The following is a 229,721-nucleotide window of genomic DNA, read 5'->3' on the forward strand; positions in this document are numbered from 1 at the left end:
CCAAGGAATAACACTTAGACTTATATACCGCTTCACAGCGTTTTTTACAATCCTCTCGAAGCAGTTTACAGAGCCTCGTTTGACCCACCTCGGAAGGACGGAAGGCTGAGTCAACCTTGAGCCTGGTGAGGATCGAACTGCCGGCAGTGGGCAGAGTCAGCCCGCAGTACTGCTTTCCGAGCACTGCGCCGCCACGGCTCTTAAAAGTGGTGGCACAGTGGTTAGATGCCAGAGCTTCCGGGGTGAGCCATAGCCTGTCCGTTTTAAGCGTTTGCAGACATTTTGATGGATGTCGGGCGAGTTTTGATATGCTTGTGCAGCTCTTATTTTTAAGATACGGCAAATCAAGAAGGACTGAGGTTTACTTTATGGTTCTGGGTCAGAATGACACGAAAGCATCTCCTTCCCTCCCATCTTACGCCAAGGATACACCGGCTAATACAATCTTGAGTTTCTTTCTCACCCTTTCCTGTTTTTCCCCAGCTTAAGCTGATGCTTTTGTTAACAACTTCTGTGCTGTCCCCTAAGCCCACCTTCCCCCTCCTCTACACCGCAGCTGTTAAAAGTCGTCAACGCAATTTCCCATAGTTGGAGGCGGCAAACAAGACAAAAAAAGCTAAGCCTTAAAATAGTTTAAAAATAAAAATAAACACCCCCCACCCACTAAACTCAGGAAACGGTGAAACATCCTGTCTAAATCCAGGGGCAAGAGACGGCCCTTTGTGTGAGAACTTCAGTCCTCTAAAGCCACCAAGTTGCTCATCCCTGCACTAAGCCAGTTTGTTCTGATCGCGGTTTATGAAAACAGCCACATTGGTTGGGTTGTACTATTATTACATGCTCTAGTAAAAGTGAAAGTTCCCCTCGCACATATGTGCTAATCGTTCCTGACTCCAAGGGGCGGTGCTCATCTCCGTTTCAAAGCCGAAGAGCCAGCGCTGTCCGAAGATGTCTCCGTGGTCATGTGGCCGGCATGACTCAACGCCAAAGGCTCATGGAACGCTGTTCCCTTCCCACCAAAGGTGGTCCCTATTTTTCTACTTGCATTTTTCTACGTGCTTTCGAACTGCTAGGTTGGCAGAAGCTGGGACAAGTCACGGGAGCTCACTCCGTTATGCGGCACTGGGGATTCGAACCGCTGAACTGCTGGCCTTTCCGATCGGCAAGCTCAGCATCTTAGTCATTGAGCCCATTATATGCTCTAGAGGTGTTAAAAGGGCCCTGTGCCATCCTCTCTTTCAGTGGTGAAATTCAATTTTTTTTTTACTACTGGTTCCGTGGGTGTGGCTTGGTGGGCATGGCTTGGTGGGCGTGGCAGGGGAAGGATACTGCAAGATCTCCATTCCCTCCCCACTCTGGGGCCAGCCAGAGGTGGCATTTGCCGGTTCTCCGAACTACTCAAAATTTCTGCTACCGGTTCTTCGAACTACTCAAAATTTCCGCTATTGGTTCTCCAGAACCTGTGAGAACTTGCTGGATTTCACCCCTGCTCTCTTTGCAAAAGAATGGTTAGCAATCCTGGCTTGCAGAGCAAAATGGGGAAAAAGAGATCAAGGCTAGCCCTTCCTCTCCCCCCTGCCCACACACACACTTAGGAAACCTACAAACAGGGGCATTGTATCTCAATGATCAGGAAATATCACCAGGAAATGATTTCTTAACAAGGTAACATGCAAATTTCTCGCCTCCGATGCAAACTCTTGTTTCCGTTGGTTAATCAACGCAGATGCGTCCCTAACCTTGCAGAGTGCCCAGAAAGAAGGAAAAAATAGAGTCATTATATTTCGCGGTGTGGAAAAACAAATGAAAAGGTTTGCATATGGACCTAAGGAGAAAAGCAGGGTTCTCTGTAAAAGAGAGAAGAAAATGGAATTTACCCACAAGGCGCTCAAGAACCACAAATCCTAGAGTAATTTTGAGGTCCCTTAGTTCAACTCTACCAAAACTCCCAATTCTTCTCGGCAGTAGCCCAACTGCCCTTCACCAGATCCAAGGGGTGGGCTGGTTGGAGGTGGCAGGGTTTCGGGAGAACCTCTAGCTAAGATTCTGCGCAGTTTGGAGAACTCCCAAGCCACACTCCTGGCTGGCCACGCCCACCTCACCCCTCCCAGGAGTCCCCACGCAACTCGTGCAGGTAAGGGCAAGGCACGCATTGAGGCTCATGGATGGCAAAAAACAGCCATACCGGAAGTTTGGGAAGTCCAGAGGGCCTCTGGAGTGTGGAGAAGGCCATTTCCCCCCGCCCGGAGGCTCGAGGAAAGCCTCCGGAGCCCAGGGAGGGCAGAAAGCCCCCTCATGGAGCAGAAGACCTAGGTCACACCCACTATGGCCACACCCACCCAGCAACCGTACAGAGAACCCCTTGTTAAAATTTTTGAAGCCCACCCGTGACCAGATTCCATTTAGAATAGAATGTAATTCTTTATTGGCCAAGCGTGATTGGAGACACAAAGAATTTGTCTCCGGGTGCAAAAGCTCTCGTTGCGCAGGCAAACAGCAAAGCGATTAAGTCATAGATCACAACTCATAAGATACAAACAGCAAGCGATAAATCGTAAGATACCAATAGGAGAGGATAGTAGGAAAGATGAGAAGATGAAAATATGACGATAACAACAGTACAGCATATTACGTGGCTGTATTTATATGTAGACGTTATGTATTATGTACTATTTGCCTGGTAGTAGGTAGTATGGCTGTGTTTATATAGCAATAGCAATAGCAGTTAGACTTATATACCGCTTCATAGGGCTTTCAGCCCTCTCTAAGCGGTTTACAGAGTCAGCATATCGCCCCCAACAGTCTGGGTCCTCATTTCACCCACCCCGGAAGGATGGAAGGCTGAGTCAACCTTGAGCCGGTGAGATTTGAACAGCCGAACTGCAGTCAGCTGAAGTAGCCTGCAGTGCTGCACTCTAACCACTGCGCCGCCTCGGCTCCCCAGTAGTAGAATATACCATGCATGTAGTACATTTGACTATTCATATGTAGTACATGCTACGTATAAATACAGCCATATAGTAGGCTGCATTGCAATTATCCTTCTCTTCTTTTTCATGTACATAGTAACATCTACTTCAGCTGTATTTATATATAGCAGTATGTACTATGCAAATGTAGTCCTACGTACATAGTATATACTACTACATTTATTTTAGACTTCACCAACTTCGGTGAATTCTATATTCACTATTTTATATAAAATTATTATATAATTATATAATTCCCAGTTGCAATGGATGGCTGTGAAGGTTGGACCATAAGGAAGGCTGAGCACCAAAGAATGGAGGCCTTTGAACTCTGGTGCTGGAGAAGAAGACTCCTGCATTGAGTCCCTTGGACTGCAAGGCCATCCAACCGGTCAGTCCTAGAGGAGATCCACCCTGGCTGCTCTTTAGAAGGCCAGATCCTGAAGAGGAAACTCAAAGACTTTGGCCACCTGATGAGAAGGAAGGACTCCCTGCAGAAGAGTCTCATGCTGGGAACGATGGAGGGCAAAAGAAGGACTGCAAGGCCATCCAACCGGTCACTCCTAGAAGAGATCAACCCTGACTGCTCTTTAGAAGGCCAGATCCTGAAGAGGAAACTCAAAGGCTTTGGCCACCTAATGAGAAGGAAGAAGGACTCCCTGGAGAAGAGCTTCATGCTGGGAAGGATGGAGGGCAAAAGAAGAAGGATTACAAGGCCATCCAACCGGTCAGTCCTAGAGGAGATCAACCCTGGCTGCTCTTTAGAAGGCCAGATCCTGAAGAGGAAACTCAAAGACTTTGGCCACCTGATGAGAAGGAAGAAGGACTCCCTGGAGAAGAGCCTCATGATGGGAAGGATGGAGGGCAAAAGAAGAAGGATTACAAGGCCATCCAACTGGTCAGTCCTAGAGGAGATCAACCCTGGCTGCTCTTTAGAAGGCCAGATCCTGAAGAGGAAACTCAAAGACTTTGGCCACCTGATGAGAAGGAAGAAGGACTCCCTGGAGAAGAGCCTCATGCTGGGAACGATGGAGGGCAGAAGAAGAAGGATTACAAGGCCATCCAACCGGTCAGTCCTAGAGGAGATCAACCCTGGCTGCTCTTTAGAAGACCAGATCCTGAAGAGGAAACTCAAAGGCTTTGGCCACCTGATGAGAAGGAAGAAGGACTCCCTGGAGAAGAGCCTCATGATGGGAAGGATGGAGGGCAAAAGAAGAAGGATTACAAGGCCATCCAACTGGTCAGTCCTAGAGGAGATCAACCCTGGCTGCTCTTGAGAAGACCAGATCCTGAAGAGGAAACTCAAAGGCTTTGGCCACCTGGTGAGAAGGAAGAAGGACTCCCTGGAGAAGAGCCTCATGCTGGGAAAGATGGAGGGCAAAAGAAGAAGAAGGGGACGGCAGAGAAGGAGGTGGCTGGATGGAGTCACCGAAGCAGTCGGCGTGAGCTTCAATGAACTCCAGAGGATGGTAGAGGACAGAAAGGCCTGGAGAAACGTTGTCCATGGGGTCGCGATGGGTCGGACACAACTTCGCAACTAACAACAACAACAAACTATAGATACCTGGTTTGAAACACAGATAACTCCTAGATCTTGAGACCTCTATTATTTTACTATTACGTCATGGCACAGGACTAATGTATCTTGTTAGCATCCTGCAATGAAGAGGTCCGCGTAATTCAAAACGCTTAGATTTTGCTGAGTCTCTCGGGAATAGGGCGGCATACAAATTGAATAAACTACAACTACTGCTCTACGGACTAAAATAGCGATGTTGTACAGTTATGTCCCAGCTTTGAACTGGAAGATTGTCCTACACAGTTTTTAGGGATCGAGGAATTGGGAATTTGCGAACTAAGCGATAGGCTGGTCCTCGGTGCTACAGCCTTCCTTTTTTGGTAACTTGTCTTTTGCGATTCGGGCTTAGAGGGGAAGCCCGTCGTTCCCTTCTGCGCTATTCTCATTTCGTCTTCTCCCCCAGCAGGAAACCCTTAGCCGAGCAGGAAGGTGGCTCTGAAAAATCCCGCTGTGCTTCCTCTTCCTTTCGCCCAAACAGGAAGTCTCATTGTCCGAGTTTCAGCTGGGCCCAGTGGGTTGGCCAAAAAGACCTCACCTTGGTGGAAAGGATACCCAGCGGAGTTCTTCCTTCCTTCCCCTCTTCTTCTTCTAGACGAATGAAGCTTAAAAACCTGGCGTATTATTAGATCTCTCCCCCTTCCTCTCTCGATAAATATATCCTGCGGAAGAATGGCAGCACGACGGAAGCTTTTTTTTAAAAAAAAGTATCTTTGTAAAAATCTAGAGTTGTTTGGGACAGAAAAAGGCTCCCCTTGCACATATGTGCTAGTCGTTCCCGACTCTAGGGGGCGGTGCTCATCTCCGTTTCAAAGCCGAAGAGCCAGCGCTGTCCAAAGACGTCTCCGTGGTCATGTGGCCGGCATGACTCAACGCTGAAGGCCCACGGAACGCTGTTCCCTTCCCACCAAAGGTGGTTCCTATTTTTCTACTTGCATTTTTTACTTGCTTTCAAACTGCTAGGTTGGCAGAAGCTGGGACAAGTCACGGGAGCTCACTCTGTTAGGCAGCGCTAGGGATTCGATCTGTCAACCTTTCTGATCGACAAGCTCAGTGTCTTAACCACTCAGCCACTGCGTCCCTTGTCTAAATTTGGGAGGGGCATAAAAACAATGGGGATCTCATGAACGCCACCTTCCCTCCCCTTTTCTAGGATCCTTTCTGATCAGTTATCAGCTGCCTTCGGAGTCAGACATCAGTGGGGCAGGCGAACAGCTGGAGCCCGTTCCCAGTGAGCGCATGCGCAGAGCTGCCAGACGAAGGGAACAGCTAAAGAACAGGGGTCGACTTGGGAATAAGGCCAGAGGTGGACGGTGAATGGCCCCTCCCAGAGGAAATAAAAGAGGAGCGGAAGGGGGGTGGAGTTTGTAGGAGACAATTAGTTCGCTTCATTGGTTCGTTACTCTCCGAGGCTCCTTGCCAAGTTCTGCAGGCATCGGCCTGGCAGCCCTCCAAGCCAGAGAAGGTCTGTGACTGTAAATCCTCCCTTGAAACACTTTGCTGGATGTGAATGAGCAAAATTCACAGTCAATTAATAAAAGGAGTTTGCTTCAGGCTCTCGGGAAGCCTTGGTCAGAACAGGTACTTACATGGATGTTCTGTATTTAATTTCGTCCTTTTCTGCCAGCTCTTCACACGTCAGGTTCATGTGTTCCTTCCAGAGACCTTGGCATTTTCTGCAGGTTTCCTGAAAAAAGAAGGCAGAGACATTAAGCAAAGCTTAAGGGGGAGCCCACCCAATCCAGGTTACCAGCCAGGGAAGCTGCAATGAATCCCGCACCGAGCAAAAGGTTCTGGACAACAGGCAGTCCTCGACATACGACTCATTCATTTAGTGACGGTTCAAAGCTCTTCTCCATGCACCCCTCTCTCTGAAATCTCAAGCGTGTCTTTCATCAAAAACCCGAAGAGCTCATCTCAGGTATTGTGGTTTTTAAATAAAATATGGCCTTTCCCCCACCTTCTCTCTCCAATTTTGCTTTTGGCCACACCGAACCTGTGCAATTTTTTTTGAAAATGTTTTGTTATTTTATTTTAATTTCATCCATGTAACCTCAAGGATACCATTATATCCGAACGCAATTTTTTTTTGTATTGCCCATTATTATATCATTCCCTCAACACGGAAAATCTGTCATTTACACTTCTGCTTTCAATTATACCCTATTTCACCGCCGTTCAGCAGCTCCGCTTAATAGCAAAAGCAGTTAGACTTATCTACCGCTTCCTAGGCCTTTCAGCCCTCTCTAAGCGGTTTAGAGAGTCAGCACATTGCCCCCACAGTCTGGGTCCTCATTTCACCCACCTCGGAAGGATGGAAGGCTGAGTCAACCTTGAGCCGGTGAGATTTGAACCGCTGAACTGCAGATAACAGTCAGCTGAAGTGGCCTACAGTACTGCACTCTAACCACTGCGCCACCTCGGCCCTTAAGAGGGGGGAAGGGAGAGAAACTACCTGTTCAGTTAACCACACTTATTTCCTGTAAATAAACCTGTGCAATTTATGGCTTTGCTCACCAGAGACCCCAAGCGATCTATGCATTTCAATTTTATGGATTCTGGAAGAGAGATCGCTTGGCGCTGCTCTCTGAAGATAACCATCTCCAGAACTTCAGGAGAAGCCGCCCTTCCTTGCTCCCACGAAAAGGGCCCTCCAAAGGATGGGTATCATTCAGCAGCTAAGATTGCCACCTCGTGGCTCAAAGGAAGCCCCAGGCAGGACGCTGGACTCCATCCCACCCAAGACCAGGCTGGGTTTGCATACAGGGTGATAAAAGGATGAACCAGGCTGTCAACAGCTGCCGAGTGGGAGGGTGGGGGGGGGGGGGGAAGAGAGAAGATTTGCCAAGCCGACTTTAACTGCTCTGTGAAAGTATAAATGTTGACATAAGTCACGGAGCTGTTGGAGGCTGGATGGTTTCCATCAGCAAACGATCCAGAAGGATGAGCTGCACCGCTCCTTGCAAAGCATCCAAGATATGGGAGTCAAGCATGAAGCTGTGTGCAGCGGAAGGAGCTGACGGTGGGCATTGAGCCCAAAGCCTCTATGGCTGTCTGTCTGTCTATCATTTTTCTCTCTATATTAATCATATCGATCTATCGATCTATCCTCCACCTACCTACTATCCATCGATCCATCCACCCCTCTATGTATGTATCCATCCATCATGTATCTATCCCTCCCTCCCTCCACATAACTACCTACTATCTATCTGTCTGTCTGTCTATCCATCCATCTATCCACCCATCCACCTATCCATCTGTCTGTCTATGTATTCACATCCATCTATGTATTCTCCAAGGCACCTGAGGGCAGGACAAGAAGCAATAGGTGGAAACTAATCAAGGAGAGAAGCAACTTAGAACTAAGGAGAAATTTCCTGACAGTGAGAACAATTAATCAGTGGAACAGAAGTTGCCTCCAGAAGCTGTGAATGCCCCAACACTGGAAGTCTTTAAGAAGATGTTGGATAGCCATTTATCTGAAATGGTATAGGGTTTCCTGCCTAGGCAGGGGGTTGGACTAGAAGACCTCCAAGGTCCCTTTCAACTCTGTTATTCTGTATTCTATACTATCCATTTCTCCTCTCTCAAAAAAAACCCCAACAAATTTGCCCGTGCTGGGCATTTCCCATCAAGAAAATCGCTGGATGGATTAAAAATGTTCTGAAGGAAAAACTAAATGTCCAGGAATTGGTGCAGAACCTTTAAACTATTATTTGTTTTATTTTTTTGGATGGGAATGGAAAGATTCCGCAAAACAAACACACAGGAAGGTTTCAACACCCAGGTTAAATTTTCATGTTTATTTGCAACGAGTATCTTGTTATGACTCTGCTGTGTGGTTGTGCAATGAAGATATTTATGTCCTCGCAGAGAGGTGTTGTGCAAGGGAAGGAGAAAAAGCTGTGTTTTGAAGCGGGGCAAAACAATTCCCGAGCATCGGAGAAGGTCCGTTCTCTGATGCAGTGGCCTTCAGATGTGTTGGCACCGTCCGTTGGGAGGCACGCACTCTCCACACCATCACAATGGGGTTTTCTCGGGTTGGAGAAAAGATTCATAAGACACCAGGGACCCAGATGAAGACAGACAGAAAAACAAAGAGGAATATGGAACAAAAAAAAAGGAGAAAAAATAAAATAAAAGAGGAAGTGGCAAAGGATATGCCAAGCCTTGCATCACAATTGGCAAATGATGAGAATTTAAGAAGCATTGCTTGGGGGCAAGGAGGAGGCAGAAATAGATTTAAGGTTAATTTCAAAAGCGCAGTTCTCCGCAGAGCTGGCTTGGTCATCTTTTCCCGAAGAACGAAAAGATACCCGCCAGGGTTCCGAGGGATGCCCTAATTAACTCATGAGGCTCAAGCCAAGTTTCAAAGAGAGCGAGAGCAATCAACCGATGGAGCAGAAGTCGCCTTCGGAAGTTGTGGGAGCTTCATCCCTGGAGGTTTTCAAGAAGAGACTGGACTGCCATCGGTCACAAATGGTGTAGGGGGGGGTCTCCTGCTTGGGCAGGGGGCGATTTGGACTAGATGACCTCCAAGGTCCCTTCCAACTCTGTTAATCTGTAAGGCAAGGTTTATGGATTCCAGTCACTCTTGTTCAACCTTGGCCACCTTTCCAATGACTGGGAAATTCTGGGAACTGAAGCATTAAAGTGACCAAGGAGTAGACTTGTGGGAGCCCAGGACAGGAAGGGACCTTGGGATTTCTTCGAGTCCAAGCAAGGAGTTAAACCCTCCTCCAGTCCATGCAATTTACTATGAATCAGCCTGAACTAATGAAGGTCACCGCAGCAACAGGAGGAGGAGAAGGATAAATGCCCCCCAAGATAATGGCTATCTTGAAACCTTGAAGGCCACTAGAAGCAGGAAACAGATATTTTGAAGGCAATCCACGGTGCTCTTTTAATGGGGTCAAATCGGCCGCCGTCTCCCCTTCTTCCACTAACCACGTGAGCGAAGTGGTTCGGTGGTGTACCCCACAAGTAGATGAGGCGGTAAGAGGGAATCGGATCACACCTGCCCCGACGGAGAGAGACCGCCGTTTCAATAAAATTGTGCAAAACACCACATGCAAATATAAACACGGAGGTTTCACTCTGAAGAGTGGAAACAAATCGTGGCTTTCTTTAGCAATTTCCGTTGTGTGTGTGTGTGTGTGTGGTTTTTTTTTTTAATTTCAGGGGATTGCAATCCCCAGGGTCGTGTGACGGGCGGCTGGCCGTACAAATTAGAATAATGAATGCAGGTGGTCGTCGACTTACGACCACAGATTCAACCCAAAATCTATGCTGCCAAGTGAGACATAGGAACACGGTGGCTCAGGGGCTAAGACACTGAGCTGGTCGATCAGAAAGGTCGGCAGTTCGGCGGTTTGAATCCCTAGCGCCGCGTAACGGAGTGAGCTCCCGTGACTTGTCCCAGCTTCTGCCCACCTAGCAGTTTGAAAGCAGGTTAAAAAATGCAAGTAGAAAAATAGGGACCACCTTTGGTGGGAAGGGAACAGCGTTCTGTGCGCCTTCGGCATTGAGTCATGCTGGCCACATGACCACAGAGACATCTTCGGACAGCGCTGGCTCTTCGGCTTTGAAACGGAGATGAGCACCGCCCCCTAGAGTCGGGAACGACTAGCACAGATGTGCAAGGGGCAAACCTTTACTTTTACCTAAGCATGTCCCCGAGTGAGGTCAGTTCAATTTACGGCCCAACTATGACCCTGTTTCCCCCGCTCTCCTCCCAGAGTGGGTCATAAATCACATTCTCCACTGGAGCACTTTCGGGGTGGTAGAAAACACGCCTCTCTGTCTGGCTCAGATAACCTTTGAGCCAGATGAATCAGGCACAAGATTCAGAAGAGAAAGGAACGTTGCGCAGGGCATGTTTTCCATAAAAAGGAAAGGCAGAATTAGAAAACATCTGGCAGCAGAGTTCCAAACTTTTTTGGACGTCCGGCTTCTCAGCCCTGAAATCTCAACCATTGTGACAACAACACCTGCCAGAGGAAGGTCAATGTGTGTGTGTGTGTGTGTGTGTGTGTGTGTGTGTGTGCGCGCGCGCGCATGTGCTGATAAATAAATAAAGGGAAACTTGTATAGATCTATTTCAAGCTATTTAGCTCTCATCAGCTAGCTATATATATATATATATATATATATATATATATATATATATATATATATATATATATGTATATGTATATATATATATATATATATATACACACACACACACACACACACACACATATATATATACACACACATACATACACACATACATACATGCATACATACATATATAATTAGATTTTTTACAACCCCTGTTAAGCCCCAATTATGGGAGGAAGCTAACTGCTTCCATCATCTGTCCTTCGGCTCGTCACAAGAGTCCATCACGACAGAAACCCAATATATTTACTGTTGCCGTTGTTATATTTGTGTTTTTTATTTTATTTTATTTTATTTAATTTGTGCTGATAAATAAATAAAGGGAGACTAGTATAGATCTATTTCAAGCTTCGGATAAGAGCCTGTGGCCTAATGGCTAAGATCTCTGCCTAGTATGTAATATAGCCCAGGTTCGAATCCCAGTAAGGGTATGGCTAGCTGATGAGAGCTAAATAGCTTGAAACAGATCTATACTAGTCTCCCTTTATTTATTTATCAGCACAAATTAAATAAAATAAAAAATATTGGGTTTCTGCCTGGATGGTCTCTTGTGACGAGCCGAAGGACAGAGAGTGGAAGTGTGACCTTCCTCCCATATTTGGGCATACCAGGGGTTGTAAAAGAAATCTAATATATATATATATATATAAATAATCAGAGAATAATTGTCCATTGTGGACCCACTTATTTGAAAAGCGACCTTGGGAGATCTGGCTGAGTCTATTCTGCCCCTTCGGACCAGCTGGGCCTTCCGAAAACATCGCCAGATGTTGAAAGGGAGTTACCAAGCGTTTGTTCCCGAAGGACAGAAAAACAGGCAAGCTACATCTCTTTTCTTTAAAGCAACAGGACACGCATTTCTCTGCAGAAGCCACAGTTACTCCAACTATTGGGGGGCAAAAGGCATTTTTGGGGGTAAAGGTTTCTTCCGTCTCAAGATTTGGGAGGGAAATAGCGTGAGCTTGCTAGACAAAGTAAGAATAATGGGACAGAATAACAGAGTTGGAGGGAACTTGGGAGGTCCTCTAGTTCAACCCTCTCATGCAGGATAACCTTTACAAATTGGGAGCCTTTGCAACTTCTGGAGGCAAGCAGTTCCTCTGCTTAATTGTTCCCACCGCCAGGAAATTCATCCTTAAGTTTCTAAGTTGCTTCTCTCCTTGATTAGTTTCCACCCGTTGCTTCTTGCCCTGCCTTCAGGTGTTTTGCAATACCTGTTTAATTTATGTGTTTATTTATGATTCTAGGCAACCACTACTAAAGCATGGCTCACTGAATCAAACCCAACTGGATGAGTTCATACCTTTTTCAAAGCCAAACACAATGGTCCATCAATCATTACCGCTGAATTCGTATGAGACACACAATAATAATTTTTTCCTGAAATTAAGTGTTTTTTCTTCTGTCAAAGCACCTGGCCTGCCCAAATACAGGAGGAAGCATACTGCTTCCCTTTTCCTGAAATCTATCTATCTATCTATCTATCTATCTATCTATCTATCTATCTATCTATCTATCTATCTATCTATCTATCTATCATCTATCTATCTATCTATCTACAGTATCTATCTATCTATCTATCTATCTATCTATCTATCTATCTATCTATCTATCTATCTATCATCTATCTATCTATCTATCTATCTATCTATCTATCTATCTATCTATCTATCTACAGTATCTATCTATCTATCTATCTATCTATCTATCTATCTATCTATCTATCTATCTATCTATCTATCTATCTATCTATCTATCTATCTATCTACAGTATCTATCTATCTATCTATCTATCTATCTATCTATCTATCTATCTATCTATCTATCTATCTATCTATCTATCTATCTATCATCTATCTATCTATATCTATATCTATCTATCTATCTATCTATCTATCTATCTATCTATCTATCTATCTATCTATCTATCTATCTATCTATCTATCCATCCATCCATCCATCCATCCATCCATCCATCCATCCATCCATCCATCTATCCTTCTATCTTCCTACCTACCTACCTACCTACCTACCTACCTACCTACCTACCTACCTACCTACACAAATATATATTAAAAGAAAAGGTTGCCCTCGCACATATGTGCTAGTCGTTCCCATCTCTAGGGGGCGATGCTCATCTCCGTTTCAAAGCTGAAGAGCCAGCGCTATCCAAAGACGTCTCTGTGGTCATGTGGCCAGCATGACTAAATGCTGAAGGAACATGGAACGCTGTTCCCTTCCCACCCAAGGTGGTTCCTATTTTTCCACTTGCATTTTTACCTGCTTTCGAACTGCTAGGTTGGCAGAAGCTGGGACAAGTCACGGGAGCTCACCCCGTTACGCGGCGCGAGGGATTCGAACCGCCACGATATTAACTATTGAGACCTCGATAGGGATTTGAAATCCTTTTCCTGATCATCTTTCCTTAAATGGCCGATGGTTAACCCTGAAAGGACACTAAACCATCCGTTCAAATGTAACTTGTATGTAACTTTTGAGCGGCCCGTTGTAACTTTGGACGGTTGCTAAGCGACCGGTCGTCAGTGGAGAACTACCTGTGTACTGCTTTTAAAGAAAGATGAAAAGATTCTTTCATTGAATTGATTGAATTAAGTCAGTTAAAGCGCCCGGTTGGTTTGGCCAGAATTGGTAACAGGGCGATTTCAAAATCTGGGGTTTTGGAGCCCCCTGCTGGCCATCCCTGGTCTTTACAAACCGCAGTTTCTCCTCCAGGGGGCAGTATACCTCTTGAAACTCAAAAAGAAACTAGATTAGGAAGGGAAGCAGTTGTCATTCCCCCCCCCTCCCCTCCCACCTTCATCCCTGCAGGGGAAACGGTTGGGATTACCTAGAACTGCGTGCAGCTGCTTGATCCTCTTCAAAAATTACCCCGCTTTCATTTCTGCAGGCGCCGAAGGGGGATTTACGGAATGCGTAAAGCAGAACGAGGCGGCGGAAGTTTGAACCCAGTCTCGGTTTTGCCCACTTCCCCCCTGCCCTCCATCTGCTTTTGGTGCCTGGGCTTCACAAAGCCTGACCGGTCCTCATACTTATGACCATCGCAGCATCTCCACAGCCACGTTTACCAGGAGCCCTGCAAACATTTGCTTCTGGTCCTTGACGTACGGCCATAACCGAGTCCAAAATTTCTGTGCGCACTACGCATAGATTAGCCCCGTGATGCCGAGCCTAGTGGAGCACGGAGCCATGTCCCCCCCGGCATGTGCAGCCTTGCCTGTTTGTCATCTGGGTTCCTGGCGCACATGTGCGCACCACAATCAGCTGTCCTTCGCATGCGCAGCAGTGCCAAAAAACTGGTGCGTGCTTGCGTGCCGGAACCCGGAAGTTCGGCTTTTCCGGAGCACGGCCCCCGAGGGGTGTGCCCACGCACATTCCCGCCCTTCGCCATCGCTGAATTTGCCCGAAGCGCACATTCTGGCGAGAGAGAAATTCCCTGTGGATGGACTACAGCACGGGCCTGAAATCTCGGGAAACGAAACCTTCGTTCCCAGATTGGATGCTATATCTTTTTAAGACAGAGTTTTGTAAAAATGTCCTTCTCTAAAAGTCTGGTCACCATCAGAAAATCCTGTTCCTGGCGCAATACTGGAAGAAGGAAGACTTGCCTACAATCCAAGAATGGACATTGAAAGTCACAAACTTAGCCGAGATGGCTAAAATATCGGCATATCTTAAAGATCACTCAAATGAGAGATATAAACGAGACTGGAAAAAATGGATTGACTATATACAAAATAAATACGGGACCAAGAAATTCCAGTTAGCCTATGCTTAAGATCAGAAATGATTTAAACGGTTAAAAGTTAGTTCAGTAAGAAGAAGCTAAGGTCAATGTAGAATGTCATTAATTTCTTTATTTCTTTTTTCTCAATAGATTTTAGACTGTGTTAGTTAAAAATCCATACCGTGTACGGGTTCTGGGAAGTCGGGGGGGTGGAGGGAGGGAGGGGCATACAAAAAAAATTGTACTTCAGTGTTTTAATGATTGACGAATGATGAAACATTTGTGTTTTTTAAAAGAAATAAAACCTTATCTAAAATAAAATCCTGCTCCTTTCGGCTTGCGTCGGTTCTGTTTTCGTGGCTAAAATCTACGACGGCATTTATTTTATTTAAAATGTTTATCATCTGTCTGGCACCCAGAGCAAGATTTTTTTTCCCCAACCAGCATTCCCCATAAATTGGATAAAGGAAAGAAAAGTTTGCTTGAATTCAGCCCAACAGGAGAGCTTAGCTCTCCATCAGTAGTCTTTCAATATTTTTTTTTAAATTAAACTTAACAGTTCCGCTGCCTGGGGGGAAAATATAATAATTGGAAAACTCATGATCTAGGTAATCCTCAATTTGATTACAACATATTAAATAAGCAAGGCGGAGAGAAAAGTAAACCAATTAAGCTCTTAAAGACGTGCTTGTAGTAATGGAGACGGAGAGACACTCGAGGGAAGGAAGGTTTGACGAGGTTGGGGATGGTTACGTCCTAACATGAGGACTAGAAACCAACTTGCGGGGAAGATCGCAAATCGGGTCGCCTGTCTCACTTAACGACCAGTGTCTAGCACTGATAATGTTACCTAGGCCATGCAACATCTGCAAGAAAACAGGGAAGCTCATAGAGCAACTATAACCCTATTATTTCTCCTCCTCTTCCTCCTCCTCCTCCTCCTCCTCTTAAACCCCACTCCCTTCCAGTACTGATGATGTTCCCTAGTTGGGTAATGAAACGTCTGCAGGAAAACAAGGAAGCTCAGAGAGCACCAAGGACCTCACAGTTCCTCCTCCTCCTCCACCACCACCACCACCACCTCCTCCTCCTCCAATCTCACTCCCTTCCAGTACTGATGATGTTCCCTAGTTGGGTAATGAAACGTCTGCAGGAAAACAAGCCAGTTCAGAGGGCACCAAGCACCCCTCATTTCAACCCCGAGCTTCAAAGATCGTCCTTTGAGGGTTTTCAATTCAGAGTTTTGCAAAAGAAGCATGCACTAAAAGAATGGAGTGGAGATGAAAACGCCATTACTAGTCAAGAGAAAAACCCCTGGTTCTTTTGAAGTTATTTTATTCCAGAGAGGCAGAGACCTGGAGCTGGCCTTGGGCCCCTCTTGTTAGAAGAAAAAAAAGAACCAGAGCCAGCTCCCAAGTTGGCATCTCCTGCCAGCCACACATGCCGGCCGTTTCACCATGGAAGCCTCCACTTCGTTAACCGTTCCGCGTAAAACGCCTCCTGCATTATTGACGGCTGAGCACCAACTCCCTCCATCATGCCAGGCATTTTAAAATTACTCTTGGTAGGAGATGAGCAAGGGAGCCAGCATTCTGGCTCTAAAACAGCGGTCACCAACTGGTGGTCCGTGGACCACTGGCGATCCGTGAGAAAATTTGGGTGGTCCGCAGAATTTTTTTTTTTTTTTGCATTTTTTATATTGCACTAAATCCGGGGTCCTCAAACTACGGCCCCTGGGATGGATACGTGCAATGAACATTTTGTGTTGCTGCAGAGAGTCTCCCCCTTCGGGGTCTTTTTGTGCGGGTCGGAAGGGGGCAGAAATTCCAACTTGGGGGGGTCTGCTTCAGCCTCCTGGTGGGGGGCTTTGGGCGAAGGCTGGAGGGAAGCACCGCTGGTGGCGAAGAGCCGGAGGGCCTCGTTCCAGTGGGACTGCATCAGGGCCTGGAACTGGCAGATTATCTCAGCCCGCTGAGCCTCCAGGCGCCGGCACCTGGCCTTGAACTCCCACAGGTCTTTCCTCTGCTTGGAAAGCCCATGCTCGTAGTCCTCAGTGAGGTGCTTCCGCTGAGCCTCCTTCTCGGTCCAACTTGAACTGTTTTGCCAACTCTTTCTCCTGGTGGCTGCTTAGCTCCAGCAACTGCTTCCCGTTGGGGGCTCTAAGGAGCCCGGACGGGCAGGCGAGGAGTGGCTGGGAAGGGAGGGGCGAGTAGAAGCAGACGAGACACCCCTTGATGTGAGTGGCATGAAGCTGGCCACCCCCATTCCAATCACATGACCACCTAGCCACGCCCACGCAGCTGATCATTAGGCAAATCATATTAGTGGTCCGCGGGATTTAAAATTATGAATGGAGAGGTCCGAAAGATTGGGGACCCCTGCCCTAAAAGATAACCCAGCCCAAGATAATAACGGAAGACCCGTGTCAGAAACGGTGAATTCGCAGCCACTCGGTCCATCAAGCAACACCAGCATTGAAGAAGACCTTCTAAAGGTGGCCGACAGCTGGAGGAACAATGGCTTCCTGGGGAAAAAAACCACCGCTTCCATAAGGAGGATATTATTCGTAGACACATCTGCTGCAGATGTGGGCTCAAAAGCTGGGTGGGACATACGTTCTTCAACCTTGGCTTCCATGAACGGGGGAAGGATACGCCGAAACACCAACGAACAACAAAGGGGACCTCCATCTCGCACCGCAAGAGGGTCCTTTTTTTAAGATCAAAGGTCAAGGATTTTTAATTGGCGAGGGGGCCGCCACGCAGGAAATAATATCCAGAGGACTTGGTTGATGTATTGCTTGGGTCCACGACATCCAAGGCCCCCCCCGCCCCTAACTTGGCTTTGGCTTAAAGAGTCCTGCAATTTTAACTCCCGTGGTTTGTATTTATTTATGATTTACGATTCCGCGGGGCACGAAGCCGCTATGGACCTATTAATCGAAACTTTAGCTAGGACCACAAGCAGTTGCTGAATGCCTCGAGGGCCACTTTGAGGCTGTAAATCAGGGCCACCTCACCTGCTTCCGGAAGCTCCCCCCCCCCCCCGAATTGTGTTGCAACTGGTGCAGAAGCGACAAATCGACTGGCGTTTTCAACTTGAGCTCAAACCGAAGTCCTTGATAGCACCCTCAACCCCCCCCCCCCCCCAAACCAACCAACCAGCTCGACTGCACTTCAAAGGAAAATACTTGTAGCTGGGGGTTGAAATGAGGGGGGTCCTTGGTGGTCTCTGAGCTTGGTGGTTTTCTTGCAGGCGCTTCATGACGCAAACTAGGTAAAATCAGCCGAGCCGAGGTGGCGCAGTGGTTAAATGCAGCACTGCAGGCTACTTCAGCTGACTGCAGTTCTGCAGTTCAGCTGTTCAAATCTCACCGGCTCAGGGTTGACTCAGCCTTCCATCCTTCCGAGGTGGGTAAAATGAAGACCCGGATTGTTGTTGGGGGCAATATGCTGACTCTGTAAACCGCTTAGAGAGGGCTGAAAGCCCTATGAAGCGGTATATAAGTCTAACTGCTATTGCTATTGCTAAATCAGCCGCAGCGCTGATGACGTTACCTAGTTGGGTCGTGAAACGCCTGCAAGGAAAGAAACAAACTCAGAGAGCACCAAGGACCCCACAGTTATTCCTCCTCCTCCTCTTCCTCCTCCCCCCACAAACCCCACTCCCTTCTAGCACTGATGATGTTACCTAGGTGGGTCGTGAAATGCCTGCAAGGAAACAAGCAGGCTCAGAGAGCACCAAGGACCCCACAATTGTTCCTCCTCCTCCTCCTCTCCCTACAAACCCCACTCCTTTCTAGCACTGATGATGTTACCTAGTTGGGTCGCGAAACGTTTGCAAGAAAACAACCAGGCGCAGAGATTGCCAAGGGCCCCATGGTACTTCTCCTTCTCCTCCTCCCGCTTTTTCCTTCTTCTTTTTTGCCCCCCTCTCAAATCCCCCTCCCTTCTAGCACTGATGATGTTACCTAGCTGGGCCACGAAAACGTCAGCAAGAAACAAACTCAGGGAGCACCCCCAAATCTTTCCCCTCTTTCCTTTCATCCTTGTAGCCTAAACAAGAGGGATAGAATCAAGATCACGGGAAGTGTAACGCAATATGACGTTGGTTAATGTAATAGTGTACATGTGATTTATATGTTATGAAAACGGGGGGGGGGGAACTTTAATAAATAAATAAATAAAGGCTAAGCTTGCAGAGCGAAGGAAGCAGCCCCAGATTTCAGGTCCTGCCAGAGTTTTCACTTCCTCCTTCTGCGCCACGATGGGGAGGGAAAGTCTCTTTCTTCCACACACACATACACACCCCTCTGAAGAAAGAGGTTGAGCAAGACAGCTGGGGCTTCTTCTGTGACCAAATTAGGAAAGAAAGACCAACGGGTTCTCCAAGATCATCATCGCAAGGCGCCGTGGCCCACAGAACCGGCTGGGCCTGTCTGGACCTCGCTGTGGAGGCCGCCCCGTAGCGGAAGTGGTGGCTGAAGTCCCATCTTGAATCTCCATGGAGGACACCTCCGTCTAGAACAGGGAGGGCTAATCTTTGTCGTTGCGGCCTGAAATTCCCCCCCCCCCCCGCGCCCATAATGCAACGGGCGCGCAAATCCCGCCCCGTGCATGATCCCACCTCCCCCTGCATTCCTTCACGCACACCCCAGCGCATGCGCCTTGCCCCCCCCCGCCCATTTTCACCCTCATGGGTCTAGGACCTCCATATCCAAGAGCAGGATACCTGGAAAGTACACAGGCAGAGACCACCGAAGGGAGCCCGACACCGAGGTTGCTAAGTGAGACGTTTGTTGAGCGGGTTTTGCCCCATTTTACGACTTTGGTTGCCGCGTTCGTTAAGCGAATCACCCGCCTGTTGATAAAAGTTAGTATAACCGTCGTTAAATACGAGACGGTTGCCAAGCTGGCCACTGGGTTTTGATCACATGGACACGGGGAGGCTGCAACGGTCATTAAGTGTGAACAACGGTCGTAAGTGTGAACAACGATCGTAAGTCAGTGTTTTCATTGCCCTTGCAACTTCAAACGGTCACTAAATGGACTGTTGTAAGTCGAGGACTTCCTGTGTATGAGCAGCCTGGGCAACGAAAGAGCGGGGACTGGTTTGATCCAACTTGTCATTGACTCAAAAAAAAAACCCCACCCACAACCGCTTACAACGATTCATTTAGTGACCAAAGTTGGAACAGAACTGAAAAAAGGGTCTTATGACCACTGCAGCATATCCACGGTCACATGATCAAATTCCAGGCGCCTGGCTCACATTTATGACGGTTGCAGTGTCCCGGGGTCCTAGGATCCCGTTTTGCGACCTCCTGAAGAGCACCTGAGGGCAGGACAAGAAGCAACGGATGGAAACTAATCAAGGAGAGAAGCCACCGGAGAGCTAAGGAGAAATTGTTCCGTCGATGAGAACAATTAACGAGTGGAACAGAAGTTGCCACCAGGAGTCGCGAATGCTCCAACACTGGGGGTTTTTTAAGAAGAGATTGGACCACCGTTTATCTGAAATGGTTATATGGCTTCCCGCCTAAGAATGGGGTTGGACTAGAAGACCTCCAAGGCTCCCTTCCAACTCTGTTAGTCTGTGAAACTCAATGAGGAAGCCAGAGTCACTTAACCATCACGTTGCTGGCTTCACCCAGGCAGAAGCTCCCTTAACAACAGTGGCAAAGAAAGGTCTTTGACTTTGTCTCGCTCAGTGGCGTACATTTCCGGCCTCAATTAGGGCCGTTAAGTCGGGGACTTAAAAAATCCTACCCATACGGGCTGTTCAAACTCTACAAAATCTCGCCTTCTCCTCCAAAAATGACCTCACTCCACTCCAGTAAAAAAAGTAGCTGAAACCGTTTCTCCTCTTCCCAGCATAAACATTTTCCGCCTTCCAGAGAAACAGGACGGCCGCTCGGGGAAACTGGAGAGGGAGCTCTCGCCCCCCCCCCCCCCGTACTGGGATGGCGCGTTGGCAGGACGCAAAGCAAAACCGCATATCGGGCACCCTGGCTCACGTTAAGCCTGGAACCCGTTAAGCCCCGGGGGGACGGATGCTGGAGGATAACCGGATAGTCTCACCTCTCCTTGGAAGAGGGGGGGGGAAAAAAAGCCGATTTATCGTGATTAAAAAAAGGCATTCCTGCAGTTTACGGTTTATGATTTCTCCGGGGTGCAGAGATGCGGCGACGAATTTCCGGGAGCAACGGAGGAGAATGAGGTGTGTGAAGATTAGGCAATCCAAATGTTGGAGATGTGACTGTGTTGATGCTACGTATTATCATGTATGGTGGGACTTGTAAAAAAAAAGTTAAAGCGTTTTGGATAAAAATATGGTGGATTATTCAAAATATCCTTAAAAAGAGGATAAAGTTTACTCCTCAGTTGTTCTTGCTAGGTATAATTACAGACTGTACGGTTATAGAGATAAATGTAAAATGTATTAAAACTTTTCAATAAAATAAAAGATTAGGCGAGAGAGAAGGTAGTTATGTTTGCATATATTTTTTTTGCAAACCGTACAATTCTTGCCACAGTTGTTGCAGGGAGGGGCTGCGGTATCTGTTATTCTAGCAACTAAGGGAAAGGAGGCCTTGCAGGCTGGGAGGGGAAGAGGTGAGCTTAAGAGGTGAGTGATTCAGGTGAGTCACTCCCCGATACACTCCCCGATTTGCTGGCCTTATTTGTTAAGATTTTTGCCCTGCCTTTATTTCTATTTCTTTATAAATACCAAAACCGAGGAGGAATTTCCTGACGGTTAGAACAATTAATCAGTGGAACAGAAGTTGCCTCCAGAAGTTGTGAATGCCCCAACACTGGAAGTCTTTAAGAAGATGTTGGATAACCCTCCAAAAACCCTTCTTGCTAGGTTTAATTACAGACTGTACAGTTATAGAGACTAACTTGATTCTGAACTTCTGAACAGCAAGATGGTTGGTGGCGCAGTACTGGAAGAAGGCAGAATTGCCTACTATTCAAGAATGGACGTTAAAAAGTAGTAAACTTAGCAGAGATGGCCAAAATTTCAGCATATTTGAAGGACCATTCAGATGAGAAATACAAGCTGGAATGGAGAAGATAGATTGACTATATTCAAAATAAATATCGGAGAGGAGGGAGGAAGAGAGAAAAAGAGAAGGAGAGAGGGTAGGAAGGAGAAGAAAGAGGGTAGAAGTAGGGGAGAAGTAAGGGAAGGAAGAAGGGGAAGGAGAGGAGGAAGGAAGGAAGTGGAGAAGGAAGGGAGGGAGAAAAGAAAGAGAAAATAAGGTGAGATGTGGAGGAGAGGTAGGGGAAGAAGAAAGAGATAAGGAGAGGTGGGTGGGAGGGAGAGAAAGAGAAGGAGAGGAGGGAGGAAGAGAAAAAAGAGAAGGAGAGAGGGTAGGAAGGAGAAGAAAGAGGGTAGAAGTAGGGGAGAAGTAAGGGAAGGAAGAAGGGGAAGGAGAGGAGGAAGGAAGGAAGTGGAGAAGGAAGGGAGGGAGAAAAGAAAGAGAAAATAAGGTGAGATGTGGAGGAGAGGTAGGGGAAGAAGAAAGAGATAAGGAGAGGTGGGTGGGAGGGAGAGAAAGAGAAGGAGAGGAGGGAGGAAGAGAGAAAAAGAGAAGGAGAGAGGGTAGGAAGGAGAAGAAAGGGTAGAAGTAGGGGAGAAGTAAGGGAAGGAAGAAGGGGAAGGAGAGGAGGAAGGAAGGAAGTGGAGAAGGAAGGGAGGGAGAAAAGAAAGAGAAAATAAGGTGAGATGTGGAGGAGAGGTAGGGGAAGAAGAAAGAGATAAGGAGAGGTGGGTGGGAGGGAGAGAAAGAGAAGGAGAGGAGGGAGGAAGAGAGAAAAAGAGAAGGAGAGAGGGTAGGAAGGAGAAGAAAGAGGGTAGAAGTAGGGGAGAAGTAAGGGAAGGAAGAAGGGGAAGGAGAGGAGGAAGGAAGGAAGTGGAGAAGGAAGGGAGGGAGAAAAGAAAGAGAAAATAAGGTGAGATGTGGAGGAGAGGTAGGGGAAGAAGAAAGAGATAAGGAGAGGTGGGTGGGAGGGAGAGAAAGAGAAGGAGAGGAGGGAGGAAGAGAAAAAAGAGAAGGAGAGAGGGTAGGAAGGAGAAGACAAAGGGTAGGAGTAGGGGAGAAGTAAGGGAGGGAAGAAGGGGAAGGAGAGGAAGAGGAAGGAAGGAAGTAGAGAAGGAAGGGAGGGAGAAAAGAAAAGAAAGAGAAAATAAGGCGGTGTCATAGCAGGTGTGAAGGATGGTAAACAATACATTCCAAATTATACCTTATATCCTTTAAAATGGAATAATAATAGTATAAGAATGGCAAAGAAAAAGAATAACTATGTGAATGTATACCTAGAACTGTATGTAAGAGAATAAATGACAGTAAAAATATAAAGCACAATATAGGTAAATAATACTTGATCATAAGTAGCTAAGTATAAATAAATAAAGAAATGTATATAAAAATGGATAACGAATAACGAGATTATGAACGCAAGATAGAAATGTATAGAAGGGAAAACACTAACTGCAAAGAAACCGATTCGGAACTGCGGTATGATATACGATGGAACTTATTGTTCCTATGTTGTTTTTAAGTTATGTGGTTATTTTTGTTAATGTGTTTATGTGTTCTGTTGATGTGCTTATGTGTATAAAATAAAAATTCAAAAAATAAAAAATAAAAATAAATATCGGACTAAGAAATTTCAATTAGCTTATGAATGAATGAACAAGAAATGTAACAATTTATCTAAAGTTAGCTTAATAAAAGGGGAGTTAAAGCACAAGAGGGAGGTAGGATGCTAAAGTTAGTTAGCTTATGTTAGTGTGTGATTGTTAAATGTTTATACCCTGTATTTTGCTCTGGGAGGTTGGGGGGGAGGGAAGGTTGGAGGGGGGATAGGGTTGGGGTGGAGGGAGGGAGGGGGAAGGGGAAACATTTGTAAAATCTATTAAAACTCTTTAATAAAAAAAATTAAAAAAAGATGCTGGACACCATTTGTCTGAAGTGGGGTAGGGTTTCCTGCCTAGGTAGGAGGTTGGACTAGAAGATCTCCATGGTCCCTTCCAACTCTGCTATTGTATTGTATTGTATAATAGCTCAGGGTGGGGAATATAGATCATAATAATACTCCTTTCTCCACCTGTTTTCCCCCCATAGCAACAACCCTGTGAGGTAAGTTGCGTTGAATGAGAGGGACACTGGCCCAATGATACCCAGCTGGCTTTCATGGCTAAGGCGGGACTAGAACTCCCAAGTCTCCTGGTGACTGGCACAAAGCCCCCCTCTGACCCGTACAAAAAGCCCCCGAAAGGGGGAGACTTTGTGCAGCAACACAAGCTTTCATTGCAAGTATCCATCCCAGGGGCCGTAGCTCAAAGATCCCCGATTTAATGCAATATCTAAAATGCAAATAATTTTTCTGAGGACCACCAGTTTGCCTGGAAATGAACAGGCCATTAAGCCAGGGGTCTCACCCCCTGTCTGGACATCAGCCCTTCCCCACCTGGGACCCTGATTTTAAGGAGGATGAAGCATTTCAGCCGTGACTTCCTGCTGGCAAACTCAACTCTTTTCTGCCTTAAGAAGTCACAGAAGGTCAACTACAGCTTCCTGCTTCAACAAATTGGAAAAAAAAATCGGGGCTGGAAATACAGACTTGCCTCTTATGGAGATTTTTTTTCCCCCAACTCGATCGGCACCGAAAAGCCGAATCATCTTCTCGCTGGATGGCTATATATGGAAGGAAGAAGAAGGCAGAACCTATACACACACACACACACACACACACACACACACACACACACCCTTGCAAAGTTTCACTTCCCAAATCTATTTTTAATTCTGGGTTTTAAAAAAAAATCCCAAATTTTTGGAAGGTATGGGATAGTGCAAACCAACACTAATAATGAGAGAGAAAAAGAACACACACACACACACACACACACACATATATACATACATACGCATACCGTATTTTTCGGAGTATAAGAGGCACTTTTCCCGCCCCCCTAAAAGAGCGTGGAAATGTTGGTGCATCTTATACAGCCATTTTTGGCCTCCCGAAGCCCTGCCTTCGCATCCAATTTTTGCAAAAAACGGAGGGGTTTTTTTTGCCTTCCCCCAGCCCTTCTGAAGCTTGCAAAGTGCTGCTGGGGGCCGAGGGAAAGCAAAAACTTTTTTTGTTCTTACTTACGTCTTTGAAATGTTGGTGCGTCTTATAGTCCGAAATATATGGGGGGGGGGTGTATGTGTGCGTGAGAGTGTGTGTGTGTGTATGAATGAAACGGACATTGTTAGCTCCGAAACTTAAAATATATTGCTCACTTGGCTTTCCTTAGCCACAGCTAATATTGTCAGAGTGTAAAAACCATTAAAGAGATAACTGCCTTTATACACTATTTATAGGATAATTCACAATATAGATAGATAGAGATAGAGAGATTAGATAGATAGATAGATAGATATAGAGATTAGATAGATAGAGATATTAGACAGAGATTAGATAGATGGATACATAGAGAGATTAGATAGAGATAGAGAGATAGAGACAAATAGAGAGATAGAGACAGATAGAGATAGAGAAATTAGATAGATAGATAGATAGATAGATAGATTAGATAGATAGATAGATAGATAGATAGAGATAGATAGATAGATAGATAGATAAGATTAGATAGAGCCTCTCTGTGGACACATGAGTCGTTGCCACAGCTCAGTTCCACCGCGCATGCGTGCTCACTTCCCACCAGCCAGCTAGTTTTTGGGTCTTTGTTGTGCATATGGGGGGGCATGCGGGAGAGGCGCACTCAATCTGTGGGCACGCATGGGGTCACATTCATGGGGTTGTGCGCGCATGCGTGGAAGCCGCACACGGGTGTGTGTCACTTGCACATTTGCATTGTGGGTGTCTGCCACGGATGCCACCATGAGTATCGATTCAGCGCCCGAAAAAATTTGCACGCACGCTTAAAACAGTCTGCGCTTGCAAACAAGGTTAAAAAAAGGAATAAAAATTACGTTTTATTTTCCCAATGAAGATTTTTCTGCGCCTGTGCAGAACAGAAAACCAAGATGGCGCTGCCGAGGAGAGACCCGGTACAGTGACGTGTCTGCTGGAGTTACTACCGCTTCGGCCGAACCACACCGAATAGGTAGGAACCCACCTCTGGCTCTCGGCGACTAAAAGATTAGCCATCCCTGCCCTGCAGGTTTTTACAAAGGCGCCTTTGGAAAGGTGAAGCATCTCCATGCCAATTTTATGCCAAACGACAGCAACCTCACTCTCCGGAACGGCAGCCTTAGGCCTGGCCAGGAAACACAAACACACACACAAACGCAGAATACAATTTCTGCCTCCTCGTCAAGTCTTTTCTCTCTCTCTCTCTCTCTCTCTCTCTCTGTTTCCTCCCTGGTTAGGCTTCAGCGGCACCACGAAAAATCTGCTTGTCCTTTTAAGGTAGAAAAATGCCTGCCCCGAATGAACGGGGGGGGGTGGGGGAGAGAGCGAGAGAAGAGCCAACGCAGGCAGAAAACTTCCTTTTTCCTGCGGCTTTGGCAGGGGCTCAATGGAGCGTGTTCTCGGCCGGGGCTGTTCGGAAGTGGAGCTCCACATCAGCAAGTGGGAGAGAAAAGGGGGGAAGGGGAGGGGAGGGAGAAGGGAAGGGAAGCAGCGCTTTGCAAAATCAAGACAAGGGGGTTTCTCGGAAGGGGAAAAAAAATGTGCTCTTTGTGGGGAGGTTTTTAAGGGCACACACCCCGCGGGTCGTATCTGGCCTTTTGGCTGTCCCTAATCCAGCCCAGGTGAGGTCAATTGGAAATTCAAAATCAAATGTCAATTTAAAAAAAGGTAAAAGGTAAACGTTCCCCTTGCTCATGTGTGCTAGTTCAGAGGTCTTCAAACTTGCCAACTTTAAGATAAGACTTGTGGACTTCAACTCCCAGAATTCTCCAGCCAGCATGTGGATGGCATGACTAAATGCCGAAGGCGCACGGAACACTGTTCCCTTCCCACCAAAGGTGGCTCCTGTTTTTCTACTTGCGTTTTTTTAACATGCTTTCGAACTGCTAGGTTGGTGGAAGCTGGGACAAGTCATGGGAGCTCACTCCGTTACGCGGCGCTAGGGATTCGAACGGCCGGCTTTTCTGATCGACAAGCTCAATGTCTTAGCCACTGATCTTCCCTTATCTTCCTTCCTCCCCCATTCTTTCCCCCTCCTCCTCCTCCTCCCACCTCCCCTTACTTCCCTCTATCACTGGTGTTGCTGTACTGATGATGTTGCCTAGCTGGGCCATGAAACGTCTGCAAGAAAACCACCAAGCTCAGAGAGCACCAAGGACCCCCCAGTCCCCCTCCTCCTCCTCCACATTGCAAACCCAACTCCTATCACTGATGAAGTTACCTAGCTGGGCCATGAAACGTCTGCAAGAAAACCACCAAGCTCAGAGAGCACCAAGGACCCTATAACCCCCCTCCTCCTCCTGCCCTGCTCCTTTTTCCTGTCCACAACCCCACTTCCTTCTAGCACTGATAATGTTAGTTCATGCTGGTTGCTAGTTGCATCATTAAACTATCATTCATGATGCTACTTGCATCCTTAAAGTAAACTCGGGGAGCACCAAAGCTTTCACTGTTCAACCCTGAGCTACCGATATCCTCTTTCATTTCCGTTTATAAGAAGAAGTGAAAGTCTTAAAGCATTTTGGATAAAAATATGGTGGGATTATGCAAAATGTTCTTAAAAAGAGGATAAAGTTTACCCCTCAGTTATTCCTGTTAGGTATAACTACTGACTGCACTGTTATAGAGATTAACTTGATTTTGCATTTAATAACCGCAGCAAGACTGTTGGTGGCGCAATACTGGAAGAAGGAAGACTTGCCTACTATTCAAGAATGGACGTTAAAAGTAACAAACTTAGCAGAGATGGCTAAAATATCAGCATATCTCAAGGACCACTCAGATGAGAGATATAAACTGGAGTGGAGAAGATGGATTGATTATATTCAAAATAAACACGGGACTAAGAAATTCCAGATAGTTTATGAACTGAAAAAGCGAGGAACGAAATAATCTGTTTAGAGTTAGCCTAACAAAAGAGGAGTTAAAGCTCAAATGAAAGATGATACTAACTTTCTTTAAGTTTATTTTAGAACATCTTTGTTAAAGATTTATACCCTGTATTTGTTCTGGGAAGTCAGGGGTGGGGGGAAGGTTGTGGGGGAGGTTGGGTTCGGGTAGGGGAGGTAAATATTTGTAAAAGCTTTTTTTTAAAAAAAATTCAATTAAAAAAAAAAAGAAGAAGTGAAAGTCCAGAGCTGCCGGACACTGAGGTGAACCAATCACCTTTGCATACAGAAGGTCTCGCTTTTAAATCCCGATGCCTTCAACTGAACGTAAGATAGCAATAGCAATAGAAGTTAGACTTATATACCGCTTCATAGGGCTTTCAGCCCTCTCTAAGCGGTTTACAGAGTCAGCATATCGCCCCCAACAACAATCCGGGTCCTCATTTTACCCACCTCGGAAGGATGGAAGGCTGAGTCAACCCTGAGTCGGTGAGATTTGAACCGCCGAACTGCAGAACTAGCAGTCAGCTGAAGTGGCCTGCAGTGCTGCATTTAACCACTGCGCCACCTCGGCTACCCAAGGCCACAGGGACGAACATTGCAGCACTGAATTGGCAGGACGCATCCTTAAATCCCAACTGTTTTTGAGCTCAAAATGCTCCACCGAGCAACGTTGAGTCATTCCAAGCGAGGCTTCTGGCCACGGGAGTTTTGCTGCATCCGACTTCATTTGGTATGTTAGCCGCGTCTCCTTTCCAGTAACAAGATAATTGAGGTTTAATTAGAAGGATGACGGCAATTAGTCTCTCTTATTGTGGAGGGCTCACTGGAGCCTTGGTGAGAGCAGGGAGAGGGGAAAAAAAAACAGCGAAAGAAGCTGCTTTTGGGATACAGGGAAGCGGGTACGGCCGTTTGTAATCCAGCTTGTTTTTTGGAGTGTGTGTTTGTGTGTGTGTGTGTGTGTGCAATAGGGAGCAAATGTTAGAGTTTTGACCCTTATGGGTGCCTTCTCCCCAATGCACTGCCCTAAAGAGATGGCCAACTCTATACATATCTAATGAGGATAGGAATAGGAATAGGAATGGAATAGAATAAAGAGTTCAGAATAGAATAGAGTTTAGAATATAATAGAATATAGAGAATAGGAATAGGAATGGAATTAGGAAATAGAATAGAATAAAAAGTTTAGAATAAAATAGAATAGAAAATAGAGAATAGAATAGGAAAGGGATGGGATGGAAGAGAATAGGAATTAGGGAATAAGATAGGAATAGGAATGGAGTAGAATAGAATAAAGAGTTCAGAATAGAATAGAGTTTAGAATAGAATAGAATATAGAGAATAGGAATAGGAATGGAATTAGGAAATAGAATAGAATAAAAAGTTTAGAATAAAACAGAATAGAAAATAGAGAATAGAATAGGAATGGGATGGAATAGAATAGAATAGGAATTAGGAAATAAGATAGGAATAGGATAGGATAGGAATAGGAATGGAATAGAATAAAATATAGAGTTCAGAATAGAATAGAGTTTAGAATAGAAAATAGAGAATAGGAATGGAATTAGGAAATAGAATAGAATAGAGTAGAATAGAATAGAAAGAGAATAGAATAGGAATAGGAATGGGATGGAATAGAATAGAATACAATAGGAATTAGGGAATAGAAAAGGAATAGGAAAGGATAGGAATAGGAATGGAAAGGAATAGGAATGGAATTGAATAGAAAATAGAGAATAGAATAGGAATGGGATGGAATAGAATAGAATACAATAGGAATTAGGGAATAGGATAGGAATAGGAAAGGATAGGAATAGGAATGGAATTAGGGAATGGAATAGAATAGAATACAATAGCAGAGTTGGAAGGAACCTTGGAGGTCTTCTAGTCCAACCCCCTGCCTAGGCAGGAGACTCTACACCACTTCAAACAAATGGTTATCCAACATCTTCTTAAAGACTTGCAGTGTTGGGGCATTCACAACTTCTGGAGGCAACTTCTGTTCCATTGATTAATTGTTCTAACTGTTAGCAAATTTCTCCTCAGTTCTAGGTTGAGAGTAAAATGTAGCTCTTGGCTTACGACGATTCCTTTAGTGACGGTTCGAAGTTCCAACAGCAATTGGTGGGGGGAAGCGACCTATGACCATTTTTTCACCCCCTCATGGCTGCTGCAGCATCCCCATTGGTCATATGGTCAAAATTCAGAAGGCCTGGCAACTGACTCGTACTTAGTGACAGTTCCAGCCTCAAAAGGGTCTTTGTGATCCCCCCTTTTGCGACTTCCTGACCAGCAAAGTCAACGGGATTCACTTAACAACTGTGTCACTTGGGCTTTAACAACTGCAGTGGGCTCCCTTAACAGGCTGCGGCAGGAAAGGTCGTGAAACGGGACACAACTCGCTTAACGGATGCCCCACTTCGCAGCCGAAGCGTCGGGCGTCCTTGGAGTCGTTAAGTCGAAACCTACATTGTTGTGATCGCCAGGAGAGGCGGAAGGGGGTTGGAACAAATAAACAAGGAGTTAAACGTCCTGTATTCTTAGCTTCCACCCAGCCTCGCCAAAGGAAGATGGGCTAACTACTCTCTTTCATGGATGGATCATCACCATGGCAACCGCATCCTTCACCTTCTGGTCCTTCTCAGCTCAGTGGGGAAAAGCTGCAGTGACTTGTGCTGAGACTGCAAAACAGAAAGGACTTTTTGGGCCATATGGGAAAACGCACCGAAACGGCCGTTGTCAGCAGGTTTACAGCTGCTGTTGAGAGAGACAACAACACACATCCGTGGCCGTCACAATGGATGGAGCCAAGGGCCCAAAGCAGAGACTTACGATGGTTGCCATGTCTTGGGGGGGTGGGGGTCACGTGTCTTGTGGCCCACCAGTGGCCAGGAGAGCTGGCAGCAGACTCGGATAGTGAGGAGGTTGGGGAGGAACCTGTTCCAGTCCTGGAGTCTGGGGAAGGCTCTGATGAGGGCTCTGTGTCGGAGGCAGAGAGGGGGCCAGGGCCGTATGCCAGTTATCAGCTGCCTTCGGAGTCAGACATCAGGGAGGCAGAAGAACAGCTGGAGCCTGTTGCCAGTGTGCGCATGCGCAGAGTTGCCAGATGAAAGGAATAGCTAAAGAACAGGGGTCAACTTGGGAGTAAGGCCACTGGTGGACGATGAATGGCCCCTCCCAGAGGAGATAAAAGAGGAGAGAAAGGGGAGTGGAGTTTGCAGGAGACAATCAGTTCACTTCATTGGTTCCTGACTCTCCAAAACTCCTTGCCAAGTTCTGCAGACATCAGCCTGGCAGCTCTCCAAGCCAGATAAGCTCTGTGACTGTAAATCCTCCCTTGAAAGACTTTGCTGGATGCGAATGAGCAGAATTCACAGTCCATTAATAAAAGGGTTTTTTTTTGTAGGGACCAGGAGTTTGCTTCCTGCTCTTGGGAAGCCTCGGTCAGAACAAAGGGATCCCCTTTTGTGACCTCCTGCCAAGCCAAATCAATGGGGAAGCCAGATTCACTTAACAACCATGAGACTCATTTAACAACGGCAGGGACTCGCTTAACCACTGCGGCGAGAAAAGTCAAAAACGGGGCAAAACTCACTTAACCGATTTCTCGCTTAGCAACGTACATTCTGGGCTCCGTGGCGGTCGTACATTGAGATGAACCCGAACGTCAGAAAACAAGCTTGATTTAACAAATAATAGAGGAGGCTCGTTATGTGCTTGCTCAGAAGGAAATCATTCTTATTGGACTTCTATTTCATTTCATAAGCCAAAATTGGAAAGAGAGAGAGAGAGAGAGGGAGGGAGGGTGGGTGGGTGGGTGGGAGGGAGAGAGGGAGGGAGAGAGGGAGGGTGGGAGAGAGAGAGAGAGAGAGAGAGAATCGGAGATTCAGTGAACAAAGTTTCCTCCCTTCCTTTCTTGTCTTAGATGTGGCTTTCTGGCCGAGAACATCTGGTTTCTTGGTGTAACTACTAGGAACTTTAATTACATCCAAACTGGGAACACTGATTGGAATAAAATACAGCCGGAGGCCATTCAGAGTCGTAAACTAAGACCTGATTTTGTTTCGGAAATCCTTGTTGAAGCTAGCCGCAGTTTGTTAGACGCCAAAACAAGCCACGGGTCACTTACAATGGGGAATGGGTGCTAAACTGTGATTTATGTTGTATCCGAAGCAGATTTATTTCGGCTGGAGATGCTTGGATCTAGTGGTGAAATTCAAAGATTTCCCCTACCGGTTCTGTGGGCGGGGCTTGGTGGTCATGTGACTGTGTGGGTGTGGTTGCACAACTGACTCACAAACAATGCAAAAGCAGCTGGCTTTTGTTCACACAAAATGCCCCCTGCAACAAGCAAGGAATCTCACAGAGTCACAGAGAGCTCAAAAGCCAACTATCGCACTTTACGCAAAAATAACACAAAAGCTGCACAACTGACTCTACAATGTCAAAGTTGCTGGACTTCACACAAAATGTCCCCTGCAAAATGTCGCCTGTTCCTGTCCCCTGCACAGGCACAGCTGATTGTCACACAGCTGATCGTCGGAACCTTTTTAAAAAACTTTTTAAAACATTTTTTTACAACTTGTTCAGGTGAATGGTGGCTTTTTTCACTACTGGTTCGAGTGAACTGTGGCGTTTTTCACTACTGGCTGGGCGAACGGTAGCATTTTCACTACTAGCTTGGGAAAATGGTGGCATTTTTCACTACTGGTTTGAGTGAACTGTGGTGTTTTTCACTACTGGTTCGAGTGAATGGTGATGTTTTTCACTACTGGCTGGGCGAACAGTAGCATTTTCACTACTAGCTTGGGAAAATGGTGCCTTTTTTCACTACATTCGAGTGAACGGTGGCGTTTTCCACTACTGGTTCAAGTGAACGGTGGCATTTCCACTACTGGTTCAAGTGAACAGTGGCATTTTTCACTACTGCATCGAGTGAACTGTGATGGTTTTCACTACTGGTTCAAGTGAACAGTGGCATTTTCACTACTGGTTCAAGTGAACGGTGGCTTTTTCACTACTGGTTCAAGTGAACGGTGGCTTTTTCATTACTGGTTCAAGTGAACGGTGGCTTTTTCACTACTGGTTCAAGTGAACGGTGGCTTTTTTCACTACTGGTTCAAGTGAACAGTGGCATTTTTCAATACTGATTGGGCGAATGGTACCATTTTTCACTACTAGATCGAGTGAACGGTGGCATTTTTCACTATTGGTTGGGTGAACCAGCCTGAACCGGTAGCATTTCACCCATGTTTGGATCCCAACTTTCAAAGCACTCAACACGAGATTAAAATTAGAATCCCTTTTAAGGCCTTGGAGTATATTTCAAAAGCAAACATTTATCGGTTCAACACAATCCTTTTTTCCTGCACCACAAAGTCCTTCAGTGGTTTTCTGCTGCCATCAAAATCCGTAATAAAACAGCCTTTAGGCTCAAATCGAGAGAGAAATGGGTTCAAATCCTGAAGCTGGCTCAATACACCGTAGTTGTTTTGTTTTTGGATAAACCGTTTCTTCGCATTTAGACAGAAGAACTGGGCTGCATAGAATTCATCCCCACTGTGGATTTAACCAACGGTGCCACCTAGCGGCGTTCAGCCCTAAGTGGACTTTGCACAATGACACACTTTTTCATCAATGAGACAATCCCATTGAATAAATAAAGAAGCTTTCATTGAGCAGATCCTTTTCCAGAGCTAAAAATAACCCCCATTCCTCGGCCGCCCAGCCATCCAGGCTGGCTCAGGAATTCTGGGAGTTGAAGTCCACAGGTTACTGTAGTTCTCTACGCCTGCTTTAAGTCATGGGGAAATGGATGCACACACACACACACACACACACACACACAATAGCAAGGGGCGAGTCTCAAAACCTGGCCACTTTTAAGACTGGTGGACTTCCAACTCCCAGAGTAGCTGGCTGGGGAATTCTGGGAGTTGAAGTCCATGGAAATCTTAAAAGCTGCCAAGTTTGGAGATTGACAGCTGAACTGGAATATAATCTTAGAAGTCTTTGTGCAAAGCAATTTAATGACCATCAAAGGTATGATCTTGTTATGAAGGTATAAATAATTTGGATCAGAAGAGAGGAGATGTGATATAAATAGCAAACAATTGGTTTTTTTTCTCTTAAACTATAATAACGAGAAGGAAATGTTAATGTATACTGTTGGTGATTATTAACTAGAAATGTCAGTATCTTTCAGATTGTCTTAGATTTTAAAGGGTTATTTTGTTAATAAATTTCTGTTTAGAGACGGTTATAAAGTTAAATCTCTCTTGGGCCTGTGGTGAGGAGAGGTGAGAGAAATAGTAAATGATTTTTAGCTAACTATAATAACAATAAAGAAATGTTAATGGACAATATTTAATGATATATACAGGTGTGTTGCACTGGTAAAAGTAAAACGGACATAAGTGTTAATCCGTGAGTCTTGTGGGGGGGGGGAGGAGAGGGAATGTTAGATATCCTTTTAATCGACTTTCTTTTAGAATATGGTATGTAAAGATGTAAAGTTATGGCAGATTCATTGAGACTGGGGGGAAAAAAATGCCAGTGGGTGGTTGTGTCCTTAAAACCCTAATTAAATGAAAATTGTGGTATGGTGATAGTAAAATATATAAATTCTATAATGTACAACCCAAACTGAATGAAATATATGTAATGATTGTGGAAGAAACGCACGAAATGTACCTGTAACCTATGGATACGCTTTCTACAAGATGTAATAAAATATGATTTTTTCTTTTGTGTTTCTCTTTAATAAAAACAATTAAAAAAAAATTTTTTTAAAAAAGGTGAAACCACCATACTTGGTTTAAATGAGAGTCACGTAAGGAGATGCAAGAATCCCAAGGGAGGAGTATGCAGAATTGAAATACTAAAAAGGACAAGAGATTATGGGTAGATATAGAATACTTCTTAATATACGATTTGTTTGATTAAGAGTTAGAAAATGGAAGTAGAAGTTAGAAATGGGAAAAATATTACATGTATACAATATATTATAATTACCAAGTAGACACAAATGATAGAAGCGGAAAGATTATTATTAGATCTACTTGAATAGTATTATTATTAGTATTGTCTATAGAGTAAGTTGATCATTATTACTATTATTATTTTAACTACTATTATTAATCTTGGAATTATTATTAATATTTCAAAAATCTAAAACGACTCAGACAATGCATGGTTCACCAAGCACCTATGTGTACTTAAAGAAAAAAAATGTATAAATAAAAATTATTTTTTTAAAAAAGGTGAAACCACCACTTGGCTGGCGTTCATTTGCCATCGGCTTGCGATCTCAAAAGATGCAAACCCATCTTGCAGTTGCTGGTGTCAAAAGACACAAACCCCAGCATTGCACAATATTGGAAAAAGTATTTGCACAATATTGGAAAAAGTATTTGCACAATATTGGAAAAAGTATTTGCACAGTATTGGAAAAAGTATTTGCACAGTATTGGAAAAATGAGAACACTCCATCAGATGAGAATGCAATTCGAAAAATATTAAGACTGTGCAGAAATGGACAGATTGACATTAAAAATAAAGGACAACGATGACGGAGAATATTACTTAACATGGAATAGACTTTACCAGTGGTTAGGGATGATAAGAGCTAGAAATTAGATGAAGAAAGATTATTGCTATGTATGAATTAAATATACAGGTGGTTTGTAATTATAAACATGCTGATATAATTAACAGAATTACAAATAAGCTAATATAAAGAGAAATTTAGTGAAAATTATTATGTTACACTGTTGTTATTGTTAGTATGTGTTAATATTTCTTTTTGTTCTTTCTTTAGCTTTTTTTATAAGTGATGTGCCCTGACAATATACTGTATTCAAAATGTTTTTTTTTCATTTAAATTTTTTATTTCTCATATATACATTCACAATTATATGATCTCATAACTGTTATTAATAATATGTATTTGTAACAATTTTTCTCCCCTACAGTTGACAATATACTTGAAATTGCTTTCTTACTTTCCCATAAACCCATCTTATCTTACAACAATCCTACTTCTTCTTCCTTCCTTCCTTTCCTCCTTTCTTCTCTCCTTCTCTCCTTCCTTCCCTCCCTCCTTCCCCCTTCCCTCCCTGAATAATTCATGGCTGGAAAGTATGATAAGGCAATGAATAGATCTGAAACCTGAGACATTTTCGTTGGGCATGCTTCCAGGGAATTATAATAAGGGTAACACATATTTGGTTCTGGACATCCTAACAGCAGCTAGGATCACATACGGACATTGTTGGAAAAACACAGAAACCCCTGCGTATTATAACCCCCAAAAAAATCCTGGAATGTGCAAAGATGGATAGGTTAACCCTAAAAATTAAAGGAAAAGAAGATTCGGACTATTTCATAACATGGGGACTATTCTACAAATGGTGAAATGACAGCTATTGAGGTTAGAGGAGTGGAATTAGGTGAAATGTGGCCTACAGGAGAAAGAAAAACAGAGGAGTGAATGTTTGTTGAGGGTTATATGATCGGTACTATAATGGAAGATAATATATGTTATAATATGATGGAGGTTATCGCATATTTGTCTATATATTACTGCATATTTGTTTATATGTATGCAATCATAATGACAATGTTGTGGCCCAGCAGGAGCCGTTGGAGCTGCCGGCAGACTCCGATAGCTGTAACGTTACAACAGATAGCGAGGGTCCCTATGAGTCGGCTCTGGAAGATGTGGAGGACCCTGGGCAGGGTTCAGACTCCGAGCAGGACCAGAGAGGCTGGTTGGCCTCCAAGAGGCGCCTGAGGCATGGAGAAATAGTGAAAGTCAAAGGGAGGTTGTCCCTGACGTCAGGCACTGGAGCAGTGGTGAAGACGTCAAGCACAGGAGCAGTGGGGAAGAGCAAAGGGAGTTGGTCCCGGACGCCAGGCAGAGAAGGGCGGAGAAGCGAAGACAGCAATTACGGAGACAGACTCATAGGAGATAATCAGGCCCAGGTGGTTGTGATTTGGCTCCTCCCAAGAGAGTATATAAGAAGAGACTTTGGGAGGAGACCTTTTGCAGGACACAACCGTTATGCTAAGATGGAGAAGCTCTTGTGTGTATCTCTTATCTGTCGTGGCACGACATAACCGCGAAAGTCAAAAGCTAAAACCGTGATGTCAAAAGCGCGCCGACAGAAGCGCGATTTAACTTAAGGTAAGGTTTAGGGTTAGGTTTAGGTTTAGGGTAGGTTTAGGGTAGGTTTAGCATTAGGTTTAGGGTTAGGTTTAGGGTTATTTTTAGGGTTATGTTACAGCGCGCTTCTATCGGCGCGCTGTTGTCGGCGTGCTGTTGTCGCGCAGTTTTGACGGTGCGGTTTTGTCACCGCACTTTAGTCACACGCGCTTTAGTCTACCGCGGTTTTGTGGTGGAACCCTTATCTGTGGGAGTCTGGGTTGCTGCAAAATGTCTTGTCTGTGAGTAATTACTGTGAATAAAGTGTGGCTAACAGTAAGCTTGTGTTGGCGTGACTCACCGGATGGAGGGGGGGGGGTCAGAACAGACAATGATGATGTTTGCATGCTTGTATGTATGTTAATATCTTGGACCCCTGGAGAGCACACTGCTCAACATGGAAATGGAATGTGTGATATAAAACAATAAAAATATTGTTTATGAATAAAAAGCAAAAAAAAAAAGAAGACACAAACCTGTTTCTGCATCTTCCTTTCATTCTTTTCATCAAAGTTGTGAGTCACACCTCATCGCCTGCCAACTGCAAAGCTAGCCTAAGAAGGTTTTAAGTTTCCTTCTGGAACCTCTAGCTGGGTCTTAAGTTAAGGGTGAGATAAAACAGCCAGAATCTTCCTCTGGTTGTGTTTTTGCTAGGCGAACAATCAATTGTTTTCATAAACAGGCACAACCTACCTTCCTGCAGCACGGATTGGGACAGCTGAACCGCTTCACCTCCTTGTCCAGGAGAGCCGGGAAGTTGCAAAAGGGACATCTAGAAACCAGAAGAAGAGCGAGTGAGGGCTTTGAAGGGGAAACTGTTGTGGCCCACCAGTGGCCAGCAAAGCTGGAAGCAGATTCGAGCAGGGAGGAGGCTGGGGAGGAACCTGGGCCAGTCCTGGGGTCTGGGGAAGGCTCTGATGAGGGCTCTGTGTCAGAGGCAGAGAGGGGGCCAGGGCCATCTGACAGTTATCAGCTGCCTTCAGAGTCAGACATCAGTGAGGCAGAAGAACAGCTGGAGCCTGTTCCCAGTGTGCACATGCGCAGAGCTGCCAGATGAAGGGAACAGCTAAAGAACGGGGGCTGACTTGGGAGTAAGGCCACAGGTGGACGATGAATGGCCCCTCCCAGAGGGAATAAAAGAGGAGCGAAAGGGGAGTGGAGTTTGCAGGAGACCATTAGTTCGCTTCATTGGTTCATGACTCTCCGAGACTCCTTGCCAAATTCTGCAGAGATCGGCCTGGCAGCTCTCCAAGCCAGATAAGGTCTGTGACCGTAAATCCTCCCTTGAAAGACTTTGCTGGAGGTGAATGAGCAGAATTCACAGTCCATTAATAAAAGGGGGTTTTGTTGGGACAAGGTCAGAACAGTGGATTGGGGAGGTTCTGCCAGAAGCCGTTGCCACGTCAAGAGCCTTGAAAGGGTGGGAGCCCCTCCCCTGTCTCCCAAATTCGGCCTGGGCAGCGAGCTTTACCTGACGAGTTCATCCGCGCAAGCAGCCGACACTTCCTCCTCGGCTTTCCTCTCGTAGTATTTGCAAAGGATGTTTTCAGGAAGCACTTTCTCCAGTTCGGTGGTGGGGAAGGAACAAGTGCAGCTCCCTTCCATGCAGCTGAGCTCCGACTGTGTTGAGGGAAGAAGGAGGAGGAAGGGAGGACATGAAAGGTTGTGCATGTCAGGAGTTGCAGTGCCGCGGTGGTCAGAATGGGGTACTGCAGGCAGACCCTGCCCACTGCCAAGAGTTCGACCCTGACCGGCTCAAGGTGGACTCAGCCTTCCAGCCTTCTGAGGTGGGTCAAATGAGGACCCAGACTTTGGGGGGGGCAAGAGGATGACTCTGTAAATCACTTAGAGCGGGCTGTAAAACACTGTAAATCGGTATATAAGTCTAAGTGCTAAGTGGGAAGGAAGGAAGGAAGTCCTAGTGGCACAGTTGTTACAATGTAGTGTTGCAGGCTAACTCTGCCCATTGCCAGAAGTTCGACCCTGACCGGCTCAAGGTGGACTCAGCCTCCCATCCTTCCAAGGTGGGTCAAATGAGGACCCAGACTTTGGGGGGGCAAGAGGCTGACTCTGTAAATCACTTAGAGAGGGCTGTAAAAGCACTGCGAAATGGTATATAAGTCTTTAATTGCTTGGGAAGGAAGGATAGGACAAGGAAAGAGGAGAGGGAAGGGAGGAAGGGAGGGAAGAAGGAAGGAAGGAAAGAGAGGGTGGAAGAACAAGGGAAGGGGAGGAAAGGAAGAACAAGGGAAGAGGAGAGGGAAGGAGCAAGGGAAGAAAAAGGGAAGGAGAGGGAGGGAGAACAAGGGAAGAGGAGAGAGAGGAAGGACAAGGGAAGGAAGGAGGGAAGGAAAAGAGTAGGAAGGAAGTCATGGAAAGAGGAGAGGGAGGAAGGGAGGGAGGAAAGAAGGAAGGAAAAGAGTAGGAAGGAAGGACAAGGAAAGAGGGAGGAAGGGAGGGAGGAAAGAAGGGAGGAAGGAAAGAGGAGAGAGAGAAAGAACAAGGGAAGGGGAGGAAGGGAAGAACAAGGGAAGGAGAGGGAGGGAGGAAGAACAAGGGAAGAGGAGAGGGAGGGAGGGAGGAAGAACAAGGGAAGGAGTGGGAGAGAGGAAGGGAAGGAAGGAGGGAGGGGGAAGAACAAGGGAAGGAGTGGGAGGGAGGAAGGGAAGGAAGGAGGGAAAAGAGTAGGAAGGAAGGACAAGGGAAGAGGAGGAGGGAGGGAGGAAGGAAATGAGAGGCAGGCAGGGAGGCCTGTATCATAACCCAAACTAGGTTAACATCATCAGGGCTAGTGAGCATCAGACTAGCATTGATGAGGTTCCCTAATGTGGGTCATTAACACCTGCAAGAAAGCCACCAAGCCCAGAGACCCCCCCCAAGGACCTAGAGTCCTTCTCCTTCTCTCCCCTTCCTCCTCCTCCTCCTCTTCCTCCACTCCACAAATCCCTCCCCCTTCTAGCACTGACCCTGTTCCCTACGTGGGTCCCGAAACGCCTGCAAGAAAACCACCAGGCCCAGAGACACCCCCCCCCCCAAGGAAGCCACAGTCCTCCTCTTGACCTCCTTCCTCCCACCCTCCACGAATCCCAACTGATTGGGGAGCACCCGAAAGAGAGCGTTCCTCACCTTCCCGGAGCCAAAGACGGCCTCCTGCGCGTATTTTATTAAGCACTCCTTGCAGAACAGGTGTCCGTCGGCGCACTGCGTCAGCTCTTCGAAGGCAAATTCCCCGTAGCAGCAGCGGCATTCGATCATCTGGCCGTCCTGAAAAGTATTTGAGTATTTGAAAATTTATTTATAGGCCGCCCTATAGCCCTAAAATTTATTTATAGACCCCCACAAGGTTGAGCTCTTTTATCAACTGGTCTAATTAGAAGAGGCTCCCTCCTCTTGGCACGGAGCTCACCTGGGCCGTTATCGAGCCTGACCTGCTTCAAATGCTCCTTTTCTTTTTCTTTTCATTTTTTCATTTTCATACACTCACATGTATACTGTGCATAGCCAACGCCATACAACATTAAACAATAATCGCAGCAATTCCTCTTGTCAACAATACCCCCCAAAATAGTAACCCAATGTACCTCTTCTACTCTCCATACACCTCTTTCTTCCACCCCCTCCAACTTTCTATCCTCCCTCCATCATCCCCCTCTAGCCTACTTCCCCTCCCTCTCTACCACTCCTCTCTCCTGATCCACTCCCTCCCTTCCTTCTCACCTTTCCCTCCCACCCTCTCTCCCGTCCCTCTCTACCCATCTTTCTTCTATCCCACTCCTCCTCCCCTTGGTGTATTTCCACTATATGTCAATATACTTAACTTATCCTATTTTTACAGAGAAATTAGAGAAAAACAGTATACATGTGAAGTCACATTGCATTGAGAACTAACACATCGTGTCTAGCCTAATGTATACCCCTCCCTCCCTCCCCCCCAACCCCCATCCTCCTCCCCCCCCCCTGACTTCCCAGAACCCATACATGGTATAGATTTTTAACAAACACAGTCTAAAATGTTCAAGTGCTCCTTTGACAACATGAAACAAACGCTTCATGGGCCCAATTTTGAAGAACAGGAGGGGATCAGTGGTGGGATTCAGCCGGTTCGCACCTATTCGGGAGTCTCCTCCATAGAGTCTCCAGAGCCGGCAGCAGAGTCGGACAGTGAGGAGGTTGGGGAGGAACCTGGGCCAGTCCTGGAATCTGGGGAAGGCTCTGATGAGGGCTCTGTGTCGGAGGCAGAGAGGGGGCCAGGGCCCTATGCCAGTTGTCAGCTGCCTTCGGAGTCAGACATCAGTGAGGCAGAAGAACAGCTGGAGCCTGTTCCCAGTGTGCGCATGCCCAGAATTGCCAGACGAAGGGAACAGCTAAAGAACAGGGGTCGACTTGGGTGTAAGACCACAGGTGGAGGGTGAATGGCCTCTCCCAGAGGAAATAAAAGAGGAGCGACAGGGGAGTGGAGTTTGCAGGAGACCATTAGTTCGCTTCATTGGTTTGTGACTCTCTGAGATTCCTTGCCAGGTTCTGCAGAGATCGTCCTGGCAGCTCTCCAAGCCAGATAAGCTGGTGGGTTTTTTTTTTGATAAAGCAACTGATACGATTGGTCAGAGATGCCTTTTGGCTGCTTACTTTTTGATACTGCTCCTCATTCATCTGCAGGGCGAGAAGGAAGTCTGCATGCTGACAAAGGGAAGAAAGACACATTTAGCACCGGTAATAGTTTGTTGTGTTATAAACTAATAAAAATTGTATATATAAGAAAAGAAATTGAACCAATGAATTGAAAACAAATTTCAAGTGTATCCCACGGAAAATACAGGGAGTATTTTAAGGAGTTTTGCACCGTGTTTACTGGAGGTTCAACCTACAGTGGTCCGGTTTTTTGAGTTTACGGAGCTACGTATGCGCAAGGGGAGGGGACACCCACCCACCCCAATTCCTCTCCCACCCGGGGCTTGTAACTACCTCTGCCATCTCCTTGATCTTCTGTTCGTAAAACTCCCTCTCCAGCTGCACGGGGGGCAGCAGGGAGAGGTGGTCGTAACTCCTCCAGTGACGCCTCTTGTTTTCCAAGAAAAACATGCGCTTCTCAATCTTCGTGTCACCTGGAGCATAGTTGGAAAGCGGGAAGAAAAAAGAAACCACGAATGCTTCTCTTAATGAAGAAGACCTGGAACTTTGCAAAGGAATGTGAATTGCTGAGAGTTAGTTTCTTTTCTTAAAAAGGGAATTATTTTTATCCAGTAGGGCAAATTTTGATTTCCGGCTCTCCGGAATCGCTGCTTGTACAGCTTTACTTTGGAGTAGAAAGCTGTAGAAAAATCCGAACTTTTCTTGTCTTTCGTTCGAAGACGTTTCACTTCTCATCCAAGGAGCTTCTTCAGCTCTGACTGGATAGTGGGGAATGGAAGGATTTATATTCCCTGCAGACAGCTGGTCATTTGCCTGCTTTTTATTACAGGGTCGTTGAGTCCACTTGGGAGGTTTAAGGGCAGCACTTCCAAGAAGATTCCACTCCCATTTCCACCACTCAGATAAGCCTCCAAGTGGCCTCAATGACTCTATAAGGTAAAGGTTCCCCTCGAACATGTGTGCCAGTCGTTCCCGACTCTAGGGGGCAGTGCTCAACTCCGTTTCAAAGCCGAAGAGCCAGCGCTGTCCTAAGATGTCTCCGTGGTCATGTGGCCGGCATGACTCAATGCCAAAGGCGCACGGAACGCTGTTCCCTTCCCACCAAAGGTGGTTCCTATTTTTCTACTTGCATTTTTTACGTGCTTTCGAACTGCTAGGTTGGCAGAAGCTGGGACAAGTCACGGGGGCTCACGGGGGTGCTAGGGATTCGAACCGCCGAACTGCCGACCTTCCTGACCGACCAGCTCAGCGTCTCGACCACCGAGCCACCGCGTTCCTATCAACGGCTCTCTAAAAAGAACGCAAACGACCAGCTCTGCATGCAAAGCCTATAAATCCTTCCGTTCCTCACTATCCTGCCAGAGCTGAAGAAGCAGTGGTTAAATGCAGCACTGCAGGCTACTTCAGCTGACTGCAGTTCAGCAGTTCGGCTGTTCAAATCCCACCAGGCTCAAGGTTGACTCAGCCTTCCATCCTTCCGAGGTGGGTGAAATGAGGACCCAGACTGTGGGGGTGATATGCTGACTCTGTAAACAGCTTAGAGAGGGCTGAAAGCCCTAGGAAGCGGTATATAAGTCTAACTATTGCTATTGCTTTCTCAAATATTCATGCTGAAACAACGAAATGGAGACTCATCTCTCTGGATAAAATCGCCACTTATTTTATATTTTTACATTCCGCCACCAACAGTTAGACCCACCTCCCCCCCCAAAAAAAGCCCCCTCCCTCAGAAGCCAAACCTACCCTGCTCAAATTTGAAGTCGATGTAAGAATACTGATTCATCTCTTTCCTCCTTTTTCGCTTCCCGCTGGTTTCTTGAGATAATTCCTGCCATTTTTTGATGGCATCGGAAAAGGCCTAAATGGGGGGGGGAGGGGAAAAAAAGGTGTGAACCCAAATGTGAAGACGGAACCACAGATGTAAATTAAAGTGTCTGCAGGGAGGCCTCAGGCAGCCCCACCCACCCACCCCCCAAAAATCCCAGTTGCAGCTGTGTCTTTGAAAAGTTGTAAACCAAGTGTCACTTTTTACAGGGGCAGAAGAAAATTATTATCCCCGTAACTGGAGAATGGAGCTTCTAGGGATGGCTAAATCAACGTCTTTGATCAGAGGGGAAAAACAGGATCTACATTTATATTTTGCATTTATCTGCATTTGTTTATTTACAGGAAGGAAGGAAGGAAGGAAGGAAGGAAGGAAGGAAGGAAGGAAGGAAGGAAGGAAGGAAGGCAGGCAGGCAGGCAGGCAGGCAGGCAGGCAGGCAGGCAGGCAGGCAGGCAGGCAGGCAGGCAGGCAGGCAGGCAGGCAGGCATAATGGTACAGTTGTTAAAATGCAGTGTTGCAGGCTAATTCTGCCCTGCCAGGAGTTTGGTCTTGACTGCCTCAAAGTTGACTCAGCCTTCCGTCCTTCTGAGGTTGGTAAAATGAGGACCCGGATGGTTGGGAGCAAGAGGCTGAATCTGTAAACGGCTTAGAGAGGGCAGTGAAGGATTGTGAGGCGGTATATGACTCTAGGTGCTATTTTGTTTGTGAAGGAAGGGACGGGGGGAGGGAGGGACCCATAGAGGTGCACTTTTTACAGGGCAATGTTTCAGGCTAATTCTGCCGGCTGCCAAGAGTTCGATCCTGCCCGGCTCAAGGCTGACTCTTCCACCCTTCTGAGGTTGTATTGTATTGTATTGTATTGTATTATTTGTATGCCGCCCTTTTCCGGGAGGACTCAGGGCGGCGAACAATTCAAGGAGGAAAAAGGGGAACATAAAAAGACAAAATACAAATAATAAAAGTAGACAACAGTCGCACAGCCATACATGTCGAGAGGGGAGGGAACTCATCACCCCCAGGCCTGCCGGCAAAGCCAGGTTTTGACGGCTTTTCGGAAGGCCTGGAGAGAGGTGAAACGTGGACCGATTGTCGGAGTTAATCGGCTGACTCTGTAAACCGCTTATATACGTGAAGCAGTATACATGTCCCGACGGCTAGTTGCGTTACCAGCTTCGGGATCTTACCCCGAAGCCACTTTTAGGCCCTGAGATTTGGGAAGGACTGACTGAAGTCATAGACCGAATAAAGTAAAGAAAAACTCGAGATAAATGAAGGTGGGCATTTTTCTTTTTAGAACGGCATTTGGTCAGCCGGGAATTGGGTGTTTAGTACCCCCCCCATCCCCCCCGAGCCAAGACTCTCAAGACACAGAGCGGTAAGCAATGCAGAAATAGACGAATATTAATAGATTCTGTTAATGTTATGGGCTCTTTACGCTTTTAATCATTAAGCTGCTGTCTGGATTTTGCTGACTGCCCTACTCCTGGGAATTTTTCTGCACCATTTCCTTCAGCTATGGCTATTTGTCTGGGAAACGTTAAAAGTGAGATGCTTTTGATAAACAGGAGGGAAGATGGCCAGGATTATTCAAAGCAGTTGGGGTTACACCACCACCACCATCCCAGTTTCACAGGCTGGTACTGCTGGTAGTCCTTGATTTAAGGTAAAGGTTCCTCTCACACACATGTGCTGGTCGTTCCTGACTCTAGGGGGCGGTGCTCATCTCCGTTTCAAAGCCGAAGAGCCAGCGCTGTCCGAAGACGTCTCCGTGGTCATGTGGCCGGCATGACTCAACGCCGAAGGCACACGGAACGCTGTTCCCTTCCCACCAAAGGTGGTTCCTATTTTTCTACTTGCATTATAGAGCCGAGGTGGCGCAGTGGTTAGAGTGCACCACTGCAGGCCACTTCAGCTGACTGCTATCTGCAGTTCAGCGGTTCAAATCTCACCGGCTCAAGGTTGACTCAGCCTTCCATCCTTCCGAGGTGGGTAAAATGAGGACCAGGATTGTTGTTGGGGGCGATATATGCTGACTCTGTAAACCGCTTAGAGAGGGCTGGAAGCCCCATGAAGCGGTATATAAGTCTAACTGCTACTGCTATTGCTATTTTTTACCTGCTTTCGAACTGCTAGGTTGGCAGAAGCTGGGACAAGTCACTCACTCTGCGAGACCGTCTTCTGCCGCATACCTCCCTAAGACCAATAAGATCGCACAGGATGGGCCTTCTCTGGGTGCCTTCAGCAGGACAATGCCGGCTGGCGGCGCCTCGGAGTAGGGCCTTCTCTGTTGCCGCTCCAGCCCTATGGAACGAGCTACCCCAGAGATCCGGGCCCTACCCACCCTCATAGCTTTCCGTAAAGCTATTAAAACCTGGCTTTTCCGGCAGGCCTGGGGCTGTTGACCTCTTGATTGAGGTCCAGCCCCCCTTTGATTGGGTGCATGTTGTGCTTCTTCTTAATTTTGTTGTGTCTTATTGTTTTAATTCTTTTTGAATATTTTTCATTTCTGTAAGCCGCCCGGAGTCCTTCGGGATTGGGCGGCCTAGAAATTCAATAAATGAAATGAAATGAACTCTCGTTACGCAGCGCTAGGGATTCGAACCGCCCAACTGCTGACCTTTCTGATCGACAAGCTCAGCGTCTTAGCCCCCTGAGCCACCACATCCCTAGCCGTCCCTGACTTACAACCATTCATTCAGTGACCAAAGTTGCAACAGCATTGGGGGAAAAAAAAGAGACGTACAATTGTTCTCACACTTAACGACAGACAGCTGCACCACCCCCCTGGTCACGTGATCCAAATTCGGACCTGCAATTGGCCGACTCATATTTATGACGCTTGCATAACGACCTGATCCTCCTTTTCGTGACGGGGAAGCCAGATTTGCTTAACAGCCAGGTCACTTCCTTAACAGCCGCAGCGATTCACTTAACAACTGTGGCGAGGAAGGTTGCAAAAGGAGGCAAAGCTCACTTAACAACTGTCCCACTCAGCAATGGGTCATAAGTCGAGGACTACCCATATCAGAGGCCTTTGAATTCCGGACACCTAAGGGGTTATTTTTTGAGCCTGGCCTGCGCGTCTCCATTTCGGACGTTAAAAGAGGGGAGGTTCCTAGCAAGGAAGGAAGGAAGGAGAAGCAAGAGGCGAGGACCTTTCGTGTGATTGCATAGTGTCCCTTGAGTTCGTGGAGGGCCCACTTGATGTCTTGGCTGCTCAGCATTTTGAAGTCGGCCATGAGGAGGTCGGCGGCTTGAATGAAGCAACGTTGGTCGAGCGGATCCAGTTTGGAGAAGTCAAAATAATCCACTTTAGGCACCTAAAGGGTGAAGAGGAGGGAAGAGAAGGAGGAAGAGGAGGAGGGAAGAGAAGGAAGAGGAGGAGGGAAGAGAAGGAGGAGGAGGAGGAAGAGGAGGGGGAGGAAAAAGAGGAGGAGGCAGGGAGGAAAAGGAGGAGAAGAAGGAGGAGGAAGAGGAGAAGGAGGGAAGAAAAGGAAAAGGAGGAGGAGGAAGAGGGAGGAGGAAGAAGAGGAAGGAGGAAGGAAAAAGAGGAGGAAGAGGAAGGAGAAGGAAGGAAAAAGAGGAGGAAGAGGGAGGAGAAGGAGAAGGAGGGAAGAAGAGGAAGGAAGAGGAGGAGGAAAAGGAGGAGGAAGAAGAGGAGGAGGAAGAATAGGAAGAAAAGGAGGAAGAGGGAGGAAAAAGAGGAGGAAGAGGGAGGAGAGGAAGAGGAAGGAAGAGGAGGAGGAAAAGGAGGAGGAAGAAGAGGGAGGAAGAGGAGGAAGAGGGAGGAGGAAGAAGAGGGAGGAAGAAGAATAGGTTGAAAAGGAGGAGGAAGAGGGAGGAAAAAAGGAGGAAGAGGGAGGAGAAGGAAAGAAAAATAGGAGGAAGAGGGAAGAATAGGAAGGAAAAGGAGGGGGAAGAGGAGGAAAATGAGAAGAGGGAGGAAGAGGAGGAGGAAGAGGGAGGAGGAGGAAGGAGGAGGAGGAAAAATAGGAGGAAAAATAGGAAGAAGAGGGAGGAGAGGAAGAGGAGGAGGAGGGAAGAAGAGGAAGGAAGAGGAGGAGGAAGAGGGAGGAAGAGAAGGAGCAAGAGGGAGGAGAAAGAGGAGGAGGAGGAAAAGGATGAAAACACAAAAGAAGTTAGGTATTTTCGAGGTAAATTTTCTTAGGTACACTTTAGAATTTTTAAGGCAGTACTGAAGATGCATAACCCCCCCCCCCCTTCCACCTCTTATGGCTTACATTTGGGACCAGGATTTCCCTTGCTAAGCAAGGCAGGTTGTTAAATGAGCCACGCCCGATTTCACAGCCTTTCCCGCCACGGTTCTTAAGCAAACCACGCAGGCATTAAGCGAATCCCGCTTGCCCCATTGACTTTGCGTGCCCAAAGCCAGCTTGGCAGAGTTAACCCGTGGCCATCAAAGGCCCCCCGGGACGCTGCCAACCATTGTGAATACAGGCTAGTTGCCCAGCGCCTGGATTCTGATCTCGTGACCTTGGGGGGGGGGGGGGCACTGTGACAGTCATAAGCGCGAGGAGCGGTCCCAAGTTAACCTGTTTTCAGGGCGACTGTAACTTCGAACTGTCGATAGACAAAGGATCGTAAAAACAACAAGAACAACAACAAAGGATTGTAAACAGAGAGGAAAAATATCCTCAAACTTGCCTTTGTCTCGTCTTGGCTGGAAAGCAGGCTGCTATTTGGATTTAAAACCATATTGAGTTCCTTCTTTGGATAGTCTGGATTTTCCAGAAGAAAATTACAGAGTCTGAAAAAAGCAAAAAGAGATGAGAAGCAGCTGCTTTCTGGAGAACCTGCTCATCAAACATTTAAAACGTCCAGGCACTTGGGGGGTAGTTGTGGGGCTAAGAGATTTGGGGTACTCGATTGGTTAGTCTAGACCAGGGGCTGCGGGGTGCTTAGATCTGGCCCGAGGGGTTGCGCTGGAAACAGCAAAAGACCGGCCCGTGGTGGGTCTTGTCAGTGAAAACGGAGCTCCCTTTGGCTAGTTGGAAGAGGGCTAGCAAAACAAACTTAAAGCAAAGCAAAAGAAAAAGCCTTTGAGCATGTAAGAAGGGACAGGAAAGGAGAAAGGGAAAGAGGAAGAAAAAGAAGGGAAGACGGGAAGAGAGCAGGGAAGGAAAAAGAAGAACAGAGGGGAAGGAAGGAGAATGAAAAGGAGAGGAAAAGGAAGAGAAGGAAAGAAGGAAGGAGAGAGGAAAGAAGGAAAGAGGGGAAGGAGAAAAGAGAGAAAGAAAAAAGAAGAGAAGGAAAGAAGGAAGGAGGGAGGGAGGAACGAAGGGAAGAAAAGAGAAAGGAGAATGAAGAGGGGAGGAAAAAGAAGAGAAGGAAGGAAGGTAGGAAGATGAAGGAAGGAGGGAGGGAGATGAAAGAAGAAGGAAGGAAAGAGGGAGGGGAAGGAGAAAGGAGAATGAAGAGGGAAGGAAAAAGAAGAGGAGGGAGATGAAAGAGGAAGGAAGGAAAGGGGAAGAAAGGAGAATGAAGAGGGAAGGAAAAGGAAGGGGAGGGAGGGAGGAAGAAAGGAAGGAAAGAGGGGAAGAAAGCAGAATGAAGAGGGAAGGAAAAAGAAAAGAAGGAAGGGGTAGGAAGATGAAGGAAGGAGGGAGGGAGATGAAAGAAGAAGGAAGGAAGGAAAGAGGGGAAGGAGAAAGGAGAATGAAGAGGGAAGGAAAAAGAAGAGAAGGAAGGAGGGAGAAAGGGAGGAAGGAAAGATGGGAAGGAATGAGAAAGGAGAAGGAAGAGGGAAGGAAAAGGAAGGGGAGGGAGGGAGGAGGAAGGAAGGGAGATGGAGGTAGGTAGGTAGGTAGGAAGGAAGGGAGGGAGATGAAGGAAGGATGGAGGGAAGGAGGAAGGAAGGAAAGATGGGAAGGAATGAGAAAGGAGAATGAAGAGGGAAGGAAAAAGAAGAGAAGGGAGGAAGGAAGGAAAGAAGGGAGATTATAATGAGAGGGAGGGAGGGTTTGAGGGAAGTCCTGCCTTAGCACTTGGCAATACAAGTGATGTTAAGCTGGCCACGCCCTCCCCTGCCCCCCCTACCCCACCCGGAGATCAAACACAACCCTGATGCGGCCCTCAATGAAATCGAGTGTGACACCCCCTGGTCTAGACCAAACGAAAAGGGCTCAGGCGAGAGATCCGGGACACGAGATCAGAATCATCTTTTGTTGGGTCGCAAGGAAGGGGGAATCTCGCCACACGTTTTGCGAGTTCTGGGCCAGGTTGGCTGGCCGAAGGACGATCCACCCAACCTTTGACACTTACATGTTTAAGTCATTGCAGTTTTTGCTCTGTATCAGCTCTTCGATGTACTCTCTCGTTGCATCGGGAAACCTGGCTTCCTGAAAAAGGAGGAAGTGGGGGGGGGGGTTTGAATCCTTCAGGGACCCCAGCAGCAGTGGGATCCTCCCTGCTTAACAACCAGTTCGGTGGTCGCGCCTGCGCAGTTTTAACAAAACCTACCTCCCACATTACTTCTGGGGAGCAACAGTGGAGGCGCCACCATCTGCTCGCCCGCACAAATCAGCTGAGAGGATATAGGTAAGTGAAGCGCAGGGGCGGGCGGGCGGGCCCACCTAATCACCGGAGCTACCGGTTCTCCCGAACCGAACTGGCTGAATCTCACTCCTGCACCCCAACCATTCAAGGAATTACTAGCTTCTTGCCGGTCGACGGTTACCGTGTTTCCCCAAAAAATAACCGTCGAGCCATTCAAGGTCAAAAATGATGTAGGGGGTCTCCTGCTTGACCTAGAAGACTCCCAAGCTCCCTTTTAGATCTATTCTGATGAATCGAGTCTACCATCAGCCAGTCAGGATCGAACTCCTGGCAGTGGGCAGAGAGTCAGCCTGCAATACTGCCTCCTAACCACCGGGGCTCAAGTGAACCGTCAGACTTACCGTTTCTCGGGTGAGTAAAACAAGGAGGTCTTTGTCCAGCAGAGTAGCCGTCTGCTTGGGAAGCTCGCCGGAGCTGGTATTCAGCGACCCTTGGACTGGAAACGCCGGCCCGGCCTGCTCGTTTATTACCGCCTCCTGGCCTCCGTTTTCCTCCGGGGGGTGAGCTAGTTGAGGGGAAGCGGGGCCTGGGATCCCGTCCTGCTGAGGCTCGGGCCTGGGGAAAGCTGGCCCGGGAATCTCTCCCTGGTACACCCTCGGCAAAGGCCCAAGTTCTCTTTCTAACGCTCCAGGCTGAGAAGGGAGAGGATTGACCCCAGTCCGTGCCTCCTCCTTCGCCGGCTGGAAGTACGGATGATCCAGCCGCATGTTCTCCTTCGCGCAATGGAAAGGTTTGGGGTCCTGCTGTGGTGGAAGCGTCCGATCTCCCTCTTCTTCTTCTTCTTCTTCTTGGCTCTCCCGATCAGGCCCCACTTCCTCCAAATTAATAACCTCCGGAGCCGCCTCTCTCTTCGGAACCACGCTGGGCCCAGCCTCTGCTCCGCTGACCTCCCCGGGGTCGGCGGGATCTGGAGAATCGGGTAACTCCAAGACTTCAGCCTGGCTCGGCCTGCCCCGCCCCGCGGCGCTTCCCGCCTTCAGGCAGTTCCGGCGGGTAGTTCCGGGCAGCCTCGGGGAAGCCGGGGCTTTGGCCTTGTGGTCTTGGTGAGGAAGCGCCACCACGTCGCCATCCGATCCTCCTTCCCCCGTCTTCTCAACGACTTGCCAGGGGGCGGCGGGCTTGATGACGTTGGGCCGCAGGAATGATTTGGTGGCCGTCTTTATAAGGAGGCAGAGAGAGGGGTTAGACGCGTCACTCCTTTGGAAAGAGGGGCTAGGTTTAAAACCCCTCTGCCTAGATCAGGGGTGTCAAACTCAATGTTCAGGCCTTTCCGCTTTCTCTGGGGTCTTCGTCCTGCCACACTTTCTATTATTCTACTATGCCTTTTTCTATGGTGGGGAAATGGGAGGGAGGGATTGTACGGTTTAAAGAGCCACTACCTACTCCTCTTTGTCTCTCTGCTTCCCCGCTTCCAGCCAGCAGCTCCAATCACCGGCCACGGGAAAGTTTAAAACCTTCTTTGTGGCAGGCCTTTCAAATGATAACTTATCTATCTATCTATCTATCTATCTATCTATCTATCTATCTATCTATCTATCTATCTACCTACCTACCTACCTACCTACCTACCTACCTACCTACCTACCTACCTATTATCTATCTATCTATCTATCTATCTATCTATCTATCTATCTATATCTATCTATCTATCTATCTACCTACCTACCTACCTACCTACCTACCTACCTACCTACCTATCATCTATCTATCTATCTATCTATCTATCTATCTATCTATCTATCTATCTATCTATCTACCTACCTACCTACCTACCTACCTACCTACCTACCTACCTATCTATCTATCTATCTATCTATCTATCTATCTATCTATCATCTATCTATCTATCTATCTATCTATCTATCTATCTTGTATGCCGCCCACTCCCGGAGGACTCCGGGCGGCTCACAAAAGACAAGGGAAAGGGGGGAACAAGACAAAGACAACATATTAAAAACAAAACCAACATTCACAATTTCTATGGAGGTAGATGCTTCTCAGCTCCCCCCAGCCTGCTGGAACAGCCAGGACTTGGTGGCTTTGCGGAAGGCCGGGAGGGTAGTAAGGATCCAGATCTCAACAGGGAGCTCGTTCCAGAGGGCCGGAGCTGCAACAGAGAAGGCTCTCCCCCGGGGAGTCGCCAGCTGACATTGGAGTCGCCAGCCGACAAAATATAACTTTGTGCTTCTCATCCAGCCAGTTCCCATTTATCAAAACATCTCAGAGGAAAGAATCAAAAGCGGCTGGGATGCATGTAATGAATTTTTTTTGCAAGATTAGCAAAAATGCTCCCAAAGAGATCACCAAGAGTGTTGGAAATGCAAGCAGGCACAAGGAGCATATTAACACATGTGGTGGACCTCTCCATCAGCAAAAAAAAAGTATTGGAGAAGGATAAAAAAAGTGGCCAGAGGAACTGGTGAAACAACAAACAGAATTAAAGCTAGAGCTATTTCTATTAGGCATATTAAGAGGGAAATATAACAAATAAAACCCCAATACTTAACACTACACGTAATAACAGCGGCTAGAATAGGGTATGCTCAAAATTGGAAAAATGGAAATATACCCACCGAGGAGATGGTCATAAAAAAAAAAATTAGATTGCGCTGAGATGGACAGGTTGACAATGGAAATTAAAGGAAAGGAGCAACAGGATATTATTTAATTTGGGATGTATGGTTTAATTGTCTAGAAAGTAGATGCAAAGATTAGAAAAATTAACAATGAAAGATGATTAACAAATTGGGAATCGGAAAAAAGTATAAGTATAATGGTAGATGGAAGAATAGATATTGTAAATAATATTATGGTCAGATGTTATAAAAAGGTAAAATGTAAAACAAGATATTTAGAATGATAATTAGAGAGAGATGTATGTTAGAAATAGGGAGACAAGAATTATGAATATGATAATGTATACTAGGTGCTATAACAGTATGTATAATGTAAAAAAACTGTGGATATAACCAGTATATCGCTGTTGCAAAGATGGAACTGTGATGTATAACGAAGAAAACTGTATAATAAAAATACTTCGAAATATAACTTTGACCTTCTGGGCTAACAGCTCCCACTTGTCAAAAATATCCCAGAGGAGAGAATCAAAAGCGGCTGGGGGATGCATGTAATGAATTTGGGATAATAAACCTCTCATCGGCTTGAAGAACATTTAAAGCAGCTGGAAAACAGAAACCTGGCGTTTTAAGAATGCGGGGGGGGGGGGGGGGGGCCTGTGGTTTGGTTTAAGCCTTGGGACATTCCTCAAACCTTGCACCTGGTTTACACGCCAGGCAATTTTTGCCTGAGGTTTTCATGCAAAACTGTGACCTCGGCCAATTGTAGCCGATGCACCACACTGTTTAATAATGAAGGCTTAGCCACAATTATTAAAGGTAAAGGTTCCCCTTGCACATGTGTGCTAGTCGTTCCCGACTCTAGGGGGGGTGCTCATCTCCGTTTCAAAGCCGAAGAGCCAGCGCTGTCCGAAGACGTCTCCGTGGTCATGTGGCCGGCATGACTCAACGCCGAAGGCGCACGGAACGCTGTTCCCTTCCCACCAAAGGTGGATCCTATTTTTCTACTTGCATTTTTTAATGTGCTTTCGAACTGCTAGGTTGGCAGAAGCTGGGACAAGTCACGGGAGCTCACTCCGTTACGCGGCGCTAGGGATTCGAACCGCCGAACTGCCAAACTTTCTGATCGACAAGCTCAGCGTCTTAGCCCCCAGAGCCACCGCGTCCCCTAGCCACAATTATTAGTATAAGATAAAACCCAATTTTAGCTGCAGCCCATTTGGATAAACGTACAAAAACCAGTTTGGGAAGGCCCTGAGCTCAGAGGATTCAGGAGTTATGAAACTCATCGCTGGAAAACAGGCCCAGCTCCTTTACCAAATTGCCAGAGAAAGAACAAGAGTATTTCTTCTTCTTTGTTTTGTTTTCTGCATTGCTGAAAAGATTTTTTTTTAAAGAAAACACCATGGAGAAACCCCAAACGGTCCAAAGGTCCAAACGGTTGGTGACCTCTGACACAGAATAGGGAGGACTTACCTCCGTCAAGATGACCACGTCTTCATCATCCTCGTCTTCCCACTGCTGGCGGACGGGTGTGTCCAACATCACGGGCAGGTCTTCGTCCGAGGAGTCCGATATAGTGATGAGCCCCTCGTCTCCCCTATCTGAAGGGAGGACAAGCCCATCAGCCAGCTGAAGGTCAGCGACAGCTCGTAAATATGCATTCTCTCCGTCCGTCCGACTCCAGGCGGAAATAAGTGGCCTGAGCTTGCATGGAAATAAGGCAGGAGGGGAACTCCCAGGACAGAGGTGGGCGGCCGGTCGTGCACATGGACTTCAACTCCCAGAATTCCTTGCACAAGGCACACCTCCCACCTTGCTTAATAACAGAAATAACAACCAATTGTTACCAACCTGCCTTCCATTGAGGTACATTGCACGAGTCAAAAAAAGGGCTGAGAAAATATCTACAGACCCCTGGCATCCTGGGCATCAATTGTTTCAACCCTGTTCTGACCCCCATCGTTCCACACCAAAGCACACGCCGAGCCAGAGATAAATTACGGCATTTAATGAACAGACAGACAGGTCCTTGGCAGCAACCCAACACAGACAAGCTTGGGCAGCAATAAACACAGATAAGGCTTGGCAGCAATCCATCCTGCCAAGCTCACACAAAGTTCTCCGACATTCGATTCTGTGTTGACTTCTGCAAAGAGGGGCGTGTGCACAAGTAGCCTTTTTATAGTCTGGAGAGGAGCCTAATGACCACCAGCTGAGCGCAATTACCTCCTGTAATTGCGTAATTGTTCCTGACGCCTATTAGCTCTTCGATGGCGTGCATCCAGGAACAACTCACTACTGGCTTCCTGCTCACTCTCCCTTGTCTCCTCCCCACTGGTCCAAGGCTCAGGTGCCTCCGGGTGGCCAACCAGCCTCTCTGCACCCTGCTCCGAGTTGGAACCCTGTCCAGGGTCCTCCACATCCTCCAGAGCCGACTCATAGGGCCCCTCGCTGTCGGAGTCTGGTGGCAGCTCCAACAGCTCCTGCTGGGCCACAACAAACCTACCCTACCCTCAAAACGACACTATAGAGCACCGCACACCAAAACAATTAGACACAAGGACAGTTTTTTTCCTGAGCACCATCACTCCGCTAAACAAATAATTCCCCCAACACTGTCAAACTATTCACTAACTCTGCATTACTATTACTATTAATCTTCTCATTGTTCCTATCACCCGTCACCTCCCACTTATGACTGTATGAGTGTAACTTTGTCGCTTGTGTCCTTATATTGATTTATATTGATAGTTTTTCCTGATTGCTTCTTTGTACGCTATGACCAATCATATCTGCAAGACCGTCTTCTGCCGCATACCTCCCAAGGGCCGATAAGATCGCACAGGGTGGGCCTTCTCCAGGTGCCGTCAGCCAGACAATGTCGGCTGGCGGCTCCCCAGGGGAGGGCCTTCTCTGTAGCCCCTCCGGCCCTATGGAATGAACTACCCCCAGAGATCCGGACCCTACCCACTCTCATGGCCTTCCGAAAGGCTATCAAAACCTGGCTATTCCGGCAGGCCTGGGGCTGTTGACCTCATGACCGAGGTCCAGCCCCGATTAGACTGGGTGCATGATGTGGTTTTTCTTTTAATCTGTTTCTTCCGTTTTTTTTAACTTCTCACTTTTTTACAATTTATTTTCTGTAAGCCGCCCGGAGTCCTTCGGGATTGGGCGGCCTATAAATTTATTAAGATTAAGATTAAGATTTAATTTATTTGTATGCCGCCCTTCTCCGGGAGGGACTCAGGGCGGCGAACAACTCAAAAGGGGAAAGGGGATACAAACACAATACACGTAATTAAAATACACAAGAGTCATACAGCCATACCAGTCGAGAGGGGAGGGGAACTCATCAACCCCAGGCCTGCCGGCACAGCCAGGTTTTGACGGCTTTCCGGAAGGCCTGGAGAGAGGTGAGGGTCCGAATCTCCGCGGGAGTTCATTCCAAAGGGCCGGAGCTGCAAAAGAGAAGTCCCTCCCCTGGGTGGTAGCCAGATGGCATTGGCTGGTAGACAGAACCCGGAGGAGGCCGACCCTGTGCAATCTAACGGGTCTGTGGGAGGTAATTGGCAGCAGGCGGTCTCTCAAGTACCCAGGTCCAATACCATGAAGGGCTTTATAAGTTACGACTAGCACTTTGAAGCGTATCCGGAGACCGATCGGTAACCAGCTCGCGGAGGATAGGTGTAACGTGGGTGTACCGAGGTGCACCCACAATCACTCGCGCGGCTGCATTCTGGACGAGTTGTAGTCTCCGAATACTCTTCAAAGGCTGCCCCATGTAGAGCGCATTGCAGTAGTCCTCTGATTTGATTAAATCAAATCAATCATCAAGTGTACCTTATGATTCATGATGAATGTATCTTATCTTTTTATGGACACGGAGAGCATCTGCACCAAAGACAAATTCCCTGTGTGTGCAATCACACTTGGCCAGAAAAGAATTCAATTCCTTATTCTACTTCTATTCCAATTCTATTCTATTCCGGTTCTCATTTCAGTGATGTGCTGTGCTAAATTCTAGTGGCCAGAAGGTGAGAACTTACCTTTTCCTCGATGGCTCCGGAAACTATTCAAGTCGATTACTTCTTTCTGACCTCCGTCTGCCATGTTAGAAGGTTACACACTTGAGCATGACATTCCCTTGGTCAGGAGCCCCTGGAAAAGGTAGAAGGACCGTTTGAGCACATCGCTTTGCGTGAGCTTGTTACTGCAGTCTCAGGAGCAAGAGCCCTTAGACTTATACACCGCTTCACAGCCCTCTCTAAGCGGTTTACAGAGTCAGCCTCTTGCCCCCAACAATCTGGCTCCCTATTCTATTCTATTCTCTATTCTATTTTCCATTCTATTCTATTCTATATTCTATTCTATATTCTGTTCTATTTTCCATTCTATTCTATATTCTATTCAATTTTCCATTCTATTCTATTCTCGATTCTATTTTCCATTTTATTCTATATTCTATTCTCTATTTTCCATTCTATTCTTCTATTCTATTTTCCATTCTATTTTCCATTCTATTCTTCTATTCTATTTTCCATTCTATTCTTCTATTCTATTTTCCATTCTATTCTATTCTATATTCTATTCTCTATTCTGTTCTATTTTCCATTATATTCTCTATTCTATTCTATTTTCCATTATATTCTTCTATTCTATTTTATTCTATATTCTATTCTCTATTCTATTGTATTCTCTATTCTATTCTATTTTCCATTCTATTCTTCTATTCTATTCTCTATTCCATTCCATTCTCTATTCTATTCTATTCCATTTTATTCTATTCAGATACTGCCTTAGCTCCCTCTTCCTAGCCACAGCTGCTAAAAGGCTCCACACCATGACTTTTTCGGGGGTCCCCCCCGCTCCAGGGACCTATTTGGTGTCCGTCAGTGTGTGGGCGTATATCAGCAGGAGAAGACTCAATGCGAAAAGAGAGAGGCTATAATTGAAATATGACACGTGGATCTGAACAGAGGCGGCAGAACTGCACGATAAACGGCTCGCTGGGAAAGACACTGCTGGGCGTTTCAACTCTGATCCCGTTGCCAAAAGCCTGCAGCAAACTTCTATTCAGAACTGTTCCATGACACCAGCCCCATCGTCAGATTCCAGGCACGACAATGCCGGCCTTCGTTTCAAGAGACCAGCATCTGTTTGGGTGTAAATAAAACCCTTCCAAGAGGCAGAGGACAGAGAGTCAGGCACCCGGGGGGGTGGGGGGGGGGAAGGGATAAAATACAAGAGACCCGTCCACTGACCTTAGAATAGAATAGAACAGAATAGAATTTAGAATAGAATATAGGAGAGTGAAATATAGAATAGAATATAGAATATAGGAATAGAATATAGAATATAGAATAGAATATAGGAGAGTGAAATATAGAATAGAATATAGAATAGAATAGAATATAGGAATAGAATATAGAATAGAATAGAATTAGAATAGAATATAGGAGAGTGAAATATAGAATAGAATATAGGATAGAATATAGAATAGAATATAGGAGAGTGAAATATAGAATAGAATAGAATATAGGAATAGAATATAGAATAGAATATAGGAGAGTGAAATATAGAATAGAATATAGAATAGAATATAGGAATAGAATATAGAATAGAATATAGGAGAGTGAAATATAGAATAGAATACAGAATAGAATATAGGAATAGAATACAGAATATAGAATAGGAGAGTGAAATATAGAATAGAATACAGAATAGGAGAGTGAAATATAGAATAGAATATAGAATAGAATAGAATATAGGAATAGAATATAGAATAGAATAGAATATAGGAATAGAATATAGAATAGAATAGAATATAGGAGAGTGAAATATAGAATAGAATATAAAATAGGAGAGTGAAATATAGAATAGAATATAGAATATAGAATAGAATATAGGAATAGAATATAGAATAGAATGAGAGTGAAATATAGAATAGAATATAGAATGGAATATAGAATAGAATATAGAATAGGAGAGTGAAATATAGAATAGAATATAGAATAGAATAGAATAGAATATAGGAGAGTGAAATATAGAATAGAATACAGAATAGAATATAGGAATAGAATACAGAATATAGAATAGGAGAGTGAAATATAGAATAGAATACAGAATAGGAGAGTGAAATATAGAATAGAATATAGAATAGAATAGAATATAGGAATAGAACATAGAATAGAATAGAATATAGGAGAGTGAAATATAGAATAGAATATAAAATAGGAGAGTGAAATATAGAATAGAATATAGAATATAGAATAGAATAGAAGGAGAGTGAAATATAGAATAGAATATAGAATGGAATATAGAATAGAATATAGAATAGGAGAGTGAAATATAGAATAGAATACAGAATAAACAGAGTTGGAAGGGACCCTAGAGGTCTACTAGTCCAACCCCCTGCTTAGGCAGGAAACCCTACGGCACTTCAGACAAATGGATATCCAATCTCTTTTTAAAAACCTCCAGTGCTGGAGCATTCACAACTTTTGCAGGCAAGTTGTTCCATTGATCAATTGTTCTCACTGCTCGTAAATTTCTCCTTATTTCTAAATTGCTTCTCTCCTTGATTAGTTTCCACCCATTGCTTCTTGTCCTGCCCTCAGGTGCCTTGGAGAATAGCTTGACTCCCTCTTCTTTGGGGCAACCCCTGAGATATTGGAAGACTGCTATCATGTCTCCCCTGGTCCTTCTTTCAATTAAACTAGACATACCCAGTTCCTGCAACTGTTCTTCATATGTTTTAGCCTCCAGTCCCCTAATCATCTTTGTTGCCCTTCTCTGCACTCTTTCTAGAGTCTCCACATCTTTTTTTACATCGTGGCGACCAAAACATCTATTTATCTATTTCTTTTTTCCCCTGGAACACACGCAGAAAGAACTTTTTAAGGGAAAATCTCTTGATTCGTTGGGCCGCGATAAAAAAAAAACGTTTCACCACCGACCGGTCGAAAGAAGTTGCCAGGACTGGATTCCCCCTGGGATCGATTATCCTGAATGCAAAAGAATTCCCCCCCCCCCAGCTCTAACTAGAAACCAAAAAAATGTTTCCAAGAGGCCCGTGCAAATGATTCCTTCCAAAAGGAACATAAAGTTCAAGAGGACACAGTTCAAGAATCTTCCTTGTGACAGCAGCTCACGACTTCCTCCAGAATCTAAACTACGGCCAAACTCATCTTTCAGAAGGGTGGATCGGGAATTTGGTTTTTTTATCGGCGCAGAGAGGAGGGAAAAAAAACCAAACGAATCTTAGCCGACCACCCTCGCAATAGGGATATTTAAACTGACTTATTGATGGCCGCGCGTGCCGAAATATATTTAAAAATCTCCCAACGCATTCCCACGAAGTTGAACATCAACCAAAGTTACCAAAGATAATTTGCGGGAATGATATGAAGCTCATTCAAAGGATAATGGTTTTTATACGGCAGGAGGTTCTCGACTTACGACCCCAATGGAGCCCCAAATCTCTTGTCGTTGAGCGAGACATTTGTTAAGTGGTTCACCGACAAACGGGCGAACGACAAAACCGCGCCCGACTAAACCGCGGTGACAAAACCGCGTGTTCTAAAGTGCTCTGACGAATGAGCGCTGAATCGCGGTGACAACAGCGCGGCGACAGAAGCGCACTGTAAAACTAAACCTAATCCTAAACCTAACCCTAAACGTAACCCTAACCCTAAACGTAACGCTAAACCTAACCCTAACCCTAAACGTAACCCTAGACCTAACCCTAATTCTAACCCTAAACCTAACCCTAAACGTAACCCTAACCCTAAATGTAACGCTAAACCTAACCCTAACCCTAACCCTAAACCTAACCCTAAACTTAACCCTAACCCTAAACCTAACCCTTACCTTAACTTAAATCGCCCCTCTGTCGACTGAAATCGGCCTTCTGTCTCCGCGCTGTTGTTGCCGCGTTGATGACGCCGCGGTTTTAGCGACGCGGTTTAGTCAGCGCGGTTTTGTCGTTCGCCCTTTTGTCGGGTCACGTGTTAAGTGAGTTTTGCTCTGTTTTGCCATCTTTCTTGCCACGGTTGTTAAGTGAATCGCTGCTCTGGTTTAGTTAGGAACCTGGTTGTTAAGCGAATCTGGCTTCCCCATTGACTTTGCTTGACAAGCGTGTTGCAAAAAGGAAATCACGTGACACTGCAACCGTCATAAATACGAGGCAGTTGCCCAAGCGTATGAATTTTGATCCCATGACCAGGGGGACGGTACAACTGTGTGAAAAACAGCCATCAGCCACTTTTTTCTGGGGCACTGTAACTTTGAACAAACTGCTGAGAACCGCTTGTGGTATATTTACTAACACAATTAATAGCAAACGACTTACAAATGTCAAATTCAAAGCTGCATCCGAAGTCTGCAGAGCTCAATCACACTTACACACACACACTACACACACAAACATACACCCCCCCCTCCCCATATTATGGTGCTCACTGCTGATCCCCAAGGATAAGGAAGAAAACCACTCACATCCCAAATCTACAAGGCTGGGACCAGAAAATTCCTACAAACCATCTTAGTTTAAAGTCCATTTCGTCCATGTTATTCTCACAACAGGTAGCAGACAATTTCAGGATCTGCCTGCCTCTTCTGTCCTTCCCCCCCACCCCACAAAAAAAGTTCCTGGCACTTACCTTCTTCCACCCCCCACCCCGCCAATAAACGTTCAGATGGGCAGGCTGCAGGTTGTGTTTTCACTGCACACAAAGCTAGATTTGCAGGTAAGGGAACTTTGTCCCTGCCAGCAATTACGAACCAGGAAATTTATTCTCTTAATCCCCATGAATGACTTTCCAAGGAGAAGCAAAGACCGTCTTAGGGAAGGAAGGAAGGAAAGGGTGGGAGGTGGGGGGAGAGAAAAAGGAGCTTGTGCGATGGGGAAGGGGAGAAAACAGGAAAGGGAGAGAACAGGTGGGAGAGAGACGTTAAAGGGACAGTTCGAAGGGCTATTCCATAAATGGGAAAAAGAGCAATATGGTTCGGAGGACAAGCAGACATGTGGCCCAATCAAAAAAGTGAAAAGGAACACACTTGAGCGTCTGATTTGTTCAACTGATAAGCCACGTTTACATTCAAGTGGGCAAACCCCAATTAAAACCCTGAAAGGTAAGTAAAGGTTTCCCCCTTGCACATATGTGCTAGTTGTTCCAGACTCCAGGGGGCGGTGCTCATCTCCGTCACAAAGCCGAAGAGCCAGCGCTGTCCGAAGACGTCTCCGTGGTCATGTGGCCGGCATGACTCAACGTCGAAGGCGCACGGAACGCTGTTCCCTTCCCACCAAAGGTGGTCCCTATTTTTCTACTTGCATTTTTAACGCGGTTTCTAACTGCTAGGTTGGCAGAAGCTGGGACAAGTCATGGGAGCTCACTCTGTTACGCGGCGCTCGGGATTCGAACCGCCGAACTGCCAGCCTTTCTGATCTTAGCCACTGAGCATCTTACCCACTGAGCCATGAGTCCCAAAGGATAAATGAAGGCATATAAATCCCATTAATAAATAAACAAACAAACAAACAAACAAATAAATGTTAATGGAAGAATTAAAACCTGATTTTTTAAAAACAAAATAAAAATAGTTCTCGGGAGTTTTCCTACGTTGTTTCAAAGAGATCGGAAGGATTTGGAAAGTCCATGAAATATTTTGGCCTGTAGACCCCCGGGAAGGGATGGGAGGCAGTCCTTCAGTCTACTAAGCCCTGGGGCTATGTGTAGATTTTTCAAAATTAGCAACTTACGATTCGCAACCGAGCCCAAAACTGATGTTGTTAAGTGAAGTTTTGTCCCACGTTACGACGTGGTTTGTTTTTGCAACTTCGTTGGAAAAACTCCGATGGAACCATTTCAGTTGGTAAATGAGTCACACGCTGGTGTCCTCGCCGACTTTTGTCGGAGGGTCGCAAAAAAAAAGGGGGGGGGAATTGCGTGACTCCGGGACAACTGCCACCGTCATCGAGGTGAGTCAGCTATCAAGCATTCAAAAGTAAATCCAGTGTGAAAAAATGGCCCAGAGTCCCTTTTTCCAGTGCCGTCATAACTTCGAACGGCCGCTAAACTAACTCCCGCAAGTCGAGGGCTACCTGCGCTGTCTTCAATTGAGGAGGGGGAAGCCATACATTTCAGGTCTCCGGGGTCATTTCGGTTAGTGTCAAATCCCTCGGGAATTGGACAGACATTAAAACAGCTGTAAAGCCAGGAGCCAGGGAACGAGGTGGCTCAGAGGCTAAGATGCTAAGCTTGTCGATCAGAAAGCTTGGCAGTTCAGCAGTTCGAATCCCTAGTGCTGGGTAATAGAGGGAGCTCCCGTGACTTGTCCCAGCTTCTGCCAACCTAGCAGTTCGAAAGCAGGTAAAAAATGCAAGTAGAAAAATAGGAACCACCTTTGGTGGGAAGGGAACAGCATTCCGTGCGGCTTCGAGAGTTGAGTCATGCCGGCCACATGACCCCGGAGACGTCTTCGGACAGCGCTGGCTCTTCGGCTTTGAAACGGAGATGAGCACCGCCCCCTAGAGTCGGGAACGATTAGCACTGTGTGCGAAGGGAAACTTTACCTTAAACTAGGAGCAAATTCCAATATAAACTATAAAGGTTTCTTTCCAAATCAAGTCAGTCAACACCGATTTGGCCAGCAAAGAAAGTTAAACAAGGATAAAAGATCTGGCGGAGAACCAGCCAGGATGCCAAAAACATAGAAAGTCAGTTTACAGCAGGCCACACCCACATCTAGCTGGCTCTAAACCCCAGAAAGAGGTTCTTGGTCTTGCTTTTAGCCCCAGGGTGAAAAGCATCAGGATTTGAACCAGAGACTCAGCTGTTGATAGAGAAACAGCTGCTGGGCCCCCACTCTTGAAAGCATTGCCGGGGGGGGGGGTGTGGGGACAGTGGAGACCCCTGAAGCCACATGCCAGGAAGGGGCAGAGAAAGGCCTAAAGGGGAGGGGGCGGAGAGCGGGCAATGCTGTTGAAAATTGGGCCTCGAGAATCAGGGAAGAGCAAAGAAATCAAACCAGCGAAACTTGCAAAGCGGAAGAGAAAGTGTTATGAAAAGGAGACAGGATTAGCTTTTTGGGGGGGGTATTGTTTTTCCTATAAGGAAGAGAGAAAGCAAGCCAAAGGGGGGGGGGCAGGGATTGGGGTGGTGGTGGAGAGAGAGGAGGGAAGGGGTGAAATTCAGGGGGCTGGGGGGGGGGAGAGCCCACCTGTCTATCAAAGAGGGGGGAGAATAAACCAGTGGGGGGGAAAACAATATTTGGGGTGGGGGTGTGATTAAACATTGGGGAGGGGAGAGGGAAGGAGAAGCCAACCTCTGAGAAAAAGAGGAGGGGAAGGGAAAGAGCCCCCCCTCCCCGGGGCTGCCGAGTCTGGAAAGTAGGGCAGAGGGAGGCCAGGAGCAGAAAAACCCCTCCCCAGAAATGGAATGGGGAAGAGAGGGAAGAGAAGACACCCCCCCAGGAAAGAAGGGGGGGAGAAAAGACCCTCCCTCAATAAAAGGAGGGCAGGGAAGGGAGAGAAGCCCCCCCACACACACACACAGGAAAAGAAGCAGGGGGGGAGAGGAGGGGAGGGGAAGACCCCTAAGGAAGGGCAAGCAAGGGGGGGGAGAGAAGACCTCCCCCCACACACCAGAATTGGAGGGGGAGGGGAACTGAAGACCCCCCACCCACCCAAGGAGAGGAAAGGGAGAGACCCCTCCCGGGGGAAGGAGAAGGGGGGGAGACCGCCCCTACCCCATCCCCCAAGGAAAGGGAGGGGAGGACGGGAGACCCCTTAGGAAGGGAATAAGACCCCCTCCCCACAAAAGGAAGGAGAGCGGACGGGGAAGGAAGAGGAGGAGAAGACCCCTCCCCAGGAGGGAAGGAGACGCGGAAAGGGAGGGCGAGGACCCCCAAGAAAGGAGGAGGGGAAAGGGGGGGTGGCGGGGAAGACCCCCCCCCCAGGAAAGGTGAGGAAAGCAAGACCCCTCCCCCCCGGGAAAGCAAGGGACTCCCCCTCCCCTCCTCCCCTCACTCACCGCCCGCTGCCCCGCTCGCTCCCTGGCCGGTTGCCCCGTGCGGCCCCTTCGCAGGCCGGCCTGCCCCTCGCGCTCCGGCCCGGGCCCCCCCCCCACCCCCACGCGCGGCTCCGGCGCTTCCGGCTTCCTCCCTCCTCCCCCCCCCGGACGCGTCACGCAGCGCCGCCCCGCCCTCCCCTTCCCACGTGACCGGCCGCCGGAGGGGGGCGGGGCGGGGGGGGGAGGGAGCGCGCGCGGGGGGAGGGAGGGAGGGGTGGGCTGGCCGGGCCATAGAGCCGCGCGGAGGGAGAGGCGCTCCTTTCCTCCGCCTCCTCCCCGCCGCACCATAGAGGGAGAGAGAAGCGGCCACACGTGGAGCACGTGGTGAGCCTGGAGCCCCCCCCCCCCCCCCCGGCCTACCTGCTTGAAGTTGGGGTGAAGGCCAGGGAGGCTCCAGCAGGCCAGCAGCCCTCAGGAAGGCTGAAGGGAGAAGGGCCAGGAGTAGCAGCCTCTTGCAAGGCTCCATGCCTCTCTGTCTTGTCTGCCTGTCGTCTGTCTATCATCTCATGTATCTACCTGTGACTTCTATCTAATTATCTGTCTACAATACCTTATCTACATCTATCTATCCATCCATCTTTTCTCTCTCTATCTCTTATATCTAATTCTTCTATCTCTATCTCTTCTATCTATCTTATCTCTCTTCTATCTTATCAATCTCTTCTATTTTATCTATCTATCTCTTCTATCTCTCTTCTATCTAGCTTATCCATCTCCTGTCTATCTCTCTTCTATTTTCCCTATCTCTCTCCTATCTATCTATCTATCTATCTATCTATCTATCTATCTATCTATCTCTCCTATCTCTCTCTCTCTTCTATCTCTCTTCTATCCCTATCTCTTCTATCTATTTATCTCTTCTATTTTATCTATCTATATCTCTATCTCTTCTACCTATCTCTCTTCTATCTCTTCTATCTTATCGATCTCTTCTATCTATATTTCTTCTATCCATCTTATCTCTATCTCTTCTATCTTATCTATCTATCTATATCTATCTATATCTCTTCTATCTATATTTTATCTCTCTCTTCTACATATCTATCTCTCTTCTTTCTATATCTCGTCTCTCTTCTATCCCGATCTCTTTTATCTTATCTATCTCTTCTATCTATCTCTTCTATCTATCTTATCGATCTCTTCTTTCTCTTCTACCTCTATCTCTTCTATCTATTTTATCTATCTATATCTCCCTTCTATCTCTCTCCTATCTATATATCTCTATCTCTTCTATATCTATCTGTCTGTCTGTCTGTCTATCATCTTTGTGTCTTCTATCTAATCTATCTCTACCTATCTCTATCTTTATCTTATCTATTTTATTTATTTATGTTTTTGTCATGTTTATATAGTGTAGCTTGGAGGTGGCTTGAAGTCAATGGGTGGACCTCAAGTATTGGTATTTGGTATTTATTCGATTTGTAAGCCGCCCTATTCCCCGAAGGGATTCCCCAGAATTCCCCAGCCAGCAACCTTTAAGACTTTAAAACGCACAGAATCCCTGATGGAGTAGATAGTTTAGCCATGCTTCTTTAAAATTGCCAGGACATTCAGCATTTAAGCTGCTGCTGCTGCCTATCCCACCCCCCACCCCCCTCTCAAAGTATTTATCTCCTCCCAGGGATCAGCCTGGTCAGTTATGGGAACTATTTATCATTAACATCTGATAAGAAAAAAGAGAGAAAAGATGCTCCTGTTTTATTCCATTAGAAAATGGAATATATTAGGATATATATTGGCTTCCTTCTGCTTCTTTGGTATAATAGATATTGCAATCCATTCCATATGCAAAGGCCTGCCCCTTGGAAAGAAAATTACAAAAAAAAAAAAAAAAACACACCATGTTTCCCTTTAGATGATACTGTGCTGTAAACACCAGTAAAAGTGGGAACCGCAAAGGTAAATATTGTGATTTTAAGGGTATTCCTGTGTCCATCTGTTAGTTACATTTGGTTAGCATGAATGTTTCAGTGTATGATAGCGTATATTTTTCCCCAACATGTTATCCACCAGGTGGAGCTCAACGATCAAAAACTAATATTGACTGGAGCAATTCTGGAAGGGAAGCGATTTAAAATTAAACTCACTGCTTCTGGGAAAATGAGAAAGTTCACAGACAGGAGCCTCTCTTGATGCGATTCAACAATGCTGGCTGGGGAATTGTGGGAGTTGAAGTCCATGCATCTTTAAAAAAAAAAAAAAGAGGGAGTCAAGCTATTCTCCAAAGAATCTGAGGGTAGAACAAGAAGCAACGGGTGGAAACTAATCAAGGAGAGAAGCAACTTAGAACTAAGGAGAAATTTCCTGATAATGAGAACAATCAATCAGTGGAACAACTTGTCTCCAGAAGTTGTGAATGCTCCAACACTGGACGTTTTTAAGATGATGTTGGATATCCATTTGTCTGAAGTGGTGTAGGGATCTCCTGCCTGAGCAGGGGGTTGGACTAGAAGATCTCCAAGGTCCCTTCTAACTATTCTATTCTAGTTGCCAAGATTGGAAGGATTTTGGACCGTGTATTGGGTCACTCCAATAGACCGATTAGATCCCACAGATTAGGCCTCCTCCGAATTCCATCCACCGGCCAATGCCAACTGGCGACTACCCGGAGGAGAGCCTTCTCTGTGGCTGCTCCGACCCTCTGGAACGAGCTCCCCGTGGAGATTCGTACCCTCACCACCCTCCAGGCCTTCCGCAAAGCCCTTAAAACCTGGCTGTTCCGACAGGCCTGGGGCTAAAGAGCTGTTGCCCCCGCTGCCTCGAATGGTATGAGTGTTGTGTGTTTTTAAATTATGTATTGTTATGTTTCGTCTTTTTATTTCCTGTCTGTACCCCCCCTTCCCTGATTTGAATTGTGAGCCGCCCTGAGTCCCCTTTGGGGAAAAGGGCAACATATAAATGTAATAAAATCAAATCAATCAGTCAAATCACTCCAGAAAATGGATCGTGTAGCTAGGTGAAAAGCACGGGAATTTTTTTTTTTTGCCTTTTTGCTGGCAGTGAACGTTTTACTTCAAAGGACGCTCTGGACCCGAGCCATCCATTGTGCAGCCTGGAAGGTTTGCAACCCCTCGGCCACAGGGGAAGCAAAAATAACCACAGCTGACGTATTCAAATGGATCACTTATTACCTTCTACCCCATGTATGCAGGTGAGAGCCGGAGGCAACAAAACATCTCCAGGCCCAGTGGCTTGAAAGGAGTGCAACATGACTCCGGCCAATTGAGCCACTTGCCAGGGTATTGTTTTGCCATAGGCTAAGGTTTAAAGTTGGTCACAAGGACATGTTTGTTCAGCCAGAGGAAGGAGGAAGTAGCAGCTGGCCTAGGCGTTTTGCTTCTAGAGGGAGAGATCGAAAAGCATAGCCAATTTCGGCAACAAACGAAGGAATTCTTCCTCTTTTTTTTTTTTTAGAATTCTTTGTTGGCCAAGCGTTGATTGGACAGACAAGGAATTGGTCTCCGATGCGTGTAAGTTCTCAAGTGTACATACAAACAAGTGACAAATCGTGATTATAATCTTAAGATACATTCATCATAAGAGACAACACTACAATAGTCACAGGATGCTAAATAAGCAATCCACATAAATCATACTAGTGTTTTTTTGCGGGAGGGCAGGTTTTCAGGAGGTGGTTGAGCAATGTTGACAAATCTTGGTTTCTCCGTTCCTGGACCAGGAGGGCTCTTCTTGAAATCCTTGCTTTCCTCACTCTTCTTTGGGGCCCGCCAGTGGAGCTGGCAGCAGATTCGGGCAGTGAGGAGGTTGGGGAGGAACCTGGGCCAGTCCTGGAATCTGATGAAAACTCCAATGAGGGCTCTGTGTCGGAGGCAGAGAGGGGGCGAGGGCCATCTGACAGTTATCAGCTGCCTTCAGAATCAGACATTCAGTGAGGCAGAGGAACAGCTGGAGCCTGTTCCCAGTGTGCACATGCACAGAGTTGCCAGACAAAGGGAGCAGCTAAAGAACAGGGGTCGACTTGGGAGTAAGGCTACAGGTGGACGATGAATGGCCCCTCCCAGAGGAAATAAAAGAGAAGCGAAAGGGGAATGGAGTTTGCAGGAGATCATTAGTTCGCCTCATTGGTTTGTGCGAGACTCCTTGCCAGGTTTTGCAGATATCGCCCTGGCAGCTCTCCAAGCCGGATAAGTTCTGTGACTGTAAATCCTCCCTTGAAAGACTTTGCTGGATGCGAAGGAGCAGAAGTCAGAGTCAGTGAATAAAAGGGGTTTTTGTCGGGACAAGGAGTTTGCTTCATGCTCTTGGGAAGCCTCGGTCAGAACAATAAGTCAAGAGGGCTAGTTATGAACTGCAAAGCCCTCCATGGCTCCCTGTGGTCTCCAATTGCTTGCATCCAACCAGGAAGATAGGATGGGGAGGGGGGTGTCATGATCCAGGGCTCATCACTTAAGAGTATCCTCTGACAGGACCCAGGAGATGGGTCTCTCGTGTGCGAGGATGCCCTATGGACCCCCGATCTTCTCTAGATTTGGATGTCCCCTGATTTTAGATGCCCTTCAGAAAGCTCTTTAAAAACCTGGGTTTGGCCCAAGTACGTCATCAAGAGATTTTGTGCCCATCTTGACTCATTTTTGAAAGATTGTTTTATGAGGTTTTTAAGTTTGGAAGGAGGGGTTATTGGCTAGTTTTTAGTTATGTCTTCCCACATTGCACGTCAAGTATAACAAACTTGTCCTTAAAAACACCTTCCTTAGCATGCCTAAAGCAGGAGTACCCCAGGATGGCTGCTCGATGTATTAGAACTACAATACCCAAAAGGTTGGTCGTGAAAGCCACTTTTTCATCACCATCACGATGGATGCTAAGGGAGACAGTTGCCAAACAAGGATGGCCTCTAGGGCTCTTATTCTGCATTGGAAGACGACTCTGGATAGGAGGGCCCAACCAAAGGATCACACAGAAGGCGATAGGGAAACACTCTTCACAAACCGTTGGGCCCTCCCTAGAACAGGAAATCAATTTACTGACCCTTCAAAGGCAATGAAGAATGGGACTTAGGGCTGTTTACATCGCTACGACGTTCGCAGCAGTTACGTGATCCGAATTCGGACGCTTATAGCAATAGCAATTAGACTTATATACCACTTCATAGGGCTTTGAGCCCTCTCTAAGCGGTTTACAGAGTCAGCATATTGCCCCCAACAACAATCCGGGTCCTCATTTTACCCACCTCGGAAGGATGAAGGCTGAGTCAACCTTGAGCCGGTGAGATTTGAACCGCCGAACTGCAACTAGCAGTCAGCTGAAGTAGGCTGCAGTACTGCACTCTAACCACTGCGCTACCTCGGCTCTTGCCAGTGGATTCATCCTTGAGGCCGTTGCTGTGTCCCAAGGGGACGCGATCCCGTTTTGCAATTTTCTGGCAAGCTAAGTCAATGGGAAAACCAGATTCACTTAATGACCATTGTTACTAATTTAACAACGCCGTTGTTCACTTAACAACTCTCATATAACGGCAGAAACGTTGGGGCTTAGTAGTAATAAGTTGAAGACTGATTGAAAACTCAGCTGAAGCTCAGTGGGAAACGGCTTTTCCCCACTGTATATTTTAATACTGTCTTTCAAATCATATAGTAAAATAAAAATAAAAAAGAGATCAAGACACAAAATTAAAGTTGTGAGAGTTTATTGCATATGTAACAAAAATGGACATGACCTTCGGGCCCACCCCTACTACACAATCACTGTTATTTCAGCCGGCTCCATAACACATTAAATAGAACTAGCATTTTCTTTTAAATACTTTGATTTAGACATAAAATGAAAAAAAAAAAACACATTAGTGTACAACTTTTTTTTTTACAAAATAAATCTGCAATATAAACGGTGAGAAGAGTAACAAGGGTAGCAGCAATATTTAAAAACCCAAGACATTACAAAAGAATAAGTTAAAAAAACACATTATAAAGTGGTTAAAGAATGGATAACAAAAAAACGGGGGGGGGGGGAATTACCGAGGGGGGGGGGGGAAACCTGAAACAAACAAGAGAGACTTAAAACTGCATTTCTGGAAAACTTCCTGTGCCCTACAGTGCAGAAATACTGGGTTGTGGTCGAGAGGATTTTAAAACAAATTGCTGAGGCCTGAGAACTAATGTTAAAGCGAACGATCCCTTTAAAGCAGCGGCATCCAAACTCGGCAACTTCGAAGAGCTTGTGGCCTTCCAACTTCCAGAATTCCAGCCCCACGCAGGGCTGGCTGGGGAATTCTGGGAGTTGGGAATCCGCGGGGGTCTTCCAAGTTGCCGGGGGGTCTTCCAAGTTGCCCTTGCTTTAAGCGAACAGAAAGTTGGTCCGATTTTGACTTCCCAATTCCTAAGACTGAGCAAGTGCTGATTTCCTGCATCCCTGGGAGAGCATCAAGGCAGACGAGGCATTTCGGGGCAAGTAAACAAACCAACCAAAAATGCAGAGAGAGGGAGGGAGATCTGTCTCGCTGGACCAGGCGCGGCTTCTCTCTGCCTACGGGGATGCTGAAGGTCACTTCAAGAAGCTCCAGAAGATAATCGGAGGAAAAATTGGCCCTTCTCCTTTCCCGCTGAAGTGGCATCACAGCTAAACGCCTTGGTTCCTATCTCCTCGTGGGAAAGCTGCAAATGCTTATCAGTGGGGAAGACTGCAGGCAGGCAGGCGTTTCGTGCTCCGCCCTCACGTAAACTTTACTCGCGGTTTTCAAGGACTTCTGCTGACCTGCGCGATACTCCCGATGGGAGGAGGGCATCCTTCATGCTGGTGGGCTTTGTCCTAATTGTTGAGCTGTCCCAAAAACTTTCAGCAGAAGTGACCCTTAAGCCTAGCTGAGGTTAAAAAATGCTCACCTGTCCAGAACAAGTCATACCTAGCTTGCTTTCTGATCCTGCCTGAAAACCCTTCAGGGTCTTAGTTGATGAACGGCGACAACTTTAGAAGGCCACTGGAGGAGGATGAGCAAAATTAAGAGATCTTTCTTCCCATCCTCCAAGTTACCACCAGAGAGAACCTCTTTTGCAGCCTGCCATCTGATCCTCCTTCTAGGGCAGGGGGGGTCTCCAACCTTGGCCGCTTTCAAGACGCATGGATTTTGACTCCCAGAATTCCTCAGCCAATTCTGGGGGTTCGAAGGCCACGCGTCTTAAAAGTGGCCAGGTTTGCCAGCCACTGTCCGAAAGCTACCTTTTATGCTATATGCAGGCTGCCTTTTGCATTTCAAGTTGCCTGACCCGTTCGCGAGTCCTCGATTTTGGACGTGGCCGAAGCACGACGATATGAGACAAGAACAATGCAAGAATTCAGCCTATAAATGCCACGGATGTTATCTCTGCTGGTCTGATGTGCCCAGCCCTATTTTAATGCGTGGCTCGAGGAGGAATCGTTTACCAACCCTTAACGCCGTTTAATAACTGGGAAACAAACTGTGCAAATCACTTTAGTGGGAGCAGAATTCACACCTTTTATGATTCTTTAGAGGCTTAAATTCCAGTGGTAGGGTCAATCAGGATCCCCACGAAATATACAATGTAATTCAAGAGCCCTTGAAAAGCAGCGATGGTGGTAGATTTCTACTGTCCAGAAGTTGGTTAAGGTCCTTCCAAGTTCTGAAAAGGCCTCCTTGATCTAATCCCCTCCCCAGGTGATCTACAATGCATTTCAGTGGCCTAAGTGCAAATGAAGCCCGGAAGGGCACTACGAGTCAGTGTTAAGTCAACCACAAAACCCAATCGTTTCGCCACACGGTGCAAATATCACAAAAGGTAGATTTGCCTTCTCACGTGGAATCCTCTCAAGTTTTCTGTCGCCGAGGGTTACAGTCAACTGAATAAACAGGAAGAAAACAATTCCGGGGATCTGGACAAGTTCTCTAATTTTGGTTTGTCCTATCACAGTTTAAAGCTATTCTCAATCGGTTGTATTAAGTGACGATAGAAATATCCTCGTTGGACAGACAAGAAACAAATTAAAAAAAACAAGCCCACACCATACATGACCCACGTATGAAGTTCGACACCTTGTTATATGCTTCTTTGCAAAGGAAGAGGAAGGAAAAACTCTCACAGGAGTGTCAAGGTTACACTTGATGATTAGTGGAATTTCTGACCCCCAGAGAAATGTTACCTTGTTAACAATTACCGGCCTTCTTCATTTGTGCAAATTAAAACTAAGCATTTTGGAGAGAGGAGGGGGGGAATCTTACCATTCGGATTCTTCTTGTGTGGAAGTAAGCCGGAAGGCAAACAAATTGGTATCGACTGTCAAAATTGCCTAATTGTGTTGGGGGGGGGAGTGGGGGAAGAAAAAAAAGGGGGGCAGAAGCTGGAAACAGTGTTTGAGTTACTCAATCTCATAGGCTGAGTCCTTTTTCACGAGAGCCGTTCTGTATACCAGACAGTTTCAGAAATGGAACTGGATCCCGTTTATCTTTGCTGTGAGCTATTTCCTGTGGAAAGAATTTCGGCCGTTTCACATCACAATGAAAGCATTTCAGAAAAACAGAGCGAGAAACAGAGAGAGAGAGAGAGAAAAGGGGGGATGTGTGGTTTCTCTTGAGAATCTGAGCCGTGCCCTGCTTTCTCTTCCACAGATGCCAAGGATGACGAAAAGAAAAACAGTTTATCCAAAGAATGGATCTACCTCCTATGCCAAGCGTCCCCCCGCAAAAGGAGAAAAGAAACTTGCATCGTCCCAAGATGGCTGGATTCTCCTGAATTGTTCCTCTAAGAGCCAAGTCATCTCATTCACAGAAGAAGAAGAAGAGGGGGGGGAAAAGCTTCCTGACAAGGAATAATAATCCTCAGTTTTCCTATGCTACGGAGCGGCACGCTCTGCTGGGCGGCGTTCCTTTTAAACGGGGATTTCCTTGAAATGCGCTAGTGGGAATTTCAGTGCCAATCTTTTTCCTTTTCCCTTTATTCATTCCTCTCCAGAGCTTCTGGATTCTACAAGGGTTCGGGGTTGCGTCGAAGACAAACATCCACAGACACCTACGATGACCAAACTCCTCGGGCAAACCAATGGCAAAAAGATACTCAACTACAGTTTTGAATCTCCTATAAAAAAAGACCACAGGTCGTAGACCCTTATCACAATATGTGTTACAAATCTAGCAGGAATTATCGCGGGTAACCGAAACCAGAACGCTGAACCTGGCTGCCTGTATTTGAGTGTGTGTGTGTGTGTGTGGTTGGTTTGGTTTTCTGGTGTTGTTGTTGTGGTGTTCCTGGGAAATGAAGAAAGGAAAGGGAGGGTTATATTGTCACAAGAGGGAGAAGGTATGTTTGGGAAACCTCCAAAAAATAAAAAGCTCCCTCTTCGCCGACGGCCGTCGAAGGGAGGGGGGAAAACAGCCTTTGCACCCTTAGTTGTCAAGCAAATCCCAACACTTTGGACAAAAAAAAAAAAGAAGTTCACAGCAAGCTTCTCCTTACAGGTTTTTTTTTTCCTTTGATTTGGTGGTCTGTGAGCTTTAGCAATATCGGTTCCTTTGGTTGCCTGGTCACTCCACCGCAAAGCCACAGGTCTCTTCCACGGCGGTCACGAGCTTCTCATAAAGCTTCTCGTAGGACTCGTAAGGCGGAATGTCAATACGGTTAAAGCTGCGGGAGGTCAGGAAACACAATAGAAATGCTTTGAATACTTAAGATATTTTAACTTAACTGAATTGGTTTCAGAACATGTCATAAAGGGGTAATGTTATTGGAGGTTTATTGAAACTGCAAATGACTGCCAGTAGGTGGTTGTGTCTTTAAATACAATATGATCTTAAGATAAAAACATGTTTAAATAATTGTAACTAAATGAGAATTGGGGTACAGTGACAGTAAAATACATAAATTTTCTTTTTTGATCTAAAATGTACAATTCAATCTGAATGAAGTATATGGAAGGATTGTGGAAGATACGCACGGAATGTATTTGTAACCAATCGACACGCTTTCTACAAGATGTAACGAAAGAGGATTCTTGTTTTGTGTTTTTGTTTGAATTAAAACAATAAAAATTTCAAAAAAAAGAAAAGGAAAATGCTTTGACTACTACTACAGCAAGTTCATTTAGAGGACCGTTCAAGTATGACGTCAAGAAGAAGGGGACTTAGGGTCATTTTCCACCGTTACAACCTTTACAGCCTCCCCCGTGGCCATGTGATTTGGGTTAAGTATTTGGGTGATATAGCAAATACGGGACTAAGAAATTCCAGATAGCCTATGCTTAGGCCAGTGGCTCCCAACCTTAGCAATTTTAAGACCTGTGGACTTCAACTCCCAGAGTTCCTCAGCCAGCTTTGCCAGGAACTCTGGGAGTTGAAGTCCACAGGTCTTAAAATTGCCAAGGTTGGAGACCACTGGCTTAGGCTATCAGGAATGATTTAAACTGTTCAAAGTTTAGTGTAACAAGAAGAAGCTGAGTTCAACGTAGAGATGTTATTAACTTCTTTTTTTTATTTCTTTTGTCTCAATATATTTTAGACTGTGTTGTTAAAAATCTATACCGTGTACGGGCTCTGGGAAGTCGGGGGGGGGAGGAGGTGGGGTGTTAGGGGGGAGGGGGGGGAGGGGGGATATATACTATGTGTTAGATTTCAATGTAATGCGATTTCACATGTATACTGTTTCTCTTTAATTTCTCTGTTAAAAATAGGACAAGCTGAATACATTGACATATAGTAGAATACACCAGGGGGAGGAGGAGTGGGATAGAAGAAAGAGGGGTAGAGAGGGCGGGAGAGAGGATGGGAGGAGGGTGAGAAGGAAGGGAGGGAGTGGATCGGGAGAGAGGAGTGGTAGAGGGGGAGGGGAAGTAGGTTAGAGGGAATGATGGAGGGAAGATAGAAAGTTGGAGGGGGGCGGAAGAAAGAGGTGTATGGAGAGTGGAAGAGGTATATTGGGTTTCTATTTGGGGGGTATTGTGACAAGAGGAATTGCTGTGATTATTGTTTACTGTTGTATGGCCCCGGCTATGCACAGTATATATTGTGACTGTATGAAAATGGAAATGGAAAATAAAACATTTTAATACAGAAAAAAAAGAGTATTTGGGTGACATAGGCAGAGAATAAATGGGTTGAAGCGTCAGGCGGAAGAAGGTTAATCTGGATACCCTCCACGCCTCGTTCACAGCAGAGTTTTAACAACTTCATCTGGCAGAAAGAAACACGTTTTTCACAGCCGAGGGACTTACCAAGTATGAGCTTTCGGGAGGTTGTCTGTGTTTGCATCGATCAAGTGGATAGTGAACAGCCTGGGCCCTGCCGCGCCTGTAGAACCTTGCAAACAGACATTATAGTTAAGGCCCTTCAAAAGCCTGGCTATGAAGTAATCGTAGAAACTCTGGCAGAATTTCTGATAACTAAAGGGAAGATGATGGAAGGGACGGATGAGGGGGTTTCGAGCCTTCACAAGATACACAGTGAAATATAAGTTGCCAAGAGGTGCCCATGCAAGATTTACTAAAAAAGCAATTAGAATACAAATGGCACAAATGGCAAGAAATAAAAGATTGCACTACTATTGGATGGAGACAGGATGATGTAGTGAACTGTTATAATAAAAATTAATTTGAATTTATCTAAAGTTAGAAAATGTTGTATAAAATGAAGTAATAATAGTTATAGTCAAATAAAGGATTAATAATGATAATACTGTATACATATATATTGTTTATGTGAGATTTTATATAATTTGTAAGTGAGGACTATTTGGTAACCAAAGATGAACAATTTTATAAAACATGGGACTTATCAATGGTTAGACAAAGAATTTTATAAAGATGTATTATTCCTGGATGGATTTAGGATGATAAGCCGCTGGCTGGCAAAGAAGCCTCCCGGCCACCCCCTTTTTGCAAAGCGGCTCTCACAGAGGCGCGGCTGGCCACAGGCCGCTGAAAAGTCCTCTGGGTGGCGAAAAAGCAGCTGCCATTGCCACCATGTTCTTTGTGCATATGCATCCCATTGCCTTGCAAGTCCAAATTTGGAACCAGTTCGGGGCGTGGCCAGCCAACCATCCAGGGGTGGATTCCTGCCAGTTCTAACCTCTTCTATAGAAAAAAAACTACAGTGCTGTTTAGAACCGGTTCCAGCTTCCTCCCCCGCCTGTCCACACATCATCAAGATGAAGAGCGAGAGGAGGAATTCTGGGAGTTGAAGTCCACAAGTCTTAAAGCTGTCAAGTTTGAACACCCTGTTGTTTTTTTTCTAAAGGTTAGGGGTGCAAGGTCTTATAACTTGACAGCTTTAAGACTTGTGTGCTTCAATGCCAGAGTTCCTGAGCCAACATTTTAGTTGCTAAGCAAGAGTGTTGTTAAGTGAGTTTCACCACATTTTACAAGTTGGCCATGCCCACCCAGTCACATGACTGCCAAGCCACTCCCACCCGGTCACATGGCTGGCAAGCCACACCCACAAAGTAGGCCATACCTACAGAAGAGGTTCTAAAAAATTTTGAAACCCACCATTGCAGCCATCACTACCGGTTCGCCAAACTGGGCAAAATTTCCGCCACCAGTCGAACCGGTGCGAACGGGGTGAATACCACCTCTGGTTGGGTGGGACAGTTAGGAGAGGGAGGGAGGGCCAATTGACTGGCATGGAAAAGCAGGTTCCCCCCCCCACCTCCCCAGCTTCCTGTGGCCCAAGTCTGCTAACTCAGCCCCCCCGATCAGTCACCTTGCAAAGCCTTGAAACCCTGAAGGGGAACCCGCGTGGAGCCTGTCACAAACTGGAGCAGCCGCGCTCGCCTTTCCTCGTCAAAGGCCTCCACCGCTTGCCAGAACCACTTGACGATATTGCTGTCGGCCATGCAGTGCTTCAGGCGCGTGTTGGATTTCCAGTCATTCAGATCAATCTTGTCTAGGCCACCGATGATGAGCTGGGAATCAAAAAAAAAAAAAAAGTTCTTTTTCAAGTATCAGGACAACATGGGATGGTATATTTATACTTATTTCCCCTTGACTGCTAGGCTGCAGAAAGCTTTTGAGCAGATTTTGTCATATTTCCATCATGGTTTTAAAACAATAATAATGTCAAATAGATTTAAGTTGCAATCTATCATTATTCAATTATTCCATGTTTTCTCTTGTTATTACTTTTATGTTATATATATATTTTTTTCACTATGTGTTTTAGTATAGAAATTTCCCCAAATTTAAGTTTGCCAAGTGAAGGGCTCCCCCAATTTAAGAAATGCCCTTCCAAATTAAGCTTTCTTGGGCACTGCTCCCCATCCTTGGACAGAACTCTATCTAACATGTCAATTCAGAACAAGGAAAATATATGTAGAGCTATTTCCGCCTCTGAGGCTACGTGAACAGCAGCAGCAACAGTTAGTGGAAATATACCATAATCAATACCTCAAGTTCCTTATGGTCGAAAGGCTTCAGGAGGTGTTGAGGAATAAGCTCATTAAAACCTTTTTGAAGGGCCAGGAATTGGGCTTCAATTCCTCTCATGAACCGCCAGTTTACATACAGCCTGGGAAAAACAGGAAGATAAATCTCAGAGTTATTGCAGAATTGCTACTGGAAAGGTAAGAATTTTACACATAGGTATAAAACCTGTCCTCCAATTGAAGTTACAGGCTGTCTAAAGAATTACTGTATTTTTTTGGAGTATAAGATGCACCTTAGTTTTTTGGGGAGGAAAAAGGGGGGGAGGGATTTCTGCCTACCACATATTCATCTGGCTCAGTGGTGGGATTCAAATTTTTTACTAACAGTTCTGTGGGCATGGCTTGATGGGCGTGGCTTGGTGGGCGTGACAGGGAAAGAATACTGTAAAATCTTCATTCCCTCCCCACTCCAGGGAAAGAATACTGTAAAATCTCCATTCCCTCCCCACTCCAGGGAAAGAATACTGTAAAATCTCCATTCCCTCCCCACTCCAGGGAAGAATACTGTAAATCTCCATTCCTTCCCCACTCCAGGGAAAGAATACTGTAAAGTTTCCATTCCCTCCCCACTCCAGGGAAAGAATACTGTAAAATCTTCATTCCCTCCCCACTCCAGGGAAGAATACTGTAAAATCTTCATTCCCTCCCCACTCAGGGAAAGAATACTGTAAAATTTCCATTCCTTCCCCACTCCAGGGAAAGAATACTGTAAAATCTTCATTCCCTCCCCACTCCAGGGAAAGAATACTGTAAAATCTCCATTTCCCTCCCCACACTCCAGGGAAAGAATACTGTAAATCTTTATTCCCTCCCCACTTCAGGGAAAGAATACTGTTAAAATCTTTATTCCCTCCCCACTCCAGGGAAAGGATACTGTAAAATCTCCATTCCTTCCCCACTCCAGGGAAAGAATACTGTAAAATCTCCATCCCTCCCCACTCCAGGGAAAGAATACTGTAAAATCTTCATTCCCTCCCCACTCCAGGGAAAGGATACTGCAAAATCCCCATTCCTTCCCCACTCCAGGGAAAGAATACTGTAAAATCTTCATTCCCTCCCCACTCCAGGAAAGAATACTGTAAAATCTTATTTCCCTCCCCACTCCAGGGAAAGGATACTGTAAAATCTCCATTCCTTCCCCACTCCAGGGAAAGAATACTGTAAAATCTCCATTCCCTCCCCACTCCAGGGAAAGAATACTGTAAAATCTTTATTCCCTCCCCACTCCAGGGAAAGGATACTGTAAAATCTCCATTCCTTCCCCACTCCAGGGAAAGAATACTGTAAAATCTTCATTCCCTCCCCACTCCAGGGAAAGGATACTGTAAAATCTCCATTCCCACCCCACTCCAGGGAAAGAATACTGTAAAATCTCCATTCCCTCCTGATTAGCTGGAACAGAATAGAATAGAATGGAGAATGGGAATAGAAATAGAATAGAAATAGAAGTTGGAAGGAACCTTGGAGGTCTTCTAGTCCAACCCCCTGCTTACACTAATTTAACCACTGCAGTGATTCACTTAACAACTGCAGCAAGAAAGCTTGTAAAATAGGGCAGACCTCACTTAACAAAATGTCTGACTTAGCAACAGAGATCTTAGGCTCAATTGTAGTCTTAAGTTGAGAACTACCTGCACTTAGCAGTAGTATCTTTGTGTGATCTACCTTGTTGGACTGTCAGCCTCTCATTGAGAGGGGCAAAATTAAGCCTTCCCTGAATACGTACCTGACATATTCTTTCTTATTCTCTTCCGTAACGGAAACATTTCTCCCATTGGGTTTGAGTTCATGTTGCAGAATTCTACCAAATGCATTGTGTTCCACGCAGAAGGTATGGTCCAGAACTGGAGTGATGTCATTCTCTCTGTCAACAAGAATTGCAATGCCTACAAGTCATTTCTGCAAGTGAAGGTGACTTTTTTTATTTAGCCAGACCTAAGAGCAGAGCTCTCTATGGCTGATCCACACTTTAGTAAGCAGTTGTGTACCGTGAAGTTTTTAATATTCCTCCTTGTAGAGGAAAAAACCTCTGGTGCTATTTTTGATTATGACACTTTATTGACGTAAAGAAAATTAGTTTTATAACCGCACGCAGGAATATCCCTATGCAACTGAAGCATAGGGAGTGCAAAATTTAAAAAAGCTATTTTCTGATCAAATTCTGTTCCCAAAGATATTCCTTTGATGCACTGTTGGTTGACTTCCAGAAATGTAAAATACTTTCTCATGCCTCTGTTACGAGCGAAGGCTGAAGATTAATTTAGTAATTACAAGCAAGCCAAATCTATTCAGAATCAGAATTCAGATGAACAGGTTTCTAATGAAGTACAAGGATGACTTTCTCCTACGGAGCAGTTATCCAGAAATGTCACCGCTGATGGTTTATAAAAATCATCCCAGGTTTTTTTTTTTTCCCTGGGTACTTTTTGGAAGTTCTTCAGTATCTGCCTTGCCAAAAACAGCTTTAAAAATCTATGTAGGCACCAGTGATTTGAGGTCAGGAAGTCTATTTCGTTGGAGCTGGTCCTCCTCCTGCCCCAAGCAAAACACGATAGATTATTGGACGGAATACTTACAAAATCCAGACTAAGCTCTTATGCAGTTCTGGATCCACCGATTCCAAGTCAGATAACTGGATGGGTTTGCCCAGCAGCTGTTTGTAGAAAGGGACGGTGAAACCCCCGTTGATGTAATGCCCGTGGAACACCGCCAGCCCCATGATCCGACCGACAAAGTGGAAATAAGAGAGATGATCCTGAAAGAGATGCCAACCGCCAAGAAGGTCATTCGCCGTGAGAGATGACAACGATCCCAGCTGCCTTTTTTTTCGCCTGACTTCAGTTGGTGCGATGGGAGGTGTTGTTTCATTATTTCAAGCCCTCTGGCTGAGAAGCATCAGCAGGTCCCATGAATGTGGTATTTATGTTTTTTCCAATCAGTACAATTTTGTGGTGGTTTTTTTTTTAAAAGACTGTAGGTAGATTTGAGTTTCTCAACCTCAGCCACCTTTAAGGTGGACTTCGACTCCCAGAATTCCCCAGCCAGCTTATGCTGAGAGTTGAAAGTCCACACATCTTTAAGCGGCTGAGGTTAAGAGACGCCGAAACAGATTTTCAGTAATCAGACGCTTATAAGAAGCTGCAACAATCCCTTTTGTCTCGCTGAAGATTCCCCCGGCGTATTTTTAGCCTCCTGCTGCCCCTGGGGCTTCTCAGCTGCAGGTGTTTTGCCAGGAGCAGCGGGATTTCTCTTAAATGCCAAGTTCAAAGGGATTGTAGTTACTGCCGGAGGGCAATCGCAAGCAAAGCAAACTGAACGGCGAAAGAGAGGCGCTTCTTGGGAAGATAAAGGTGCCAGGAATTCTCTTCACCCAGCGCTTCTCAACCATGGCGACTTTTAAGAGCGGTGGACTTCAATTCCCAAAGCCCTGCTGGCTGGGGAATTCTGGAGTGGAAGCCCAGAAAGTCATCGAGGTTGGGGAACACCGTAGGAGCCCATTTCTATTCAGAATGTTCCCTCTTTCGAACCCTTCACACACGAGTCCAAGCCCTGACTATACCCAGTCCCTATTTGGGGTGATTTCATTCCCCCCACTGCCCCCTGCCCTTCTTGAACGCACGTGGTTTCTTGAAGATGTCAAATGGGCAACCTTCTTGCACAGAGTTTTTACCCTTTTGGAGAAATCGTAACCGGCAAATAAGGGAATGCATTTGTGATTAAAATACAGAATGGCACCTTTTACCACGTGGGTTAATGCATTTGCTCTCGCACATATGTGCTAGTCATTCCCGACTCTAGGGGGCGGTGCTCATCTCTGTTTCAAAGCCGAAGAGCCAGCACTGTCCGAAGACGTCTCCAAGGTCATGTGGTCGGCATGACTCAACACCTTCCCACCAAAGGTGGTTCCTATTTTTCTACTTGCACTTTTACATGCTTTTGAACTGCTAGGTTGGCAGAAGCTGGGACAAGTCATGGGAGCTCACTCCATTACGCAGCGCTAGGGATTCAAACTGCCCAACTGCCGGCTTTTCTGATCGACAACCTCGGCGTCTTAGCCACTGAGCCACCGTATCCCTTGAGTTAATACTTACTCCTCTCAAAAGCCTGAAGTCTTACCTTTTCAAGGAGGGTGGTATGAGCTGTTTACCTGGATCTTGCTCTAACTCCAAGAGCTCCACATAGCATATTTAGCAGGCCCTCTTTTTAATTTTAACGCAACCACAGCCCTGCAAGGTAGGATAATCTAGGAGAGCTTGGATCTCTCCCATTCATGGGACCTAAACCGTTGTGTTTTACCAGTACCGCCGCTATCTTGAACGGTTATGGTGGTTTTTTTTTAAATGATTTACATTTAGGATTGGATTCCATCCAATCCTAACCCACTGTTAGATAGTAGCCTAATCTATAGACACAGTGAACTGTTAGTATGTGCCTATGTATGTTTGAAGAGATGGATTTCAAGGCAATTAATATTTAGTGGGACAATTTTTTCAAACAGGGGTGGGCAACCTATAGCAATCACCAGGTTCTCCCCTCCAACCATTTCATGCACCTTCTCTATGGTGGCTGTTCATTGTGAAAACTTGGGGGGGGGAGAGGATTTGGGGCGGGGGGGAGGAGGAGGAGAGGAATTACTTTCCCATTAAAACTGATAGCCTGGAGCAGCCGAGACAATAATTATAACAAATTCTTTTGGGTTGCTGCAACATCCTCAGACCCTTCTGGGTGCTTCCTGTGATGCTTTTAACCACAAGCTGTAAGTCAGGGCTGAGTCACAGTTTCAGGTTGAACTATTGTGGCAGCAAAGGAAGGTCCCTCCCCTCCCATGAAGAAAATGTCTCGTTTTCCTCCTTTAAGGCAAGTTTCTGTCTGTCTCTCTCTTCCTCTACTTCTCTCTCTCTCCCCTTCTCCTTTATTTCTCTCTCTCTTTCTTTCTCCCTCTCTCTTCCTCTACTTCTCTCTCTCTCCCTCTCCTTTCTTTCTCTCTTTCTCCCTCTCTCTTCCTCTACTTCTCTCTCTCTCCCTCTCCTTTCTCTCTCTCTCTCCTCCTTTCTCTCTCTTTCTCTCTCTCTCCTCTACTTCTCTCCCTCTCCCTCTCCTTTCTTTCTCTCTTTCTCCCTCTCTCTTCCTCTACTTCTCTCTCTCTCCCTCTCCTTTCTCTCTCTCTCTCCTTTCTCTCTCTTTCTCTCTCTCTCCTCTACTTCTCTCCCTCTCCTTTCTCTCTCTCTCTTCCTCTACTTCTATCTATCTCCGTCTCTTTTTTTTCTCTCTCTCTCCCTTTCCCTCCTTTCTCTCTCTGTCTGTCTCTCTTCCTCTACTTCTCTCTCTCCCTCTCCTTTCTTTCTCTCTCTCTTTCTTACTCCCTCTACTTCTCTCTCTCTCCCTCTCCTTTGTCTCTCTCCCTTCTCTCTCTCTCTTCCTCTCCTCTACTTCTCTCTCCCTCTCCTTTCTTTCTCTCGCTCTTCCTCTACTTCTCTCTCTCTCTATCTCCCTCTCCTTTCTCTCTATCTCTCCCTCTCCTTTCTCTCTCTCTCTTCCTCTACTTCTCTCTCTCTCCCTCTCCTTTCTCTCTTTCTCTCTCCCTCTCTCACACACACCCCTTTCCCTCAACATAAACGGAGCTTGAGTGATTTGATTCAAATTCGGGATTTCTCCCCCATCCCTTTCCTCCTCCTCTTCTTCTTGCCAGGTTGCCCTTCTCAGACCTTCCACTTCTTCACCACTGGCAGAGAAAAACTCGTTTTCTAATTCTACTCCCCATCCTTTCCAACATGCACAGAGGTTGGCAGAGACGTCCCTCTGCGTGGCTCCCTGACCTGGCTCAGCTCTGCAGCGGAGGCCACCCGACGGCCCAAAGATGGAAAGGAGTTTGGGAAGGGCAAACGGCTGCCCAGACAATCCTTTCCAATCTCAAAGGAAACCAATCCGTTAGCTGGCAATGCCATTCACGTCTGACAGCTCTGGAGCTAGCACAGAGGGTAATAGCAACAGCCCTTAGACTTATATACCACTGCACAGTGCTTTTACAGCCCTCTCTAAGTGGTTGACAGAGTCAGCCTCTTGCCCCCAACAATGTGGGTCCTCATTTTACCCACCTCGGAAGGACTGAAGGCTGAGTCAACCTTGAACCGGTCAGGATCGAACTGCTGGCAGTGGGCAGAGTCAGCCTGCAATACTACATTCTAACCACTGCACCACTATGGCCTGCCTGCCTTCCCTCCCTTCCTTCCTCCTTAGCAATAGCAATAGCAGTTAAACTTATATACCGCTTCACAGTGCTTTCCAGCTCTCTCTAAGCAGTTTACAGTGGCAGCCTCTTTCCCCCAACAATCTGGGTCCTCATTTTACTGTCCTTGGAAGGATGGAAGGCTGAGTCAACCTTGAGCCGGTGAGAATCGAACTCCTGCACTGCGTAGTGAGTTAGCCTGCAATACTGCATTCTAACCACTTTGCCTCCATGGCTCTTTAGTAAGGATGATACTGGCAAATGTCAGAGGAAGGCGGCAAAAAGGAAAAAGAAACAGATTTGTGGAGGGAGCAGCAATAACAGCCACAAGACCAAATCTTACCTAGGGAAGGAGGGAGGACCGGGTGGGAATAGCCAGACTACATTAAACTCTGGGCCACAACCCCATTTTTTTGTCCCAGCTGATTGCAAAGGGCGGGGGTCATCACGACCCTCCCCAACGTTGCCCACTCCTGCCTTCGTGGAAACAAATGTGGGCTACACCAATTAGTCCATTAGAAGCAAGTTAGTTCAGCTTTGAGCCCTATTTCGTGTAGGCTTACCTTCCATGGTCTATGAGGACTCGACTGAAAAATAGACATTAATCGGTTCGCAGAGTGTACAGAAAATAAAAACAAGGGAGGAAAAAGATTTCACTTTGGCCTTCCAGTACTGGATTGTGTATTCTAAAGGCTACTTCGATGAACTCAAGTGGCCGCTGCCCGGGGGGGGAAAACAAGGGATTGCTAGACTGGCTGGGAAACTGTTACGGAATGTGGAAAATGAAGATCATGTGACCGCAGCAGCCGCCCAGCAGAAACTAGTAGCACTGAAGCAACCACAATTTCCACAATTTTTTATTCCCTCAGGAGTCATGGGTCCTGGATTTTGAGCTCATTCTGTAAATTAGCCCACTTGAGGCACCTGGGTTCAAAAATTGTTTTCCTGTGATGCACCAACTTGCCCAAGTAAAGGTCGTGACCACCATGAAAGTTTTAGTTTTAATTAAGTGTCGTAACGCCACCCAGAATCATTTTTCGTGAGATGGGCAGCCACGCAAATTTGACAAAATATATAAAATGAAAGAATATCCTGCGGAAATTCTAAAGCCAAAATGAGCTGGCAACTGAACTTTATCTTATATATTTCAGAGATGCTTGCTCCTTTTTAACAGTCATCTTCCAAAACCAAAAATAGATCCTTGGGTTTAAAGAGTACTTACGGGGTTGATGGAGGAATCGGGATTTATTTGCAGCGTGTAAATGTTATCAGTTGAATATTGGAAAAGCCCGTAGTACGGATTCAGCATTTCGTGGCATAGAAGGTACAGCCATTCCCTGCCGGATGTAATTTTCAACAAGATTAGAAATTGGGGGGGGGGGGGGGGGGGGGGAGAGAGAGAGGATGAGAAATGAAAGTAAAAGTTTATTCCACTTCAGAAATTGGATTAGTTCCCAAGATGGTTCTATGAGAGTCTTAAGCTCAGCATCTTTAAGATGGGTGGACCGGGGAGAAATTTTTAGGAGTTGAGGTCCACGGATCTTAAAAATTTGCTGAGGTTGAGAAATGCTGGTTTATGAGACACTTTGGGAAAAGGCTGACTCCAGCGAGCAAGATTTGCCAACATTTCAGAAAAAAACACATTGTGGAGCAGAGTCCAATCACGATGGCTTTTCTGGATCCTCCTCGCTCTGTTACAGAAAGGCATTCAACAGGAAACAGAATAAGAACAGGGAATAGGAAGTTTGGGGGATTTTTTTTTGTTTTAAAAGAACTGCCAAGGTTTCTTTTTTTTGTGGTAAGACAGTGCCCGATGAGCCGAATACCTGAGATAACAGGTATTTAATTGCATAATGGGGAAATCTTCTGCCTATCCCGCCCACCAAACCAAACAGACATCTGGTTATGGCATGTTAAGAGGATTCAGCATTCAGTCTAGACAGCGTTAAAATGCAGACGAGATAAAGAGATGCTGAAACTCTCCCTAAGAGGGAGGTGATGACAAGGGAGAGGTCAAAGGCAGAGAACTCCCAGACTCCCGTATCAATAGACAAAACAATCAAAAAGGATTTTTTTAAAAAGCAGCCATTTAAATGCTGATGGATTCAACTGCCCCGAGAGAAACGAATGCTCCAAATACAAGGGGAGGGATCAGCATTACAAGAGGAGGCCAGGATGAAATACGTCTTGGGTGAGAACTACCCAGGTTGGGGGGGGATCAGGAGAACCTTCCCCAAAACAAGTTAGAAAGTTTGGCTTGCCTAAATAGATTAGAGGCAAAGTGGTCTTAGGGCAGCACATTTCATAAGTTAGAATTTGCAGGATAGAAAGCAGGGCTAAAAAGGTGTTTTTCTTTATGTCTACCCCACTGAACAGATTCAAACCCAGAGTCACCGTCGGTTTCTTTAAGGATGGTTCTTATTGTGGGGTCCTCGGTGCTCTCTGAGCTTGGCTGTTTTCCTGTAGGCGTTTCACTGCCCAACCAGGCTACATTATCAGTGCTAGATGGGAATGAGGTTTGCTTCGGTTTATATAAAAAGGTAAAGATTCCCCTTGCGCATATGCGCTAGTCGTTCCCGACTCTAGGGGGCGGTGCTCATCTCCGTTTCAAAGCCGAAGAGCCAGTGCTGTCTGAAGACGTCTCCGTGGTCATGTGGCCGGCATGACTCAACGGCAAAGGCGCACGGAACGCTGTTCCCTTCCCACCAAAGGTGGCTCCTATTTTTCTACTTGCATTTTTTACCTGCTTTCAAACTGCTAGGTTGGCAGAAGCTGGGACAAGTCACGGGAGCTCACTCTGTTACACGGCGCTAGGGATTCGAACCGCCGAACTGCCAACCTTTCTGACCGACAAGCTCAGCGCCTTAGCCCCTGAGCCATCGTGTCCCACCAATATAAAGCATTTCTATAAGGGTCCACCAAGAACTACCACAAGGAATAAGCAGGACCACTTCCATCAACACTGATAGGACAAGCCAATAGCATAGAAAGAGAGCGCGACATCCCCTGCTCGCCCTCCTCCCCAAAAAAATCTTAAAAGCTCTTTTAGGATTCTGGCCCTTACCTTGCCACTCCACCATAATCTAAGCCTTCCTCTCCCCGAAATTTCACCATCAGCCTCTTCTTCAGATCTTTCGGCCTCATCTTCATTATCTGACGGTAAGATTCCTATGCACAGAAAGAGAAGCACTTAAGTGCAGTTTTATGAGCCGAATGGATGTTCTCAGCTCTTCAAGGTGCACTGCAGTTACTGCCCTGATCTACTGGAAAGGCAGATCATAAATAAAAGAAAACATCAAGTAACGGGTAAGCTTTGACTTATGATCACAGGTAAAGATAAAAGTTTCCCCACGCACATATGTGCTAGTCGTTCCCGACTCTAGGGGGCGGTGCTCATCTCCGTTTCGAAGCTGAAGAGCCAGCGCTGTCCGAAGACATCTCCGTGGTCATGTGGCCGACATGACTCAATGCCGAAGGCGCACGGAACGCTGTTCCCTTCCCACCAAAGGTGGTTCCTATTTTTCTACTTGCGTTTTTTACGTGATTTCGAACTGCTAGGTTTGCAGAATGCATGACCACAACTGGAATCCAAATTTCTGTTGCTAAGCAAGAGCAGGTGTTAAGTTTGTGGCAAGCCAATTTTATCACCTTATTTTGACACGGCTGTTGAGCGAATCATTGCGGTTGTTAAGTGAACCACACGGTCGTCAAGCTAACCCCCTCCCTCCCCCGCTGGTTTTGCTTATCGAACATCAGTTGGGAAAACCGGTACCCAAATGGCATCTGGGCCTGGCAGGACCAATCTGCGTTTTACGCAGGCAGGCAGGCAGGTAGGCAGGCAGAATCCAGATCCCCTTCTCCCAGGTTCCTGTTTACATACCTCGAATATTTCTTCCCTCGATACTTCGATGCGGCAGTGGCCCGCTTGAGGCTGCTGGAGGGAGAGTTCGTGCCGGAGGAACTTGAGCTTCTGCACCAAATCCCGCTCGTATCTCTGAGCGGGCAGCTCTTCGCTGTCTTCCAACGATCCCTCATTTGGGGCTTGCAAAGGCTGGTTGGATTCTTTTAGTTGGCATTGGTGACTTCGGTGGGGAAGGAAAGGGAGAGAAGGCGTGACTTCCAAAAGCAGCAGCGGCGGCAGAAAAAGGAAGAGCGAGGAAACGCGAGCGGGCCTGTTTATTTACTTAAAGGCTGCGTTTGGCCGTCCCTCTAAAAAACACAAGGGAGTAGCTCACAACAATGAAAAGCTTGGCCTTGGGAAAACCGTGAAACGCAAGCCAAACCCAGGGCCTCAATCATCCTTCTGGGATACACACCAGACATTCACACTGTACTGAGTAGTAAAAAGGATGGTTTTGACGGTCTTCTGGAAAGTTAAAATGAGGGGTGGGAGGGGGCTGCCTGATCGCTGGGGGCAAGAGTGTTTTCTGTGGTGGTGGCAGCCACATAAAACACATGTTTTTGAGGTCACCTAGTGGGCAACATTTCGGGGAAGGGACCCAGAACAGGCCTACCCCAGGGATCAGCGAACTGCAGCTCTGGAGCCGCATGTGGCTCTTTCCTCCCTCTGCTGCGGCTCCGTCACCGGTTGGTGCCACAATTTTGAGAGGAGCTTCCGGTTGGGGGGGTGGGGAGAAGCACAGTGCGCCAGGAGAAGACCCTATGGCAATTGTCTCCACAATTGATAGGGCTTTATGACAGGTAGAGGAAAAAGTACGGCGCGCTAGGAGGAGATTCTATGGTAGGGGAACTGAACTTCCGGTCAGCTCCAGAATTGAACGGGGAGCTTCCGGTTAGGACCTTTGTGGCTCCCGGGGCTTTCTTTGCTATGGGAAACTGGTCCAAATGGCTCTTTGAGTGTTTAAGTTTGCCGACCCCTGGCCTACTCTATCTGATCTGGAACAACAGGGAGATACTCTGGAGGGGATTTGTCCTGGCTCCCTCCCACCCTACCCCAAAATAACTTGATCTCGTGCCACATTTAGAGGTGAAAAGCACTGTTCACATGGTGGTATTTGTGGGGGGTAGGGGAGAGAGATTACTTTCTTGGCAGCGCCAGTCCACAAAGGACAACACAACCAATTTTTCATTTCTTTGAAGCAACATGGTGCCTTCTCGTCGGGTTGTTCCTGCAATTCCCCACCAAGTTAACCTGCCTTAAAGAATTACACAACCACAGCCTCTAATAAGGCTGGGATAACAATGGCATATTTCATAGGGGAAAGCTGTATCACCTGTTAGAGCAGGCCTCGTATCCCCCCCTCCCCCGCTCGTACCTTTTAAAAGGTAATTAATTTCTTCTGGAATAAGACTGACTTAAGACAGCAGCGTTCAACATGGGAACAACTTGTCGTGAAAAAGCTTTCGACGTATTTTAACCTTCCAGGTGACTCCTGGTTCAACGTTTGCTCAATGGCCTCTGTTTTTAAGGGCCCCCAAAAAGATATTAAAATATCCTGTTTCCCTGAAAATAAGATCTCACAAAGTTTTTGTGCTCTGCAAACCTCCCAAAAACGGCCCGTTTTTCTTTCAAAAAAAGGGCATGAATAGCCCATAGGAGGCTTGTAGAGTGCTCGGGGGGGGGGGGGGAGAGGGAGCCCAAAACAAGCAAAAACGGGACCGTTTTTTGTCAAAAAAAGAGGGCATGGATAGCCTTTAGGAAGCCTACAGAGTGCTCCTGGGGGCCGGGGGCAAAATTAAGCAAAAAACAGTCCATTTTTTCTCATTTCTGTCCTCCCCAGCCCCCAAGAGCTCTCTGAAAGCCTCCTACAAGCTATGCATGGCCATTTTGTTGAAGGGGGCGGGGTTTCGGGAGGCAAAAAATGCTGTATTCAGTGTATAAGACACACCCAGATTTTCAGCCTCTTTTTTGAGGGAAAAAGCTGCGTCTTATACTCCAAAAAATACGGTAACTTTGCCCTGACCCTCAGCCTCAAAAACCAAAGCGGCAACTGGAAGGCCACCTACTTCATTATGTGATGCAGTCTTGGGTCTGTGAACTGGGTGGTTCTGTTGTTATGGTCTACAAAATATATTCTTCCCGATACCGTACTTCTAACCTCCCAGCCTGGAGGCAGAGGTCCAAGTTCATCACAATTCACACTGTTAAGGTCTCTGCAAAAAGAAAAAAAAATGGAAGAGGGACTAGATTTAACTCAATGCCAGCATTATTTTAAATTATTTGAACATGTCTACAGAAAAGAGAGGACATGTCAATCTCCAAATCTAAGGATCCTGTGGTTTCACTTCCCGCAAACATCTAAACCAGGGGTGTCAAGCTCAAGGCCCGGGGGCTGGATCCGGCTCGCGGGGGTGCTTAGATCTGGCCCATGGGACCTCCCTGGAAATGTTTAGCTAGAATAGGACATAAGGATTCAGTGTTATTGGAGGATTTTAGAAATATTAAATGAAATGCCAGTATGTGTTTATGTATTAAATTTTGGTATAGTTTATGATAAAGGACGTTTAAATAATTATAGTCAAACATAAATGGAGGTGTAAGAGTAACATGTATAAATATTTGAGTTAAAATACTTGACTTAATATGAATTATGCTTGATGACTGTGGAAGAGATGCACGAAAGTCTTTTGTAACCAACTGATACACTTTCTACAGTATGTATGGATGAGAATATTTTTTATGTTGTTTCTTATGTTTAAAATTTTTTTTAAAATGTATAATAATAATTAAAAAAAGAAACAACCGAGGACCAGCCCGAGGTGCCTCTGCCAGCCAAAAGGTGTGGAAATCACCCACCCACCTACCCCCCGAGCTCCGTTTTCGGCTGGGATGGCCTCCTGCAACCCTCTGCCAGTGAAAACAGAGCTCAAGTGCTGTGCATGAGTGACGTCGAGCCAGCCATGCCCACCTCCACCTCCCCCCCCCTTCCAGATCAAACACAACCCTGATACAGCCCTCCATGAAATTGAGTTTGACACCTGTGATCGAAATGAACTCCAAAGCAGCGACTGCACCTACCTTGGTATCCTGGGATCGTGCCAGGTGCTGACCCCAGTTTGTGTATGCAAAAGTAAACCTGTCCCTGTACTGTTGTCCTTTGCTCTAAAAGAGACGGAAAAGAGAAGAGGCTAAGAAGAGAAAACGCACAAATCCCTCACAAACCTTTGTGGCTAAAGCCGGACCTGGTAAAACTGAGCTAAAGCTGAAAACGTCAGTTAATTTGCTTCCCTTACCTCTGTCCTTGTTACGACAGGAGAAAAGGAATGTCAATGAGTTTATTACAATTTCCTCGCTTTTTGAAAAAAAATTTTTTTACCGCTCATTCAGAAACCCACTGCTCTATGGCAGCAATGTACATCTCATTTGTTTGTCATTCGCATTTTATTGGGCAGCTGTTTTAGGAGTTGCAAAAGATTTGCATGGTTTCCTCCCAAATACCTCAAGAATCTAGTTTTAATATTGCCTTGCCAACAGGCCATGTGAGCAGCAGTCCAGCTGCAACTATCTATCTATCTATCTATCTGTCTGTCTATCATCTATCTAATCTCTCTATATCTATCTGTCTGTCTGTCTACCTATCTATCATCTATCTCTCTATCATCTATCTATCTATCTATCTATCTATCTATCTATCTAATCTCTCTATATCTATCTCTCTATGTCTATCTCTCTATCAATCAATCAATCATCTATCTATCATCTATCTGTCTATCATCCATCCATCTATCTATCTATCTATCTATATATCAATCATCTAATCTCTCTATATCTATCTGTCTATCTAATCTATATCTGTCTGTCTATCATCTATCTATCTATCTATCTATCTATCTATCTATCTATCTATCTATCTATCTATCTATCATCTATCTATCTATCCATATCTATCTATCTAATATTTCTATATCTATCTATCTATCTATCTATCTATCTATCTATCTATCTATCTATCTATCTATCGTCTGTCTGCCTGTCTATCTTTCCTTCCTTCCTTCCTTCCCTCCCTCCCTTTCCTTTCTTTTCCTTCCCTTCCTTTATATGCCACCTGACAGTCTATGCAAAATGACTCTGGGCGGCCCTAAAAAATAAAGGAACAATTGCAAATCCAAAAGACAATTGAACCATTTGGTCTTGCCTTGGGATTGCCAGGATAGGAATGGGCATTGACCCCCTACCCAAACTCACCGTAGCCTTCAGGCAGATCCGGCGATGGCGACTGATGACCGTGGGGCCTATTTTGGGGTGTCTGGACATGGCTTCTTACGTCAGGACCCCGCAATCGCTGGACCTGCAGGGTCTGATCCTGGCCAGGGGTATCCGTAAACCTGCAGTTCCCTCCGCCGGCAGCTCCTGTGCTGTCCGTGTACGGGGCTGGCTCTTCCATGTAGCAGCTCAGGGGCCTCCCAGGTCCCGAGTCTTCATAAACCGTTCTGAGAGGAGGGGAAGCTGGTTCAGTGGACAGATTGCCCCACATTCCCCGAGGAAGCTTTGGAATGACCGGCTTTAGGGGGAAGGGGCCCAGCCTTTCCAAGCAGACCTTCCCTCCCAGGAAGCCAAGAACCAAGGAAATTAGCTCGAAACACAAAACTCTGCTGATTCACAACCAGGGTGGATAAAAATTGATGATTTTTAAAAAAAATTAAAAAGATTTTTTTCAAAATTTAAATCGGATTTTTTTTTTAAAAAAAATCACATTTATTTTAATAAAATGCTTCTGGAGTAAAAAAAATCTATCTAAAGATAGTTTTCTATTTAAGATACATGGATAATTTAGTTTATTCAGCATGAAGTGGAACTTAGTTATGTAGCGTGAGGCTGTATATCTGCAAAACTGGGAATGAGTCAACAGTGGGTCAGAGGAGGAGCCGCTGTGGGACAGAGATGACAGTGGCTCTTTAAAAATTACGATTTAAATTGAGTTGATTTAAATCAAGCCTTTTTACTAGGGATTTAAATCCTGATTTAAATCAATCTAAATTAAATCCGCCCTGTTCACAACTGCAAAATTTGGGGGGCGAGGACATGGGTGCCAGAGGCTAAATTTGCATTTATCTCTTAAATGACCACGCTTCCTTCAGTGACTCACTTAATGATGATAAAATGCCTAGGGAAAGCGATCTGACTTTTCAACCCTTGTTCTTTGCTGCAATTGTGTTTTTGGGGTTTTTTTTTTTTTGACCCAATAGCTAAATTTAGCTTTTATTCTTAAACTGAGAGAAGGGAACTTTTGTAGCTCAGGGTGGAACTAGTGCTGTCTGAGACTGGTGGTTTTCTTTCAGATGTTTCATGACCCGACTCGGGAATATCATCAGTGCACGAGGATGGATGATGTTACCTAATTTGGAACTTTTATTTAGCAATAGCAATAGCAATAGCAGTAGACTTATATACCGCTTCATAGGCCTTTCAGGCCTCTCTAAGCGGTTTACAGAGAGTCAGCATATTGCCCCCAACAATCTGGGTCCTCATTTTACCCACCTCGGAAGGATGGAAGGCTGAGTCAACCCTGAGCCGGTGAGATTTGAACCGCTGACCTGCTGATCTAGCAGTAGCCTGCAGTGCTGCATTTAACCACTGCGCCACCTTGGCCCTAATATCGTAATATTACGATATTAGCGCCTGATGAGAACATGACAGGAACGAAGTAGCCATAGACACATGGCCTACAAAATTATGAATAAAATGGGGGTACAGCAGTAGCCTCATAGCTATCCAGGCCATCACAGCATGGCTTCATGCAGATCTTCTAGGGCAGTGTTCCCCAACTTTGGCAACCTGAAGATGTCTGGATTTCAACTCCCAGAATTCCCCAGCCAGCGAATGCTGGCTGGGAAATTCTGGGAGTTGAAGTCCGGACATCTTCAAGTTGCCAAGGTTGGGAAACACTGTTCTAGGGGACCAGAGTGGGACAATCTCGCACAATATGTTTAATAGTTTGCATATCTGCGCCACAATCATCACAAGGGGAATAATTTTGCACCCCTAGCGATGCAGGGCAGAACACTGAATTCTATTCCATTTCGACCAGATAAAGCAAGGCAGTTTGGAAATGAAAGGACTGCAAGAAGACACGGAAGTCTCACAGAGCACCGAGGACCCCACAAACCTGATCGGAAGGCAGGATACCTACCCTTCATTCTCCAAGAGCCCCCTGCAGTCTACCACAGACCCTCCTGTGCCTATCCTATCTCGTGTCTGCAAGCTGACTGGAATGAGAAAAAGAGAAACAAAATGGAAAAAGTTTTCAGTACGCAAATAGAAGACAGCAACGAAAACACAAAAACATTTCTGGGAAAGCGGTTTAATTTGACATGGCAAGCATTTGTAGATGCTTTTTTTTTTTATAGACTCTCAAGTATTTGGCCATGAGCCACATGTAGAGTTCCTTCCTACGAAGGCAGATCTGAGTACTTTGCTGGGATAACTTAAGAGGCAGTACATTTTCGTATTCTAATAATTCATTCAATCTTTAATGACAAAAAGGGGGAAAAGAAGAATATAGTAAGGCTTCTTTTCCTAGGCCCTCCTTAAAATTTCAGGAATCAAGGTCACTAGCAATTAAAAACAATTAACAAAGCAGCCACTGCCCAATAATGTAGATTGCAGTCTGAAAAATACTTTGGCTAAAACACAAAGCCTTCCATATTAACATGCAATTGAAAATTCTTTTCCCTCCATAAGTGCAAAAGGAGAGCAAATTTGTCACACTAGGGGGCAGTCTAAAAAGGAAGACCTTTTTTCTTACCACCTCAGTCACACTAAAAGGTATAATTCAATAAAGGCATTCTGCTTGTTAATCCGGAGTTGAACACCCCAGCTATATTTTAATTTATCACGTTCAAGATATTCCTTCTTACCAACTATCTGGCCTCGGACTGCATCAGTGTCTGTGGGATTTAGTTTGCATAGATCCAAACGCTGATCTGAAACGAACAAGGGGGAGGCAAAACATTCAGCCGAGAATCTATACAATTGGGAATCAGGGTTTAGAACAGGGACCCCCAAATATTGCCCAAGACAACCCAGAAAACATTTGGCAGTAAAGACATGCTTACATCCCGTATCTTTTAGCCTGCTGATGGCATTAGAAAGAAGTCGGACGCATCCCAGGAAGCCAGCTCCCTGTTTTTTGTGAATTTTCTTATGGTTCCAGACACTGATGGTGATAGAATCTGATTTCCCAACGTATCTAGAATAATCAGTCGGAGGAGGAGGAGGAGATTTAACTGAGGTTCATTGTCTGCTATGGTACAACTTCCCCATTTGTGAACCCATTTGAATCATGCTTTGGTTACGACTACGCCTTCATCAAAAGGAGAGAAACATGCAGCTAATCACTAGATTACTGTAATTTGCACAGCATGTTAAATAGATAACACACAAACATTGGTTAATTGCAGACAACCTTATTACAAACTACAAAAGTGCAGAGCTCAAGTGGAAAGGCTGCTTTTTCTTAAAACTGGAGAGTCGTTTTTGCACAAGAGACACCTTCGGTTCCTAACAGCGGAGGAATTAGGCAAGGGTTTCTAGGAAAAATGATACAGGCTTCCATTTCTGGGATCCAGAAGTCAGATAAGACACGATGTTTTTCAACCGAGGGGCTTTGCAAAAGTAACATGAAGACATAGTCACTTGGGCACACCTAAAATAAGTGCCTGAGAGTCTAGCTGATACCTCAATTCCCAAGCCCCAAAATTAAGTCTTGCAAATTACGACACAACAACATTCTCTAACAAAACATACTAATAATGATCCTCAGGGGAGTGGGCCCTGCCTCAAAATTACTTCGGATCAGCACTGCTGGTGTGAAGCATTTTTAGATGACCAGTTGTGTAAGAGCGGAGATGGAGAAGGAATTGTTATCTTATGGATTATTTGGGCTTTCTTAAGTCTATTCGGTAACCGACTTGTATTCCCTGAGTTATTTCTCTCTCGTTGTCAAGTTACCTGAGGCCCTGGCTCCTAGGTACAGAACAAGGTTGTGAACACTTCGTGTAAATAAAGATAAACGATCGTGTCTTGATTGTGGCATAGAAATGTAATCAGTAGATCAGATTAAAAAAAAAACCTTATGTAAGAAAAATAAATAAAACCGCTTGCGGAACAGTTCGACTTACAAATCATAATGCTGGTTCCACTTGGGATCTAAGGTGTTCTTCACGGTGTCGGTGGAATGACACTGACCAGACCCGTCCACTACAATCTTTGCAAAGGGGTCAGGGAGCCCTGCAAAGGATGAAAGCAACCCCGTCACCACAAAGACCAAAGAAGCTAGCAGAGAACTACCAAACCACAATGGTTAACAACTGCTCTCTTCGTAGTTGTGAGAAGAAATGTTATAAACAGTTGCTGGGAGCACAGAGCATTTTTAGAGTTTCTTTTATTATGGAAAGGGTAGAGCATGGAGTGGACCTCTTTTAGGGGCGTCCTGGCTTAAGGTCTCTATTTTCATTTTTAACCTCAGAGGTGGGTTCCTACCAGTTCGCACCTATTCGGTAGAACCGGTTCGTCAAATCTACCGAACCGGTTAGAAGAGGTTCCACCGGTTGACCTGGAAAGCAGGCCACACCTACAGAAGAGGTTCCAAAAATTTTTGAAACCCACCACTGGCAAGGATCTTGTAACTTGACAGCTTTAAGACTTGCATGCTTCAATGCCAGAGTTTCTGAATAGCTACTTGGACCAACCTAAGTACTAATTCATAATTTCATATCTGGTCACATGGGCGGCAAGCCACTCCCATCTGGTCACATGGGCGGCAAGCCATTCCCATCTGGTCACATGGGTGGCAAGCCACTCCCACAAAAGAGACCACACCCAGAGAGTAGGTTCCAACAATTTTTGAAACCTACTACTGTTTAATCCCCACCTCCCCAAAGACTTCAAACCTAGAGCAAGGTTGGGTCCAGTCAACTTTTGCTACACTGTGCATGCCTTGGATGGCCCTTGATTGAAAAGCTGCATGCCCCTGGAAGAGAACATGGATTTCCCGTAAAGCTCCATCACTAACTAATTCCACGGTGTGCTATTTTTAAAGTTCCCCGAAGTTCCCAAAAATGCAACTAAGCCTTTTTTTCCCCCGGGTTTCTAAAGTACGATCTCCGGCGTGTGTCACACCAGGCCTATCCGGGAAAAGAACCTGCACTTCTCTCAATGTAACGGTGATTCCCCGGTTAATTCACTGTGACTTGATCCTGCCACCTCTCCCGAGAGGAGATATTTACCGCAGCTTACAGCGGCTCACCCAATTTAGAAAGAAGAGAGTGAGCATGAGCAGAAATGCATTTGCTGGCAGCCGCCGCCAGAGTTGAGACCTGCCTTTAAAGCAGCTCGCAGCAAAAAAAAAGATCACGCTCACTGCTTCATGGTCTGGTGAGTAGAAGTTTCAGGCAGTTATGCTTCCGACTCTCGAAAAACTTTCCTTGAATACCCACAGCAGAAACACAGAAGATCAGTAGACCTACTAACATCAATAGATGGGGAGGTATGAAAAAGTATATTTTCAGTTACTTACTGAAGAAATCTTTCTTTGCAAGATTCTTGGCGCAAAGCACTGTGAGAAAAAAAAGAAAAAGGTTAGCAGATTCCACTCATATTTCAGCATAAACAGCTCAAGCTGGGAAAAGATTTCTCTTACACACCCCAGGGCACAATGTATAAAAAGCTCAGAGACGCATACAACTGGATTAATAAATAGCAGCGTTACGTTTTGATTATTTTCCTGAATTGCACAGCACACATTTCCCCAAACCTGGGCCTTTTTTTTTTTTTTTTTGCCTTCGAATTCATTTATATGGAGAAACCATGGAAAGTTTGTTTAACGTTGTGCTAGAAACTCTTTTCTAAAATTGGTCGTTTCTAGGATTTTGAGAATTCAGACAAGGTTTGGCTTGTGTGATCAAACTGAAACCTTGTTGAGGTTCAAGCATTTCCCAGCTAGCTTTGTGGTTTCTTACTAGAGTTTTAAAAAAGTTGTTCTTCCGGCAGAAGGACTGAACACTTAGTATTATCACAGAGGTACTATTCTTTAAAAAAAAAAGGTTTTGGTCTCTAAAAGAAACCAACGATAACATTACAGACGGAAGCAGAAGAAGCAGCCTGAAAAATTCAACCAGTTGCCTTTAAACAAAAACATTGTGAAATGCTGAAATTATGAGATCGATTGAAAAGCATTCACGTGGAACAATTCTCAGGGCACAATTTCTTTTATTCACAATTCTACTGCGAGTAATGTTTCAGAAGTTAACCATGTCGCACACCTCTAACTTCAACTTCGGAACGGCCTCTCTATAAAAGTACTTTTCCTTATGGGCAATGAGCATATCGACGGCCTTAAAACGCACACACCGTTTGCTCCTGCAGGTGCTCAATATAAAGGTAGTCCTCAACTTACAACAGTTCATTTAGTGACCATTCAAAGTTACAACAGCACTGAAAAAAAGTGACATGTCCGTTTTTTTTACCCTTACGACCGCTGCAGCATCCCCGGGGTCACGTGATCAAAATCCAGATGCTTGGCAACTGGTTCGTATTTATGACGGCTGCGCTGGCCTAGGGCCATGCGCGACTTTCTGACGAGCAAAATCAACGGGAAATCCAGATTCACTTAACCACCATGTTACTCACTTAAGAAAAAAATATGATTTGCTTAACAAATGTGGCAAGAGACATCTGTGACAACTGTGGCAAACTCAATGAATGTTTCACTTAGCAACGTACGTTTTTGGGCACAACTGTGGCCCTACAGGTCAGTTACCTGGACTACAATACCCTTATTTTTGCAATGTACTTTTTAAATACTTTCTGGCTAGAATTTAATGACAAATATCTTTGACTTCCAGCATCCACTCATGATAGGGGAGTTCAGAGGGCTGTTGCTTGTGCATGCATGAGCAAGCACATCAATCGAAACATAAAGAAGACTTTGAAAGCGAAGACCAAAGATTTGTTTAATCAGAAAATCCATTCCCGTCCTGCTCTGTCAAATACACCCACTGGCTGCCAACATCTGGCCTTTAAACGTGAACCCTGAACACGAAGGTTCATTTATATAGCAAAGTCAATAAGAAGGGCCAAAACAAGCCACCTTCTCCCCATTACAGGAGTGTGACAATAGGGTTTTAAGCTTCATCTGAATCATCCAAAGTGCTTCCTCCATTTTTAATTTAAGGAAAGCATTCATTCCTTGACATCTGCAGTTACACGGAGAAAGAAAAACGCAGGTTGAACAATGAAAACTATGTCATGTGTTTGAAGGAGACTTTTAGACAAATGAATGTATAGCTGAAAGGAATGGTGTCTCCTTCCTGCTGCACATTTGGTTTCCTTTAATTCCACCATATATATATATATATATATATATATATATATATATATATATATATATATATATATATATATATTTATTTATCGCTTCTTTACTTTTGCTATCAGGGTTCAGTTGGGAGTACAAAGTGAAATCTGACAGGCTTAAGACTGTGGGCCGCATCCAACCCACTGAAATATAACAGAAAGTAAAAGTTCTGCATTTGGATAGCAAAAAAAGCCCCAAGAGATGGTGCTTGGCTTTGCGGGGGTGCATGAGAGAGAATATTAGCATATAATATAATATTATAATATAATATGAGAGAATATTAGCATATAATATAATATAAGCATATTAGGGACGCAGTAGCTCAGTGGCCAAGATGCTGAGCTTGTCGATCAAAATGGTCAGTAGTTCGGCGGTTCGAGTCCCTAGCATCATGTAATGGAGTGAGCTCCCGTTACTTGTCCCAGCTTCTGCCAACCTAGCAGTTCGAAAGCATGTAAAAAAGGCAAGTAGGAAAATAGGAACCACCTTTGGTGGGAAGGGAACAGCGTTCCGTGGACCTTCGGCATTGAGTCATGCCGGCCACATGACCACGGAGATGTCTTCGGACAGTGCTGGCTCTTTGGCTTTGAAATGAAGATGAACACCGCCCCCTAGAGTCGGGAACGACTAGCACATATATGTGAGGGGAACCTTTACCTTTTATATGAGAGAAGGATAGAGGTGTCTAAGCTAGTCGCAAACTGAACAACGTTGCCAGCAGTGGGATGGGATCCCAAAATAAGTGAAAGCCATCTAAAGCTGCTTTAACCAAGTAGCTCCGTTCTGTACTATTAGGTCATACGACTGGAGAACGGTGTCCCGGGTCTGGATGAAACGTTTTAAGAAAAAGACAGAATAAGTAAGGCCACTCGCAGATGAATGGGTTGGATAGCAAAAGAGGTAGAATTGAAACGTTAGGAAAAACAGTTGGAAGAGCTGGCTATATTTAGCCTGGAGAAGAGAAGATTAAGGGCTGACAGAATAGCAGTGAGGAGATGATCCATTCACCTTCGCTGGAGGCATTTAGTAGAGGATCATTAGCTACTCCTTAGTGGTGCTGCTGTCACCAATATTCCTTTCCCGGGGAGGGGAGGGGGGGCTCGATGAAATCCAAGGCCATTTTCAATTCTATGATTCTCCGGTAGCTGATCAGACTATAGAAAGCTAAATCGTGAATTGGGAATTGATTATCCCAATATTCTCAATTACACACAATCAGGCCAGAACTTTAAATTGAAGGATCTACTGCCACCATAAAGCCAGCCTTCGGTTTGCAACCACAAGTGAGCCCGGAATTTTTGTTGCTAAGTGAGAAATCTTGTTATGTGAGTTCTGCCCCATTTTCTAAGTGCATCACTGCAGTGTTCAAATTAGCGACCCAGTTGTTAAGTGAATCTGGCTTCCCCATTGACTTTGCTTGTCGGAAGGCCGCAAAAAAGGGATTGCATGACCGCCGGACACTGTCATCATCATAAATATGAGTCAGTTGCCAAGCCTCTGAATTTTCAATCACATGACAACAGGGATGCTGTACTGGTCGTAAGGGTGAAAAATGGTTGTAAGTCTTTTTTTAAGTGCCCTTGTAATTTTGAATGGTCACTAAACAAAACTGTTGTAAGTCAAGGACTACCTATATCTAGTTTAGCCTCTCAAGTGACCATAAAGAAGAAGAAAAAAACAGTACTGTATCCTAGTTACCAGATCACATTAAAATAGTCCAGAGCTGGATTTTTTCATCGCTAAAGAATCTGCAATCTCGCTTTTTCTCCCCGCTCTCTTCATTTGGTTTTACAGAAATAACACATCTTTGGCAGAAACACCTAAACATAGGAACATTAATTTGACTACTTCATGAGATCTGATTGTGGTTCAGTCAAAACAGAACTGTTATTTCTTTTATTCATGTCTTATCGACTGCAAGCCAAGAATGGACCAACAGATACTTCATTTCCTCAAGTTAGAATTTGATTCCTTACAAAAGCAGCTGCCAACTGAATGCCCTCGGCATAACCCATACTTCAATTCCCAGAATTCCCAATCAATGTGGATTTTACCAATACACTTTGCAAATTGTGAGAACTCCTGGGGAAGGCCTCCTTGACAATAATTGGGTGTGCAGTGGGGACAGGTTATAAAGCCACAGGCTCATTTTATGAAGCACAATCTGTTTGATTAATGGTTCCCGTGTAATACTTGCTACTTACTGAACTCCTAAATTCCCACGGCAAAATCAGAATTTGCTCTACGCTCAGAGCAGCCCAAACCACTATGGGTTTTCACTACTGGGTGCATACACACTGTTCACAAGGTCTGCTTTTATCATAGTATAAACTGAATGAGAACCATTGCAGGTTAGAGAGCTAGAGATGAAAAGAAAAAGGGAAAAAAACCCAGTCAAGTAACACTTAACTCAGGTTGCAAAAATTCAATCTCATTCTTCCAGGGAAAGATTTTTTTTTTTTATCTCTGCAGTAATGGAAGAAAAGCAAAAAGAGAGCCTGCCATAAGCCAAGATCAACAGCTGAGTAGAAAGATGCAAAGTTAGGATGCAGACAAAACCCTGGAGTTGGCTCTGATTTGGTGGAAAGTTTGGAAATTCCAAACTTCCATTACCTCTAGTGTTGGTCAGCTCCCTGGCAGCCTGCCTGTGTAAGGAACAGGGATTGGACAAGAAGACCTCCAAAATCCCTTCCGACCCTATTATTTCATCTTTTTATGAACTCTGAAGTGCCACAAGGAATTAGAAAAAAAAGAATTTTGGAAAGGCAACCAACATCAGCAAGTGGTGTGAACGATTTGTCAGCCACAACTAATCAAGATGGTCTTTGCTTCTAAGCAATTCACAAGTTTCATTCCATGCTTTAAACGTTGAAATAAACCATCCTCACAATTGAATTCTAAGGCTCAACGAGACCTACAGGAACATCAGAAAGAAATAGCTCAACAGAAAATGCAGATATTTTCTTCTTGCAACAAAAGTAAACATGGATATCATTAGCAGAGCCAGAATGATCAAACCACGTTATCACCCCAAAAGCAGGACTAACTAAACAATCTCTTATGTATGCCCAAAAAATATCTTGTTATCAAAGACGTCCGGTCGGTGATAGAGGGATGGAAGCAGGAAAGAAGACTGAATAAAACAACGCATTCAAGATATTATTCCTCCCCTTCATTAATGCAGCCCATTAGACTCACAGATGACAATTTCGATTACAATTGATCAACACCCATCTTGGGGAGGGAAGTAGTTTTTTCAGGAGACTAAAAGGACCTATCTTTTTTCCCTCATTGCCAATGGTGGTTGATGTACATTGGATTGACATCAGGATTTATTACCAATTTCTGTCCAGCTCTGGCCTGAAACTTAAATGTTTTGTACCTCTGTAGCTATCTGAAATGCTAACATTTTCTGTAATAAACTTAAAAGGCAGTATTAATCCTCCTGAATAGTACCAAGGACTTTATCCTGTCGTACATGCTACAGACACCACTGTAATTCCTGAGTAGGATACGTGGGCTTGTAGGAACCTGTCTTAAGGCCACCTGAGAATTTGCTTCTATTTCCACAAAATACCAAGCTAAATCGTTCAAAAAAAACAAACTACAGTAACATATAATCTGATAATTCAACAGCAGCATGCTACAATGTTCTAATGTCCACTGGAGAGATGACAATATATAACTTTTGTGCATTAAAATAGTATCAACTGTGTAGTACTGTCTAAGATCTATTTATACGAAGTTTAAAGCAATTCAGCTAGCTGTTAAAGAATAGCAGATCCTCACTACTCATCCATTAAGCTAGAATTCCTCAGGATTTATTCACACCTTCGTAGCCACTTAAATTCAGGTCTGATAGTCTAACAGCACTCACATCCAAAAATTTTAAAATAACTCATCACGCTTAGCATTATCCACACTAGACACAATTTCCATTTCAACAGAGTTGGGACCTAATTATATTTCAAGTGCTTTATTAAAGTAACAGATTAAAGACTCAATGGAAAGATAGTCAAAAGAGGAAAAAAGGAAGCCTCACTAGCAGACATTTCAGGGTTGACTTTGATCATCTGTACATTCTATCGTCTGAAGACTTTACCACCTACCCAGCCCCCCCGACCCAACAAAAATCCTTGCAGCATTTCTGCACTGCATTTCAGGAAATACTTATTTTTAGTTTTACCTATGACATTACCAGCTTAATTACACTTAAAGCTATCTCAGTGAACCAAAGTTCCCGTAATGGCTTTCAGATCTGCATAATATGCAATTCCCCAAACTCAAAATCATCAGTGACCTATTTAGGAGGGAAACTCTTTTCTAGTAATTCTATACCCAATGGAAGGCTGTGTTCTTACAATTATTTATTTCCTGATTTCCAAACTGGCGACGTAATTTGAACAACTGTACAATATTAATGAAAAGTGTGATATAATATACCACCAATAAATACAATTAAAAATCTATAGATGACCACTGACCTTCCCTGCTTCAAAAAACAACACCTAAGTGCATTTAATTGGAAGAAATTATGACAAACAGAAACAGCTTCACCCTACTTTAAATCCCCCAGAATGTTAAATCAGATTTAAGTTTTAGCTGAAATTTGATAAAAGGTTCTCTTGACTCTCTTCCATATGAAGTTATTAAGTATTTAGAATACAGAATAACAGAGTTGGAAGGGACCTTGGAGGTCTTCAATCCAATCCCTTGCTTAGGCAAGAAACTCTACACCACTTCAGACAAATAGTTATCCAACATCTTCTTAAAAACTTCTAATTGGAGCATTTACAACTTCTGGAGACAAGTTGCTCCACTGATTTAATTGTTCTAACTGTCAGGAGATTTCTCCTCAGTTCTAAGTTGCTTCTTTCCTAGATTAATTTCCACACATTGCTTCTTGTCCTGCCTTCTGGTGCTTTGGAGAACAGCTTGACTCCCTCTTCTTTGGGGCAACCCCTGAGATATTGGAAGATTGCTCTCATGTTTCCCCTAGTTCTTCTTTTCATTAAACTAGACTTAACCAGTTCCTGCAACCATTTTTCATATGTTTTAGCCTCCAGTCCCTAATTTATTTTGCCATAATACCCTCATTGTAGTATTCTTCTCTTGAAGCAGATACAGCCATTTCTGACATGGGAGGCACTTGAAAATGAGGAAAATTAATTACCTGTAGTCCTCAACTTGAAGCCATTCGTTTAATGGCCATCCACAGTTATGACAACACTGGAAAAAAGTTATTTATGACCGGTCCTTGCACTTAAAACCACTGTAGTATCCACACTTGTGTGATTTGGGGCTTGGCAACTGGCATGTATTTACCAAGTTTTCAGCCTCCTGGGATCACATGATTGTCATTTGTGACATTACAGGCAGTCCTTGACTTATAACAATTCATTTGGGGACCGTTCAAAGTTACAACGGCACTTTAAAAAGTGACTTGCGACTGTCTTTCACAGTTTCAACCTTTGCAGCCTCCCCGTGATCATGTGAGCACAATTCATTTGCCCGGCCACTGACTTATATTTATGACGGTGGCCGTGTCCTGGGGCCATGTGATCCCCATTTGCGACCTTCTGACAAGCAAAGCACATGGGGAAAGCCAGATTCACTTAGCAACCGAGTTACTAAATAATCAATGGCACTGCTTCACTTAACAACTGCGGCAAGAAAGATCGTCATATGGGGCAAAACTCACTTAACAAATGTGTCACTTAACAACTGAAATTGTGGTTGTAAGTCGAGGACTATCTGTATGTTGGTTCCTTTCTCTCTTTTTTCCCCTACCTAAATCATTAACCAATCAACAAAAGCAGCAAGGGAATGCGGGTGCTGAATCCAAAAGTGAATTCAGGCTCCTAATATTTCTTTCAGATTTCCACAGAGAAGGGAAGACAAGTTGAAGCTGAACCTCTAGGGCTCTAAGTCAGGGGCCTCCAACCTTGGCAACTTTAAGCCTGGAGGACTTCAACTCCCAGCAAAGCTGGCTCGGGAATTCTGGGAGTTGAAGTCCGCCAGGCTTCAAGTTGCCAAGGTTGGAGGCCCCTGGTCTAAGTCACCTTTGTTGGTTATTCATTTTCTTCCATCGCCTGAGAGCAAGCCTCTCTGTTATTCAATAAGCCATGTCACCTGAAGGAAGTGCTGTAGAATTTTTTTTAAAGCAGATTTAAAATGCTTGCTGCTTGCATAATTCAAACGTTGTCCACGTATGAGATGTATGTTCTTCCTCCCACTTGCAAGCATAACTCAGATTCCAAGTTTCATTTCAGTTGCCAAAAATGTTTTGCATACTTAATAGTTCATTGAAAGTTCTGGTTCAGGGCAGCGCTGTACAATCACCCATAAGGGACAGACAAAATGAAGAATCGGGATGTATCGGCCGAGGTCAAAGATACAAACATTTGGGTCACGTTTGAAACCCAAGCACTTCCCCAAGCTTTAGTTTCATCAAGACATCTCCAATGTTGGTTAACATTTGAGAATGGAAACTCGCCACTTAACAACCTGCTCTTGAACAAAACCTGAGTGGAAAGAATGTGTAAATCCAGACTGATCCTGCAGTCGGCCAAAACCAAATGATTTTTTTTTAAACTAAGTACTGTAAGCCTAGGATCAGATCTTGAATAGAAGACAACCACAAAATGTCAGGACTTCAAGTCAGCCTGCAAAGATACACACACGCATATCCATCCAAAGGAACACAACAACAAACTACTTTCATACTGTTGCCAAGAAAAGCTCTTGCAATTTTGCTTTCTTTTTGAGGCAGGAGAGTGTGATTATATTGTGGCCCTCAGAAAGCATCCAAATCTCTGCAAATTATCTAGTCAAATGGATAACTGACATTGGACAGTCTCCCCTCCTTTCAAAAGAAAACCATTCCACAGTTAAAAATGATGAAATGTTTCTTATTTTTATACTACTGTTCAATTTATTCATATAAAATCAATCCACTTATTCATATAAACATTTATACCTTCCCATTCTACATGCGCCTTTACAGGAGTACTGAAGAGAGGACATCAACCCTCTCCATACATATGAATCCCAATCATGGGGCTTTTTTTTCCTGTTTTCAATCAGCAAAAACTCATTTCCAGATAAATCAGTTGATAAGAAAACTAATTTCCACATGTACCGAAACATCTACTCTAGGCAAAATACTGATTGTTGGTTCCACATTTTGGCAGATCACTTTCTATTCACCCAATTCTTTTGGTAAGTAAAGATATTTGCACCTTCGTCTGTTCATGCTGACAAAGCAGTGGAGTCAGAAGGCTGGAATACAGGAAATCTGTTTGTAGGGCACATTCAGAAGAGAGAGTGGAGGATATTGCTACATTTGAATGAACCTGTTCTAGCATAATTTATGCCCACTTGTGATACAAACATTCGGGAAATGTGGCCTTTAGCATCTTCTATTGTGACTGAACAGCCTTGCGAATCATTATGTTAAACTGTCTTTAAAATAATAATAAAAGCAAATCATTATGTTAAACTGTCTTTAAAACAAAAAAAAAAAGGAATTTCTGGCAGTTGATTTATGTGGATTCAAACATAATAGGTACAGTTCCTTTAAACCCTTGGAAATCAATGGGTGAAACAAGACCCTCAGGCGTATCAAAATAATGTGTGGCCCGTGACTGTCCTGGTGTTTCCATACCTATTGTCATAACTTGGAAAATGGAATTATTCTGAGAGTTTATAAGTAACTCTCATGTTTGTGTGTGTGTGTGAGAGAGAAAGAGACAGAGAGACAAAAACAGAGACAGAGAAAGACAGAGACACAGTTCTTAACCAATTCTGTGTTTTAACTTAATTTGGTACTTTTTATCTATGCCTCTAAACATTTGCATCCTTAACAAAACTGCACAGAATGTAAGGTAGCCATAACAATGCATGCCATTATGAAGGAGGGTCTTTTTCTAACTAAAGCTGTATCAGCCTATGTAATGCACTTTTGTTCCTCAAATATGACAGCATTACTCTAAATCTGAATCTATACTCTGTTTGTATGGAGTAGATCTGCACTAACAAAGACGGAGCTAACAAAAGAAATTGCAATGTAAACTTACTGCCTAACCACTGATGAAGAAAGCAGATTGTATTCAGAACATCTAAAATGACAAAATAGCCAAGACCTAGTGTGATAAATTTACTTGTTGTGAATTATCCCAGTAATATTTATCCTTTTTTCTTTCCTTTTTCTTTTTGCTTACAACCAAATTGCATGTTCAGGGCAATTAATATTTTAATAGTGATATAACTCTACAGTACTGTGGAAACCAGCTTTGTCACTATACGCAAACAATGTGATGGTCCTAGTTGCAACTGATATATTTCTATTCCATGGGTCAAGATGAACTATAGAACTTAAGTTTATATTGCACAGCTAAAGATGGTATAAAGATGGTGTGGCATTCTAACACAACATCATGTAATAAAGCAGCCTTGTCTGGTTTTAATTGTGTGGATTATGGAGTGTTTGTGAAAAGTCCATGCAGACTCATAAACAAACACCTAGACAGACATCCTGGAACAGCAGGGAAATTGTAGACAGTGGCATCCTAGAGGAATGAAAAGCAAAATGTACATGTCATCCAACCGTTTTTCAAAGTTCACCGTTAATAAGATAATTAGCAATAATGCCCATCTACAAATCAGTTGGGCATAGAAATCCTTGCACCGACGGGCTAATTAAGACACAAAGAGATGGGGGGGGGGGATTCCTGAAATACAACATAGCCCATTATTCTAAACCACCTTTCGCCAACCTGGTGCCTTCCAGACGAGTCAGACCTCAAGCTTTCCTAATCGCCATGGAAGAGCCAGGTGACTGGAGACAAGTGAAATACACCAGAGCAGTGTTTCTCAACCTTGGCGACTTTAAGTCCTGTGGACTTCAACTCCCAGAATCCCACAGCCAGCTGGGGAATTCTGGGAGTTGAGGTCCACAGGACTTAAAGTCGCCAAGGTTGAGAAACACTGCACTAGAGGGTAATCTAGAAAACTGCCTGAATTAAAACGTCCGGAAGAAACTGATTAATGTCTGAAGTTAAGTCCATCGCTCATTTGAATACTGCACTTTAGGAAGGAGCAACCTGTCCTTCTGACAGCTGTCATGATTCCGTTGCCCCAATTTTGCAAAGTACAGGCAAGTCTTCAACTTATGACCACAATTCAGCCCAAAATATAGGTTGCCAAGTGAGAAATTAGTTAAGTGGGTTTTGCCTCATTTATGACTTTTCTTGCCACATTTGTTAAGCGAATTGCTGCAGTTGCTGAATTAGTAAACACTGCTGTTAAAGTGAATCTGGTTTTCTCACGGACTTCGCTTGTCAGAAGGTCACAAAAGGGGGATCGCATGACCCTGGGAAATGGCAATTGTTAAGAAATATGAACCAGTTGCCAACCTCCAAATGTCAATCACATGACCATGGGATGCTGCAATGGTCCTAAGCATGAAAAAAACGCACTTTTTTCCAGTACCACTGTAGTTTTAAATGGTCACTAAGCAAAGTGTTGTAAGTTGAGGACTACCTACAGTCAAAAGTGGTCCGGATCATTCTTCCATCCTTCAATATGAGTTCATCTAAGAATCATCTGAGAATTTATTTTAGTATGAAATGCCCCAATAGAGAGACTAGCTATCTTTTCCACCTCTCACTTCAGTGCATCTTCTTTGCTGGGAATAGTTTACAAATATGTGTCGATTCAGTTAAAAACAAACCGTCCTGACATTTTAATTAGAATTCTCCCTAAGAAATATTTTCGACCACAGGTTAGCACATTTCAGTCTCCCTCTTCGGGTTTTTGAAATTTTCTGAGGGACAGGGGTGTAACGTTCTTTTTTTCATTTTTCACCGAGGAATTCAACAGATCACGGACAGATTTGGTTTCCTTCCTAGCATTTGGGTATTAGAAAAGAAGAATACTGTTGGCTGCAATTCTGGGAGACTGAAGGCAGGGTAAAAGATTTAGCAACACCAAACAAACATCTCGAGCTAAGCAACCAAGTGGCCTTCCAGATGTGCTGGATTTGCACCTCTCAATATTCCTGGCCAACATGATCCAAGGCCAAATGTCAGGAAATACGAGAACTGAAATTCAATTCATTTGGACAGCACCCATTTGTGGAAGGTTACACAGAGAAAAGAACTTGCAGTAAGGGTTTTTTCCTTCCCTTCCTTGTAATGTTTGAAGCTTCTTTTCAAGATGCTCCAATTTATAAAGAACATTCTGAGTTATCCATTAAAACTGTCTTGACATATTGCAGACATTTTTACTGTATATCTGGGAATTTCTTTCCTATCTCCCAAATGATGATGGCTATGTGTGTGTGTTTTTTTTTAAATGAAATGAATTAGTTGGAATAATGAGTGGTTTTAATAAAGCTACTGTACTGTTTGTGGCTGTGCCTTTTGGAGGTGATGAATATATTAAATAAAGAGAAAGCATAATACAAACAATATTTTGTATCGTATCGTTTCCCTATTTATTTGTTTTCACCTTCTATAACAGGCGCTCAAAGTGGCACACGTCACATTCACTTCTCCAATTTTCCCTGAAAACAAAAATCTTGTTGGTTCAGCCTTAATCTGGCCCTAAGAGCTTTTATGGCTGATGATGGAGTAGAATTAGAAGCGAGGAGCCCCCGATTCAACACCTTAATTTCTACACTGACTCTCGCTCCTAGGCATGTAAGCTTTGAGAAAAGCTCTTCCAAAGGATGTAAGCAGCACTCCAGCAGTTTAGAAGAGTGTTATAAATTTACTTTTCCCTGAACGAGGAGGGAGCAAAATTTAACCTACATTCTATAATTGTTCTTAGCATATTCGACAGCAAATCATTAAGGGGTGATGTGTCGCTTTACACATCCCTTTATATTTTTAGTGACAGGAGATCTTCAAATTAATCTTTGGTTGTTAGGTAGCTAATAGTTAATCGTTATGGTAGTTATTTGTAGAAGTTATTTCTAGAGCTTGACATAAGTAAGGAGAGAGGCACGCCTGATCCAGAGAGAATTTTGTGCAGCTGCAACGGAGGTGAATCTACTTGGAGCCATGCACCACCACACCCTTTTTCTCTGTGAGTTCAATTTCTTGAAGAATGGATCGTTTTACTCGCAAAGAGAGGCAGAAAGATGACTAAGAGATGCTTCAATGGCATTTATCTTCATTTAGTAACTCAGCAGATAGGCTTCCAAAAGACACATTAAATATGTACGATAGGATTTGGGCTCTTTCCATGAACCTTTTGGAAATGGGAAACCTCACTTTTAAAAGCAGAGTGCTTCATGGCCAGAAAAGAGGGCTGTAATTTGAGGAACAAGGCCCAAGAAATAGGTATCCATGTGAAATTAGTTCCATAGTTCCTTGGAATTCAAGCAGTGTCTTCCAGAAACAAGAGATTTCTTTGAGCTATAAATTGGATGGCCCAAAGGGATTTTATCTCTGCTGTACGCAAGCTTGCCTTGACACAAGCCGGTGCAAGTTGTGGCCTCTCACATGATTAAATGTTGCTGAATGAAAACTAACCCCAAACTATGTACTGCATTAGAATTCAGCAGGCTCTCGCCCAGAAAAAATCTCATTTAGCCATCAACCTAGGGGCTATTATCTCTCTCTTTTATCACTCTTCCATGTGTCAACTTTCATTCTCTTGCCAGACTTGGAATTCAAAAGCCAAAGTAGGTATTTAGAACGTTGGGTTATTATTTTCATGTGTCCCCCGCTTTTTTTTTTGGCATACCTTTGGAAGTTACTCTCTCGCTGTGAAATGTTTTTTATTATTCGAGAAATTAAACAGAAACTTCGTATCGGATCAATAGGGCAATGTACAATCTAAATAACTGAGAGATATTTATTTTGAAGTGTTCCATGCTCTGACGTAGCCTGTTCCCACAGTTCTCTAAATTAAAGAAAATTTAAAAGAAAAACATTCCCCCCCTCCCAAAAGGGCAACTATTTAATCATTGCCATATTAGTCTATCAGTTGAAAGGGTACTGAAAAGAGTGAAGAAGTACAATCTATGTCAGTGTTTCTCAACCTTGGCGACTTTAAGTCCTATGGACTTAAACTCCCAGAATCCCCCAGCCAGCAGAGCTGGGAGAATTCTGGGAGTTGAAGTTCTGGGAGTTGAAGTCCATAGGACTTAAAGTCGCTAAGGTCGAGAAACCACTGATCTATGTAGAGCAGTCAGTTAGCCACCTACATTTCAACTGGAAGTTATCTTCTGGAGACAGATCACCCTGGAGAAAGTCTATCCATGGGGTCACTTAAAACCCAACACGGACTTGATGACACGTAATCGCGTGTTAAATGATTACTGGAGCAAAGAAGCCAGAGTAAAGCTCATCTATTCCGCAGAACTGGTTTCCAGCTGTAACAAAATAAAATGATAGCAGAAGCAAATGGATATTATGCAGGCCACGTTTTTATAAAGAGAGACCTTGTCGTCACGATTTCTGAAAATGACCAGGGGGGAAAAAAAACCAACTGGGCCACTTATAATTTCAGTGTCAAAGATCACTATCACTAACTATGCTGCATCAGTCAACACTGATATTCGTGTCCGACTTGAGGGCACCGTGCTCATCTGTTTCTTGGCCAAGGGACTCAAGAGTTGTCCGAAGACAATTTCCACGGTCATGCGTGTAAACATGACTATTCGCCAAAGGCGCACGGAAAAGTTACCTTTGCACCAAAGTGCTATTATAAATCTACTTGCGTTTGCACTTTTTTCCAAGGTGGGAAGGAGCTGGGGCAAGGAACGGGAGCTCACCCTGTGTCACGAAGCTCGGGTCTCAAACCAGTTCTCTGACTACCACAGTTTCTTTAGCCACTGAGCCATCGTGCTCCCCCCTCAGATGTCAGCATGCTGGGTGTAATCTCTTCAATCTTCTTTTTAACATACAGCTCCAATGAGTTTAATTTCAAAATCTGACCTATTATAGTTTGAAGCTTCCATTATAATCAAATTTATGGGAGGCTGGAGAAGAACTGTCTTTGCGTTAATAAACAGGGTGATTTCTTATACTTCACATTTTCAAACCATGTTTCTCTTGCTATTACAGGACAGTGCATCACCATACTTCTGCAGCTAATTAAACTCACCATCCAAGAGGAGCTTTTAAAAATAATTTCACCCGTTCAACCATCTCAGATCAATGGTTTGTTTTGTTCACCAAACTGTATTTAGCTGTGCTCTTCTGCTAATGCAATAAATATTACTGCTGTATTGAATTTCCTTTTCCTTGTTATATTCTCAAATCTACATCAAGGGCATGAAAGTTTTTTTTTTTTAAAGAGAGAACAAAACAGGGAATTAAATCCACAGAAATACTTGGGGAAAAGGAGGAATCAACTTAAATTTGTCCAGTGCTAGGTAACTGAAATATAAAATGGCATTTGGACACGTTATACCCACACAACAAATTTCCACATTAGTCACCTGACCAATACAATACTCAATGGATGCAGTCTTTCAAATCACTTCAACCACATCTGGAGACTTGCAAATGAAATTACAAGTAACATTCAAACCATTCAAAAACAAACCAGTTTGGCTTCGAACAATCAAATAATCTGACTGTTAACATAAAAGGTGGCATTTGCTATTGAAGGGCAAACTGTTTTGTACTTTATGGTAGCAAATTATTACAGTTATACCTACGATATTACACAGTAGCATCCAAAATGTCATGTAATAGTGCATATAATGATATGAAAATCTGAAGGTGCTTGCAAAAAAATATGGAGCAGAGAGCTTTAACCGAAGCCAGGTGTTAGAAAGTTGATATGTTCAAATTAAACGAGTATCGTTGCAAGCTAGCAACCTAATGCTAAATAAGCTTGTCAAGGATATTTCAAAAGGATTACACACCAAGTCCCAGCTTACCTCTATAGCCATACTTATATAATAAAAATTAATTTTCATGGAGTGCTAGCAAGTTAAAAATGCCACTAACTTAATATTACCCAAGATTTATAATTTTCAACTCAAGCTTTAGACATAAAAGTACATTTTAGGATGGCCAGCTTTTGCTAATTGGTCTGAGACAGTATGGCAGCTTTCTACAAACAAGCTTAGATAATCTGTAAAATCCTTAACTCCCTTGTTATTCTCAACTCTTAGGTATCACTTGTTATAATGTGAATTGTCAAGCCCCCCATTTTTTGACACTACATCTTAATTATATGTACAATGTCTGGTGCATGATTTCTCTCTCTCTCCCTCTCTCTCACACAACATGAATACTGACAAGTTTAGATTTTATTTGGTTTGTATGCCGCCTATTCCGAGAGACTCAGGGCGGCTTATTATAAGTATGTTAGTCAGTAATGAAAATTGTTTTCTGACAAATATTACCAAAAAAAAAGAAATCTAGCTTTATATTTTACTTTATAAGCTGTTTCTATCATGACCAAGTTCCAATCAGCCCAAGACTACTTAACTTAGGCCAAGCTGACAGGGCTAATGCACATTGAGATGCAAAACTATCAAAGATACTAGACCCATTATGAATTGGATTGGATAGTTAACATTAGTTTTCTATCATCAGAACAATTCTGTATCTAAAATATTTGCAGGTAAAATCACTTAATATGAGCATTAATAATTTATTTAAATGTATCTTCTTGAATCAGTTTTTTTAATGAATTCCTTGCTTTGGTGATTGACTCCCAATCATTGGGAGTCAGGCAGCATGCAAATTTGATTAAAAAAATAGAGCCAGTTTAGTGTAATAATTAAGCCATCGGGCTAGAAACCAGGACCTCTTGAGTTTTAGTTCCACCTAAGGCATGGAAGCCAGTCACATGAGTGGGTGTCTTGGGCCAGTCATTCTCTCTCAACCCTAAGAAGCAGACAATGGCAACCACCTTCCAAAAAACCTTGCCTGGAAAACTGTCAGGACTCTTCCAGGCAGCCTCCATGACTAGAAGACGGTCAACCATGACTAGAATTCACCACTCACACAGAGAGACTAACAATATCATGGTTAGGTTGAGAAAATCTCCAGTTTAGAAGCTTCAGTCATGAATTTGCTGTTTAGCATTAGAGAAATTGCTACTTTAATAGTATCTTCTTCATTTACAAGAAAGCAACAGTTAGCAACAGAATTGCTATTAAGTAGGGATGTTGAAAATAATTACAGGAAATGCATAAAAGTACTATTATGATGCTAAGTAGGGACAGACCTAAATTAAAGAAATATTTATGGCATATATTTACAGCAATTATATAAGTTATAAGAAAAGTAGAAAGCATCAACCTGCCATGACAATATAATCACTGCTGTATAGTTTTAAATGTTTCATTCCTTTTGCATCTGAAATGCCTTTAACTTCTGAAAAAAGTCGTTGAATTAATTAAATTAATGAAGATCAGGAAGACAGAATATCAACGGTAGTTCAATAATCAAGACTTCCATTTAAAAAATGCAAGTTAATTTGTAGTTCAATGAAAGCAATGCAGAAAAATGCAATTAATCATTGCCAGGTGCTGAAAATCTGGCCCATCATTTACCCTGGTTAAATGGAAGTATTAATTTTTGAGAGAAGTGAAACACTCTCAAGCAGAATCCACACAAAACATAAAAAGAAAGTTGATTCTGCAATTCATGTGGCTTCCCGAAAGAATTGTGCCGAGCTTTGTTAGTAATTCTCAATGGAATTAGCAAATATTCCTAGTAGTATCTGAATTTCATTCAAAAAAAAGGGAGGGAACTAGACAGGAAGTTAAATATTGTTTAGATTCCAGTTCACATACTTTTATCTCCATAGAAAAGTGTGGGCATTCTACAAAGTATAGGCCAGGAAACACCTGTCCTATGTGTATTTCACTTACATTTGTAATGCACCAGTTCTATAACGTAATCAATATAATTAACCTCCTATTACAAGAGAGGGGGAGAGAGAGAGAGGCCACTGAAGGACAAAAGCTATCCAGCAAAATCATGGCTAACATGGAGACTGAAAGTTTCCACATTCCGTTTTTTGAACAGTATATTGACAGGTTTCTTAGTAAAAATGTTTGTTACATTTATTACAATACATATTCCACATTTTAAAAAACCAACAAGGGCACAGTTTTTAGAAACCATGATCACTGAAGCTCCCTACTATCTCTTTTCGAAAGCACCTAATTTCCTTCTGACATTTGAAGGAATCTTCAATGGAAAAAACCCTTAGATGCAATCTAAGTGCGCCTTAATACAGACCCATAGGGCACCTCTCCAAAAAGTCCTGAACAAAAATCTATCCTTCCCGTCAAGCCTCATAAAGTCTGGTTGGCCGGTCAGTTTTTACAAACGTAGACTATCTGTGTTCCCATGAGAAATTAATTTGTCAAATATTAACAACCAGCACTGCTTTAACACAGAAATCCAGTTGTATTTAACACAACCCTCTGAAATAGTTTTAAAACAAGGTGCATCCAGAAAATTCCAGTTATTCACAACCCAAAGGGGAAAACAAATAATCAATCCTTCAGGAGGTTTATAGATTTGAAAGCCCCCAACCCGAGGAGCTGCAGGGAGGGAAGGATTCAGCCTCTTTTAGAAGATCTCCTAAATTCCAACCAGCAAGGGGAGAAAAAAAAACCACGACCAACCAGCTTTCCCCAATTCCACTGCAATGCCGAAACAGTCAGAACTCAAATGTCTGCGGGGCATTTTTGCCAAGAGAGCAGAGCAAGAAATGAAAAGAGGGGACAGGATTTCTCCAACCCACCAAATTGGGGAGATGTGAGGAAGGATTCCACACACACCCCAATTTTCCTAGGAAAGGGAAAAAGAAGAGAGAGACAGTCAATCCACGACAGCAGGAACTGTCTCAGTACTGTTAGCCATGGTGTGTTGCTCACCGTGTTTGAATGTCAAGGCCCAAATAAGGCCTTCCTTTAACCTGGTCAGAGCAGCCCTTTGAAAGGTGAGGCTTACCTGTCCTCCTAGCCCTTCAGCCCACCTGGGGAGGGAAAGGAGCACCAGCAGTAGGACAATTGTAACCTTCTCCTCTTCCTCCACAGCCCAGAAGACTTACCTCTCCATCCAAACAAGGCTGGAGAGGATGATAGGGAAAAGGGGGAGGAAAGGGAGGAAAGAAGAGAAAGAGGAGGAGAGGAAGAGGTCAAAGAGAAAGAGAAGTAGAAGGAAAGGAGAAGAGAAAAAAATAGGGGAAGGAAAAGGAGGAGGAAAGAAGGGAGGAAGAAAAAAGGAAAGAAGAGAGGAAAAAGGAGGAAAGTAGAGAAGAGGGCAAAGAAAAGAGAAGAGGGAGAATCCGGGAAAGAGAGAAAGAAATAGGGGAAGGAGAAAGAAGAAAAAGAAAGAAGAATGGAACAGGAAAGGAGAGGAGGAATAGGGGAAGGAAAGGAGGAGGAACGAAGGAAGAAAAGAGGAAAGAAGAGAGGAAAAAGGAGGAAACAGGAAAAAATAGGGGAAGGCGAAAAGGAAAGAATAGGAAGCAAGAGAAGAGGGGAAGGGGACAGGAAGGAGAGAAAAATAGGGAAGGGATGGGGAAGAAGAAAGGAAGAAAAAAGAGGGAAGAAGAAGGATCAAAAAAGGGGGAGAAAGAAGGAGAAGAGGGGAGGAGAAAGAAGGAAAGAAGAGAGGAAGAAAAAGAAGAGGGGAAGTGGAAAAAAGAAAGGAGGAAAAGAGAACCAGGAAAGAGGAGAAGACTCCCTGTTGCAGAATCCGGCGCGGGACTACAACTCCCATCACCCCAGCCTGTCCTCCTCCACACAGAGGCGAGGCCAAGCTGGGGGGGGGAGGCCCTCAGCGGATGATGGGCTCTGGGGCCCTCAGGAAGGCGATCCCAGCAGAGCAACCCCTCCCCTCCTTCCCACCCTTCCCCTCCGCATCCAGGCCGGCTCCTCCAGCGGGCGGCGCCGGCCGTTGTCGCCCGGGGCGGTGGGAGGGGGGGCGGTTGGAGGCGGCGGCGGCGCCCCGGCGTCTGTACCTGTGAGGCGGACTTTGATGCTGGAGCCGGCCCTCCGGGTGCCCGCGTTCGACATCGCTCCCCTCAGGCCGACCCCACACGCAGGGCGAGAGGCGGGATCAGCCGCCGGCCACCGACCCCCATCCGCGCTTCCTCAGCCGCCCGCCTGCCGCCAGGCCCGGCCTGCTCGATCCCGGCTCGCAGGCTCTCCCTTCCCTTCCTTCCTTCTTCTCTCTCTCTCTCTTTTTAAATAATAATTAGGATTCGCCTTCTCGCCCCTTTCAAAAACCATGAACGGTCATCTCGGGACGGAACTCAACCGCTCCGGTTCTCCTCACGAAGCGGCGGCGGCGGCGGCGGCGGAGGCGGCGCCGCCTCACGGAGCTCGACGCCCGCCCCGCCGGACGCGAACGGCGACTGCGCGGCCTCGCGCCGCCCTCCCAGCCAACCGCCCGCCTTCGCGGCAGGGACGGCGCCGCCCACTTTTTTTTTTTTGGTGGCGTCCCGGTCGCCATCTTGGGGAGGTCCCGCCTATCATAAACCTTAGAGAAAGAGAGAGGGAGCAAGGAAGGGAGGCGGTGTCGCCGGCCGCCATCTTGGGGAGGTCCCGCCTATCATAAACCTTAGATAGGAGGCAAGGAAGGAGGCAGTGTCGACGGCCGCCATCTTGGCGAGGTCCCGCCTATCATAAACCTTAGATAGGGAGGCAAGGAAGGAGGCGGAGTCGCGCGTCCCCCTCGGGGGTGACGGAGTGTCCCGGCTTTAGAGGGCTGGGCCGTTGAACTACCAATCCCGTCAGCCGTCGGGGGGGGGAGGGAAGAAAAAGGAACCAATCATGGGCGGATTCTCTCTGGAAGGTCACAGGTGGCCCACACCTGAGGGGGAGATGCCTGGGATCCTGGCCCAGGATGATGGGGTGTGGTCCGTGGCATCTGGAAAGCGGGATTGGATGGAAGGAATTACATTATAGTTCCATCAGGAGAAGCCAGGGCAGGGAAACAGGAGTCCTTGGTGCTTTCTGAGCTTGGTTGTTTTCTTGCCCATGTTTCATGACCCAACTAAATAGCATCAGTGCTTGGCAAGTACTAACACTGATGATGTAATCTAGTTGGATCACAAAACGTCTGGAAGAAACCACTAAGCTCAGAGAGCACCAAGGACCCCACAGCCCTCCTCCTCCTTCTGACCTGCTTCCTGCTTTTCTCCACAAAACCCACTTCCTTCCAGCACTGATGATGTTCCCTAGTTGGTCATGAAAGGCCTGCAAGAAAACCACCAAGCTGAGAGAGCACCAAAGACACCTCATTTGCAACCCTGAGCTGCAAATATTCTCCTTTAAAGTTAATTCAGAAAGCAGGTTCAGCATCAAAGTCATCTTGAAAAGCATGTCTATTGTGAAGAATAACGGACCAAAGCTTACGAGTAGACCCCATTGAACGTAAGTCTGGCATCTGCACCTCCATCACTGTCTGGTTTGGCTCTGCAACCCAACAAGACAGACACGGACTTCAGAGGAGAATCAGAACTGCAGGAAAAACAATTACTACCAACCTGCCTTCTATTGAGGACCTGCATACCGTACAAGTAAAAAAAGAGGGCTGTGAAAATATCTACAGACCCCTGGCATCCTGGACATAAATAGTTTCAACCTGCCTTCCGTTGAGGACCACTATATTGCACTAGTCCAAAAGGCAGAAAAACAAGATTTATGCAGGATTTGCATGTTCTGTGCCTTAATTGCACTGAAGAATAGTGGAGATTGTTCTACCTCTTTCTTTTTCTGCAGTTTCTCAACTCAAGGGGAGGGACCGGGTTTTTAGCACCACAGTGTGGGCTTTAACCCCATTGCAAAAAAACCCACTGCCTTTCTGGTTGTCACCTGAACGCAATCCATGTTCAGGTGCTTTGCAATACCTTAAACACAAAACTCCTTTATTATATACCTCATGCCTCAAGCTACAGGATGGAACAGATTGGCGCATAGGAGAGACGGTTTGGTGCATGCCTGAATTGTGGAAGAAATCCACGCAGTGGCCTGAAGGATATGTTTTTTTTTTTAAAAAAATATCTCTTCCCATCTCTGTTTCAACCTGTCTTTAAGGTCAAAAAGAGGCCATGATGGCAAAGGCAGTTTTAAATACTTTTTTCGCGGAAGGTGATTTACAAAGAGACTTTTCCCACGTCATAGAAAATCCTGCTAGAGTTCATTATGCTGCTTGTGTTAGTTTCTTCTCATGCATAAAAGGGCAGAACCTGAAAATGGCCTTTGAAGATGGTTAGACTTCAACCCCCAGAATTCCTCAACTAGCTGGGGAATTCTGGGAGTTGAAGTCCACACATCTTAAAGTTGCCAAGGTTTGAGAAACTCTGGTGCTGTTGTGGCCCGCCAGCAGAGCTGGCAGAAGATTCGGACACAGTGAGGAGGTTGGGGAGGAAGATGGGCCAGTCCTGGAGTCTGGGGAAGGCTCTGATGAGGGCTCTGGGTCGGAGGCAGAGAGGGGGCCAGAGCCATCTGACACTTATCAGCTGCCTTCGGAGTCAGACAGCAGTGAAGCAGACGAACAGCTGGTGCCTGTTCCCAGTGTGTGTATGCACAGAGTTGCCGGGCGAAGGGAACAGCTAAAGAACAGGGGTCGACTTGGAGAGTAAGGCCACAAGTGGACGGTGAATGGCCCCTCCCAAAAGAAATAAAAGAGGAGCGAAAGGGGAGTGGAGTTTGCAGGAGACAATTAGTTCGCTTCATTGGTTCGTGACTCTCCGAGACTCCTTGCCAAGTTTTGCAGATATCAGCCTAGCAGCTCTCCAAGCCAGAGAAGGTCTGTGACTGTAAATCCTCCCTTGAAAGACTTTGTGAATGAGCAGAAGGGTTTTTTGTCGGGACCAGGAGTTTGCTTCATGCTCTCGGGAAGCCTCGGTCAGAACAGGTACAACGTATAGATGCTTCTACAAGGCCATCTGAAGGAGCCTGCTCTAGATCGAACTGTTTTCACAGCAAGAAGGAAGGAAGGAAGGAGGAAGGAAGGAAGGAAGGAAGGAAGGAAGGAGGAAGGGACATCCTCCAGACACAATTTTTGCAAATCAGGAGAGTGATTTATTAACAAACCCTTTTTTTCATCCCTCCCCTCTAGTGCTCACCCCAAAAGAGCATCCACCACCATGTTTGAAAGCGTGCAACAATTAAGCTCTTTCAGAAATCGAAAAAATCCTGCTGTTCGCCCTTAAAGGCAGAGTTTTCATCTCTTCGTTTCCAGGTTTAGCTCTTCACTTCCTAACATCGATGGGAGAAAGAGAAGGGGGAAAATAATTCCGCATTTTCCTTGCAGACTTTCAAATCTGTTACTTTAACTCACATGCCTCCTTCCACAAAGTTCCAAGTATTATAATTTCACGAACGTTTATGGGGAACTCTTCAATCCTTAGCACCTTCTTCCAAAATATGAGTTATGATTATTGAATTTTATATTATAACCAGGATTTCTCACTTATGGTTTATGTATGCAGAAGCTTATGTACCAGAGACAAATTCCTTTTGTGCCAATCACACTTGACCTATAAGAAAGAATACAGAGTTGGAGGGGACCCTTGGAGGTCTTCTAGTCCCAACTCCCGCTTAGCAGGAAATCCTACACCACTTCAGACAAATGGACATCTTCTTAAAACATTCAGGGTTGGAGCATTCACAACTTCTGGAAGCAAGTCGTTCCACTGATTGATTGTTCTAACTGTCAGAAATTTCTCCTTAGTTCTAAGTTGCTTCTCTCCTTGATTAGTTTCCATTGCTTCTTGTCCTGCCCTCAGGTCTTTGGAGAATAGCTTGACTCCCGCTTCTTTGTGGCAGCCCCCGAGAGCGCCGAGGTGGCGCAGTGGTTAGGTGCAGCACTGGCAGGCCACTTCAGCTGACTGCAGTTCTGCAGTTCGGCTGTTCAAATCTCACCAGCTCAGGGTTTGACTCAGCCTTCCATCCTTCCAAGGTGGGTGAAATGAGGACCCAGACTGTGGGGGCGATATGCTGACTCTGTAAACCGCTAAGAGAGGGCTGAAAGCCCTATGAAGTGGTATATAAGTCTAATTGCTATGCTATTGCTGCTAGATATTGGAAGAATTCTATTCTAACACCGGAAGCAACTTTTCCCAAGTCAAATCTGCAGATTGTGCCAAGTTTCTGCTTTACTTTTCCTTGTGGAGCAAACCACAACCACCGTAGTTACATTTGTCCAACATATAGAATTTAAACGGAACAAAACCATAACTTATAGTGTAAATAGCAATAGCAACAGCAGTTAGACTTATATACCGCTTCATAGGGCTTTCAGCCCTCTCTAAGCGGTTTACAGAGTCAGCAATCGCCCCCACAGTCTGGGTCCTCATTTCACCCACCTCGGAAGGATGAAAGGCTGAGTCAACCTTGAGCCGGTGAGATTTGAAACCGCTGAACTGCAGATAACAGTCAGCTGAAGTGGCCTGCAGTACTGCACTCTACCCACTGCGCCACCTCGGCTCCTCTAAAGTGGGAATCGGGCCTCTGTCTATTTAGGATAAAGTCCCTTCCATTATGCAAATAACACTTTGCTTAACAGGGGACAAGTTCGTACCCCAGGCTAAATCTAAGTCAACAATGTCAGTTATTTTGCAAAATCCTTTTACAAACAGTTCGCAAACTAACCAATCAACTCTCAGGACAGTTTTGAAATCTCAGCAATAGTGTTAACCAATGACTGCTCCCAAGAGGTTTAAAAATGCTCAGGAGCTCGCAGTTTCCCAGATGTTCTTTGATGGAGAAGGGATTTCCAAGCTGATAGGATACTGCTAGGTAATGGTGCGGTCTCCTCGCACATAGTGTTAGTCGCTCCCGACTCTAGGGGGCGGTGCTCCTCTCTGTTTCAAAGCCAAAGAACCAGCGCTGTCCGAAGACGTCTCCGGGTCATGTGGCCGCATGACTCAACGCCCGAAGCCGCACAGAACGCTGTTCCCTTCCCCCAAAGGTGGTCCCTATTTTTCTTGCATTTTTACCTGCTTTCAACTGCTAGGTTGGCAAAAGCTGGGACAATAACGAGCTCACTCCGTTATGCGGCGCTAGGGATTCGAACCGCTGAACTGTCATCCTTTTCTGATCGACAAGCTCAGTGTCTTAGCCACTGAGCCACCACGTCCCAGGGTTAGCTGCTGTTAGTTCTCCTTTGAAGCTTGGGAATTTGATGGCAGCGTCCACTCACCTCTCCAGAAGTATTTCTCAATGAGAGCTAGGGCAGCCGATAGACCAAGTTATTCTCATGAGTCTGGAGAGCTTCAATCTTCTCTACACCTTCCAGCTCCTCGACCAGGAGGCCCAATCTTTCTGCCTGACCCAACTTCTCAGCTGCCTGATATGGAAAAAGAAGACAAGTATAGTAGGTCACACACTGCTTTCCTCTGTTGCACAAGGCCATGGCTTAATCACAGTGAATGAAACAAGACGAGGTTGGATCTACCTATTGCTCCAAGAAGGGTTTTGCTTTGAAAGCAAAGCTAGAGAAGAATAGAATAGATATTGGGATATAGAACGAACAGAACAGAACAGAAGAATAGAATAGATTAGATATTGGAATATAGAATAGAATAGATAAATATTGAAATATAGAATGTGAATAGAATATATAGAGAAGATAGGGAATAGAATATATAGAATAGAAAGGATATTGAATATAGAAGAATAGAAAAGTATAGATATTGAAATATGGAATGGATAGAATAGAATAGATATTGGAATATAGAATGGAATGGAATAGAATATAGAAGAGAAGAATAGGGAATAGAATAGAATAGAATGGATATTGGAATATAGAATAGAATAGAAAGTATAGATATTGAAATGGAATGGAATAGAATAGAATAGATATTGGAATATAGAATGGAATGGAATAGAATATAGAAGAGAGAGAATAGGGAATAGATAGAATAGAATAGAATGGATATTGGAATATAGAATAGAATAGAAAAGTATAGATATTGAAATATGGAATGGAATAGAATAGAATAGATATTGGAATATAGAATGGAATGGAAAGAATATAGAAGAGAAAGATAGGGAATAGATGAATAGAATAGAATGGATATTGGAATATAGAATAGAATAGAAAGTATAGATATTGAAATATGGAAGGAATAGAATAGATAGAATGGAATATAGAATGGAATGGAATAGATATAGAAGAAAGAGAATAGGGAATAGAATAGGGAATAGAATAGTACAGACATTGAAATATGGAATGAATAGAATAGAAAGAATGGATATTGGAATATAGAATAGAATAGATATTGAAATGAAATGGAATAGAATAGAATAGTATTGGAATATAGATAGAACAAACAGAATATAGAAGAATAGAATAGGGAATAGAATAGAATAGATATTGGAATATAATAGAATAGATATATATTGAAATGTAGAATAGAATAGATATTGGAATATAGAAGAACAGAACAAATAAATGGAATAGAATAGAATGAAATTGGAATATAGAATAAACAGAACAGAATATAGAAGAGAATAGGGAATAGAATAGAATAGATAGAATAGAAAAGAGAAAGAAAAGAATTCTTTATTAGCCTAGTGTGGTTGGACACACAAGGAATTTGTCTTTGGTGTAAAAGCTCTCAGTGTACATAAAGAAAAATAAAATGTAATACATTCTTCAAGAATCATATACAACACTTCGTGATAGTCATAGGTTACTAATAAAAATAAAAAAAATTTACTAGGAAAGAAATAAAACAATATAAATTTAAAGATACAAGTAACATGGTTATAGTCATAAGTGGAAAGAGATATGGTAAGTACTAGGAAGGTACTTAAGACAGTCATGGTTTTATACAGGGAGATCCAGGTCACCTAAGGGGTACATGATGACCAGGTTGAACCTGAGGGAGGGGTCAAGAACGTCATCATCTTGAGCCTCTTTGCAACCAAGAGAGATCTAAGTCCAGATAATGGGACACATCCCAGGCCAGTTTCTAGCAGGAATCAGAAGAGCTGGAAGGGACCTTGAGATCTACGTCGCCCCCTGATCAAGCAGGAACCCTATACCATTTCAGACAAGTGGCTGTCCAGTCTTTCCTTAAAAACCTCCAGTGATGGAGCAACCACAACTTCTGAACTGGTTCCACTGGTTAATTGTTCTCACTGTCAGGAAGTTTCTCTTCCAGGTTGCCTCCCCACCCTTGATTCGCTTCCATCCATGGTTTCTTGAGAGACCCCTGCTGCCAATTACCTCCACTAGACCAATTAGATCCCACAGATTAGGCCTCCTCCGATTCCATCCGCCGGCCAATGCCGACTGGCGACTACCCGAGGAGAGCCTTCTCTGTGCTGCTCCGACCCTCTGGAACGAACTCCCCATGGAGATTCGAACCCTCACCACCCGGCCTTCCGCAAAGCCCTTAAAACCTGGCTGTTCCGACAGGCCTGGGCTAAAGAGCTTTTGTCCCCCCCCCCTCGAATGGTATGGTTGTTGTGTGCTTTTAAATTGTGTATTGTTCTGTTTGTCTTTTTTATCCCTTATCTGTACCCCCTTCCCTGACTTGGATTGTGAGCCGCCCTGAGTCCCCTTCGGGAAAAGGGCGGCATATAAATGAAATAAAATCAATCAAATCAATTCAATTCTTCACTTGCCTTCGGGTGCTTTGGAAGATAAGTTGACCCCCTCTTCTTTGTGGCAGCCCCCTCAAATACTGGAATACTTCTACCCTGTCCTGTCCCCCCCAATCCTTCTTTTTCTCTAGACTAGCCATACCCAATTCCTGCAGGTAGGAACCTAAGTGGATCAACAGAACGGCTGACAATACCGTGACCCGTCAAAACCGCGTCCACTAAAGCGCGCCCGATTAAAGCGCGTACCTGACGTCATCAGCAGTGCGACAAATACGACTGCGGGAAAAAAGGGCGCTTTAAAAGCGCTTTTACAGCAAGCCGATTCACATAAAGGTAAGGGTTAGGGTTAGGTTAGGGTAAGGGTTAGGTTAAGGGTTAGGGTTAGGTTAAGGGTTAGGGTTAGGTTTAGGGTTACGTTAAGCGTTAGGGTTAGGGTTAGGTTAAGGGTTAGCGTTAGGTTTAGCGTTAGGTTAAGGGTTAGTATAGGTTAGGTTTAGGTTAGGTTAAGGGTTAGGCTTAGGTTAGGTTTAGGGTTAGTTTAGCGTTAGGTTAAGGGTTAGGTATAGGGTTAGGTTTAGGGTTAGGTTAAGGGTTAGCTTAGGGTTAGGTTAGGGTTAGGTTTGGGGGGGTAGGGTAAGGTTTTCGCGTTATTTTAAGTTTCCTGCTCACAGCGTGCTGTTTTCGTCGCGCTGTGATGACGTCACGTACGCGCTTTCGTCGAGCGCGCTTTAGTCTACCACGGTTTTGTGGAACCGACAAGACATCCAAATTCTCCATCATTTCCTTCCTTAGCCTTACCCGGAAGAAGTTGGCGACACTGTCCAAGATCACAAGGATGGTGTTACTATCCTTGATGGACAACAGGTTTGAGAGAGGCTTCAGGACTCCGCCCGGATCATCGACACCACTTGCTGCACTGTGCCTCCCGTGGTGAAATTGGCCACAGCCCAAACACCTTCCTGGGCTTTGTAGTCTCCCTACAGGTGGCAAAGAAGTAGAGAACCTTAAGAAACTCATAAACATGGCTCCTGCAGCTAGCTCTCAACTCACAATCGGTTGTTCTGACCCGGGCTTCCTTAAAAGCAGAAGGGTGAAAGAGACACCTATAACAACAGAAAAAAAAGGGAGAGAGGAAGAGAGGAAGAGAGGAGAGAAGGAAGAAGAAGGGAAGGAGAGAGGGGGAGAGGAAGAGGTAGGAAGGGAAGAGGAAGTGTAGGGAAGAGGAAAGGGAAGAAGGAAGGAGAAGGAGAGGAGGAAGGAAGTAGAGAAGGGAGGGAAGAAGGAAAGAAAAAAGGAGGGTGAAGGGAGAGAAGAGAGGGATAAGGAAGGAAAGAAAGTGGAGGAGAGGAAGGGAAAGAAGAGGCAAGGAGAGGTGGGTGGAAGGAGAGAAAGAGAAGGAAGAGGGTAGGAAGGAAAGAGAGAGAGTAGGGAAGAGGTAAGGAAGAAGGAAGAAGAGAGGAGGAGGAAGTAGAGAAGGGGAAGAAGGAAGGAAAAGAAGAGGAGGGTGGAAGGAGGAGAAAGAGAAGGAGAATAGTAGGAAGGGAAGAGGAAGAGGGAGGAAGGAAGGGAAGAAAAGATAGGAGAGGGGGAAGGGAGAGAAAGAGGGAGAGAGGGGGAGAAGGGAAGAGGAGAGCAGAGTAGGGAAGAGGTAAGGGAAGAAGGAAGGAGAAAGAGGAGGAAGAATAGAAAGGGAGAAAGAAGGAAGGAAAGAGAAGAGGGGGGAAGGGAGAGAAAGAGAAGGGATAGTAGGAAGGGAGAAGGGGGGAGAGGAAGAAAGAAAAGAGGCAAGGAGGTGGGTGGAAGGGAAGAAAGAGAAGGAGAGAGGTAGAAGGGGAAGAGAGAGAAGTAGGGGAGAGAGGTAGAAGAAGGAAGGGAAGGAGAAGAAGAGGAAGTAGGAGGGAGAGGGAGAAAAGAAAGGGAAAATAAGGTGGTGTTACAACAGGCGGACGGGATGGTAAACAAAGCAACCCAAACTGTATATTATAACCTTTTAAATGGGATGTATAAGAATGGCAAGGAAGAATAACTATGTGAATGTATACCTATAATTGTATGTAAGAGAATAAAAAATAAAAATAAAAATTTTCAGAAAAAAAGCAAGAACGAGTCTCGTTCCCGGCAAAACCCCTTTTATTTACACAACTGTGAATTCCTTTCATTCGCAGTCAGCAAGGCTTGGCGATTCCATCTTTCAAAGGAATGTTTACCAACACGAACCTTATCTCGTTTGGAGAGCTGCCAGATAACTAGTTTCCCATGCAGGGCAAAGCAAAACTTGGCAAAGAGTCTCTTATAGTCACAAAACAGACTTTCCACTCTGGAAACGACCGAAGGAACGAATCGTTTCCTGCAAAAGCCCCTCCCCATTCGCTCCTCTTTTGCTTCCTATAGGAGGGGCCAATCACCTCCAAGGTGGGGCTTTACTCCCAAGTCGACCTGCTTTCTTAGTTGTTCTTGTCTTCTGGCAGCTCTGCGCATGAGCACCTGGGAACAGGCTCCATGCTGTTCTTCTGCCTCACTGCTGGCTAGCTCCCCTCTCTGCCTCCGACGCAGAGCCTCCTCGAGCTTCCCTCAGTCCCCAGGACTGGCCCATGTTCCTCCCCAACCTCCTCACTGGCCGCCACTAGCCCACAACACGGTGGCTTAGCAAACGTTCAGAGTTATGACGGACCTGAAAAGGGGACTTATGACCTGGATTTGAAGTTCAGAGGGCTCTCCTATTACCACCACCCTCACTGGTCACATGACCGCAATTTGGGTGTTCTACAAAGCTGCATACAGCTGTTAGAGAGCCGAGGTGGCGCAGTGGTTAGGGTGCAGCACTGCAGGCCACTTCAGCTGACTGCAGTTCTGCAGTTCGGCTGTTCAAATCTCACCAGCTCAAGGTTGACTCAGCCTTCCATCCTTCCGAGGTGGGTAAAATGAGGACCCGGATTGTTATTGGGGGCAATATGCTGACTCTGTAAACCGCTTAGAGAGGCTGAAAGCCCTATGAAGCGGTATATAAGTCTAACGAGCTCCCCGTGGAACGAGCTCCCCTGGAGATTCGAACCCTCAACCACCCTCCAGGCCTTCCGCAAAGCCCTTAAAACCTGGCTGTTCCGACAGGCCTGGGCTAAAGAGCTTTTGCCCACCCCCCCCTCGAATGGTATGGTTGTTGTGTGCTTTTAAATTGTGTATTGTTCTGTTCGTCTTTTGTATCCCTTATCTGTATCCCCTTCCCTGACTTGGATTGTGAGCCGCCCTGAGTCCCCTTTGGGGAAAAGGGTGGCATATAAATGCAATAAATTCAACTCATTCAATTCAATTCAATAACTGCTATTGCTATTGTTTGCTGCATCCTCTATCGCAGGATGTTTTACAATGGTTTTTGCCCCCCCCCCCCCAAAATTGGTACTTGCTTCCAGGTTTCGGCCAACCATGCCGTAGCAAATGATGGGTTTTGCTTAACGGCTACCACCAAAAGGTTATAAAATGGCTCAGCCACGTGATCAGCCTATTTGACAACTGTTACAACATGACCCTATCAGGCAGGTGCCAATTACAGTTGTTGACTTGAGGGCTACCGGTATCACAATTTATCTAACACAGTGTTTCTCAACCTTGGCCACTTGAAGATGTCCGGTCTTCAACTTCCAGATTCCCCAGCCAGCTATGCTGGCTGGGGAATTCTAGGAGTTGAAGTCCGGACATCTTCAAGTGGCCAAGGTTGAGAAACACTGATCTAACACCTTCGCAAAGCACCCTTCTCTGCAGCTGGCTGTTATGGGCAAAGCTCCTTTTGCTGGTGTTAAAAATTCATTATCAAAAACAAAACAAAACCCAGAGACACCACTTTTTAAAAAAAAAATCCTGCAACTTTTAAATACTTTGGTGAATGCCTGAGTGACTTAAATCTAGATTCAGTTCTCATTTATGTGCAGCTGCCCTAAGCTAGGAGGAGCTGTAAGCATCGTGTACCCTGCTCTGACACCTGCAAAATAGGCATGTCCCCCAAATTAGTACTATAAATTTAGAAACTTAGATTTTGTCTCTAAAAAGAATGCAGAATCCCAGGAAGTGCACTATATGCGCCCATATTGATATTTAGAATGGAATGGAATGGAATGGAATGGAGGAATAGCGATAGCGATAGCAATAGCAATAGCAATAGCAGTTAGACTTATATACCACTTCATAGGGCTTTCAGCCCCTCTAAGCGGTTTACAGAGTCAGCATATCGCCCCCACAGTCTGGGTCCTCATCTCACCCCCTCCGAAGGATGGAAGGCTGAGTCAACCTTGAGCCGGTGAGATTAGAACCGCTGAACTGCAGCTAACAGTCAGCTGAAGTGGTCTGCAGTACTGCACCCTAACCACTGCGCCACCTCGGCTCTTAGAAGAGAAGAGAAAGAAGAGAAGAAGAGAAGAAATTATTTATTGGAGACACAAGGAAATTTCCTTTGGGATTTTATAGCCAAACAATACAATCTTTCCTGTGGGAACCAAGGACATTCTCACAGGGGGCTGGCCAGAGGAGGAGCTGGTAACCTAGCAACCAGACAGTACCTGCATTGGACAGCGTGACCATGACTTGAGCGGGGGGGGGGGGGAACCTTTAACTTTTAATTAAGTGAAAGCTGGCATCGTACCTTGGCCAGCAAATTCCCACCAGGAGGAAGTAGCCCGCAGGTGATCAGCTGCTGAATTTGGTTGCAGGTCCAGCAGCAATGTTGCTCAAAGCCCACGCGGCCTCCTTCTGGACCAATGGCTTGGGATGACACAGGAGCTTCGGCAGGACGGACAGAAGCCCGCATCGATGGCCATCTGGTCTGTTCGTTTGTCCCGTGACCACGTTGCCCATAGCACGCAGAGCTGGGGTCTACAAAGATGCCCACAAAGAGAAAGACAAGATGACCAGGGAGGTCCATCACTAATGGACCAGGACGACCAGAGAGGTCCATCACTAATGTTCCCACAAAAGGAATGTCTACAGATTTACAGAGTTGGAAGGGACCTGGCAGATCATCTAGTCCAACCCCCGCCCAAGCAGGAGACCCTACACCATTGACCTATGGAGACCCTACACCGACCGACCAATGGCAGTCTAGTCTCTTCTTGAAGCTTCCAGCGGTGGAGCTCCCACAACTTCTGAAGGCACTTCTGTTCCACTGGTGGATTGTTCTCACTGTCAGAAATTCCTCCTTATTTCCAGGGTTGAATCTCTCCTTGTTTAGTTTCATTATTCCATGTCTGGCCTTTAGAAAATAGCTTGACCCCCTCCTCTCTGTGGCAGCCCCTCAAATATTGGAAGGCTGCTATCCTGTCTCCCTGGTCCTTCTCTTCACTAGACTAGCCAGGCCCAGTTCCTGTAACCATCATCATCGTGGCACGACAAAACCACGCTCGACTAAAGCGCGCCCGATTCAACCGCGTCGCTGATGTCATCAACAGGGCGACAACAGCGAGCGTGGAGAAAGAAGGGCGCTTTAAACAGCGCTTTGAAAGCAAGCCGATTCAAGTTAAGGTAAGGGTTAGGTTTAGGGTTAGGTTTAGGATTAGGTTAAGGGTTAGGGTTAGGTTTAGGTTTAGGGTAGGTTTAGGGTTAGGTTAAGGGTTAGGGTTAGGGTTAGGGTTAGGGTTAGGTTTAGGGTTAGGTTTAGGGTTAGGTTAAGGATTAGGGTTAGGTTTAGGGTTAGGTTTAGGGTTAGGTTAAGGGTTAGGATTAGGGTTAGGTTTAGGGTTAGGTTAAGGTTTAGGGTAGGTTTAGGTTTAGGTTAAGGGTTAGGATTAGGGTTAGGTTTAGGTTTAGGGTTAGTTTAGGATTAGGTTAGGGGGGTTAGGTTTAGGTTTAGGGGTTAATTTTAGGTTTAGCGTTTACAGCGTGCTTTTTTCTCCACGCTGTTGTCGCGCTGTGATGACGTCAGCTACGCGGTTTCGTCGAGCGCCCTTTAGTCGAACGCGGTTTTGTGGTGGAACCCATTCATCGTATGTTTGAATAGATCTTCACCAGGGGCTGATCCCTCACTAGCCTAGCATTGTCCTTCAAGAAATCACTCTTGCTTACCAGAATGCCGTTGCGTATAGTACGTAGAACTGGGGTCTACAAAGAAACCCACCACAGAGAAGACAAGAAGATCATGGAGATCCATCACTAATCTTCCCACAAATGAAATGTTTAGATAGATGTTCTTAACAAGGACTAATCCTCACCTAGCATGGTATTACTTCACACACACAAATCACTCTTGCTTACCAGAATGATGGTGCCTATAGTACGGAAGGTCTACAAAGAAATCCACCAAGAGAATGAGAAGACAACCATGGAGGTCCATCACTAATCTTCCCACAAATGTACACCAAGGTACACCCACACTACACCTATCCTCCGTGAGCTGCACTGGCTTCCCATTGGTCTCGAGCACGATTCAAGGTGCTGGTTATCACCTTTTAAAGCCCTACATGGCCTAGGACTCGGATACCTACGAGACAGTCTCCTGCCGCACACCTCCCTAAGACCGATAAGATCGCACAGGATGGGCCGTCTCCAGGTGCCTTCAGCTGGACAATGCCGGCTGGTGACGCCTCGGCGTAGGGCCTTCTCTGTTGCTGCTCCAGCCCTATGGAATGAGCTACCCCCAGAGATCCGGGCCCTACCCACTCTCATGGCCTTCCGTAAAGCTATTAAACCTGGCTTTTCCGGCAGGCCTGGGACTGTTGACCTCTTGATTGAGGTTCCAGCTCCCCTTTGATTGGGTACATGTTGTGTTTCTTCTTAATCTTGTTGTATCTTATTGTTTTAATCCTTTTTAATATTTTTCATTTCTGTAAGCCGCCCGGAGTCCTTCGGGATTGGGCGGCCTAGAAATTCAATAAATGAAATGAAATGGAATGGAATGGAATAGATTATCTTCACAGGGGCTGATCCCCCACTAGTCTAGCATTGTCCTTCAAGAAATCACTCTTGCTTACCAGAATGACCTGCCTATAGTACATAGAACTGGGGTCTACAAAGAAACCCACCACAGAGAAAGACAAGATATCACGGAGCTCCATCACTAATCTCCCACAAATGGAATGTTTGGATAGATGATCTTGACGATTACTTCACACAGACAAAAACACTCTTGGCTTACCAGAATGATGGTGCCTATAGTACGGAAGGTCTACCAAGAAACCCACCAAGAGAAAGCGAAGACAACTATGGAGGTCCATCACTAATGTTCCCACAAATTGAATAGATGATCTTCACGGGGGCTGATCCCCCACTAGTCTAGCATTGTCCTTCAAGAAATCACTCTTGCTTACCAGAATGATGGTGCCTATAGTACGGAAGGTCTACAAAGAAACCCACCAAGAGAAAGAGAAGACAACCATGGAAGTCCATCACTAATGCTCCCACAAATGGAATAGATGATCTTCACGGGGGCTGATCCCCCACTAGTCTAGCATTGTCCTTCAAGAATCACTCTTGCTTACCAGAATGGGCAGCTCGTTGGTGAAGAGGAGCTCCACCAGCCGAGAGAGGACTCCGGCCTCCAACACCACCTGGATGCGATGGTTGGAGCCTTCGGTCAAGTAGGACATCGCCCAACAGGTGTCCGAGATAATGTCCTTGTCTTGGTGTTGCAGGAGGCAAGTGAGGGTGGGAAGCACCTGCCTCACAGCGTCCAGGGGAGGGTGGGGGTTCTTGTTTCTGCAAAGGTTGGAGAGGGTCCAGGTGATGTTCCTCAGGAAGCCCACCTGAGAAATTAAGAGGTGTTTGTTATCAGATCAGATCAAATCAAGAGAACTTAAGGAACCCCAGGGGGCAGACTTTCTACATACCGGAGTAGAAGGCGTCACCAGCGAAAGAATTGGTGGAATTACACCGTAGCTGATCAAAGTATCTCGGTAGACAGGTCCGTCCCCTACACGAAATAGTGATGGGAAGGAGAATTGTACTTTCGACAAAAAAAAAAATAGCAATAGCAATAGCAATAGCAGTTAGACTTATATACCGCTTCATAGGGCTTTCAGCCCTCTTTAAGCAGTTTACAGAGTCAGCTTCTTGCCCCCACAATCCGGGTCCTCATTTTACCCACCTCAGAAGGATGGAAGGCTGAGTCAACCTTGAGCCGGTGAGATTTGAACAGCCGAACTGCAGAACTGCAGTCAGCTGAAGTAGCCTGCAGTGCTGCATTTAACCACTGCGCCACCTCGGCTCTCAACAACTCCAGGTAGTCAATTTACAAACAGTTCATTTAGCAACCGTTCCAAGTTACGACAGCACTGGAAAAAGTGACTTAGGACAGTTGCAGCGTCCCCAAGGCCACATGATCAAAATTCAGATCCTTGGGCCACTGGCTCGCATTTACGGCAGTCCCGGGGGTCACGCGTTCCCCCTTTTGCGACCGTCTGACAAGCAAAATCGATGAAGATTCAGATTCATTTCACCACCACGTTATTAACTTCACAAATGCGAACGATTCATTTAACAGCGGTGGCAAGAAAAGTAAAGGGAAGCCAAGTCACTTAACAAATGTTCACTTAGCAACCTAAAACTTGGGCGCGACTATGTTTGTAACTCGAGAACTACCCGTATCTTGGAACTATATACCAGCTCAGATTAGTTAGTCACACCCAAGCCTCCCAGCCGCCACCCTCTTTGCATACCGGCTCTCAAAGAGGCCAGAAACTGGCTGCGGGCCGTTAAAAAGTCCTCCAGTCGGCAAAAATGCGGTTGCCTTCGCTTGCAAGGCGATGGATGCGCATGTGTGAAGAAGATGGTGGCGAAGGCAGACGCTTTTTCGCTGTCGGGGGGGGGGGATTTTCAGCGGCCTGCAGCCAGCCGCCGGCCTCTTTGAGAGCCGGTATTCAAAGAGGCAACCCAAGCAAGTAGCAGTAGCAATAGCAGTTAGACTTATATACCGCTTCATAGGGCTTTCAGCCCTCTCTAAGCGGTTACAGAGTCGGCATATCGCCCCCACAGTCTGGGTCCTCATTTCACCCACCTCGGAAGGATGGAAGGCTGAGTCAACCTTGAGCCGGTGAGATTAGAACCGTTGAACTGCAGATAACAGTCAGCTGAAGTGGCCTGCAGTACTGCACCCTAACCACTGCGCCACCTCGGCTCTTGGTGACCAGATGGGCAGGGTGAGCAACCGGCGACAGGAGGACCGGTTCAGGGCGTGGCCAGCCAGCCATTGCTACCGGTTCTCCGAACTGGGCAAAATTTCTACCACTGGTTCGGGGCGAAACCGGTGCGAAACAGCTGAATACCCCTTTGGTTGGGTTCCTACAGATGGACATTGTTGTGGTATCAAAGAAGCCATTGGTCTCTTCTACAGTAAGATAAAAGTCCATTGGGCAGAAGATAAAATCGAGCCCCAAGGCTCGATTATTGCAATGCGCTCTACATGGGAGTTCCCTTGAAAAGCGTTCGAGACTACAGTTAGTCCAGAATGCAGCCGCAGCGGAGCGATATTGGGTGTACCGAGATACACCCATATTACACCTGTCCTCCGCGAGCTGCACTGGCTGCCAATTGGTCTCCGGACGCAATTCAAGGTGTCGGTTATTACCTTTAAACCTCTACATGGTTTAGGACCAGCCTATCTGCGATACCGCTACTGCCATACACCTCCCAACGGCCGATAAGATCCCAAAGGGTGGGCCTCCTTCGGATACCGTCAGCCGGACAGTGTCGGCTGGCGGGCCCCCGGAGGAGAGCCTTCTCTGTGGCTGCTCCGACCCTGTGAATCAGCTACCCCTAGAGGTCCGGACCTTACCCACTCTCATGCCTTCAGGAAAGCCGTTAAAACCTGGCTGTTCCGGCAGGCCTGGGGCTGTTGACCTAGTGTTTAAGGTCCAGCCCCGATTAGAACGTATGTGTGTTGTGAATTTTAAACTATTTTTTACTTATTTTGCTTTTCTTTTTTCTTCATTCGTTGTAAGCCGCCCGGAGTCCTCCGGGATTGGGCGGCCTATAAATTTGGTTCCACCACAAAACCGCGGATGACAAAATCGCGGTCGACGAAAGCTCGTATATGACGTCATCACAGCGCGACGGAAAAGATAGAAAAATGTAAAAATAAAGCGAAAACCTTACCCTAACCCCCCAACCTAACCCTTAACCTAACCCTAAACCTAACCCTAAACGTAACCCTTAACCTAACGAAAAACCTAACGCTAACCCTTAACCTAACACTAAACGCAATGCTAACGCTCTAAACCTAACCCTAACCCTCAACCTAACCCTAACCCTAACCCTTAACCTAACGCTTACCTTTATGTGAATCGGCTTGCTGTAATTTAATTTTTATTTCAATTTTTCGATCTTTTTCGTCGCGTTGTGATGACGTCACATACGCGATTTCGTCGACAGCGCTTTTGTGGAACGCGGTTTTGACGGGTCACGATAAATTTAATAAATGAAAATGAAATGAAATAGGGGAAGCCATTCCTTTACCCTAATCCACTCATAAATAAGAGCCAAGATACACCTGTTCCGTTTCCATGAATCTGGAACCGACATGCCTCAGAATGTAAAGCCGGCCCCCACCACTTACCGGCGATGTTGCCGAGTGCCCACACTGACTGCTCACAGATGTGCATGTGTGGAGAAGACAGAAGGACAACCAAGCCCTGAATGCCATTGGCATCTACCACAGCTTTGGTATGCGCAGAGCTTCCCGAGGCACGTTGGTGAGCGCCCAGGCGGACTCGAACTGCAGGTTGGGCGTATCGTGATAATATAGGAACTCCACCAGTTTAGGAATGATTCCAGATTCAATGACTTGGTTGGTGGGTGGGTTCTTCTGCCTGGATAGCATCTTCCTGTTTGGGGGAGAAACAAGGGTGACCCTTAAGGTGGCCTCGCCCTTCTGGAAGGGCCACAACAACAAGTGGCATATCTCAAGTGGCCTCTAAAATAACTGAGGCCCCTTCAACATTTGAAGGTCGGTTCAGAAGCAAGTTGACTATGCGTTGCCCATATCTGTGGTGGGATTACCAATAGGCAGTAGGGTTCTTAGAGGCAAGAGAACTGGGATTGACAGCTTAGGCCATCTTTCATGTTGGCTCACTCTATCATGACCGTACCAATCATCTTTAGATGGGATTGATGGTCCTGCAGCCATATGCTATCTGTTGAGCTTCTCTAGAAACCTAGTGCTATGGTTTTCCCAGTTGCAATGGATGGCTGTGGAAGTTGGACCACAAGGAAGGCTGAGCGCCAAAGAATGGAGACCTCTGAACTCTGGTGCTGGAGAAGACTCCTGCATTGAGTCCCTTGGACTGCAGGGCCATCCAACTGGTCAGTCCTAGAGGAGATCCACCCTGACTGCTCTTTAGAAGGCCAGATCTTGAAGAGGAAACTCAAAGACTTTGGCCACCTAAGGAGAAGGAAGGACTCCCTGGAGAAGAGCCTCTTGCTGGGAACGATGCAGGGCAAAGAAGAAGGAATGCAAGGCCATCCAAACCGGTCAGTCCTAGAGGAGATCCACCCTGACTGCTCTTAGAAGGCCAGATCTTGAAGAGGAAACTCAAAAGCACTTTGGCCACCTGATGAGAAGGAAGGACTCCCTGGAGAAGAGCCTCATGCTGAGAACGATGGAGGGCAAAAGAAGAAAGGGACGGCAGAGAATGAGGTGGCTGGACAGAGTCACCAAAGCAGTCGGCATGAGCTTCAATGGACTCCAGAGGTTGGTAGAGGAAAAGGAAGGCTGGAGGAACGTTGTCCATGGGGTCGCGATGGGTGTGACACGGCTTCGCAACTAACAACAAAGAAACCTAGTGGCCATTGACTGGAGCTGGTTTGGTCTCCTGTTCTTCTCCTCTGCCAGAGAACCAACCGAGGTTGGTTAACTAACCAATGGCAACTGAGATTGATTGATGGGGGACACAACTTATGGCTTCAACATACCTGACTGCTTGGGCCGCCTTCAGCTGAAGAAATACATCATCCGACTGGATCAGCTCAACTATATCTATCAAAGAAATCTGAGTACCTGCAGCAGGAAGCAAAAAGATTGTCAGACCACCACCAAAAAGAGGTCATCAGGATGCAGATGCTTCTGGCCATGCCAGGTATTGAACTACAAACAGCCAAGAACTTCATCTTCCGGTCAATACATGGTTACACTTATTCACACTAAGCCTCAAATAACCCATATCATAGTTTAGCATGCCACATGAACCAAGCATGACAAAGTCCTCAGATCTTTTCTGATCTGTTTCTGCTTTCTTTACACGCCTGTTGTGGGCCACCAGCGGCCAGCAGAGCTGGCAGCAGATTCGGACAGTGAGGAGGTTGGGGAGGAAGATGGGCCAGTCCTGGAGTCTGGGGAAGCTCTGAGGAGGACTCTGCGTCGGAGGCAGAGAGGGGGCCAGGGCCGTCTGACAGTTATCAGCTGCCTTCAGAGTCGGAGATCAGTGAGGCAGAAGAACAGCTGGAGCCTGTACCCAGTGTGCGCATGCGCAGAGTTGCCAGACAAAGGGAGCAGCTAAAGAACAGGGTTGACTTGGGAGTAAGGCCACAGGTGGACGGTGAATGGCCCCTCCCAGAGGAAATAAAAGAGGAGTGAAAGGGGAGTGGAGTTTGCAGGGGACAATTAGTTTGCTTCATTGGTTCGTGACTCTCCCAGACTCCTTGCCAAGTTTTGCAGATATCAACCTGGCAGCTCTCCAAGCCAGAGAAGGTCTGTGACTGTGAATCCTCCCTCGAAAGACTTTGCTGGATGTGAAGGAGCAGAAGTCACAGTCAATTAATAAAAGGGTTTTTTGTTGGGACCAGGAGTTTGCTTCATGCTCTTGGGAAGCCTCGGTCAGAACAACACTTCTCCAAAACTCTCATGCTCACAGTCAACAGCTGTGAACAGTCCTACACATATACAGAGATATGGAAAAGGGCCTTATAAAACCAGGCTCCATCCAGATGCGTGAGAATTAGAGATGCAGGATTCACAAGCAATACGAGTGAAATTTGGATTTCTGAACCTTGCAATCCTGAGAAATTTAGACAGCATGGGTTGGAAAAGCTGCTACAGAAAATGAAATTGGCAACTAGATGCAATATATTCTCCAACTAAGATCTACAGGAGGAGGTTAAAAATGAGCTTTACAAGGGAGCACTTCTCCTCATCACACTACTACCACCACCCACCCACGCATACCACGTTCTTCTTGTCTTTCTCGGGAGACGGGCTGGCTTCAGCCTCAAAGCAGATGTTCCTTCGCTTCAAAATCTGTTCATCTTTCCGTGCTTTGCGAAGTTCAACTCTCACTTCAATTTTTCGTCTACGGATTTCCTACCAAGGAAGAGCGTGGAGCGTTACCGGTTTTAGCACAGCCAATTATGAGCCGTACGATTGGAAGTGCAGGGAACAAGAGGATTTGGGGATTATCAGGGTTCAAGATCAAATGTCCCTGGGCAAAAACCAATTCTTACCTGCCACTATCAAACTTCAGAGAAGGACGGACAAAAGTGGCTAGAGGCTTCACCCATTTCGTGTTATTGTCTGGGTGGCTGATGGCTTGAGGACTCTCCTGCTGCCTTGTTGCCCTCCTAATCTTTTGAATGTTGGGCCTTGATTTTCATCTGGATGTTTTAAATTCTCTTTTTAATCCCAAATGTGCTTTTCCAAAAAGCCACTGGACTTTCTTGGGTTTTTTTCCTCAAAAACATTTAGCTTCTCATCCAGGAAGAAGAACTTGTTCTGACCGAGGCTTCCCAAGAGCCTGAAGCCAACTCCTGGTCCCAACAAAAACCCCTTTTATTAATTGACTGTGAATTCCTCTCATTCACATCCAGCAAAGTCTTTCGAGGGAGGATTTACAGTCACAGACCTTATCTGGCTTGGAGAGCGGCCAGGTTGATATCTGCAAAACTTGGCAAGGAGCCTTGGAGAGTCACGAACCAATTAACCGAACTAATGGTCTCCTGCAAACTCCACTCCCCTTTCGCTCCTCTTTTATTTCCTCTGGGAGGAGCCATTCATTGTCCACCTGTGGCCTTACTCCCAAGTTCTTTAGCTGTTCCCTTTGTCTAGCAACTCTGTGCATGCGCACACTGGGAACAGGCTCCAGCTGTTCCTCTGCCTCACTGATGTCTGACTCTGAAGGCAGCTGATAACTGGCATACGGCCCTGGCCCCCTCTCTGCCTCTGACACAGAGCCCTCCTCAGAGCCTTCCCCAGACTCCAGGACTGGCCCATCTTCCTCCCCAACCCTCCTCACTGACCGAATCTGCTGCCAGCTCCGTTGGCCGCTGGTGGGGCCACAACAGAACTGAAGAAGCTTCTTGGATGAGAAACGAAATGTTTTCAGGAAAAAAAAAAACCCAAAAGTCCAATTGCCTTTTGGGAAAGCAACTTTGGGACAACCATGATTAGACGATGAAGATTCTCCACAGACATTTGGTTTTTAACATCTCTCTTACATTCCTGTATCTCGATTTGCTTATTAGGCAGTTATTTAGCCGAGATAGGCAGGGTAGAAATTTACTAAATAAATATCCCTTCACTTTCTGCCGTTTTATTTTACAAAATTGTGCATTTTTGAAAAAACCGTCAAGGAAAGCTACAGAATGAACACGATCTCTGAACAGAAGTGTCCTTTACACCAGGGTGGATGAGAGCCTCTCTGAAATTACAGCTCCAGGTTGTAAGTGCCACCTCTGGAGACCATCACCTTTGTCCCCCTTGGTTCCTGAGTAACCACTCAGGGTTTCCTAAGTACTTACTGCAACATTTTTGCCTTTGTTTTTGAACTTCTTCATGCGGCCATCTTGCTCGTTTGTGGGAGGCATGGTGTGCGTTCTGCAAAGCCGAGACAGGTGTTGGCCAGGTACGTCTCCTTACACCTAGGTGGACAGAAAAAATATTTGACTCTGGAGATCGCCTGCCTGGAATCCACACCGCATATCGGACATTAATACGATCGAGCGAGTCTAGAGGTATTTCACGAGAAGAGTCCTCCACTCCTCTGTTCACAATAGAATCCCTTACGCCACCAGGCTCGAAATTGTGGGATTGGACAATTTGGAACAGAGGTGGGTTCCTACCAGTTCGCATCTAGAATTGGTTCGTCAAATCTACCGAACCGGTTAGAAGAGGTTCCACCAGTGGACCCGGAAAGCCGGCCACACCTACAGAAGAGGTTCCAAACATTTTTTGAAACCCACCACTGGTCCTTGGATACGATTATTCTACACTATCATGCTCCTATTTATAAAACTCAGTGCCTCTGTGGAAGGTAAGGATGACTACTTGCGTTTGTGGTGCAATCAGAACATTGCGTGTGTTGAAGTTGTTTTAACGCAAACCAAAGATGCCTTTTAAAAAACAAGTTTACATCCTATTCTTATGCATGCCAGTGCTGTGTGTGAGGTCATTTAAGGTGGTTCTGACAAGTGTCGTCGGCATCTTCATATCCGGTCACATGGGCGGCAAGCCACTCCCATCCGGTCACATGGGCGGCAAGCCGCTCCCACAAAGGAGGCCACACCCACAGAGTAGGTTCGAACAATTTTTGAAACCCACCACTGATTTGGAATTATGCTCCTTATGGTCTGACCTAATCATAGTACACAAAGTTGTCTGCTACAACGTCCTACCTGTCAACGTCCTACCTGTCTGCTACAACGTCCTACCTCCAGCTTCAACCGCAATAATACGCGGGCAAACAATCGATGCAAACTCAAGGTAAACCGCTCCAAACTCGATTGCAGAAAATGCGACTTCAGCCACAGAGTGGTCAATGCCTGGAATGCTCTACCTGACTCCGTTGTTACATCCTCAAACTCCCCACAGCTTCAACCTCAAAGTGTCTACCATGGAGCTCACCCCATTCCTAAGAGGTCCGTAAAGGGGGCCTGCATAAGTGCACCAGCATACCTTCCATCCAGAGGTGGGTTCCTACCAGTTCGCACCAGTTCGGTAGAACCGGTTCATCAAATCTACCGAACCGGTTAGAAGAGGTTCCACCAGTGGACCCAGAAAGCAGGCCACACCTACAGAAGAGGTTCCAAAATTTTTTGAAACCCACCACTGACAAACACAGACAGACAGACAGACAGACAGACAGACAGACAGACTCACAAAGAGAGAGAAAGAAAAAGAAAGGAAGAAAGAAAGAAATAAAAAAGAAAAAAAGAAAGAAAAAGAGAGAGAGATGAAAGGAAAAAAGGGAAAAGGGACAGAGAGATAAAAGGAAGGAAAGAGAGAGAGAGAGAAAACACATGGCTGGCAAGCCACTCCCACCAGGTCACATGGCCGGCAAGCCACTCCCACAAAGGAGGCCACACCCACAGAGTAGGTTCGAAAAATTTTTGAAACCCACCACTGCTTCCATCCCTGTCCTACTCTCCCCATTAATTTGTACTCATTTTTTTCATTCATATCCATGTTCATACTTATACCTCCTATCTTGTACACGTTTGACGCACTAATAAATAAAAAAAAGAAAATAAACTTCACCGGCCAGTGCAATTTGTTCCTTTGCGCCGATAGGATTCTCCTAATGGATTTGATAGCATTTATAATTCACCCCAAATTCATTTTTTAATGGAAGAGGGAAAAGGGTGTGGTTTTTTTTTTTTGCTTTGCAAGATGCCGCAAATTAGTTTTGGGTTGAGACCAAGGTTGCATTGGTCAAGGCAGAGAAAGGAGGTTTTAAAAGGCAGAACAGTTTGGTTTCAAACTCATTAGTTTAGTTTTAGGCTGAACTGGTAGCATCTTGGGGAAAAATAATTTCTAGCTGTAGAAATTACTTTAAAACCTACTCGGGTGTTGTACTAGCATTTAACAAGTCAGTTTCAAGCCCACCAGGTCTATTAGCGAGAGACTAAGTTTTCTTAATTTTTCACCTTTTAAAAATATTTCATTTTAAATGCAAATACAAACATAGTTAATATAAAAAAAGAAAGAAAAAGGAAGCTGGAATATTTGTTTATTACAGTGCAGCCCCAGAGGCCTTTTTTCCTCCCTTATACTTCTCCATCTATAACAACTTAAAAATAACAATATATTCCAGTTGTGCCCTTATCCCCTCCAAAACAACGTATAGTCTTGAGTAGGTTTATTCCATTTGCCTTCCACCAACTTAAAAATATACAATATATCCAGTTGTGCCCTTATCCCCTCCAAAACAACGTATATTCTTGAGTAGGTTTTTTTCCATTTGCCTTCCATCAACACTGATTTTATAAAACCCTCCATATTTCATTATAATTGTTGGCCTCGATCATAGCTTTTTTGAATTTATTTTGGCTGTTAATTATCATTTGTTGCCATACTCCAAATTTCATTATACCGCTCATTTCTTTGAACTTCCCAATTTCGCCCTCAACATTTAACCATCACTAATCTAGCTGCCATTATCAAATTTAAAATCAATTCCATTTTTGTTTCATTTATATATCCCACTTTTCACCAGCAACTGTATGCAATTCTTGGTGACGTGTCTACATTTACATCCAAAGGGCTCTAATTTCTCTAAACACCATGTCCCACAATCGTTGTGCACTATCACAATCCCACCACACACGTTTTTATGTTCCAACCTCTTTCTTGCATCTCCAAATTTGTTTGTATATTACCATCTATTTGATTTAATTTACGTGGCGTTAGGTACCACTTCCATATCACTTTAATTTTTCACCTTGAGCAGGTGAGTTTTCCTTTCACGTGTTTGGTAAAGCCAGGCTTCCTAATTATTGCATACTCTACTCCAAAGCTTCATGCATGGGTTAATTATGGGTTAATTATTAATTATGGGTTAACTTAACATTCAAGAGCCAGTTTCATTTAGTAGTTTAAAGCAGGGGTCTCCTACCTTAGCAACTTTAAGACTTGTGGACTTCAACTCCCAAAGTTCCTCAGTCAGCTTTGCTTTGCTGGCTGAGGAACTCTGGGAGTTGAAGTCCACAAGTCTTAAAGTTGCCAAGGTTGGAGACCCCTGGACTTTAAAATACCAGGCTCCAAAATGGGAGACCGTGAGTTCTAATCCTACTTGGCAAGAAAACCGGCTGTGGGACTTTGGGCTAGTCTCTCTCTCTCTCTTTCACAGCCCAACCTACCTCACAGGGCTGTTGTGGGGGGAAAGAGGAGGAGGCAGGTGTATTAAGTACATTTGCACCTTAAGCTCTTTAGAAAAATACAGGTGGGATAGAAATAAAAACCGTAATAACTCAGGTTAAGCATGCAGCTTTAACACAGCCATTGAGAGCCACTGGGTTTTTTAAAAAAAACCCTCAGAATTTATACAAACCAAACAAACCTTCATTTAATTGTTATTTTTACTGTGTAACCTTTGCAGAAGAAGAAAAAAAATCCAGAATGAATAACATGTCTCGGACATAAATTGAATATATTTATAAGCTTAAGGTGCCCTCTATTCCTTGTGCACAATAAATTAAAAGGCATGCAAAGAAAAACCAAATTACGCCCCAGCTACTCACTGTTTCCGTGTACAAAATGCTTTTACCAGCTGCAGCCGCCCTGAAAGACACTTAAATTTCCCGGGAAATGGGGGCAATCACCCATCCTCGTCTTTTGATTGGTTCACACTTCCAAGCAGCCACGCCCCTTTTCAGGATTCTGTGCTTAACGAGCCTCAAGGCACCGAACTGCGGGGAGTGGCTTCCCACTGCGCCTGCGCAGGACTGATATCTTCTTATTATTTCTTTTTTTTGCACGTGTGAATGGTTGCTTTTCAAGCCCGTGATGACGGGCGGTGGTTAAAAAGTTGCGGAGCAGCGTTGATTGGCGTGGTCACCTGGAAGAAATCCCGTTTAAGTGCATTAGGGCTTACTTCAGAGTAGGAAACCCCCCCCCCCTTAAAGGTTTGAATCCCCTTATAGAGTTCTTCATTGGCCAAGTGGGATTGGACACACAAGGAATTTGTCTTTGGTGCATCTGCTCTCGGTGTACATAGCAATAGCAATAGCAGTTAGACTTATATACCGCTTCATAGGGCTTTCAGCCCTCTCTAAGCGGTTTACAGAGTCAGCCTATTGTCCCCAACAACAATCCGGGTCCTCATTTTACCCACCTCCGAAGGATGGAAGGCTGAGTCAACCCTGAGCCGGTGAGATTTGAACAGCCGAACTGCAGAACTGCAGTCAGCTGAAGTAGCCTGCAGTGCTGCATTTAACCACTGCGCCACCTCGGCTCTTTTGCAGCTCAGGGTTGCAAATGAGGTGTCTTCGTGGTTTTCTTGCAGGCCTTTCATGACCCAACTAGGGAACATCATCAGTGCTAGAAGGAAGTGGGGTTTGTGAAGAGGAGCAGGAAGCAGGTCAGGAGGAGGAGGAGGGCTGTGGGGTCCTTGGTGCTCTCTGAGCTTGGTGGTTTTCTTCCAGACGTTTTTGTGATCCAACTGGATTACATCATCAGTGCTAGTACTTGCCAAGCACTGATGATGTTACTTAGTTGGGTCATGAAACATCGGCAAGAAAACAACCGAGCTCAGAAAGCACCAAGGACTCCTGTATTAACTTTTATCTCCCAGCAAAATTATTTTAAAATGTTTTATTCATAAGCATTTTTAATACAGTATATTTTCGGGGTCTACCGTTTACAAAAAAGGAAGACCAGTAAAATAATAATAGATATTAACACATAAACTAATAATAGTAATAATAATAATATAACTCATGTATTAATGGCAATAATACTATAACCAAGTAGTTTTAACTAAGTTTCTTTTTACATTGACTCACTTACATTTATGTTACTTGTAATGATTGCAGTCATAAACTACTTTTAATACAAACATTCATAGTCTTTCTTTCTCTAATTTCCGCTTCTTGTCTCTAACCACTCATAAAACCTATCCCAAACCAAATAATATTCTGTGTCTTCCTTATCTTTTATTTTTAAGGTTACCCTGGCTTTGAATGACTTGTACCCGAGTCGCAGCTGATTTGGGGAATCCCTGTTTCCATGCAAGCCTCGATAACTGGCTGAATTGGTGAAACCAGGATCTGGTTCATGGTGAGTCAGCAAGGGGTGTGAACAGGTGTTTCAAACAAGCCTCCAGCCTGGTACGTGTCAAGGAGGGCACTGTGGTTCTTCGAGATGCCAAGTGGCCTTCTCTGGAAATAGGTTCAGAAGAGCGATTTTTAAAAAGGAAAAAAATAAGGTAGCCCTCCATCAACTCGGATTCATTTCTTTTCCAGACCATCATCTGTTTTTTTCTGCAAATTATAACCATACACTGTTGTCGGGGCAGTTCCAGATTTTCTTAGCATGGATCAGCCATCTCTCAAAATAGATATTTAGATAAGTGTTGTGTCCTTCTTTGGACCAAACCGCAACTCAGTCTGGGAATCCGGCGGGAATACTACGAATGGGTAGCAACAGCTGGGAATGATCTTGCCCCATCAAAATAGAAGCCTCTGCCTTCCTTGGTATTTGTTTAGGGGCTAAGAAAGCACCTGCCAAGGACACAAGCCCAGCCAGCTCCCCCCCCCCAACTTTCGCTCAGCCTGGACCTTAAGGAGGAAGGAGGGAAAATTGTGGCGGGGGGGGGGAAGACTTTGGGGAGAAGGGAAGGAGAGGATGGAAAGGGAAGGAAAAGAGGAAGGATAGAAGACGATGGAAAAGGAAGGAAAGAAAAGAAAAGGAAGAAGGAGGGAAAAGAGGATGGAAAAGCAGGAAGGGGAAAAGCAAAGCAAAGGAGGAAGAAAATGGAAAAGGAAGAAAAGAAGAAGGAAGAAGGAGGGAAAAGAGGAAAGGAAAGGGAGAAGGAAGGACAATGAAAAAAAGGAAAAGGAAGAAAAAAGGAGGAAGGTGATGAAAAAGAAAAAGGAAAGAAGGGAAAAGAAGGACGGAAAAGCAGAAAGAGGAAAAGCAAAGCAAAGGAGGAAGAAGATGGAAAAGGAAGGAAAGAAGGAAGAAGGAGGGAAAAGAGGAAAAGAAAGGGAGAAGGAAGGACAATGCAAAAAAGGAAAAGGAAGAAAAAAGGGGGAAGGTGATGGAAAAGATTTAGGAAAAAAGGGAAAAGAAGGAAGGAAAAGCAGGAAGGAGCAAAGCAAAGGAGGAAGGAAGGAAGATGGAAAAGGAAGGAAAGGAAGGGAAAAAAGAAGGAAGAAAGATGATGGAAGAGAGAGAGAGAGAGGAGTGGGGGAGAGAGAAATTTAGGATTTTGCTCTCCTGCTACCCAGTCCTCTTTCACCTTGCCTGCCACGTGCCTTCCAACCACTCCAGAATAGTTCACAGTAACAGCATCATACCACAAAGTAAATATTAACTGTTCTCCCATGCTAGATAAATATTAATTCTCTGCGCCTTGGAGAATAGTTTAGGTGGGGTCTGGCTGATTTCCTGGCCTTTTAAGAATGACCCAGAGCAGGTCTCTGTTTTCATCCTTTCTCTCTTTCCCACAAATTGTCCTCTCCGGTTGCACCTATTCATCTGAGGTCAGCCCCATGGAGTTCAAGGAGACCTTTGAGTAGAACCGCATAGTCAGCCAGTGTTTCTGTCTTCACCTTGGTAACTCTACGGGGTGTGGACTTCCAAATCCCAGAATTCCCCAACCAGAATTACAGAACACAAAAATACACTAGGTCTCACAATCCCACACTTGGGGCTGGAAAGTTATGTTTTATGGGGTTTTTTTTAAACTACTAAAACCACCTGCTTATTAGTGATTAAAAGAAAAAAAATCTGACAGGCCCAAAACTGGGGGGAGGGGTATAGCAATAGCAATAGCAGTTAGACTTATATACCGCTTCATAGGGCTTTCAGCCCTCTCTAAGCGGTTTACAGAGTCAGCATATCGCCCCCAACAACAATCCGGGTCCTCATTTTACCCACCTCGGAAGGATGGAAGGCTGAGTCAATAGCAATAGCAATAGCAGTTAGACTTATATACCGCTTCATAGGGCTTTCAGCCCTCTCTAAGCGGTTTACAGAGTCAGCATATTGCCCCCAACAACAATCCGGGTCCTCATTTTACCCACCTCGGAAGGATGGAAGGCTGAGTCAACCCTGAGCCGTTGAGATTTGAACAGCCGAACTGCAGAACTGCAGTCAGCTGAAGTAGCCTGCAGTGCTGCATTTAACCACTGCGCCACCTCGGCTCTGTATATACAGTAGAATAGAATAGAATAGAATAGAATAGAATAGAATAGAATAGAATAGAATAGAATAGAATAGAATAGAATAGAATAACAGAGTTGGAAGGGACCTTGGAGGTCTTCTAGTCCAACCCCCTGCTTAGGCAGGAAACCCTACACCATTTCAGACAAAGGGTTATCCAACCTCTTCTTAAAAACTTCCAGTGTTGGAGCATTTGCAACTTCTGGAGGCAAATTGTTTCACTGATTCATTGTTCTCATTGTCAGGAAATTCCTCCTTAATTCTAGGTTGCATCTCTCCTTGATTAATTTCCACCCATTGCTTCTTGTCTTGCCTTTAGATGCTTTGGAGAATAGCTTGACTCCCTCTTCTTTGGGGCAGCCCCTATCGCGTCTCCCCTGGTCCTTGTTTTCATTAAACTAGACACACCCAGTTCCTGCAACCGTTCTTCATATGTTTCAGCCTCCAGTCTCCTAATCATCATTGTTGCTCTTCTCTGCACTCTTTCTAGAGGCTCTGCATCTTTTTTACATTCAACCTACAGTGGTCCAGCCTTTGATTTTACGGAGATATTTCAGAGTAGATCTGCCTAAGGCTTTAGCCATGATCAAGATACCAACAAATGATGTTGAATCATTGATTTCTTTTTTCTTTTCTTGTTGCCTTATAAGAAAGTCAGAGGATCCCAGCTGAGTTTGACCAAAATAAAACAAAAAGCACAGCTCATACATTTGACATGAAAGCTATTCCTGGATTCCACCACGTAAGGCCGAATTGGAGAATTGGGTGGCCTGCTTGAATGGGAAGTGTGCAGAGGTCGTATTCAGCCAGGGGCTGCCCACCCCGCCTGGCTCTATGCCGTCCCATTGAGCCACATTGGAGAGCCGAGGTGGCGCAGTGGTTAGGATCCAGTACTGCAGGCCACTTCAGCTGACTGTTATCTGCAGTTCAGCGGTTCTAATCTCACCGGCTCAAGGTTGACTCAGCCTTCCATCCTTCCGAGGTGGGTGAAATGAGGACCCAGACTGTGGGGGCGATATATGCTGACTCTGTAAACCGCTTAGAGAGGGCTGAAAGCCCTATGAAGCGGTATATAAGTCTAACTGCTATTGCTATTGCTATTTTCGAAGCCGTACGTGTGCGTACAAGCCGCACGCACAAGCAAAGGGCATGCACAGGCGGCCACACCTCTGCGTAGAAGGTGCGCACACACTCGCGAAGAGAGCGTGTGGGGGAAGAGGGGAGAACCGGTAGTAAACGTCCACCTCTGGAAGCACGCTTCACGTTGAAGTAACAACCGAAGGGCTGTGCCTTGAGTAGAAATATCTGCAAGGCACGAAAGTCTATTTCAGACTTCTTCAGTCCCTTGAGTGGCAAAGAGAACTTTGCAAGATGCCCTAGAAGGAGGTGGAGAGGAAGGAGAGGCTCCCGAGAAGTTGTTGCATTATTCGATCTCTCCAGGGGGAAAAAAAACCCCTGATCCAATGAGCTTTTGGTTGATAAAGTCCTTGGCACTTACTAGGAGAAAGGGATCGCTCAAGACACAGTGGATGGTATAAAAGAAACCAGCCAGTCATCAACGAAACGCATCTCTCCGTCTCAGTTCTTCAGGAGGTACTCCTGGTTGGAACTTTGGCATGGGGACAGGGCAGGAAGGCTAAGCGGCGGAGCAGGCGATGGGTGGATGGATGGATAGATTTTTATTTCATTTTTATTCATTTAGTTTGCCACTCAGGTGCAAGATGGCAGGAATAAGGACAACATGAATAAGAACACAGGAAATGGGTAGAAATAAATGGGGAGAGTAGGAGAGGGACGGAAGGCACGCTGGTGCACTTATGCACGACCCCTTTACAGACCTCTTAGGAATGGGGTGAGGTCCACGCTAGACAGTTTGAGGTTGAAGCTGTGGGGGGTTTGAGGATGTAACAACGGAGTCAGGTAGAGCATTCCAGGCGTTGACCCCTCTGTGGCTGAAGTCGTATTTCCTGCAATCGAGTTTGGAGCGGTTTACCTTGAGTTTGTATCTATTGTTTGCCCGAGTATTATTGAGGTGGAAGCTGAAGAAGTCATTGATAGATAAGATGTTGTAGCACACAATTTTGTGCACTATGCTCAGGTCAGACCGTAGGTGGCTTAGTTCTAGGTTCTCCAAGCCCAAAATTTCGAGCCTGATGGCATAAGGGATTCTGTTGCGAGTAGAGATAGATGATGATGATGATGATGATGATGATGATGATGATGATGATGATAGATGAGAGAGAGAGAGAGAGAGAGAGAGAGAGAGAGAGAGAGATGGATAATTGATAGCTAGATGATAGATAGATAGATAGATAGATAGATAGATAGATAGATAGATAGATAGATAGACAGACAGACAGACAGATAGATAATTGATAGCTATATGATAGATAGATAGATAGATGATAGCTATATGATAGATAGATAGATAGATAGACAGACAGACAGACAGACAGACAGACAAAAGATAGCTAGATGATTGGCTGCTGGATACATGGATAGATGGATATCTTAAGACAGTTTCCCATTCTCTTCCAGGAACTTTGTGGATTGCGCTCTTCCCTCAATCTTCTCTTTCTTTCTGGATCCATCCTGCGCCTGAATCCAAGCCGACATGCCTGGTGGATACAAAGGAGAATGTGGGGATGATGTTGACCCCTTGCCCTTCTTGGCTCCCACCGAGAAGGAGAAGATTGAAGCCATCAGCAAACCGTACGACATCAAGAAGTCCTGTTGGGTGAAGGACGAGAAGGAAGGCTTCATAGCTGGGGAGATCCAGTCGGAAACTGATACTCAAATCACGGTGAAGACTGTGACCAATCAGGTGAGTTGATAGAAAGGGGAAAGTCCACTTGGGCGTCTCTTAAGTTAGGACCTGGCAGTGTTGCTCAAATCAAGGGGGCAGGGAAGATGAGATGGAACCTATTTTGAATGTTGCATGGAATGACTGGCTGAGGTTTCCATCACAGTAGAATACAGATAAATAGTTAGAAGGATCTTGGAGATATCTAATCTAACCTCTCACCCAGTGCATGAATCCACGATTACAGCATCCTTGACAGATGGACTTCCAGGATCTGTTGAGGGTGAAGGTCACCATCTTTCAAGGTAGATGAAAGGTGGCACAGTGGTTAGAGTGCAGCACTGCAGGCTACTTCAGCTGACTGCTAGCTGTGGTTCAGCAGTTCAAATCTCACCGGCTCAAGGTTGACTCAGCCTTCCATCCTTCCGAGGTGGGTGAAATGAGGACCCGGATTGTTGTTGGGGGCAATGTGCTGACTCTGTAAACCGCTTAGAGAGGGCTGAAAGCCCTATGAAGCGGTATATAAGTCTAACTGCTATTGCTATTGCTATTGCTATAGATTGTTCCACTCTTGAACAATCTTTGGTATTTGGGTGTCGCACCAGAATCAACTCCCTTGTAATTGAAACCCACCGTTTCTTATCTTCAAGGGACATGGTGGCTCAGTGGCTATAACACTAAGCTTGTTGATCAGAAAGGTCGGCAGTTTGGTGGTTCGAATCCCTAGCGCCGCGTAACGAAGTGAGCTCCCGTTGCTTGTCCCCGCTTCTGCCAAGCTAGCGGTTCGAAAGCACGTTAAAAAAAAATGCAGGTAGAAAAATAGAGACCACATTTGGTGGGAAGGTCACAGCATTCCGTGAGCTTTTGGCGTTGAGTCATGCCGGCCACATGACCACGGAGACGTCTTCGGACAGCGCTGGCTCTTCGACTTTGAAACAGAGATGAGCACCACCCCCTAGTGTCTGGAACGACTAGCGCATATGTGCGAGGGGAAGCTTTACCTTTATTTATTAGATTAGATTAGATTGCTTTTATTTATAGGCCGCCCTTTTCCCTGAGGGGACTCAGGGCAGCTTACAACCTATAGGGAGGGGATACGTAAGAGCCGAGGTGGCGCAGTGGTTAAATGCAGCACTGCAGGCTACTGCTAGATCAGCAGTTCAGCGGTTCAAATCTCACCGGCTCAGGGTTGACTCAGCCTTCCATCCTTCCGAGGTGGGTAAAATGAGGACCCAGATTGTTGGGGGCAATATGCTGACTCTCTGTAAACCGCTTAGAGAGGGCTGAAAGCCCTATGAAGCGGTATATAAGTCTACTGCTATTGCTATTGCTATACACGTAATGACATATACAGACAGTACATAATTAAAAAATAGGAGCAACATTCATTCATCATTCGGGTGGGGACGGATCCTAATCTTTAACCCCAGGCCTGGCGGGATAGCCAGATCTTAAGGGCTGTGCGGAAGGTCTGGAGGGTGGTGAGGGTACGAATCTCCACGGGGAGGTCGTTCCAAAGGGTCGGAGCTACTACTGAAAAGGCTCTCCTCCGCGTAGTTGCCAGTCAGCACTGGCTGGCAGATGGAACTCGGAGGAGGCCTAATCTGTGTGATCTAATCGGTCGTGAGGAGGTAATTGGCAGCAGGCGGTCTCTCAAGTACCCAGATCCACTACCATTAAGGGCTTTATGGGTGGTAAGTAGCACCTTGAAGCGCACCCGGAGATCAACAGGTAGCCAGCGCAGCTCGCGGAGGATAGGTGTTATGTGGGCGAACCGAGGAGCACCCACAATCGCTCGCGTGGCCGCATTCTGGACTAGCTGAAGTCGCCGGATGCTCTTCAAGGGCAGCCCCATGTAGAGCACGTTGCAGTATTCCAGCCTAGGGGTCACAAGGGCACGAGTGACTGTTGTGAGAGCCTCCCGGTTCAGGTAGGGTCGCAACTGGTGCACCATTTCTTATCCTCAGGAGAGAGAAAGGAACTTGTGCTCTACATGAGTTTCCACCTTGGTGAATCTATTTCATTTAAGGGCTATCTGACCCCCAGAAATTACCCTGGGAGGCTCACCGCTGTCTTTTACCCTCCCCTCCCATAGACAGTCACCATGAAGAAGGACGATGTCCAGCAGATGAACCCACCAAAGTTCTACCAGATCAGCGATATGGCCAACATGACCTTCTTGAATGAAGCCAGCGTCCTGGATAACCTCCGGCAGCGTTACATTATGATGAGGATCTATGTAAGTGGGTAGATACGTAGAAGCATTTGAATGGATTGGAGAACACTCCACCCCACCCCGGAGATGGTTAGAACCATCTTTCATCCCTGCGGGAGGCAGATATTTGGGAGACATCCTTGTTCATTTTTCCCCCCGAGTGGTGCGTTGGCCTAGAGGCAGAACCCTTGCCTCACAATCAAGAGGCTGTCAGTTCGATCCTGGGTAGAGGCTGTTATTTCTCTCTCTGGGCACAATGAGAATATATCCAGAGCCGCGGTGGCACAGTGGACAGAGGGCAGTACTGCAGGCTGCTTCTGCTGCCTGCTGGCTGCTTGTAGTTTGGTAGTTCAAATCTCACCAGGCTCAAGGTTGACTCAGCCTTCTGTCCCTCTGAGATGAGTAAAAGGAGGACCCGGATTGTTGAGGGCAAGAGGCTGACTCTGTAAACCGCTTAGAGAGGGCTGTAAAAGCACTACGAAGCGGTATATAAGTCAAAGAGCTATTGCTATTGCTAATACTAGAGTTACGGATGACACTCAGAGCTGTTTAAACCGGACCATGTTAAAATGTGATTGGAAGCCATGAAAGGAAGATTAGAAACCCTTTTGGATTATATATAAAGGTTAATAACAACAACAACAACAACAACAACAATAATATAAAGGTTAATAATAATAACAACAACAACAACAATAACATCCTAGGCCCCTGGGTGGGGCCCGACTAGTAACCAATGCCAAATCCGGCGAAACAACTGGCCGCTGTGATACAATTGTACAATAATAATAATAATAATTACAACTGCTGTAAAAAAATCACGCAGACTGATTATAAATTGCGGCGCAATTCAGTAGCACAAATGATCCATTGGAATTTGTGCAAAAATTATAATATTAAAACAGCAACAAACTGGTGGGAACATCAGCCTGAAAAAGTCACCGAAAATCAGATGGTCAAGATCTTGTGGGATTTCCGTATACAAACCGACAAAATACTGGCGCATAATACACCAGACATCACACTGGTTGAGAAAAATAAGTCTACTATCATAGATATCGCAATACCAGGTGATAGCAGGGTCGCCGAGAAGGAACATGAAAAAATCGCAAAATATCAGGACTTAAAAATTGAAATTCAACGAATATGGCACAAACCAGCAGTGGTAATTCCAGTGGTAATTGGCACACTGGGTGCTATTCCAAAAGCACTGGAATTACATTTAAAACAGTTAAAAATTGACAAAATCACCATCAGTCAAATGCAAAAAGCCGCACTGCTCGGATCTGCACACATATTACGAAAATACGTTACGACGTCCTAGGCCCCTGGGTGGGGCCCGACTAGTAACCAATGCCAAATCCGGCGAAACAACTGGCCACTGTGATACAATTGTATAATAATGAGAATTAAGTTAGATTCAGTTAAGTCTTGAATACTAGGGGGAAAAATGATATGATGCAGGATATAGTCAAAGGAGCGATAATGATAATGTATATATATATGTACGGGTACAATATAACGAAATGAGATGTAAATTGCAAACAATGATTTGGAAAGAAGGATAGAAAACTTTGTTATTAAATATTATGGATGTTTAGCTAGAATAGGATATAAGGATTTAGTGTCATTGGAGGATTTTAGAAATAGTAAATGAAATGCCAGGATGTGGTTATGTATTAAATTGGTATATTTTATGATGAAGGACGTTTAAACAACTATAGTCAAATGAAAATGGAGGTATGATGACAGTAACAGGTATAAATATCTGAGTTAAGATGAATTATGCTTGATGACTGTGGAAGAGATGCATGGAAGCCTTTTGTAACCAACTGATACACTTTCTACAGTATGTAAAGAAGATTTTATGTGTTGTGTTTGTTTTGAAAATTAAAAATATATTTTTAAAAATGTGATTGGAAGCTGATCTTGACTTGTTCTCCTCCAAGACATATTCTGGCCTCTTCTGCGTCACCATCAACCCTTACAAGTGGCTGCCCATCTATGGGGCACGCGTGGCCCAGATGTACAAGGGCAGGAAGCGCACGGAGGTGCCTCCTCACCTCTTCTCCATCTCTGACAACGCCTACCATGATATGCTTATGGGTGAGTGCAGAGGAGATCCTCAAAAGCTCCTTTAATGGTTGCAGGAATTGGGCATGTCCGGCTTAATGAAAAGAAGGACCAGTGGCGGATTAAGGCTCACTGGTGCCCTAAGCACTGACAACCCTTGGTTCCCCCCCTCCCCGCTCTTTTGTCCTCTTGGAAGAAACGTCCTTCTGGGTTCAGCTCCAAGTGGGGGAAAAGACCCTGGAAACATGGAGGCTGCTTGGAAAGATGGTTTAATGGTGGACAGTATCACACGGCTTGAGCTCCTGAACTGGAAAGGGGGGATCCCATGCTTCCAGATGTTGGGTGAAGAAGAAAAAAGAGGCAGAGATGCTGAAAGTCCCTGATTTTATGCCCTCTCTGGCCTTTGATCTTGATCCTCTATTCTGATTGGTTGCCAGGCTCCCATGGGGCCATGCAGGGGCAACTCTCTAGGCTGTCTTGAGTCCAGGTTTGGTTGAGCATTGCTTCTTCCCAGGTGCCCGGTGGTGAGATGGGTAAAGGGCTAATACTATCCCACCTTAATCCCATCACCCTGGAGCTGGAGGGGGAGATCTTTGCTATGTAGAATAGACTGGCCCAGGCCTTTTAATGCCCCATTGACAAAGGTGGGGGCTATTAAGAGTGAGTCTGTTTCCTACCTAAGCACACTTTTCTCCATTTCTGACCCAGGGAAATGTAATATCCTGCCTTTTCAATATTTCCCAGGATATTTCATTTTCCTAGGAGACCGGGATGGGTTTTAACTTCCTACAGGAAAATACTGTACAAATCTCCATTGTTTTTTTTTTCTTTCTTTCTCAACTCTATGGTGCCTCCTGGTGCCCTGAGCAAGGGCTTAGTCTGCTTAATGGTTAATACACCACTGATGAAGGACTAGGAGAGACACGATAGCAGTCTCCCAAGATTTGATGGGCTGCCCCAAAGAAGAGGAAGTCAAGCTATTCTCCAAAGCACCAGAGGGCAGGACAAGAAGCAATGGGTGGAAACTAATCAAGGAGAGAAGCAATTTAGAACTAAGGAGAAATTTCCTGACAGTGAGAACAATTAATCAGTGGAACAGCTTGCCTCCAGAAGTTGTGAATGCTCCAACACTGGAGATTTTTAGGAGAAGATTGGACATTTGTCTGACATAGCAAAAAGTCTCCTGCTTCTAGGTTGGACTAGAAGACCTCCAAGGTCCCTTCCAATCAATTCTATTATTCTGTAAAGGTCCTCTCTTCGTCCCTCATTCCGTTTACACAAAGCCAAGTGCACCAGGGTTAGACTAGAAGACCTCCAAGGTCCCTTCCAACTCTGTTATTCTATTAGTATGTAAATGTCCTCTCTTTGTCCCTTGCTCCATTTACACAAAGCCATGTCTGAATTTTATACAGGACAATACAATAGCAGAGTTGGAAGGGACCTTGGAGGTCTTCTAGTCCAACCCCCTGCCTAGGCAGGAAACCCTATTCCGTTTCAGACAAATGGCTGTCCAACATCTTCTTAAAGACTTCCAGTGTTGGGGCATTCACAACTTCTGGAGGGAAGCCGTCTCCAGAAGTTGTGAATGCCCCAACACTGGAAGTCTTTATAATCAAACAAGGGTCCATTCCTAAGGCTTCCCAAGTGTTTATTTGGATAACTGGCTATTGATCAATTCCATGGGATTTAGAGAGAGAGAAAAAAAACAGATTATCCAATGTTCTCTTTCTCTCTTCCTCCAATAGATCGTGAAAACCAGTCTATGCTGATCACGTAAGTGGCCCTATTTCTCTCCCACCCACCCCCTATATATTCCCTACTAAAATATTAATAAAAATGGCTTGGTTTTTAATGCTCCACACACCGTACAAGGAAAAATGAAAGCGTATCATATGAATAAGCGACCAAATTAATAATAAAAAAAAGTTCAGCTTGAAATTGATTTCCTGGCAACAGACACTTATGAGAAAGCTTATTGTAGGCATCAGGAAATGTTTCCAGAAGATGGTTTTTTTCTGAGCTAGTACGAAAGGGATACTGCAATTTTATTTAAGGAGTAAATGCTCCATCTTTGAAACCTTTCTGAATGGGGAAGGCAGATTCCCGGAATCCCTGTGTGACTAACTTAACAATGCAGGGATTCACTTAATGACTGTGGCCAGGAAAGTCGTAAAATGGGGTGTGGGGTGCGGAAATTCACTTAATAAATGTCTTGCTTAGTAACTTACGTTTTGGGCTGAATTGTTGGGGTAATTCCATTAACCATCGTGGCAAAAGTCGTAACAAGGCAAAGCTCACTTAACAAATACCTTACGTAGCAGAAATCGTGGCCATAAGTTGAGGATAACTGATATAATCTTCCTTTACCTCTAGTGGAGAATCCGGAGCGGGAAAAACTGAGAACACGAAGAAAGTCATCCAATATTTTGCCAACATCGGAAGTACTGGCAAAGCCTCTGCCGATGGAAAGGTAAATAGAATTCTGGTCTCTTAAAGTGGCCCTGAAAAACAGCACAACATCCTTAAGCCTTCCAAAATGTTCCTTGGTAGAGTGAGGATGATGATGGTCTTTGTTTTGGGGCAGGGCTCTCTGGAGGATCAAATCATCCAGGCCAACCCTGTCCTTGAAGCTTTTGGGAATGCCAAAACCACCAGGAACAACAATTCGTCTCGCTTTGTAAGTATCGGATTCCCAAATGGAGTTTTCTCCCTTCTCCCTATCATGCCAATGATGACGTTGTCGCGCCATTTGGAAATGGTTTTAACAGACGAGGAGTAGAGCCACTGCCAAGATAAGGGTCAGATGAGAGCCATAGCACTTAGACTTATATAATGCTTCACAGTGCTTTTTTTTTTTTTTTCTTATCCAGGGTAAATTCATACGAATTCATTTTGGCAGTACAGGGAAACTGGCTGGAGCCGATATTGAGAGCTGTAAGTTTCTAATTTCTCTAATGACAATTCCCCATTCTCAACTCCTGTCTCCATTTTACCTGGCATGTATTAATAATTTAATCCATCCATCCATCCATCCATCCATCCATCCATCCATCCATCCATCCATCCATCTATCTATCTATCTATCTATCTATCTATCTATCTATCATCTCTCTCGCTATCGATCTAATCATCTATCTTTCTCTCTCTATCATCTATCTATCTTTATCTACCTATTATCCATCTTTCCATCTATCCATCTATATCTATATCTCTATCTATCTATCTATCTATCTATCTATCTATCTATCTATCTATCTATCTATCTATCTATCTTTCTCTATCTATCTATCTATCTATCTATCTATCTTCTATCTCTCTCTCTCTCTCTCTCTATCTATCTATCTATCTATCTATCTATCTATCTATCTATCTATCATCTCTCTCGCTATCGATCTAATCATCTCTCTCTATCATCAGACCTGGCATGTATTACTGAAACCTGGCTGGGCCCGGAGGGAGGAGTCCCCCTCGTAGAGATGTGCCCAGAAGGATTTCAGGTGCTGCACCAGCCGAGAGCCCAGAGAAGGGGTGGGGGTGTGGCTATCGTTATCCGGGAGTCGTTAGCACCTCGTAGGATCCCTGCTCCGGAGCTTGTCGGGTGTGAGTCTCTGCTGGTAAAGTTGGACCTCAAGGGTCAAGTGGGTCTGCTGTTAACGTACCTGCCTCCCAACAGCGTTGCAGCAGCCCTCCCCTCGCTCCTCGAGTCGGTAGCCGAGCTGGCAATTGAGTTCCCTAGACTTATGGTCTTGGGGGACTTCAATTTGCCTTCGCTCGGTGAACACTCTGATGGGGCGCAGGAGTTCATGGCTTCCATGACGGCCATGGGCTTGACCCAGGTAATTCGGGGCCCAACCCATTCAGCGGGTCACATGCTCGACCTCGTATTTCTCTCGGAGCAGTGGACTTGTGATCTTGGTCTGAGGGGTAATGAGATCATACCCCTGTCGTGGTCAGACCACTGCCTACTGAGGCTCGACTTTCGGAGACCAAACCCCCACTGTAGGGAGGAGGAACCGACCAGGTGGTTCCGCCCCAGGCGACTTATGGAGCCTCTGAGGTTCCAGACGGAGCTTGGGGTTATTCCTGATACTCTCGCCCACAGTCCGGTGGAGACTCTGGTTGCTGCCTGGCACTCGGCAGCATCGGAGACCCTTGACCAGATTGCGCCACTACGGCCCCTCCGAGGCGGCGGATCCCGGAGGCCTCCTTGGTTCACCGAGGAGCTCCGGGAGATGAAGCGCCGGAGGAGATGCCTAGAGCACCTATGGAGGTCCGATAAATCCGAATCGAACCGAGCAATCCTAACAACCAGCACCAAGGAGTACATCAGGGCACTTAGGGCAGCAAAAAGATCTCACATTGCCACCTTGGTTGCGTCCGCCGAGTCACGCCCAGCTGCCCTGTTTAGGATAACCCGTTCCCTCCTAAATAGGAGAGATACGGGGGAACCCTTGCAGGGTAGAGCTGAGGATTATGCCCAATTCTTAGCGGACAAAATTGCTCGGTTTCGGTCGGATTTGGACTCCATCCCTGCAGTTCCAGCCGAGGCACAAGAGGATGAATTGGTAGACCACCCCTGGGTTGAGTTTCAGGATGTTGCCCCTGGGGATGTGGACAAGGCTATGAGAGCTGTGAGTGCCTCCACCTGTGTACTGGACCCGTGTCCCTCATGGCTGGTTGCTAACAGCAGTGAGGTGACACGAGGCTGGATCCAGGCGGTTGTTACTGCCTCTCTTCGGGAGGGGCACTTCCCCGCCGCACTTAAAGCGGCGGTGGTGAGACCCCTCCTGAAGAAGCCATCTTTGGATCCAGCTGTCCTTAACAACTACCGTCCAGTCTCCAAACTCCCATTTGTTGGGAAGGTTGTTGAGAAGGTGGTGGCCTTCCAGCTTCAGCGGTCCTTGGAGGAAGCAAGCTATCTCGACCCCTTCCAGTCAGGCTTCAGACCCGATTACAGCACAGAAACCGCTTTGGTTGCATTGACCGATGATCTTTGGAGAGCCAGAGATGGAGGCCATGCCTCCATCCTGGTTCTCCTCGACCTCTCGGCGGCTTTCGATACCATCGACCATGGTATCCTTCTGCGACGACTGCGGGAGGTGGGGGTGGGAGGCACTGTGTTACGGTGGTTCTCCTCCTACCTCTCGGACAGGTCGCAGTCGGTGTTAGTGGGGGGGCAGAGATTGACCCCTAGGCCCCTAACATATGGGGTGCCGCAGGGTTCGGTCTTATCCCCCCTACTATTTAACATCTACATGAAACCGCTGGGTGAGATCATTCGGAGGCACGGGATAAGATACCATCAATACGCGGATGATACTCAATTGTATCTGTCCGCCCCGTGCCAACTCAATGAAGCGGTGGACGTGATGAACCGAGGTCTTGAGGCCGTTATGGACTGGATGAGGGCTAACAAGCTTGTACTCAACCCGGAGAAGACCGAGTGGCTGTTGTGCGTTCCTCCCAATAATTCGATCAGTGTTCCATCGCTCAGGCTGGGGGGTCAAACTTTATACCCCTCAGAGAGGGTTCGCAACTTGGGAGTCCTCCTGGACCCACAGCTGACTTTCGACCACCATCTGACGGCTGTGACCAGGGGGGCATTTGCCCAGGTTCGCCTGGTGCGCCAGTTGCGACCCTACCTGAACCGGGAGGCCCTCACAACAGTCACTCGGGCCCTTGTGACCTCTAGGCTGGAATACTGCAATGTGCTCTACATGGGGCTGCCCTTGAAGAGCATCCGGCGACTTCAGCTAGTCCAGAACGCAGCCGCGCGAGTGATTGTGGGTGCACCTCAGTTCACCCACATAACACCTATCCTCCGCGAGCTGCGCTGGCTACCTGTTGATCTCCGGGTGCGCTTCAAGGTGCTACTTATCACTCATAAAGCCCTTCATGGTAGTGGGTCTGCGTACTTGAGAGACCGCCTCCTGCCAATTACCTCCCTGCGACCAATTAGATCACATAGATTAGGCCTCCTCCGAGTTCCATCTGCCAGTCAGTGCCGACTGGCAACTACACGGAGGAGAGCCTTTTCAGTAGTAGCTCCGACCCTTTGGAACAATCTCCCCGTGGAGATTCGTACCCTCACCACCGTCCAGACCTTCCGCACAGCCCTTAAGACCTGGCTATCCCGTCAGGCCTGGGGACAAAGATAACTGTCCCCACCCGAATGATGAATGAATGTTGTGTTCTATTTTTACTTCTATGTATTGTTGTGTCTATTGTCTGTATACCCCCCCCCTTATTTTATGTAAGCCGCCCTGAGTCCCCTCAGGGAAAAGGGCGGCCTATAAGCATTAATAAATACTAAATATTAAATACTAAATCTATCTATCTTTATCTACCTATTATCTATCCATCTATCATCTATCTCTATCTATCTATCTATCTATCTATCTATCTATCTATCTATCTATCTATCATCTATCTATATCTATCTATCATCTCTCTATCTATCTATCTATCTATCTATCTATCTATCTATCTATCTATCTATCTATCATCTATCTATATCTACCTATCATCTCTCTCTCTCTCTCTCTATCTATCTATCTATCATCTCTCTCGCTATCGATCTAATCATCTCTTTCTCTATCATCTATCTATCTTTATCTACCTATTATCCATCCATCTTTCCATCTATCTATCCATCCATCCATCCATCCATCCATCCATCCATCCATCCATCTATCTATCTATCTATCTATCTATCTATCATCTATCTATATCTATCTATCATCTCTCTCTCTCTCTCTCTCTCTCTCTATCTATCTATCTATCTATCATCTCTCTCGCTATCGATCTAATCATCTCTTTCTCTATCATCTATCTATCTTTATCTACCTATTATCCATCCATCTTTCCATCTATCTATCCATCCATCCATCCATCCATCCATCCATCCATCCATCCATCCATCCATCTATCTATCTATCTATCTATCTATCTATCTACAGTATCTCTCTATCTATCTGTCTGTCTATCTGTCTGTCTGTCTGTCTATCTATATCTAACTATCTACCGTATCTATCTCTTTTCTTTGTTCATGTTCTAGACCTGCTGGAGAAGTCCAGAGTCATCTCTCAACAACCTGCTGAAAGAGGCTATCACATCTTCTACCAACTCTTGTCCAATAAGAAGCCTGAACTTGTTGGTAGGGCATTTTCCATTTCTGTGTTTGTGTGTTTGTGTGAAAGAGACAGAGACAGAGACAGACAGACAGACAGACACACAGACACACAGAGAGAGAGAGAGAGAGAGAGAGAGAAACACAGAGAGAAAACACAGAAAGAGAGAAAAACGCACACACACAAACAGGGAGAGAAAGAGAGAGAGAGAAACAGAGGGGGGAGAGAAACACAGAATGAGAGAGAAACAGACACCCAGTGGGAAAGAGAGAGAGAGATAGAAACAGAAAAGGGAGAGAAAAACAGAGGGAGAGAGAGAGACAGAAAGAGAGAGAGAGAAACAGAGGGGGGAGAGAAACACAGAATGAGAGAGAAACAGACACCCAGTGGGAAAGAGAGAGAGAGAGATAGAAACAGAAAAGGGAGAGAAAAACAGAGGGAGAGAGAGAGACAGAAAGAGAGAGAGAGAAACAGAAAAGGGAGAGAAAAACAGAGGGAAAGAGAGAGAGAGAGAGAGATAGAAACAGAAAAGGGAGAGAAAAACAGAGGAGAGAGAGAGGGAGATGTTTCTATAAAAATTCTGTATTTTCCCTTCACGGCCATTTCCAACAATTGTTTGCATCCCAACAATGCCCCCTTCTAACATGCCTTTTGTCACCCTAGAGAGCTTGCTGTGTGTCCCGGATCCCAAGGAATACCAGTGGACAAGTCAAGGGGTCACTGTAGTGGACAATATGGATGATGGGGAAGAATTGCTCCTGACAGATGTACGTGTGCAAAGGTGGTATGGGGGACACCTTGGCAATGGGTGACGCTGCTCAAAACGGCGCTGCGTGCTGAGCTTAAAACCCTGTCACCCGCTTTGGTTCCTCCTCTGTGTCATGCTTCCTTCTTTGCCAAGGTGGCCTTTGACGTCCTGGGCTTCACCGGAGAGGAGAAGAACAGTGTGTACAAACTCACGGGGGGCATTATGCACTTCGGCAACATGAAGTTCAAGCAGAAGCCGAGGGAGGAACAGGCAGAAGTGGACACCGCCGAGGGTAATGCAGTGGGGACCAAGGCAGAGGGTCCTTGTTGTTGGTATTATTGTTAGTTGCGAAGTCCTGTCTGACCCAATAATTCTATTATTCTGTAAAGGTCTTCTCTTCGTCCCTCGCTCCGTTTACACAAAGCCAAGTGCACCCGGGTTAGACTAGAAGACCTCCAAGGTCCCTTCCAACTCTGTTATTCTAGTATTATGTAAATGTCCTCTCTTTGTCCCTTACTGTTGGTATTGTTGTTAGTTGCGAAGTCGTGTCTGACCCATCATGACCCCATGGACCATGTTCCTCCAGGCCTTCCTGTCCTCTACCATCCTCTGGAGTCCATTGAAGCTCACGCCGACTGCTTCAGTGACTCCATCCAGCCACCTCCTTCTCTGCTGTCCCTTTCTGCTTTTGCCCTCCATCGTTCCCAGCATGAGGCTCTTCTCCAGGGAGTCCTTCTTCCTTCTCATTAGGTGGCCAAAGTCTTTGAGTTTCCTCTTCAGGATCTGGCCTTCTCAAGAGCAGCCAGGGTTGATCTCCTCCAGGACTGACTGGTTGGATGGCCTTGCAGTCCTTCTTCTTTTGCCCTCCATCGTTCCCAGCATGAGGCTCTTCTCCAGGGAGTCCTTCTTCCTTCTCTTTAGGTGGCCAAAGTCTTTGAGTTTCCTCTTCAGGATCCGGCCTTCTAAAGAGCAGCCAGGGTTGATCTCCTCTAGGACTGACCGGTTGGATGGCCTTGCAGTCCTTCTTCTTTTGCCCTCCATCGTTCCCAGCATGAGGCTCTTCTCCAGGGAATCCTTCCTCCTTCTCTTTAGGTGGCCAAAGTCTTTGAGTTTCCTCTTCAGGATCTGGCCTTCTAAAGAGCAGCCAGGGTTGACCTCCTCTAGGACTGACCGGTTGGATTGACCTTAACTTACAACTATTTGTTCAGTGACCATTCCAAGTTACGACGGCGCTGGAAAAAGTCACTTGGGAGCTTTCCCCACACTTATGACTACAGCATCCCCACAGCCATACGATCAACATCCAGAAGGTCCCTATTTATGACAGTTGCAGAGTTCCCAAGGTCACACGTTTCCCTCTTGTCTCCTTCTGACGAGCACAGTCAACGGGGAAGCCAGATTCACTTCACAATTCTGCTACTTGTTTAACCACTGCAACAAGATTGGTTGTAAGACAGGCCAAAAACTCACAACTGTCTCGCTTAGCAACAGAAGTTGTGGGCACAATGGTGGTTGTAAGTCGAGGACTACCTGTATGAAAGCAAGAGATGTCTTAAGGTCCCCATTAAATGTCACCTTGGGTTACAGAATTGTAGAATAACAGAGTTGGTCTATTGAATTAGAATTAGAATGAATGAGCTGGAAGGGACCTCGGAGGTCTTCTAGTCCAGCCCCCTGCTCAAGCAGGAGAACCTATAGATAAGTGGCTGTCTAGACTCTTCTTAAAAAGCTCCAGCGATGGAGCGCTCATGATTTCTGGTGTCAAGCTGTTCCACTTGAGAGACCGCCTGCTGCCAATTACCTCCAATAGACCGATTAGATCCCACAGATTAGGCCTCCTCCGAATTCCATCCGCCGGCCAATGCCGACTGGCGACTACCCGGAGGAGAGCCTTCTCTGTGGCTGCTCCGACCCTCTGGAACGAGCTCCCAGTGGAGATTCGAACCCTCACCACCCTCCAGGCCTTCCGCAAAGCCCTTAAAACCTGGCTGTTCCGACAGGCCTGGGGCTAAAGAGCTGTTGCCCCCCGCCTTGAATGGTATGACTGCTGTGTGTTTTTTAAATTATGTATTGTTATGTTCCGTCTTTTTTATTTCTTGTCTGTACCCCCCTCCCCTGATTTGAATTGTGAGCCGCCCCGAGTCCCCTTGGGGAAAAGGGCGGCATATAAATGTAATAAAATCAATCAAAATCAAATCAATCAATCACTGGTTCATTTATCTGCACTCCTCCATAAATGACGTCTCCATTTTGATCTTTCGGCAGTGGCTGACAAAGTCGCCCACCTCATGGGTCTGAACTCTGGGGATCTTCAGAAGGGGATTACCAGGCCCCGGGTCAAAGTGGGCAACGAGTTTGTGCAGAAGGGGCAAAACCTGGACCAGTGCCACAACTCCGTGGGCGCCCTGGGCAAAGCGGTCTACGACAAGATGTTTAAGTGGCTGGTGGTCAGGATCAACAAAACCCTGGACACCAAGATGCAGAGGCAGTTCTTCATCGGGGTCCTGGACATCGCTGGCTTTGAGATCTTCGAGGTACCAAGAAGCCGTGAATGATTTTTATTACAAAAGATTCGGAGTTGGGGGCACACACACACACACCCATAAAGCCCCTGGCATGTAGCATGAAAGACATCAGTGTCCTTCCCATTCTGAACCGATTAACTTTCGAAGCAGTTGGGGGAACCGGTTGTTGGAAGAAATCTTTTGTTTTTCCCCATTTTACAGGGCTAATTATTATTATTATTATTATTATTATTATTATTATTATTATTTATTTGTCTTGTATGCCGCCCACTCCCGGAGGACTCCGGGCGGCTTACAAAAGACAAGGGAAAGGGGGGAACAAGACAAAGACAACATATTAAAAACAAAACCAACATTCACAATTTCCGTGGAGGTAGATGCTTCTCAGCTCCCCACAGCCTGCTGGAACAGCCAGGACTTGGTGGCTTTGCGGAAGGCCGGGAGGGTAGTAAGGATCCGGATCTCAACAGGGAGCTCATTCCAGAGGGCCGGAGCTGCAACAGAGAAGGCTCTCCCCCGGGGAGTCGCCAGCCGACATTGGCTGGCAGATGGAATCCGGAGGAGACCCAACCTGTGCGATCTAATCGGTCTAAGGGAGGTAATCGGCAGGAGGCGGTCTCTCAGGTACCCAGGTCCAATGCCATGTAGGGCTTTATAGGTAGCGACCAGCACCTTGAAGCGGATTCGGAGACTAATAGGTAGCCAGTGCAGCTCGCGGAGGATAGGTGTAACGTGGGTGTACCTAATCCTGTAAGGAAGGCAGGAAGGAAACATTCTGGTGTTGTTTCTAGCCTCATCTTTATTGCCCTGCTTACAGAAACTGCCTCTCCAGTTAACCCTTATGACATTGTCACCGCTAGGGCAAAGCGCCCATCAACCTGAGTGACGTTGAGTTGGCCATGCCCACCCAGTCACATGACCCCCGAGCCCCGCCTACCCAGCTGCTCATTAGGGCAGAGAATTGGTTGTTAAATTATTTGAATCCCACCACCGATCGGTACCATTTGTCCCAGATTTGGTGATATTCCGTCTCCCGCTTGTCTTTGAGTTCTAGAGTCAGTCTGTCCATCTCTGCGCACGTCAATATTATTATTTATTATTTCTTGTGCCGGGGAAATCTCTCTTATTTTTTCCAGTTTTGCGCAGAAACCAGTCTTGTTAAAATGCGCAGCATTAAATATAGTCCCACCTTTGCCATGTGTTTTCTTTTGGGATCCCTAATAAAAAATAATTCTGGCCTCCACTCCATCCTTTCATTTAACATCTCTTCCAAATACCTTCTCATCTGGTGCCAAAAAATAGCCCTGCAGACCCTTTTCCTGAACCGGGGAGGGCTGGGGGGGGGTTAGCTGGTAAGTGACGTTGAGTTGGCCACACCCACCCAGTCACGTGACCACCGAGCCACGCCTACCCAGCTGGTTATTAAGGCAGAGAACTGGTGGTTAAATGATGTGAATCCCACCCCTGGTTTGTGAGCAACCTGTCGCCTTCTCCTCTCCCGCAGTTCAACAGCTTTGAACAGCTGTGCATCAACTTCACCAATGAAAAGCTGCAACAGTTTTTCAACCACCACATGTTTGTGCTGGAGCAGGAGGAATACAAGCGAGAAGGGATCGACTGGGTCTTCATCGACTTTGGTCTCGATCTCCAGGCTTGCATTGAGCTCCTGGAAAAGGTAACACCACACACACACACACACACACACACCGCGAAGAAACCTGGGGTTCTCCAGATCGGTTGAAGGTGGCTTTAAGCCCTTTCTTGCCATAGTTGTTGTTGTTTTTCATCCTGACCTCGGGTAATATGAGGTCTAAGCATTTTCTTTCCTTCTTTCTTTCTTTCTTTCTTTCTTTCTTTCTTTCTTTCTTTCTTTCTTTCTTTCTTTCTTTCTTTCTTTCTTTCTTTCTTTCCTTCCTTCCTTCCTTCCTTTCCTTCTTTCTTTTTCTTTCTTTTTTCCTTTCCTTTCTTCCCTCCCTCCTCCCCTCTTTTATTTTTTCTTCATCTATCATTGTCTCTCCTATTGCTATCTATCTATCTATCTATCTATCTATCTATCTATCTATCTATCTATCTATCATCTTTATAATCTATTTCTCTATCAATATCTGTCTGTCTGTCTATCTATCTATCTATCTATCTATCTATCTATCTATCTATCTATCTATCTATATCTATATCTATATCTATCTATCTATCTATCCTAAGAGCCAAGGTGGCGCAGTGGTTAAATGCAGCACTGCAGGCTACTGCTAGATCAGCAGGTCAGCGGTTCAAATCTCACCGGCTCAGGGTTGACTCAGCCTTCCATCCTTCCGAGGTGGGTAAAATGAGGACCCAGATTGTTGGGGGCAATATGCTGACTCTCTGTAAACCGCTTAGAGAGGCCTGAAAGGCCTATGAAGCGGTATATAAGTCTACTGCTATATTGCTATTGCTATTTATAATCTATTTCTCTATCAATATCTATCTGTCTGTCTGTCTATCTATCTATCTATCTATCTATATCTCTGTGTTCTGTATCTATCCATTTACCTATTGATTATCAATATCAATAGGTAAATTGATAATTATCATGATCAATATCTCTCTATCTATCTATCTCTATTAACAATTTCTCTATCAATATCTATCTATCTCTATATTATCTATTTCTCTATCAATATCTATCTATCTATCTATCTATCTATCTATCTATCTATCTATCTCTCTGTGTTCTGTATCTATTATCAATATCAATAGGTAAATTGATAATTATCATGATCAATATCTCTCTATCTATCTATCTCTATCTATTATCAATTTCTCTATCAATATCTATATCTCTATGATCAATTTCTCTATCAATATCTATCTCTATCACTATGATCAATTTCTCTATCAATATCTATCTCTATCTCTATCTCTATATTATCTATTTCTCTATCAATATCTATCTATCTATCTATCTATCTTCTATCTATTATCTATTTATCAATATCTATCTATCTATCTATCTATCATCTATCTATCTATCTACTATCTCTATAATCTATTTCTCTATCAATATGTATCTATCTATCTCTATATTATCTATCTATCTCGATATTATCTATTTATCAATATCTATCTATCTATCTATCTATCTATCTATCTATCTATCTATCTATCTATATCTCTATTATCTATTTCTCTATCAATATCAATATCCATCCATCCATCTATCCCATCCCGTCTTTGGAATATTTTTTTCTGGTCAAGAATGATCAGAGATCGTATGTGAACTTTTATTGCAAACCCTCCCAAACTTCTTAGACTGTGAAAAACCGATCCCTTAAATCAGGGATCGGTGCTTAGATCTGGCCTGCAGGGCCGCCCTGGAAACAGCCAAGGACTCCCCTGCAGTGCCTCTGCCAGCAAAAACAGAGCTTGGGAGAGCCAGCCATGCTCCTCCCGAGCTCCGTTTTCATTGGCAGAGGCTTGCAGGAGGCCATTGCAGCCGAAAACGGAGCTCGGGAGCCTGTTTTTGCTGGCAGATTGCAGGTGCCCTGACACGAGTGATGTTGAGCTGGCCACGCCCACCCCTGAGTTCAAACGCAACCTTGGTGCAGCCCCCAGTGAAATCGAGTTTGATATCCCTGCCTTAAATCAATGCCAACGGATGAATTGATCCTCCTTTCTTCTTCCACCCAACAGCCCATGGGCATCTTCTCCATCCTTGAAGAGCAGTGTGTGTTTCCCAAGGCGACCGATGCCACGTTCAAGGCTGCCCTGTATGATAACCATCTGGGCAAGTCCCCTAACTTCCTGAAGCCAAAGGGGGGGAAGGGCAAAGGGGCAGAAGCCCACTTCGAGCTGGTTCACTATGCTGGCACGGTGAGTATAAGAGCAAGAGGAAGAATAGAAGGATAACAGGCTCTGGTATGGAGGGAGTTTGCTCCTTGGGGAATCTACTTGGAAACGGGAAAATAGGGAGATGTCCACAGAGATTTTCCATCACCCAGGTCACGGTGGTCTCAAAGGTGCTTTTCCAAAAGGCAAATGGATTTTCTTGGGTTGAACCCTTCCATGTTTACAAGATCCCTTGAAGTGTTAATACCACTTTATCATGCCTTGGTAAGGCCACACTTGGAATCCTGCATCCAGTTTTGGTCGCCACAATGTAGAAAAGATGTGGAGACTCTGGAAAGAGTGCAGAGAAGAGCAACAAAGAGAATTAGGGGACTGGAGGCTAAAACATATGAAGAACAGTTGCAGGAACTGGGTGTGTCTACTTTAATGAAAAGAAGGACTAGGGGAGACATGATAGCAGCCTTCCAATATCTCAAGGGTTGCCCCAAAGAAGAGAGTCAAGCTATTTTCCAAAGCACCTGAGGGTAGAAGAAGAAGCAATGGGTGGAAACTAATCAAGGAGAGAAGCAACTTAGAACTAAGGAGGAATTTCCTGACAGTTAGAAGAATTAATCAGTAGAACAACTTGCCTCCAGAAGTTGTGAGTGTTTCAACTCTGGAAGAGATTGGACAACCATTTGTCTGAAGTGGTTTAGGGTTTCCTGCCTAAGCAGGGGGTTGGACTAGAAGACCTCCAAGGTCCCTTCCAACTCTTGTTATTCTATTCTATTATCTTCTGCCATTAGCGTAGGATGATGAGATACTGCCTCGTTGGTTCCTTCATGCCTTATCCTTCTTCCTTTTTTTCAATCCAGGTGGGCTACAACATCACTGGTTGGCTGGAGAAAAACAAGGACCCCCTGAATGAAACGGTGGTGGGCTTGTTCCAGAAGTCTGCCATGCCTTTACTCTGCATTCTTTTCAAAGAAGAAGAAGGTGCAGGTGTGTAGATTTTTGCTGCCTGCGTTGCGATCTGGTCATCCTGTAGAGTAGAGCAGGGTTCTCCAACCTTGTCAACTTGAAGACTTGTGGGTTTCAATTCCCAGAATTGTTGGCTGAGGAATTGTGGGAGTTGAAGTCCACAAGTTGCCATGATTGGAGGCTGGCTGAGGAATTGTGGGAGTTGAAGTCCACAAGTTGCCATGATTGGAGGCTGGCTGAGGAATTGTGGGAGTTGAAGTCCACCAATGTTCAAGTAGACAATGTTGTAGACTGCTGTAGAATAGTACATCATCTACGTTGCTTTGAGTAATGAGATAAGCGGCATATACATTTAATCAATCAATCAATGAATCAATCAATCGTACAGTACATCACTTTTAGGAGCCATCCAGGACCCAGAGTGCAATTTTGTGAGTTCAATTCCTTCTTGAATCCCATAGAAATAACATCTGGCTGTTTACACATGAAAGGAGGATATCAGTCACGGGGTGCCTCCTGGTGGTGAATATCATCAAAAATATTTATTTGTGCGTGGAAATAGATAATTAATAAGAGTAATGTACAGGAAGCCATTATAGAAGAGAAAACGGTTTGAGTGGAAATCCACAAACAAAAATGTGTATATACTGTACATTTGGGAGTGAGATAGGAATACACTTGATCAAAGTGTCTTGACGTGGGTCGAAAGGAATGGAAAAAGTGAGAATGGCGAGGAAATGAATTGGGCAGATGTGCAGAGGGGAGATTTGGAAATAAACAGGAATCTACCGGTTGGCAAATCACTGAACAGATTGGCAGATTGAAGATAACTTGCCCCGGCCAATTCAGAACAGAATAGTGTTGGAAGAGACCTTGGAGGTCTTCTAGTCCAACCCTCTGCTTAGGCAGGAAACCCTACACCACTTCAGACAAATGGTTATCCAACATCTTCTTTAAAACTTCCAGTGTTGGAGCGTTCATAACTTCTGGAGGAAAGCTGTTCCACTGATTAATTGTTCTCACTTTCAGAAAATTTCTCCTTAGTTCTAAGTTTCTTTTCTCCTTGATTAGTTTCCACCCATTGCTTCTTGTCCTGCCCTCAGGTGCTTTGGAGAATAGCTTGACTCCCTCTTCTTTGGGGCAGCCCCTGAGATATTGGAAGACTGCAATCATGTCTCCCCTGGCCCTTCTTTTCATTAAACTAGATATAATTCCTGCAACTGTTCTTTATGTTTTAGCCTCCAGTCCCCTAATCCTCTTTGTTGCTCTTCTCTGCACTCTTTCCAGAGTCTTAACATCTTTTTTTACATGGTGGAGACCAAAACTGGATGCAGGATTCCAAACGTGGCCTTACCAAGGCCTTATAAAGTGGTATTAACACTTCACTCGCCATAGGACAATTCAATGCAGGGTCATTTCAAAGAGGGACAAGCTTTCGTTTTTGAACCTTCTCCAGTTAGATGTCCTCCAGGCTGGGGTGAGCTTGTCCCTCTCTTGAATGATCCCTCATTGATTTGTCTGATGTTGTGTTGTCCTGCAGCAAGTTGGCCATGGTGAATCAACCAGGGCCAGTTGTCCCATTTCCGCAGGGGGGGCTGTTCTCTGTGTGTTCCTGTTGAATCACTCTGCTTTTCATTGCCGTCCTCAGCTTCGGGGTCCAAGAAGCAGAAAAGAGGGTCCTCCTTTATGACCGTCTCCAACTTCTACAGGGTAAGTGACACGTCCTGTTTCTGAAGGACATCCTATCTCACGAGGAGCGTTCTGCACCTCCTTAATGCTTCCTTCAGGTTGCACCATTGTAGATGTTATAAATGTTTCCCAGTAAGTCCTACAGATATTGGTTAACAAGTCTTCCTAACTCCCTCCCTTCCTTCCTTCCTTCCTTCCCCTCCTCCTCTTCCTTTACTTCTTCCTCCCTCCTCCTCTTCCTTTTCTCCTTCCTTCCTCTTCTCCTCCCTTTCCTTCCTTTCTTCTGCTCGTCCTCTTCCTTTTCTCCTTCTTTCCTCCTCCCTCTTCCTTTTCTCCTTCTGTCCTTCTTCTCGTCCTCCCTCCTTTTCCTTCCTTCCTTCTCCTCCCCTTCCTTCCTTCCTTCCCCTCCTCCCTCCTCCTCTTCCTTTACTTCTTCCTCCCTCCTCTTCCTTTTCTCCTTCCTTCCTCTTCTTCCTTTCCTTCCTTTCTTCTGCTCCTCCTCTTCCTTTACTCCTTCCTTCCTCCACCCTCTTCCTTTTCTCCTTCCTTCCTTCTCCTCCTCCCTCCTTTTCCTTCCTTCCTTCTCCTCCCCTTCCTTCCCCTCCTCCCTCCTACTCTTCCTTTACTTCTTCCTTCCTCTTCTCCTCCCTTTCCTTCCTTTCTTCTCCTCCTCCTCTTCCTTTAATCCTTCCTTCCTCCTCCCTCTTCCTTTTCTCCTTCCTTCCTTCTCCTCCTCCCTCCTTTTCCTTCCTTCCTTCTCCTCCCCTTCCTTCCTTCCTTCCTTCCTTCCTTCCTTCCTTCCTTCCTCTGTGTGTTTCAGGAGCAACTCAACAAGCTGATGGCCACTTTGCACAGCACCTCTCCCCATTTTGTCCGCTGTATTGTACCCAACGAGTTCAAGCAATCCGGTATGTCAGTTGAAGCCCTCATTTTCCATCTCTTAAGCAAGCAAGTAAAAAAAAAAGATTGTGGTGCTTTGAATGGTTGCGGGCAGAAGCTTTGTTCTCGATCCTGCAGAATTTAAAGCACTTTCCTGGAACCGAATCCAAAGTTTTTCACCGCTTTACGAATTGCAATACTAAAAGATAATCTCCATTAAGGTTTTAGCTGCACTGGCAAACTGGAGAAAAGAGAAGAATGTATTCCAGAGCAAATAATGAGTGGAAAGATCCAGAGGAAAATACCTATGCATCACATTGCTTTCATTTACTTCTCTCTTGTTGGATTGTGTGAGAGGTTAAACCATGGAGTATAGTTTGCAAACTCCCCTTCACACTAAGCCACACTCAAACCAACCTCCTTATGGCTTACCATGATGCGAGGTTGATAATATGGTTTGTTTGGCTTTAACCAACCATTGAGGTTAGAAACCATGCAGTGGTGAGTTTCAAAAATTGTTCGAACCTACTCTGTGGGTGTGGCCTCCTTTGTGGGAGTGGCTTGCCACCCATGTGACCGGATGGGAGTGGCTTGCCACCCATGTGACCGAATATGAAGATGCCGACGACACTTGTCAGAACCACTTTAAATTACCTCACACACAGCACTGGCATGCATAAGAATAGGATGTCAACTTGTTTTTTAAAAGGCATCTTTGGTTTGCGTTAAAACAACTTCAACAAACGCAATGTTCTGAGTGCACCACAAACGCAGTAGTCATCCTTGCCTTTCACAGAGGCACTGAGTTTTATAAATAGGAGCGTGATAGTGTAGAATAATCCTATCCAAGGACCAGTGGTGGGTTTCAAAACATTTTGGAAGCTCTTCTGTAGGTGTGGCCTGCTTTCTGGGTCCACTGGTGGAACCTCTTCTAACCGGTTCGGTAGATTTGACGAACCAGTTCTACCGAATAGGTGCGAACTGGTAGGAACCCACCTCTGAAACCATGTTTATCCTTGGTGCAGGGGTGAAATCCCCTTACCTTTCTAACTGGTTTGGTAGCAATGTGAACATGCACAGTACCTCACGCGCATGCGCAGAGCGTCAAAAAGTTAAGGTAAGGTTCAGTAGTAAATCATGATTAAACAAGGCATGCTTTAGCATAGTGTGTCATAGAATGATAGCCATGGTTAAGGGCAATGGAGCATTGGATTCAGTGGTGGGTTTCAAAATTTTTTAGAACCTCTTCTGTAGGTGTGGCCTGCTTTGTGGGAGTGGCTTGCTGGCCATGTGACCAGGTGGGAGTGGCTTGCCGGCCATGTGACCAGGTGGGAGTGGCTTGCCGGCCATGTGGCCAGGTGAGAGTGGCTTGGCAATCATGTGACTGGATGGGAGTGGCTTGGAAGTCATGTGACCGGGTGGGGGTGGCCAACTTGTAAAATGTGGTGAAACGCACTTAACAACGCTCTTGCTTAACAACCAAAATGTTGGCTCAGAAACTCTGGCATTTGAAGCAGGCAAGTCTTAAAGCTGTCAAGTTACAAGACCCTTGCACCCCTAACCCTTTAGAAAAAAAAATCCCAGGGTGTTCAAACTTGACAGCTTTAAGACTTGTGGACTTCAACTCCCAGAATTCTTCCTCTCGCTCTTCATCTTGATGATGTGTGGACGGGTGGGGGGAGGGAGTTGGAACCGGTTCTAAACGGCCCTGTAGATTTGTGGAACCTCTTCTATAGAAGAGATTAGAACTGGCAGGAACCCACTCCTGATTGGATTCCAGAACAAGCAGACAACTCTCATGAAGACGAGAAGATCTAGTTAAGATCCAGATAAAAAGGGTGAGATGGTTTCCATCTTGTTCACCAAGCTGAAGAAAGCTTGAGGAGCAAATCCATAGCAAATCTCTTGCCTTGCAGAACGTCTTGTGAAGGTTGTGGAAAGATGGTCCTCCTGTTTTGTGTCTCCACAGGTGTGGTGGACGCTCATCTGATCTTGCATCAATTGGCTTGCAACGGTGTCCTGGAAGGCATCCGTATTTGCCGCAAAGGGTTCCCCAACAGACTTCAGTACCCTGAGTTCAAGCAAAGGTGATGGGGTTGACCCTTTCCTCCATCCTTGTTGTGTTGGGACCTTGAGGTCCCCAAAGTCTCGGCCAGGCCAAATAATTCCTCTTTGTGTCTTCTTGACGTCAGGTATCAGGTGCTGAACCCCAACGTTATTCCTCAAGGGTTTGTGGACAACAAGAAGGCCTCTGAACTTATTCTGGGATCGCTTGACCTTGGGGAAAATGAGTACAAAATCGGACATACTAAGGTACTAAGAATGGTTTCTTTCTTGCAAAAAAACCACGATTGGGCGGAAAGTTCACCAAGTTACGAACCTCGAGACAAAGTTCAAAAGAAATCCATTCATTTATTAGGAGCAACATTTTGGCATGTTCTTCTGCGGAGCCGAAACTGATTTCCGGTTAATGGTCTCTGCACTTTACCCCTGTGTCTCCCCTCCCCTCGGTCTGTGTCATAAATCATATCCACCAATGAGGTGCTGCAGCAGGCTGTGAACTGGTTCTTCCAACTTGATCTTGTGAATGGGTTTGTTTGTACAGAAGTCCATTATTTTTTCTGAGGAAAAAAGAGAAATTTCCTTACAGTTAGAACAATTAATCAGTGGAACGGCTTGCCTCCAGAAGTTGTGAATGCCCCAACACTGCAAGTCTTTAAGAAGATGTTGGATAGCCATTTGTCTGAAATGGGGTAGGGTTTCCTGCCTAGGCAGGGGGTTGGACTAGAAGATCTCCAAGGTCCCTTCCAACTTTGCTATTGTATTATTGCATTGTATATTGTATTATTTTCACAGGTCTTTTTCCGCGCTGGTGTCTTGGCCAAGTTGGAAGACATGAGGGATGACCGTTTGGCCAAGATCATGACCATGCTACAGAGTCGCGTCCGTGGTTTCCTGATGAGAATTGAGTTTAAGAAGATGCTGGAGAGAAGGTAAGGAATTAAATTATACCTTCTCGTCTTTCCCTTAAGAAGCAGGGGTGAAATGCAGCAGGTTCTGGCAGTAGCGCAAATTTTGAGTAGTTTGGAGAACCAGTAGCAGAAATTTTGAGTAGTTTGGAGAACTGGTAGCAGAAATTTTGAGTAGTTCAGAGAACCGGTAGCGCAAATTTTGAGTAGTTTGGAGAACCATTAGCGTAAATTTTGAGTAGTTCAGAGAACCAGTAGCAGAAATTTTGAGTAGTTCGGAGAACCGGCAGCGCAAATTTTGAGTAGTTCGGAGAACTGGTAGCGGAAATTTTGAGTAGTTCGGAGAACTGGTAGCGGAAATTTTGAGTAGTTTGGAGAACCAGTAGTGTAAATTTTGAGTAGTTCAGAGAACCGGTAACAGAAATTTTGAGTAGTTCAGAGAACCAGTAGCAGAAATTTTGGGTAGTTCAGAGAACCGGTAGCGGAAATTTTGAGTAGTTCAGAGAACCGGTAGCGCAAATTTTGAGTAGTTTGGAGAACCAGCAGCATAAATTTTGAGTAGTTCAGAGAACCGGTAGCAGAAATTTTGAGTAGTTCAGAGAACCGGTAGTGGAAATTTTGAGTAGTTTGGACAACCGGTAGCGCAAATTTTGAGTAGTTCAGAGAACCGGCAAATGCCACTTCTGGATGGCCCCAAAGTGTGGTGGGAATGGGGATTTTGCAGTATGCTTCCCTTGCCATGCCCACCAAGACATGACACGCCCACCAAGACACACCCACAGAACCGGTAGTCAAAAATTGAATTTCACCACTGTTAAGGAGGGATTGGACAAACGGATGGACAGACAGACGGATGGATGGAGGACTAGGGGTGACATGATAACAGTGTTCTCATATCTAAGCCTACCTATTCTCCAAAGCGCCTGAGGGGAGGGCAAGAAACAATGGATGGAAACTAATCAAGGAGAGAAGCAATCTGGAATTAAGGAGGAAATTTCCTGACAGCTAGAACAATTAATCAATGGAATGACTTGACTCCAGAAGTTGTGGATGTTCCATCAATAGAGGTTTTTAGGAAGAGATTGGACAGCCACCTATCTGAAATGGTAGATAGGATGTCCTGCTTTATCAGGGGGTTGGATTAGAAGACCTCCAAGATTCCTCCCATCTCCGTTAATCTGTTATTCTGAATGAATGAAAGAAGGAAGGAAGGAAGGAAGGAAGGAAGGAAGGAAGGAAAGAAGGAAGGAAGGAAGGATTACAATCTACATTGAAATCAATGTTCTTTCAGGACAGTATTTGAATGAGAACTCTTGCAAATAAAAGATTCCACTGGAATCTTTCAATCTGCTTGCCTATTTCAAATAGGTTGTCTTCTTCTGGTGTATGACCACCAGAGGTTTATGCCCAGGCTTTTGAGAACGGTTTAGTCTTCAGAACTTTCTGCCTCCACAAATACAGAGATAGGTTCATCCTCATGCCATTGGAGGACCACATTTTCTTCTTTCCTAACTGTAGTTTCTCTCGTTTTTTAACAAACCAGGATGGGTCTGATGCTGATCCAGAGGAACGTTCGCAAGTTCTTACTGATGCGTTTCTGGGGATGGTGGAAACTGTACAATAAGGTGAGACAGTAGCAGAAGGAAGGGAGAGGCCACCACCTAAAGCTTCGGGTTGCATGAAAAGAAAACCAGAGCTGTTGTTTTTAGGCAATGGATGGCTTGGACAATAAGCAGCTAGGAGAGAGTTTCTCCTCCTGTTTATTCAACAAGAACAAAGACTTTTGGGTGATACGGTTAATTGTCCATGAGAAAGAAAGGTGGAGCTAATTCCTACCAAAAGTTTGTCATTCTATTATCTGTTGTGGGCCACCAGCGGCCAGCAGAGCTGGCAGCAGATTCGGACGGTGAGGAGGTTGGGGAGGAACGTGGGCCAGTCCTGGAGTCTGGGGAAGGCTCAGATGAGGGCTTTGTGTCGGAGGCAGAGAGGAGACCAGGGCCATATACCAGTTATCAGCTGCCTTCGGAGTCAGACATCAGGGAGGCAGAAGAACAGCTGGAGCCTGTTCCCAGTGTGCGCATGTGCAGAGTTGCCAGACGAAGGGAGCAGCTAAAGAACAGGGGTCGACTTGGGAGTAAGGCCACAGGTGGAGGATGAATGGCCCCTCCCAGAGGAAATAAAAAAGGAGCGACAGGGGAGTGGAGTTTGCAGGAGACCATTAGTTCACTTAATTGGTTTGTGACTCTCCAAGACTCCTGGCCAAGTTCTGCAGAGATCAGCCTGGCCGCTCTCCAAGCCAGATAAGGTCTGTGACTGTAAATCCTCCCTTGAAAGACTTTGCTGGATGTGGATGAGAAAAATTCACAGTCAATTAATAAAAGGGGTTTTTGTCGGGACCAGGAGTTGGCTTCATGCTCTTGGGAAGCCTGGGTTGTGTGTCTGTGTGATCTTTGCATGTGTACAGTATTTTCATGAGTTACAATGTCACTTGGTAGCTTGGGCGCTGCTTCAAATCTCACAAGATTTGGTGATCCTTTAAGATGGTAACTTTTTCGAAAATACGTTCCTTATTCTTCTTGGTGTTTTAAATAAACTTGGAACACCAATCTAAGCCAAAAAAAACAAAAAAACAGTTTTGGCAATTATGTTCTTCAGGTGTTTTGAAATAGCATGCAAAGGTTTGGTTCGTATGTCCGCATAGCACATTAAAAACATCTTCCGTAGGTGTCTCAGTATATAATTTTTTTTAACCATTTCTTTTTTATTTTTAATTTTCACAACAAACATGACACATAAAATCTTCTTTCTTTACATACTGTGGAAAGTGTTTCAGCTGGTTACAAAAGGCTTTTGTGCATCTCTTCCACCGTCATCAAGTATAGTTCATATTAACTCAAGTATTTTAACTCAAATGTTTACACATGTTACCATCATCATACCTCCAGTTTTATTTGACTATAATTGTTTAGACGTCCTTCATCATAAAATATACCAAAATTTAATACATAACCACATACTGGCATTTCATTTACTATTTCTAAAATCCTCCCATAACACTAAATCCTTATATCCTATTCTAGCTAAACATCCATAATATTTAGTAACAAAATCTGCCTCCTTTTCAGAACACTGTTTACAATTTACATTGCTTCCTTATGTTGTACACATACATACATACATACATACATACATACATACATACATATTTAGTGTCACAACCCCTGGTATGCCCCAATTATGGGAGGAAGCTAACTGCATCCATTATCTGTCAATCGGCTCGTCACAAGAGTCCATCACGACAGAAACCCAATATTTTTACTGTTGCCTTTGTTATATTTGTGTTAAATTTGTGCTGATAAATAAATAAAGGGAGACTAGTATAGATCTATTTCAAGCTATGTAGCTCTCATCAGCTAGCCATACCCCTACTGGGATTCGAACCTGTGGTGTATTGCAAAACGTCTGCCTAAGATGCAATACACCACAGGTTCGAATCCCAGTAAGGGTATGGCTAGCTGATGAGAGCTAAATAGCTTGAAATAGATTTATACTAGTCTCCCTTTATTTATTTATCAGCACAAATAAAACACACACACACACACACACACACACACATATATAATATATTATTATTATCATCATTATCCCTTCTTTATTTGACTATATCCTATATCATAACATTTTCCCCCTTATAGTCAAAACTTAACTCTATCTAATTTAGTTCTTTTTTTTATTAACCTTTATATATAATCCAAAAGGTTTTCTGATCTTCCCTTCCTGGGTAATCGTTCAATATTCATATCAATATATAATTTTATGCCACGTTTAAAGCAAATAAAAAACAGAGAAGTGTTCTCTTAGAAAGTCTCAAGAGTTTTTGAAGGGATATGGGGTAGAGGTGAGCGTTTTGGAGGGATCCAGTTGATTTTTATCTCAAGCACAATTCCAGTCCTTGGATCTTTTCATTCCGTGGGGAAATGGTGGACGCTTGGACCCCCATAACTATGCTTAGAGATGGCCAGAGGTCACACAGGGCTTCATCTTCTACTTTTGTCCCCACCTGTAGGTGAAACCTCTCCTGAACGTTGCCCGCCAAGAGGAGGAGATGAAAGCAAAGGAGGAAGAGCTGAGAAACGCCATGTCCAAGACTCAGGAAATGGTGGACCGCATCAAGGAGTTGGAGGAGAAGTTGGCCACCCTTAGCCAAGAGAAGAATGATTTGACCATCCAACTGCAGGCTGTGAGTCCACTAAATTCATCCTTGAGGAAGGACATGCAACTTCCATTGGGCTTGAGGGCCTTCATAAGCTTTGCATGAGATGTTGAGCAGTGCTCTCTGGAAATGGGTGGGGTTAGAGATATTTTGGATGGTAGGCATTCTCACAGAATGATTGCCATTTAGGGCAGAACCATTTTTACGCTATTCAGGGGAATAGCCATTGGTTCTCCATGACTTCCATCCATTCTGTGGAGTCCTGGAAGCTCTCTGAGCTTGATGATTTCCTTGCAGATGTTTCATTACTCAACTAGGTAACATCATTAGTGCTAGAAGCGTTATCCAGTTGGGTGATGAAACATCTGTAAGAAAACAACCAAGTTTAGAGAGCATCTACCCCGTTTTCCCAAAAATAAATAAGACCCTGTCTTATTTTCCTGGAAACAAGGTAGCTACAAATTTTGCTTTTGGTCCGTTCCATCAATTCACCCAACCCTTTTTTTTTTAAGTCAATGAAGCTGGTGGCCATCACTGCTACCTTCTAAAGAAGGTCCTTCAGTAAGAATAACAAAGAGAACTCCAATTATCTTCTCTTGTTCCTCTTTCAGGAACAAGAGAACCTGACCGATGCGGAAGAGCGCCTGACTCAAATGATGAAGGCCAAGATGGACCTGGAGAGCCAGATTTCCGACATGAAAGAACGCCTGGAGGAGGAAGAAAGCTCAGCGGCCTCCTTGAGCGCCCACAAGCGCAAGTTGGAAGCGGAACTCAACGATCTCAAGCGAGACCTCGAGGGCCTGGAGACCACCTTGGCCAAGACCGAGAAGGAGAAACAAGTAAGAATTAGGTCCTTTGAAGGCTGGTTGTCCTCTATTGGAACTTCCCAGCAGAGTCATCCTTGCCGTGACTTATTCATATATTAGATGGATCAGACTATGCCTTTCTCCTTCCCCTTCCTCCTCCTCTTCTTTTTTCTGTCTTTTTATCTTCCTTCCATTTTCCTTCTCTTTTTTTCCTTCCATCCTTTCTTTTCCTTTGCTTTGCTTTCTTTTTTCCGTTTTTCCTTTTCTATTCCTTCTTTTTGTTTCTTTTCCTTCCTTTTTCTCTTTATTTTTTTCTCTTTCTTTCTCTTTCCTTCCTTCCTCCTTTTCTTTGCTTTCCTCCTTCCCACTTTTCCTTCGTTTCTTTTCCTTCCTTTCTTTTTCTTTCTTTTTTCTCTCTTCTCTCTTTCTCCTTCCTTCCTTCCTCCTTTGCTTTGCTTTCCTCCTTCCTTTCTTTTCCTTCCTTCCTTTTTCTTTCTTTTTCTCTTCTCTCCTTCTCCTTCCTTCCTTCCTTCCTCCTTTGCTTTGCTTTCCTCCTTCCTTCTTTTCCTTCCTTTCTTTTCCTTCCTTCCTTTCTTTTTCTTTCTTTTTCTCTTCTCTCCTTCTCCTTCCTTTCTTCCTTCCTTCCTTCCTCCTTTGCTTTGCTTTCCTCCTTCCTTCTTTTCCTTCCTTTCTTTTCCTTCCTTCCTTCCTTTTTTTTCTTTCTTTCCTTCTCTCTTCTCTCTTTCTCCTTCCTTCCTTCCTTTCATTCCTTCCTTCCTTCCTCCTTTGCTTTGCTTTCCTCCTTCCTTCTTTTCCTTCCTTTCTTTTCCTTCCTTCCTTCCTTTTTCTTTCTTTCTCTCTTCTCTCTTTTTCATTCCTTCCTTCCTTCCTCCTTTGCTTTGCTTTCCTCCTTCCCTCTTTTCCTTCCTTTCTTTTCCTTTCTTTTCCTTCCTTCCTTTCTTTTCTTTCTTTCTCTCTTTCTCCTTCCTTCCATCCTCACTGTATATCTTAGATTGGGCATCTGCTCAGGATGGCTGGTTCTGTATGACTTTCTCTTCCTTCTTTCAAGGCTCTCGATCACAGAGTCCGAACTTTGACTGGTGACCTGCAAGCCCGGGATGACTCAGTGGCCAAGCTCCAGAAGGAGAAGAGAGCCCTGGAAGAGCTACACCAGGTGAGAAGGAACCAACCCTTTTCGTTGACTCACATCAGGTCAAGGCTCATCGCATGGATTTTTATGGACCAGAACCCCACTATGCAAAGGCGTCACACAGAAAGTCCTTAACTTACAACCACAATTGGGTTGTACGTGATGTGGTTATGAAGTGAGGCAGGCCTGATTTTACTACCTTCTCCACCATGGCCATTAAACGAATCCCATGGTTGTTAAGCAAACATGGCTTCACCCATTGAAAATGTGCAGTTTCCTGGGTAACCTTTTTCAATGTGGTTGTCGTTTAAGATTTTAATTGTTTGGGAAAGGGGCATCTTTGAGCCATGGTGGTGGCAGTGGTTAGAGTGCAGTGCTTCAGGCTATTTCTGCTGCCTGCCAGCTGCCTGCAATTTGGCAGTTCGATTCCCACTGGCTTACAGTTGACTTAGCCTTCCATCCTTCCAAGGTGGGTAAAATGAGGACCCAGGTTTTTGCGGGCAAGAGGCTTAGAGAGGGCTGTAAAATCACTGTGAAGTCTAAGTGTTATTGCTAAGTGGGAAAGAAGGGAGGGAGGGAGGACCTTGGGGGCACAGTGGTTAGAATGCAGTATTACAAGCTAACTCTGCAGACTGCCAGCTCGATCCTGACCAACTCAAGGTTGACTCACCCTTCCGTCCTTCCGAGGTGGGTAAAACAAGGACCCAGATTGTTTGGGGTCAATAGGATGACTCTCTAAACCACTTAAGAGAGGGCTGTAGAGCACTGTGAAGTGGTGTATAAGTCTAAGTGCTAGGAAGGAAGGAAGGAAGGAAGGAAGGAAGGGAGGGAGGAAGGGAGGGAGGGCCATGGGGGTGCAGTGGTTGGAATGCAGTACTGCTGAATGCCTGCAATTTGGCAGCTCGAATCTCACCAGGCTCAAGGTTGACTCAGCCTTCCATCCTTCCATGGTGGGTAAAATGAGGACCCAGATTGTTGGGGGCAAGAGGCTGACTCTGTAAACCGCTTAGAGAGGGCTGTAAAGTTCTAAGTGGGAGGGAGGGAGGGAAGGAAGGAAGGAAGGAAGGAAGGAAGGAAGGAAGGAAGGAAGGAAAGAAGGGCCATGAGGACGCACTGGTTAGAACATAGTACTTCAGGCTGCTTCTGCTGACTGCCAGCTGACTCAAATTTGGCAGTTCAAATCTCACCAGGATCAAGGTTGGCTCAGCCTTCCGTCCTTCCGAGGTGGGTAAAATTAGGACCCAGATTGTTGGGGGGCAAGAGGCTGGCTCTGTAAATCGCTTAGAGAGGGATGTAAAAGCCCTGTGAAGCGATATATATATACCTAAGTGCTAAGAGGGAAGGGAGGGAGGAAAGAGGAAGGAAGGGAGGGAGGGCCATAGTGGCACAGGTGTTAGAATGCAGTATTGCAGAGTGACTCTGCCCATTGCCAGCAGTTCGATCCTGACCGGCTGCAGATTGACTCAGCCTTCTTCCATCCTTCCGAGGTGGGTCAAACAAGGACCCAGATTGTTGGGGGTAAGAGGCTGACTCTGTAAACCGCTTAGAGAGGGCTGTGAAAGCATTGTGAAGCGGTATATAAGTCTAAGGGCTATTGCTATCTCTGGCTTCCCTGTGAGCTGTTTCTGCAACAAGGAACCTTCTCCTGACGATGCTTCCCCTTCTTTGCAGAAAACTCTGGACGACCTTCAAGCGGAGGAAGACAAAGTGAACCATCTGACGAAAACCAACAGCAAACTCAGCACTCAGATACACGAGGTCAGCATTGTTGACTCCTTCTTCCGCAGACGTGGAGAAGGCTTTCAACCAAGGGGTTCTTAGGGAGAGATTGCAGTGGCCTTTTTAAAAAGGGTAGGGCTGGAAGGGATCTTGGAGGTCTTCTAGTCCAACCCCCTGCCAAGGCAAGAGTCCTTATTCTACCCCGGACAATTGGTTGTTGAATACTTAAAAAAACTCCAGTGTTGGAGCATTCACAACGTCTGGAGGCAAGTATGATTAATTGTTCGTACTGTCAGGAAATTCCGCCTTAGTTCTGATTCTCTCCCTGATTAGTTTCCATCCATTGCTTCTTTTCCTGCCTTCAGGTGCTTAGCAAAATAAATTGACCCCCTCCTTTCTGTGAGAGCCCTTTGGAAGACTACTATCATGTCACTCCTAGTCCTGCTCTTCATTAAACTAGACCAAGGGTTGGCAATCTGCAGCTCTGGAGCCGCATGTGGCTCTTTCATCCCTCTGCTGCGGCTCCCTCTTGTCGGTCAGCTCCACCATTGATAGGGATTTCGGTTAGGACAGGTAGAGGAAAAAGGACGCCGCGCTAGGAGGAAACTCTATAGTGGGGGGGAACTGGACTTCCGGTTGGCTCCAGAATCAAATGGGAGGCTTCCGGTTAGGACCTTTGTGGCTCTTTGAGTGTTTAAGGCTGCCAACCCCTGGGCAAAACGTACCTAGTTCTCTTAACCATTCACCGTACGGTTTGGCCTCCAAACCTCTTTATCATTTTTGTTGCTCTTCATTAAGCTTTTTCTAGGACAGGGATGTCAAACACAAGGCCCGCGGGCCAGATCCAGCCCATGGGGTGCTTAATTTTGGCCTGTGGGGCCATCCTAGTAACAGCGAAGGACTGGCCCACACGACCCTCCCAAGCTCCGTTTTTGGCTGCTACTGCCTCCTGCATCCCTCAGCCATGTGCGGCCCTCCCAAGCTCCGTTTTCGGCTGCTACTGCCTCCTGCATCCCTCAGCCACGTGTGGCCCTCCCAAGCTCCGTTTTCGGCTGCTACTGCCTCCTGCATCCCTCAGCCACGTGTGGCCCTCCCAAGCTCCGTTTTCGGCTGCTATTGCCTCCTGCATCCCTCAGCCATGTGTGGCCATCCCAAGCTCTGTTTTCGGCTGCTACTGCCTCCTGCATCCCTCAGCCATGTATGGCCCTCCCAAGCTCCGTTTTTGCTGGCAGAGGGCTGCAGGAGGATCCACCACAGGTGCCCCCAACATGAGTGACGTCAAGCTCACCAGGCCCCCCCTGGCCACACACACCCAGCCCCCTCCGAGTTCAAACCCAACCCTGATGCAACCTTCCATGGAATCAAGCTTGACACCCTTGTTCTGGGATCTGAGTACTTTTTTTTCCCCATCACGGCGATGTTCGCAGAGTTGAATGTTTCCTTGGTTGCGTTGGTAAATGGTTCCTCTTTCCATTTCTGGTCCCTCGGCTTGTCCCGACCAGTTGGAAGACAACTGGGAGCAAGAGAAGAAAATCCGTGCCGAGGTTGAAAAAGCCCGTCGCAAAGCGGAGGGCGACTTGAAGATGACCATCGAAAATCTGAACGAAATGGAGAGGACTAAGCTGGATTTGGAAGAGGTGGTGAAGAAGTAAGTGGCCAGGTCCTCTTTCGACATGAACCCTTGGTTTGTAGAACAAAGAGAACATGATAGCCGGTTCGGAGAACTTCTAAATCCCACTCCTGGCTGGCCCCGCCCCGCTCACCCCTCCCTTCCCCTCCCACCATGCCCCTCCAGGGAGTCTCCACACGGTCTGTTTTGGATGTGGCCTCCTGGAAGTTCCGGAAAGCTGGAAACGGGCCTCTGGAGCCCAGGGGAGGCAGTTTTTGCCTCCCAGATGCTCAAAGAAAGCCTCTGGAGCCTGGGAAGGTGAAAATCTCCCCTCCCGCTGTAGTGCAGGAGGCCAACTAGGCCACGCCCACCATAGCCACGCCCACCCAGCAACCAGGCAGAAAACCCATTGCTGAAATTTTTGAAGCCCACCCCTGTAAGATGAGGGTTGATGTCTGGAGAATTCTGGGAAATGTAGTCCAACACTCCTGGAGGGGACTAGATTAGGAAGGTTGGTCTTGATGACTACTGCTTTCTGGATGTGTTCGCCCAAGCTAAGCTAAGTGGGTGAATGAGTATGTATTTTGGGGTTCAGGAGGCTGCAGAAACCAGCCATAGCTTATTTGCTTGAGGGTAGCACTTCGTGGGAACATCCCGATCATGGTTTGCGAACCTGAGAGCAAGCTTTAATATGATGTTTAACACTACACAATACACATCCACAGGCCCAAAGATGCATTTTTCAAGAGGCAATTGGACTCTCTGGTTTTTCTTTGGAGACGTTTTGCTTCTCATCCAAGAAGCTCCTTCAGCTTCTTCTTCTTCAGAGCTGAAGAAGCTTCTTGGAGGAGAAGCAAAACATCTTGAAGGAAAAACCAGGAAGTCCAGTTGCCTCTTGAAAAAGCACTTTTGGGACAACGGTGACTTAGGATGGCGGAGAACCTGCATAGACATTTACATACTCACAGAGCAGGGGTGGGTTCCTGCCAGTTCTGACCTCTTCTATAGAAGAGGTTCCACAAATCTACAGTGCCGTTTAGAACCAGTTCCAGCTTCCTCCCCGCCCCATCCGCACATCATCAAGATGAAGAGCGAGAGGAGGAATTCTGGGAGTTGAAGTCCACAAGTCTTAAAGCTGTCAAGTTTAAACACCGCTGGGGTTTTTTTTCTAAAGGGTTAGGTGTGCAAGAGTCTTGTAACTTGACAGCTTTAAGACTTGCAGACTTCAATGCCAGAGTTCCTGAGCCAACATGACTGGAGGAGGAATTCTGGGAGTTGAAGTCCACAAGTCTTAAAGCTGTCAAGTTTGAACACCCCTGGGTTTTTTTTCCCTAAAGGGTTAGGGGTGCAAGGGTCTTGTAACTTGATAGTTTTAAGACTTGCGTGCTTCAAATGCCAGAGTTTCTGAGCCAACATTTTGGTTGCTAAGTACCAAGCCACTCCCACTCAGTCACATGGCTGGCAAGCCACTCCCTCAAAGCAGGCCACACCTACAGAAGAGGTTCTAAAAAAAATTGAAACCCACCACTGCCACAGAGTCTTTGAATAAGCCTGGTGTATCTTCTCTTCCAGGCGAGACATGGAGATCAATTCCGTCAACTCCAAGTTGGAAGATGAGCAGGCTCTGAATTCCACCCTTCAGAGAAAACTGAAGGAGCACCAGGTAAGGGAGAGAAAGACAGATGGACATTATTTGTCTCCTTCCACCACCTTTTTTTTCCATAAATCATCTTTTGGCTAACAGTATCCGGTCCCCTGTTGCCATCCAGATTTGGCCACTCTAAGAGGACACATCTTAAGATTTCAAACTACTATACGTCAGCTCAGTTTCTCGGGGCTTCCAGAGTAGTTTTGCCAAGGGATGGAGTTGATGTTGACCATGAAAGAAAACATTTAAGAGTTCATCTGGAGTCAGGGAGGTTTTGTATGGTCTTCAAACATTTCCAAAGGCAGCTTCATATATGTAATTCTTCCCCTCACCAAGAATTTTTGCTGGGACTTAGTTCCCCAATTTGCTCTGCGGTTTGGAATATGGTTTGGCTCAGTGGTGGGTTTCAAAAATTGCTCGAACCTACTCTGTGGGTGTGGCCTCCTGTGTGGGAGTGGCTTGCCACCCATGTGACCGGATGGGAGTGGCTTGCCGCCCATGTGACCGGATATGAAGATGCCGACGACACTTGTCAGAACCACCTTAAATTACCTCTCACACAGCACTGGCACGCATAAGAATAGGATGTAAACTTGTTTTTTAAAAGGCATCTTTGGTTTGCGTTAAAACAACTTCAACACACGCAATGTTCTGATTGCACCACAAACGCAGTAGTCATCCTTACCTTTCACAGAGGCACTGAGTTTTATAAATAGGAGCATGATAGTGTAGAATAATCATATCCAAGGACCAGTGGTGGGTTTCAAAATTTTTTGGAAGCTCTTCTGTAGGTGTGGCCTGCTTTCCGGGTCCACTGGTGGAACCTCTTCTAACCGGTTCGGTAGATTTGACGAACCGGTTCTACCAAATAGGTGCAAACTGGTAGGAACCCACCTCTGGTTTGGCTGCTTTAAAAGGTCTCTTAGTTACCCTACCTCCAAACGCCGAATAACAAGAGTCGGAAGGGGCCTTGGAGGTCTTCGAATCCAACCCGCTGCTCCAGCAGGAGACTCAACACCACTTCAGACAAAATTGTTTTCCAATCTCTCCTTAAAAACTCCTTAAAAAAGGAATACAGTTGATCAAAAGTGTCTTGAAGTGGGTTGAAAGGAATCGGAAAAAAATGAGAATGGCGAGGAACTGAATTGGGCAGATGTGCAGAGGGGAGAGTTGGAAATAAACAGGAATCGACAGGTTCGCCAATCACTGAACAGATCGAGGACAGATCGGCTAACTCAGAACAGAACAGAGTTGGAAGGGACCTTGGAGGTCTTCTAGTCCAACCCCCTGCTTAGGCAGGGAACCCTACACCACTTCAGACAAATGGTTATCCAACATCTTTTTAAAAACGTCCAATGTTGGAGCATTCACAACTTCTGGAGGCAAGTTGTTCCACTGATTCATTGTTCTCACTGTCAGGAAATTTCTCCTTGGTTCTAGGTTGCTTCTGTCCTTGTTTATAGCAATAGCAGTAGACTTATATACCGCTTCATAGGCCTTTCAGGCCTCTCTAAGCGGTTTACAGAGAGTCAGCATATTGCCCCCAACAATCTGGGTCCTCATTTTACCCACCTCGGAAGGATGGAAGGCTGAGTCAACCCTGAGCCGGTGAGATTTGAACCGCTGACCTGCTGATCTAGCAGTAGCCTGCAGTGCTGCATTTAACCACTGCGCCACCTTGGTTGGTTTAGTTTCCACCCATTGCCTCTTGTCCTGCCCTCAGGTCTTTTGGAGAATAGTTTGACTCCCTCTTCTTTGTGGCAACCCCTGAGATATTGGAAGACTGCTATCATGTCTCCCCTAGTCCTTCTTTTCATTAAACTAGACATTCCCAGTTCCTGCAACCGTTCTTCATATGTTTTAGTCTGCAGTCCCCTAATCCTCTTTGTTGCTCTTCTCTGCACTCTTTCCAGAGTCTCCACATCTTTTCTACATCGTGGCCACCAAAATTTATTTTAAATTTATTTATGTATAACAGAGTTGGAAGGGACCTTGGAGGTCTTCTAGTTCAACCCCCTGCCTAGACAGGAAACCCTACACCACTTCAGACAAATGGTTATCCAACATCTTCTTAAAAACGTCCAATGTTGGAACATTCACAACTTTTGGATGAAAGTTGTTCCACTGGTTAATTGTTCTCCCTGTCTGGAAATTCCTCCTTAGTTTTAGGTTGCTTCTCTCCTTGATTAGTTTCCACCCATTGCTTCTTGTTCTGCCCTCAGGTGCTTTGGAGAATAGCTTGACTCCCTCTTCTTTGGGGCAGCCCCTGAGATATTGAAACACTGCTATCACGTCTCCCCTGGTCCTTCTTTTCCATTCAACTAGACATTCCCAGTTCCTGCAACCTTCCTTCCTACTGCTTCACATCTCATGGTGCTTTTCTTTCTCGTAGGCTCGAATTGAAGAATTGGAAGAAGAACTAGAAGCAGAGCGATCCATAAGGGCGAAGGTAAATCTATTTCTCCATAATCAAAGTGGCCCATTCGGTTCAAGACAATGGTGGCTATCCTACTTCCAAACCACTTTAGAATCCTTACACGGATTGCAGGACTGCGCAAAACATTTCAAAATTAAGCTGTTTCTGAAATTGGATTTGGATTTATTAAATTTATAGGCCGCCCAATCCCAAAGGACTCCGTGCGGCTTACAGAAAATAGATTTTAAAAAGAAGAGAAACAGAGGAAAACAGATTAAAAGAAGCACATCATGCACCCAGTCTAATCGGGGCTGGACCTCGGTCAAGAGGTCAACAGCCCCAGGCCTGTCGGAATAGCCAGGTTTTGATAGCCTTTTGGAAGGCCATGAAAGTGGGTAGGGTCCGGATCTCTGGGGGTAATTCTCCAGGTCATGTTTGAAACATCCTGTCCGGAATTTGGAAATCATTTGTTTTCAGGGCTCTTGAGAATTTCTAATTATCCCAAAACACAGCTAGAAGTTTAAATCAACCTCTGTTTTGTCAGCAACTCGGGGGCAGAACATTTTGATAAAATGGGTTGGATCTTTCCATTGTCAAGCCCAGCCCACCCCAGAAGGTTGTTGTTGGGGGCAAAAGGAAGAAGTATTAAGTATGTTCACCATTTCGAGTTATTTATAAAAACAAGGGCAGGACCAAAAAAAAATCCACAATAAATAAATTAAACATTGACTCTGATTTTCTCTTTCCACCTTGCTTGGCTGTGCCTCCTCATCTTTATTTATGGAGATTTTTAGGACAATGTATTTGGGAAGAAAAAGAAAAGGAAGGAAGCAAGGAAGGACGGGAGGAAGGAAGGAAGGGAAGAGGAGGGAGGGAGGAAAAAAAAAGAAAGTAAGAGAGAGAGAGAGATGGAAAGAAAGAAAGGAGGGAAAGAGAAAGAAAGAAAAAGAAAGAGAGAAAGAAAGAAAGAAAAAGAAAGAGAGAGGGAGAAAAAGAAAGAAAGAAAAGGAAGGAAGAAAGGAAGGAAGGGAAGAGGAGGGAGGAAGAAAGAAAGAGAAAGGAGAAAGGAGAAAGAGAGAGATGGAAAGAAAGGAGGGAAAGAGAAAGAAAAAGAATGAGAGAAAGAAAGAAACAGAAAGAAAGAAAGAGAAAGAAAGAAAGAAAAAGAAGGAAGGACGGAAGGAAGGAAGGGAAGAGGAGGGAGGGAGGAAGAAAGAAAGAGAAAGAAAGAAGAGAGAGAGAGATGGAAAGAAAGGAGGGAAAGAGAAAGAAAGAAAAAGAAAGAGAGAGAAAAAGAAAGAGATGGAAAAAAAGAAGGAAAGAAACAAAGAAAGAAAAGAAAGAAAGAAAGAGGAGAGAAAGAAAGAAAAAGAAGGAAGGAAGAAGAGAAAGAAAGAAAGAAAGAAAGAAAGAAAGAAAGAAAGAAAGAAAGAAAGAAAGAAAGAAAGAAAGAAAGAAAGAAAGAAAGGAGTTTTATACTCCCAACAACAGTCTTCCTCTAGGGGAGATGAGCAGCATAAACATTTAATAAAAGAAAATAACATTAATATCTTGCTTGTAGATTGAGAAGCAACGCAGTGACCTCTCCCGGGAACTGGAAGAGCTAACCGACAGACTTGAAGAAGCTGGAGGTGCTACCACAGCTCAGGTAAACCTCCATCCCTCAAGCTCGCTGATGGCTGTGCCGTGCCCATTCCACAGGCTGAGAAACTGAGTCTCAAAGGAAGGGATCCTTCACAGGACACCCAGCCACCTCTCCCTTTGTACGGTTTTTCAAGCGTTGGAAGTAACGGCGGGTCAGACAATGTTGGGGATTGACGATTTCAAAGGGGAGGCAGGGGGGGACGCCTCTTACGCCTCTTATTCCCGCTCTTCTCTTTGCGCCCAGATTGAGCAGAACCGCAAACGGGAAGCCGAGCTGCTTAAGCTCCGGCGAGAACTGGAAGAAGCCGCCTTGCAGAGCGAGGCCACGGCCTCCACCTTGCGCAAGAAGCACACCGACGCCATGGCCGAGATGACCGAACACCTGGAGAACCTTCAAAGGGTCAAATCCAAGCTGGAGAAAGACAAGCAGGTCATGAAGGCCGAGATCGATGATCTCAGCAGCAGCATGGAAAACGTCCAGAAGTCCAAGGTACGACGAACGAACGAAAAAACCGCCGTTGTGCGAGGCTGGGAACCCCAACCTGGATCCTCAACCGACATCTTCTCTTAGTCATCCTCCAACCAAACATAGTTGAATAGGCAGTCAGGAACATGGTAGATCTTCTCTGAATCCTGTGATGGATTGAGCTCCTGAATGCAGTACTGTGATGGAATAAGGGTCTGAATTCCCAGAAGGGAGGGACCGCACACCAGAGGACCAAGAGACAGCAAAGTTTAGTTGGTTGGTTGGGAGGGAGAAAGTCAGGTCAGCTCCTCCCTAGAACCTCTGAGGATGTTTTTAATGATGCAAGTAGGTTCCTTCAGCTTGGCAAGATTCTGTCTACAGGTGAGGAATGATAAAGGATATTGCTTAGAAGCCTTCTGACCTCGGCTTCCCCAAAAAGCACGAGGGAGAGTCCTGGTCCCGACAAAACCCCTTTTATTAAACGAATGTGAATTCCTCTCAATTCACATCCAGCAAAGGCCGAGGTCAGTCTTTCAAAGGAATATTTATTACCACAGACCTTATCTATCTGGGAAAGCTGCCACGTAAATATTTCCCAAATGTGATGCTGTGCAAGGAAATACTTGGCACAGAGTCTCTGAGATTCACGGACAGATCTTCACACTCCTGAAATGAATGAACGAATGGATTGTTTCCTGCAAAAGCCCCCTCCCCTTTCGCTCCTCTTTTATTTCCTATGGGAGGGGCCATTCACCGTCCACCTGTGACTTTACTCCCAAGTCGACCCTGATTTCTGAGGGTCTGATTTTTTTCTCCTGGCAGCTCTGTGCATGCGCACACTGGGAACAGGCTCCAGCTGCTCCTCTGCCTCACTGCTGTCTAGTTCCGTAGGCACCTGATCACTGCCAGATGACCTCGGCCCCTTCTCTGCCTCCGACGCAGAGCCCTCGACCGAGCCTCCCCCAGACTCCAGGACTGGCCCATGCTCCTCCCCAACCCCCTCACTGTCCGACTCTGCTGCCAGCTCTGCTGGCAGGCCACAACAAGAAGAGCCTCAATGTGTCTTTCGTAATTCTGGGGGACGGACAAGTGCCATACTACTGTTAGTTACCTGCAGCAGAGTCCAGTTCCAAGGACTGCCGTTTGGTTTTGCTGAAATGTAAGCAGGAACTCTGGGTTGTTCTGAAGTTGTCTTCTTCTTTGTATCCTTGCAGATTAATGCCGAAGCTCATGTCCGCAGATTGGAGGACAACCTGGCTGAAGTCAACGCCCGATTGGCTGAGATGGAACGGAATCAAGCAGAAACGAACGCCGTTAGGAACAGACTCCAAGGTTGGTTTCGTCGGGGGGCCCTCCCGAGTTCCCGCTATTTTATTTTGTTTCGTTTTTCATTGTGTTGTCCAACAAGAGCCGAGGTGGCGCAGTGGTTAAATGCAGCACTGCAGGCTACTTCAGCGGACTGCAGTTCTGCAGTTCGGCTGTTCAAATCTCACCGGCTCAGGGTTGACTCAGCCTTCCATCCTTCCGAGGTGGGTAAAATGAGGACCCGGATTGTTGTTGGGGGCGATATGCTGACTCTGTAAACCGCTTAGAGAGGGCTGAAAGCCCTATGAAGCAGTATATAAGTCTAACTGCTATTGCTATTGCTAACTGTACAAATGTTTACCCTGACCGCTAGCAATTCCAGCCTCGTGTCCTTCGTTTCCACGTCCTCGTGTCTGTAGTTTTTCATTCATACCGCAGAGAAATTGTGTTTCCCCTTTTCAGGTAAAATTAGATGCACGATGGGCGACCTTTGAAGGCCGGGCTTCATTTATCTTGTCTCTTTTTGTGTTCCTCCAACCGTATCACTAAACTTGGGCGAATGGATTGCCAAACCTTGATGCTTGATTTCCTGCCAGCTTGAAGCAAAGAATGAGCCAAAGCTATGGGTTGCATTGTAAATGAGGCATAGCTCAAGCATTTCATTTCATTTCATTTATTATATTTATATGCCGCCCTTTTCCCCCGAAGGGGACTCAGGGCAGCTGACAAGTCAAATCTGGGAAGGGGGTGTACAGACAAAATAATAAAAATAAAAAACAAACATGACAATACATAATTTAAAACACACAACAGTCATACCATTCGAGATGGGGGCAACAGCTCTTTAGCCCCACGCCTGTCGGAACAGCCAGGTTTTAAGGGCTTTGCGGAAGGCCTGGAGGGTGGTGAAGGTTCGAATCTCCACGGGGAGTTCGTTCCAAAGGGTCGGAGCAGCCACAGAGAAGGCTCTCCTCCGGGTAGTCGCCAGTCGACACTGGCCGGCGGATGGGATTTGGAGGAGGCCTAATCTGTGGGATCTAATCGGTCTAGTGGAGGTGATTGGCAGCCATAGAAGAAAGGCAGAAGAAAGATTGTCCAGCTACCCACTGATCAGAAACCCCCCTCTCCCCGCCCGAAATTTCAGTCCTGCTCCCACGCATATAACCCTCACCCATTGGTCCAGTCTTCCACAACCATCACTTTCATAAACTTATGTTCAATCTCCTGGGCTCCAGAGGGTTAACATCATTGCCCAGAGGCTCATTGGTTTCCCTTTCCATTCCTTGGAAGAGCTTTATAGTTCCCGCTGCCTTAAGAAAGTTCAAAACTGTCAGAGTTTTGGCAGTGTGACTATGATTATGAGATAAACCCCAGGAGCAAAACAGCACACAGCACACAGAGCCTTTAGGCAATTAATAGTGGTTTATATACAAATATATACAGACAAATGCATGATAGATAAATCCCTTACCACTCAGCTACGGACACAAGGAGAGAAATGAGATACATGACGAGAGGGAGACAAAAACACCCTCTAATGGCCATTACACACACACATATTGCTGAATCATCATCATTGCATCAACTTACAGTTTACAACTTACAAACTTACGTCAGCTGGCAGCTATTAAATCCTCATTACCTGACAAAAACATCCTTAAAGATCCATCTCATCCTAGGTAGCCTTTTTTTTTTTGAACAATTACCATCTGGCAGACGGTACAGGACAATAAAAACAAGGACAAATAGGCTGAGAAACAGCTTCGATCCCAGAGCAGTAACTACATTGAATTCTACTGTACGGTGCAATATTATGAGGGGTTTTCAATTCAATTGTATAGAATGTGAAGGATGTGTGTTTTGGTGTTATTTGGTTAGTTTTCTTATGTACACTGAAGGTGGCATTTAATTTCGTTGTACGAGGTACAATGGCAATAAAGCAAACTAATCTGAAGATCATGCTGAGTGAAACATCAGCCAATCAAGTATGGAGAGATGGATGGAGAAATCAATCGATCCATAACCCATTTCTCCTCCATTCCTTTTTTAATCCTTCCCTTGCAGCTGAGAACAACGAGCTGAGCAGGGAGCATGAAGAAGGTCAGTCGCGGCTCAATCAAGTCCTTCGGGTCAAGACATCCCTCACTTCCCAAGTGGACGACTTCAAGCGACAGCTGGACGAAGAATCCAAGGTAAGTTCTTGGAACGATGGGCCCAGCTGCTGATGGAAACCCAAATCACGGAAGACAAGCACAGAGAACTCCAAATGAAGAAGTCCAAACTCGCCTGGTTCTGAAGGTTGAGAATCAGAGCATGCCAAGACCTCACGCGTTGATGTTCCTCACATGGGTTTTGGCCACAGATCCCAACATCTTGGAGAAACTTGATCATGGCTCTGTAGGAAGTTGTCCTAAAAGCAGATTTTTGGGACATCTCCTACCAAAAAAAAACCCAACAGATTTTGGCTTTTAGGGAGATGGTCAAGATTTGCCAGACATTCCGAAATTAACTATTCATAAAGCTTGTTTTCGGAGAATTAAAGAATTGGCTAGTTATGATTTTCATCTGAGGGTTTTTATAAGAGAAACTATAAACAAAGTAAAGGAAACATGGGGAAAGGACATTCATCTGCTACAACCATGTTTGTTCTTAGGCCCGCAGTGCTGCAGTGGTCAGTCTGGCCAACACCAAACACGACCTGGATTTGATCAAAGAGCAGCTGGAGGAGGAGCAAACCGGCAAAGCTGAGCTCCAACGCTTGGTCTCCAAGCTCAACACCGAAGTTACAACCTGGAGGACCAAATATGAAACCGATGCTATTCAGAGAACAGAGGAACTGGAAGAGACTAAGTGAGTAAGGTGGTAGAGAGCAGGTTGTAGGTCTTAGGACACCTGGAGACCTGATGAGGGATTCTGAGAAGTTCAGTTGTTGTGGGGAAGGGTCGGACGAGGGATCCGCATCGGAGGCAGAGATGGGGCCAGGCCCGTCTGACAGTTATCAGCTGTCTTCGTAGTCGGAAATCAGTGGGGCAGAGGAACAGCTGGAGCCTGTTCCCAGTGTGCGCATGCGCAGAGCTGCCAGAAGACAAGAACAACTAAGGAAGCAGGGTCAACCTGGGAGTAAAGCCACAGGTGGACAGTGATAGGCCTCTCCCATAGGAAATAAAAGAGGAGCGAAAGGGGAGGGGGCTTTTGCAGGAAAGAATTTATTTGTTCGTCAGTTCATTTCAGGAGTGTGAAGATCTGTCCGTGAATCTCAGAGACTCTGTGCCCAAGTCTTTCCCTGCACAGCACCTCATTTGGGGAAATATTTACATGGCAGCTTTCCAAGATAGATAAGCTCTGTGGTCATAAATACTCCTTTGAAAGACTGTTTTCCAGGCCTTTGCTGAAGGTGAATGAGAGGAATTCACATTCGTTTAATAAAAGGGGTTTTGTCGGGACCAGGAATCTGCTTTGTGCATTTTGGGGAAGCCTAGCTGAGAATATCAGTGATATCTAGAAGGTTATCATCATTGTTTGACCCATCTTGTATCTGGGGCGTTTCTTCTTCTTCTTTTGGGGTCTGCTTGCAGGAGAAAACTGACCGCCCGTCTTCAGGAAGCAGAGGAAGCGGCTGAAACTGCGCAAGCTCGAGTAGCCAGCATGGAGAAGTACAAGCAGAAGCTCCAGATGGAAGTGGAAGATCTAACTTTGGATCTTGAAAAGGTAAAATAACCAGGGTTAAACTGGTGTTCCTGGGGATGAGAGCCTCTTCTTGGCATCGAGCCCCAACTGACCAGGTTCGCACGATGCGGTATGGCAACGCTAATGAAACCAGATAAGGTTTATCATCATGTGTGAACTCAGCAAAGAAACATTGCAAGTAGGCTTATAGTTAGATCTTTCTGATCTTGGAAGGGGGTGAGGCCACATAAATGGATTTTTTCTCCTGGAGGCTTCATAGGCAGGTTGGAGAGTTTAGTTTAGTTTAGTGTTTAGTGTTTTTTTTAGTTTTTAGTTTTTTTAGTTTTTAGTTTTTGTTAGTTTTTAGTTTTTTTAGTTTTTAGTTTTTTTAGTTTTTAGTTTTTGTTAGTTTTTAGTTTTTAGTTTGTTTTTAGTTCTTAGTTTTTTAGTTCTTAGTTCTTAGTTTTTAGCTTTTTAGTTTTTTAGTTCTTAGTTCTTAGTTCTTGGTTTTTAGTTTGTTTTTAGTTTTTAGTTTTTTAGTTTTTAGTTTGTTTTTAGTTTTTACTTCTTAGTTCTTAGTTTTTAGTTTGTTTTTAGTTTTTAGTTTTTAGTTTGTTTTTAGTTTTTACTTCTTAGTTCTTAGTTTTTAGTTTGTTTTTAGTTCTTAGTTTTTTAGTTCTTAGTTCTTAGTTTTTAGCTTTTTAGTTTTTTAGTTCTTAGTTCTTAGTTCTTGGTTTTTAGTTTGTTTTTAGTTTTTAGTTTTTTAGTTTTTAGTTTGTTTTTAGTTTTTACTTCTTAGTTCTTAGTTTTTAGTTTGTTTTTAGTTTTTAGTTTTTAGTTTGTTTTTAGTTTTTACTTCTTAGTTCTTAGTTTTTAGTTTGTTTTTAGTTTGTTTTTAGTTTTTTAGTTTTTAGTTTCTTTTTAGTTTTTACTTCTTAGTTCTTAGTTTTTAGTTTGTTTTTAGTTTTTAGTTTTTAGTTTGTTTTTAGTTTTTAGTTTTTAGTTTGTTTTTAGTTCTTAGTTTGTTTTTAGTTCTTAGTTTGTTTTTAGTTCTTAGTTTGTTTTTAGTTCTTAGTTCTTAGTTTTTAGTTTTATAGTTTTTTAGTTTGTTTTTAGTTCTTAGTTTGTTTTTAGTTCTTAGTTTTTAGTTCTTAGTTTGTTTTTAGTTCTTAGTTCTTAGTTTTTAGTTTTATAGTTTTTTAGTTTGTTTTTAGTTCTTAGTCTGTTTTTAGTTCTTAGTTCTTAGTTTTTAGTTTTATAGTTTTTTAGTTTGTTTTTAGTTTTTAGTTTGTTTTTAGTTCTTAGTTTGTTTTTAGTTCTTAGTTTGTTTTTAGTTCTTAGTTCTTAGTTTTTAGTTTTATAGTTTTTTAGTTTGTTTTTAGTTCTTAGTTTGTTTTTAGTTTTTAGTTTGTTTTTAGTTCTTAGTTCTTAGTTTTTAGTTTTATAGTTTTTTTAGTTTGTTTTTAGTTTTTAGTTTGTTTTTAGTTTTTTACTTTACTTTTATTTTATACTTTACTTTTTACTTTTTTACTTTATTGTCTTTGCACATCATACAATGAAATTAAATGCCATCTTCAGCGTACATTACAACTATAAAAATAAAAACACAAAGCACCCATCCTTCACGTTCTATATAATTAAAATTGAAAATCCGATACTGCCATTAATATTGCACTATACTGTAGAATTCAATATAGTTACTGCCCTGGGATAGAAGCTGTTTTTCAGCCTATTTGTCCTTGGTTTCTGTTTTATTTTAAAACAGGAGAGCAACAATTGGATTTGTTGCAAAATCTTAGAGATGTGACTTTGGAGGGCTCTAGGAAGAGCAAAAAATGGATTCCCCCCAAAAGGGCTAGGATTGGCCACTTCTGATTTAATACGATGATTTAACCTTATCCTATTACCCAAAATGACGCCACCGAGATTAAACGGTGAACCACAAATGATAGGCACCCTTGGTACCAATAAATATCCTGCCAGAGGCAACATCAGTACCAAAGAAGTTGGTTTTGTCAACTCATAAAGTTGCCATGGTGAGGAAAAGGTGGGGAGCGCATTCCACGCATACCTTCGAGTAGAGTCGGATCTTTCATTACCACAGCAGCCTTGTGAGGCGTGCACCTCGTTGGTGAATGTGATTTATGACACAGACTGAGGGCAGGGAAGAAACGGGGGCAAAGTTCAGCCATAATTAAAACGCGGTCAGATCTGACTGCAATGCGGTATTGCCAAAATGGTGCTCCTAATAAATGACTGGATTTTTTTTCTTTTGAAACTTGGCTTGAGGCTCACGAATTTATTAGGGCATCTTTGGGAAACCTGACGGGTTTCTTGTTAGAAGGAACCTCAGAAACAGAGAATGACGAAGACCGAGAGACAAGGCTTGGGAGCGCACGCAAGATCATCCGTGGTGGACCTCAAGGCTGAGAGTGATGCTTGTCTTCTTCTCCTTCCCAGTCCAACGCAGCCTGTGCTGCCCTGGATAAGAAACAACGGGCCTTTGACAAGATGATGGCCGAATGGCAGCAGAAGTGTGAGGAGCTCCAATTGGAGGTAGACAATTCCCAGAAGGAATGTCGCATGTACATGACGGAGAACTTCAAGCTCAAGACGGCCTATGAGGAAGCCCTGGAGCAGCTGGAATCCGTGAAGAAGGAAAACAAGACTCTTCAGGGTGAGTTCAGGTGGTCCTTGACGAAAAAACGTTCATTTAGCAACCACTCAAAGTTACAGCGGTACTGAAAAAGTTTACTTTTACCACCAGTCCTCGCGTTTAGGGCCACTGTGGCATCCCTGCCGTCATGTGATCAAAATTCGCGACCTTGGAAAGTATCCTAAATGCCCTAGGGTCATGTGATCATTCTTTGAGAGACCGCCTCCTGCCAATTACCTCCTCGCGACCAATTCGATCACACAGATTAGGCCTCCTCCGAATCCCATCTGCCAGTCAGTGTCGACTGGCGACTACGCGGAGGAGAGCCTTCTCGGTAGTAGCTCCGACCCTGTGGAACGATCTCCCCGTGGAGATCCGTACCCTCACCACCCTCCAGACCTTCCGCACAGCCCTTAAGATCTGGCTATCCCGCCAGGCCTGGGGTTAGATTGTAATCCGTCCCCACCCGAATGAATGAATGTTGTGTTTTATTTTAATTATGTATTGTTATATGTTTTACTGTTTGTGCTCCCCCCCCCTATGGATTGTAAGCCACCCTGAGTCCCCCCCAGGGAAAAGGGCGGCCTATAAATAAACTTTCCTATTCCTATTCCTTTGGGACTTTCCCAGCTGGTTTTCGACAATAATAATAATAATTAGAACACAGCTGGAAAGGATCTTGGAGTTCTTCTAGTCCAGCCACCTGCTCAAGCAGGAGACCTTACACCATTCCAGACCAGTGGCTATCTAAAACCTCCAGTGATGGAGCATCCACAACCAGTTCTTCCCCTGGTTAATTGTCCTCACTGCTAGGATGTTCCTCCTTAATTCCACATTGCTTCTCTCCTTGAATGGTTTCCATCCATTGCTTCTTGTCTTGCCTTCTGGGGCTTTGGGAAATAAATTAATCCTTCTCTTCTTTCGGGGCAGCCTCTGGTCAGCTTGAATAAATATCTGTACGTGCCTCTTTTTGTTTTGTTTTTTCATTCAGAGGAAATCAAGGACCTCATTGACCAGTTGGGTGAGGGAGGTAGAAGCGTCCACGAACTGCAGAAGATAAAGAAGAAGTTGGAAATTGAAAAAGACGAGCTCCAGGTGGCCCTGGAGGAAGCTGAGTCTTCCCTGGAGGTACTGTTGAACGTGGAATCAAGGGCGGGCTGTGGGGGTCGCAGGGGTTCGGAAGAACCTCTAGGTAAGATTCTGTGCAGTTCGGAGAACCACCTAATCTCACTCCTGGCTGGCCCCGCCCACCCTATCCCTCCCAGAAGTCCCCACATGATCCATTTTAGATGCAGGGCATACACAGAGGCTTAGGGAGGGCGAAAAACTGGCCTACTGGAAGTTCAGAGGGCCTCCGGAGTCTGGGGAGGCCGTTTTCACCCTCCCGGAGGCTCGCAAAAAACCTCCGGAGCCCGGGGAGGGCAAAAACGACCCTCCTCACCGTGGTGCAAGAGGCCAACTAGGCCATGCCCACCCAGCAACCAGGTAGAGAGAACCCACTGCTGAAATTTTTGAAGCCCACCCCTAAACGCGGTAACATCTTCCATTGGTTTAGTCCTTCTGATTCTTCTTTGTCATCTACGCATCCTTGCCTCGAGGATTCGGACTCTCAAGGCAACACGAAAGGGTTCCTCGCTGCATGAAAAGAACCCTGGGGGCTCCGGCTTGGGGAAACTGAGGCCATGGTTCTCCCCCTCTCTTTGCTGACAGGTGGAAGAGAGCAAGCTGATTCGCATTCAGCTGGAGCTGGCTCAAGTCAAGGCAGACATTGACAGGAGAATCCATGAGAAGGAGGAGGAATTTGAAGCCACAAGGTTTGAAACCTATTCTCTGTTCGGTTGTGAGATTCCCCTCCCATCATCCTCCAACCTATACAGCTGTTGTGGCGGGGCTGAGGCCATTCTGGCAGTGATCAGATGCCTTTGAAGCTAGACAGCAGTGAGGCAGAAGAACAGCCTCCAAACAGCCTTCCCATTATCGCCATAATAATGGAGAGCCGAGGTGGCGCAGTGGTTAAATGAAGCACTGCAGGCTACTTCAGCTGACTGCAGTTCTGCAGTTCGGCTGTTCAAATCTCACCGGCTCAGGGTTGACTCAGCCTTCCATCCTTCCGAGGTGGGTAAAATGAGGACCCGTATTTTTGTTGGGGGCAATATGCTGACTCTGTAAACTGCTTAGAGAGGGCTGAAAGCCCTATGAAGCGGTATATAAGTCTAACTGCTATTGCTATTGCTATAATGGTGATGTGGGTTGGGGAGATGGAATTTGTGGGGCACTGCACCTGGCACTACAGTATGAGGGAGGGGCTGCATTCCAGGGGACCAAAAGACAGCGAAGTTGGAAGGAAGATGGTCAAGTCAGTTCTTCCTTAGAAGTTCTCAAAGAATGTACATGCACTTTGCTTTAATTTGGCAAGATTCTGTCTGTAAGTGGGGAACAATAAAGGAAAATGCTTAGGAGAATCTCAGTGGGTCTTTCTTGGTTTTTGGAGCCTGGCCATGACTTTTGCTCACCTCTGTAGGAAGAATCACCAGCGTGCCATCGAATCTCTACAATCTAGCCTGGAACTGGAGGCCAAGGGGCGAGCAGAGGCCCTGAGGCTGAAAAAGAAGATGGAGACAGACCTGAATGAAATGGAGATCCAGCTGGACCATGCCAATAAGAACAACAGCGAGCTGGTCAAGACCTTGAAGAAACTCCAGCAACAGATCAAGGTGAAAGAAGTTACGGGAAAGGGGATCCAGAAGAGAGCAGAGCAAAAACTATAACTCCTTAGTCGTCTTCTCCATATAGCAGCTCCTTCTCCTGTTTTCCTCTCAACATCCATCTTTGTGAGATAGGTTGACCTGACAGAACATCTGGTCCAGGGTCCCCTAGGAAGCTTCTGTGGGTGAAAGTAGACTAGAACCTGCTCCTCATCCAACTCTTCCACCACTCCACTTCACTGGCTCTTCTTGAGAAGGTTCCCAATGTTGGAACCTTCATCTTGAAGGAACCTGCTGAACATGTAACAAGGCCTTCAAAGCCAGAAGAAAAGTAAAGCTATCCTAAAAGGCTACAACCCAGAAGGAATCTCACTGAAGGTTTATTGTAGGACACGAATTAGCAAAACCGTAGCGTATATCCACAAGTAGGCTCTTACAAAATAAAGTCCTTTGGAACTTCTCCTAGCCGAGGTGGCGCAGTGGTTAGGGTGCAGTACTGCAGGCCACTTCAGCTGACTGTTATCTGCAGTTCAGCGGTTCTAATCTCACCGGCTCAAGGTTGACTCAGCCTTCCATCTTTCCGAGGTGGGTAAAATGAGGACCCACATTGTTGTTGGGGGCAATATGCTGACTCTGTAAACCGCTTAGAGAGGGCTGAAATACCTATGAAGCGGTATATAAGTCTAACTGCTATTGCTATTGCTATTCTTTGCTAAACATGACCTTGTTTTTAAGGCAAGTCCACCCTCTTCTCAAGTTCTTGTCCTACCTAGATACAGGTGGAAGTTTCAAAGCAGCAGGTAGATTTAAGATTCCATCCTGGATATATTTCTTGGGTCTCCACCCCCTGTTGATCAGGATTTATCTAGGAGTTGGATTCAGCCGGTTTGGAGCGGTTTATCGAACCAGTAGTTTCAAGGAGTGGCTGGCCCTGCCCATCTCCTCCCAGGAGTCTCCACACGGCCCGTTTTGGATGGCAGGTAGGTGCAGAGCCTGCACGGAGGCTCTGGGAGGGTGAAAAACGGGCCCATTCCTGGAAGTTCCGGAACTCCAGAAATGGGCCCATTTCCAGCCTTCGGAGGGCCTCCAGAGGCCGTGGGAGGCCATTTTTGCCCTCCTTGAGGCTCAAGGAAAGCCTCCAGAGCCTTGGGAGGGCACAAATGCCCCCTTCCCCCCGCTGCCGTAGTGTAGGAGGCTGAGTAGGCCATGCCCACCATAGCCACGCCCACCCAGCAATCGGGCAGAGAACCGGTTGCTAAGCTTTTTGAATCCCACCCGATGGCTCAGACTAAGCACGGGATTCTGACACTTTTCTGCCTCCAGGACATGCAGATGCAGATGGACGAAGATGCTCGCCAACACGAAGAGCTGAGGGAACAATACAATCTTCAAGAACGCCGGCTCAGCCTTCTCCAGACGGAGTTGGAAGAGGTGCGCATCGGCCTGGAGGGCAGCGAACGCTCACGGAAGCTCATCGAGCAAGAATTGGTGGATGTCTCCGAAAGGCACAACGAACTCAACGTTCATGTGAGTCAACCTCTATGGCCTCCATCTCCTATGGGGAGGAACGGACTGACCGTGGAAAACAGGCCATTGGCTCAGTTCTTTTTTCATTTAAACCTGTATTTTTCAACCTGGACAACCTTCAGATCTGTGCAGATCTCTCTGGGGAATTCTGGGAGTTGAAGTCCACACATCTGAAAGTTGCCAAGGGTGAGAAATGCTGATTTAAACAATCCTTTAGGGAACGTATAGGGTGACTCTGTGGCTAAGACAGTGAGCTTGTTCATCAGGAAGGTCGGCAGTTCGGCGGTTCAAATCCCTAGCACCGTGTAACGGAGTGAGCTCCCGTGACTTGTCCCAGCTTCTGCCAACCTAGCAGTTCGAAAGGATGTAAAAAATGCAAGTAGAAAAATAGGGACCACCTTTGGTGGGAAGGGAATAGCGTTCCGTGCTCCTTCGGCGTTGAGTCATGCCGGCCACGTGACCACAGAGATGTCTTTGGACAGCGCTGGCTCTTCGGCTTTGAAATGGAGATGAGCACCACACCCTAGAGTCAGGAACATACCTTGGGGAACGGAATTTAAATCTCATCTCAGGCAAGAAATAAGCCATTTAACCATTATATTTTAATCTACATATTACACAAGTTTCCCAAACTTTGCCACACCTCAGTCACCCAATCTGACCTTGTGAGGAGATAATGAGGAACAAATCTCATCCGTCAACAGTTGATGTACCATCATCTTATCAGTTACTTAAGAGGCGGGGGTCTGGAACCCACCACTAGCTCTAACCTAAGTCCCAAAGCTTGGAAGAATAAAACTTTGGTCCCGTTCGACCAAATTGGATCCTGCGTCGAAACCTAAATTAAGTTTTGACAGCGTTCCGGCTTTGCGTACGGAAACGTCATCCCTCTTTCAGTGGCCGTCCATTCTGAAGGAGGGTTCGTGATCCATAGCTTGACCGCTCCCCTGGTTGAACAGGTCCTACTTTGAGGTCTCCTTTTCCTCCTGCAGAACCAGAGCTTGCTAGTGATCAAGCGCAAGTTGGAATCTGACCTCACGCGCATCAGCAACGAACACGAGGAACTCATCAGCGAATTCCGATCGACGGATGAGAGGGCGAAGAAAGCTGTGGCGGATGTGAGTTTGTGGTTCTGGATCTGGAAGAAAGTGTCATTGTTCTATATTTCTTTGAGTGACAGAGGCCTTTTATTTTTTACTTTTTTATTATATATATATATGATATGATATTTTTATAATTTTATTTTACTTTATCTCATTTTATTAATTTTATTTCATTTTTCTTTTATTGTTTTCTTTTATTTTTCATTTCATTTATATTTTATTTTATTTTATTATTTTCTTTTCTTTTATTATTTATTTTATTTCTCTTTTATTTATTTTTCACTCTTGTACCAAATTTTTTATTTTTATTTTATTATTTATTTTCCTTTCTCATTTTCTTTTCTTTTATTATTTTTCTTTTATTTTATCTTATTTTATTAATTTTATTTCATTTTTCTTTTCCTTTCTTTTCTCTTTATTTTATGTTTTCTTTTATTTTTCATTTTATTTATTTTTATTATTGTTTTCTTTTATTTTCATTTTGTTTTATTTTTTATTCATTTTTCACTCCTCTTGTACCAAGTTTTTTTATTTTATTATTTCTTTTCTTTTCTTATTTTCTTTTCTTTTAACTTTATCTTATTTTATTAATTTTATTAATTTTTCTTTTCTTTTATTGTTTTTTTGTTTTCTTTTTTTAAATTATTTTCTTTTATTATTTTTGTTTTCTTTTATTTTTCATTTTATTTATATTATATTTCATTTTCTTATTTTTTGTTCCATTTTTTTTAAAAAAAAATTTTTATTATTTATTTTTTACCCATCTTGTAAACAACATGACATTTTTTCAAAGGTGCCCTCTGCCTCTGGGAACCTCTGGGCCTGCAAATCTTTCTCTCGGAAATTGCAAAATTCAAATTATAACAATTTGGTGAAGTTCGGTCCCCCTTAATTCCCTTTCGCTTCATTCCCTCCAGGCCACCCGCATGGCTGAAGAACTGCGGCAGGAACAAGATCACTCCATGCATCTGGAGAAGATCAAGAAGAACTATGAGATCACCATCAAGGACCTGCAGGTCAAGATGGAAGAAGCTGAGCAACTGGCTCTGAAAGGTGGGAAAAGGACCATCATGAAGCTGGAGACCCGGGTAAGGACCTCTCCCCACCCCATCCAATTTCCAGTTCCTAACACTTCCCACATTCTTTGGGGCATCTGACCAGGGGTCATAGGACATAGAATCATAGGGTTGTCAGGAGGCCTTCTACTCAAACCCCTGGGTCAAGGCAGGAGATCTTATACCATCCTGGACAAGTGTTTTTTTTTATGGGGAGATTGCAGTAGCCTTTTCAAGAATTGTAGTATTGGAAGGCATCTTGGAGGTTTAATCCGACCCCTGCCCAAGGAAGGAGTTCTTACACAACTGGTTGTTCAATCTCTTCTTAAAAACTTCCAGTGTTGGAGCACTCACAACATCAGAAGGCAAGTTATCCCACTGATTAATTGGTCTCACTGTCAGGAAATTTCTCCTTAGTTCTAGGTTGCTTCTCTCCTAGGTTTGTTTCCGCCCATTGGTTCTTGTTTTGCCTTCAGGTGCTTTGGAGAATAGGTTGACCTTATTATTATTATTATTTATTAAATTTATAGGCCGCCCAATCCCGCAGGACCTCCCTCTTCTCTGCCCCTCAGATATTGGAAGATGCTGCCATGTCCCCCTTAGCCCTTTCTCTTCTTTAGACATACCTAGATCCCTCAGTCAATCATCATATGCTTTAATCTCCAATCATATGCTTTACCCTCTAGAAAGCTGGCTGGGGAATTCTGGGAGTTGAAATCCGCCAGGCTTCAAGTTGTCAAGGTTGGAGACCCCTGGTCTAGGAAAGGCACTCTATTGTCATGCAAGCTGGCTGGGGAATTCTGGGAGTTGAAATCCGCCAGGCTTCAAGTTGTCAAGGTTGGAGACCCCTGGTCTAGGAAAGGCACTCTATTGTCGTGCAAGCTGGCTGGGGAATTCTGGGAGTTGAAGTCCCGCCAGGCTTCATGTTGCCAAGGTTGGAGACCCCTGGTCTAGGAAAGGCACTCTATTGTCATGCAAGCTGGCTGGGGAATTCTGGGAGTTGAAATCAGCCAGGCTTCAAGTTGCCAAGGTTGGAGACCCCCCTGGTCTAGGAAAGGCACTCTATTGTCATGCAAGCTGGCTGGGGAATTCTGGGAGTTGAAGTCCACCAGGCTTCAAGTGGCCAAGGTTGGAGACCCCCCTGGTCTAGGAAAGGCACTCTATTGTCATGCAAGCTGGCTGGGGAATTTTGGGAGTTGAAGTCCGCCAGGCTTCAAGTTGCCAGGGTTGGAGACCCCCCTGGTCTAGGAAAGGCACTCTATTGTCATGCAAGCTGGCTGGGGAATTCTGGGAGTTGAAGTCCGCCAGGCTTCAAGTGGCCAAGGTTGGACACCCCCCTGGTCTAGGAAAGGCACTCTATTGTCATGCAAGCTGGCTGGGGAATTCTGGGAGTTGAAGTCCGCCAGGCTTCAAGTTGCCAAGGTTGGAGACCCCCCTGGTCTACGAAAGGCACTCTATTGTCATGCAAGCTGGCTGGGGAATTCTGGGAGTTGAAGTCCGCCAGGCTTCAAGTGGCCAAGGTTGGAGACCCCTGGTCTAGGAAAGGCACTCTATTGTCATGCAAGCTGGCTGGGGAATTCTGGGAATTGAAGTCCTCCAGGCTTCAAGTGGCCAAGGTTGAAGACCCCTGTTCTAGAATCTTTTCTTTGGATCATGGGGACCAGAATTGGATGCAGTATTCCAAGTGTGGTCTCACCAGTGTACTATAAAGCGGCACGATCGCTTCTCACGGCCGTGCCCGTCTTACGACCTTCCCTTTCCCTCCCCTTGGAGGCAGATCTCCCAACCTTGGCCTCGGTTTCCTTTTCAGATCAAGGAACTGGACACCGAGCTGGACTCCGAACAAAAGCGCCACGTGGAGACGGTGAAGCTGCTGCACAAGAACGAGCGGCGTCTGAAGGAGCTGGTCTTCCAGACGGAGGAGGACCACAAGACCAACCAGCGCATGCAGGAACTGGTGGAAAAACTGCAGAACAAGCTGAAGATCTACAAGAGGCAGATTGAGGAGTCTGTATGTACTGTCACTAGTTATAGTATAGTTATATAGATAAAATTATTTTATCTATTATTTATCAGCACAAATACAACACAAATGTAACAAAAGGCAACAGTAAAAATATTGGGTTTCTGTCTGAATGGTCTCTTGTGACGAGCCGATAGACAGAATGGAAGCAGTAAACTTCCTCCCATATTTGGGCATACCAGGGGTTGTGACTCTAAATACATACCTATTTCCCTGGCTCAGCTGTTAACCTTGTGGCTTAATGGTTAATACATCTGCCTAAGATGCAATACAGCACAGGTTCCAATCCCAGTAAGGATATGGCTAGCAAATGAGAGCTAAATAGCTTGAAATAGATCTATACTAGTCTCCCTTTATTTATTTATCAGCACAAATACAACACAAATGTAACAAAAGGCAACAGTAAAAATATTGGGTTTCTGTCTGGATGGTCTCTTGTGATGAGCCGATAGACAGAGAATGGAAGCAGTATGCTTCCTCCCATATTTGGGCATACCAGGGGTTGTGACTCTAAATACATATAGATAAAATTATATATAGTTATGCTATAACTATAACTATACACATAGACACATAGTATAGTTAAAGTTTAGTTATATAGTTATATAGTTTTAGTTCTATTTATATGTGTGTGTATAGTTTTACACACACACACACTATGATCAGGATTGATCGAGGGGTGGGATTCGGCTGGTTCAGGCTGTGCAGAAGAAATTCAGTTCACAATCCGCTGGCTCACTGGTGGCTGGTGATTGAAACACATAAGTGAATGTCGCTCCCGTCACCTTGAGTCCAGAAGCAGCTCCATAGGTGGAAGGCGTAGACATTTTGGTGACGTACCGACGTTTAGTACCGTAAGGAGCCTCAGGGTAAAGGAGTCGAACGGTCTGCCAGTTTGAACTGAGGTAACGGAACATGAGGCAACTGGCAGTTGGAACAGAGTCCTTTTCAGGTGGGGAGGGGGAGTAGAACTCCTTAGCATCAGAGCATGTTAATTACTGTATAAGAAATACTAATGATTTGAGTGTCATTTCCAAAAATCCTTTCTTAGCAAGGACCTAGAAGCCAAGAAGAACATGCATACATGCATATATGTATGTGCATATACACATGCACACACATATGGCATTTATATAAATGTGTTTCATACATAAATAAAAACAAACCCTTATCTCCATTGCAGGAGGAGCAAGCAAACCAGAACTTGGCCAGGTACCGGAAAACAGTGCACGAGCTGGATGATGCTGAAGAGAGAGCAGGCATGGCGGAATCCGCCCTGAACAAACTCCGCACCAGGCACCGCCTCTCCACTGGCAAAGCCTTCACATCCGTGGAGATCATCCAGGTCTCCAAATCAGGCAGCTCCAAGTCAGTTGCCGAGGAATGAAACTCCCCTCTGGCCCTGCAGCCGGTAGGTATGGCATCGCTTAGCCATGGTGGCCCAGAAGGAAACTCTCCCCTCCCTTGACTGAGTGCATGCGTTAGGATACTCATGCGGAAATCACAATTCCGGGGTTTAAATTAAAAACTTTTAAAGACTTTTAATGACTTTTAAAGACTTTTAATGACTTTTAAAGACTTTTAAAGACTTTTAAAGACTTTTAATGGGTTACATGGCTGTGAAAAACATCTGAAAGGCTGTTTTAATGGCCACTTGCAGGAGCACTGATCTAGACTGAAGCCCAACCTTCCCGTTGAGCTTGTTTTGTCTTGTGCCGTTGGTTGGTCACCAACCTTGGCGCCTTCTTCTCTTCTGCTTTTCTCTCTCTTTGCTCTGGCTTGCCCCAGCTGAATCGCCATTCCTTTCTAGTCTGACAGGCTAAGCATCTCAGATGGCTGCAGCGTGGGAAAATTGCTCACCACCGTAGGGAGGACCGGAGCAGCCCGAAGACGTTTATAAAAGCACTTGCAAGGAAGTACGAGAAGGAGAGAGGACGGGAAGAAGAGCTTCTTGGCCCTTTGGGGGGAAGAAAAGGGATCCGCTAACCACCCATCCAAGCGTCCAATTTTCTTCATCAAGAAGGTGATGAACCATGGACAAGTTCTCAAAGAGTCAAGGCGTCTGTTCTGAATGCAGTCTGTTGCGTTTTCATGTCAAGGACGGAAAACGTTAGGAGGTCCAGTTTGGGTTGTCTCTTGTAAATGCTACCCTACTTGGAGCAATCTTCATATTTAGTCTGAATAAAGCTTAATCCTTTGGGGAAAAAAGAGATTTGATGGAGTTATTTGCTTTCACGTTGTTAGGTAAGCTCCCCGTTGGGAGAGCGAGTATGTTCAGCGAAGCGTTGTGAGAGTTGTGTTAGAGAACACACAAACCAGCATACAGAGACACTGCAGTTTCAGTAGGCTTTTACTTTCATGGAAATAGAGGTATCAGAGTCCATCAAACAGTCGAAGTCATACATGGATAATTCAGTCAGTCATCAATGTCTTTCAGTTAAGGGATAATCCAAATAACATAGTCCAGTATCATATAATCAGTTCGGCATTCAATGTTTGATAACAGTTGTAAAACTTACAATAGCTCATGACACTTTCTAACAGCCAGCTTCCAAAACACTCAGATCGGATCAGCCCAGCATCTAACAAACAGAGAGAGCTAACAGTCATTCTGGCTCCCCCTTATGGCCAATTGAGGAAACAACAACCAATCACATTTTACAGTATGATTTAAAAAAACAGGTACAGCATTGTTACGTGATTTATATATTGCCAACCCAACCATTAGATTATATTCCTAACACCCTTGATCCCTTCCCTTCCTTTAAAAACAACTGGCAACCTGTCCTCACACTTACCACTGCAGCCCCCACATGGTCCCATGATCAAAAGTTGAGCACTTAGCAACTACCATGTATTTGTGACGCTGGCAATGTCCGGGGGGGGGGGGGATGTCATGTGATCACGGTTTTCCCAGCTGGCTTCCAAAAAGCTATTGTTTCCCTGAAAATAAGACTTCCCCGGATAATAAGCCCAATTGGGGGTTTTGATTGCATGCTCTAAAATAAGCCCTCCCCGAAAATATTGCAACAAAGCAGCAGCCATGAGGTGACCATGCTCGCCGCCACCTTCACCTCAAAAATAATAAGATTATGATTAAAATTAAGATTTAGTTTATTTGTATGCCGCCCTTCTCCGGGAGGGACTCAGGGCGGCGAACAACTCAAAAGGGGAAAAAGGGGATACAAACACAATACACGTAATTAAAATACACAAGAGTCATACAGCCATACAAGTCGAGAGGGGAGGGGAACTCATCAACCCCAGGCCTGCCGGCACAGCCAGGTTTTGACGGCTTTCCGGAAGGCCTGGAGAGAGGTGAGGGTCCGAATCTCCGCGGGGAGTTCATTCCAAAGGGCCAGAGCTGCTACAGAGAAGGCCCTCCCCCGGGTAATAGCCAGGTGGCATTGGCTGGTAGATGGCACCCGGAGGCGGCCAACCCTGTGAGATCTAATGGGTCTGTGGGAGGTAATTGGCAGCAGGCGGTCTCTCAAGTACCCAGGTCCAATACCATGAAGGGCTTTATAAGTTACGACTAGCACTTTGAAGCGTATCCGGAGACTGATCGGTAGCCAGTGCAGCTCGCGGAGGATAGGTGTAACGTGGGTGTACCGAGGTGTACCCACAGTCGCTCGCGCGGCTGCATTCTGGATGAGCTGAAGTCTCCGAATACTCTTCAAAGGCTGCCCCATGTAGAGCGCATTGCAGTAGTAGACACCCCCCCCCAAAAAAAATAAATAAAGGCAAGCGCTTATTTCAGGAGTCAAAAGAAAATAAGACCCGGTCTTATTTTGGGGGAAACACGGTAAGTCAATGGGACAAGCCAGATTTGCTTAAATGTGTTCATTTGCTTAACAACTGAAGGAAGAGATGGCGGCTCACTTAATAACGGCTTCACTCAGCGAAGGTCCGGTCCCAATTGTAAGTCATAGACTGTGCAGCTAGGGAGAACAGCAAAATACTTTTGGAATGATAGGAAAAGGGAAAGGTTCCCCTCGCACATATGTACTAGTCGTTCTCAACTCTAGGGGGTGGTGCTCATCTCCGTTTCAAAGCCGAAGAGCCAGCGCTGTCCGAAGATGTCTCTGTGGTCATGTGGCCAGCATGAACATCATTTATGTTCTACAAATAAGAAAGTGAAGTTATTTTTCTGGGCGAGATCCTTTATTTCCAAGGAAAGCTTGCAAGGGATGGCATTTCCTCACGCTCAGCGTCTTCTTTGGAAACATTTTGGCAAGAAAAACCAAATGCACAGGGGCAATAGAGGTGGTACCCTGCTCAACAGTAGTAACTGTAAGAGGGATATTGGGAGTCCTAGCGGACAAACGCTTAAATACGAGCTGTGCAGCAGCTGCCAAAAAAGCCAAAACAGTTCTAGGCTGCATAAACAGAGGGATAGAATCGAGATCACGTAAAGGGTTAATACCACTTTATCAGGCCTTGGTAAGGCCACACTTGGAATCCTGCATTCAGTTTTGGTCGCCACGATGTAGAAAAGATGTGGAGACTCTAGAAAGAGTGCAGAGAAGAGCAACCAAGATGATTAGGGGATTGGAGGCTAAAACATATGAAGAACAGTTGCAGGAATTGGGTAGGTCTAGTTTAATGAAAAGGACCAGGGGAGACATGATAGCAGTCTTCCAATATCTCAGGGGTTGCCCCAAAGAAGAGGGAGTCAAGCTATTCTCCAGGGCACCTGAGGGTAGAACAAGAATCAAGGGTGGAAACTCATCAAGGAGAGAAGCAACTCAGAACTAAGGAGAAATTTCCTGACAGTCAGAACAATTAATCGGTGGAACAGAAGTTGCCTCCAGAAGTTCTGAATGCTTCAACACTGGAAGTCTTTAAGAAGATGTTGGACAACCGTTTGTCTGAAGTGGTGTAGGGTTTCCTGCCTAGGCAGGGGGTTGGACTAGAAGACCTTCAAGGTCCCTTCCAACTCTGCTATTCTATTCTAACAGAAAGTGGGCTGCATTTCAACGTGGCCCCCCAAATTGCAAACAGCAGGAAAACCGTTGGGAAAAACAACATAAATCTACAGGGTGCCACAAATGACACCCTGCACCCATGCGTTTATCTGCGTGGGGAGAAACAACCCAGCCCCTTCTGCAAATATTGCTCCTGTGCCCGAGATTAGTTCACAAAAAAACCTTTTATCTCGCTTTAATTTAATCTCGAGAAACTCTGCGACGGGACTATTCCCACACCCTGGTCTCCACCCCACCCGCGCAGGCGCACTACATCACCCCGTCTTGCCTTTCGCCCCCCCAACCCAACCCAACCCAACCGAACCCAACCCAACCTGTTTCCTCGCGCAAGCGCAGTCAGGGGGGAACGCCTCCCTTCCGGAACGCAGCCCTCCCGCGCGCAGGCGCAAGGAGCTCTGCCCGCCCAGTGCGGAGAGGAGGCGTGGCGGGAGAAGAGGTCAGAGGGCGAGGCCTTCGGTCCCACCGCGCAGGCGCGCTGTAGCACCGAGGAGGGGGAGGTTGCGCAGGCGCAGTGGCTCTTATCCCAGAGCCGGGCCCTGCTTGGCGACCGCGCCTTCCTGTCGTTGCCGTCGGTCGCTTCTCGAGGAGCGGAGCCGCGTTGACTGACCAGAGTCCGCGAGCCCCGCTTCCCTCAGGCCCGGGAGGTGAGTGAAGGCCGGGGGGGGCAAAGGGGAGGGGCAGAGGTCTTCCTTAACGGAAGGGGGGGCGCGAACCCCTTTAGAGAGAATAAATGTATGTAAAAAACCCCTCAAAATGCTATATTTTCATGGAAATGGGACCAAAATGGTGCTCTTGGCTTTTAATAACGATGAGATGGGGAGCTACAGGCGGTCCTCGACTTACAACAGATCGCTTAGTGACTGAAGTTACACCAGCACTGAAAAAAGGGATTTGGGACCGTTTTTCACGCTTAACGACCGTTTTTTACGCTTAACGACCGTTTTTCTCACTGAATCCCCTCCCATGGTCACGGGATGTCTATTCGGATATTTGACAACTGACTCATATTTACGACGGTCGTAGCCTCCTGGCGCCCCCCCCCCCCCGACTGACCTCATGACGAGCCGAGTTAACGGGGAAGCCGTGTTCGCTTAACAACCACGCGACTCGTTTAGCGACCTGCAGGGATTCCCCGAACAAGGATAGGGCGAGGAAAGTGTTAACATGGGGCGAAACTCCCTGAACAAATTTCTCCCTGAAACAACAGCGGGGGGGGGGGGGGGTCGTAAGTCGAGGACCCCCTGCTCACATTCTATAAATGCTCTAAAAGCGGGAGTTTTTTTTTTTTAAAAAAGAAAAATCCGTGCGAATAAATAAATAAATAAACCTTTTGTGGATCGCGCTCTCTTTCCCCTTTCGATCATGAAGCGGCGTCTTCAATCCTGATTTTCAGATCCACGGAAATAGGAGGGTGGATGTCTCAATACATTGGAAAAGCTCTAGTAAGGCGTTGTGTATGTTGGTGGTGTATTATATTAATTACAATAAGCCGCCTGGGAAAAACCAAGGGGAAAAAAAATCATCCAAACCGTTAAAAAAGCAAAAGTTGGAATATTTTGGATATGGGACGCGACACCCGGGGGGAAAAAAAAATACAGCGTCCTTCACGTAATCCTCCAAGGAAAGACTGAAGACCAAGGAAGTCCAGGCAGAAGAAGAAGAAGAACATCATGATGGCTTCAAAATCTTAAGGGTCCGGTTTGGACAAAACTCAACGGGACTTTTTCGTGCGACTGTTGATAAAAATGGGATCGCCAACGTGATTGCCAACATCCGATGACGGATTCGGCACAAGAAGAAGAAGAAGAATTACTAATTGAGATGATAGGGTGTAGGAGAGGCCATCCATCTGTCAAGAGAAGTCCCAGCCCACGGAATCTGAATTTTGTAAATAAAACCAACAATGCAATCCTGTTTTGCAAAAGGGCTCAGCCAGAAAAGGACACTCCTGTAGTATTCTTGCCTTTCTCCTATCTAGAAAGTCGGCCAGCAAAAATATTTGCTGCTTTCTTTTTATGATAGGCACGAAGGTGAATTTCATTTTACTCCACTTTGTAGCAGAAAAATACAGAGTTATGGGGAAAGAATGGACTTTTTTCAATCAACTGGTCGCCGTGGTCTCTATCCCTGAAGGCTAAAGAGTTAAAAGATAGAAATAGATAGATAGATCTATCTACACAGATAGAAATGCATCTCTCTTTTGATCTGAAGGACGAATAGAATAGAATTATTTAAAGGATTTTGTCTTTGGTGCATATGTTCTCAGTGTACACAAGGAGAATAACATGCCTTCATCAAGAATAAAAAGACACAATGCTTAGTGATAGTTAAGGTTAGTAATAAGCTATCAAATCGTACTAGCAAGCAAATAAAACAATATAAATGGAAAGATACAAGCAACACGGTTATAGTCATAAGTGGGGAGAGGTAGATACCAGGAAGGAAGAGAAGAATAATAGTAATACAGTCTTAGTAAATAGTTCGACAGTGTTGTGAGGACTGAGTTGTTAAGCCGAGGGATGGCTTTCGAGGGAAAAAAAAATCTCCTCTCTAATTGAAATGGAAATAAATGTAAAGTATGCAGAGGCTACTGAATAAAATCCATTTTCTAGCCTTGGGTAATCCTTTGAACAATAAACGAATCCAAAGGGCACGGTCTGTGCAGCTTCCTGTCTGAGAAAGCAGAGAGGCCGGGTCAGTTTTGTAGAGTCATTAGGTGACAACCTGTTTTATCGTTACTCTGCCCTGATTATGGGCTCATTCCAGCGTATGAGAGTCATTGATTTGATGTCTATATGAAGAGGATTCTGTTTGCTTACATTTCCAGCTGTGTATCACCTGGGTGGGCTGATTGGGGCTCTGCCAGCCAGTTTACGGTTTATTAGGATTTGTATGCCGCCCACTCTCGAGAGACTCAGGGCGTCTTACAGATAAAAGCAGGAAGGGGGAACATATAAAATTCTCTTTCTCGAAAGGGAAAGGCAGAGGAAGAATGGGAGGGAATGTAAGAGTAGGAAAGAGGGGAGGAATGGGAAGAAGAGGGGAAGGGTAAAGGGGAGGAAGGGGAAGGAGAGAAGGGAAAGGAGAGGAGGAAGGAAGGAAGGAGAAAAGAAAGAGAAGAAAGGGGGGTAGGAAGGAGGGAGGAAAGCAAGGAGGGAAGGAAGGAGAGAAGAAAGGAGGGAAGGAAGGAGGGAATGTAGGAGAGAAGGAAGGCGGGAAGGAAGGAGGAAAGGAAGGGGGAAAGGAAGGAGAGAAGGAGAAAAGAAAGGAGGGAAGGAAGGAGGGAAGGGGGAGGGAAGGGGAGTAGGAGAGAAGAAACGAGGGAAGGAAAGAGGGAGGGAGGGAAGAAGAAGTAGGACCGTTGTAAGATAAGATGGATCTATGGGATGTTAAAAAAGCAATTTTCAAGTATATTGTCAACAGTAGGAAAAATTGTCATATAATTGTGAATGTATATATGAAATTGATAAAATAAAATAAAATTTAAAAAAAATTCTCTTTCTCTGCTTTTGTGAGTCTGATCTTGGGAAGGCGGAGTGCTCCTTTCTTCCTCAATCCAAATTTAAAGAAGCCACTTGAATACATTTGACGGTTGCAGCTCCTCTCTCCATTACGTTTACGGTTTGGCATGTAAACAACTGGCTGATGGTTGGTTTATCTTCCGTTTAGACTTTCAAGATCCTCCTGCCAGAATGTCGCTACACCAGTTCTTACTTGAGCCAATCACCTGCCACGCCTGGAACCGAGACCGAACCCGTGAGTGTCATCCGTGAGGGTTTGCTTTTTAAACTGTGATTTCAATAAACATTTACTTGATACGCTGCTGAAAACCCACAGCTGCTAGTAACTAAGGTTCGAGGGCAGTGGTGTCAAACTCAACGCCAGGGGGCCAGATCTAGCCCGTGGAGTGCTTAGATGGCCTGCAGGCCGTCCTGGGCATCAAGCTGGCCACACCCACCCCACCATGCCCATCCCCTCCCCCGAGGTCAGACACAACCCTGATGCGGCCCACAATGAAGTCGAGTTTGACACCCCTGTTCTAGGTAGAAGAGGATATTTGTGGAGGTGAGCCGTGACGTCCTTGGTGCTGTGTGAGCGTGGGGCTTTCTTGCAGGCGTTTCATTACCAAGCTAGGCAACAAAATCAGTGCACAGCCCTGGTGATGTTACTCACCACGGTTTGGTAATGAAATGTTTGCAAGAAGGCCGCCAAGCTCAGACAGCACCAAGGACCCCACAGCTGAGTTGCTGTTTAAGCTTTTTTCGTGAGGGACGGTTTGCAAAAGAGAGTTGGGAAGATGTGTAGGCGGGGAAAGACAGAAGGCTGTTTAACCTCCTCACCCTCTGCTGTTTTCCTCTTGACGCACCTCGAGTTCTTTGTTGCACGCTTCTGGTGTAAAAGACAGGCCCGAAAAGTGTGCAAAAGGTGGAAAGCTTCCCCTTCTACCTTTCACAGCTACACATTTTTCACTGGTTGAGTTTTATTCACCAGTGTAATCCAGTTTTTCCCTTGTGGCAATTCTTTTCACCAAGACATCTTCTGTTGAGTTGAACTTTAGCATCAGCTTCTGTTTAACATCTTTGGCTTCTCACCGTTGTGTTTTCTTTTCATTTTATATTCATTTCCATGCGCCTTATGCAGTCTCTCCATTTGGGAAAAATTACTGTAAGAGAAGGATGAATGAATAATGTTTTCTAAACCTCTCCCTCTCTCTCTCTCCCTCACTCTCTCTCTCTCTCTCTCTCTCTCTCTCTCCCTCCCTCCCTCCCCCTCTCTTTCTCCCTCTCTGTTTTTGTTAACGCAAATCCAATGATTCTCTTGGCAGAGATCGCCATCAGCCCGAACAACCACGAAGTTCACATTTACAAGAAGAATGGGAACCAGTGGGTGAAGGCTCATGAACTGAAGGAACACAACGGACACATCACCGGTAAGAGCCGCATCAGCTCATGCAGCTTCTGTCTTGGGCGGGTGTGTGTGTGTGTGTGTGAATCCTACACAACCTGCACAATTCTGAAGAAGATAACCTCTGATTTCCTGCGAGAGTAAAATGCCTCTTTTAAGCATTCCCTTCCTTTGGATGGAATTCATTCTGGCGTGCCTTGTTCCTTCACATTTCAAACCAAGTAGAATAATAATAATAATAGTAATTATTAGTAATAATAATAATAATTATTATTCAGTAGCACAAATGATCCATTGGAATTTGTGCAAAAATTATAATATTAAAACAGCAACAAACTGGTGGGAACATCAGCCTGAAAAAGTCACCGAAAATCAGATGGTCAAGAACTTGTGGGATTTCCGTATACAAACGGACAAAATACTGGCGCATAATACACCAGACATCACACTGGTTGAGAAAAATAAGGTCACAATCATAGACATCGCAATACCAGGGGATAGCAGGGTCGCCGAGAAGGAACTTGAAAAAATCGCAAGATACCAGGACTTAAAAATCGAAATTCAACGACTATGGCACAAACCAGCAGTGGTTAATTCCAGTGGTAATTGGTACACTGGGTGCTATTCCAAAAGCACTGGAATTACATTTAAAACAGTTAAAAATTGACAAAATCACCATCAGTCAAATGCAAAAAGCCGCACTGCTTGGATCTGCATGCATATTACGAAAATACGTTACAACGTCCTAGGCCCCTGGGTGGGGCCCGACTAGTAACCAATGCCAAATCCGGCGAAACAACTGGCCGCTGTGATACAATTTTTTTGTTGCTAATAATAATAATAATAACAATAATAACAATAACAAATCCCCATCCAATTTTTCCATTGGGAAACGTATCCATTGCTGGGCTGATACATATCATTGGCATATGACTAATCCAACATTTATGGCCCATTTCACTGAGAAACGTTCGTCTTTTTCTTGCTCTTCCGAATTCCTGGTTAAACCACTTTAGGAATTAAAGAGGAGGTGTAGGGTGTACCCTTGTGTAAACGCATACGACACCTGATGTAAGAGAAATCTCGGAGGCTAAGAAAGAAAACTTGGGAAGACTTTGAAACATGGCCAAGGAGAAGCAGATGGGCGTCTCAGTCTTATCTGGGAAAAGAGATAGAACGAATGAATTCACACATAAACGACAGCTTTCAGTTCAGTTTTGTTTTGAAGATTCTGCATTCCCGTTCCCTCTCTCTTGGCGTTCCACCCCATGAACGAAGCTCCATGGGAACCTCGTTTCCTTGGTTCTCTCTGACGATTAGGGACTTGACATCTTAACAAATTGATGTTCGGCGCAGTAAATAGCAAAAGTAGACCAATCTAAGATGCCGCTGCGAAAGATTAAAACCCTAAAACAGTGTTTCTCAAGTTTTAGGTGCGTGGACCTCCAACTCCCAGAATTCCCCCCAGCCAGCTGGCTGGGGGGAATTCTGGGAGTTGAAGTCCCCGCATCTGAAACTTGCCAAGCTTGAGAAGCACAGTGATGATCTCAGAACGGTGGCCTTCAAAAGCTGAGCCGTTAACGGGCCCTTTCTCTCCATCACAGGCATCGACTGGGCCCCCAAGAGCGACCGCATCGTGACCTGCGGGGCTGATCGCAACGCTTACGTCTGGAGCCAGAAGGACGGAGTTTGGAAACCAACTTTGGTCATCCTCCGGATCAACCGAGCAGCCACCTTTGTGAAATGGTCGCCTCTGGAGAACAAATTTGCGGTCGGAAGCGGCGCTCGCCTCATCTCCGTCTGCTATTTCGAATCTGAAAACGACTGGTGAGTGAGCGGGCTCATCTCTTGCAACGCTCATCCCACCGGCCTGGCAGCAAACTGGGTAATAGGGTTCCTGGCAGTTAATTCACTGCCAAGCTGTCTCGCGCTTTTACGTGACTTGAAAGAAAAGAAAACTCGTCCAGGAGTTTGTGGCTACGTTCCCAGAAAGATTAGCCAGCTCCTGTTGTGGCCCGTAGGTGTCCAGCAGAGCTGGCAGCAGATTTGGAGGTTGGGAGGAAGATGGGCCAGTCCTGGAGTCAGAGGAAGGCTCTGATGAGGGCTCTGTGTCGGAGGGAGAGAGGGGGCCAGGGCTGTCTGACAGTTATCAGCTGCCTTCAGAGTCAGACATCAGTGAGGCAGAAGAACAGCTGGAGCCTGTTCCCAGAGTGTGCATGCACAGAGTTGTCAGATGAAGGGAACAGCTAAAGAACAGAGGTCGACTTGGGAGTAAGGCCACAGGTGGACGATGAATGGCCCCTCCCAGAAGAAATAAAAGAGGAGTGAAAGGGGAGTGGAGTTTGCAGGGGACAATTAATTTGCTTAATTGGTTTGTGACTCTCCGAGACTCCTTGCCAAGTTCTGCAGAGATTAGTCTGGCAGCTCTCCAAGCCAGATAAGGTCTGTGACCGTAAATCCTCCCTGGAAAGACTTTGCTGGATGTGAAGGAGCAGAATTCACAGTCAATTAATAAAAGGGTTTTTTTGTTGGACAAGGAGTTTGCTTCCTGCTCTTGGGAAGCCTCGGTCAGAACAGGGGAAAACTTTATGGACTTGGGAACCAACTAGATTGGTATCATGAGGTCAGTTGTAGTGTTCAGACCCATTTTGCAACCCACAGGGATTTGAATGGCATCTTTAGTGCACATTCAGCACTAAAAGAGAGTGATGCGAGATGTCCTTTTCTGTTTCCTAGGTGGGTGAGCAAGCACATCAAGAAGCCCATTCGTTCCACCGTCCTTAGTCTAGATTGGCACCCGAATAACGTCCTGCTGGCAGCTGGATCCTGTGATTTTAAATGCAGGTGAGAACGCTCATAGCTTTTATGAAATGGTATTCTGGTATTTGAGGGGCTGCCCCAAAGAAGAGGGAGCCAAGCTATTCTCCAAAGCACCAGAAGGCAGGACAAGAAGCAATGGGTGGAAACTAATCAAGGAGAGAAGCAACTTAGAACTAAGGAGAAAGTTCCTTAGAACAATGAATCAGTGCAACAACTTGCCTCCAGAAGTTGTAAATGCTCCAACACTGGAAGTTTTAAAGAAGATGTTGGATAACCATTTGTCTGAAGTGTTGTAGGGTTTCCTGCCTAAGCAGGGGGTTGGACTAGAAGACCTCCAAGGTCCCTTCCAACTCTGCTATTGTATAAGTTTGGATTCCCTCCAAACTTATATTCCAGGGAAAAAAAGAAATATATAAATAGTTGTTTTGGTCACCATGATGTAAAAAAGATGTGGAGACTCTAGAAAGAGTGCAGAGAACAGCAACAAAAGGATTAGGGCACTGGAGGCTAAAACAGATGAACAGTTGGAGGAATTGGTTATGTCTAGTTAAATGAAAAGAAGAACTAGAGGAGACATGATAGCAGTCTTCCAATATCTCAGGGGTTGCCCCAAAGAAGAGGGAGTCAAGCTATTCTACAAAGCACCTGAGGGCAGAAGAAGAAGCAATGGATGGAAATTAATCAAGGAGAGAAGCAACTTAGAACTAAGGAGACATTTCCTGACAGTGAGAACAATCAATCAGTGGAAGAACTTGCCTTCAAAAGCTGTAGGTGATAAAACATTGAAATATAAAGATAAGGAGATTGTGGTTCTGAAACAAGCACCAAGAAGAGTGAGAGAGATGAGAAGAGAATATCAATTTCTGACTAAAATTCTACTTTTAAAAAGGCGTTCATTGCAGATGGCTGATACCAGACGGTCTCATGTTTGCATGGCAAGGACAAAGACACCAGTTGTAGCTGCTTCATCCCTGAAGATTTTTAAGAGGAGGCTGGACAGCCATTTGTCTCAAATTATATCGGGTCTCCTGTTGGAGCAAGGGACTGGACTGGAAGACCTCCAAGTCCCTTCCGGCTCTATTCTGATTGGTTGGTTGGCTGTCTGTTGACCTCGTTTTACAACAATGTCACTGAATTGTTACGGGCCAAAAGACAAATATCCAACCTATAATTGTCAGGGTGCCAAAATTGAGCTTATAATCGAGATTTCCCTGGTAACCTGGCAGTGACAAATGAAGCAAATAACTATATCTGCCATCTAACATGTGTATAATATTTTAGATTTGCTATTTCATGTTTTGTACCGTGTTTCCCTCTCAAGGACAAACTTTCGCTTCCCGCAGGGTGTTTTCAGCCTACATTAAGGAAGTGGACGAGAAGCCGGCCAGCACGCCTTGGGGCTCCAAAATGCCCTTTGGGCAGCTGATGGCTGAATTCGGGGGCACCGGCAGTGGCGGTTGGGTCCACAGCGTCAGTTTCTCGGCTAGCGGGAACCGCCTCGCCTGGGTCAGCCACGATAGCACCGTATCCGTTGCCGATGCCTCGAAAAACATGATGTAAGTAGCTGCGGCAAGGGGGCAGGGCAGCGCTTCTCCGAATGGCTTCCGGTGCGGTGGGTCCGGCTGTTTCGCCTGCCCACGAAGAGGGTCCCCCAATTCTAAAGAAGGAATCCATTTAGCCTCAGGCATCCAGCTTATGAAAAGGGAGACGGTGACTCATTGGTTAAGACGCTATCAATCAGAAAAGTTTGGTGGTTCGAATTCCTAGAGCCGCGTAACAGAGTGAGCTCCCGTGACTTGTCCCAACTTCTGCCAACCTAGCAATTCGAAAGCAGGTTAAAAAATGCAAGTAGGAAAATAGGAACCACCTTTGGTGGGAAGGTAACAGCGTTCCGTGCGCCTTCGGTCTTGAGTCATGCCGGCCACATGACCACGGAGACGTCTTCAGACAGCGCTGGCTCTTTGGCTTTGAAACGGAGATGAGCACCGCCCCCTAGAGTCGGGAACGACTAGCACATACGTGCGAGGGGAGCTTTTACCTTTATCTAGCTTACATTGCAGACAATAGCAATCATATTTAGGTTTCTATATGGCCCCGTAGTGCTTTACAGCTCTCTTTGGGTGATTTACAACGTTAGGATAATTGCCCCTAACAATCTGGGTCCTCCTTTTACAAACCTCGGAAGGATGGAAGGCTGAGTCTACCTTGAGCCTCGTCAGGTTCGATCTCCAGGCTGTGGGCAGAGTTTGCCCCCAATCCTTCACTTTAACCCCTGCGCCACCAGGGCTCAGGAATTGAAATGTGGCTTCTTAGTTTGCGATTGACCTAATGGAGAAGGCGGATCGTTTTACGCGGTGCAAACAATGGACGCGATCCCGTTGCGATGCTACGTTCTTAACCGTTCTTGTTTTTTAGGCTCTCCCAGCTGAAAACCGAGTTTCTCCCCTTGCTGAGCGTGTCCTTCGTCTCGGAGAACAGCGTGGTGGCTGCTGTGAGTGTCTTTGCTTAGTTTTGGAAGCTTTTGAGAGCTGGGGAATTCTGGGAGGAGTCTTCCATCCCCCCCCCCGCGTCTTCCAGCGGTCAGGCTCGTGAAACGCCGATCCAAAGCCCCGATGCGCTGTTTCCTTCTCCCAGGGCCACGATTGCTGCCCGATGCTTTTCAACTGTGACGACCGCGGAGCGCTCAACTTTGTCTCCAAGCTTGACATTCCTAAGCAGAGCATTCAGCGCAACGTTTCGGCCATGGAGCGTTTCCGCAACATGGACAAGAGAGCCACTACGGAAGACCGCCACGCTACACTGGATACGCTGCACCAGAATAGCATTACGTGAGTTACCATCGGGTACATGTGCCATCATCGCCATAAGTGGTTTACAAATCACATAATAAAACAGTACCAAAACATGACTCAAAGCATAGTTCAAAAAATACAATTAAAACAAGTGTACAATTTCTTCTGAGTCAAATACTGGTTTCATCCTCCTCCTCCTCCTCCTCCTCTTGCAGTCAAGTGTCTATTTTTAAAAAATTATTTTTTCCCCTTCTACAACACATTATATCAACATTATGTCATCATACCTGTACATGTATATATTATTTCGCTTCTATGTTTACACATCTTTATACACAGTTCTCTATCCTCTATCTATCTATCTATCTATCTATCTATCTATCTATCTATCTATCTATCTATCTATCTATCTATCTATCTATCTATTTATCTCTATAGTTTTTCAGCTTAATTAATTTTATTCTTGTTTTGCAGCCATTTTTACCAAATGTTCCAAATTTCATAATATTCCAACTCTTCTTTATCTTTTAATTTTAGTGTTCACTTGTCTATCGCTGCACAATCCAAAAATTTTGTATCACTAATTCGTCCAAGGGGATATTATTTTGTTTCCAGCATTGAGCAAATGCTATTCTAGCTGTGTTAATATGTACTTAATTTTCTTTGTATATTTCCCTTTGATTATTCCCAGCAGAAAGATTTCGGCTTTGTATTTTATCTGTTCTCCTGTAATTTCTTGCACCCCTTTCCAATTTTTTGTCTAGTCAAGTGTCTATTTATGAAGTGGACAAGCAAGATTGTCGCAAGTTTTGCACCACTGGCATTGACGGAGCCATGACCATCTGGGACTTCAAGGTACGTTTGACACACACACACACACACAAACACACACACGCACGGCTTCTCTTTGATGGATTATACCGGCCCACCCTATCGTTGACGTAATGTTTGCCAGCTCCTCTGTTAATTGTGTAGGAGAAGGAGGAGAGAGGGTGGGGCCAAGAGAGGAATTAGCCTAGAATCTGGATGCTCCCACGAAATGAGCTAAACCCGCTTCAGTAAGGCGAAAACTCAATAGACGCTTCGTTCAGCAACACAAACTCTGGGGCTCAGTGGCGGTCATAAAGTCGAGGACTTTATGTTTGCCAGCTCCTCTGTTAATTGTGTAGGAGAAGGAGGAGAGAGGGTGGGGCCAAGAGAGGAATTAGCCTAGAATCTGGACGCTCCCACGAAATGAGCTAAACCTGCTTCAATGGGGCGAAAACTCAATAGACGCTTTGCTCAACAACACAAACTCTGGGGCTCGCTGGCGGTCGCAAAGTCAAGGACCATCTGTATGGCCTCCGTAGAGCTGTGGTTGGCTTCGGTTGTCACGGTGAATTAACCTGCTTCCTTACTTCTTTTCTTCCCCCACTCCCATCCCTCTAGACTTTGGAGTCCTCCATTCAGGGTCTACAGATAATGTAGAACGGATTCTTGGTTCCTCTAGCAAGACAGCCTCTTCTGAAGCCTGCACAGACTTGAAAAGACAGGGTGAAGATGGATCACACATTTTTTTTGTTTGTTTTCTAAAGCACTGAAAAAAACGACGACTTGGTGAAATATTTCCACCTACCCACCCCCCATTTTCCCTCCCTCTCCCCTTTGGTGATATATATATTGATCTGCCAATCACCTGTGACCGTAGTATATATTTTGGGTTTCTGGGTTCATTGTTGTTTTTTTAATTGTCCTTGATTGTTGTTGTTTTTTTTTTTATCCCCTCCTTTCACCAAAGCTGCTCCTTAAAATAAGTTTATTGCAGGAAGTATGGAACACTAACTTAAACCCGGGGGAGTTCTTTGTTCAGCTTGTCTGCTAGAAAATAATTAAAATTAAAACAAAAGAAAAAAAGCATCTTGCTACATCTCGCTTCTTTCGGCCAAGTCAGGCGGGGGAATTCGCTGGAGAAAACGATTCAATTTGGAAGAGTTCGCCAATGCAGATGAGTATGAGGAATAAACAGGGTGAATTAGAAATTCAAGTAAATGAGGGCAGATACAACATGGTTGCCATTACAGAAACTTGGTGGGGTGAAACCCACAAATGGAACATGCAGCTAAAAGGATTTAAATCGTTTAAATTAGGTGAAAGAGGAGGTAGAGTTGCACTATATATAAGAAATAACTACATCTCTACAGAAATAGATCACAAAAATGATGAGAACTATCTTGAATGCATTTGGGTCATAAGATAGTTGGGATTGCCCATTTGTCTGAAACGGTGTAGGGTTTCCTGCCTAGGCAGGGGGTTGGATTAGAAGACCTCCAAGGTCCCTTCCAACTCTGCTATTGTATTTATTTGTTTATTTATTTGTTTGTTTATTTATACGATTTATAGGCCGCCCAATCCCGGAGGACTCCGGGCGGCTTACAACGAGGGGGAAAAAAGGAAATAGTAAAAGAAAATAGCAATAGCAGTAGCAGTTAGACTTATATACTGCTTCATAGGGCTTTCAGCCCTCTCTAAGCGGTTTACAGAGTCAGCATATTGCCCCCAACAACAATCTGGGTCCTCATTTTACCCACCTCGGAAGGATGGAAGGCTGAGTCAACCCTGAGCCGGTGAGATTTGAACAGCCGAACTGCAGAACTGCAGTCAGCTGAAGTAGCCTGCAGTGCTGCATTTAACCACTGCGCCACCTCGGCTCTAAAATAAGAATAAAACAGGTTAAAATCAACACACATACATTCGTTTTGATCGGGGCTGGACCTCAACAATGAGATCAACAGCCCCAGGCCTGCCGGAATAGCCAGGTTTTAACACCTTTCCTGAAGGCCATGAGTGTGGGGAAGGTCCGGATTTCTGGGGGTAGCTCGTTCCAAAGGGTCGGAGCAGCCACAGAGAAGGCTCTCCTCCGGGGAGCCGCCAGCTGGCATTGTCTGGCTGACGGCATCTGAAGGAGGCCCACCCCGTGGGATCTTACCATCCGTTGGGAGGAATGTGGCAGTAGGCGGTCTCGCAGGTACGCTGGCCCTAAGCCATGTAGGGCTTTAAAGGTAATAACCAACATCTTGAATTTGACTTACTGGTAAAAGGAAACCAGACCACGAAAGGACACCATCAAAGCTGAACCCCCCCACCCCCCCAGCCACAGCATAGAAAAACTCAAAGAAGTGCAGCTGGTCCTCAAACCACAATTGAGCCCCAAATTCCTGTTGTTAAGTGAGACATTTGTTAAGTGAGTTATGACCTTCCTTGTCACCGTTGTTTAAGGGAATTGCTGCACTTGATAAGTTAATAACAAAGTCGTTAAGTGAATCTGGCTTCCCGTGTTGTCTTCGCTTCGCCAAACGTCGCAAAAGCCCGTTGTGGTGACACGCCCTCCCCCCCTCCCCGGGGGCACTGCAATGGTCATAAGTACGAACCAGTTTGCCAAGGGTCTGAATTTTGATCTCATGACCACAGGGACACTACAATGGTCGGTCGTAAGTGGGAAAAGTCACATTTCCCAGTGCCGTTGTAACATCGAACGGTCGCTAAATGAATGGTCGTAAGTCGAGGACTACCTATAATGCAAGATCTGGCCCATACAATGCCTAAGAGTCAGGCACAACGGATAACCTCAGTGCTGTCAGCCCAGAGAACGAATCCTGATTTTCCACCCTCTGACAAAAACTGAGCCCAGATATAATAATCTCTGACTCCCATCATCTGCCTTTTCATTTGTTCCCGAAAAGGCCTCCATATTCTAATCAGGATCAAGGGGTGTCCTTTTCCGCTGTTCTAATTTTTTTTAAAATTCCATTTCCATTTCCATTTATTGAATTTATAGATCACCCAATCCCGGAGGACTCCGGGCGGCTTACAGAAATAAGAAATATTAAAAAGATTAAAACAAATAAGACACAACAAATTAAAAGAAACACAACATGCACCCAGTCTAAGCGGGGCTGGACCTCAATCAAGAAAATTGAAAATTTTTAAAAAGCTTTTACAAATATATGCCTCTCCCCCCCCTCCCAAACCCAACTCTCCCCCCAACCACCCAACCTCCCAGAGCAAATACAGGGTATAAACATTAACATCCATGTTCTAAAATAAGCTAACAGACTTTAGCATCATCCCTCACTTGTACTTTAACTCCCCTTTTTGTACAGCTAACTTTAAACAAGTTGTATGATTCCTTGCTCATTCACTCATAAGCTATCTGGAGTTTCTTAGTCCCATATTTATTTTGAATATAATCAGTCCATCTTCTCCATTCCATCTTATATTTCTCATCTGAATGGTCCTTAAGATATGCTGATATTTTAGCCATCTCTGCTAAGTTTGTTACTTTTAGTGTCCATTCTTGAATAGTAGGCAATTCTTCCTTCTTCCAGTACTGCGCCACCAACAGTCTTGCTGCCGTTGTAAGGTTCAAGATCGTATTAGTCTCTATAACTGTACAGTCTGTAATTATGCCTAACAGGATTAACTGAGGAGTAAACTTTATCCTCTTTTTGTGTGTAAATATGTTTTATTTTCATTTTCATTTCATTTTGTACAGTCACATATATACTGTGCATAACCGGGGCATATAACATTGAACAATAAACACAGCCCTCCCCCTTGTCAACAATACCCCCCAAAATACAAACCCAATATACCACTTCGACCCACCATACACCCTTTCTTTCGCCCCCATCCAACTTTCGTTCTTCCCTCCAACATTCCCCTCTACCCTACTTCCCCTCCCCCTCTATCACTCCTCTCTCCCAATACACTCCCTCCCTTCCTTCTCACCCTCCCTCCAATCCTCTCTCCCACCCTCTCTACCCCTCTTTCTTCTTTCCCTCTACTCCTCCCTTCGGTGTATTTCTACTATCTATCAATGTATTCAGCTTGTCCTATTTTTACACTAGAATTAAAGAGCAACAGTATACAAGTGCAATCATGTTACTTTAAAATCTAACACATACTATATTTCCCCCCTCCCCCCTAAGTCCCCACCTCCCTTCCCCCCCCCCTCGACTTCCCAGAGCCCATACACGGTATAGCTTTTTAACAAACACAGTCTAAAATGTATTAAAACAAAGGAGATTAAAGAAAAAAAAAAGAAAGTCAATAAGATCTCTACGTTGAACTCAGCTTCTTGCTGTTACCCAAACTTTAAGCAGTTTAACTTTATCCTCTTTTTAAGAATATTTTGCATAATCCACCATATTTTTATCCAGAATGCTTAATGTGTGCACACACATTCACAAACACACACTCCAGAGTGACACATGGGCGTAAGGGAGGAAGGAACAGGTTGATATATGGAGACTGTGAAATAGGGAGACTAAAACAGGGAGAACGGTTGCACGATTTGGATTTGGCTAGTCGAGACCAAAGAAGGACTTAAGGGAGGACGCGATAGCAGTATCGGAATATCTCGGGGGCTGCCCCAAAGAAGGGGGGGTCAAGCTATTCTCCAAAGCACCTGAGGGTAGAACAAGAAGCAACGGGTGGAAACTAATCAAGGAGAGAAGCAACTTAGAACTAAGGAGGAATTTCCTATCAGTGGGGAACAATCAACCAGTGAAACGGGTTTCCGCTTTACGGCCGCTTCGTCACTGGAGGTTTTCAAGAAGAGATTGGACCCTCAGCATATTTGAAGGACCATTCAGATGAGAAATGCAAGCTGGAGTGGAGAAGATGGATTGACTACATTCAAAATAAATAATCGGACTAAGAAATTTCAATTAGCTTAGGAATGAACGAACAAGGAATGTTGCAACTTATCTAAAGTTAGCTTTACAAAAGGGGAGTTAAAGCATAAGAGGAGTTAGGATGTTATAGTTAGTTAGCTTATGTTAGCGTGTGATTGTTAAATGTTTATACCCTGTATTTTGCTCTGGGAGGTTGGGGGGGAGGGAGGGTTGGAGGGGGGGCAGGGTTGGGGCGGAGGGAGGGAAAGGGAAATATTTGTAAAATTTATTAAAACTCTTCAATTAAAGAAAAAGAAGAGATTGGATGAAAACCTCTCTGAAATGGTGTAGTGTTTCCTGCCTGAGCAGGGGGTTGGACTAGAAGACCTCGCGAGGTCCCTTGCAGCTCTATTCTATTTTACGTCTACAGTGGAGGGAAATCACACCCTCCTCCTCTCTTTAATCTCAACTTGGACCATTATTGCTTGCCTTACCCTCTTTTTTTCACAATTCTGCCCTTCATCCGTGAGTGACAGGACGATTTTATTTCTGGATGGAAGGGTTCAGATTGCTGCTCAGGTGACTCTCCCCCTTTCCAATGGGATGATGATGATGATGATGATATGCCACGAAGTCACCAAGTGACCACCAGCATCTAAAACATTTCGTTGTTTAGAGCAGGGGTCTCCCAACCTTTCGGACCTCAGGGACCACTAAATTCATCATTTTAAATCCCGCAGACCACTAATAGGATCTGACTGGCTGGGTGGGTGTGGCAAGGGGGGTCATGTGATTGGGTGGGTGTGGCCAACTTGGTATCACTCGCGTCGAGGGGCTCCTCGCCGGCCCTCGCCCCTCCCCTCCCATCCCCTCCTCGCCTGCCCGTCTGGGCTCCTTAGAGCCCCCAACGGGAAGCAGTTGCTGGAGCTAAGCAGCCACCAGGAGAAAGAGTTGGCAAAACAGTTCAAGTGGACCGAGAAGGAGGCTCAGCAGAAGCACCTCACTGAGGACTAGGAACATGGGCTTTCCAAGCAGAGGGAAGTCCTGCAGGAGTGCAAGGCCAGTTGCCGTCACCTGGAGGCTCAGCAGGCTGAGATGGTCAGCCAGTTCCAGGCCATGATACAGTCCCACTGGAACGAGGCCCTCCGGCTCTTCGCCACCAACGGTGCTTCCCTCCAGCCTTCGCCCAAAGCCCCCCACCAGGAGGCTGAAGCAGACCCCAAGTCAGAATTTCTGCCCCCCCCCTCTGACCTGCACAAAAAGACCCCGAAGGGGGAGGCACTCTGCAGCAACACAAACGTTCATTGCACGTCTCCATCCCAGGGGCCGTAGTTTGAGGACCCCGGATTTGGTGCAATACAAAAAGTGCAAATATTTTTTCTCGCAGACCACCAAAATTTTCTCAGGGACCCCCAGTTGGTGACCACTGGTTTAGATGATTTTGCAAACACCCCCCCCCCTACCTTCCTGCATCATTTAAAGATGTAAGCTTACTTCTCCTTCACTGCACAAAACATTACACACACACACACAGAGGGAATTTCCCAACCCCTAAGCAAGGAAGTGGTTAAGTTTCTCGCCCCCGCCAAGAGGGAAGTCTGCCTCGCAGCCTTGCCTCTCCACTCACTTCTTTCTTCATTTCCTCCTGAGCTGGCTCGGCGGCGGAGGGCTGTTCATGTCGACTGTCCAGAGTCCGTGAACAAGCCATTCTGCTTCTCCTCCACTCAACGGGAAGGTCTCGAGAGCTTCATCCTTTCCATCCCAGGTCAGTTCTCTGAGATGCTCCTTCCAAAAACAGGCAACAACCCAAAGAGATTCTCTTTCAGTTCTTCTTCTTCTCTCTTCGCTTAACTTTCTCGCGAAGGAACTTATTTCCCGACAGTGAGAACAACGAATCAGTGGAACAGAAGTTGCCTTCAGAAGTTGTGAATGCTCCAACACTGGAGGTTTTTAAGAAGATGTTGGATAGCCATTTGTCTGAAGTGGTGTAGGGTTTCCTGCCTGGGCAGGGAGTTGGACTAGAAGACCTCCAAGGTCCCTTCCAACTCTGTTATTCTGTTATTCTTTTTTCTCCTTCCTTCCTTCCTTCCTTCCT

The 229,721-nt window shown here is 45.3% G+C and overlaps 6 protein-coding genes across 6 annotated transcripts in view; 3 read left to right on the top strand and 3 right to left on the bottom strand.

The window, feature by feature from the left end:
- Positions 1-64,452, bottom strand: part of RNF216 (ring finger protein 216) — a 78,375-nt gene extending 13,923 nt beyond the window's left edge. The window contains exons 1-14 of the mRNA XM_032230731.1: positions 64,347-64,452; positions 56,361-56,472; positions 53,788-53,915; positions 50,077-50,892; positions 49,442-49,518; positions 47,825-47,927; positions 46,315-46,479; positions 43,078-43,192; positions 41,668-41,807; positions 41,332-41,382; positions 39,832-39,969; positions 38,177-38,325; positions 37,399-37,477; positions 6,135-6,232 (exon numbers count right to left, since the gene is read on the bottom strand). Of these exons, the coding sequence (XP_032086622.1) occupies positions 6,135-6,232; positions 37,399-37,477; positions 38,177-38,325; positions 39,832-39,969; positions 41,332-41,382; positions 41,668-41,807; positions 43,078-43,192; positions 46,315-46,479; positions 47,825-47,927; positions 49,442-49,518; positions 50,077-50,892; positions 53,788-53,915; positions 56,361-56,424 (2,123 nt within the window). The 5' untranslated portion in view covers positions 56,425-56,472; positions 64,347-64,452. The remainder of the gene's footprint in view (positions 1-6,134; positions 6,233-37,398; positions 37,478-38,176; positions 38,326-39,831; positions 39,970-41,331; positions 41,383-41,667; positions 41,808-43,077; positions 43,193-46,314; positions 46,480-47,824; positions 47,928-49,441; positions 49,519-50,076; positions 50,893-53,787; positions 53,916-56,360; positions 56,473-64,346) is intronic.
- Positions 64,453-70,015: 5,563 nt separating this feature from the next.
- SMURF1 (SMAD specific E3 ubiquitin protein ligase 1) lies at positions 70,016-117,659 on the bottom strand. Its single transcript, XM_032230966.1, is given in 19 exon segments — positions 70,016-73,975; positions 75,558-75,633; positions 77,044-77,245; positions 77,727-77,847; positions 79,491-79,628; positions 80,341-80,519; positions 85,213-85,327; positions 87,055-87,158; positions 87,871-88,072; positions 89,958-90,104; positions 90,970-91,018; positions 91,021-91,053; positions 92,137-92,381; positions 94,082-94,157; positions 94,809-94,874; positions 95,007-95,140; positions 96,072-96,180; positions 97,469-97,507; positions 117,269-117,659. Coding segments are annotated over 19 exon segments (2,190 nt in total). The 5' UTR covers positions 117,324-117,659; the 3' UTR covers positions 70,016-73,875.
- Positions 117,660-122,339: 4,680 nt separating this feature from the next.
- On the bottom strand, positions 122,340-145,349 carry KPNA7 (karyopherin subunit alpha 7). The gene is given in 15 exon segments (XM_032230770.1): positions 122,340-122,496; positions 122,499-122,607; positions 125,673-125,764; positions 125,767-125,851; positions 129,505-129,572; positions 129,575-129,734; positions 132,332-132,595; positions 132,680-132,762; positions 135,403-135,534; positions 135,537-135,670; positions 136,758-136,841; positions 138,005-138,141; positions 139,575-139,694; positions 143,292-143,608; positions 144,559-145,349. Coding segments are annotated over 13 exon segments (1,497 nt in total). The 5' UTR covers positions 139,641-139,694; positions 143,292-143,608; positions 144,559-145,349; the 3' UTR covers positions 122,340-122,413.
- A 4,137-nt stretch (positions 145,350-149,486) lies between these two features.
- Positions 149,487-208,771, top strand: LOC116517664 (myosin-16). The gene is made up of 43 exons (XM_032230769.1): positions 149,487-149,761; positions 151,836-151,979; positions 153,905-154,061; positions 155,774-155,801; positions 156,402-156,498; positions 156,613-156,705; positions 156,899-156,962; positions 161,086-161,184; positions 161,822-161,925; positions 162,060-162,198; positions 164,172-164,440; positions 165,936-166,106; positions 168,104-168,283; positions 169,114-169,240; positions 170,868-170,929; positions 171,729-171,816; positions 173,757-173,874; positions 173,980-174,100; positions 174,644-174,780; positions 176,300-176,381; positions 178,823-178,996; positions 179,581-179,808; positions 180,845-180,949; positions 182,597-182,683; positions 184,147-184,292; positions 185,826-185,916; positions 188,294-188,350; positions 189,879-189,965; positions 190,206-190,451; positions 191,642-191,759; positions 193,797-193,924; positions 194,386-194,582; positions 195,308-195,440; positions 197,859-198,075; positions 199,046-199,182; positions 199,765-199,868; positions 200,576-200,768; positions 202,083-202,286; positions 203,279-203,404; positions 204,307-204,477; positions 206,255-206,455; positions 207,651-207,878; positions 208,278-208,771. The coding sequence occupies exons 1-42, from the start codon at positions 149,552-149,554 to the stop codon at positions 207,852-207,854; spliced, it is 5,844 nt and encodes a 1,947-aa protein (XP_032086660.1). The 5' UTR covers positions 149,487-149,551; the 3' UTR covers positions 207,855-207,878; positions 208,278-208,771.
- Positions 208,772-211,938: 3,167 nt separating this feature from the next.
- Positions 211,939-223,868, top strand: LOC116518042 (actin-related protein 2/3 complex subunit 1A). Its single transcript, XM_032231277.1, has 10 exons — positions 211,939-212,099; positions 215,125-215,211; positions 216,281-216,385; positions 217,965-218,187; positions 219,097-219,204; positions 220,524-220,736; positions 221,596-221,671; positions 221,815-222,008; positions 222,737-222,827; positions 223,401-223,868. Exons 2-10 carry the CDS (start codon positions 215,148-215,150, stop codon positions 223,437-223,439), a joined length of 1,113 nt encoding a protein of 370 aa, XP_032087168.1. The 5' UTR covers positions 211,939-212,099; positions 215,125-215,147; the 3' UTR covers positions 223,440-223,868.
- Positions 223,869-227,221: 3,353 nt separating this feature from the next.
- LOC116517822 (putative uncharacterized protein MYH16) overlaps positions 227,222-229,721 on the top strand; it is a 23,537-nt gene continuing 21,037 nt past the window's right edge. Inside the window, exon 1 of the mRNA XM_032230998.1 lies at positions 227,222-227,227. Coding sequence (XP_032086889.1) covers positions 227,222-227,227 — 6 coding nt within the window. The remainder of the gene's footprint in view (positions 227,228-229,721) is intronic.

Source organism: Thamnophis elegans, chromosome 14 (assembly GCF_009769535.1).
Source record: "Thamnophis elegans isolate rThaEle1 chromosome 14, rThaEle1.pri, whole genome shotgun sequence".
Lineage (NCBI taxonomy): Eukaryota > Metazoa > Chordata > Lepidosauria > Squamata > Colubridae > Thamnophis > Thamnophis elegans.

Coding starts and splice junctions, on each gene's coding strand:
- LOC116517664 (XM_032230769.1), top strand. CDS start 149,552: ATGCCTGGTGGATACAAAGGAGAATGTGGGGATGATGTTGACCCCTTG. Junction 173,875..173,979: donor TACCCTGAGTTCAAGCAAAG/GTGATGGGGTTG, acceptor TCTTGACGTCAG/GTATCAGGTGCTGAACCCCA. Junction 182,684..184,146: donor TCAGCACTCAGATACACGAG/GTCAGCATTGTT, acceptor TGTCCCGACCAG/TTGGAAGACAACTGGGAGCA.
- LOC116518042 (XM_032231277.1), top strand. CDS start 215,148: ATGTCGCTACACCAGTTCTTACTTGAGCCAATCACCTGCCACGCCTGG. Junction 216,386..217,964: donor ACACAACGGACACATCACCG/GTAAGAGCCGCA, acceptor TCTCCATCACAG/GCATCGACTGGGCCCCCAAG. Junction 222,828..223,400: donor TGACCATCTGGGACTTCAAG/GTACGTTTGACA, acceptor CCATCCCTCTAG/ACTTTGGAGTCCTCCATTCA.